Raw genomic sequence first — 288,358 nt, 5'->3', positions numbered from 1 at the left:
ACTCAGCCATAAAAAGGAATGGAACTGGGTCATTTGTAGAGAAGTCGATGGATCTAGAGACTGTCATACAGAGTGAAGTAATTCAGAAAGAGGAAAACAAATATTGTATATTAATGCCTACATGTGGAACCTAGACAAATGGTACAGATGAACTGGTTTGCAGGGCAGAAATAGAGACACAGAGGTAGAGAACAAACGTATGGACACCAAGTGGGGGAAGCAATGGGGGGTGGTGGTGGTGGTGGGATGAGTTGGGAGATTGGGATTGACCTGTATTCATGTATATGCATAAAATAGATAACTAATAATAACCTGCTGTATAAAAAAATAAATAAAATTAAATTTCAATTTTTTTTCAATATAAAATTTAAAAATAAAACAGAAAAAAGTTCTTCCATTCACACAGATGTATTTATAGGAATGAATTATTTCCATGCTTATATCTATAAATGCATAAAAGAGGAATAAAATCAAACTTGAACCCAAAAAGGAAAAGAAAATCCCTGAACCCAACAGTTATACAGAGGAAAACCTTATCAAGGCACTAGCTCCAGCGGGAAACAATTCTGAAATTGGTCAGAGGTGGGGAATCATCTCCCATACATCCAGCAGCCCCCCCACACACACCATGCGAGGAGCGTCCTCCTTGCAAAGCTGGGGAACCGTACCGAGGCGTCTGTGAGTAAACGTGAGCTGAGCCCCGGGCCAGCTGCTGCTGAACTGTTCCCACCCTTCCCAGGTAAAACACCTGAATATGTACAAGGGCTTGAAAGCCTAGAGGAAGGGCCGTGGAGCCACACCAGCGACAGTACACAGGCCCACTTGGTGCCTGCAGGCCCGCCAGGATGGTCCTGGCCCCGGGCGCTCTTCTGGAAGCTTTCCATTTCCCTGCCTGAGATACCCCTCCTGTCCCGGCCCCCACTCCTTTTTTTCCTTCCTCACCTCAGCCCGGAGAGAAATTCCAGCGGAAGTTATGGGTGACACATCCTCTTCTTTACAGGTGGCAGCCTGGCCACTCCTGCAGAAAGTCCAGCAGAGCCCCACTCACACCGGGCCACCAACAAAGCCGTGGACCCTCACACCCTCCCACCAGCACAGCCCCGAGACTGCTGACGGGGCAGAGGATATGGAGTCAGGCCCAGCTGCAGGGGCTATTGCTGCCTGGAGCGCTGTTTCTATTGCCCTCAACCCAGGCACACCTGGGGTGGGCTTGCCGGCAGGGTCAGGCTGCCCAGGTCAGCTAACCCTCAGCCCTCAGGGCATCACATTGCAGAAAATGGACCTCTCAAAGACAGAATATTAGCCAAGGAAAAAAGGGACGCAATGCCATGTGCAGCACCGTAGATGTGTCTAGAGGTAATCACGTGACTTGTAGTAAGTCAGAAAGTGAAAGACACATATCGTATGATATCACTTATAGGTGTTACCTAAAAATTGATACCAGGGCAGATATTTCCGCGGAGAAGGGCAATCACAGATTCATTAAACAAACTTATGGTTCACCAATGGAAAGCTGTGAGGATTCGATACATTACGATATTGGGGTTAACAGACATATACAAACACAGGTGAAATATATCATCACCAAAGACCTATGGAATACCAAGAGAAGACTACTCAACATTCTGTCATAACGTACATGGGAAAAGGATCCCAGGAAGAAGAGACATATATATATATATATATATATATATATATTTATATATATATTTATATATATATATATATATATATATGTGTGTGAGTGTGTGTGTGTGTGTGTGTGTATAAAAGAAACACATCTTGCACACGTACAACAAGCCGAACGTTGTAACCAAACTTGCTGTAATAAAAAATAAAAATAAATAAATTAAAAACACGAACAAGAAGTAGTGAGGCAAACCTGAGGGGCTCTCTCCTGGCACATTCCATTCTAAATTCCAATCCAGAACGCGACTTCCACTGAGGCTCTGCTGCCCTAGTAACCAGATTTGGTAAAGGAGAACTGCTGCCACCTTGTGGCCGTTTCACACAATAGCAGCTTTAATCCCAGCGCTAATGGTCAGTTGATATTCACAATCATTGCAGGCCTGTAAATGACACCTGCCCTGAAAACAAATCCTGGGGTCATATATCGACCAAAAAATTCAAAAGACGTCCATATTTCCAAAGGACAGTTCCAAGAGGCATATTTGACGCACATTAGTGTTCTGCTTCTTTTGCTTTCTTGCTTTCTTTGTTAAAAAAACGGGAATGGAAAAAGGCAACCCTCAGAATGGGCGAAAACGTTCGCAAACGAATCAATGGACAAAGGTTTAAGCTCCAATATATATAAACAGCACATGCAGCTTAATATTAATAAAACAAACAACCCAATACAAAAATGGGCAGAAGGTCTAAATAGGCATTTCTTCAAAGAAGACACAGAGATGGCCAAGACGCACATGGAAAGCTGCTCAACATCACTAATTATTAGAGAAATGCAAATCAAAACTACAATGAGGTATGACCTCACACCTCTTAGAATCGGCATCATCAGAAAATCTACAAACCACAAATTCTGGGGAGGGTGTGGACAAAAGGAACCCTCTTCCACTACTGGTGGGAATGTAAATTGATACAGTCACTGGGGAGAACAGTATGGAGGTTCCTTTAAAATACTAAAAAGAGAATTACCATAGGATCCAGCAATCCCACTTCTGGGCATATACCCAGAGAAAACCATAAATCCAAAAGACACATTCACCACAATGCTCATTGCAGCCCTATTTACAATAGCCAGGTAATGGAAGCAACCTAAATGCCCACAGACAGACGAATGGATAAAGATGTGGTACATATATAAAATGGAATATTACTCAGCCATAAAAAGGAATGGAACTGGGTCATTTGTAGAGAAGTCGATGGATCTAGAGACTGTCATACAGAGTGAAGTAATTCAGAAAGAGGAAAACAAATATTGTATATTAATGCCTACATGTGGAACCTACACAAATGGTACAGATGAACTGGTTTGCAGGGCAGAAATAGAGACACAGAGGTAGAGAACAAACGTATGGACACCAAGTGGGGGAAGCAATGGGGGGTGGTGGTGGTGGTGGGATGAGTTGGGAGATTGGGATTGACCTGTATTCATGTATATGCATAAAATAGATAACTAATAATAACCTGCTTTATAAAAAAAATAAATAAAATTAAATTTCAATTTTTTTTCAATATAAAATTTAAAAATAAAACAGAAAAAAGTTCTTCCATTCACACAGATGTATTTATAGGAATGAATTATTTCCATGTTTATATCTATAAATGCATAAAAGAGGAATAAAATCTAACTTGAACCCAAAAAGGAAAAGAAAATCCCTGAACCCAACAGTTATACAGAGGAAAACCTTATCAAGGCACTAGCTCCAGCGGGAAACAATTCTGAAATTGGTCAGAGGTGGGGAATCATCTCCCATACATCCAGCAGCCCCCCCCCCACACCATGCGAGGAGCGTCCTCCTTGCAAAGCTGGGGAACCGTACCGAGGCGTCTGTGAGTAAACGTGAGCTGAGCCCCGGGCCAGCTGCTGCTGAACTGTTCCCACCCTTCCAAGGTAAAACACCTGAATATGTACAAGGGCTTGAAAGCCTAGAGGAAGGGCCGTGGAGCCACACCAGCGACAGTACACAGGCCCACTTGGTGCCTGCAGGCCCGCCAGGATGGTCCTGGCCCCGGGCGCTCTTCTGGAAGCTTTCCATTTCCCTGCCTGAGATACCCCTCCTGTCCCGGCCCCCACTCCTTTTTTTCCTTCCTCACCTCAGCCCGGAGAGAAATTCCAGCGGAAGTTATGGGTGACACATCCTCTTCTTTACAGGTGGCAGCCTGGCCACTCCTGCAGAAAGTCCAGCAGAGCCCCACTCACACCGGGCCACCAACAAAGCCGTGGACCCTCACACCCTCCCACCAGCACAGCCCCGAGACTGCTGACGGGGCAGAGGATATGGAGTCAGGCCCAGCTGCAGGGGCTATTGCTGCCTGGAGCGCTGTTTCTATTGCCCTCAACCCAGGCACACCTGGGGTGGGCTTGCCGGCAGGGTCAGGCTGCCCAGGTCAGCTAACCCTCAGCCCTCAGGGCATCACATTGCAGAAAATGGACCTCTCAAAGACAGAATATTAGCCAAGGAAAAAAGGGACGCAATGCCATGTGCAGCACCGTAGATGTGTCTAGAGGTAATCACGTGACTTGTAGTAAGTCAGAAAGTGAAAGACACATATCGTATGATATCACTTATAGGTGTTACCTAAAAATTGATACCAGGGCAGATATTTCCGCGGAGAAGGGCAATCACAGATTCATTGAACAAACTTATGGTTCACCAATGGAAAGCTGTGAGGATTCGATACATTACGATATTGGGGTTAACAGACATATACAAACACAGGTGAAATATATCATCACCAAAGACCTATGGAATACCAAGAGAAGACTACTCAACATTCTGTCATAACGTACATGGGAAAAGGATCCCAGGAAGAAGAGACATATATATATATATATATATATATATATATATACATATATATATATATATATATATATATGTGTGTGTGTGTGTGTGTGTGTGTGTGTGTGTATAAAAGAAACACATCTTGCACACGTACAACAAGCCGAACGTTGTAACCAAACTTGCTGTAATAAAAAATAAAAATAAATAAATTAAAAACACGAACAAGAAGTAATGAGGCAAACCTGAGGGGCTTTCTCCTGGCACATTCCATTCTAAATTCCAATCCAGAACGCGACTTCCACTGAGGCTCTGCTTCCCTAGTAACCAGATTTGGTAAGGGAGAACTGCTGCCACCTTGTGGCCGTTTCACACAATAGCAGCTTTAATCCCAGCGCTAATGGTCAGTTGATATTCACAATCATTGCAGGCCTGTAAATGACACCTGCCCTGAAAACAAATCCTGGGGTCATATATCGACCAAAAAATTCAAAAGACGTCCATATTTCCAAACGACAGTTCCAAGAGGCATATTTGACGCACATTAGTGTTCTGCTTCTTTTGCTTTCTTTCTTTCTTTGTTAAAAAAACGGGAATGGAAAAAGGCAACCCTCAGAATGGGCGAAAACGTTCGCAAACGAATCAATGGACAAAGGTTTAAGCTCCAATATATATAAACAGCACATGCAGCTTAATATTAATAAAACAAACAACCCAATACAAAAATGGGCAGAAGGTCTAAATAGGCATTTCTTCAAAGAAGACACAGAGATGGCCAAGACGCACATGGAAAGCTGCTCAACATCACTAATTATTAGAGAAATGCAAATCAAAACTACAATGAGGTATGACCTCACACCTCTTAGAATCGGCATCATCAGAAAATCTACAAACCACAAATTCTGGGGAGGGTGTGGACAAAAGGAACCCTCTTCCACTACTGGTGGGAATGTAAATTGATACAGTCACTGGGGAGAACAGTATGGAGGTTCCTTTAAAATACTAAAAAGAGAATTACCATAGGATCCAGCAATCCCACTTCTGGGCATATACCCAGAGAAAACCATAAATCAAAAAGACACATTCACCACAATGCTCATTGCAGCACTATTTACAATAGCCAGGTAATGGAAGCAACCTAAATGCCCACAGACAGACGAATGGATAAAGATGTGGTACATATATAAAATGGAATATTACTCAGCCATAAAAAGGAATGGAACTGGGTCATTTGTAGAGAAGTCGATGGATCTAGAGACTGTCATACAGAGTGAAGTAATTCAGAAAGAGGAAAACAAATATTGTATATTAATGCCTACATGTGGAACCTAGACAAATGGTACAGATGAACTGGTTTGCAGGGCAGAAATAGAGACACAGAGGTAGAGAACAAACGTATGGACACCAAGTGGGGGAAGCAATGGGGGGTGGTGGTGGTGGTGGGATGAGTTGGGAGATTGGGATTGACCTGTATTCATGTATATGCATAAAATAGATAACTAATAATAACCTGCTTTATAAAAAAAATAAGTAAAATTAAATTTCAATTTTTTTTCAATATAAAATTTAAAAATAAAACAGAAAAAAGTTCTTCCATTCACACAGATGTATTTATAGGAATGAATTATTTCCATGCTTATATCTATAAATGCATAAAAGAGGAATAAAATCTAACTTGAACCAAAAAAGGAAAAGAAAATCCCTGAACCCAACAGTTATACAGAGGAAAACCTTATCAAGGCACTAGCTCCAGCGGGAAACAATTCTGAAATTGGTCAGAGGTGGGGAATCATCTCCCATACATCCAGCAGCCCCCCCCCACACACCATGCGAGGAGCGTCCTCCTTGCAAAGCTGGGGAACCGTACCGAGGCGTCTGTGAGTAAACGTGAGCTGAGCCCCGGGCCAGCTGCTGCTGAACTGTTCCCACCCTTCCAAGGTAAAACACCTGAATATGTACAAGGGCTTGAAAGCCTAGAGGAAGGGCCGTGGAGCCACACCAGCGACAGTACACAGGCCCACTTGGTGCCTGCAGGCCCGCCAGGATGGTCCTGGCCCCGGGCACTCTTCTGGAAGCTTTCCATTTCCCTGCCTGAGATACCCCTCCTGTCCCGGCCCCCACTCCTTTTTTTCCTTCCTCACCTCAGCCCGGAGAGAAATTCCAGCGGAAGTTATGGGTGACACATCCTCTTCTTTACAGGTGGCAGCCTGGCCACTCCTGCAGAAAGTCCAGCAGAGCCCCACTCACACCGGGCCACCAACAAAGCCGTGGACCCTCACACCCTCCCACCAGCACAGCCCCGAGACTGCTGACTGGGCAGAGGATATGGAGTCAGGCCCAGCTGCAGGGGCTATTGCTGCCTGGAGCGCTGTTTCTATTGCCCTCAACCCAGGCACACCTGGGGTGGGCTTGCCGGCAGGGTCAGGCTGCCCAGGTCAGCTAACCCTCAGCCCTCAGGGCATCACATTGCAGAAAATGGACCTCTCAAAGACAGAATATTAGCCAAGGAAAAAAGGGACGCAATGCCATGTGCAGCACCGTAGATGTGTCTAGAGGTAATCACGTGACTTGTAGTAAGTCAGAAAGTGAAAGACACATATCGTATGATATCACTTATAGGTGTTACCTAAAAATTGATACCAGGGCAGATATTTCCGCGGAGAAGGGCAATCACAGATTCATTGAACAAACTTATGGTTCACCAATGGAAAGCTGTGAGGATTCGATACATTACGATATTGGGGTTAACAGACATATACAAACACAGGTGAAATATATCATCACCAAAGACCTATGGAATACCAAGAGAAGAAGACTACTCAACATTCTGTCATAACGTACATGGGAAAAGGATCCCAGGAAGAAGAGACATATATATATATATATAATATATATATATATATATATATATATATATATATATATATATATATGTGTGTGTGTGTGTGTGTGTGTGTGTGTGTGTGTATAAAAGAAACACATCTTGCACACGTACAACAAGCCGAACGTTGTAACCAAACTTGCTGTAATAAAAAATAAAAATAAATAAATTAAAAACACGAACAAGAAGTAATGAGGCAAACCTGAGGGGCTTTCTCCTGGCACATTCCATTCTAAATTCCAATCCAGAACGCGACTTCCACTGAGGCTCTGCTGCCCTAGTAACCAGATTTGGTAAGGGAGAACTGCTGCCACCTTGTGGCCGTTTCACACAATAGCAGCTTTAATCCCAGCGCTAATGGTCAGTTGATATTCACAATCATTGCAGGCCTGTAAATGACACCTGCCCTGAAAACAAATCCTGGGGTCATATATCGACCAAAAAATTCAAAAGACGTCCATATTTCCAAACGACAGTTCCAAGAGGCATATTTGACGCACATTAGTGTTCTGCTTCTTTTGCTTTCTTTCTTTCTTTGTTAAAAACACGGGAATGGAAAAAGGCAACCCTCAGAATGGGCGAAAACGTTCGCAAACGAATCAATGGACAAAGGTTTAAGCTCCAATATATATAAACAGCACATGCAGCTTAATATTAATAAAACAAACAACCCAATACAAAAATGGGCAGAAGGTCTAAATAGGCATTTCTTCAAAGAAGACACAGAGATGGCCAAGACGCACATGGAAAGCTGCTCAACATCACTAATTATTAGAGAAATGCAAATCAAAACTACAATGAGGTATGACCTCACACCTCTTAGAATCGGCATCATCAGAAAATCTACAAACCACAAATTCTGGGGAGGGTGTGGACAAAAGGAACCCTCTTCCACTACTGGTGGGAATGTAAATTGATACAGTCACTGGGGAGAACAGTATGGAGGTTCCTTTAAAATACTAAAAAGAGAATTACCATAGGATCCAGCAATCCCACTTCTGGGCATATACCCAGAGAAAACCATAAATCCAAAAGACACATTCACCACAATGCTCATTGCAGCCCTATTTACAATAGCCAGGTAATGGAAGCAACCTAAATGCCCACAGACAGACGAATGGATAAAGATGTGGTACATATATAAAATGGAATATTACTCAGCCATAAAAAGGAATGGAACTGGGTCATTTGTAGAGAAGTCGATGGATCTAGAGACTGTCATACAGAGTGAAGTAATTCAGAAAGAGGAAAACAAATATTGTATATTAATGCCTACATGTGGAACCTAGACAAATGGTACAGATGAACTGGTTTGCAGGGCAGAAATAGAGACACAGAGGTAGAGAACAAACGTATGGACACCAAGTGGGGGAAGCAATGGGGGGTGGTGGTGGTGGTGGGATGAGTTGGGAGATTGGGATTGACCTGTATTCATGTATATGCATAAAATAGATAACTAATAATAACCTGCTTTATAAAAAAAATAAGTAAAATTAAATTTCAATTTTTTTCAATATAAAATTTAAAAATAAAACAGAAAAAAGTTCTTCCATTCACACAGATGTATTTATAGGAATGAATTATTTCCATGCTTATATCTATAAATGCATAAAAGAGGAATAAAATCTAACTTGAACCCAAAAAGGAAAAGAAAATCCCTGAACCCAACAGTTATACAGAGGAAAACCTTATCAAGGCACTAGCTCCAGCGGGAAACAATTCTGAAATTGGTCAGAGGTGGGGAATCATCTCCCATACATCCAGCAGCCCCCCCACACACACCATGCGAGGAGCGTCCTCCTTGCAAAGCTGGGGAACCGTACCGAGGCGTCTGTGAGTAAACGTGAGCTGAGCCCCGGGCCAGCTGCTGCTGAACTGTTCCCACCCTTCCCAGGTAAAACACCTGAATATGTACAAGGGCTTGAAAGCCTAGAGGAAGGGCCGTGGAGCCACACCAGCGACAGTACACAGGCCCACTTGGTGCCTGCAGGCCCGCCAGGATGGTCCTGGCCCCGGGCGCTCTTCTGGATGCTTTCCATTTCCCTGCCTGAGATACCGCTCCTGTCCCGGCCACCACTCCTTTTTTTCCTTCCTCACCTCAGCCCGGAGAGAAATTCCAGCGGAAGTTATGGGTGACACATCCTCTTCTTTACAGGTGGCAGCCTGGCCACTCCTGCAGAAAGTCCAGCAGAGCCCCACTCACACCGGGCCACCAACAAAGCCGTGGACCCTCACACCCTCCCACCAGCACAGCCCCGAGACTGCTGACGGGGCAGAGGATATGGAGTCAGGCCCAGCTGCAGGGGCTATTGCTGCCTGGAGCGCTGTTTCTATTGCCCTCAACCCAGGCACACCTGGGGAGGGCTTGCCGGCAGGGTCAGGCTGGCCACGTCAGCTAACTCTCAGCCCTCAGGGCATCACATTGCAGAAAATGGACCTCTCAAAGACAGAATATTAGCCAAGGAAAAAAGGGACGCAATGCCATGTGCAGCACCGTAGATGTGTCTAGAGGTAATCACGTGACTTGTGGTAAGTCAGAAAGTGAAAGACACATATCGTATGATATCACTTATAGGTGTTACCTAAAAATTGATACCAGGGCAGATATTTCCGCGGAGAAGGGCAATCACAGATTCATTAAACAAACTTATGGTTCACCAATGGAAAGCTGTGAGGATTCGATACATTACGATATTGGGGTTAACAGACATATACAAACACAGGTAAAATATATCATCACCAAAGACCTATGGAATACCAAGAGAAGACTACTCAACATTCTGTCATAACGTACATGGGAAAAGGATCCCAGGAAGAAGAGACATATATATATATATATATATATATATATATATATATATGTGTGTGTGTGTGTGTAAAAGAAACACATCTTGCACACGTACAACAAGCCGAACGTTGTAATCAAACTTGCTGTAATAAAAAATAAAAATAAATAAATTAAAAACACGAACAAGAAGTAGTGAGGCAAACTTGAGGGGCTTTCTCCTGGCACATTCCATTCTAAATTCCAATCCAGAATGCGACTTCCACTGAGGCTCTGCTGCCCTAGTAACCAGATTTGGTAAGGGAGAACTGCTGCCACCTTGTGGCCGTTTCACACAATAGCAGCTTTAATCCCAGCGCTAATGGTCAGTTGATATTCACAATCATTGCAGGCCTGTAAATGACACCTGCCCTGAAAACAAATCCTGGGGTCATATATCGACCAAAAAATTCAAAAGACGTCCATATTTCCAAACGACAGTTTCAAGAGGCATATTTGACGCACATTAGTGTTCTGCTTCTTTTGCTTTCTTGCTTTCTTTGTTAAAAAAACGGGAATGGAAAAAGGCAACCCTCAGAATGTGCGAAAACGCTCGCAAACGAATCAATGGACAAAGGTTTAAGCTCCAATATATATAAACAGCACATGCAGCTTAATATTAATAGAACAAACAACCCAATACAAAAATGGGCAGAAGGTCTAAATAGGCATTTCTTCAAAGAAGACACAGAGATGGCCAAGACGCACATGGAAAGCTGCTCAACATCACTAATTATTAGAGAAATGCAAATCAAAACTACAATGAGGTATGACCTCACACCTCTTAGAATCGGCATCATCAGAAAATCTACAAACCACAAATTCTGGGGATGGTGTGGACAAAAGGAACCCTCTTCCACTACTGGTGGGAATGTAAATTGATACAGTCACTGGGGAGAACAGTATGGAGGTTCCTTTAAAATACTAAAAAGAGAATTACCATAGGATCCAGCAATCCCACTTCTGGGCATATACCCAGAGAAAACCATAAATCCAAAAGACACATTCACCACAATGCTCATTGCAGCCCTATTTACAATAGCCAGGTAATGGAAGCAAACTAAATGCCCACAGACAGACGAATGGATAAAGATGTGGTACATATATAAAATGGAATATTACTCAGCCATAAAAAGGAATGGAACTGGGTCATTTGTAGAGAAGTCGATGGATCTAGAGACTGTCATACAGAGTGAAGTAATTCAGAAAGAGGAAAACAAATATTGTATATTAATGCCTACATGTGGAACCTAGACAAATGGTACAGATGAACTGGTTTGCAGGGCAGAAATAGAGACACAGAGGTAGAGAACAAACGTATGGACACCAAGTGGGGGAAGCAATGGGGGTGGTGGTGGTGGTGGGATGAGTTGGGAGATTGGGATCGACCTGTATTCATGTATATGCATAAAATAGATAACTAATAATAACCTGCTGTATAAAAAAATAAATAAAATTAAATTTCAATTATTTTTCAATATAAAATTTAAAAATAAAACAGAAAAAAGTTCTTCCATTCACACAGATGTATTTATAGGAATGAATTATTTCCATGCTTATATCTATAAATGCATAAAAGAGGAATAAAATCTAACTTGAACCCAAAAAGGAAAAGAAAATCCCTGAACCCAACAGTTATACAGAGGAAAACCCTATCAAGGCACTAGCTCCAGCGGGAAACAATTCTGAAATTGGTCAGAGGTGGGGAATCATCTCCCATACATCCAGCAGCCCCCCCCCCCCACCATGTGAGGAGCGTCCTCCTTGCAAAGCTGGGGAACCGTACCGAGGCGTCTGTGAGTAAACGTGAGCTGAGCCCCGGGCCAGCTGCTGCTGAACTGTTCCCACCCTTCCCAGGTAAAACACCTGAATATGTACAAGGGCTTGAAAGCCTAGAGGAAGGGCCGTGGAGCCACACCAGTGACAGTACACAGGCCCACTTGGTGCCTGCAGGCCAGCCAGGATGGTCCTGTCCCCGGGCGCTCTTCTGGAAGCTTTCCATTTCCCTGCCTGAGATACCCCTCCTGTCCCGGCCCCCACTCCTTTTTTTCCTTCCTCACCTCAGCCCGGAGAGAAATTCCAGCGGAAGTTATGGGTGACACATCCTCTTCTTTACAGGTGGCAGCCTGGCCACTCCTGCAGAAAGTCCAGCAGAGCCCCACTCACACCGGGCCACCAACAAAGCCGTGGACCCTCACACCCTCCCACCAGCACAGCCCCGAGACTGCTGACGGGGCAGAGGATATGGAGTCAGGCCCAGCTGCAGGGCCTATTGCTGCCTGGAGCGCTGTTTCTATTGCCCTCAACCCAGGCACACCTGGGGAGGGCTTGCCGGCAGGGTCAGGCTGCCCAGGTCAGCTAACCCTCAGCCCTCAGGGCATCACATTGCAGAAAATGGACCTCTCAAAGACAGAATATTAGCCAAGGAAAAAAGGGACGCAATGCCATGTGCAGCACCGTAGATGTGTCTAGAGGTAATCACGTGACTTGTAGTAAGTCAGAAAGTGAAAGACACATATCGTATGATATCACTTATAGGTGTTACCTAAAAATTGATACCAGGGCAGATATTTCCGCGGAGAAGGGCAATCACAGATTCATTAAACAAACTTATGGTTCACCAACGGAAAGCTGTGAGGATTCGATACATTACGATATTGGGGTTAACAGACATATACAAACACAGGTGAAATATATCATCACCAAAGACCTATGGAATACCAAGAGAAGACTACTCAACATTCTGTCATAACGTACATGGGAAAAGGATCCCAGGAAGAAGAGACATATATATATATATATATATATATATATATATATATATATATATATATATATATATATATATATATATATATGTGTGTGTGAGTGTGTGTGTGTGTGTGTGTGTGTATAAAAGAAACACATCTTGCACACGTACAACAAGCCGAACGTTGTAACCAAACTTGCTGTAATAAAAAATAAAAATAAATAAATTAAAAACACGAACAAGAAGTAGTGAGGCAAACCTGAGGGGCTCTCTCCTGGCACATTCCATTCTAAATTCCAATCCAGAACGCGACTTCCACTGAGGCTCTGCTGCCCTAGTAACCAGATTTGGTAAAGGAGAACTGCTGCCACCTTGTGGCCGTTTCACACAATAGCAGCTTTAATCCCAGCGCTAATGGTCAGTTGATATTCACAATCATTGCAGGCCTGTAAATGACACCTGCCCTGAAAACAAATCCTGGGGTCATATATCGACCAAAAAATTCAAAAGACGTCCATATTTCCAAACGACAGTTCCAAGAGGCATATTTGACGCACATTAGTGTTCTGCTTCTTTTGCTTTCTTTCTTTCTTTGTTAAAAAAACGGGAATGGAAAAAGGCAACCCTCAGAATGGGCGAAAACGTTCGCAAACGAATCAATGGACAAAGGTTTAAGCTCCAATATATATAAACAGCACATGCAGCTTAATATTAATAAAACAAACAACCCAATACAAAAATGGGCAGAAGGTCTAAATAGGCATTTCTTCAAAGAAGACACAGAGATGGCCAAGACGCACATGGAAAGCTGCTCAACATCACTAATTATTAGAGAAATGCAAATCAAAACTACAATGAGGTATGACCTCACACCTCTTAGAATCGGCATCATCAGAAAATCTACAAACCACAAATTCTGGGGAGGGTGTGGACAAAAGGAACCCTCTTCCACTACTGGTGGGAATGTAAATTGATACAGTCACTGGGGAGAACAGTATGGAGGTTCCTTTAAAATACTAAAAAGAGAATTACCATAGGATCCAGCAATCCCACTTCTGGGCATATACCCAGAGAAAACCATAAATCCAAAAGACACATTCACCACAATGCTCATTGCAGCCCTATTTACAATAGCCAGGTAATGGAAGCAACCTAAATGCCCACAGACAGACGAATGGATAAAGATGTGGTACATATATAAAATGGAATATTACTCAGCCATAAAAAGGAATGGAACTGGGTCATTTGTAGAGAAGTCGATGGATCTAGAGACTGTCATACAGAGTGAAGTAATTCAGAAAGAGGAAAACAAATATTGTATATTAATGCCTACATGTGGAACCTAGACAAATGGTACAGATGAACTGGTTTGCAGGGCAGAAATAGAGACACAGAGGTAGAGAACAAACGTATGGACACCAAGTGGGGGAAGCAATGGGGGGTGGTGGTGGTGGTGGGATGAGTTGGGAGATTGGGATTGACCTGTATTCATGTATATGCATAAAATAGATAACTAATAATAACCTGCTTTATAAAAAAATAAATAAAATTAAATTTCAATTTTTTTTCAATATAAAATTTAAAAATAAAACAGAAAAAAGTTCTTCCATTCACACAGATGTATTTATAGGAATGAATTATTTCCATGCTTATATCTATAAATGCATAAAAGAGGAATAAAATCTAACTTGAACCCAAAAAGGAAAAGAAAATCCCTGAACCCAACAGTTATACAGAGGAAAACCCTATCAAGGCACTAGCTCCAGCGGGAAACAATTCTGAAATTGGTCGGAGGTTGGGAATGATCTCCTATACATCCAGCAGCCCCCCCCCCCACCATGCGAGGAGCGTCCTCCTTGCAAAGCTGGGGAACCGTACCGAGGCATCTGTGAGTAAACGTGAGCTGAGCCCCGGGCCAGCTGCTGCTGAACTGTTCCCACTCTTCCCAGGTAAAACACCTGAATATGTACAAGGGCTTGAAAGCCTAGAGGAAGGGCCGTGGAGCCACACCGGCGACAGTACACAGGCCCACTTGGTGCCTGCAGGCCAGCCAGGATGGTCCTGGCCCTGGGCGCTCTTCTGGAAGCTTTCCATTTCCTGCCTGAGATACCCCTCCTGTCCCAGCCCACACTCCTTTTTTTCCTTCCTCACCTCAGCCCGGAGAGAAATTCCAGCGGAAGTTATGGGTGACACATCCTCTTCTTTACAGGTGGCAGCCTGGCCACTCCTTCAGAAAGTCCAGCAGAGCCCCACTCACACCGGGCCACCAACAAAGCCGTGGACCCTCACACCCTCCCACCAGCACAGCCCCGAGACTGCTGACGGGGCAGAGGATATGGAGTCAGGCCCAGCTGCAGGGGCTATTGCTGCCTGGAGCGCTGTTTCTATTGCCCTCAACCCAGGCACACCTGGGGAGGGCTTGCCGGCAGGGTCAGGCTGCCCACGTCAGCTAACCCTCAGCCCTCAGGGCATCACATTGCAGAAAATGGACCTCTCAAAGACAGAATATTAGCCAAGGAAAAAAGGGACGCAATGCCATGTGCAGCACCGTAGATGTGTCTAGAGGTAATCACGTGACTTGTAGTAAGTCAGAAAGTGAAAGACACATATCGTATGATATCACTTATAGGTGTTACCTAAAAATTGATACCAGGGCAGATATTTCCGCGGAGAAGGGCAATCACAGATTCATTAAACAAACTTATGGTTCACCAATGGAAAGCTGTGAGGATTCGATACATTACGATATTGGGGTTAACAGACATATACAAACACAGGTAAAATATATCATCACCAAAGACCTATGGAATACCAAGAGAAGACTACTCAACATTCTGTCATAACGTACACGGGAAAAGGATCCCAGGAAGAAGAGACATATATATATATATATATATATATATATATATATATATATATATATATATATGTGTGAGTGTGTGTGTGTGTGTGTGTATAAAAGAAACACATCTTGCACACGTACAACAAGCCGAACGTTGTAACCAAACTTGCTGTAATAAAAAATAAAAATAAATAAATTAAAAACACGAACAAGAAGTAGTGAGGCAAACCTGAGGGGCTCTCTCCTGGCACATTCCATTCTAAATTCCAATCCAGAACGCGACTTCCACTGAGGCTCTGCTGCCCTAGTAACCAGATTTGGTAAAGGAGAACTGCTGCCACCTTGTGGCCGTTTCACACAATAGCAGCTTTAATCCCAGCGCTAATGGTCAGTTGATATTCACAATCATTGCAGGCCTGTAAATGACACCTGCCCTGAAAAGAAATCCTGGGGTCATATATCGACCAAAAAATTCAAAAGACGTCCATATTTCCAAACGACAGTTCCAAGAGGCATATTTGACGCACATTAGTGTTCTGCTTCTTTTGCTTTCTTTCTTTCTTTGTTAAAAAAACGGGAATGGAAAAAGGCAACCCTCAGAATGGGCGAAAACGTTCGCAAACGAATCAATGGACAAAGGTTTAAGCTCCAATATATATAAACAGCACATGCAGCTTAATATTAATAAAACAAACAACCCAATACAAAAATGGGCAGAAGGTCTAAATAGGCATTTCTTCAAAGAAGACACAGAGATGGCCAAGACGCACATGGAAAGCTGCTCAACATCACTAATTATTAGAGAAATGCAAATCAAAACTACAATGAGGTATGACCTCACACCTCTTAGAATCGGCATCATCAGAAAATCTACAAACCACAAATTCTGGGGAGGGTGTGGACAAAAGGAACCCTCTTCCACTACTGGTGGGAATGTAAATTGATACAGTCACTGGGGAGAACAGTATGGAGGTTCCTTTAAAATACTAAAAAGAGAATTACCATAGGATCCAGCAATCCCACTTCTGGGCATATACCCAGAGAAAACCATAAATCCAAAAGACACATTCACCACAATGCTCATTGCAGCCCTATTTACAATAGCCAGGTAATGGAAGCAACCTAAATGCCCACAGACAGACGAATGGATAAAGATGTGGTACATATATAAAATGGAATATTACTCAGCCATAAAAAGGAATGGAACTGGGTCATTTGTAGAGAAGTCGATGGATCTAGAGACTGTCATACAGAGTGAAGTAATTCAGAAAGAGGAAAACAAATATTGTATATTAATGCCTACATGTGGAACCTAGACAAATGGTACAGATGAACTGGTTTGCAGGGCAGAAATAGAGACACAGAGGTAGAGAACAAACGTATGGACACCAAGTGGGGGAAGCAATGGGGGTGGTGGTGGTGGTGGGATGAGTTGGGAGATTGGGATTGACCTGTATTCATGTATATGCATAAAATAGATAACTAATAATAACCTGCTTTATAAAAAAAATAAATAAAATTAAATTTCAATTTTTTTTCAATATAAAATTTAAAAATAAAACAGAAAAAAGTTCTTCCATTCACACAGATGTATTTATAGGAATGAATTATTTCCATGCTTATATCTATAAATGCATAAAAGAGGAATAAAATCTAACTTGAACCCAAAAAGGAAAAGAAAATCCCTGAACCCAACAGTTATACAGAGGAAAACCCTATCAAGGCACTAGCTCCAGCGGGAAACAATTCTGAAATTGGTCAGAGGTGGGGAATCATCTCCCATACATCCAGCAGCCCCCCCCCACCATGCGAGGAGCGTCCTCCTTGCAAAGCTGGGGAACCGTACCGAGGCGTCTGTGAGTAAACGTGAGCTGAGCCCCGGGCCAGCTGCTGCTGAACTGTTCCCACCCTTCCCAGGTAAAACACCTGAATATGTACAAGGGCTTGAAAGCCTAGAGGAAGGGCCGTGGAGCCACACCAGTGACAGTACACAGGCCCACTTGGTGCCTGCAGGCCCGCCAGGATGGTCCTGGCCCCGGGCGCTCTTCTGGAAGCTTTCCATTTCCCTGCCTGTGATACCCCTCCTGTCCCGGCCCCCACTCCTTTTTTTCCTTCCTCACCTCCGCCCGGAGAGAAATTCCAGTGGAAGTTATGGGTGACACATCCTCTTCTTTACAGGTTGCAGCCTGGCCACTCCTGCAGAAAGTCCAGCAGAGCCCCACTCACACCGGGCCACCAACAAAGCCGTGGACCCTCACACCCTCCCACCAGCACAGCCCCGAGACTGCTGACGGGGCAGAGGATATGGAGTCAGGCCCAGCTGCAGGGGCTATTGCTGCCTGGAGCGCTGTTTCTATTGCCCTCAACCCAGGCACACCTGGGGAGGGCTTGCCGGCAGGGTCAGGCTGCCCACGTCAGCTAACCCTCAGCCCTCAGGGCATCACATTGCAGAAAATGGACCTCTCAAAGACAGAATATTAGCCAAGGAAAAAAGGGACGCAATGCCATGTGCAGCACCGTAGATGTGTCTAGAGGTAATCACGTGACTTGTAGTAAGTCAGAAAGTGAAAGACACATATCGTATGATATCACTTATAGGTGTTACCTAAAAATTGATACCAGGGCAGATATTTCCGCGGAGAAGGGCAATCACAGATTCATTAAACAAACTTATGGTTCACCAATGGAAAGCTGTGAGGATTCGATACATTACGATATTGGGGTTAACAGACATATACAAACACAGGTGAAATATATCATCACCAAAGACCTATGGAATACCAAGAGAAGACTACTCAACATTCTGTCATAACGTACATGGGAAAAGGATCCCAGGAAGAAGAGACATATATATATATATATATATGTGTGTGTGTGTGTGTGTGTGTGTGTGTGTGTGTGTATAAAAGAAACACATCTTGCACACGTACAACAAGCCGAACGTTGTAACCAAACTTGCTGTAATAAAAAATAAAAATAAATAAATTAAAAACACGAACAAGAAGTAGTGAGGCAAACCTGAGGGGCTCTCTCCAGGCACATTCCATTCTAAATTCCAATCCAGAACGCGACTTCCACTGAGGCTCTGCTGCCCTAGTAACCAGATTTGGTAAAGGAGAACTGCTGCCACCTTGTGGCCGTTTCACACAATAGCAGCTTTAATCCCAGCGCTAATGGTCAGTTGATATTCACAATCATTGCAGGCCTGTAAATGACACCTGCCCTGAAAACAAATCCTGGGGTCATATATCGACCAAAAAATTCAAAAGACGTCCATGTTTCCAAACGACAGTTCCAAGAGGCATATTTTATGCACATTAGTGTTCTGCTTCTTTTGCTTTCTTGCTTTCTTTGTTAAAAAAACGGGAATGGAAAAAGGCAACCCTCAGAATGGGCGAAAACGTTCGCAAACGAATCAATGGACAAAGGTTTAAGCTCCAATATATATAAACAGCACATGCAGCTTAATATTAATAAAACAAACAACCCAATACAAAAATGGGCAGAAGGTCTAAATAGGCATTTCTTCAAAGAAGACACAGAGATGGCCAAGACGCACATGGAAAGCTGCTCAACATCACTAATTATTAGAGAAATGCAAATCAAAACTACAATGAGGTATGACCTCACACCTCTTAGAATCGGCATCATCAGAAAATCTACAAACCACAAATTCTGGGGAGGGTGTGGGCAAAAGGAACCCTCTTCCACTACTGGTGGGAATGTAAATTGATACAGTCACTGGGGAGAACAGTATGGAGGTTCCTTTAAAATACTAAAAAGAGAATTACCATAGGATCCAGCAATCCCACTTCTGGGCATATACCCAGAGAAAACCATAAATCAAAAGGACACATTCACCACAATGCTCATTGCAGCCCTATTTACAATAGCCAGGTAATGGAAGCAACCTAAATGCCCACAGACAGACGAATGGATAAAGATGTGGTATATATATAAAATGGAATATTACTCAGCCATAAAAAGGAATGGAACTGGGTCATTTGTAGAGAAGTCGATGGATCTAGAGACTGTCATACAGAGTGAAGTAATTCAGAAAGAGGAAAACAAATATTGTATATTAATGCCTACATGTGGAACCTAGACAATTGGTACAGATGAACTGGTTTGCAGGGCAGAAATAGAGACACAGAGGTAGAGAACAAACGTATGGACACCAAGTGGGGGAAGCAATGGGGGGTGGTGGTGGTGGTGGGATGAGTTGGGAGATTGGGATCGACCTGTATTCATGTATATGCATAAAATAGATAACTAATAATAACCTGCTGTATAAAAAAAATAAATAAAATTAAATTTCAATTTTTTTTCAATATAAAATTTAATAATAAAACAGAAAAAAGTTCTTCCATTCACACAGATGTATTTATAGGAATGAATTATTTCCATGCTTATATCTATAAATGCATAAAAGAGGAATAAAATCTAACTTGAACCCAAAAAGGAAAAGAAAATCCCTGAACCCAACAGTTATACAGAGGAAAACCCTATCAAGGCACTAGCTCCAGCGGGAAACAATTCTGAAATTGGTCAGAGTTGGGGAATCATCTCCCATACATCCAGCAGCCCCCCCCCACCATGCGAGGAGCGTCCTCCTTGCAAAGCTGGGGAACCGTACCGAGGCGTCTGTGAGTAAACGTGAGCTGAGCCCCGGGCCAGCTGCTGCTGAACTGTTCCCACCCTTCCCAGGTAAAACACCTGAATATGTACAAGGGCTTGAAAGCCTAGAGGAAGGGCCGTGGAGCCACACCAGTGACAGTACACAGGCCCACTTGGTGCCTTCAGGCCCGCCAGGATGGTCCTGGCCCCGGGCGCTCTTCTGGAAGCTTTCCATTTCCCTGCCTGAGATACCCCTCCTGTCCCGGCCCCCACTCCTTTTTTTCCTTCCTCACCTCCGCCCGGAGAGAAATTCCAGCGGAAGTTATGGGTGACACATCCTCTTCTTTACAGGTGGCAGCCTGGCCACTCCTGCAGAAAGTCCAGCAGAGCCCCACTCACACCGGGCCACCAACAAAGCCGTGGATCCTCACACCCTCCCACCAGCACAGCCCCGAGACTGCTGACGGGGCAGAGGATATGGAGTCAGGCCCAGCTGCAGGGGCTATTGCTGCCTGGAGCGCTGTTTCTATTGCCCTCAACCCAGGCACACCTGGGGAGGGCTTGCCGGCAGGGTCAGGCTGCCCACGTCAGCTAACCCTCAGCCCTCAGGGCATCACATTGCAGAAAATGGACCTCTCAAAGACAGAATATTAGCCCAGGAAAACAGGGACGCAATGCCATGTGCAGCACCGTAGATGTGTCTAGAGGTAATCACGTGACTTGTAGTAAGTCAGAAAGTGAAAGACACATATCGTATGATATCACTTATAGGTGTTACCTAAAAATTGATACCAGGGCAGATATTTCCGCGGAGAAGGGCAATCACAGATTCATTAAACAAACTTATGGTTCACCAATGGAAAGCTGTGAGGATTCGATACATTACGATATTGGGGTTAACAGACATATACAAACACAGGTGAAATATATCATCACCAAAGACCTATGGAATACCAAGAGAAGACTACTCAACATTCTGTCACAACGTACATGGGCAAAGGATCCCAGGAAGAAGAGACATATATATATATATATATATATATATATATATATATATATATATATATGTGTGTGTGTGTGTGTGTGTGTGTGTGTGTGTGTGTGTATAAAAGAAACACATCTTGCACACGTACAACAAGCCGAACGTTGTAACCAAACTTGCTGTAATAAAAAATAAAAATAAATAAATTAAAAACACGAACAAGAAGTAGTGAGGCAAACCTGAGGGGCTCTCTCCAGGCACATTCCATTCTAAATTCCAATCCAGAACGCGACTTCCACTGAGGCTCTGCTGCCCTAGTAACCAGATTTGGTAAAGGAGAACTGCTGCCACCTTGTGGCCGTTTCACACAATAGCAGCTTTAATCCCAGCGCTAATGGTCAGTTGATATTCACAATCATTGCAGGCCTGTAAATGACACCTGCCCTGAAAACAAATCCTGGGGTCATATATCGACCAAAAAATTCAAAAGACGTCCATGTTTCCAAACGACAGTTCCAAGAGGCATATTTTATGCACATTAGTGTTCTGCTTCTTTTGCTTTCTTGCTTTCTTTGTTAAAAAAACGGGAATGGAAAAAGGCAACCCTCAGAATGGGCGAAAACGTTCGCAAACGAATCAATGGACAAAGGTTTAAGCTCCAATATATATAAACAGCACATGCAGCTTAATATTAATAAAACAAACAACCCAATACAAAAATGGGCAGAAGGTCTAAATAGGCATTTCTTCAAAGAAGACACAGAGATGGCCAAGACGCACATGGAAATCTGCTCAACATCACTAATTATTAGAGAAATGCAAATCAAAACTACAATGAGGTATGACCTCACACCTCTTAGAATCGGCATCATCAGAAAATCTACAAACCACAAATTCTGGGGAGGGTGTGGACAAAAGGAACCCTCTTCCACTACTGGTGGGAATGTAAATTGATACAGTCACTGGGGAGAACAGTATGGAGGTTCCTTTAAAATACTAAAAAGAGAATTACCATAGGATCCAGCAATCCCACTTCTGGGCATATACCCAGAGAAAACCATAAATCAAAAGGACACATTCACCACAATGCTCATTGCAGCCCTATTTACAATAGCCAGGTAATGGAAGCAACCTAAATGCCCACAGACAGACGAATGGATAAAGATGTGGTATATATATAAAATGGAATATTACTCAGCCATAAAAAGGAATGGAACTGGGTCATTTGTAGAGAAGTCGATGGATCTAGAGACTGTCATACAGAGTGAAGTAATTCAGAAAGAGGAAAACAAATATTGTATATTAATGCCTACATGTGGAACCTAGACAATTGGTACAGATGAACTGGTTTGCAGGGCAGAAATAGAGACACAGAGGTAGAGAACAAACGTATGGACACCAAGTGGGGGAAGCAATGGGGGGTGCTGGTGGTGGTGGGATGAGTTGGGAGATTGGGATCGACCTGTATTCATGTATATGCATAAAATAGATAACTAATAATAACCTGCTGTATAAAAAAAATAAATAAAATTAAATTTCAATTTTTTTTCAATATAAAATTTAATAATAAAACAGAAAAAAGTTCTTCCATTCACACAGATGTATTTATAGGAATGAATTATTTCCATGCTTATATCTATAAATGCATAAAAGAGGAATAAAATCTAACTTGAACCCAAAAAGGAAAAGAAAATCCCTGAACCCAACAGTTATACAGAGGAAAACCCTATCAAGGCACTAGCTCCAGCGGGAAACAATTCTGAAATTGGTCAGAGTTGGGGAATCATCTCCCATACATCCAGCAGCCCCCCCCCACCATGCGAGGAGCGTCCTCCTTGCAAAGCTGGGGAACCGTACCGAGGCGTCTGTGAGTAAACGTGAGCTGAGCCCCGGGCCAGCTGCTGCTGAACTGTTCCCACCCTTCCCAGGTAAAACACCTGAATATGTACAAGGGCTTGAAAGCCTAGAGGAAGGGCCGTGGAGCCACACCAGTGACAGTACACAGGCCCACTTGGTGCCTTCAGGCCCGCCAGGATGGTCCTGGCCCCGGGCGCTCTTCTGGAAGCTTTCCATTTCCCTGCCTGAGATACCCCTCCTGTCCCGGCCCCCACTCCTTTTTTTCCTTCCTCACCTCCGCCCGGAGAGAAATTCCAGCGGAAGTTATGGGTGACACATCCTCTTCTTTACAGGTGGCAGCCTGGCCACTCCTGCAGAAAGTCCAGCAGAGCCCCACTCACACCGGGCCACCAACAAAGCCGTGGATCCTCACACCCTCCCACCAGCACAGCCCTGAGACTGCTGACGGGGCAGAGGATATGGAGTCAGGCCCAGCTGCAGGGCCTATTGCTGCCTGGAGCGCTGTTTCTATTGCCCTCAACCCAGGCACACCTGGGGAGGGCTTGCCAGCAGGGTCAGGCTGCCCACGTCAGCTAACCCTCAGCCCTCAGGGCATCACATTGCAGAAAATGGACCTCTCAAAGACAGAATATTAGCCAAGGAAAACAGGGACGCAATGCCATGTGCAGCACCGTAGATGTGTCTAGAGGTAATCACGTGACTTGTAGTAAGTCAGAAAGTGAAAGACACATATCGTATGATATCACTTATAGGTGTTACCTAAAAATTGATACCAGGGCAGATATTTCCGCGGAGAAGGGCAATCACAGATTCATTAAACAAACTTATGGTTCACCAATGGAAAGCTGTGAGGATTCGATACATTACGATATTGGGGTTAACAGACATATACAAACACAGGTGAAATATATCATCACCAAAGACCTATGGAATACCAAGAGAAGACTACTCAACATTCTGTCACAACGTACATGGGCAAAGGATCCCAGGAAGAAGAGACATATATATATATATATATATATATATATATATATATATATATATATATATATATATATATGTGTGTGTGTGTGTGTGTGTGTGTGTGTGTGTGTATAAAAGAAACACATCTTGCACACGTACAACAAGCCGAACGTTGTAATCAAACTTGCTGTAATAAAAAATAAAAATAAATAAATTAAAAACACGAACAAGAAGTAGTGAGGCAAACTTGAGGGGCTTTCTCCTGGCACATTCCATTCTAAATTCCAATCCAGAATGCGACTTCCACTGAGGCTCTGCTGCCCTAGTAACCAGATTTGGTAAGGGAGAACTGCTGCCACCTTGTGGCCGTTTCACACAATAGCAGCTTTAATCCCAGCGCTAATGGTCAGTTGATATTCACAATCATTGCAGGCCTGTAAATGACACCTGCCCTGAAAACAAATCCTGGGGTCATATATCGACCAAAAAATTCAAAAGACGTCCATATTTCCAAACGACAGTTTCAAGAGGCATATTTGACGCACATTAGTGTTCTGCTTCTTTTGCTTTCTTTCTTTCTTTGTTAAAAAAACGGGAATGGAAAAAGGCAACCCTCAGAATGGGCGAAAACGTTCGCAAACGAATCAATGGACAAAGGTTTAAGCTCCAATATATATAAACAGCACATGCAGCTTAATATTAATAAAACAAACAACCCAATACAAAAATGGGCAGAAGGTCTAAATAGGCATTTCTTCAAAGAAGACACAGAGATGGCCAAGACGCACATGGAAAGCTGCTCAACATCACTAATTATTAGAGAAATGCAAATCAAAACGACAATGAGGTATGACCTCACACCTCTTAGAATCGGCATCATCAGAAAATCTACAAACCACAAATTCTGGGGAGGGTGTGGACAAAAGGAACCCTCTTCCACTACTGGTGGGAATGTAAATTGATACAGTCACTGGGGAGAACAGTATGGAGGTTCCTTTAAAATACTAAAAAGAGAATTACCATAGGATCCAGCAATCCCACTTCTGGGCATATACCCAGAGAAAACCATAAATCCAAAAGACACATTCACCACAATGCTCATTGCAGCCCTATTTACAATAGCCAGGTAATGGAAGCAAACTAAATGCCCACAGACAGACGAATGGATAAAGATGTGGTACATATATAAAATGGAATATTACTCAGCCATAAAAAGGAATGGAACTGGGTCATTTGTAGAGAAGTCGATGGATATAGAGACTGTCATACAGAGTGAAGTAATTCAGAAAGAGGAAAACAAATATTGTATATTAATGCCTACATGTGGAACCTAGACAAATGGTACAGATGAACTGGTTTGCAGGGCAGAAATAGAGACACAGAGGTAGAGAACAAACGTATGGACACCAAGTGGGGGAAGCAATGGGGGTGGTGGTGGTGGTGGGATGAGTTGGGAGATTGGGATCGACCTGTATTCATGTATATGCATAAAATAGATAACTAATAATAACCTGCTGTATAAAAAAATAAATAAAATTAAATTTCAATTTTTTTTCAATATAAAATTTAAAAATAAAACAGAAAAAAGTTCTTCCATTCACACAGATGTATTTATAGGAATGAATTATTTCCATGCTTATATCTATAAATGCATAAAAGAGGAATAAAATCTAACTTGAACCCAAAAAGGAAAAGAAAATCCCTGAACCCAACAGTTATACAGAGGAAAACCCTATCAAGGCACTAGCTCCAGCGGGAAACAATTCTGAAATTGGTCAGAGGTGGGGAATCATCTCCCATACATCCAGCAGCCCCCCCCCCCCACCATGTGAGGAGCGTCCTCCTTGCAAAGCTGGGGAACCGTACCGAGGCGTCTGTGAGTAAACGTGAGCTGAGCCCCGGGCCAGCTGCTGCTGAACTGTTCCCACCCTTCCCAGGTAAAACACCTGAATATGTACAAGGGCTTGAAAGCCTAGAGGAAGGGCCGTGGAGCCACACCAGTGACAGTACACAGGCCCACTTGGTGCCTGCAGGCCAGCCAGGATGGTCCTGGCCGCGGGCGCTCTTCTGGAAGCTTTCCATTTCCCTGCCTGAGATACCCCTCCTGTCCCGGCCCCCAATCCTTTTTTTCCTTCCTCACCTCAGCCCGGAGAGAAATTCCAGCGGAAGTTATGGGTGACACATCCTCTTCTTTACAGGTGGCAGCCTGGCCACTCCTGCAGAAAGTCCAGCAGAGCCCCACTCACACCGGGCCACCAACAAAGCCGTGGACCCTCACACCCTCCCACCAGCACAGCCCCGAGACTGCTGACGGGGCAGAGGATATGGAGTCAGGCCCAGCTGCAGGGGCTATTGCTGCCTGGAGCGCTGTTTCTATTGCCCTCAACCCAGGCACACCAGGGGAGGGCTTGCCGGCAGGGTCAGGCTGCCCACGTCAGCTAACCCTCAGCCCTCAGGGCATCACATTGCAGAAAATGGACCTCTCAAAGACAGAATATTAGCCAAGGAAAAAAGGGACGCAATGCCATGTGCAGCACCGTAGATGTGTCTAGAGGTAATCACGTGACTTGTAGTAAGTCAGAAAGTGAAAGACACATATCGTATGATATCACTTATAGGTGTTACCTAAAAATTGATACCAGGGCAGATATTTCCGCGGAGAAGGGCAATCACAGATTCATTGAACAAACTTATGGTTCACCAATGGAAAGCTGTGAGGATTCGATACATTACGATATTGGGGTTAACAGACATATACAAACACAGGTGAAATATATCATCACCAAAGACCTATGGAATACCAAGAGAAGACTACTCAACATTCTGTCATAACGTACATGGGAAAAGGATCCCAGGAAGAAGAGACATATATATATATATATATATATATATATATATATATATATATATATATATATGTGTGTGTGTGTGTGTGTGTATAAAAGAAACACATCTTGCACACGTACAACAAGCCGAACGTTGTAACCAAACTTGCTGTAATAAAAAATAAAAATAAATAAATTAAAAACACGAACAAGAAGTAGTGAGGCAAACCTGAGGGGCTCTCTCCTGGCACATTCCATTCTAAATTCCAATCCAGAACGCGACTTCCACTGAGGCTCTGCTGCCCTAGTAACCAGATTTGGTAAAGGAGAACTGCTGCCACCTTGTGGCCGTTTCACACAATAGCAGCTTTAATCCCAGCGCTAATGGTCAGTTGATATTCACAATCATTGCAGGCCTGTAAATGACACCTGCCCTGAAAACAAATCCTGGGGTCATATATCGACCAAAAAATTCAAAAGACGTCCATATTTCCAAACGACAGTTTCAAGAGGCATATTTGACGCACATTAGTGTTCTGCTTCTTTTGCTTTCTTGCTTTCTTTGTTAAAAAAACGGGAATGGAAAAAGGCAACCCTCAGAATGGGCGAAAACGTTCGCAAACGAATCAATGGACAAAGGTTTAAGCTCCAATATATATAAACAGCACATGCAGCTTAATATTAATAAAACAAACAACCCAATACAAAAATGGGCAGAAGGTCTAAATAGGCATTTCTTCAAAGAAGACACAGAGATGGCCAAGACGCACATGGAAAGCTGCTCAACATCACTAATTATTAGAGAAATGCAAATCAAAACGACAATGAGGTATGACCTCACACCTCTTAGAATCGGCATCATCAGAAAATCTACAAACCACAAATTCTGGGGAGGGTGTGGACAAAAGGAACCCTCTTCCACTACTGGTGGGAATGTAAATTGATACAGTCACTGGGGAGAACAGTATGGAGGTTCCTTTAAAATACTAAAAAGAGAATTACCATAGGATCCAGCAATCCCACTTCTGGGCATATACCCAGAGAAAACCATAAATCCAAAAGACACATTCACCACAATGCTCATTGCAGCCCTATTTACAATAGCCAGGTAATGGAAGCAAACTAAATGCCCACAGACAGACGAATGGATAAAGATGTGGTACATATATAAAATGGAATATTACTCAGCCATAAAAAGGAATGGAACTGGGTCATTTGTAGAGAAGTCGATGGATCTAGAGACTGTCATACAGAGTGAAGTAATTCAGAAAGAGGAAAACAAATATTGTATATTAATGCCTACATGTGGAACCTAGACAAATGGTACAGATGAACTGGTTTGCAGGGCAGAAATAGAGACACAGAGGTAGAGAACAAACGTATGGACACCAAGTGGGGGAAGCAATGGGGGTGGTGGTGGTGGTGGGATGAGTTGGGAGATTGGGATCGACCTGTATTCATGTATATGCATAAAATAGATAACTAATAATAACCTGCTGTATAAAAAAATAAATAAAATTAAATTTCAATTTTTTTTCAATATAAAATTTAAAAATAAAACAGAAAAAAGTTCTTCCATTCACACAGATGTATTTATAGGAATGAATTATTTCCATGCTTATATCTATAAATGCATAAAAGAGGAATAAAATCTAACTTGAACCCAAAAAGGAAAAGAAAATCCCTGAACCCAACAGTTATACAGAGGAAAACCCTATCAAGGCACTAGCTCCAGCGGGAAACAATTCTGAAATTGGTCAGAGGTGGGGAATCATCTCCCATACATCCAGCAGCCCCCCCCCACCATGTGAGGAGCGTCCTCCTTGCAAAGCTGGGGAACCGTACCGAGGCGTCTGTGAGTAAACGTGAGCTGAGCCCCGGGCCAGCTGCTGCTGAACTGTTCCCACCCTTCCCAGGTAAAACACCTGAATATGTACAAGGGCTTGAAAGCCTAGAGGAAGGGCCGTGGAGCCACACCAGTGACAGTACACAGGCCCACTTGGTGCCTGCAGGCCAGCCAGGATGGTCCTGGCCGCGGGCGCTCTTCTGGAAGCTTTCCATTTCCCTGCCTGAGATACCCCTCCTGTCCCGGCCCCCACTCCTTTTTTTCCTTCCTCACCTCAGCCCGGAGAGAAATTCCAGCGGAAGTTATGGGTGACACATCCTCTTCTTTACAGGTGGCAGCCTGGCCACTCCTGCAGAAAGTCCAGCAGAGCCCCACTCACACCGGGCCACCAACAAAGCCGTGGACCCTCACACCCTCCCACCAGCACAGCCCCGAGACTGCTGACGGGGCAGAGGATATGGAGTCAGGCCCAGCTGCAGGGGCTATTGCTGCCTGGAGCGCTGTTTCTATTGCCCTCAACCCAGGCACACCTGGGGAGGGCTTGCCGGCAGGGTCAGGCTGCCCACGTCAGCTAACCCTCAGCCCTCAGGGCATCACATTGCAGAAAATGGACCTCTCAAAGACAGAATATTAGCCAAGGAAAAAAGGGACGCAATGCCATGTGCAGCACCGTAGATGTGTCTAGAGGTAATCACGTGACTTGTAGTAAGTCAGAAAGTGAAAGACACATATCGTATGATATCACTTATAGGTGTTACCTAAAAATTGATACCAGGGCAGATATTTCCGCGGAGAAGGGCAATCACAGATTCATTAAACAAACTTATGGTTCACCAATGGAAAGCTGTGAGGATTCGATACATTACGATATTGGGGTTAACAGACATATACAAACACAGGTAAAATATATCATCACCAAAGACCTATGGAATACCAAGAGAAGACTACTCAACATTCTGTCATAACGTACATGGGAAAAGGATCCCAGGAAGAAGAGACATATATATATATATATATATATATATATATATATATATATAAATATATATATATATATATATATGTGTGTGTGTGTGTGTGTGTAAAAGAAACACATCTTGCACACGTACAACAAGCCGAACGTTGTAATCAAACTTGCTGTAATAAAAAATAAAAATAAATAAATTAAAAACACGAACAAGAAGTAGTGAGGCAAACTTGAGGGGCTTTCTCCTGGCACATTCCATTCTAAATTCCAATCCAGAATGCGACTTCCACTGAGGCTCTGCTGCCCTAGTAACCAGATTTGGTAAGGGAGAACTGCTGCCACCTTGTGGCCGTTTCACACAATAGCAGCTTTAATCCCAGCGCTAATGGTCAGTTGATATTCACAATCATTGCAGGCCTGTAAATGACACCTGCCCTGAAAACAAATCCTGGGGTCATATATCGACCAAAAAATTCAAAAGACGTCCATATTTCCAAACGACAGTTTCAAGAGGCATATTTGACGCACATTAGTGTTCTGCTTCTTTTGCTTTCTTTCTTTCTTTGTTAAAAAAACGGGAATGGAAAAAGGCAACCCTCAGAATGGGCGAAAACGTTCGCAAACGAATCAATGGACAAAGGTTTAAGCTCCAATATATATAAACAGCACATGCAGCTTAATATTAATAAAACAAACAACCCAATACAAAAATGGGCAGAAGGTCTAAATAGGCATTTCTTCAAAGAAGACACAGAGATGGCCAAGACGCACATGGAAAGCTGCTCAACATCACTAATTATTAGAGAATTGCAAATCAAAACTACAATGAGGTATGACCTCACACCTCTTAGAATCGGCATCATCAGAAAATCTACAAACCACAAATTCTGGGGAGGGTGTGGACAAAAGGAACCCTCTTCCACTACTGGTGGGAATGTAAATTGATACAGTCACTGGGGAGAACAGTATGGAGGTTCCTTTAAAATACTAAAAAGAGAATTACCATAGGATCCAGCAATCCCACTTCTGGGCATATACCCAGAGAAAACCATAAATCCAAAAGACACATTCACCACAATGCTCATTGCAGCCCTATTTACAATAGCCAGGTAATGGAAGCAAACTAAATGCCCACAGACAGACGAATGGATAAAGATGTGGTACATATATAAAATGGAATATTACTCAGCCATAAAAAGGAATGGAACTGGGTCATTTGTAGAGAAGTCGATGGATCTAGAGACTGTCATACAGAGTGAAGTAATTCAGAAAGAGGAAAACAAATATTGTATATTAATGCCTACATGTGGAACCTAGACAAATGGTACAGATGAACTGGTTTGCAGGGCAGAAATAGAGACACAGAGGTAGAGAACAAACGTATGGACACCAAGTGGGGGAAGCAATGGGGGTGGTGGTGGTGGTGGGATGAGTTGGGAGATTGGGATCGACCTGTATTCATGTATATGCATAAAATAGATAACTAATAATAACCTGCTGTATAAAAAAATAAATAAAATTAAATTTCAATTTTTTTTCAATATAAAATTTAAAAATAAAACAGAAAAAAGTTCTTCCATTCACACAGATGTATTTATAGGAATGAATTATTTCCATGCTTATATCTATAAATGCATAAAAGAGGAATAAAATCTAACTTGAACCCAAAAAGGAAAAGAAAATCCCTGAACCCAACAGTTATACAGAGGAAAACCCTATCAAGGCACTAGCTCCAGCGGGAAACAATTCTGAAATTGGTCAGAGGTGGGGAATCATCTCCCATACATCCAGCAGCCCCCCCCCACCATGTGAGGAGCGTCCTCCTTGCAAAGCTGGGGAACCGTACCGAGGCGTCTGTGAGTAAACGTGAGCTGAGCCCCGGGCCAGCTGCTGCTGAACTGTTCCCACCCTTCCCAGGTAAAACACCTGAATATGTACAAGGGCTTGAAAGCCTAGAGGAAGGGCCGTGGAGCCACACCAGTGACAGTACACAGGCCCACTTGGTGCCTGCAGGCCAGCCAGGATGGTCCTGGCCGTGGGCGCTCTTCTGGAAGCTTTCCATTTCCCTGCCTGAGATACCCCTCCTGTCCCGGCCCCCACTCCTTTTTTTCCTTCCTCACCTCAGCCCGGAGAGAAATTCCAGCGGAAGTTATGGGTGACACATCCTCTTCTTTACAGGTGGCAGCCTGGCCACTCCTGCAGAAAGTCCAGCAGAGCCCCACTCACACCGGGCCACCAACAAAGCCGTGGACCCTCACACCCTCCCACCAGCACAGCCCCGAGACTGCTGACGGGGCAGAGGATATGGAGTCAGGCCCAGCTGCAGGGGCTATTGCTGCCTGGAGCGCTGTTTCTTTTGCCCTCAACCCAGGCACACCAGGGGAGGGCTTGCCGGCAGGGTCAGGCTGCCCACGTCAGCTAACCCTCAGCCCTCAGGGCATCACATTGCAGAAAATGGACCTCTCAAAGACAGAATATTAGCCAAGGAAAAAAGGGACGCAATGCCATGTGCAGCACCGTAGATGTGTCTAGAGGTAATCACGTGACTTGTAGTAAGTCAGAAAGTGAAAGACACATATCGTATGATATCACTTATAGGTGTTACCTAAAAATTGATACCAGGGCAGATATTTCCGCGGAGAAGGGCAATCACAGATTCATTAAACAAACTTATGGTTCACCAATGGAAAGCTGTGAGGATTCGATACATTACGATATTGGGGTTAACAGACATATACAAACACAGGTGAAATATATCATCACCAAAGACCTATGGAATACCAAGAGAAGACTACTCAACATTCTGTCATAACGTACATGGGAAAAGGATCCCAGGAAGAAGAGACATATATATATATATATATATATATATATATATATATATATATATATGTGTGTGTGTGTGTGTGTGTGTGTGTGTGTGTATAAAAGAAACACATCTTGCACACGTACAACAAGCCGAACGTTGTAACCAAACTTGCTGTAATAAAAAATAAAAATAAATAAATTAAAAACACGAACAAGAAGTAGTGAGGCAAACCTGAGGGGCTCTCTCCTGGCACATTCCATTCTAAATTCCAATCCAGAACGCGACTTCCACTGAGGCTCTGCTGCCCTAGTAACCAGATTTGGTAAAGGAGAACTGCTGCCACCTTGTGGCCGTTTCACACAATAGCAGCTTTAATCCCAGCGCTAATGGTCAGTTGATATTCACAATCATTGCAGGCCTGTAAATGACACCTGCCCTGAAAACAAATCCTGGGGTCATATATCGACCAAAAAATTCAAAAGACGTCCATATTTCCAAACGACAGTTTCAAGAGGCATATTTGACGCACATTAGTGTTCTGCTTCTTTTGCTTTCTTTCTTTCTTTGTTAAAAAAACGGGAATGGAAAAAGGCAACCCTCAGAATGGGCGAAAACGTTCGCAAACGAATCAATGGACAAAGGTTTAAGCTCCAATATATATAAACAGCACATGCAGCTTAATATTAATAAAACAAACAACCCAATACAAAAATGGGCAGAAGGTCTAAATAGGCATTTCTTCAAAGAAGACACAGAGATGGCCAAGACGCACATGGAAAGCTGCTCAACATCACTAATTATTAGAGAAATGCAAATCAAAACGACAATGAGGTATGACCTCACACCTCTTAGAATCGGCATCATCAGAAAATCTACAAACCACAAATTCTGGGGAGGGTGTGGACAAAAGGAACCCTCTTCCACTACTGGTGGGAATGTAAATTGATACAGTCACTGGGGAGAACAGTATGGAGGTTCCTTTAAAATACTAAAAAGAGAATTACCATAGGATCCAGCAATCCCACTTCTGGGCATATACCCAGAGAAAACCATAAATCCAAAAGACACATTCACCACAATGCTCATTGCAGCCCTATTTACAATAGCCAGGTAATGGAAGCAAACTAAATGCCCACAGACAGACGAATGGATAAAGATGTGGTACATATATAAAATGGAATATTACTCAGCCATAAAAAGGAATGGAACTGGGTCATTTGTAGAGAAGTCGATGGATCTAGAGACTGTCATACAGAGTGAAGTAATTCAGAAAGAGGAAAACAAATATTGTATATTAATGCCTACATGTGGAACCTAGACAAATGGTACAGATGAACTGGTTTGCAGGGCAGAAATAGAGACACAGAGGTAGAGAACAAACGTATGGACACCAAGTGGGGGAAGCAATGGGGGTGGTGGTGGTGGTGGGATGAGTTGGGAGATTGGGATCGACCTGTATTCATGTATATGCATAAAATAGATAACTAATAATAACCTGCTGTATAAAAAAATAAATAAAATTAAATTTCAATTTTTTTTCAATATAAAATTTAAAAATAAAACAGAAAAAAGTTCTTCCATTCACACAGATGTATTTATAGGAATGAATTATTTCCATGCTTATATCTATAAATGCATAAAAGAGGAATAAAATCTAACTTGAACCCAAAAAGGAAAAGAAAATCCCTGAACCCAACAGTTATACAGAGGAAAACCCTATCAAGGCACTAGCTCCAGCGGGAAACAATTCTGAAATTGGTCAGAGGTGGGGAATCATCTCCCATACATCCAGCAGCCCCCCCCCCCCCACCATGTGAGGAGCGTCCTCCTTGCAAAGCTGGGGAACCGTACCGAGGCGTCTGTGAGTAAACGTGAGCTGAGCCCCGGGCCAGCTGCTGCTGAACTGTTCCCACCCTTCCCAGGTAAAACACCTGAATATGTACAAGGGCTTGAAAGCCTAGAGGAAGGGCCGTGGAGCCACACCAGTGACAGTACACAGGCCCACTTGGTGCCTGCAGGCCAGCCAGGATGGTCCTGGCCGCGGGCGCTCTTCTGGAAGCTTTCCATTTCCCTGCCTGAGATACCCCTCCTGTCCCGGCCCCCAATCCTTTTTTTCCTTCCTCACCTCAGCCCGGAGAGAAATTCCAGCGGAAGTTATGGGTGACACATCCTCTTCTTTACAGGTGGCAGCCTGGCCACTCCTGCAGAAAGTCCAGCAGAGCCCCACTCACACCGGGCCACCAACAAAGCCGTGGACCCTCACACCCTCCCACCAGCACAGCCCCGAGACTGCTGACGGGGCAGAGGATATGGAGTCAGGCCCAGCTGCAGGGGCTATTGCTGCCTGGAGCGCTGTTTCTATTGCCCTCAACCCAGGCACACCAGGGGAGGGCTTGCCGGCAGGGTCAGGCTGCCCACGTCAGCTAACCCTCAGCCCTCAGGGCATCACATTGCAGAAAATGGACCTCTCAAAGACAGAATATTAGCCAAGGAAAAAAGGGACGCAATGCCATGTGCAGCACCGTAGATGTGTCTAGAGGTAATCACGTGACTTGTAGTAAGTCAGAAAGTGAAAGACACATATCGTATGATATCACTTATAGGTGTTACCTAAAAATTGATACCAGGGCAGATATTTCCGCGGAGAAGGGCAATCACAGATTCATTGAACAAACTTATGGTTCACCAATGGAAAGCTGTGAGGATTCGATACATTACGATATTGGGGTTAACAGACATATACAAACACAGGTGAAATATATCATCACCAAAGACCTATGGAATACCAAGAGAAGACTACTCAACATTCTGTCATAACGTACATGGGAAAAGGATCCCAGGAAGAAGAGACATATATATATATATATATATATATATATATATATATATATATATATATATATGTGTGTGTGTGTGTGTGTGTATAAAAGAAACACATCTTGCACACGTACAACAAGCCGAACGTTGTAACCAAACTTGCTGTAATAAAAAATAAAAATAAATAAATTAAAAACACGAACAAGAAGTAGTGAGGCAAACCTGAGGGGCTCTCTCCTGGCACATTCCATTCTAAATTCCAATCCAGAACGCGACTTCCACTGAGGCTCTGCTGCCCTAGTAACCAGATTTGGTAAAGGAGAACTGCTGCCACCTTGTGGCCGTTTCACACAATAGCAGCTTTAATCCCAGCGCTAATGGTCAGTTGATATTCACAATCATTGCAGGCCTGTAAATGACACCTGCCCTGAAAACAAATCCTGGGGTCATATATCGACCAAAAAATTCAAAAGACGTCCATATTTCCAAACGACAGTTTCAAGAGGCATATTTGACGCACATTAGTGTTCTGCTTCTTTTGCTTTCTTGCTTTCTTTGTTAAAAAAACGGGAATGGAAAAAGGCAACCCTCAGAATGGGCGAAAACGTTCGCAAACGAATCAATGGACAAAGGTTTAAGCTCCAATATATATAAACAGCACATGCAGCTTAATATTAATAAAACAAACAACCCAATACAAAAATGGGCAGAAGGTCTAAATAGGCATTTCTTCAAAGAAGACACAGAGATGGCCAAGACGCACATGGAAAGCTGCTCAACATCACTAATTATTAGAGAAATGCAAATCAAAACGACAATGAGGTATGACCTCACACCTCTTAGAATCGGCATCATCAGAAAATCTACAAACCACAAATTCTGGGGAGGGTGTGGACAAAAGGAACCCTCTTCCACTACTGGTGGGAATGTAAATTGATACAGTCACTGGGGAGAACAGTATGGAGGTTCCTTTAAAATACTAAAAAGAGAATTACCATAGGATCCAGCAATCCCACTTCTGGGCATATACCCAGAGAAAACCATAAATCCAAAAGACACATTCACCACAATGCTCATTGCAGCCCTATTTACAATAGCCAGGTAATGGAAGCAAACTAAATGCCCACAGACAGACGAATGGATAAAGATGTGGTACATATATAAAATGGAATATTACTCAGCCATAAAAAGGAATGGAACTGGGTCATTTGTAGAGAAGTCGATGGATCTAGAGACTGTCATACAGAGTGAAGTAATTCAGAAAGAGGAAAACAAATATTGTATATTAATGCCTACATGTGGAACCTAGACAAATGGTACAGATGAACTGGTTTGCAGGGCAGAAATAGAGACACAGAGGTAGAGAACAAACGTATGGACACCAAGTGGGGGAAGCAATGGGGGTGGTGGTGGTGGTGGGATGAGTTGGGAGATTGGGATCGACCTGTATTCATGTATATGCATAAAATAGATAACTAATAATAACCTGCTGTATAAAAAAATAAATAAAATTAAATTTCAATTTTTTTTCAATATAAAATTTAAAAATAAAACAGAAAAAAGTTCTTCCATTCACACAGATGTATTTATAGGAATGAATTATTTCCATGCTTATATCTATAAATGCATAAAAGAGGAATAAAATCTAACTTGAACCCAAAAAGGAAAAGAAAATCCCTGAACCCAACAGTTATACAGAGGAAAACCCTATCAAGGCACTAGCTCCAGCGGGAAACAATTCTGAAATTGGTCAGAGGTGGGGAATCATCTCCCATACATCCAGCAGCCCCCCCCCCACCATGTGAGGAGCGTCCTCCTTGCAAAGCTGGGGAACCGTACCGAGGCGTCTGTGAGTAAACGTGAGCTGAGCCCCGGGCCAGCTGCTGCTGAACTGTTCCCACCCTTCCCAGGTAAAACACCTGAATATGTACAAGGGCTTGAAAGCCTAGAGGAAGGGCCGTGGAGCCACACCAGTGACAGTACACAGGCCCACTTGGTGCCTGCAGGCCAGCCAGGATGGTCCTGGCCGCGGGCGCTCTTCTGGAAGCTTTCCATTTCCCTGCCTGAGATACCCCTCCTGTCCCGGCCCCCACTCCTTTTTTTCCTTCCTCACCTCAGCCCGGAGAGAAATTCCAGCGGAAGTTATGGGTGACACATCCTCTTCTTTACAGGTGGCAGCCTGGCCACTCCTGCAGAAAGTCCAGCAGAGCCCCACTCACACCGGGCCACCAACAAAGCCGTGGACCCTCACACCCTCCCACCAGCACAGCCCCGAGACTGCTGACGGGGCAGAGGATATGGAGTCAGGCCCAGCTGCAGGGGCTATTGCTGCCTGGAGCGCTGTTTCTATTGCCCTCAACCCAGGCACACCAGGGGAGGGCTTGCCGGCAGGGTCAGGCTGCCCACGTCAGCTAACCCTCAGCCCTCAGGGCATCACATTGCAGAAAATGGACCTCTCAAAGACAGAATATTAGCCAAGGAAAAAAGGGACGCAATGCCATGTGCAGCACCGTAGATGTGTCTAGAGGTAATCACGTGACTTGTAGTAAGTCAGAAAGTGAAAGACACATATCGTATGATATCACTTATAGGTGTTACCTAAAAATTGATACCAGGGCAGATATTTCCGCGGAGAAGGGCAATCACAGATTCATTAAACAAACTTATGGTTCACCAATGGAAAGCTGTGAGGATTCGATACATTACGATATTGGGGTTAACAGACATATACAAACACAGGTAAAATATATCATCACCAAAGACCTATGGAATACCAAGAGAAGACTACTCAACATTCTGTCATAACGTACATGGGAAAAGGATCCCAGGAAGAAGAGACATATATATATATATATATATATATATATATATATATATATATATAAATATATATATATATATATATATGTGTGTGTGTGTGTGTGTGTAAAAGAAACACATCTTGCACACGTACAACAAGCCGAACGTTGTAATCAAACTTGCTGTAATAAAAAATAAAAATAAATAAATTAAAAACACGAACAAGAAGTAGTGAGGCAAAATTGAGGGGCTTTCTCCTGGCACATTCCATTCTAAATTCCAATCCAGAATGCGACTTCCACTGAGGCTCTGCTGCCCTAGTAACCAGATTTGGTAAGGGAGAACTGCTGCCACCTTGTGGCCGTTTCACACAATAGCAGCTTTAATCCCAGCGCTAATGGTCAGTTGATATTCACAATCATTGCAGGCCTGTAAATGACACCTGCCCTGAAAACAAATCCTGGGGTCATATATCGACCAAAAAATTCAAAAGACGTCCATATTTCCAAACGACAGTTTCAAGAGGCATATTTGACGCACATTAGTGTTCTGCTTCTTTTGCTTTCTTTCTTTCTTTGTTAAAAAAACGGGAATGGAAAAAGGCAACCCTCAGAATGGGCGAAAACGTTCGCAAACGAATCAATGGACAAAGGTTTAAGCTCCAATATATATAAACAGCACATGCAGCTTAATATTAATAAAACAAACAACCCAATACAAAAATGGGCAGAAGGTCTAAATAGGCATTTCTTCAAAGAAGACACAGAGATGGCCAAGACGCACATGGAAAGCTGCTCAACATCACTAATTATTAGAGAATTGCAAATCAAAACTACAATGAGGTATGACCTCACACCTCTTAGAATCGGCATCATCAGAAAATCTACAAACCACAAATTCTGGGGAGGGTGTGGACAAAAGGAACCCTCTTCCACTACTGGTGGGAATGTAAATTGATACAGTCACTGGGGAGAACAGTATGGAGGTTCCTTTAAAATACTAAAAAGAGAATTACCATAGGATCCAGCAATCCCACTTCTGGGCATATACCCAGAGAAAACCATAAATCCAAAAGACACATTCACCACAATGCTCATTGCAGCCCTATTTACAATAGCCAGGTAATGGAAGCAAACTAAATGCCCACAGACAGACGAATGGATAAAGATGTGGTACATATATAAAATGGAATATTACTCAGCCATAAAAAGGAATGGAACTGGGTCATTTGTAGAGAAGTCGATGGATCTAGAGACTGTCATACAGAGTGAAGTAATTCAGAAAGAGGAAAACAAATATTGTATATTAATGCCTACATGTGGAACCTAGACAAATGGTACAGATGAACTGGTTTGCAGGGCAGAAATAGAGACACAGAGGTAGAGAACAAACGTATGGACACCAAGTGGGGGAAGCAATGGGGGTGGTGGTGGTGGTGGGATGAGTTGGGAGATTGGGATCGACCTGTATTCATGTATATGCATAAAATAGATAACTAATAATAACCTGCTGTATAAAAAAATAAATAAAATTAAATTTCAATTTTTTTTCAATATAAAATTTAAAAATAAAACAGAAAAAAGTTCTTCCATTCACACAGATGTATTTATAGGAATGAATTATTTCCATGCTTATATCTATAAATGCATAAAAGAGGAATAAAATCTAACTTGAACCCAAAAAGGAAAAGAAAATCCCTGAACCCAACAGTTATACAGAGGAAAACCCTATCAAGGCACTAGCTCCAGCGGGAAACAATTCTGAAATTGGTCAGAGGTGGGGAATCATCTCCCATACATCCAGCAGCCCCCCCCCACCATGTGAGGAGCGTCCTCCTTGCAAAGCTGGGGAACCGTACCGAGGCGTCTGTGAGTAAACGTGAGCTGAGCCCCGGGCCAGCTGCTGCTGAACTGTTCCCACCCTTCCCAGGTAAAACACCTGAATATGTACAAGGGCTTGAAAGCCTAGAGGAAGGGCCGTGGAGCCACACCAGTGACAGTACACAGGCCCACTTGGTGCCTGCAGGCCAGCCAGGATGGTCCTGGCCGCGGGCGCTCTTCTGGAAGCTTTCCATTTCCCTGCCTGAGATACCCCTCCTGTCCCGGCCCCCACTCCTTTTTTTCCTTCCTCACCTCAGCCCGGAGAGAAATTCCAGCGGAAGTTATGGGTGACACATCCTCTTCTTTACAGGTGGCAGCCTGGCCACTCCTGCAGAAAGTCCAGCAGAGCCCCACTCACACCGGGCCACCAACAAAGCCGTGGACCCTCACACCCTCCCACCAGCACAGCCCCGAGACTGCTGACGGGGCAGAGGATATGGAGTCAGGCCCAGCTGCAGGGGCTATTGCTGCCTGGAGCGCTGTTTCTTTTGCCCTCAACCCAGGCACACCAGGGGAGGGCTTGCCGGCAGGGTCAGGCTGCCCACGTCAGCTAACCCTCAGCCCTCAGGGCATCACATTGCAGAAAATGGACCTCTCAAAGACAGAATATTAGCCAAGGAAAAAAGGGACGCAATGCCATGTGCAGCACCGTAGATGTGTCTAGAGGTAATCACGTGACTTGTAGTAAGTCAGAAAGTGAAAGACACATATCGTATGATATCACTTATAGGTGTTACCTAAAAATTGATACCAGGGCAGATATTTCCGCGGAGAAGGGCAATCACAGATTCATTAAACAAACTTATGGTTCACCAATGGAAAGCTGTGAGGATTCGATACATTACGATATTGGGGTTAACAGACATATACAAACACAGGTGAAATATATCATCACCAAAGACCTATGGAATACCAAGAGAAGACTACTCAACATTCTGTCATAACGTACATGGGAAAAGGATCCCAGGAAGAAGAGACATATATATATATATATATATATATATATATATATATATATATATATATATATGTGTGTGTGTGTGTGTGTGTGTGTGTAAAAGAAACACATCTTGCACACGTACAACAAGCCGAACGTTGTAACCAAACTTGCTGTAATAAAAAATAAAAATAAATAAATTAAAAACACGAACAAGAAGTAGTGAGGCAAACCTGAGGGGCTCTCTCCTGGCACATTCCATTCTAAATTCCAATCCAGAACGCGACTTCCACTGAGGCTCTGCTGCCCTAGTAACCAGATTTGGTAAAGGAGAACTGCTGCCACCTTGTGGCCGTTTCACACAATAGCAGCTTTAATCCCAGCGCTAATGGTCAGTTGATATTCACAATCATTGCAGGCCTGTAAATGACACCTGCCCTGAAAACAAATCCTGGGGTCATATATCGACCAAAAAATTCAAAAGACGTCCATATTTCCAAACGACAGTTTCAAGAGGCATATTTGACGCACATTAGTGTTCTGCTTCTTTTGCTTTCTTGCTTTCTTTGTTAAAAAAACGGGAATGGAAAAAGGCAACCCTCAGAATGGGCGAAAACGTTCGCAAACGAATCAATGGACAAAGGTTTAAGCTCCAATATATATAAACAGCACATGCAGCTTAATATTAATAAAACAAACAACCCAATACAAAAATGGGCAGAAGGTCTAAATAGGCATTTCTTCAAAGAAGACACAGAGATGGCCAAGACGCACATGGAAAGCTGCTCAACATCACTAATTATTAGAGAAATGCAAATCAAAACTACAATGAGGTATGACCTCACACCTCTTAGAATCGGCATCATCAGAAAATCTACAAACCACAAATTCTGGGGAGGGTGTGGACAAAAGGAACCCTCTTCCACTACTGGTGGGAATGTAAATTGATACAGTCACTGGGGAGAACAGTATGGAGGTTCCTTTAAAATACTAAAAAGAGAATTACCATAGGATCCAGCAATCCCACTTCTGGGCATATACCCAGAGAAAACCATAAATCCAAAAGACACATTCACCACAATGCTCATTGCAGCCCTATTTACAATAGCCAGGTAATGGAAGCAAACTAAATGCCCACAGACAGACGAATGGATAAAGATGTGGTACATATATAAAATGGAATATTACTCAGCCATAAAAAGGAATGGAACTGGGTCATTTGTAGAGAAGTCGATGGATCTAGAGACTGTCATACAGAGTGAAGTAATTCAGAAAGAGGAAAACAAATATTGTATATTAATGCCTACATGTGGAACCTAGACAAATGGTACAGATGAACTGGTTTGCAGGGCAGAAATAGAGACACAGAGGTAGAGAACAAACGTATGGACACCAAGTGGGGGAAGCAATGGGGGTGGTGGTGGTGGTGGGATGAGTTGGGAGATTGGGATCGACCTGTATTCATGTATATGCATAAAATAGATAACTAATAATAACCTGCTGTATAAAAAAATAAATAAAATTAAATTTCAATTTTTTTTCAATATAAAATTTAAAAATAAAACAGAAAAAAGTTCTTCCATTCACACAGATGTATTTATAGGAATGAATTATTTCCATGCTTATATCTATAAATGCATAAAAGAGGAATAAAATCTAACTTGAACCCAAAAAGGAAAAGAAAATCCCTGAACCCAACAGTTATACAGAGGAAAACCCTATCAAGGCACTAGCTCCAGCGGGAAACAATTCTGAAATTGGTCAGAGGTGGGGAATCATCTCCCATACATCCAGCAGCCCCCCCCCACCATGTGAGGAGCGTCCTCCTTGCAAAGCTGGGGAACCGTACCGAGGCGTCTGTGAGTAAACGTGAGCTGAGCCCCGGGCCAGCTGCTGCTGAACTGTTCCCACCCTTCCCAGGTAAAACACCTGAATATGTACAAGGGCTTGAAAGCCTAGAGGAAGGGCCGTGGAGCCACACCAGTGACAGTACACAGGCCCACTTGGTGCCTGCAGGCCAGCCAGGATGGTCCTGGCCGCGGGCGCTCTTCTGGAAGCTTTCCATTTCCCTGCCTGAGATACCCCTCCTGTCCCGGCCCCCACTCCTTTTTTTCCTTCCTCACCTCAGCCCGGAGAGAAATTCCAGCGGAAGTTATGGGTGACACATCCTCTTCTTTACAGGTGGCAGCCTGGCCACTCCTGCAGAAAGTCCAGCAGAGCCCCACTCACACCGGGCCACCAACAAAGCCGTGGACCCTCACACCCTCCCACCAGCACAGCCCCGAGACTGCTGACGGGGCAGAGGATATGGAGTCAGGCCCAGCTGCAGGGGCTATTGCTGCCTGGAGCGCTGTTTCTATTGCCCTCAACCCAGGCACACCTGGGGAGGGCTTGCCGGCAGGGTCAGGCTGCCCACGTCAGCTAACCCTCAGCCCTCAGGGCATCACATTGCAGAAAATGGACCTCTCAAAGACAGAATATTAGCCAAGGAAAAAAGGGACGCAATGCCATGTGCAGCACCGTAGATGTGTCTAGAGGTAATCACGTGACTTGTAGTAAGTCAGAAAGTGAAAGACACATATCGTATGATATCACTTATAGGTGTTACCTAAAAATTGATACCAGGGCAGATATTTCCGCGGAGAAGGGCAATCACAGATTCATTAAACAAACTTATGGTTCACCAATGGAAAGCTGTGAGGATTCGATACATTACGATATTGGGGTTAACAGACATATACAAACACAGGTGAAATATATCATCACCAAAGACCTATGGAATACCAAGAGAAGACTACTCAACATTCTGTCATAACGTACATGGGAAAAGGATCCCAGGAAGAAGAGACATATATATATATATATATATATATATATATATATATATATATATATATATATATATATATATATATATATATATATGTGTGTGTGTGTGTGTGTGTGTGTGTGTGTATAAAAGAAACACATCTTGCACACGTACAACAAGCCGAACGTTGTAACCAAACTTGCTGTAATAAAAAATAAAAATAAATAAATTAAAAACACGAACAAGAAGTAGTGAGGCAAACCTGAGGGGCTCTCTCCTGGCACATTCCATTCTAAATTCCAATCCAGAACGCGACTTCCACTGAGGCTCTGCTGCCCTAGTAACCAGATTTGGTAAAGGAGAACTGCTGCCACCTTGTGGCCGTTTCACACAATAGCAGCTTTAATCCCAGCGCTAATGGTCAGTTGATATTCACAATCATTGCAGGCCTGTAAATGACACCTGCCCTGAAAACAAATCCTGGGGTCATATATCGACCAAAAAATTCAAAAGACGTCCATATTTCCAAACGACAGTTTCAAGAGGCATATTTGACGCACATTAGTGTTCTGCTTCTTTTGCTTTCTTTCTTTCTTTGTTAAAAAAACGGGAATGGAAAAAGGCAACCCTCAGAATGGGCGAAAACGTTCGCAAACGAATCAATGGACAAAGGTTTAAGCTCCAATATATATAAACAGCACATGCAGCTTAATATTAATAAAACAAACAACCCAATACAAAAATGGGCAGAAGGTCTAAATAGGCATTTCTTCAAAGAAGACACAGAGATGGCCAAGACGCACATGGAAAGCTGCTCAACATCACTAATTATTAGAGAAATGCAAATCAAAACTACAATGAGGTATGACCTCACACCTCTTAGAATCGGCATCATCAGAAAATCTACAAACCACAAATTCTGGGGAGGGTGTGGACAAAAGGAACCCTCTTCCACTACTGGTGGGAATGTAAATTGATACAGTCACTGGGGAGAACAGTATGGAGGTTCCTTTAAAATACTAAAAAGAGAATTACCATAGGATCCAGCAATCCCACTTCTGGGCATATACCCAGAGAAAACCATAAATCCAAAAGACACATTCACCACAATGCTCATTGCAGCCCTATTTACAATAGCCAGGTAATGGAAGCAAACTAAATGCCCACAGACAGACGAATGGATAAAGATGTGGTACATATATAAAATGGAATATTACTCAGCCATAAAAAGGAATGGAACTGGGTCATTTGTAGAGAAGTCGATGGATCTAGAGACTGTCATACAGAGTGAAGTAATTCAGAAAGAGGAAAACAAATATTGTATATTAATGCCTACATGTGGAACCTAGACAAATGGTACAGATGAACTGGTTTGCAGGGCAGAAATAGAGACACAGAGGTAGAGAACAAACGTATGGACACCAAGTGGGGGAAGCAATGGGGGTGGTGGTGGTGGTGGGATGAGTTGGGAGATTGGGATCGACCTGTATTCATGTATATGCATAAAATAGATAACTAATAATAACCTGCTGTATAAAAAAATAAATAAAATTAAATTTCAATTTTTTTTCAATATAAAATTTAAAAATAAAACAGAAAAAAGTTCTTCCATTCACACAGATGTATTTATAGGAATGAATTATTTCCATGCTTATATCTATAAATGCATAAAAGAGGAATAAAATCTAACTTGAACCCAAAAAGGAAAAGAAAATCCCTGAACCCAACAGTTATACAGAGGAAAACCCTATCAAGGCACTAGCTCCAGCGGGAAACAATTCTGAAATTGGTCAGAGGTGGGGAATCATCTCCCATACATCCAGCAGCCCCCCCCCACCATGTGAGGAGCGTCCTCCTTGCAAAGCTGGGGAACCGTACCGAGGCGTCTGTGAGTAAACGTGAGCTGAGCCCCGGGCCAGCTGCTGCTGAACTGTTCCCACCCTTCCCAGGTAAAACACCTGAATATGTACAAGGGCTTGAAAGCCTAGAGGAAGGGCCGTGGAGCCACACCAGTGACAGTACACAGGCCCACTTGGTGCCTGCAGGCCAGCCAGGATGGTCCTGGCCGCGGGCGCTCTTCTGGAAGCTTTCCATTTCCCTGCCTGAGATACCCCTCCTGTCCCGGCCCCCACTCCTTTTTTTCCTTCCTCACCTCAGCCCGGAGAGAAATTCCAGCGGAAGTTATGGGTGACACATCCTCTTCTTTACAGGTGGCAGCCTGGCCACTCCTGCAGAAAGTCCAGCAGAGCCCCACTCACACCGGGCCACCAACAAAGCCGTGGACCCTCACACCCTCCCACCAGCACAGCCCCGAGACTGCTGACGGGGCAGAGGATATGGAGTCAGGCCCAGCTGCAGGGGCTATTGCTGCCTGGAGCGCTGTTTCTATTGCCCTCAACCCAGGCACACCTGGGGAGGGCTTGCCGGCAGGGTCAGGCTGCCCACGTCAGCTAACCCTCAGCCCTCAGGGCATCACATTGCAGAAAATGGACCTCTCAAAGACAGAATATTAGCCAAGGAAAAAAGGGACGCAATGCCATGTGCAGCACCGTAGATGTGTCTAGAGGTAATCACGTGACTTGTAGTAAGTCAGAAAGTGAAAGACACATATCGTATGATATCACTTATAGGTGTTACCTAAAAATTGATACCAGGGCAGATATTTCCGCGGAGAAGGGCAATCACAGATTCATTAAACAAACTTATGGTTCACCAATGGAAAGTTGTGAGGATTCGATACATTATGATATTGGGGTTAACAGACATATACAAACACAGGTGAAATATATCATCACCAAAGACCTATGGAATACCAAGAGAAGACTACTCAACATTCTGTCATAACGTACATGGGAAAAGGATCCCAGGAAGAAGAGACATATATATATATATATATATATATATATATATATATATATATATATATATATGTGTGTGTGTGTGTGTGTGTGTGTGTAAAAGAAACACATCTTGCACACGTACAACAAGCCGAACGTTGTAACCAAACTTGCTGTAATAAAAAATAAAAATAAATAAATTAAAAACACGAACAAGAAGTAGTGAGGCAAACCTGAGGGGCTCTCTCCTGGCACATTCCATTCTAAATTCCAATCCAGAACGCGACTTCCACTGAGGCTCTGCTGCCCTAGTAACCAGATTTGGTAAAGGAGAACTGCTGCCACCTTGTGGCCGTTTCACACAATAGCAGCTTTAATCCCAGCGCTAATGGTCAGTTGATATTCACAATCATTGCAGGCCTGTAAATGACACCTGCCCTGAAAACAAATCCTGGGGTCATATATCGACCAAAAAATTCAAAAGACGTCCATATTTCCAAACGACAGTTTCAAGAGGCATATTTGACGCACATTAGTGTTCTGCTTCTTTTGCTTTCTTGCTTTCTTTGTTAAAAAAACGGGAATGGAAAAAGGCAACCCTCAGAATGGGCGAAAACGTTCGCAAACGAATCAATGGACAAAGGTTTAAGCTCCAATATATATAAACAGCACATGCAGCTTAATATTAATAAAACAAACAACCCAATACAAAAATGGGCAGAAGGTCTAAATAGGCATTTCTTCAAAGAAGACACAGAGATGGCCAAGACGCACATGGAAAGCTGCTCAACATCACTAATTATTAGAGAAATGCAAATCAAAACTACAATGAGGTATGACCTCACACCTCTTAGAATCGGCATCATCAGAAAATCTACAAACCACAAATTCTGGGGAGGGTGTGGACAAAAGGAACCCTCTTCCACTACTGGTGGGAATGTAAATTGATACAGTCACTGGGGAGAACAGTATGGAGGTTCCTTTAAAATACTAAAAAGAGAATTACCATAGGATCCAGCAATCCCACTTCTGGGCATATACCCAGAGAAAACCATAAATCCAAAAGACACATTCACCACAATGCTCATTGCAGCCCTATTTACAATAGCCAGGTAATGGAAGCAAACTAAATGCCCACAGACAGACGAATGGATAAAGATGTGGTACATATATAAAATGGAATATTACTCAGCCATAAAAAGGAATGGAACTGGGTCATTTGTAGAGAAGTCGATGGATCTAGAGACTGTCATACAGAGTGAAGTAATTCAGAAAGAGGAAAACAAATATTGTATATTAATGCCTACATGTGGAACCTAGACAAATGGTACAGATGAACTGGTTTGCAGGGCAGAAATAGAGACACAGAGGTAGAGAACAAACGTATGGACACCAAGTGGGGGAAGCAATGGGGGTGGTGGTGGTGGTGGGATGAGTTGGGAGATTGGGATCGACCTGTATTCATGTATATGCATAAAATAGATAACTAATAATAACCTGCTGTATAAAAAAATAAATAAAATTAAATTTCAATTTTTTTTCAATATAAAATTTAAAAATAAAACAGAAAAAAGTTCTTCCATTCACACAGATGTATTTATAGGAATGAATTATTTCCATGCTTATATCTATAAATGCATAAAAGAGGAATAAAATCTAACTTGAACCCAAAAAGGAAAAGAAAATCCCTGAACCCAACAGTTATACAGAGGAAAACCCTATCAAGGCACTAGCTCCAGCGGGAAACAATTCTGAAATTGGTCAGAGGTGGGGAATCATCTCCCATACATCCAGCAGCCCCCCCCCACCATGTGAGGAGCGTCCTCCTTGCAAAGCTGGGGAACCGTACCGAGGCGTCTGTGAGTAAACGTGAGCTGAGCCCCGGGCCAGCTGCTGCTGAACTGTTCCCACCCTTCCCAGGTAAAACACCTGAATATGTACAAGGGCTTGAAAGCCTAGAGGAAGGGCCGTGGAGCCACACCAGTGACAGTACACAGGCCCACTTGGTGCCTGCAGGCCAGCCAGGATGGTCCTGGCCGCGGGCGCTCTTCTGGAAGCTTTCCATTTCCCTGCCTGAGATACCCCTCCTGTCCCGGCCCCCACTCCTTTTTTTCCTTCCTCACCTCAGCCCGGAGAGAAATTCCAGCGGAAGTTATGGGTGACACATCCTCTTCTTTACAGGTGGCAGCCTGGCCACTCCTGCAGAAAGTCCAGCAGAGCCCCACTCACACCGGGCCACCAACAAAGCCGTGGACCCTCACACCCTCCCACCAGCACAGCCCCGAGACTGCTGACGGGGCAGAGGATATGGAGTCAGGCCCAGCTGCAGGGGCTATTGCTGCCTGGAGCGCTGTTTCTATTGCCCTCAACCCAGGCACACCTGGGGAGGGCTTGCCGGCAGGGTCAGGCTGCCCACGTCAGCTAACCCTCAGCCCTCAGGGCATCACATTGCAGAAAATGGACCTCTCAAAGACAGAATATTAGCCAAGGAAAAAAGGGACGCAATGCCATGTGCAGCACCGTAGATGTGTCTAGAGGTAATCACGTGACTTGTAGTAAGTCAGAAAGTGAAAGACACATATCGTATGATATCACTTATAGGTGTTACCTAAAAATTGATACCAGGGCAGATATTTCCGCGGAGAAGGGCAATCACAGATTCATTAAACAAACTTATGGTTCACCAATGGAAAGCTGTGAGGATTCGATACATTACGATATTGGGGTTAACAGACATATACAAACACAGGTAAAATATATCATCACCAAAGACCTATGGAATACCAAGAGAAGACTACTCAACATTCTGTCATAACGTACATGGGAAAAGGATCCCAGGAAGAAGAGACATATATATATATATATATATATATATATATATATATATATATATATATATAAAAAAATATATATATATATATATATGTGTGTGTGTGTGTGTGTAAAAGAAACACATCTTGCACACGTACAACAAGCCGAACGTTGTAATCAAACTTGCTGTAATAAAAAATAAAAATAAATAAATTAAAAACACGAACAAGAAGTAGTGAGGCAAACTTGAGGGGCTTTCTCCTGGCACATTCCATTCTAAATTCCAATCCAGAATGCGACTTCCACTGAGGCTCTGCTGCCCTAGTAACCAGATTTGGTAAGGGAGAACTGCTGCCACCTTGTGGCCGTTTCACACAATAGCAGCTTTAATCCCAGCGCTAATGGTCAGTTGATATTCACAATCATTGCAGGCCTGTAAATGACACCTGCCCTGAAAACAAATCCTGGGGTCATATATCGACCAAAAAATTCAAAAGACGTCCATATTTCCAAACGACAGTTTCAAGAGGCATATTTGACGCACATTAGTGTTCTGCTTCTTTTGCTTTCTTTCTTTCTTTGTTAAAAAAACGGGAATGGAAAAAGGCAACCCTCAGAATGGGCGAAAACGTTCGCAAACGAATCAATGGACAAAGGTTTAAGCTCCAATATATATAAACAGCACATGCAGCTTAATATTAATAAAACAAACAACCCAATACAAAAATGGGCAGAAGGTCTAAATAGGCATTTCTTCAAAGAAGACACAGAGATGGCCAAGACGCACATGGAAAGCTGCTCAACATCACTAATTATTAGAGAAATGCAAATCAAAACTACAATGAGGTATGACCTCACACCTCTTAGAATCGGCATCATCAGAAAATCTACAAACCACAAATTCTGGGGAGGGTGTGGACAAAAGGAACCCTCTTCCACTACTGGTGGGAATGTAAATTGATACAGTCACTGGGGAGAACAGTATGGAGGTTCCTTTAAAATACTAAAAAGAGAATTACCATAGGATCCAGCAATCCCACTTCTGGGCATATACCCAGAGAAAACCATAAATCCAAAAGACACATTCACCACAATGCTCATTGCAGCCCTATTTACAATAGCCAGGTAATGGAAGCAAACTAAATGCCCACAGACAGACGAATGGATAAAGATGTGGTACATATATAAAATGGAATATTACTCAGCCATAAAAAGGAATGGAACTGGGTCATTTGTAGAGAAGTCGATGGATCTAGAGACTGTCATACAGAGTGAAGTAATTCAGAAAGAGGAAAACAAATATTGTATATTAATGCCTACATGTGGAACCTAGACAAATGGTACAGATGAACTGGTTTGCAGGGCAGAAATAGAGACACAGAGGTAGAGAACAAACGTATGGACACCAAGTGGGGGAAGCAATGGGGGTGGTGGTGGTGGTGGGATGAGTTGGGAGATTGGGATCGACCTGTATTCATGTATATGCATAAAATAGATAACTAATAATAACCTGCTGTATAAAAAAATAAATAAAATTAAATTTCAATTTTTTTTCAATATAAAATTTAAAAATAAAACAGAAAAAAGTTCTTCCATTCACACAGATGTATTTATAGGAATGAATTATTTCCATGCTTATATCTATAAATGCATAAAAGAGGAATAAAATCTAACTTGAACCCAAAAAGGAAAAGAAAATCCCTGAACCCAACAGTTATACAGAGGAAAACCCTATCAAGGCACTAGCTCCAGCGGGAAACAATTCTGAAATTGGTCAGAGGTGGGGAATCATCTCCCATACATCCAGCAGCCCCCCCCCCACCATGTGAGGAGCGTCCTCCTTGCAAAGCTGGGGAACCGTACCGAGGCGTCTGTGAGTAAACGTGAGCTGAGCCCCGGGCCAGCTGCTGCTGAACTGTTCCCACCCTTCCCAGGTAAAACACCTGAATATGTACAAGGGCTTGAAAGCCTAGAGGAAGGGCCGTGGAGCCACACCAGTGACAGTACACAGGCCCACTTGGTGCCTGCAGGCCAGCCAGGATGGTCCTGGCCGCGGGCGCTCTTCTGGAAGCTTTCCATTTCCCTGCCTGAGATACCCCTCCTGTCCCGGCCCCCAATCCTTTTTTTCCTTCCTCACCTCAGCCCGGAGAGAAATTCCAGCGGAAGTTATGGGTGACACATCCTCTTCTTTACAGGTGGCAGCCTGGCCACTCCTGCAGAAAGTCCAGCAGAGCCCCACTCACACCGGGCCACCAACAAAGCCGTGGACCCTCACACCCTCCCACCAGCACAGCCCCGAGACTGCTGACGGGGCAGAGGATATGGAGTCAGGCCCAGCTGCAGGGGCTATTGCTGCCTGGAGCGCTGTTTCTATTGCCCTCAACCCAGGCACACCAGGGGAGGGCTTGCCGGCAGGGTCAGGCTGCCCACGTCAGCTAACCCTCAGCCCTCAGGGCATCACATTGCAGAAAATGGACCTCTCAAAGACAGAATATTAGCCAAGGAAAAAAGGGACGCAATGCCATGTGCAGCACCGTAGATGTGTCTAGAGGTAATCACGTGACTTGTAGTAAGTCAGAAAGTGAAAGACACATATCGTATGATATCACTTATAGGTGTTACCTAAAAATTGATACCAGGGCAGATATTTCCGCGGAGAAGGGCAATCACAGATTCATTAAACAAACTTATGGTTCACCAATGGAAAGCTGTGAGGATTCGATACATTACGATATTGGGGTTAACAGACATATACAAACACAGGTGAAATATATCATCACCAAAGACCTATGGAATACCAAGAGAAGACTACTCAACATTCTGTCATAACGTACATGGGAAAAGGATCCCAGGAAGAAGAGACATATATATATATATATATATATATATATATATGTGTGTGTGTGTGTGTGTGTGTGTGTGTGTGTATAAAAGAAACACATCTTGCACACGTACAACAAGCCGAACGTTGTAACCAAACTTGCTGTAATAAAAAATAAAAATAAATAAATTAAAAACACGAACAAGAAGTAGTGAGGCAAACCTGAGGGGCTCTCTCCTGGCACATTCCATTCTAAATTCCAATCCAGAACGTGACTTCCACTGAGGCTCTGCTGCCCTAGTAACCAGATTTGGTAAAGGAGAACTGCTGCCACCTTGTGGCCGTTTCACACAATAGCAGCTTTAATCCCAGCGCTAATGGTCAGTTGATATTCACAATCATTGCAGGCCTGTAAATGACACCTGCCCTGAAAACAAATCCTGGGGTCATATATCGACCAAAAAATTCAAAAGACGTCCATATTTCCAAACGACAGTTTCAAGAGGCATATTTGACGCACATTAGTGTTCTGCTTCTTTTGCTTTCTTTCTTTCTTTGTTAAAAAAACGGGAATGGAAAAAGGCAACCCTCAGAATGGGCGAAAACGTTCGCAAATGAATCAATGGACAAAGGTTTAAGCTCCAATATATATAAACAGCACATGCAGCTTAATATTAATAAAACAAACAACCCAATACAAAAATGGGCAGAAGGTCTAAATAGGCATTTCTTCAAAGAAGACACAGAGATGGCCAAGACGCACATGAAAGCTGCTCAACATCACTAATTATTAGAGAAATTCAAATCAAAACTACAATGAGGTATGACCTCACACCTCTTAGAATCGGCATCATCAGAAAATCTACAAACCACAAATTCTGGGGAGGGTGTGGACAAAAGGAACCCTCTTCCACTACTGGTGGGAATGTAAATTGATACAGTCATTGGGGAGAACAGTATGGAGGTTCCTTTAAAATACTAAAAAGAGAATTACCATAGGATCCAGCAATCCCACTTCTGGGCATATACCCAGAGAAAACCATAAATCCAAAAGACACATTCACCACAATGCTCATTGCAGCCCTATTTACAATAGCCAGGTAATGGAAGCAAACTAAATGCCCACAGACAGACGAATGGATAAAGATGTGGTACATATATAAAATGGAATATTACTCAGCCATAAAAAGGAATGGAACTGGGTCATTTGTAGAGAAGTCGATGGATCTAGAGACTGTCATACAGAGTGAAGTAATTCAGAAAGAGGAAAACAAATATTGTATATTAATGCCTACATGTGGAACCTAGACAAATGGTACAGATGAACTGGTTTGCAGGGCAGAAATAGAGACACAGAGGTAGAGAACAAACGTATGGACACCAAGTGGGGGAAGCAATGGGGGTGGTGGTGGTGGTGGGATGAGTTGGGAGATTGGGATCGACCTGTATTCATGTATATGCATAAAATAGATAACTAATAATAACCTGCTGTATAAAAAAATAAATAAAATTAAATTTCAATTTTTTTTCAATATAAAATTTAAAAATAAAACAGAAAAAAGTTCTTCCATTCACACAGATGTATTTATAGGAATGAATTATTTCCATGCTTATATCTATAAATGCATAAAAGAGGAATAAAATCTAACTTGAACCCAAAAAGGAAAAGAAAATCCCTGAACCCAACAGTTATACAGAGGAAAACCCTATCAAGGCACTAGCTCCAGCGGGAAACAATTCTGAAATTGGTCAGAGGTGGGGAATCATCTCCCATACATCCAGCAGCCCCCCCCCACCATGTGAGGAGCGTCCTCCTTGCAAAGCTGGGGAACCGTACCGAGGCGTCTGTGAGTAAACGTGAGCTGAGCCCCGGGCCAGCTGCTGCTGAACTGTTCCCACCCTTCCCAGGTAAAACACCTGAATATGTACAAGGGCTTGAAAGCCTAGAGGAAGGGCCGTGGAGCCACACCAGTGACAGTACACAGGCCCACTTGGTGCCTGCAGGCCAGCCAGGATGGTCCTGGCCGCGGGCGCTCTTCTGGAAGCTTTCCATTTCCCTGCCTGAGATACCCCTCCTGTCCCGGCCCCCACTCCTTTTTTTCCTTCCTCACCTCAGCCCGGAGAGAAATTCCAGCGGAAGTTATGGGTGACACATCCTCTTCTTTACAGGTGGCAGCCTGGCCACTCCTGCAGAAAGTCCAGCAGAGCCCCACTCACACCGGGCCACCAACAAAGCCGTGGACCCTCACACCCTCCCACCAGCACAGCCCCGAGACTGCTGACGGGGCAGAGGATATGGAGTCAGGCCCAGCTGCAGGGGCTATTGCTGCCTGGAGCGCTGTTTCTATTGCCCTCAACCCAGGCACACCTGGGGAGGGCTTGCCGGCAGGGTCAGGCTGCCCACGTCAGCTAACCCTCAGCCCTCAGGGCATCACATTGCAGAAAATGGACCTCTCAAAGACAGAATATTAGCCAAGGAAAAAAGGGACGCAATGCCATGTGCAGCACCGTAGATGTGTCTAGAGGTAATCACGTGACTTGTAGTAAGTCAGAAAGTGAAAGACACATATCGTATGATATCACTTATAGGTGTTACCTAAAAATTGATACCAGGGCAGATATTTCCGCGGAGAAGGGCAATCACAGATTCATTAAACAAACTTATGGTTCACCAATGGAAAGCTGTGAGGATTCGATACATTACGATATTGGGGTTAACAGACATATACAAACACAGGTGAAATATATCATCACCAAAGACCTATGGAATACCAAGAGAAGACTACTCAACATTCTGTCATAACGTACATGGGAAAAGGATCCCAGGAAGAAGAGACATATATATATATATATATATATATATATATATATATATATATGTGTGTGTGTGTGTGTGTGTGTGTGTGTGTATAAAAGAAACACATCTTGCACACGTACAACAAGCCGAACGTTGTAACCAAACTTGCTGTAATAAAAAATAAAAATAAATAAATTAAAAACACGAACAAGAAGTAGTGAGGCAAACCTGAGGGGCTCTCTCCTGGCACATTCCATTCTAAATTCCAATCCAGAACGCGACTTCCACTGAGGCTCTGCTGCCCTAGTAACCAGATTTGGTAAAGGAGAACTGCTGCCACCTTGTGGCCGTTTCACACAATAGCAGCTTTAATCCCAGCGCTAATGGTCAGTTGATATTCACAATCATTGCAGGCCTGTAAATGACACCTGCCCTGAAAACAAATCCTGGGGTCATATATCGACCAAAAAATTCAAAAGACGTCCATATTTCCAAACGACAGTTTCAAGAGGCATATTTGACGCACATTAGTGTTCTGCTTCTTTTGCTTTCTTTCTTTCTTTGTTAAAAAAACGGGAATGGAAAAAGGCAACCCTCAGAATGGGCGAAAACGTTCGCAAACGAATCAATGGACAAAGGTTTAAGCTCCAATATATATAAACAGCACATGCAGCTTAATATTAATAAAACAAACAACCCAATACAAAAATGGGCAGAAGGTCTAAATAGGCATTTCTTCAAAGAAGACACAGAGATGGCCAAGACGCACATGGAAAGCTGCTCAACATCACTAATTATTAGAGAAATGCAAATCAAAACTACAATGAGGTATGACCTCACACCTCTTAGAATCGGCATCATCAGAAAATCTACAAACCACAAATTCTGGGGAGGGTGTGGACAAAAGGAACCCTCTTCCACTACTGGTGGGAATGTAAATTGATACAGTCACTGGGGAGAACAGTATGGAGGTTCCTTTAAAATACTAAAAAGAGAATTACCATAGGATCCAGCAATCCCACTTCTGGGCATATACCCAGAGAAAACCATAAATCCAAAAGACACATTCACCACAATGCTCATTGCAGCCCTATTTACAATAGCCAGGTAATGGAAGCAAACTAAATGCCCACAGACAGACGAATGGATAAAGATGTGGTACATATATAAAATGGAATATTACTCAGCCATAAAAAGGAATGGAACTGGGTCATTTGTAGAGAAGTCGATGGATCTAGAGACTGTCATACAGAGTGAAGTAATTCAGAAAGAGGAAAACAAATATTGTATATTAATGCCTACATGTGGAACCTAGACAAATGGTACAGATGAACTGGTTTGCAGGGCAGAAATAGAGACACAGAGGTAGAGAACAAACGTATGGACACCAAGTGGGGGAAGCAATGGGGGTGGTGGTGGTGGTGGGATGAGTTGGGAGATTGGGATCGACCTGTATTCATGTATATGCATAAAATAGATAACTAATAATAACCTGCTGTATAAAAAAATAAATAAAATTAAATTTCAATTTTTTTTCAATATAAAATTTAAAAATAAAACAGAAAAAAGTTCTTCCATTCACACAGATGTATTTATAGGAATGAATTATTTCCATGCTTATATCTATAAATGCATAAAAGAGGAATAAAATCTAACTTGAACCCAAAAAGGAAAAGAAAATCCCTGAACCCAACAGTTATACAGAGGAAAACCCTATCAAGGCACTAGCTCCAGCGGGAAACAATTCTGAAATTGGTCAGAGGTGGGGAATCATCTCCCATACATCCAGCAGCCCCCCCCCACCATGTGAGGAGCGTCCTCCTTGCAAAGCTGGGGAACCGTACCGAGGCGTCTGTGAGTAAACGTGAGCTGAGCCCCGGGCCAGCTGCTGCTGAACTGTTCCCACCCTTCCCAGGTAAAACACCTGAATATGTACAAGGGCTTGAAAGCCTAGAGGAAGGGCCGTGGAGCCACACCAGTGACAGTACACAGGCCCACTTGGTGCCTGCAGGCCAGCCAGGATGGTCCTGGCCGCGGGCGCTCTTCTGGAAGCTTTCCATTTCCCTGCCTGAGATACCCCTCCTGTCCCGGCCCCCACTCCTTTTTTTCCTTCCTCACCTCAGCCCGGAGAGAAATTCCAGCGGAAGTTATGGGTGACACATCCTCTTCTTTACAGGTGGCAGCCTGGCCACTCCTGCAGAAAGTCCAGCAGAGCCCCACTCACACCGGGCCACCAACAAAGCCGTGGACCCTCACACCCTCCCACCAGCACAGCCCCGAGACTGCTGACGGGGCAGAGGATATGGAGTCAGGCCCAGCTGCAGGGGCTATTGCTGCCTGGAGCGCTGTTTCTATTGCCCTCAACCCAGGCACACCTGGGGAGGGCTTGCCGGCAGGGTCAGGCTGCCCACGTCAGCTAACCCTCAGCCCTCAGGGCATCACATTGCAGAAAATGGACCTCTCAAAGACAGAATATTAGCCAAGGAAAAAAGGGACGCAATGCCATGTGCAGCACCGTAGATGTGTCTAGAGGTAATCACGTGACTTGTAGTAAGTCAGAAAGTGAAAGACACATATCGTATGATATCACTTATAGGTGTTACCTAAAAATTGATACCAGGGCAGATATTTCCGCGGAGAAGGGCAATCACAGATTCATTAAACAAACTTATGGTTCACCAATGGAAAGCTGTGAGGATTCGATACATTATGATATTGGGGTTAACAGACATATACAAACACAGGTGAAATATATCATCACCAAAGACCTATGGAATACCAAGAGAAGACTACTCAACATTCTGTCATAACGTACATGGGAAAAGGATCCCAGGAAGAAGAGACATATATATATATATATATATATATATATATATATATATATATATATATATATGTGTGTGTGTGTGTGTGTGTGTGTGTAAAAGAAACACATCTTGCACACGTACAACAAGCCGAACGTTGTAACCAAACTTGCTGTAATAAAAAATAAAAATAAATAAATTAAAAACACGAACAAGAAGTAGTGAGGCAAACCTGAGGGGCTCTCTCCTGGCACATTCCATTCTAAATTCCAATCCAGAACGCGACTTCCACTGAGGCTCTGCTGCCCTAGTAACCAGATTTGGTAAAGGAGAACTGCTGCCACCTTGTGGCCGTTTCACACAATAGCAGCTTTAATCCCAGCGCTAATGGTCAGTTGATATTCACAATCATTGCAGGCCTGTAAATGACACCTGCCCTGAAAACAAATCCTGGGGTCATATATCGACCAAAAAATTCAAAAGACGTCCATATTTCCAAACGACAGTTTCAAGAGGCATATTTGACGCACATTAGTGTTCTGCTTCTTTTGCTTTCTTGCTTTCTTTGTTAAAAAAACGGGAATGGAAAAAGGCAACCCTCAGAATGGGCGAAAACGTTCGCAAACGAATCAATGGACAAAGGTTTAAGCTCCAATATATATAAACAGCACATGCAGCTTAATATTAATAAAACAAACAACCCAATACAAAAATGGGCAGAAGGTCTAAATAGGCATTTCTTCAAAGAAGACACAGAGATGGCCAAGACGCACATGGAAAGCTGCTCAACATCACTAATTATTAGAGAAATGCAAATCAAAACTACAATGAGGTATGACCTCACACCTCTTAGAATCGGCATCATCAGAAAATCTACAAACCACAAATTCTGGGGAGGGTGTGGACAAAAGGAACCCTCTTCCACTACTGGTGGGAATGTAAATTGATACAGTCACTGGGGAGAACAGTATGGAGGTTCCTTTAAAATACTAAAAAGAGAATTACCATAGGATCCAGCAATCCCACTTCTGGGCATATACCCAGAGAAAACCATAAATCCAAAAGACACATTCACCACAATGCTCATTGCAGCCCTATTTACAATAGCCAGGTAATGGAAGCAAACTAAATGCCCACAGACAGACGAATGGATAAAGATGTGGTACATATATAAAATGGAATATTACTCAGCCATAAAAAGGAATGGAACTGGGTCATTTGTAGAGAAGTCGATGGATCTAGAGACTGTCATACAGAGTGAAGTAATTCAGAAAGAGGAAAACAAATATTGTATATTAATGCCTACATGTGGAACCTAGACAAATGGTACAGATGAACTGGTTTGCAGGGCAGAAATAGAGACACAGAGGTAGAGAACAAACGTATGGACACCAAGTGGGGGAAGCAATGGGGGTGGTGGTGGTGGTGGGATGAGTTGGGAGATTGGGATCGACCTGTATTCATGTATATGCATAAAATAGATAACTAATAATAACCTGCTGTATAAAAAAATAAATAAAATTAAATTTCAATTTTTTTTCAATATAAAATTTAAAAATAAAACAGAAAAAAGTTCTTCCATTCACACAGATGTATTTATAGGAATGAATTATTTCCATGCTTATATCTATAAATGCATAAAAGAGGAATAAAATCTAACTTGAACCCAAAAAGGAAAAGAAAATCCCTGAACCCAACAGTTATACAGAGGAAAACCCTATCAAGGCACTAGCTCCAGCGGGAAACAATTCTGAAATTGGTCAGAGGTGGGGAATCATCTCCCATACATCCAGCAGCCCCCCCCCACCATGTGAGGAGCGTCCTCCTTGCAAAGCTGGGGAACCGTACCGAGGCGTCTGTGAGTAAACGTGAGCTGAGCCCCGGGCCAGCTGCTGCTGAACTGTTCCCACCCTTCCCAGGTAAAACACCTGAATATGTACAAGGGCTTGAAAGCCTAGAGGAAGGGCCGTGGAGCCACACCAGTGACAGTACACAGGCCCACTTGGTGCCTGCAGGCCAGCCAGGATGGTCCTGGCCGCGGGCGCTCTTCTGGAAGCTTTCCATTTCCCTGCCTGAGATACCCCTCCTGTCCCGGCCCCCACTCCTTTTTTTCCTTCCTCACCTCAGCCCGGAGAGAAATTCCAGCGGAAGTTATGGGTGACACATCCTCTTCTTTACAGGTGGCAGCCTGGCCACTCCTGCAGAAAGTCCAGCAGAGCCCCACTCACACCGGGCCACCAACAAAGCCGTGGACCCTCACACCCTCCCACCAGCACAGCCCCGAGACTGCTGACGGGGCAGAGGATATGGAGTCAGGCCCAGCTGCAGGGGCTATTGCTGCCTGGAGCGCTGTTTCTATTGCCCTCAACCCAGGCACACCTGGGGAGGGCTTGCCGGCAGGGTCAGGCTGCCCACGTCAGCTAACCCTCAGCCCTCAGGGCATCACATTGCAGAAAATGGACCTCTCAAAGACAGAATATTAGCCAAGGAAAAAAGGGACGCAATGCCATGTGCAGCACCGTAGATGTGTCTAGAGGTAATCACGTGACTTGTAGTAAGTCAGAAAGTGAAAGACACATATCGTATGATATCACTTATAGGTGTTACCTAAAAATTGATACCAGGGCAGATATTTCCGCGGAGAAGGGCAATCACAGATTCATTAAACAAACTTATGGTTCACCAATGGAAAGCTGTGAGGATTCGATACATTACGATATTGGGGTTAACAGACATATACAAACACAGGTAAAATATATCATCACCAAAGACCTATGGAATACCAAGAGAAGACTACTCAACATTCTGTCATAACGTACATGGGAAAAGGATCCCAGGAAGAAGAGACATATATATATATATATATATATATATATATATATATATATATATATATATATAAAAATATATATATATATATATATATGTGTGTGTGTGTGTGTGTAAAAGAAACACATCTTGCACACGTACAACAAGCCGAACGTTGTAATCAAACTTGCTGTAATAAAAAATAAAAATAAATAAATTAAAAACACGAACAAGAAGTAGTGAGGCAAACTTGAGGGGCTTTCTCCTGGCACATTCCATTCTAAATTCCAATCCAGAATGCGACTTCCACTGAGGCTCTGCTGCCCTAGTAACCAGATTTGGTAAGGGAGAACTGCTGCCACCTTGTGGCCGTTTCACACAATAGCAGCTTTAATCCCAGCGCTAATGGTCAGTTGATATTCACAATCATTGCAGGCCTGTAAATGACACCTGCCCTGAAAACAAATCCTGGGGTCATATATCGACCAAAAAATTCAAAAGACGTCCATATTTCCAAACGACAGTTTCAAGAGGCATATTTGACGCACATTAGTGTTCTGCTTCTTTTGCTTTCTTTCTTTCTTTGTTAAAAAAACGGGAATGGAAAAAGGCAACCCTCAGAATGGGCGAAAACGTTCGCAAACGAATCAATGGACAAAGGTTTAAGCTCCAATATATATAAACAGCACATGCAGCTTAATATTAATAAAACAAACAACCCAATACAAAAATGGGCAGAAGGTCTAAATAGGCATTTCTTCAAAGAAGACACAGAGATGGCCAAGACGCACATGGAAAGCTGCTCAACATCACTAATTATTAGAGAAATGCAAATCAAAACTACAATGAGGTATGACCTCACACCTCTTAGAATCGGCATCATCAGAAAATCTACAAACCACAAATTCTGGGGAGGGTGTGGACAAAAGGAACCCTCTTCCACTACTGGTGGGAATGTAAATTGATACAGTCACTGGGGAGAACAGTATGGAGGTTCCTTTAAAATACTAAAAAGAGAATTACCATAGGATCCAGCAATCCCACTTCTGGGCATATACCCAGAGAAAACCATAAATCCAAAAGACACATTCACCACAATGCTCATTGCAGCCCTATTTACAATAGCCAGGTAATGGAAGCAAACTAAATGCCCACAGACAGACGAATGGATAAAGATGTGGTACATATATAAAATGGAATATTACTCAGCCATAAAAAGGAATGGAACTGGGTCATTTGTAGAGAAGTCGATGGATCTAGAGACTGTCATACAGAGTGAAGTAATTCAGAAAGAGGAAAACAAATATTGTATATTAATGCCTACATGTGGAACCTAGACAAATGGTACAGATGAACTGGTTTGCAGGGCAGAAATAGAGACACAGAGGTAGAGAACAAACGTATGGACACCAAGTGGGGGAAGCAATGGGGGTGGTGGTGGTGGTGGGATGAGTTGGGAGATTGGGATCGACCTGTATTCATGTATATGCATAAAATAGATAACTAATAATAACCTGCTGTATAAAAAAATAAATAAAATTAAATTTCAATTTTTTTTCAATATAAAATTTAAAAATAAAACAGAAAAAAGTTCTTCCATTCACACAGATGTATTTATAGGAATGAATTATTTCCATGCTTATATCTATAAATGCATAAAAGAGGAATAAAATCTAACTTGAACCCAAAAAGGAAAAGAAAATCCCTGAACCCAACAGTTATACAGAGGAAAACCCTATCAAGGCACTAGCTCCAGCGGGAAACAATTCTGAAATTGGTCAGAGGTGGGGAATCATCTCCCATACATCCAGCAGCCCCCCCCCCACCATGTGAGGAGCGTCCTCCTTGCAAAGCTGGGGAACCGTACCGAGGCGTCTGTGAGTAAACGTGAGCTGAGCCCCGGGCCAGCTGCTGCTGAACTGTTCCCACCCTTCCCAGGTAAAACACCTGAATATGTACAAGGGCTTGAAAGCCTAGAGGAAGGGCCGTGGAGCCACACCAGTGACAGTACACAGGCCCACTTGGTGCCTGCAGGCCAGCCAGGATGGTCCTGGCCGCGGGCGCTCTTCTGGAAGCTTTCCATTTCCCTGCCTGAGATACCCCTCCTGTCCCGGCCCCCAATCCTTTTTTTCCTTCCTCACCTCAGCCCGGAGAGAAATTCCAGCGGAAGTTATGGGTGACACATCCTCTTCTTTACAGGTGGCAGCCTGGCCACTCCTGCAGAAAGTCCAGCAGAGCCCCACTCACACCGGGCCACCAACAAAGCCGTGGACCCTCACACCCTCCCACCAGCACAGCCCCGAGACTGCTGACGGGGCAGAGGATATGGAGTCAGGCCCAGCTGCAGGGGCTATTGCTGCCTGGAGCGCTGTTTCTATTGCCCTCAACCCAGGCACACCAGGGGAGGGCTTGCCGGCAGGGTCAGGCTGCCCACGTCAGCTAACCCTCAGCCCTCAGGGCATCACATTGCAGAAAATGGACCTCTCAAAGACAGAATATTAGCCAAGGAAAAAAGGGACGCAATGCCATGTGCAGCACCGTAGATGTGTCTAGAGGTAATCACGTGACTTGTAGTAAGTCAGAAAGTGAAAGACACATATCGTATGATATCACTTATAGGTGTTACCTAAAAATTGATACCAGGGCAGATATTTCCGCGGAGAAGGGCAATCACAGATTCATTAAACAAACTTATGGTTCACCAATGGAAAGCTGTGAGGATTCGATACATTACGATATTGGGGTTAACAGACATATACAAACACAGGTGAAATATATCATCACCAAAGACCTATGGAATACCAAGAGAAGACTACTCAACATTCTGTCATAACGTACATGGGAAAAGGATCCCAGGAAGAAGAGACATATATATATATATATATATATATATATATATATGTGTGTGTGTGTGTGTGTGTGTGTGTGTGTGTATAAAAGAAACACATCTTGCACACGTACAACAAGCCGAACGTTGTAACCAAACTTGCTGTAATAAAAAATAAAAATAAATAAATTAAAAACACGAACAAGAAGTAGTGAGGCAAACCTGAGGGGCTCTCTCCTGGCACATTCCATTCTAAATTCCAATCCAGAACGTGACTTCCACTGAGGCTCTGCTGCCCTAGTAACCAGATTTGGTAAAGGAGAACTGCTGCCACCTTGTGGCCGTTTCACACAATAGCAGCTTTAATCCCAGCGCTAATGGTCAGTTGATATTCACAATCATTGCAGGCCTGTAAATGACACCTGCCCTGAAAACAAATCCTGGGGTCATATATCGACCAAAAAATTCAAAAGACGTCCATATTTCCAAACGACAGTTTCAAGAGGCATATTTGACGCACATTAGTGTTCTGCTTCTTTTGCTTTCTTTCTTTCTTTGTTAAAAAAACGGGAATGGAAAAAGGCAACCCTCAGAATGGGCGAAAACGTTCGCAAATGAATCAATGGACAAAGGTTTAAGCTCCAATATATATAAACAGCACATGCAGCTTAATATTAATAAAACAAACAACCCAATACAAAAATGGGCAGAAGGTCTAAATAGGCATTTCTTCAAAGAAGACACAGAGATGGCCAAGACGCACATGAAAGCTGCTCAACATCACTAATTATTAGAGAAATGCAAATCAAAACTACAATGAGGTATGACCTCACACCTCTTAGAATCGGCATCATCAGAAAATCTACAAACCACAAATTCTGGGGAGGGTGTGGACAAAAGGAACCCTCTTCCACTACTGGTGGGAATGTAAATTGATACAGTCATTGGGGAGAACAGTATGGAGGTTCCTTTAAAATACTAAAAAGAGAATTACCATAGGATCCAGCAATCCCACTTCTGGGCATATACCCAGAGAAAACCATAAATCCAAAAGACACATTCACCACAATGCTCATTGCAGCCCTATTTACAATAGCCAGGTAATGGAAGCAAACTAAATGCCCACAGACAGACGAATGGATAAAGATGTGGTACATATATAAAATGGAATATTACTCAGCCATAAAAAGGAATGGAACTGGGTCATTTGTAGAGAAGTCGATGGATCTAGAGACTGTCATACAGAGTGAAGTAATTCAGAAAGAGGAAAACAAATATTGTATATTAATGCCTACATGTGGAACCTAGACAAATGGTACAGATGAACTGGTTTGCAGGGCAGAAATAGAGACACAGAGGTAGAGAACAAACGTATGGACACCAAGTGGGGGAAGCAATGGGGGTGGTGGTGGTGGTGGGATGAGTTGGGAGATTGGGATCGACCTGTATTCATGTATATGCATAAAATAGATAACTAATAATAACCTGCTGTATAAAAAAATAAATAAAATTAAATTTCAATTTTTTTTCAATATAAAATTTAAAAATAAAACAGAAAAAAGTTCTTCCATTCACACAGATGTATTTATAGGAATGAATTATTTCCATGCTTATATCTATAAATGCATAAAAGAGGAATAAAATCTAACTTGAACCCAAAAAGGAAAAGAAAATCCCTGAACCCAACAGTTATACAGAGGAAAACCCTATCAAGGCACTAGCTCCAGCGGGAAACAATTCTGAAATTGGTCAGAGGTGGGGAATCATCTCCCATACATCCAGCAGCCCCCCCCCCACCATGTGAGGAGCGTCCTCCTTGCAAAGCTGGGGAACCGTACCGAGGCGTCTGTGAGTAAACGTGAGCTGAGCCCCGGGCCAGCTGCTGCTGAACTGTTCCCACCCTTCCCAGGTAAAACACCTGAATATGTACAAGGGCTTGAAAGCCTAGAGGAAGGGCCGTGGAGCCACACCAGTGACAGTACACAGGCCCACTTGGTGCCTGCAGGCCAGCCAGGATGGTCCTGGCCGCGGGCGCTCTTCTGGAAGCTTTCCATTTCCCTGCCTGAGATACCCCTCCTGTCCCGGCCCCCACTCCTTTTTTTCCTTCCTCACCTCAGCCCGGAGAGAAATTCCAGCGGAAGTTATGGGTGACACATCCTCTTCTTTACAGGTGGCAGCCTGGCCACTCCTGCAGAAAGTCCAGCAGAGCCCCACTCACACCGGGCCACCAACAAAGCCATGGACCCTCACACCCTCCCACCAGCACAGCCCCGAGACTGCTGACGGGGCAGAGGATATGGAGTCAGGCCCAGCTGCAGGGGCTATTGCTGCCTGGAGCGCTGTTTCTATTGCCCTCAACCCAGGCACACCTGGGGAGGGCTTGCCAGCAGGGTCAGGCTGCCCACGTCAGCTAACCCTCAGCCCTCAGGGCATCACATTGCAGAAAATGGACCTCTCAAAGACAGAATATTAGCCAAGGAAAAAAGGGACGCAATGCCATGTGCAGCACCGTAGATGTGTCTAGAGGTAATCACGTGACTTGTAGTAAGTCAGAAAGTGAAAGACACATATCGTATGATATCACTTATAGGTGTTACCTAAAAATTGATACCAGGGCAGATATTTCCGCGGAGAAGGGCAATCACAGATTCATTAAACAAACTTATGGTTCACCAATGGAAAGCTGTGAGGATTCGATACATTACGATATTGGGGTTAACAGACATATACAAACACAGGTGAAATATATCATCACCAAAGACCTATGGAATACCAAGAGAAGACTACTCAACATTCTGTCATAACGTACATGGGAAAAGGATCCCAGGAAGAAGAGACATATATATATATATATATATATATATATGTATATATATATATATATATATATATATATATATATATATATGTGTGTGTGTGTGTGTGAGTGTGTGTGTGTGTGTGTGTATAAAAGAAACACATCTTGCACACGTACAACAAGCCGAACGTTGTAACCAAACTTGCTGTAATAAAAAATAAAAATAAATAAATTAAAAACACGAACAAGAAGTAGTGAGGCAAACCTGAGCGGCTCTCTCCTGGCACATTCCATTCTAAATTCCAATCCAGAACGCGACTTCCACTGAGGCTCTGCTGCCCTAGTAACCAGATTTGGTAAAGGAGAACTGCTGCCACCTTGTGGCCGTTTCACACAATAGCAGCTTTAATCCCAGCGCTAATGGTCAGTTGATATTCACAATCATTGCAGGCCTGTAAATGACACCTGCCCTGAAAACAAATCCTGGGGTCATATATCGACCAAAAAATTCAAAAGACGTCCATATTTCCAAACGACAGTTCCAAGAGGCATATTTGACGCACATTAGTGTTCTGCTTCTTTTGCTTTCTTTCTTTCTTTGTTAAAAAAACGGGAATGGAAAAAGGCAACCCTCAGAATGGGCGAAAACGTTCGCAAACGAATCAATGGACAAAGGTTTAAGCTCCAATATATATAAACAGCACATGCAGCTTAATATTAATAAAACAAACAACTCAATACAAAAATGGGCAGAAGGTCTAAATAGGCATTTCTTCAAAGAAGACACAGAGATGGCCAAGACGCACATGGAAAGCTGCTCAACATCACTAATTATTAGAGAAATGCAAATCAAAACGACAATGAGGTATGACCTCACACCTCTTAGAATCGGCATCATCAGAAAATCTACAAACCACAAATTCTGGGGAGGGTGTGGACAAAAGGAACCCTCTTCCACTACTGGTGGGAATGTAAATTGATACAGTCACTGGGGAGAACAGTATGGAGGTTCCTTTAAAATACTAAAAAGAGAATTACCATAGGATCCAGCAATCCCACTTCTGGGCATATACCCAGAGAAAACCATAAATCCAAAAGACACATTCACCACAATGCTCATTGCAGCCCTATTTACAATAGCCAGGTAATGGAAGCAAACTAAATGCCCACAGACAGACGAATGGATAAAGATGTGGTACATATATAAAATGGAATATTACTCAGCCATAAAAAGGAATGGAACTGGGTCATTTGTAGAGAAGTCGATGGATCTAGAGACTGTCATACAGAGTGAAGTAATTCAGAAAGAGGAAAACAAATATTGTATATTAATGCCTACATGTGGAACCTAGACAAATGGTACAGATGAACTGGTTTGCAGGGCAGAAATAGAGACACAGAGGTAGAGAACAAACGTATGGACACCAAGTGGGGGAAGCAATGGGGGTGGTGGTGGTGGTGGGATGAGTTGGGAGATTGGGATCGACCTGTATTCATGTATATGCATAAAATAGATAACTAATAATAACCTGCTGTATAAAAAAATAAATAAAATTAAATTTCAATTTTTTTTCAATATAAAATTTAAAAATAAAACAGAAAAAAGTTCTTCCATTCACACAGATGTATTTATAGGAATGAATTATTTCCATGCTTATATCTATAAATGCATAAAAGAGGAATAAAATCTAACTTGAACCCAAAAAGGAAAAGAAAATCCCTGAACCCAACAGTTATACAGAGGAAAACCCTATCAAGGCACTAGCTCCAGCGGGAAACAATTCTGAAATTGGTCAGAGGTGGGGAATCATCTCCCATACATCCAGCAGCCCCCCCCCCACCATGTGAGGAGCGTCCTCCTTGCAAAGCTGGGGAACCGTACCGAGGCGTCTGTGAGTAAACGTGAGCTGAGCCCCGGGCCAGCTGCTGCTGAACTGTTCCCACCCTTCCCAGGTAAAACACCTGAATATGTACAAGGGCTTGAAAGCCTAGAGGAAGGGCCGTGGAGCCACACCAGTGACAGTACACAGGCCCACTTGGTGCCTGCAGGCCAGCCAGGATGGTCCTGGCCGCGGGCGCTCTTCTGGAAGCTTTCCATTTCCCTGCCTGAGATACCCCTCCTGTCCCGGCCCCCAATCCTTTTTTTCCTTCCTCACCTCAGCCCGGAGAGAAATTCCAGCGGAAGTTATGGGTGACACATCCTCTTCTTTACAGGTGGCAGCCTGGCCACTCCTGCAGAAAGTCCAGCAGAGCCCCACTCACACCGGGCCACCAACAAAGCCGTGGACCCTCACACCCTCCCACCAGCACAGCCCCGAGACTGCTGACGGGGCAGAGGATATGGAGTCAGGCCCAGCTGCAGGGGCTATTGCTGCCTGGAGCGCTGTTTCTATTGCCCTCAACCCAGGCACACCAGGGGAGGGCTTGCCGGCAGGGTCAGGCTGCCCACGTCAGCTAACCCTCAGCCCTCAGGGCATCACATTGCAGAAAATGGACCTCTCAAAGACAGAATATTAGCCAAGGAAAAAAGGGACGCAATGCCATGTGCAGCACCGTAGATGTGTCTAGAGGTAATCACGTGACTTGTAGTAAGTCAGAAAGTGAAAGACACATATCGTATGATATCACTTATAGGTGTTACCTAAAAATTGATACCAGGGCAGATATTTCCGCGGAGAAGGGCAATCACAGATTCATTAAACAAACTTATGGTTCACCAATGGAAAGCTGTGAGGATTCGATACATTACGATATTGGGGTTAACAGACATATACAAACACAGGTGAAATATATCATCACCAAAGACCTATGGAATACCAAGAGAAGACTACTCAACATTCTGTCATAACGTACATGGGAAAAGGATCCCAGGAAGAAGAGACATATATATATATATATATATATATATATATATGTGTGTGTGTGTGTGTGTGTGTGTGTGTGTGTATAAAAGAAACACATCTTGCACACGTACAACAAGCCGAACGTTGTAACCAAACTTGCTGTAATAAAAAATAAAAATAAATAAATTAAAAACACGAACAAGAAGTAGTGAGGCAAACCTGAGGGGCTCTCTCCTGGCACATTCCATTCTAAATTCCAATCCAGAACGTGACTTCCACTGAGGCTCTGCTGCCCTAGTAACCAGATTTGGTAAAGGAGAACTGCTGCCACCTTGTGGCCGTTTCACACAATAGCAGCTTTAATCCCAGCGCTAATGGTCAGTTGATATTCACAATCATTGCAGGCCTGTAAATGACACCTGCCCTGAAAACAAATCCTGGGGTCATATATCGACCAAAAAATTCAAAAGACGTCCATATTTCCAAACGACAGTTTCAAGAGGCATATTTGACGCACATTAGTGTTCTGCTTCTTTTGCTTTCTTTCTTTCTTTGTTAAAAAAACGGGAATGGAAAAAGGCAACCCTCAGAATGGGCGAAAACGTTCGCAAATGAATCAATGGACAAAGGTTTAAGCTCCAATATATATAAACAGCACATGCAGCTTAATATTAATAAAACAAACAACCCAATACAAAAATGGGCAGAAGGTCTAAATAGGCATTTCTTCAAAGAAGACACAGAGATGGCCAAGACGCACATGAAAGCTGCTCAACATCACTAATTATTAGAGAAATGCAAATCAAAACTACAATGAGGTATGACCTCACACCTCTTAGAATCGGCATCATCAGAAAATCTACAAACCACAAATTCTGGGGAGGGTGTGGACAAAAGGAACCCTCTTCCACTACTGGTGGGAATGTAAATTGATACAGTCATTGGGGAGAACAGTATGGAGGTTCCTTTAAAATACTAAAAAGAGAATTACCATAGGATCCAGCAATCCCACTTCTGGGCATATACCCAGAGAAAACCATAAATCCAAAAGACACATTCACCACAATGCTCATTGCAGCCCTATTTACAATAGCCAGGTAATGGAAGCAAACTAAATGCCCACAGACAGACGAATGGATAAAGATGTGGTACATATATAAAATGGAATATTACTCAGCCATAAAAAGGAATGGAACTGGGTCATTTGTAGAGAAGTCGATGGATCTAGAGACTGTCATACAGAGTGAAGTAATTCAGAAAGAGGAAAACAAATATTGTATATTAATGCCTACATGTGGAACCTAGACAAATGGTACAGATGAACTGGTTTGCAGGGCAGAAATAGAGACACAGAGGTAGAGAACAAACGTATGGACACCAAGTGGGGGAAGCAATGGGGGTGGTGGTGGTGGTGGGATGAGTTGGGAGATTGGGATCGACCTGTATTCATGTATATGCATAAAATAGATAACTAATAATAACCTGCTGTATAAAAAAATAAATAAAATTAAATTTCAATTTTTTTTCAATATAAAATTTAAAAATAAAACAGAAAAAAGTTCTTCCATTCACACAGATGTATTTATAGGAATGAATTATTTCCATGCTTATATCTATAAATGCATAAAAGAGGAATAAAATCTAACTTGAACCCAAAAAGGAAAAGAAAATCCCTGAACCCAACAGTTATACAGAGGAAAACCCTATCAAGGCACTAGCTCCAGCGGGAAACAATTCTGAAATTGGTCAGAGGTGGGGAATCATCTCCCATACATCCAGCAGCCCCCCCCCCACCATGTGAGGAGCGTCCTCCTTGCAAAGCTGGGGAACCGTACCGAGGCGTCTGTGAGTAAACGTGAGCTGAGCCCCGGGCCAGCTGCTGCTGAACTGTTCCCACCCTTCCCAGGTAAAACACCTGAATATGTACAAGGGCTTGAAAGCCTAGAGGAAGGGCCGTGGAGCCACACCAGTGACAGTACACAGGCCCACTTGGTGCCTGCAGGCCAGCCAGGATGGTCCTGGCCGCGGGCGCTCTTCTGGAAGCTTTCCATTTCCCTGCCTGAGATACCCCTCCTGTCCCGGCCCCCACTCCTTTTTTTCCTTCCTCACCTCAGCCCGGAGAGAAATTCCAGCGGAAGTTATGGGTGACACATCCTCTTCTTTACAGGTGGCAGCCTGGCCACTCCTGCAGAAAGTCCAGCAGAGCCCCACTCACACCGGGCCACCAACAAAGCCATGGACCCTCACACCCTCCCACCAGCACAGCCCCGAGACTGCTGACGGGGCAGAGGATATGGAGTCAGGCCCAGCTGCAGGGGCTATTGCTGCCTGGAGCGCTGTTTCTATTGCCCTCAACCCAGGCACACCTGGGGAGGGCTTGCCAGCAGGGTCAGGCTGCCCACGTCAGCTAACCCTCAGCCCTCAGGGCATCACATTGCAGAAAATGGACCTCTCAAAGACAGAATATTAGCCAAGGAAAAAAGGGACGCAATGCCATGTGCAGCACCGTAGATGTGTCTAGAGGTAATCACGTGACTTGTAGTAAGTCAGAAAGTGAAAGACACATATCGTATGATATCACTTATAGGTGTTACCTAAAAATTGATACCAGGGCAGATATTTCCGCGGAGAAGGGCAATCACAGATTCATTAAACAAACTTATGGTTCACCAATGGAAAGCTGTGAGGATTCGATACATTACGATATTGGGGTTAACAGACATATACAAACACAGGTGAAATATATCATCACCAAAGACCTATGGAATACCAAGAGAAGACTACTCAACATTCTGTCATAACGTACATGGGAAAAGGATCCCAGGAAGAAGAGACATATATATATATATATATATATATATATGTATATATATATATATATATATATATATATATATATATATATATGTGTGTGTGTGTGTGTGAGTGTGTGTGTGTGTGTGTGTATAAAAGAAACACATCTTGCACACGTACAACAAGCCGAACGTTGTAACCAAACTTGCTGTAATAAAAAATAAAAATAAATAAATTAAAAACACGAACAAGAAGTAGTGAGGCAAACCTGAGCGGCTCTCTCCTGGCACATTCCATTCTAAATTCCAATCCAGAACGCGACTTCCACTGAGGCTCTGCTGCCCTAGTAACCAGATTTGGTAAAGGAGAACTGCTGCCACCTTGTGGCCGTTTCACACAATAGCAGCTTTAATCCCAGCGCTAATGGTCAGTTGATATTCACAATCATTGCAGGCCTGTAAATGACACCTGCCCTGAAAACAAATCCTGGGGTCATATATCGACCAAAAAATTCAAAAGACGTCCATATTTCCAAACGACAGTTCCAAGAGGCATATTTGACGCACATTAGTGTTCTGCTTCTTTTGCTTTCTTTCTTTCTTTGTTAAAAAAACGGGAATGGAAAAAGGCAACCCTCAGAATGGGCGAAAACGTTCGCAAACGAATCAATGGACAAAGGTTTAAGCTCCAATATATATAAACAGCACATGCAGCTTAATATTAATAAAACAAACAACTCAATACAAAAATGGGCAGAAGGTCTAAATAGGCATTTCTTCAAAGAAGACACAGAGATGGCCAAGACGCACATGGAAAGCTGCTCAACATCACTAATTATTAGAGAAATGCAAATCAAAACGACAATGAGGTATGACCTCACACCTCTTAGAATCGGCATCATCAGAAAATCTACAAACCACAAATTCTGGGGAGGGTGTGGACAAAAGGAACCCTCTTCCACTACTGGTGGGAATGTAAATTGATACAGTCATTGGGGAGAACAGTATGGAGGTTCCTTTAAAATACTAAAAAGAGAATTACCATAGGATCCAGCAATCCCACTTCTGGGCATATACCCAGAGAAAACCATAAATCCAAAAGACACATTCACCACAATGCTCATTGCAGCCCTATTTACAATAGCCAGGTAATGGAAGCAAACTAAATGCCCACAGACAGACGAATGGATAAAGATGTGGTACATATATAAAATGGAATATTACTCAGCCATAAAAAGGAATGGAACTGGGTCATTTGTAGAGAAGTCGATGGATCTAGAGACTGTCATACAGAGTGAAGTAATTCAGAAAGAGGAAAACAAATATTGTATATTAATGCCTACATGTGGAACCTAGACAAATGGTACAGATGAACTGGTTTGCAGGGCAGAAATAGAGACACAGAGGTAGAGAACAAACGTATGGACACCAAGTGGGGGAAGCAATGGGGGTGGTGGTGGTGGTGGGATGAGTTGGGAGATTGGGATCGACCTGTATTCATGTATATGCATAAAATAGATAACTAATAATAACCTGCTGTATAAAAAAATAAATAAAATTAAATTTCAATTTTTTTTCAATATAAAATTTAAAAATAAAACAGAAAAAAGTTCTTCCATTCACACAGATGTATTTATAGGAATGAATTATTTCCATGCTTATATCTATAAATGCATAAAAGAGGAATAAAATCTAACTTGAACCCAAAAAGGAAAAGAAAATCCCTGAACCCAACAGTTATACAGAGGAAAACCCTATCAAGGCACTAGCTCCAGCGGGAAACAATTCTGAAATTGGTCAGAGGTGGGGAATCATCTCCCATACATCCAGCAGCCCCCCCCCCACCATGTGAGGAGCGTCCTCCTTGCAAAGCTGGGGAACCGTACCGAGGCGTCTGTGAGTAAACGTGAGCTGAGCCCCGGGCCAGCTGCTGCTGAACTGTTCCCACCCTTCCCAGGTAAAACACCTGAATATGTACAAGGGCTTGAAAGCCTAGAGGAAGGGCCGTGGAGCCACACCAGTGACAGTACACAGGCCCACTTGGTGCCTGCAGGCCAGCCAGGATGGTCCTGGCCGCGGGCGCTCTTCTGGAAGCTTTCCATTTCCCTGCCTGAGATACCCCTCCTGTCCCGGCCCCCAATCCTTTTTTTCCTTCCTCACCTCAGCCCGGAGAGAAATTCCAGCGGAAGTTATGGGTGACACATCCTCTTCTTTACAGGTGGCAGCCTGGCCACTCCTGCAGAAAGTCCAGCAGAGCCCCACTCACACCGGGCCACCAACAAAGCCGTGGACCCTCACACCCTCCCACCAGCACAGCCCCGAGACTGCTGACGGGGCAGAGGATATGGAGTCAGGCCCAGCTGCAGGGGCTATTGCTGCCTGGAGCGCTGTTTCTATTGCCCTCAACCCAGGCACACCAGGGGAGGGCTTGCCGGCAGGGTCAGGCTGCCCACGTCAGCTAACCCTCAGCCCTCAGGGCATCACATTGCAGAAAATGGACCTCTCAAAGACAGAATATTAGCCAAGGAAAAAAGGGACGCAATGCCATGTGCAGCACCGTAGATGTGTCTAGAGGTAATCACGTGACTTGTAGTAAGTCAGAAAGTGAAAGACACATATCGTATGATATCACTTATAGGTGTTACCTAAAAATTGATACCAGGGCAGATATTTCCGCGGAGAAGGGCAATCACAGATTCATTAAACAAACTTATGGTTCACCAATGGAAAGCTGTGAGGATTCGATACATTACGATATTGGGGTTAACAGACATATACAAACACAGGTGAAATATATCATCACCAAAGACCTATGGAATACCAAGAGAAGACTACTCAACATTCTGTCATAACGTACATGGGAAAAGGATCCCAGGAAGAAGAGACATATATATATATATATATATATATATATATATATATATATATATATATATATATATATATATGTGTGTGTGTGTGTGTGTGTGTGTGTGTATAAAAGAAACACATCTTGCACACGTACAACAAGCCGAACGTTGTAACCAAACTTGCTGTAATAAAAAATAAAAATAAATAAATTAAAAACACGAACAAGAAGTAGTGAGGCAAACCTGAGGGGCTCTCTCCTGGCACATTCCATTCTAAATTCCAATCCAGAACGTGACTTCCACTGAGGCTCTGCTGCCCTAGTAACCAGATTTGGTAAAGGAGAACTGCTGCCACCTTGTGGCCGTTTCACACAATAGCAGCTTTAATCCCAGCGCTAATGGTCAGTTGATATTCACAATCATTGCAGGCCTGTAAATGACACCTGCCCTGAAAACAAATCCTGGGGTCATATATCGACCAAAAAATTCAAAAGACGTCCATATTTCCAAACGACAGTTTCAAGAGGCATATTTGACGCACATTAGTGTTCTGCTTCTTTTGCTTTCTTTCTTTCTTTGTTAAAAAAACGGGAATGGAAAAAGGCAACCCTCAGAATGGGCGAAAACGTTCGCAAATGAATCAATGGACAAAGGTTTAAGCTCCAATATATATAAACAGCACATGCAGCTTAATATTAATAAAACAAACAACCCAATACAAAAATGGGCAGAAGGTCTAAATAGGCATTTCTTCAAAGAAGACACAGAGATGGCCAAGACGCACATGAAAGCTGCTCAACATCACTAATTATTAGAGAAATGCAAATCAAAACTACAATGAGGTATGACCTCACACCTCTTAGAATCGGCATCATCAGAAAATCTACAAACCACAAATTCTGGGGAGGGTGTGGACAAAAGGAACCCTCTTCCACTACTGGTGGGAATGTAAATTGATACAGTCATTGGGGAGAACAGTATGGAGGTTCCTTTAAAATACTAAAAAGAGAATTACCATAGGATCCAGCAATCCCACTTCTGGGCATATACCCAGAGAAAACCATAAATCCAAAAGACACATTCACCACAATGCTCATTGCAGCCCTATTTACAATAGCCAGGTAATGGAAGCAAACTAAATGCCCACAGACAGACGAATGGATAAAGATGTGGTACATATATAAAATGGAATATTACTCAGCCATAAAAAGGAATGGAACTGGGTCATTTGTAGAGAAGTCGATGGATCTAGAGACTGTCATACAGAGTGAAGTAATTCAGAAAGAGGAAAACAAATATTGTATATTAATGCCTACATGTGGAACCTAGACAAATGGTACAGATGAACTGGTTTGCAGGGCAGAAATAGAGACACAGAGGTAGAGAACAAACGTATGGACACCAAGTGGGGGAAGCAATGGGGGTGGTGGTGGTGGTGGGATGAGTTGGGAGATTGGGATCGACCTGTATTCATGTATATGCATAAAATAGATAACTAATAATAACCTGCTGTATAAAAAAATAAATAAAATTAAATTTCAATTTTTTTTCAATATAAAATTTAAAAATAAAACAGAAAAAAGTTCTTCCATTCACACAGATGTATTTATAGGAATGAATTATTTCCATGCTTATATCTATAAATGCATAAAAGAGGAATAAAATCTAACTTGAACCCAAAAAGGAAAAGAAAATCCCTGAACCCAACAGTTATACAGAGGAAAACCCTATCAAGGCACTAGCTCCAGCGGGAAACAATTCTGAAATTGGTCAGAGGTGGGGAATCATCTCCCATACATCCAGCAGCCCCCCCCCCACCATGTGAGGAGCGTCCTCCTTGCAAAGCTGGGGAACCGTACCGAGGCGTCTGTGAGTAAACGTGAGCTGAGCCCCGGGCCAGCTGCTGCTGAACTGTTCCCACCCTTCCCAGGTAAAACACCTGAATATGTACAAGGGCTTGAAAGCCTAGAGGAAGGGCCGTGGAGCCACACCAGTGACAGTACACAGGCCCACTTGGTGCCTGCAGGCCAGCCAGGATGGTCCTGGCCGCGGGCGCTCTTCTGGAAGCTTTCCATTTCCCTGCCTGAGATACCCCTCCTGTCCCGGCCCCCACTCCTTTTTTTCCTTCCTCACCTCAGCCCGGAGAGAAATTCCAGCGGAAGTTATGGGTGACACATCCTCTTCTTTACAGGTGGCAGCCTGGCCACTCCTGCAGAAAGTCCAGCAGAGCCCCACTCACACCGGGCCACCAACAAAGCCATGGACCCTCACACCCTCCCACCAGCACAGCCCCGAGACTGCTGACGGGGCAGAGGATATGGAGTCAGGCCCAGCTGCAGGGGCTATTGCTGCCTGGAGCGCTGTTTCTATTGCCCTCAACCCAGGCACACCTGGGGAGGGCTTGCCAGCAGGGTCAGGCTGCCCACGTCAGCTAACCCTCAGCCCTCAGGGCATCACATTGCAGAAAATGGACCTCTCAAAGACAGAATATTAGCCAAGGAAAAAAGGGACGCAATGCCATGTGCAGCACCGTAGATGTGTCTAGAGGTAATCACGTGACTTGTAGTAAGTCAGAAAGTGAAAGACACATATCGTATGATATCACTTATAGGTGTTACCTAAAAATTGATACCAGGGCAGATATTTCCGCGGAGAAGGGCAATCACAGATTCATTAAACAAACTTATGGTTCACCAATGGAAAGCTGTGAGGATTCGATACATTACGATATTGGGGTTAACAGACATATACAAACACAGGTGAAATATATCATCACCAAAGACCTATGGAATACCAAGAGAAGACTACTCAACATTCTGTCATAACGTACATGGGAAAAGGATCCCAGGAAGAAGAGACATATATATATATATATATATATATATGTATATATATATATATATATATATATATATATATATATATATATATATGTGTGTGTGTGTGTGTGAGTGTGTGTGTGTGTGTGTGTATAAAAGAAACACATCTTGCACACGTACAACAAGCCGAACGTTGTAACCAAACTTGCTGTAATAAAAAATAAAAATAAATAAATTAAAAACACGAACAAGAAGTAGTGAGGCAAACCTGAGCGGCTCTCTCCTGGCACATTCCATTCTAAATTCCAATCCAGAACGCGACTTCCACTGAGGCTCTGCTGCCCTAGTAACCAGATTTGGTAAAGGAGAACTGCTGCCACCTTGTGGCCGTTTCACACAATAGCAGCTTTAATCCCAGCGCTAATGGTCAGTTGATATTCACAATCATTGCAGGCCTGTAAATGACACCTGCCCTGAAAACAAATCCTGGGGTCATATATCGACCAAAAAATTCAAAAGACGTCCATATTTCCAAACGACAGTTCCAAGAGGCATATTTGACGCACATTAGTGTTCTGCTTCTTTTGCTTTCTTTCTTTCTTTGTTAAAAAAACGGGAATGGAAAAAGGCAACCCTCAGAATGGGCGAAAACGTTCGCAAACGAATCAATGGACAAAGGTTTAAGCTCCAATATATATAAACAGCACATGCAGCTTAATATTAATAAAACAAACAACTCAATACAAAAATGGGCAGAAGGTCTAAATAGGCATTTCTTCAAAGAAGACACAGAGATGGCCAAGACGCACATGGAAAGCTGCTCAACATCACTAATTATTAGAGAAATGCAAATCAAAACGACAATGAGGTATGACCTCACACCTCTTAGAATCGGCATCATCAGAAAATCTACAAACCACAAATTCTGGGGAGGGTGTGGACAAAAGGAACCCTCTTCCACTACTGGTGGGAATGTAAATTGATACAGTCACTGGGGAGAACAGTATGGAGGTTCCTTTAAAATACTAAAAAGAGAATTACCATAGGATCCAGCAATCCCACTTCTGGGCATATACCCAGAGAAAACCATAAATCCAAAAGACACATTCACCACAATGCTCATTGCAGCCCTATTTACAATAGCCAGGTAATGGAAGCAAACTAAATGCCCACAGACAGACGAATGGATAAAGATGTGGTACATATATAAAATGGAATATTACTCAGCCATAAAAAGGAATGGAACTGGGTCATTTGTAGAGAAGTCGATGGATCTAGAGACTGTCATACAGAGTGAAGTAATTCAGAAAGAGGAAAACAAATATTGTATATTAATGCCTACATGTGGAACCTAGACAAATGGTACAGATGAACTGGTTTGCAGGGCAGAAATAGAGACACAGAGGTAGAGAACAAACGTATGGACACCAAGTGGGGGAAGCAATGGGGGTGGTGGTGGTGGTGGGATGAGTTGGGAGATTGGGATCGACCTGTATTCATGTATATGCATAAAATAGATAACTAATAATAACCTGCTGTATAAAAAAATAAATAAAATTAAATTTCAATTTTTTTTCAATATAAAATTTAAAAATAAAACAGAAAAAAGTTCTTCCATTCACACAGATGTATTTATAAGAATGAATTATTTCCATGCTTATATCTATAAATGCATAAAAGAGGAATAAAATCTAACTTGAACCCAAAAAGGAAAAGAAAATCCCTGAACCCAACAGTTATACAGAGGAAAACCCTATCAAGGCACTAGCTCCAGCGGGAAACAATTCTGAAATTGGTCAGAGGTGGGGAATCATCTCCCATACATCCAGCAGCCCCCCCCCACCACGTGAGGAGCGTCCTCCTTGCAAAGCTGGGGAACCGTACCGAGGCGTCTGTGAGTAAACGTGAGCTGAGCCCCGGGCCAGCTGCTGCTGAACTGTTCCCACCCTTCCCAGGTAAAACACCTGAATATGTACAAGGGCTTGAAAGCCTAGAGGAAGGGCCGTGGAGCCACACCAGTGACAGTACACAGGCCCACTTGGTGCCTGCAGGCCAGCCAGGATGGTCCTGGCCGCGGGCGCTCTTCTGGAAGCTTTCCATTTCCCTGCCTGAGATACCCCTCCTGTCCCGGCCCCCAATCCTTTTTTTCCTTCCTCACCTCAGCCCGGAGAGAAATTCCAGCGGAAGTTATGGGTGACACATCCTCTTCTTTACAGGTGGCAGCCTGGCCACTCCTGCAGAAAGTCCAGCAGAGCCCCACTCACACCGGGCCACCAACAAAGCCGTGGACCCTCACACCCTCCCACCAGCACAGCCCCGAGACTGCTGACGGGGCAGAGGATATGGAGTCAGGCCCAGCTGCAGGGGCTATTGCTGCCTGGAGCGCTGTTTCTATTGCCCTCAACCCAGGCACACCAGGGGAGGGCTTGCCGGCAGGGTCAGGCTGCCCACGTCAGCTAACCCTCAGCCCTCAGGGCATCACATTGCAGAAAATGGACCTCTCAAAGACAGAATATTAGCCAAGGAAAAAAGGGACGCAATGCCATGTGCAGCACCGTAGATGTGTCTAGAGGTAATCACGTGACTTGTAGTAAGTCAGAAAGTGAAAGACACATATCGTATGATATCACTTATAGGTGTTACCTAAAAATTGATACCAGGGCAGATATTTCCGCGGAGAAGGGCAATCACAGATTCATTAAACAAACTTATGGTTCACCAATGGAAAGCTGTGAGGATTCGATACATTACGATATTGGGGTTAACAGACATATACAAACACAGGTGAAATATATCATCACCAAAGACCTATGGAATACCAAGAGAAGACTACTCAACATTCTGTCATAACGTACATGGGAAAAGGATCCCAGGAAGAAGAGACATATATATATATATATATATATATATATATATATATATATATATATATATATATGTGTGTGTGTGTGTGTATAAAAGAAACACATCTTGCACACGTACAACAAGCCGAACGTTGTAACCAAACTTGCTGTAATAAAAAATAAAAATAAATAAATTAAAAACACGAACAAGAAGTAGTGAGGCAAACCTGAGGGGCTCTCTCCTGGCACATTCCATTCTAAATTCCAATCCAGAACGCGACTTCCACTGAGGCTCTGCTGCCCTAGTAACCAGATTTGGTAAAGGAGAACTGCTGCCACCTTGTGGCCGTTTCACACAATAGCAGCTTTAATCCCAGCGCTAATGGTCAGTTGATATTCACAATCATTGCAGGCCTGTAAATGACACCTGCCCTGAAAACAAATCCTGGGGTCATATATCGACCAAAAAATTCAAAAGACGTCCATATTTCCAAACGACAGTTTCAAGAGGCATATTTGACGCACATTAGTGTTCTGCTTCTTTTGCTTTCTTTCTTTCTTTGTTAAAAAAACGGGAATGGAAAAAGGCAACCCTCAGAATGGGCGAAAACGTTCGCAAACGAATCAATGGACAAAGGTTTAAGCTCCAATATATATAAACAGCACATGCAGCTTAATATTAATAAAACAAACAACCCAATACAAAAATGGGCAGAAGGTCTAAATAGGCATTTCTTCAAAGAAGACACAGAGATGGCCAAGACGCACATGGAAAGCTGCTCAACATCACTAATTATTAGAGAAATGCAAATCAAAACGACAATGAGGTATGACCTCACACCTCTTAGAATCGGCATCATCAGAAAATCTACAAACCACAAATTCTGGGGAGGGTGTGGACAAAAGGAACCCTCTTCCACTACTGGTGGGAATGTAAATTGATACAGTCATTGGGGAGAACAGTATGGAGGTTCCTTTAAAATACTAAAAAGAGAATTACCATAGGATCCAGCAATCCCACTTCTGGGCATATACCCAGAGAAAACCATAAATCCAAAAGACACATTCACCACAATGCTCATTGCAGCCCTATTTACAATAGCCAGGTAATGGAAGCAAACTAAATGCCCACAGACAGACGAATGGATAAAGATGTGGTACATATATAAAATGGAATATTACTCAGCCATAAAAAGGAATGGAACTGGGTCATTTGTAGAGAAGTCGATGGATCTAGAGACTGTCATACAGAGTGAAGTAATTCAGAAAGAGGAAAACAAATATTGTATATTAATGCCTACATGTGGAACCTAGACAAATGGTACAGATGAACTGGTTTGCAGGGCAGAAATAGAGACACAGAGGTAGAGAACAAACGTATGGACACCAAGTGGGGGAAGCAATGGGGGTGGTGGTGGTGGTGGGATGAGTTGGGAGATTGGGATCGACCTGTATTCATGTATATGCATAAAATAGATAACTAATAATAACCTGCTGTATAAAAAAATAAATAAAATTAAATTTCAATTTTTTTTCAATATAAACTTTAAAAATAAAACAGAAAAAAGTTCTTCCATTCACACAGATGTATTTATAGGAATGAATTATTTCCATGCTTATATCTATAAATGCATAAAAGAGGAATAAAATCTAACTTGAACCCAAAAAGGAAAAGAAAATCCCTGAACCCAACAGTTATACAGAGGAAAACCCTATCAAGGCACTAGCTCCAGCGGGAAACAATTCTGAAATTGGTCAGAGGTGGGGAATCATCTCCCATACATCCAGCAGCCCCCCCCCCACCATGTGAGGAGCGTCCTCCTTGCAAAGCTGGGGAACCGTACCGAGGCGTCTGTGAGTAAACGTGAGCTGAGCCCCGGGCCAGCTGCTGCTGAACTGTTCCCACCCTTCCCAGGTAAAACACCTGAATATGTACAAGGGCTTGAAAGCCTAGAGGAAGGGCCGTGGAGCCACACCAGTGACAGTACACAGGCCCACTTGGTGCCTGCAGGCCAGCCAGGATGGTCCTGGCCGCGGGCGCTCTTCTGGAAGCTTTCCATTTCCCTGCCTGAGATACCCCTCCTGTCCCGGCCCCCAATCCTTTTTTTTCTTCCTCACCTCAGCCCGGAGAGAAATTCCAGCGGAAGTTATGGGTGACACATCCTCTTCTTTACAGGTGGCAGCCTGGCCACTCCTGCAGAAAGTCCAGCAGAGCCCCACTCACACCGGGCCACCAACAAAGCCATGGACCCTCACACCCTCCCACCAGCACAGCCCCGAGACTGCTGACGGGGCAGAGGATATGGAGTCAGGCCCAGCTGCAGGGGCTATTGCTGCCTGGAGCGCTGTTTCTATTGCCCTCAACCCAGGCACACCTGGGGAGGGCTTGCCAGCAGGGTCAGGCTGCCCACGTCAGCTAACCCTCAGCCCTCAGGGCATCACATTGCAGAAAATGGACCTCTCAAAGACAGAATATTAGCCAAGGAAAAAAGGGACGCAATGCCATGTGCAGCACCGTACATGTGTCTAGAGGTAATCACGTGACTTGTAGTAAGTCAGAAAGTGAAAGACACATATCGTATGATATCACTTATAGGTGTTACCTAAAAATTGATACCAGGGCAGATATTTCCGCGGAGAAGGGCAATCACAGATTCATTAAACAAACTTATGGTTCACCAATGGAAAGCTGTGAGGATTCGATACATTACGATATTGGGGTTAACAGACATATACAAACACAGGTGAAATATATCATCACCAAAGACCTATGGAATACCAAGAGAAGACTACTCAACATTCTGTCATAACGTACATGGGAAAAGGATCCCAGGAAGAAGAGACATATATATATATATATATATATATATGTATATATATATATATATATATATATATATATATATATATATGTGTGTGTGTGTGTGTGAGTGTGTGTGTGTGTGTGTGTATAAAAGAAACACATCTTGCACACGTACAACAAGCCGAACGTTGTAACCAAACTTGCTGTAATAAAAAATAAAAATAAATAAATTAAAAACACGAACAAGAAGTAGTGAGGCAAACCTGAGCGGCTCTCTCCTGGCACATTCCATTCTAAATTCCAATCCAGAACGCGACTTCCACTGAGGCTCTGCTGCCCTAGTAACCAGATTTGGTAAAGGAGAACTGCTGCCACCTTGTGGCCGTTTCACACAATAGCAGCTTTAATCCCAGCGCTAATGGTCAGTTGATATTCACAATCATTGCAGGCCTGTAAATGACACCTGCCCTGAAAACAAATCCTGGGGTCATATATCGACCAAAAAATTCAAAAGACGTCCATATTTCCAAACGACAGTTCCAAGAGGCATATTTGACGCACATTAGTGTTCTGCTTCTTTTGCTTTCTTTCTTTCTTTGTTAAAAAAACGGGAATGGAAAAAGGCAACCCTCAGAATGGGCGAAAACGTTCGCAAACGAATCAATGGACAAAGGTTTAAGCTCCAATATATATAAACAGCACATGCAGCTTAATATTAATAAAACAAACAACTCAATACAAAAATGGGCAGAAGGTCTAAATAGGCATTTCTTCAAAGAAGACACAGAGATGGCCAAGACGCACATGGAAAGCTGCTCAACATCACTAATTATTAGAGAAATGCAAATCAAAACGACAATGAGGTATGACCTCACACCTCTTAGAATCGGCATCATCAGAAAATCTACAAACCACAAATTCTGGGGAGGGTGTGGACAAAAGGAACCCTCTTCCACTACTGGTGGGAATGTAAATTGATACAGTCACTGGGGAGAACAGTATGGAGGTTCCTTTAAAATACTAAAAAGAGAATTACCATAGGATCCAGCAATCCCACTTCTGGGCATATACCCAGAGAAAACCATAAATCCAAAAGACACATTCACCACAATGCTCATTGCAGCCCTATTTACAATAGCCAGGTAATGGAAGCAAACTAAATGCCCACAGACAGACGAATGGATAAAGATGTGGTACATATATAAAATGGAATATTACTCAGCCATAAAAAGGAATGGAACTGGGTCATTTGTAGAGAAGTCGATGGATCTAGAGACTGTCATACAGAGTGAAGTAATTCAGAAAGAGGAAAACAAATATTGTATATTAATGCCTACATGTGGAACCTAGACAAATGGTACAGATGAACTGGTTTGCAGGGCAGAAATAGAGACACAGAGGTAGAGAACAAACGTATGGACACCAAGTGGGGGAAGCAATGGGGGTGGTGGTGGTGGTGGGATGAGTTGGGAGATTGGGATCGACCTGTATTCATGTATATGCATAAAATAGATAACTAATAATAACCTGCTGTATAAAAAAATAAATAAAATTAAATTTCAATTTTTTTTCAATATAAAATTTAAAAATAAAACAGAAAAAAGTTCTTCCATTCACACAGATGTATTTATAGGAATGAATTATTTCCATGCTTATATCTATAAATGCATAAAAGAGGAATAAAATCTAACTTGAACCCAAAAAGGAAAAGAAAATCCCTGAACCCAACAGTTATACAGAGGAAAACCCTATCAAGGCACTAGCTCCAGCGGGAAACAATTCTGAAATTGGTCAGAGGTGGGGAATCATCTCCCATACATCCAGCAGCCCCCCCCCCACCACGTGAGGAGCGTCCTCCTTGCAAAGCTGGGGAACCGTACCGAGGCGTCTGTGAGTAAACGTGAGCTGAGCCCCGGGCCAGCTGCTGCTGAACTGTTCCCACCCTTCCCAGGTAAAACACCTGAATATGTACAAGGGCTTGAAAGCCTAGAGGAAGGGCCGTGGAGCCACACCAGTGACAGTACACAGGCCCACTTGGTGCCTGCAGGCCAGCCAGGATGGTCCTGGCCGCGGGCGCTCTTCTGGAAGCTTTCCATTTCCCTGCCTGAGATACCCCTCCTGTCCCGGCCCCCAATCCTTTTTTTCCTTCCTCACCTCAGCCCGGAGAGAAATTCCAGCGGAAGTTATGGGTGACACATCCTCTTCTTTACAGGTGGCAGCCTGGCCACTCCTGCAGAAAGTCCAGCAGAGCCCCACTCACACCGGGCCACCAACAAAGCCGTGGACCCTCACACCCTCCCACCAGCACAGCCCCGAGACTGCTGACGGGGCAGAGGATATGGAGTCAGGCCCAGCTGCAGGGGCTATTGCTGCCTGGAGCGCTGTTTCTATTGCCCTCAACCCAGGCACACCTGGGGAGGGCTTGCCAGCAGGGTCAGGCTGCCCACGTCAGCTAACCCTCAGCCCTCAGGGCATCACATTGCAGAAAATGGACCTCTCAAAGACAGAATATTAGCCAAGGAAAAAAGGGACGCAATGCCATGTGCAGCACCGTAGATGTGTCTAGAGGTAATCACGTGACTTGTAGTAAGTCAGAAAGTGAAAGACACATATCGTATGATATCACTTATAGGTGTTACCTAAAAATTGATACCAGGGCAGATATTTCCGCGGAGAAGGGCAATCACAGATTCATTAAACAAACTTATGGTTCACCAATGGAAAGCTGTGAGGATTCGATACATTACGATATTGGGGTTAACAGACATATACAAACACAGGTGAAATATATCATCACCAAAGACCTATGGAATACCAAGAGAAGACTACTCAACATTCTGTCATAACGTACATGGGAAAAGGATCCCAGGAAGAAGAGACATATATATATATATATATATATATATATATATATATATATATATATATGTGTGTGTGTGTGTGTATAAAAGAAACACATCTTGCACACGTACAACAAGCCGAACGTTGTAACCAAACTTGCTGTAATAAAAAATAAAAATAAATAAATTAAAAACACGAACAAGAAGTAGTGAGGCAAACCTGAGGGGCTCTCTCCTGGCACATTCCATTCTAAATTCCAATCCAGAACGCGACTTCCACTGAGGCTCTGCTGCCCTAGTAACCAGATTTGGTAAAGGAGAACTGCTGCCACCTTGTGGCCGTTTCACACAATAGCAGCTTTAATCCCAGCGCTAATGGTCAGTTGATATTCACAATCATTGCAGGCCTGTAAATGACACCTGCCCTGAAAACAAATCCTGGGGTCATATATCGACCAAAAAATTCAAAAGACGTCCATATTTCCAAACGACAGTTTCAAGAGGCATATTTGACGCACATTAGTGTTCTGCTTCTTTTGCTTTCTTGCTTTCTTTGTTAAAAAAACGGGAATGGAAAAAGGCAACCCTCAGAATGGGCGAAAACGTTTGCAAACGAATCAATGGACAAAGGTTTAAGCTCCAATATATATAAACAGCACATGCAGCTTAATATTAATAAAACAAACAACCCAATACAAAAATGGGCAGAAGGTCTAAATAGGCATTTCTTCAAAGAAGACACAGAGATGGCCAAGACGCACATGGAAAGCTGCTCAACATCAGTAATTATTAGAGAAATGCAAATCAAAACTACAATGAGGTATGACCTCACACCTCTTAGAATCGGCATCATCAGAAAATCTACAAACCACAAATTCTGGGGAGGGTGTGGACAAAAGGAACCCTCTTCCACTACTGGTGGGAATGTAAATTGATACAGTCACTGGGGAGAACAGTATGGAGGTTCCTTTAAAATACTAAAAAGAGAATTACCATAGGATCCAGCAATCCCACTTCTGGGCATATACCCAGAGAAAACCATAAATCCAAAAGACACATTCACCACAATGCTCATTGCAGCCCTATTTACAATAGCCAGGTAATGGAAGCAAACTAAATGCCCACAGACAGACGAATGGATAAAGATGTGGTACATATATAAAATGGAATATTACTCAGCCATAAAAAGGAATGGAACTGGGTCATTTGTAGAGAAGTCGATGGATCTAGAGACTGTCATACAGAGTGAAGTAATTCAGAAAGAGGAAAACAAATATTGTATATTAATGCCTACATGTGGAACCTAGACAAATGGTACAGATGAACTGGTTTGCAGGGCAGAAATAGAGACACAGAGGTAGAGAACAAACGTATGGACACCAAGTGGGGGAAGCAATGGGGGTGGTGGTGGTGGTGGGATGAGTTGGGAGATTGGGATCGACCTGTATTCATGTATATGCATAAAATAGATAACTAATAATAACCTGCTGTATAAAAAAATAAATAAAATTAAATTTCAATTTTTTTTCAATATAAAATTTAAAAATAAAACAGAAAAAAGTTCTTCCATTCACACAGATGTATTTATAGGAATGAATTATTTCCATGCTTATATCTATAAATGCATAAAAGAGGAATAAAATCTAACTTGAACCCAAAAAGGAAAAGAAAATCCCTGAACCCAACAGTTATACAGAGGAAAACCCTATCAAGGCACTAGCTCCAGCGGGAAACAATTCTGAAATTGGTCAGAGGTGGGGAATCATCTCCCATACATCCAGCAGCCCCCCCCCCACCATGTGAGGAGCGTCCTCCTTGCAAAGCTGGGGAACCGTACCGAGGCGTCTGTGAGTAAACGTGAGCTGAGCCCCGGGCCAGCTGCTGCTGAACTGTTCCCACCCTTCCCAGGTAAAACACCTGAATATGTACAAGGGCTTGAAAGCCTAGAGGAAGGGCCGTGGAGCCACACCAGTGACAGTACACAGGCCCACTTGGTGCCTGCAGGCCAGCCAGGATGGTCCTGGCCGCGGGCGCTCTTCTGGAAGCTTTCCATTTCCCTGCCTGAGATACCCCTCCTGTCCCGGCCCCCAATCCTTTTTTTCCTTCCTCACCTCAGCCCGGAGAGAAATTCCAGCGGAAGTTATGGGTGACACATCCTCTTCTTTACAGGTGGCAGCCTGGCCACTCCTGCAGAAAGTCCAGCAGAGCCCCACTCACACCGGGCCACCAAAAAAGCCATGGACCCTCACACCCTCCCACCAGCACAGCCCCGAGACTGCTGACGGGGCAGAGGATATGGAGTCAGGCCCAGCTGCAGGGGCTATTGCTGCCTGGAGCGCTGTTTCTATTGCCCTCAACCCAGGCACACCTGGGGAGGGCTTGCCAGCAGGGTCAGGCTGCCCACGTCAGCTAACCCTCAGCCCTCAGGGCATCACATTGCAGAAAATGGACCTCTCAAAGACAGAATATTAGCCAAGGAAAAAAGGGACGCAATGCCATGTGCAGCACCGTAGATGTGTCTAGAGGTAATCACGTGACTTGTAGTAAGTCAGAAAGTGAAAGACACATATCGTATGATATCACTTATAGGTGTTACCTAAAAATTGATACCAGGGCAGATATTTCCGCGGAGAAGGGCAATCACAGATTCATTAAACAAACTTATGGTTCACCAATGGAAAGCTGTGAGGATTCGATACATTACGATATTGGGGTTAACAGACATATACAAACACAGGTGAAATATATCATCACCAAAGACCTATGGAATACCAAGAGAAGACTACTCAACATTCTGTCATAACGTACATGGGAAAAGGATCCCAGGAAGAAGAGACATATATATATATATATATGTGTGTGTGTGTGAGTGTGTGTGTGTGTGTGTATAAAAGAAACACATCTTGCTCACGTACAACAAGCCGAACGTTGTAACCAAACTTGCTGTAATAAAAAATAAAAATAAATAAATTAAAAACACGAACAAGAAGTAGTGAGGCAAACCTGAGCGGCTCTCTCCTGGCACATTCCATTCTAAATTCCAATCCAGAACGCGACTTCCACTGAGGCTCTGCTGCCCTAGTAACCAGATTTGGTAAAGGAGAACTGCTGCCACCTTGTGGCCGTTTCACACAATAGCAGCTTTAATCCCAGCGCTAATGGTCAGTTGATATTCACAATCATTGCAGGCCTGTAAATGACACCTGCCCTGAAAACAAATCCTGGGGTCATATATCGACCAAAAAATTCAAAAGACGTCCATATTTCCAAACGACAGTTCCAAGAGGCATATTTGACGCACATTAGTGTTCTGCTTCTTTTGCTTTCTTGCTTTCTTTGTTAAAAAAACGGGAATGGAAAAAGGCAACCCTCAGAATGGGCGAAAACGTTCGCAAACGAATCAATGGACAAAGGTTTAAGCTCCAATATATATAAACAGCACATGCAGCTTAATATTAATAAAACAAACAACTCAATACAAAAATGGGCAGAAGGTCTAAATAGGCATTTCTTCAAAGAAGACACAGAGATGGCCAAGACGCACATGGAAAGCTGCTCAACATCACTAATTATTAGAGAAATGCAAATCAAAACGACAATGAGGTATGACCTCACACCTCTTAGAATCGGCATCATCAGAAAATCTACAAACCACAAATTCTGGGGAGGGTGTGGACAAAAGGAACCCTCTTCCACTACTGGTGGGAATGTAAATTGATACAGTCACTGGGGAGAACAGTATGGAGGTTCCTTTAAAATACTAAAAAGAGAATTACCATAGGATCCAGCAATCCCACTTCTGGGCATATACCCAGAGAAAACCATAAATCCAAAAGACACATTCACCACAATGCTCATTGCAGCCCTATTTACAATAGCCAGGTAATGGAAGCAAACTAAATGCCCACAGACAGACGAATGGATAAAGATGTGGTACATATATAAAATGGAATATTACTCAGCCATAAAAAGGAATGGAACTGGGTCATTTGTAGAGAAGTCGATGGATCTAGAGACTGTCATACAGAGTGAAGTAATTCAGAAAGAGGAAAACAAATATTGTATATTAATGCCTACATGTGGAACCTAGACAAATGGTACAGATGAACTGGTTTGCAGGGCAGAAATAGAGACACAGAGGTAGAGAACAAACGTATGGACACCAAGTGGGGGAAGCAATGGGGGTGGTGGTGGTGGTGGGATGAGTTGGGAGATTGGGATCGACCTGTATTCATGTATATGCATAAAATAGATAACTAATAATAACCTGCTGTATAAAAAAATAAATAAAATTAAATTTCAATTTTTTTTCAATATAAAATTTAAAAATAAAACAGAAAAAAGTTCTTCCATTCACACAGATGTATTTATAGGAATGAATTATTTCCATGCTTATATCTATAAATGCATAAAAGAGGAATAAAATCTAACTTGAACCCAAAAAGGAAAAGAAAATCCCTGAACCCAACAGTTATACAGAGGAAAACCCTATCAAGGCACTAGCTCCAGCGGGAAACAATTCTGAAATTGGTCAGAGGTGGGGAATCATCTCCCATACATCCAGCAGCCCCCCCCCCACCATGTGAGGAGCGTCCTCCTTGCAAAGCTGGGGAACCGTACCGAGGCGTCTGTGAGTAAACGTGAGCTGAGCCCCGGGCCAGCTGCTGCTGAACTGTTCCCACCCTTCCCAGGTAAAACACCTGAATATGTACAAGGGCTTGAAAGCCTAGAGGAAGGGCCGTGGAGCCACACCAGTGACAGTACACAGGCCCACTTGGTGCCTGCAGGCCAGCCAGGATGGTCCTGGCCGCGGGCGCTCTTCTGGAAGCTTTCCATTTCCCTGCCTGAGATACCCCTCCTGTCCCGGCCCCCAATCCTTTTTTTCCTTCCTCACCTCAGCCCGGAGAGAAATTCCAGCGGAAGTTATGGGTGACACATCCTCTTCTTTACAGGTGGCAGCCTGGCCACTCCTGCAGAAAGTCCAGCAGAGCCCCACTCACACCGGGCCACCAACAAAGCCGTGGACCCTCACACCCTCCCACCAGCACAGCCCCGAGACTGCTGACGGGGCAGAGGATATGGAGTCAGGCCCAGCTGCAGGGGCTATTGCTGCCTGGAGCGCTGTTTCTATTGCCCTCAACCCAGGCACACCAGGGGAGGGCTTGCCGGCAGGGTCAGGCTGCCCACGTCAGCTAACCCTCAGCCCTCAGGGCATCACATTGCAGAAAATGGACCTCTCAAAGACAGAATATTAGCCAAGGAAAAAAGGGACGCAATGCCATGTGCAGCACCGTAGATGTGTCTAGAGGTAATCACGTGACTTGTAGTAAGTCAGAAAGTGAAAGACACATATCGTATGATATCACTTATAGGTGTTACCTAAAAATTGATACCAGGGCAGATATTTCTGCGGAGAAGGGCAATCACAGATTCATTAAACAAACTTATGGTTCACCAATGGAAAGCTGTGAGGATTCGATACATTACGATATTGGGGTTAACAGACATATACAAACACAGGTGAAATATATCATCACCAAAGACCTATGGAATACCAAGAGAAGACTACTCAACATTCTGTCATAACGTACATGGGAAAAGGATCCCAGGAAGAAGAGACATATATATATATATATATATATATATATATATATATATATATATATATATATATATATATATATATATATATATATATATGTGTGTGTGTGTGTGTGTGTGTGTGTGTGTGTGTGTGTGTGTGTATAAAAGAAACACATCTTGCACACGTACAACAAGCCGAACGTTGTAACCAAACTTGCTGTAATAAAAAATAAAAATAAATAAATTAAAAACACGAACAAGAAGTAGTGAGGCAAACCTGAGGGGCTCTCTCCTGGCACATTCCATTCTAAATTCCAATCCAGAACGCGACTTCCACTGAGGCTCTGCTGCCCTAGTAACCAGATTTGGTAAAGGAGAACTGCTGCCACCTTGTGGCCGTTTCACACAATAGCAGCTTTAATCCCAGCGCTAATGGTCAGTTGATATTCACAATCATTGCAGGCCTGTAAATAACACCTGCCCTGAAAAGAAATCCTGGGGTCATATATCGACCAAAAAATTCAAAAGACGTCCATGTTTCCAAACGACAGTTCCAAGAGGCATATTTTATGCACATTAGTGTTCTGCTTCTTTTGCTTTCTTGCTTTCTTTGTTAAAAAAACGGGAATGGAAAAAGGCAACCCTCAGAATGGGCGAAAACGTTCGCAAACGAATCAATGGACAAAGGTTTAAGCTCCAATATATATAAACAGCACATGCAGCTTAATATTAATAAAACAAACAACCCAATACAAAAATGGGCAGAAGGTCTAAATAGGCATTTCTTCAAAGAAGACACAGAGATGGCCAAGACGCACATGGAAAGCTGCTCAACATCACTAATTATTAGAGAAATGCAAATCAAAACTACAATGAGGTATGACCTCACACCTCTTAGAATCGGCATCATCAGAAAATCTACAAACCACAAATTCTGGGGAGGGTGTGGACAAAAGGAACCCTCTTCCACTACTGGTGGGAATGTAAATTGATACAGTCACTGGGGAGAACAGTATGGAGGTTCCTTTAAAATACTAAAAAGAGAATTACCATAGGATCCAGCAATCCCACTTCTGGGCATATACCCAGAGAAAACCATAAATCAAAAGGACACATTCACCACAATGCTCATTGCAGCCCTATTTACAATAGCCAGGTAATGGAAGCAACCTAAATGGCCACAGACAGACGAATGGATAAAGATGTGGTACATATATAAAATGGAATATTACTCAGCCATAAAAAGGAATGGAACTGGGTCATTTGTAGAGAAGTCGATGGATCTAGAGACTGTCATACAGAGTGAAGTAATTCAGAAAGAGGAAAACAAATATTGTATATTAATGCCTACATGTGGAACCTAGACAATTGGTACAGATGAACTGGTTTGCAGGGCAGAAATAGAGACACAGAGGTAGAGAACAAACGTATGGACACCAAGTGGGGGAAGCAATGGGGGGTGGTGGTGGTGGTGGGATGAGTTGGGAGATTGGGATTGACCTGTATTCATGTATATGCATAAAATAGATAACTAATAATAACCTGCTGTATAAAAAAAATAAATAAAATTAAATTTCAATTTTTTTTCAATATAAAATTTAATAATAAAACAGAAAAAAGTTCTTCCATTCACACAGATGTATTTATAGGAATGAATTATTTCCATGCTTATATCTATAAACGCATAAAAGAGGAATAAAATCTAACTTGAACCCAAAAAGGAAAAGAAAATCCGTGAACCCAACAGTTATACAGAGGAAAACCCTATCAAGGCACTAGCTCCAGCGGGAAACAATTCTGAAATTGGTCAGAGGTGGGGAATCATCTCCCATACATCCAGCAGCCCCCCCCCCCACCATGCGAGGAGCGTCCTCCTTGCAAAGCTGGGGAACCGTACCGAGGCGTCTGTGAGTAAACGTGAGCTGAGCCCCGGGCCAGCTGCTGCTGAACTGTTCCCACCCTTCCCAGGTAAAACACCTGAATATGTACAAGGGCTTGAAAGCCTAGAGGAAGGGCCGTGGAGCCACACCAGTGACAGTACACAGGCCCACTTGGTGCCTGCAGGCCCGCCAGGATGGTCCTGGCCCCGGGCGCTCTTCTGGAAGCTTTCCATTTCCCTGCCTGAGATACCCCTCCTGTCCCGGCCCCCACTCCTTTTTTTCCTTCCTCACCTCCGCCCGGAGAGAAATTCCAGCGGAAGTTATGGGTGACACATCCTCTTCTTTACAGGTGGCAGCCTGGCCACTCCTGCAGAAAGTCCAGCAGAGCCCCACTCACACCGGGCCACCAACAAAGCCGTGGATCCTCACACCCTCCCACCAGCACAGCCCCGAGACTGCTGACGGGGCAGAGGATATGGAGTCAGGCCCAGCTGCAGGGCCTATTGCTGCCTGGAACGCTGTTTCTATTGCCCTCAACCCAGGCACACCTGGGGAGGGCTTGCCGGCAGGGTCAGGCTGCCCACGTCAGCTAACCCTCAGCCCTCAGGGCATCACATTGCAGAAAATGGACCTCTCAAAGACAGAATATTAGCCAAGGAAAAAAGGGACGCAATGCCATGTGCAGCACCGTAGATGTGTCTAGAGGTAATCACGTGACTTGTAGTAAGTCAGAAAGTGAAAGACACATATCGTATGATATCACTTATAGGTGTTACCTAAAAATTGATACCAGGACAGATATTTCCGCGGAGAAGGGCAATCACAGATTCATTAAACAAACTTATGGTTCACCAATGGAAAGCTGTGAGGATTCGATACATTACGATATTGGGGTTAACAGACATATACAAACACAGGTGAAATATATCATCACCAAAGACCTATGGAATACCAAGAGAAGACTACTCAACATTCTGTCATAACGTACATGGGAAAAGGATCCCAGGAAGAAGAGACATATATATATATATATATATGTGTGTGTGTGTGTGTGTGTGTGTGTGTGTGTGTGTGTGTATAAAAGAAACACATCTTGCACACGTACAACAAGCCGAACGTTGTAACCAAACTTGCTGTAATAAAAAATAAAAATAAATAAATTAAAAACACGAACAAGAAGTAGTGAGGCAAACCTGAGGGGCTCTCTCCTGGCACATTCCATTCTAAATTCCAATCCAGAACGCGACTTCCACTGAGGCTCTGCTGCCCTAGTAACCAGATTTGGTAAAGGAGAACTGCTGCCACCTTGTGGCCGTTTCACACAATAGCAGCTTTAATCCCAGCGCTAATGGTCAGTTGATATTCACAATCATTGCAGGCCTGTAAATGACACCTGCCCTGAAAACAAATCCTGGGGTCATATATCGACCAAAAAATTCAAAAGACGTCCATATTTCCAAACGACAGTTTCAAGAGGCATATTTGACGCACATTAGTGTTCTGCTTCTTTTGCTTTCTTGCTTTCTTTGTTAAAAAAACGGGAATGGAAAAAGGCAACCCTCAGAATGGGCGAAAACGTTCGCAAACGAATCAATGGACAAAGGTTTAAGCTCCAATATATATAAACAGCACATGCAGCTTAATATTAATAAAACAAACAACCCAATACAAAAATGGGCAGAAGGTCTAAATAGGCATTTCTTCAAAGAAGACACAGAGATGGCCAAGACGCACATGGAAAGCTGCTCAACATCACTAATTATTAGAGAAATGCAAATCAAAACTACAATGAGGTATGACCTCACACCTCTTAGAATCGGCATCATCAGAAAATCTACAAACCACAAATTCTGGGGAGGGTGTGGACAAAAGGAACCCTCTTCCACTACTGGTGGGAATGTAAATTGATACAGTCACTGGGGAGAACAGTATGGAGGTTCCTTTAAAATACTAAAAAGAGAATTACCATAGGATCCAGCAATCCCACTTCTGGGCATATACCCAGAGAAAACCATAAATCCAAAAGACACATTCACCACAATGCTCATTGCAGCCCTATTTACAATAGCCAGGTAATGGAAGCAACCTAAATGCCCACAGACAGACGAATGGATAAAGATGTGGTACATATATAAAATGGAATATTACTCAGCCATAAAAAGGAATGGAACTGGGTCATTTGTAGAGAAGTCGATGGATCTAGAGACTGTCATACAGAGTGAAGTAATTCAGAAAGAGGAAAACAAATATTGTATATTAATGCCTACATGTGGAACCTAGACAAATGGTACAGATGAACTGGTTTGCAGGGCAGAAATAGAGACACAGAGGTAGAGAACAAACGTATGGACACCAAGTGGGGGAAGCAATGGGGGTGGTGGTGGTGGTGGGATGAGTTGGGAGATTGGGATCGACCTGTATTCATGTATATGCATAAAATAGATAACTAATAATAACCTGCTGTATAAAAAAATAAATAAAATTAAATTTCAATTTTTTTTCAATATAAAATTTAAAAATAAAACAGAAAAAAGTTCTTCCATTCACACAGATGTATTTATAGGAATGAATTATTTCCATGCTTATATCTATAAATGCATAAAAGAGGAATAAAATCTAACTTGAACCCAAAAAGGAAAAGAAAATCCCTGAACCCAACAGTTATACAGAGGAAAACCCTATCAAGGCACTAGCTCCAGCGGGAAACAATTCTGAAATTGGTCAGAGGTGGGGAATCATCTCCCATACATCCAGCAGCCCCCCCCCCACCATGCGAGGAGCGTCCTCCTTGCAAAGCTGGGGAACCGTACCGAGGCGTCTGTGAGTAAACGTGAGCTGAGCCCCAGGCCAGCTGCTGCTGAACTGTTCCCACCCTTCCCAGGTAAAACACCTGAATATGTACAAGGGCTTGAAAGCCTAGAGGAAGGGCCGTGGAGCCACACCAGTGACAGTACACAGGCCCACTTGGTGCCTGCAGGCCCGCCAGGATGGTCCTGGCCCCGGGCGCTCTTCTGGAAGCTTTCCATTTCCCTGCCTGAGATACCCCTCCTGTCCCGGCCCCCACTCCTTTTTTTCCTTCCTCACCTCCGCCCGGAGAGAAATTCCAGCGGAAGTTATGGGTGACACATCCTCTTCTTTACAGGTGGCAGCCTGGCCACTCCTGCAGAAAGTCCAGCAGAGCCCCACTCACACCGGGCCACCAACAAAGCCATGGATCCTCACACCCTCCCACCAGCACAGCCCCGAGACTGCTGACGGGGCAGAGGATATGGAGTCAGGCCCAGCTGCAGGGCCTATTGCTGCCTGGAGCGCTGTTTCTATTGCCCTCAACCCAGGCACACCTGGGGAGGGCTTGCCGGCAGGGTCAGGCTGCCCACGTCAGCTAACCCTCAGCCCTCAGGGCATCACATTGCAGAAAATGGACCTCTCAAAGACAGAATATTAGCCAAGGAAAAAAGGGACGCAATGCCATGTGCAGCACCGTAGATGTGTCTAGAGGTAATCACGTGACTTGTAGTAAGTCAGAAAGTGAAAGACACATATCGTATGATATCACTTATAGGTGTTACCTAAAAATTGATACCAGGGCAGATATTTCCGCGGAGAAGGGCAATCACAGATTCATTAAACAAACTTATGGTTCACCAATGGAAAGCTGTGAGGATTCGATACATTACGATATTGGGGTTAACAGACATATACAAACACAGGTGAAATATATCATCACCAAAGACCTATGGAATACCAAGAGAAGACTACTCAACATTCTGTCATAACGTACATGGGAAAAGGATCCCAGGAAGAAGAGACATATATATATATATATATATATATATATATATATATATATATATATATATATATGTGTGTGTGTGTGTGTGTGTGTGTGTGTGTGTGTGTGTGTGTGTATAAAAGAAACACATCTTGCACACGTACAACAAGCCGAACGTTGTAACCAAACTTGCTGTAATAAAAAATAAAAATAAATAAATTAAAAACACGAACAAGAAGTAGTGAGGCAAACCTGAGGGGCTCTCTCCTGGCACATTCCATTCTAAATTCCAATCCAGAACGCGACTTCCACTGAGGCTCTGCTGCCCTAGTAACCAGATTTGGTAAAGGAGAAGTGCTGCCACCTTGTGGCCGTTTCACACAATAGCAGCTTTAATCCCAGCGCTAATGGTCAGTTGATATTCACAATCATTGCAGGCCTGTAAATGACACCTGCCCTGAAAAGAAATCCTGGGGTCATATATCGACCAAAAAATTCAAAAGACGTCCATGTTTCCAAACGACAGTTCCAAGAGGCATATTTTATGCACATTAGTGTTCTGCTTCTTTTGCTTTCTTGCTTTCTTTGTTAAAAAAACGGGAATGGAAAAAGGCAACCCTCAGAATGGGCGAAAACGTTCGCAAACGAATCAATGGACAAAGGTTTAAGCTCCAATATATATAAACAGCACATGCAGCTTAATATTAATAAAACAAACAACCCAATACAAAAATGGGCAGAAGGTCTAAATAGGCATTTCTTCAAAGAAGACACAGAGATGGCCAAGACGCACATGGAAAGCTGCTCAACATCACTAATTATTAGAGAAATGCAAATCAAAACTACAATGAGGTATGACCTCACACCTCTTAGAATCGGCATCATCAGAAAATCTACAAACCACAAATTCTGGGGAGGGTGTGGACAAAAGGAACCCTCTTCCACTACTGGTGGGAATGTAAATTGATACAGTCACTGGGGAGAACAGTATGGAGGTTCCTTTAAAATACTAAAAAGAGAATTACCATAGGATCCAGCAATCCCACTTCTGGGCATATACCCAGAGAAAACCATAAATCAAAAGGACACATTCACCACAATGCTCATTGCAGCCCTATTTACAATAGCCAGGTAATGGAAGCAACCTAAATGCCCACAGACAGACGAATGGATAAAGATGTGGTATATATATAAAATGGAATATTACTCAGCCATAAAAAGGAATGGAACTGGGTCATTTGTAGAGAAGTCGATGGATCTAGAGACTGTCATACAGAGTGAAGTAATTCAGAAAGAGGAAAACAAATATTGTATATTAATGCCTACATGTGGAACCTAGACAATTGGTACAGATGAACTGGTTTGCAGGGCAGAAATAGAGACACAGAGGTAGAGAACAAACGTATGGACACCAAGTGGGGGAAGCAATGGGGGGTGGTGGTGGTGGTGGGATGAGTTGGGAGATTGGGATTGACCTGTATTCATGTATATGCATAAAATAGATAACTAATAATAACCTGCTGTATAAAAAAAATAAATAAAATTAAATTTCAATTTTTTTTCAATATAAAATTTAATAATAAAACAGAAAAAAGTTCTTCCATTCACACAGATGTATTTATAGGAATGAATTATTTCCATGCTTATATCTATAAATGCATAAAAGAGGAATAAAATCTAACTTGAACCCAAAAAGGAAAAGAAAATCCCTGAACCCAACAGTTATACAGAGGAAAACCCTATCAAGGCACTAGCTCCAGCGGGAAACAATTCTGAAATTGGTCAGAGGTGGGGAATCATCTCCCATACATCCAGCAGCCGCCCCCCCACCATGCGAGGAGCGTCCTCCTTGCAAAGCTGGGGAACCGTACCGAGGCGTCTGTGAGTAAACGTGAGCTGAGCCCCGGGCCAGCTGCTGCTGAACTGTTCCCACCCTTCCCAGGTAAAACACCTGAATATGTACAAGGGCTTGAAAGCCTAGAGGAAGGGCCGTGGAGCCACACCAGTGACAGTACACAGGCCCACTTGGTGCCTGCAGGCCCGCCAGGATGGTCCTGGCCCCGGGCGCTCTTCTGGAAGCTTTCCATTTCCCTGCCTGAGATACCCCTCCTGTCCCGGCCCCCACTCCTTTTTTTCCTTCCTCACCTCCGCCCGGAGAGAAATTCCAGCGGAAGTTATGGGTGACACATCCTCTTCTTTACAGGTGGCAGCCTGGCCACTCCTGCAGAAAGTCCAGCAGAGCCCCACTCACACCGGGCCACCAACAAAGCCGTGGATCCTCACACCCTCCCACCAGCACAGCCCCGAGACTGCTGACGGGGCAGAGGATATGGAGTCAGGCCCAGCTGCAGGGGCTATTGCTGCCTGGAGCGCTGTTTCTATTGCCCTCAACCCAGGCACACCTGGGGAGGGCTTGCCGGCAGGGTCAGGCTGCCCACGTCAGCTAACCCTCAGCCCTCAGGGCATCACATTGCAGAAAATGGACCTCTCAAAGACAGAATATTAGCCAAGGAAAAAAGGGACGCAATGCCATGTGCAGCACCGTAGATGTGTCTAGAGGTAATCACGTGACTTGTAGTAAGTCAGAAAGTGAAAGACACATATCGTATGATATCACTTATAGGTGTTACCTAAAAATTGATACCAGGGCAGATATTTCCGCGGAGAAGGGCAATCACAGATTCATTAAACAAACTTATGGTTCACCAATGGAAAGCTGTGAGGATTCGATACATTACGATATTGGGGTTAACAGACATATACAAACACAGGTGAAATATATCATCACCAAAGACCTATGGAATACCAAGAGAAGACTACTCAACATTCTGTCATAACGTACATGGGAAAAGGATCCCAGGAAGAAGAGACATATATATATATATATATATATATATATATATATATATATATATATATATATATGTGTGTGTGTGTGTGTGTGTGTGTGTGTGTGTGTGTGTGTGTATAAAAGAAACACATCTTGCACACGTACAACAAGCCGAACGTTGTAACCAAACTTGCTGTAATAAAAAATAAAAATAAATAAATTAAAAACACGAACAAGAAGTAGTGAGGCAAACCTGAGGGGCTCTCTCCTGGCACATTCCATTCTAAATTCCAATCCAGAACGCGACTTCCACTGAGGCTCTGCTGCCCTAGTAACCAGATTTGGTAAAGGAGAACTGCTGCCACCTTGTGGCCGTTTCACACAATAGCAGCTTTAATCCCAGCGCTAATGGTCAGTTGATATTCACAATCATTGCAGGCCTGTAAATGACACCTGCCCTGAAAACAAATCCTGGTGTCATATATCGACCAAAAAATTCAAAAGACGTCCATATTTCCAAACGACAGTTCCAAGAGGCATATTTGACGCACATTAGTGTTCTGCTTCTTTTGCTTTCTTGCTTTCTTTGTTAAAAAAACGGGAATGGAAAAAGGCAACCCTCAGAATGGGCGAAAACGTTCGCAAACGAATCAATGGACAAAGGTTTAAGCTCCAATATATATAAACAGCACATGCAGCTTAATATTAATAAAACAAACAACCCAATACAAAAATGGGCAGAAGGTCTAAATAGGCATTTCTTCGAAGAAGACACAGAGATGGCCAAGACGCACATGGAAAGCTGCTCAACATCACTAATTATTAGAGAAATGCAAATCAAAACTACAATGAGGTATGACCTCACACCTCTTAGAATCGGCATCATCAGAAAATCTACAAACCACAAATTCTGGGGAGGGTGTGGACAAAAGGAACCCTCTTCCACTACTGGTGGGAATGTAAATTGATACAGTCACTGGGGAGAACAGTATGGAGGTTCCTTTAAAATACTAAAAAGAGAATTACCATAGGATCCAGCAATCCCACTTCTGGGCATATACCCAGAGAAAACCATAAATCCAAAAGACACATTCACCACAATGCTCATTGCAGCCCTATTTACAATAGCCAGGTAATGGAAGCAAACTAAATGCCCACAGACAGACGAATGGATAAAGATGTGGTACATATATAAAATGGAATATTACTCAGCCATAAAAAGGAATGGAACTGGGTCATTTGTAGAGAAGTCGATGGATCTAGAGACTGTCATACAGAGTGAAGTAATTCAGAAAGAGGAAAACAAATATTGTATATTAATGCCTACATGTGGAACCTAGACAAATGGTACAGATGAACTGGTTTGCAGGGCAGAAATAGAGACACAGAGGTAGAGAACAAACGTATGGACACCAAGTGGGGGAAGCAATGGGGGTGGTGGTGGTGGTGGGATGAGTTGGGAGATTGGGATCGACCTGTATTCATGTATATGCATAAAATAGATAACTAATAATAACCTGCTGTATAAAAAAATAAATAAAATTAAATTTCAATTTTTTTTCAATATAAAATTTAAAAATAAAACAGAAAAAAGTTCTTCCATTCACACAGATGTATTTATAGGAATGAATTATTTCCATGCTTATATCTATAAATGCATAAAAGAGGAATAAAATCTAACTTGAACCCAAAAAGGAAAAGAAAATCCCTGAACCCAACAGTTATACAGAGGAAAACCCTATCAAGGCACTAGCTCCAGCGGGAAACAATTCTGAAATTGGTCAGAGGTGGGGAATCATCTCCCATACATCCAGCAGCCCCCCCCCCCACCATGCGAGGAGCGTCCTCCTTGCAAAGCTGGGGAACCGTACCGAGGCGTCTGTGAGTAAACGTGCGCTGAGCCCCGGGCCAGCTGCTGCTGAACTGTTCCCACCCTTCCCAGGTAAAACACCTGAATATGTACAAGGGCTTGAAAGCCTAGAGGAAGGGCCGTGGAGCCACACCAGTGACAGTACACAGGCCCACTTGGTGCCTGCAGGCCCGCCAGGATGGTCCTGGCCCCGGGCGCTCTTCTGGAAGCTTTCCATTTCCCTGCCTGAGATACCCCTCCTGTCCCGGCCCCCACTCCTTTTTTTCCTTCCTCACCTCCGCCCGGAGAGAAATTCCAGCGGAAGTTATGGGTGACACATCCTCTTCTTTACAGGTGGCAGCCTGGCCACTCCTGCAGAAAGTCCAGCAGAGCCCCACTCACACCGGGCCACCAACAAAGCCGTGGATCCTCACACCCTCCCACCAGCACAGCCCCGAGACTGCTGACGGGGCAGAGGATATGGAGTCAGGCCCAGCTGCAGGGCCTATTGCTGCCTGGAGCGCTGTTTCTATTGCCCTCAACCCAGGCACACCTGGGGAGGGCTTGCCGGCAGGGTCAGGCTGCCCACGTCAGCTAACCCTCAGCCCTCAGGGCATCACATTGCAGAAAATGGACCTCTCAAAGACAGAATATTAGCCAAGGAAAAAAGGGACGCAATGCCATGTGCAGCACCGTAGATGTGTCTAGAGGTAATCACGTGACTTGTAGTAAGTCAGAAAGTGAAAGACACATATCGTATGATATCACTTATAGGTGTTACCTAAAAATTGATACCAGGGCAGATATTTCCGCGGAGAAGGGCAATCACAGATTCATTAAACAAACTTATGGTTCACCAATGGAAAGCTGTGAAGATTCGATACATTACGATATTGGGGTTAACAGACATATACAAACACAGGTAAAATATATCATCACCAAAGACCTATGGAATACCAAGAGAAGACTACTCAACATTCTGTCATAACGTACATGGGAAAAGGATCCCAGGAAGAAGAGACATATATATATATATATATATATATATATATATATATATATATATATATGTGTGTGTGTGTGTGTGTGTGTAAAAGAAACACATCTTGCACACGTACAACAAGCCGAACGTTGTAACCAAACTTGCTGTAATAAAAAATAAAAATAAATAAATTAAAAACACGAACAAGAAGTAGTGAGGCAAACTTGAGGGGCTTTCTCCTGGCACATTCCATTCTAAATTCCAATCCAGAATGCGACTTCCACTGAGGCTCTGCTGCCCTAGTAACCAGATTTGGTAAGGGAGAACTGCTGCCACCTTGTGGCCGTTTCACACAATAGCAGCTTTAATCCCAGCGCTAATGGTCAGTTGATATTCACAATCATTGCAGGCCTGTAAATGACACCTGCCCTGAAAACAAATCCTGGGGTCATATATCGACCAAAAAATTCAAAAGACGTCCATATTTCCAAACGACAGTTCCATGAGGCATATTTGACGCACATTAGTGTTCTGCTTCTTTTGCTTTCTTGCTTTCTTTGTTAAAAAAACGGGAATGGAAAAAGGCAACCCTCAGAATGGGCGAAAACGTTCGCAAACGAATCAATGGACAAAGGTTTAAGCTCCAATATATATAAACAGCACATGCAGCTTAATATTAATAAAACAAACAACCCAATACAAAAATGGGCAGAAGGTCTAAATAGGCATTTCTTCAAAGAAGACACAGAGATGGCCAAGACGCACATGGAAAGCTGCTCAACATCACTAATTATTAGAGAAATGCAAATCAAAACTACAATGAGGTATGACCTCACACCTCTTAGAATCGGCATCATCAGAAAATCTACAAACCACAAATTCTGGGGAGGGTGTGGACAAAAGGAACCCTCTTCCACTACTGGTGGGAATGTAAATTGATACAGTCACTGGGGAGAACAGTATGGAGGTTCCTTTAAAATACTAAAAGGAGAATTACCATAGGATCCAGCAATCCCACTTCTGGGCATATACCCAGAGAAAACCATAAATCCAAAAGACACATTCACCACAATGCTCATTGCAGCCCTATTTACAATAGCCAGGTAATGGAAGCAACCTAAATGCCCACAGACAGACGAATGGATAAAGATGTGGTACATATATAAAATGGAATATTACTCAGCCATAAAAAGGAATTGAACTGGGTCATTTGTAGAGAAGTCGATGGATCTAGAGACTGTCATACAGAGTGAAGTAATTCAGAAAGAGGAAAACAAATATTGTATATTAATGCCTACATGTGGAACCTAGACAAATGGTACAGATGAACTGGTTTGCAGGGCAGAAATAGAGACACAGAGGTAGAGAACAAACGTATGGACACCAAGTGGGGGAAGCAATGGGGGGTGGTGGTGGTGGTGGGATGAGTTGGGAGATTGGGATTGACCTGTATTCATGTATATGCATAAAATAGATAACTAATAATAACCTGCTTTATAAAAAAAATAAATAAAATTAAATTTCAATTTTTTTTCAATATAAAATTTAAAAATAAAACAGAAAAAAGTTCTTCCATTCACACAGATGTATTTATAGGAATGAATTATTTCCATGCTTATATCTATAAATGCATAAAAGAGGAATAAAATCTAACTTGAACCCAAAAAGGAAAAGAAAATCCCTGAACCCAACAGTTATACAGAGGAAAACCCTATCAAGGCACTAGCTCCAGCGGGAAACAATTCTGAAATTGGTCGGAGGTTGGGAATCATCTCCTATACATCCAGCAGCCCCCCCCCCCCACCATGCGAGGAGCGTCCTCCTTGCAAAGCTGGGGAACCGTACCGAGGCGTCTGTGAGTAAACGTGAGCTGAGCCCCGGGCCAGCTGCTGCTGAACTGTTCCCACCCTTCCCAGGTAAAACACCTGAATATGTACAAGGGCTTGAAAGCCTAGAGGAAGGGCCGTGGAGCCACACCGGCGACAGTACACAGGCCCACTTGGTGCCTGCAGGCCAGCCAGGATGGTCCTGGCCCTGGGCGCTCTTCTGGAAGCTTTCCATTTCCCTGCCTGAGATACCCCTCCTGTCCCGGCCCCCACTCCTTTTTTTCCTTCCTCACCTCAGCCCGGAGAGAAATTCCAGCGGAAGTTATGGGTGACACATCCTCTTCTTTACAGGTGGCAGCCTGGCCACTCCTGCAGAAAGTCCAGCAGAGCCCCACTCACACCGGGCCACCAACAAAGCCGTGGACCCTCACACCCTCCCACCAGCACAGCCCCGAGACTGCTGACGGGGCAGAGGATATGGAGTCAGGCCCAGCTGCAGGGGCTATTGCTGCCTGGAGCGCTGTTTCTATTGCCCTCAACCCAGGCACACCTGGGGAGGGCTTGCCGGCAGGGTCAGGCTGCCCACGTCAGCTAACCCTCAGCCCTCAGGGCATCACATTGCAGAAAATGGACCTCTCAAAGACAGAATATTAGCCAAGGAAAAAAGGGACGCAATGCCATGTGCAGCACCGTAGATGTGTCTAGAGGTAATCACGTGACTTGTAGTAAGTCAGAAAGTGAAAGACACATATCGTATGATATCACTTATAGGTGTTACCTAAAAATTGATACCAGGGCAGATATTTCCGCGGAGAAGGGCAATCACAGATTCATTAAACAAACTTATGGTTCACCAATGGAAAGCTGTGAGGATTCGATACATTATGATATTGGGGTTAACAGACATATACAAACACAGGTAAAATATATCATCACCAAAGACCTATGGAATACCAAGAGAAGACTACTCAACATTCTGTCATAACGTACATGGGAAAAGGATCCCAGGAAGAAGAGACATATATATATATATATATATATATATATATATATATATATATATATATATATGTGTGTGTGTGTGTGTGTAAAAGAAACACATCTTGCACACGTACAACAAGCCGAACGTTGTAATCAAACTTGCTGTAATAAAAAATTAAAATAAATAAATTAAAAACACGAACAAGAAGTAGTGAGGCAAACTTGAGGGGCTTTCTCCTGGCACATTCCATTCTAAATTCCAATCCAGAATGCGACTTCCACTGAGGCTCTGCTGCCCTAGTAATCAGATTTGGTAAGGGAGAACTGCTGCCACCTTGTGGCCGTTTCACACAATAGCAGCTTTAATCCCAGCGCTAATGGTCAGTTGCTATTCACAATCATTGCAGGCCTGTAAATGACACCTGCCCTGAAAACAAATCCTGGGGTCATATATCGACCAAAAAATTCAAAAGACGTCCATATTTCCAAACGACAGTTTCAAGAGGCATATTTGACGCACATTAGTGTTCTGCTTCTTTTGCTTTCTTGCTTTCTTTGTTAAAAAAACGGGAATGGAAAAAGGCAACCCTCAGAATGGGCGAAAACGTTCGCAAACGAATCAATGGACAAAGGTTTAAGCTCCAATATATATAAACAGCACATGCAGCTTAATATTAATAAAACAAACAACCCAATACAAAAATGGGCAGAAGGTCTAAATAGGCATTTCTTCAAAGAAGACACAGAGATGGCCAAGACGCACATGGAAAGCTGCTCAACATCACTAATTATTAGAGAAATGCAAATCAAAACGACAATGAGGTATGACCTCACACCTCTTAGAATCGGCATCATCAGAAAATCTACAAACCACAAATTCTGGGGAGGGTGTGGACAAAAGGAACCCTCTTCCACTACTGGTGGGAATGTAAATTGATACAGTCACTGGGGAGAACAGTATGGAGGTTCCTTTAAAATACTAAAAAGAGAATTACCATAGGATCCAGCAATCCCACTTCTGGGCATATACCCAGAGAAAACCATAAATCCAAAAGACACATTCACCACAATGCTCATTGCAGCCCTATTTACAATAGCCAGGTAATGGAAGCAACCTAAATGCCCACAGACAGACGAATGGATAAAGATGTGGTACATATATAAAATGGAATATTACTCAGCCATAAAAAGGAATGGAACTGGGTCATTTGTAGAGAAGTCGATGGATCTAGAGACTGTCATACAGAGTGAAGTAATTCAGAAAGAGGAAAACAAATATTGTATATTAATGCCTACATGTGGAACCTAGACAAATGGTACAGATGAACTGGTTTGCAGGGCAGAAATAGAGACACAGAGGTAGAGAACAAACGTATGGACACCAAGTGGGGGAAGCAATGGGGGTGGTGGTGGTGGTGGGATGAGTTGGGAGATTGGGATCGACCTGTATTCATGTATATGCATAAAATAGATAACTAATAATAACCTGCTGTATAAAAAAATAAATAAAATTAAATTTCAATTTTTTTTCAATATAAAATTTAAAAATAAAACAGAAAAAAGTTCTTCCATTCACACAGATGTATTTATAGGAATGAATTATTTCCATGCTTATATCTATAAATGCATAAAAGAGGAATAAAATCTAACTTGAACCCAAAAAGGAAAAGAAAATCCCTGAACCCAACAGTTATACAGAGGAAAACCCTATCAAGGCACTAGCTCCAGCGGGAAACAATTCTGAAATTGGTCAGAGGTGGGGAATCATCTCCCATACATCCAGCAGCCCCCCCCCCACCATGCGAGGAGCGTCCTCCTTGCAAAGCTGGGGAACCGTACCGAGGCGTCTGTGAGTAAACGTGAGCTGAGCCCCGGGCCAGCTGCTGCTGAACTGTTCCCACCCTTCCCAGGTAAAACACCTGAATATGTACAAGGGCTTGAAAGCCTAGAGGAAGGGCCGTGGAGCCACACCAGTGACAGTACACAGGCCCACTTGGTGCCTGCAGGCCCGCCAGGATGGTCCTGGCCCCGGGCGCTCTTCTGGAAGCTTTCCATTTCCCTGCCTGAGATACCCCTCCTGTCCCGGCCCCCACTCCTTTTTTTCCTTCCTCACCTCCGCCCGGAGAGAAATTCCAGCGGAAGTTATGGGTGACACATCCTCTTCTTTACAGGTGGCAGCCTGGCCACTCCTGCAGAAAGTCCAGCAGAGCCCCACTCACACCGGGCCACCAACAAAGCCGTGGATCCTCACACCCTCCCACCAGCACAGCCCCGAGACTGCTGACGGGGCAGAGGATATGGAGTCAGGCCCAGCTGCAGGGGCTATTGCTGCCTGGAGCGCTGTTTCTATTGCCCTCAACCCAGGCACACCTGGGGAGGGCTTGCCGGCAGGGTCAGGCTGCCCACGTCAGCTAACCCTCAGCCCTCAGGGCATCACATTGCAGAAAATGGACCTCTCAAAGACAGAATATTAGCCAAGGAAAAAAGGGACGCAATGCCATGTGCAGCACCGTAGATGTGTCTAGAGGTAATCACGTGACTTGTAGTAAGTCAGAAAGTGAAAGACACATATCGTATGATATCACTTATAGGTGTTACCTAAAAATTGATACCAGGGCAGATATTTCCGCGGAGAAGGGCAATCACAGATTCATTAAACAAACTTATGGTTCACCAATGGAAAGCTGTGAAGATTCGATACATTACGATATTGGGGTTAACAGACATATACAAACACAGGTAAAATATATCATCACCAAAGACCTATGGAATACCAAGAGAAGACTACTCAACATTCTGTCATAACGTACATGGGAAAAGGATCCCAGGAAGAAGAGACATATATATATATATATATATATATATATATATATATATATATATATATATATATATATATATATATATATATATGTGTGTGTGTGTGTGTGTGTGTGTAAAAGAAACACATCTTGCACACGTACAACAAGCCGAACGTTGTAACCAAACTTGCTGTAATAAAAAATAAAAATAAATAAATTAAAAACACGAACAAGAAGTAGTGAGGCAAACTTGAGGGGCTTTCTCCTGGCACATTCCATTCTAAATTCCAATCCAGAATGCGACTTCCACTGAGGCTCTGCTGCCCTAGTAACCAGATTTGGTAAGGGAGAACTGCTGCCACCTTGTGGCCGTTTCACACAATAGCAGCTTTAATCCCAGCGCTAATGGTCAGTTGATATTCACAATCATTGCAGGCCTGTAAATGACACCTGCCCTGAAAACAAATCCTGGGGTCATATATCGACCAAAAAATTCAAAAGACGTCCATATTTCCAAACGACAGTTCCATGAGGCATATTTGACGCACATTAGTGTTCTGCTTCTTTTGCTTTCTTGCTTTCTTTGTTAAAAAAACGGGAATGGATAAAGGCAACCCTCAGAATGGGCGAAAACGTTCGCAAACGAATCAATGGACAAAGGTTTAAGCTCCAATATATATAAACAGCACATGCAGCTTAATATTAATAAAACAAACAACCCAATACAAAAATGGGCAGAAGGTCTAAATAGGCATTTCTTCAAAGAAGACACAGAGATGGCCAAGACGCACATGGAAAGCTGCTCAACATCACTAATTATTAGAGAAATGCAAATCAAAACTACAATGAGGTATGACCTCACACCTCTTAGAATCGGCATCATCAGAAAATCTACAAACCACAAATTCTGGGGAGGGTGTGGACAAAAGGAACCCTCTTCCACTACTGGTGGGAATGTAAATTGATACAGTCACTGGGGAGAACAGTATGGAGGTTCCTTTAAAATACTAAAAGGAGAATTACCATAGGATCCAGCAATCCCACTTCTGGGCATATACCCAGAGAAAACCATAAATCCAAAAGACACATTCACCACAATTCTCATTGCAGCCCTATTTACAATAGCCAGGTAATGGAAGCAACCTAAATGCCCACAGACAGACGAATGGATAAAGATGTGGTACATATATAAAATGGAATATTACTCAGCCATAAAAAGGAATTGAACTGGGTCATTTGTAGAGAAGTCGATGGATCTAGAGACTGTCATACAGAGTGAAGTAATTCAGAAAGAGGAAAACAAATATTGTATATTAATGCCTACATGTGGAACCTAGACAAATGGTACAGATGAACTGGTTTGCAGGGCAGAAATAGAGACACAGAGGTAGAGAACAAACGTATGGACACCAAGTGGGGGAAGCAATGGGGGGTGGTGGTGGTGGTGGGATGAGTTGGGAGATTGGGATTGACCTGTATTCATGTATATGCATAAAATAGATAACTAATAATAACCTGCTGTATAAAAAAAATAAATAAAATTAAATTTCAATTTTTTTTCAATATAAAATTTAAAAATAAAACAGAAAAAAGTTCTTCCATTCACACAGATGTATTTATAGGAATGAATTATTTCCATGCTTATATCTATAAATGCATAAAAGAGGAATAAAATCTAACTTGAACCCAAAAAGGAAAAGAAAATCCCTGAACCCAACAGTTATACAGAGGAAAACCCTATCAAGGCACTAGCTCCAGCGGGAAACAATTCTGAAATTGGTCGGAGGTTGGGAATCATCTCCTATACATCCAGCAGCCCCCCCCCCCACCATGCGAGGAGCGTCCTCCTTGCAAAGCTGGGGAACCGTACCGAGGCATCTGTGAGTAAACGTGAGCTGAGCCCCGGGCCAGCTGCTGCTGAACTGTTCCCACCCTTCCCAGGTAAAACACCTGAATATGTACAAGGGCTTGAAAGCCTAGAGGAAGGGCCGTGGAGCCACACCGGCGACAGTACACAGGCCCACTTGGTGCCTGCAGGCCAGCCAGGATGGTCCTGGCCCTGGGCGCTCTTCTGGAAGCTTTCCATTTCCCTGCCTGAGATACCCCTCCTGTCCCGGCCCCCACTCCTTTTTTTCCTTCCTCACCTCAGCCCGGAGAGAAATTCCAGCGGAAGTTATGGGTGACACATCCTCTTCTTTACAGGTGGCAGCCTGGCCACCCCTGCAGAAAGTCCAGCAGAGCCCCACTCACACCGGGCCACCAACAAAGCCGTGGACCCTCACACCCTCCCACCAGCACAGCCCCGAGACTGCTGACGGGGCAGAGGATATGGAGTCAGGCCCAGCTGCAGGGGCTATTGCTGCCTGGAGCGCTGTTTCTATTGCCCTCAACCCAGGCACACCTGGGGAGGGCTTGCCGGCAGGGTCAGGCTGCCCAGGTCAGCTAACCCTCAGCCCTCAGGGCATCACATTGCAGAAAATGGACCTCTCAAAGACAGAATATTAGCCAAGGAAAAAAGGGACGCAATGCCATGTGCAGCACCGTAGATGTGTCTAGAGGTAATCACGTGACTTGTAGTAAGTCAGAAAGTGAAAGACACATATCGTATGATATCACTTATAGGTGTTACCTAAAAATTGATACCAGGGCAGATATTTCCGCGGAGAAGGGCAATCACAGATTCATTAAACAAACTTATGGTTCACCAATGGAAAGCTGTGAGGATTCGATACATTACGATATTGGGGTTAACAGACATATACAAACACAGGTAAAATATATCATCACCAAAGACCTATGGAATACCAAGAGAAGACTACTCAACATTCTGTCATAACGTACATGGGAAAAGGATCCCAGGAAGAAGAGACATATATATATATATATATATATATATATATATATATATATATATATATATATGTGTGTGTGTGTGTGTGTGTGTGTGTGTGTGTATAAAAGAAACACATCTTGCACACGTACAACAAGCCGAACGTTGTAACCAAACTTGCTGTAATAAAAAATAAAAATAAATAAATTAAAAACATGAACAAGAAGTAGTGAGGCAAACCTGAGGGGCTCTCTCCTGGCACATTCCATTCTAAATTCCAATCCAGAACGTGACTTCCACTGAGGCTCTGCTGCCCTAGTAACCAGATTTGGTAAAGGAGAACTGCTGCCACCTTGTGGCCGTTTCACACAATAGCAGCTTTAATCCCAGCGCTAATGGTCAGTTGATATTCACAATCATTGCAGGCCTGTAAATGACACCTGCCCTGAAAACAAATCCTGGGGTCATATATCGACCAAAAAATTCAAAAGACGTCCATATTTCCAAACGACAGTTTCAAGAGGCATATTTGACGCACATTAGTGTTCTGCTTCTTTTGCTTTCTTTCTTTCTTTGTTAAAAAAACGGGAATGGAAAAAGGCAACCCTCAGAATGGGCGAAAACGTTCGCAAACGAATCAATGGACAAAGGTTTAAGCTCCAATATATATAAACAGCACATGCAGCTTAATATTAATAAAACAAACAACCCAATACAAAAATGGGCAGAAGGTCTAAATAGGCATTTCTTCAAAGAAGACACAGAGATGGCCAAGACGCACATGGAAAGCTGCTCAACATCACTAATTATTAGAGAAATGCAAATCAAAACTACAATGAGGTATGACCTCACACCTCTTAGAATCGGCATCATCAGAAAATCTACAAACCACAAATTCTGGGGAGGGTGTGGACAAAAGGAACCCTCTTCCACTACTGGTGGGAATGTAAATTGATACAGTCATTGGGGAGAACAGTATGGAGGTTCCTTTAAAATACTAAAAAGAGAATTACCATAGGATCCAGCAATCCCACTTCTGGGCATATACCCAGAGAAAACCATAAATCCAAAAGACACATTCACCACAATGCTCATTGCAGCCCTATTTACAATAGCCAGGTAATGGAAGCAACCTAAATGCCCACAGACAGACGAATGGATAAAGATGTGGTACATATATAAAATGGAATATTACTCAGCCATAAAAAGGAATGGAACTGGGTCATTTGTAGAGAAGTCGATGGATCTAGAGACTGTCATACAGAGTGAAGTAATTCAGAAAGAGGAAAACAAATATTGTATATTAATGCCTACATGTGGAACCTAGACAAATGGTACAGATGAACTGGTTTGCAGGGCAGAAATAGAGACACAGAGGTAGAGAACAAACGTATGGACACCAAGTGGGGGAAGCAATGGGGGTGGTGGTGGTGGTGGGATGAGTTGGGAGATTGGGATCGACCTGTATTCATGTATATGCATAAAATAGATAACTAATAATAACCTGCTGTATAAAAAAATAAATAAAATTAAATTTCAATTTTTTTTCAATATAAAATTTAAAAATAAAACAGAAAAAAGTTCTTCCATTCACACAGATGTATTTATAGGAATGAATTATTTCCATGCTTATATCTATAAATGCATAAAAGAGGAATAAAATCTAACTTGAACCCAAAAAGGAAAAGAAAATCCCTGAACCCAACAGTTATACAGAGGAAAACCCTATCAAGGCACTAGCTCCAGCGGGAAACAATTCTGAAATTGGTCAGAGGTGGGGAATCATCTCCCATACATCCAGCAGCCCCCCCCCACCATGTGAGGAGCGTCCTCCTTGCAAAGCTGGGGAACCGTACCGAGGCGTCTGTGAGTAAACGTGAGCTGAGCCCCGGGCCAGCTGCTGCTGAACTGTTCCCACCCTTCCCAGGTAAAACACCTGAATATGTACAAGGGCTTGAAAGCCTAGAGGAAGGGCCGTGGAGCCACACCAGTGACAGTACACAGGCCCACTTGGTGCCTGCAGGCCAGCCAGGATGGTCCTGGCCGCGGGCGCTCTTCTGGAAGCTTTCCATTTCCCTGCCTGAGATACCCCTCCTGTCCCGGCCCCCACTCCTTTTTTTCCTTCCTCACCTCAGCCCGGAGAGAAATTCCAGCGGAAGTTATGGGTGACACATCCTCTTCTTTACAGGTGGCAGCCTGGCCACTCCTGCAGAAAGTCCAGCAGAGCCCCACTCACACCGGGCCACCAACAAAGCCATGGACCCTCACACCCTCCCACCAGCACAGCCCCGAGACTGCTGACGGGGCAGAGGATATGGAGTCAGGCCCAGCTGCAGGGGCTATTGCTGCCTGGAGCGCTGTTTCTATTGCCCTCAACCCAGGCACACCTGGGGAGGGCTTGCCGGCAGGGTCAGGCTGCCCACGTCAGCTAACCCTCAGCCCTCAGGGCATCACATTGCAGAAAATGGACCTCTCAAAGACAGAATATTAGCCAAGGAAAAAAGGGACGCAATGCCATGTGCAGCACCGTAGATGTGTCTAGAGGTAATCACGTGACTTGTAGTAAGTCAGAAAGTGAAAGACACATATCGTATGATATCACTTATAGGTGTTACCTAAAAATTGATACCAGGGCAGATATTTCCGCGGAGAAGGGCAATCACAGATTCATTAAACAAACTTATGGTTCACCAATGGAAAGCTGTGAGGATTCGATACATTACGATATTGGGGTTAACAGACATATACAAACACAGGTGAAATATATCATCACCAAAGACCTATGGAATACCAAGAGAAGACTACTCAACATTCTGTCATAACGTACATGGGAAAAGGATCCCAGGAAGAAGAGACATATATATATATATATATATATATATATGTATATATATATATATATATATATATATATATATATATATATATATATATATATATGTGTGTGTGTGTGAGTGTGTGTGTGTGTGTGTGTATAAAAGAAACACATCTTGCACACGTACAACAAGCCGAACGTTGTAACCAAACTTGCTGTAATAAAAAATAAAAATAAATAAATTAAAAACACGAACAAGAAGTAGTGAGGCAAACCTGAGCGGCTCTCTCCTGGCACATTCCATTCTAAATTCCAATCCAGAACGCGACTTCCACTGAGGCTCTGCTGCCCTAGTAACCAGATTTGGTAAAGGAGAACTGCTGCCACCTTGTGGCCGTTTCACACAATAGCAGCTTTAATCCCAGCGCTAATGGTCAGTTGATATTCACAATCATTGCAGGCCTGTAAATGACACCTGCCCTGAAAACAAATCCTGGGGTCATATATCGACCAAAAAATTCAAAAGACGTCCATATTTCCAAACGACAGTTCCAAGAGGCATATTTGACGCACATTAGTGTTCTGCTTCTTTTGCTTTCTTGCTTTCTTTGTTAAAAAAACGGGAATGGAAAAAGGCAACCCTCAGAATGGGCGAAAACGTTCGCAAACGAATCAATGGACAAAGGTTTAAGCTCCAATATATATAAACAGCACATGCAGCTTAATATTAATAAAACAAACAACTCAATACAAAAATGGGCAGAAGGTCTAAATAGGCATTTCTTCAAAGAAGACACAGAGATGGCCAAGACGCACATGGAAAGCTGCTCAACATCACTAATTATTAGAGAAATGCAAATCAAAACGACAATGAGGTATGACCTCACACCTCTTAGAATCGGCATCATCAGAAAATCTACAAACCACAAATTCTGGGGAGGGTGTGGACAAAAGGAACCCTCTTCCACTACTGGTGGGAATGTAAATTGATACAGTCACTGGGGAGAACAGTATGGAGGTTCCTTTAAAATACTAAAAAGAGAATTACCATAGGATCCAGCAATCCCACTTCTGGGCATATACCCAGAGAAAACCATAAATCCAAAAGACACATTCACCACAATGCTCATTGCAGCCCTATTTACAATAGCCAGGTAATGGAAGCAAACTAAATGCCCACAGACAGACGAATGGATAAAGATGTGGTACATATATAAAATGGAATATTACTCAGCCATAAAAAGGAATGGAACTGGGTCATTTGTAGAGAAGTCGATGGATCTAGAGACTGTCATACAGAGTGAAGTAATTCAGAAAGAGGAAAACAAATATTGTATATTAATGCCTACATGTGGAACCTAGACAAATGGTACAGATGAACTGGTTTGCAGGGCAGAAATAGAGACACAGAGGTAGAGAACAAACGTATGGACACCAAGTGGGGGAAGCAATGGGGGTGGTGGTGGTGGTGGGATGAGTTGGGAGATTGGGATCGACCTGTATTCATGTATATGCATAAAATAGATAACTAATAATAACCTGCTGTATAAAAAAATAAATAAAATTAAATTTCAATTTTTTTTCAATATAAAATTTAAAAATAAAACAGAAAAAAGTTCTTCCATTCACACAGATGTATTTATAGGAATGAATTATTTCCATGCTTATATCTATAAATGCATAAAAGAGGAATAAAATCTAACTTGAACCCAAAAAGGAAAAGAAAATCCCTGAACCCAACAGTTATACAGAGGAAAACCCTATCAAGGCACTAGCTCCAGCGGGAAACAATTCTGAAATTGGTCAGAGGTGGGGAATCATCTCCCATACATCCAGCAGCCCCCCCCCCACCACGTGAGGAGCGTCCTCCTTGCAAAGCTGGGGAACCGTACCGAGGCGTCTGTGAGTAAACGTGAGCTGAGCCCCGGGCCAGCTGCTGCTGAACTGTTCCCACCCTTCCCAGGTAAAACACCTGAATATGTACAAGGGCTTGAAAGCCTAGAGGAAGGGCCGTGGAGCCACACCAGTGACAGTACACAGGCCCACTTGGTGCCTGCAGGCCAGCCAGGATGGTCCTGGCCGCGGGCGCTCTTCTGGAAGCTTTCCATTTCCCTGCCTGAGATACCCCTCCTGTCCCGGCCCCCAATCCTTTTTTTCCTTCCTCACCTCAGCCCGGAGAGAAATTCCAGCGGAAGTTATGGGTGACACATCCTCTTCTTTACAGGTGGCAGCCTGGCCACTCCTGCAGAAAGTCCAGCAGAGCCCCACTCACACCGGGCCACCAACAAAGCCGTGGACCCTCACACCCTCCCACCAGCACAGCCCCGAGACTGCTGACGGGGCAGAGGATATGGAGTCAGGCCCAGCTGCAGGGGCTATTGCTGCCTGGAGCGCTGTTTCTATTGCCCTCAACCCAGGCACACCAGGGGAGGGCTTGCCGGCAGGGTCAGGCTGCCCACGTCAGCTAACCCTCAGCCCTCAGGGCATCACATTGCAGAAAATGGACCTCTCAAAGACAGAATATTAGCCAAGGAAAAAAGGGACGCAATGCCATGTGCAGCACCGTAGATGTGTCTAGAGGTAATCACGTGACTTGTAGTAAGTCAGAAAGTGAAAGACACATATCGTATGATATCACTTATAGGTGTTACCTAAAAATTGATACCAGGGCAGATATTTCCGCGGAGAAGGGCAATCACAGATTCATTAAACAAACTTATGGTTCACCAATGGAAAGCTGTGAGGATTCGATACATTACGATATTGGGGTTAACAGACATATACAAACACAGGTGAAATATATCATCACCAAAGACCTATGGAATACCAAGAGAAGACTACTCAACATTCTGTCATAACGTACATGGGAAAAGGATCCCAGGAAGAAGAGACATATATATATATATATATATATGTGTGTGTGTGTGAGTGTGTGTGTGTGTGTGTGTATAAAAGAAACACATCTTGCACACGTACAACAAGCCGAACGTTGTAACCAAACTTGCTGTAATAAAAAATAAAAATAAATAAATTAAAAACACGAACAAGAAGTAGTGAGGCAAACCTGAGCGGCTCTCTCCTGGCACATTCCATTCTAAATTCCAATCCAGAACGCGACTTCCACTGAGGCTCTGCTGCCCTAGTAACCAGATTTGGTAAAGGAGAACTGCTGCCACCTTGTGGCCGTTTCACACAATAGCAGCTTTAATCCCAGCGCTAATGGTCAGTTGATATTCACAATCATTGCAGGCCTGTAAATGACACCTGCCCTGAAAACAAATCCTGGGGTCATATATCGACCAAAAAATTCAAAAGACGTCCATATTTCCAAACGACAGTTCCAAGAGGCATATTTGACGCACATTAGTGTTCTGCTTCTTTTGCTTTCTTGCTTTCTTTGTTAAAAAAACGGGAATGGAAAAAGGCAACCCTCAGAATGGGCGAAAACGTTCGCAAACGAATCAATGGACAAAGGTTTAAGCTCCAATATATATAAACAGCACATGCAGCTTAATATTAATAAAACAAACAACTCAATACAAAAATGGGCAGAAGGTCTAAATAGGCATTTCTTCAAAGAAGACACAGAGATGGCCAAGACGCACATGGAAAGCTGCTCAACATCACTAATTATTAGAGAAATGCAAATCAAAACGACAATGAGGTATGACCTCACACCTCTTAGAATCGGCATCATCAGAAAATCTACAAACCACAAATTCTGGGGAGGGTGTGGACAAAAGGAACCCTCTTCCACTACTGGTGGGAATGTAAATTGATACAGTCACTGGGGAGAACAGTATGGAGGTTCCTTTAAAATACTAAAAAGAGAATTACCATAGGATCCAGCAATCCCACTTCTGGGCATATACCCAGAGAAAACCATAAATCCAAAAGACACATTCACCACAATGCTCATTGCAGCCCTATTTACAATAGCCAGGTAATGGAAGCAAACTAAATGCCCACAGACAGACGAATGGATAAAGATGTGGTACATATATAAAATGGAATATTACTCAGCCATAAAAAGGAATGGAACTGGGTCATTTGTAGAGAAGTCGATGGATCTAGAGACTGTCATACAGAGTGAAGTAATTCAGAAAGAGGAAAACAAATATTGTATATTAATGCCTACATGTGGAACCTAGACAAATGGTACAGATGAACTGGTTTGCAGGGCAGAAATAGAGACACAGAGGTAGAGAACAAACGTATGGACACCAAGTGGGGGAAGCAATGGGGGTGGTGGTGGTGGTGGGATGAGTTGGGAGATTGGGATCGACCTGTATTCATGTATATGCATAAAATAGATAACTAATAATAACCTGCTGTATAAAAAAATAAATAAAATTAAATTTCAATTTTTTTTCAATATAAAATTTAAAAATAAAACAGAAAAAAGTTCTTCCATTCACACAGATGTATTTATAGGAATGAATTATTTCCATGCTTATATCTATAAATGCATAAAAGAGGAATAAAATCTAACTTGAACCCAAAAAGGAAAAGAAAATCCCTGAACCCAACAGTTATACAGAGGAAAACCCTATCAAGGCACTAGCTCCAGCGGGAAACAATTCTGAAATTGGTCAGAGGTGGGGAATCATCTCCCATACATCCAGCAGCCCCCCCCCCACCACGTGAGGAGCGTCCTCCTTGCAAAGCTGGGGAACCGTACCGAGGCGTCTGTGAGTAAACGTGAGCTGAGCCCCGGGCCAGCTGCTGCTGAACTGTTCCCACCCTTCCCAGGTAAAACACCTGAATATGTACAAGGGCTTGAAAGCCTAGAGGAAGGGCCGTGGAGCCACACCAGTGACAGTACACAGGCCCACTTGGTGCCTGCAGGCCAGCCAGGATGGTCCTGGCCGCGGGCGCTCTTCTGGAAGCTTTCCATTTCCCTGCCTGAGATACCCCTCCTGTCCCGGCCCCCAATCCTTTTTTTCCTTCCTCACCTCAGCCCGGAGAGAAATTCCAGCGGAAGTTATGGGTGACACATCCTCTTCTTTACAGGTGGCAGCCTGGCCACTCCTGCAGAAAGTCCAGCAGAGCCCCACTCACACCGGGCCACCAACAAAGCCGTGGACCCTCACACCCTCCCACCAGCACAGCCCCGAGACTGCTGACGGGGCAGAGGATATGGAGTCAGGCCCAGCTGCAGGGGCTATTGCTGCCTGGAGCGCTGTTTCTATTGCCCTCAACCCAGGCACACCAGGGGAGGGCTTGCCGGCAGGGTCAGGCTGCCCACGTCAGCTAACCCTCAGCCCTCAGGGCATCACATTGCAGAAAATGGACCTCTCAAAGACAGAATATTAGCCAAGGAAAAAAGGGACGCAATGCCATGTGCAGCACCGTAGATGTGTCTAGAGGTAATCACGTGACTTGTAGTAAGTCAGAAAGTGAAAGACACATATCGTATGATATCACTTATAGGTGTTACCTAAAAATTGATACCAGGGCAGATATTTCCGCGGAGAAGGGCAATCACAGATTCATTAAACAAACTTATGGTTCACCAATGGAAAGCTGTGAGGATTCGATACATTACGATATTGGGGTTAACAGACATATACAAACACAGGTGAAATATATCATCACCAAAGACCTATGGAATACCAAGAGAAGACTACTCAACATTCTGTCATAACGTACATGGGAAAAGGATCCCAGGAAGAAGAGACATATATATATATATATATATATATGTATATATATATATATATATATATATATATATATATATATGTGTGTGTGTGTGTGTGTGTGAGTGTGTGTGTGTGTGTGTGTATAAAAGAAACACATCTTGCACACGTACAACAAGCCGAACGTTGTAACCAAACTTGCTGTAATAAAAATAAAAATAAATAAATTAAAAACACGAACAAGAAGTAGTGAGGCAAACCTGAGCGGCTCTCTCCTGGCACATTCCATTCTAAATTCCAATCCAGAACGCGACTTCCACTGAGGCTCTGCTGCCCTAGTAACCAGATTTGGTAAAGGAGAACTGCTGCCACCTTGTGGCCGTTTCACACAATAGCAGCTTTAATCCCAGCGCTAATGGTCAGTTGATATTCACAATCATTGCAGGCCTGTAAATGACACCTGCCCTGAAAACAAATCCTGGGGTCATATATCGACCAAAAAATTCAAAAGACGTCCATATTTCCAAACGACAGTTCCAAGAGGCATATTTGACGCACATTAGTGTTCTGCTTCTTTTGCTTTCTTTCTTTCTTTGTTAAAAAAACGGGAATGGAAAAAGGCAACCCTCAGAATGGGCGAAAACGTTCGCAAACGAATCAATGGACAAAGGTTTAAGCTCCAATATATATAAACAGCACATGCAGCTTAATATTAATAAAACAAACAACTCAATACAAAAATGGGCAGAAGGTCTAAATAGGCATTTCTTCAAAGAAGACACAGAGATGGCCAAGACGCACATGGAAAGCTGCTCAACATCACTAATTATTAGAGAAATGCAAATCAAAACGACAATGAGGTATGACCTCACACCTCTTAGAATCGGCATCATCAGAAAATCTACAAACCACAAATTCTGGGGAGGGTGTGGACAAAAGGAACCCTCTTCCACTACTGGTGGGAATGTAAATTGATACAGTCACTGGGGAGAACAGTATGGAGGTTCCTTTAAAATACTAAAAAGAGAATTACCATAGGATCCAGCAATCCCACTTCTGGGCATATACCCAGAGAAAACCATAAATCCAAAAGACACATTCACCACAATGCTCATTGCAGCCCTATTTACAATAGCCAGGTAATGGAAGCAAACTAAATGCCCACAGACAGACGAATGGATAAAGATGTGGTACATATATAAAATGGAATATTACTCAGCCATAAAAAGGAATGGAACTGGGTCATTTGTAGAGAAGTCGATGGATCTAGAGACTGTCATACAGAGTGAAGTAATTCAGAAAGAGGAAAACAAATATTGTATATTAATGCCTACATGTGGAACCTAGACAAATGGTACAGATGAACTGGTTTGCAGGGCAGAAATAGAGACACAGAGGTAGAGAACAAACGTATGGACACCAAGTGGGGGAAGCAATGGGGGTGGTGGTGGTGGTGGGATGAGTTGGGAGATTGGGATCGACCTGTATTCATGTATATGCATAAAATAGATAACTAATAATAACCTGCTGTATAAAAAAATAAATAAAATTAAATTTCAATTTTTTTTCAATATAAAATTTAAAAATAAAACAGAAAAAAGTTCTTCCATTCACACAGATGTATTTATAGGAATGAATTATTTCCATGCTTATATCTATAAATGCATAAAAGAGGAATAAAATCTAACTTGAACCCAAAAAGGAAAAGAAAATCCCTGAACCCAACAGTTATACAGAGGAAAACCCTATCAAGGCACTAGCTCCAGCGGGAAACAATTCTGAAATTGGTCAGAGGTGGGGAATCATCTCCCATACATCCAGCAGCCCCCCCCCCCACCACGTGAGGAGCGTCCTCCTTGCAAAGCTGGGGAACCGTACCGAGGCGTCTGTGAGTAAACGTGAGCTGAGCCCCGGGCCAGCTGCTGCTGAACTGTTCCCACCCTTCCCAGGTAAAACACCTGAATATGTACAAGGGCTTGAAAGCCTAGAGGAAGGGCCGTGGAGCCACACCAGTGACAGTACACAGGCCCACTTGGTGCCTGCAGGCCAGCCAGGATGGTCCTGGCCGCGGGCGCTCTTCTGGAAGATTTCCATTTCCCTGCCTGAGATACCCCTCCTGTCCCGGCCCCCAATCCTTTTTTTCCTTCCTCACCTCAGCCCGGAGAGAAATTCCAGCGGAAGTTATGGGTGACACATCCTCTTCTTTACAGGTGGCAGCCTGGCCACTCCTGCAGAAAGTCCAGCAGAGCCCCACTCACACCGGGCCACCAACAAAGCCGTGGACCCTCACACCCTCCCACCAGCACAGCCCCGAGACTGCTGACGGGGCAGAGGATATGGAGTCAGGCCCAGCTGCAGGGGCTATTGCTGCCTGGAGCGCTGTTTCTATTGCCCTCAACCCAGGCACACCAGGGGAGGGCTTGCCGGCAGGGTCAGGCTGCCCACGTCAGCTAACCCTCAGCCCTCAGGGCATCACATTGCAGAAAATGGACCTCTCAAAGACAGAATATTAGCCAAGGAAAAAAGGGACGCAATGCCATGTGCAGCACCGTAGATGTGTCTAGAGGTAATCACGTGACTTGTAGTAAGTCAGAAAGTGAAAGACACATATCGTATGATATCACTTATAGGTGTTACCTAAAAATTGATACCAGGGCAGATATTTCCGCGGAGAAGGGCAATCACAGATTCATTAAACAAACTTATGGTTCACCAATGGAAAGCTGTGAGGATTCGATACATTACGATATTGGGGTTAACAGACATATACAAACACAGGTGAAATATATCATCACCAAAGACCTATGGAATACCAAGAGAAGACTACTCAACATTCTGTCATAACGTACATGGGAAAAGGATCCCAGGAAGAAGAGACATATATATATATATATATATATATATATATATATATATATGTGTGTGTGTGTGTGTATAAAAGAAACACATCTTGCACACGTACAACAAGCCGAACGTTGTAACCAAACTTGCTGTAATAAAAAATAAAAATAAATAAATTAAAAACACGAACAAGAAGTAGTGAGGCAAACCTGAGGGGCTCTCTCCTGGCACATTCCATTCTAAATTCCAATCCAGAACGCGACTTCCACTGAGGCTCTGCTGCCCTAGTAACCAGATTTGGTAAAGGAGAACTGCTGCCACCTTGTGGCCGTTTCACACAATAGCAGCTTTAATCCCAGCGCTAATGGTCAGTTGATATTCACAATCATTGCAGGCCTGTAAATGACACCTGCCCTGAAAACAAATCCTGGGGTCATATATCGACCAAAAAATTCAAAAGACGTCCATATTTCCAAACGACAGTTCCAAGAGGCATATTTGACGCACATTAGTGTTCTGCTTCTTTTGCTTTCTTGCTTTCTTTGTTAAAAAAACGGGAATGGAAAAAGGCAACCCTCAGAATGGGCGAAAACGTTCGCAAACGAATCAATGGACAAAGGTTTAAGCTCCAATATATATAAACAGCACATGCAGCTTAATATTAATAAAACAAACAACCCAATACAAAAATGGGCAGAAGGTCTAAATAGGCATTTCTTCAAAGAAGACACAGAGATGGCCAAGACGCACATGGAAAGCTGCTCAACATCACTAATTATTAGAGAAATGCAAATCAAAACGACAATGAGGTATGACCTCACACCTCTTAGAATCGGCATCATCAGAAAATCTACAAACCACAAATTCTGGGGAGGGTGTGGACAAAAGGAACCCTCTTCCACTACTGGTGGGAATGTAAATTGATACAGTCACTGGGGAGAACAGTATGGAGGTTCCTTTAAAATACTAAAAAGAGAATTACCATAGGATCCAGCAATCCCACTTCTGGGCATATACCCAGAGAAAACCATAAATCCAAAAGACACATTCACCACAATGCTCATTGCAGCCCTATTTACAATAGCCAGGTAATGGAAGCAAACTAAATGCCCACAGACAGACGAATGGATAAAGATGTGGTACATATATAAAATGGAATATTACTCAGCCATAAAAAGGAATGGAACTGGGTCATTTGTAGAGAAGTCGATGGATCTAGAGACTGTCATACAGAGTGAAGTAATTCAGAAAGAGGAAAACAAATATTGTATATTAATGCCTACATGTGGAACCTAGACAAACGGTACAGATGAACTGGTTTGCAGGGCAGAAATAGAGACACAGAGGTAGAGAACAAACGTATGGACACCAAGTGGGGGAAGCAATGGGGGTGGTGGTGGTGGTGGGATGAGTTGGGAGATTGGGATCGACCTGTATTCATGTATATGCATAAAATAGATAACTAATAATAACCTGCTGTATAAAAAAATAAATAAAATTAAATTTCAATTTTTTTTCAATATAAAATTTAAAAATAAAACAGAAAAAAGTTCTTCCATTCACACAGATGTATTTATAGGAATGAATTATTTCCATGCTTATATCTATAAATGCATAAAAGAGGAATAAAATCTAACTTGAACCCAAAAAGGAAAAGAAAATCCCTGAACCCAACAGTTATACAGAGGAAAACCCTATCAAGGCACTAGCTCCAGCGGGAAACAATTCTGAAATTGGTCAGAGGTGGGGAATCATCTCCCATACATCCAGCAGCCCCCCCCCCACCATGTGAGGAGCGTCCTCCTTGCAAAGCTGGGGAACCGTACCGAGGCGTCTGTGAGTAAACGTGAGCTGAGCCCCGGGCCAGCTGCTGCTGAACTGTTCCCACCCTTCCCAGGTAAAACACCTGAATATGTACAAGGGCTTGAAAGCCTAGAGGAAGGGCCGTGGAGCCACACCAGTGACAGTACACAGGCCCACTTGGTGCCTGCAGGCCAGCCAGGATGGTCCTGGCCGCGGGCGCTCTTCTGGAAGCTTTCCATTTCCCTGCCTGAGATACCCCTCCTGTCCCGGCCCCCAATCCTTTTTTTCCTTCCTCACCTCAGCCCGGAGAGAAATTCCAGTGGAAGTTATGGGTGACACATCCTCTTCTTTACAGGTGGCAGCCTGGCCACTCCTGCAGAAAGTCCAGCAGAGCCCCACTCACACCGGGCCACCAAAAAAGCCATGGACCCTCACACCCTCCCACCAGCACAGCCCCGAGACTGCTGACGGGGCAGAGGATATGGAGTCAGGCCCAGCTGCAGGGGCTATTGCTGCCTGGAGCGCTGTTTCTATTGCCCTCAACCCAGGCACACCTGGGGAGGGCTTGCCAGCAGGGTCAGGCTGCCCACGTCAGCTAACCCTCAGCCCTCAGGGCATCACATTGCAGAAAATGGACCTCTCAAAGACAGAATATTAGCCAAGGAAAAAAGGGACGCAATGCCATGTGCAGCACCGTAGATGTGTCTAGAGGTAATCACGTGACTTGTAGTAAGTCAGAAAGTGAAAGACACATATCGTATGATATCACTTATAGGTGTTACCTAAAAATTGATACCAGGGCAGATATTTCCGCGGAGAAGGGCAATCACAGATTCATTAAACAAACTTATGGTTCACCAATGGAAAGCTGTGAGGATTCGATACATTACGATATTGGGGTTAACAGACATATACAAACACAGGTGAAATATATCATCACCAAAGACCTATGGAATACCAAGAGAAGACTACTCAACATTCTGTCATAACGTACATGGGAAAAGGATCCCAGGAAGAAGAGACATATATATATATATATATATATGTGTGTGTGTGTGAGTGTGTGTGTGTGTGTGTATAAAAGAAACACATCTTGCTCACGTACAACAAGCCGAACGTTGTAACCAAACTTGCTGTAATAAAAAATAAAAATAAATAAATTAAAAACACGAACAAGAAGTAGTGAGGCAAACCTGAGCGGCTCTCTCCTGGCACATTCCATTCTAAATTCCAATCCAGAACGCGACTTCCACTGAGGCTCTGCTGCCCTAGTAACCAGATTTGGTAAAGGAGAACTGCTGCCACCTTGTGGCCGTTTCACACAATAGCAGCTTTAATCCCAGCGCTAATGGTCAGTTGATATTCACAATCATTGCAGGCCTGTAAATGACACCTGCCCTGAAAACAAATCCTGGGGTCATATATCGACCAAAAAAATTCAAAAGACGTCCATATTTCCAAACGACAGTTCCAAGAGGCATATTTGACGCACATTAGTGTTCTGCTTCTTTTGCTTTCTTGCTTTCTTTGTTAAAAAAACGGGAATGGAAAAAGGCAACCCTCAGAATGGGCGAAAACGTTCGCAAACGAATCAATGGACAAAGGTTTAAGCTCCAATATATATAAACAGCACATGCAGCTTAATATTAATAAAACAAACAACCCAATACAAAAATGGGCAGAAGGTCTAAATAGGCATTTCTTCAAAGAAGACACAGAGATGGCCAAGACGCACATGGAAAGCTGCTCAACATCACTAATTATTAGAGAAATGCAAATCAAAACGACAATGAGGTATGACCTCACACCTCTTAGAATCGGCATCATCAGAAAATCTACAAACCACAAATTCTGGGGAGGGTGTGGACAAAAGGAACCCTCTTCCACTACTGGTGGGAATGTAAATTGATACAGTCACTGGGGAGAACAGTATGGAGGTTCCTTTAAAATACTAAAAAGAGAATTACCATAGGATCCAGCAATCCCACTTCTGGGCATATACCCAGAGAAAACCATAAATCCAAAAGACACATTCACCACAATGCTCATTGCAGCCCTATTTACAATAGCCAGGTAATGGAAGCAAACTAAATGCCCACAGACAGACGAATGGATAAAGATGTGGTACATATATAAAATGGAATATTACTCAGCCATAAAAAGGAATGGAACTGGGTCATTTGTAGAGAAGTCGATGGATCTAGAGACTGTCATACAGAGTGAAGTAATTCAGAAAGAGGAAAACAAATATTGTATATTAATGCCTACATGTGGAACCTAGACAAATGGTACAGATGAACTGGTTTGCAGGGCAGAAATAGAGACACAGAGGTAGAGAACAAACGTATGGACACCAAGTGGGGGAAGCAATGGGGGTGGTGGTGGTGGTGGGATGAGTTGGGAGATTGGGATCGACCTGTATTCATGTATATGCATAAAATAGATAACTAATAATAACCTGCTGTATAAAAAAATAAATAAAATTAAATTTCAATTTTTTTTCAATATAAAATTTAAAAATAAAACAGAAAAAAGTTCTTCCATTCACACAGATGTATTTATAGGAATGAATTATTTCCATGCTTATATCTATAAATGCATAAAAGAGGAATAAAATCTAACTTGAACCCAAAAAGGAAAAGAAAATCCCTGAACCCAACAGTTATACAGAGGAAAACCCTATCAAGGCACTAGCTCCAGCGGGAAACAATTCTGAAATTGGTCAGAGGTGGGGAATCAACTCCCATACATCCAGCAGCCCCACCCCCACCATGTGAGGAGCGTCCTCCTTGCAAAGCTGGGGAACCGTACCGAGGCGTCTGTGAGTAAACGTGAGCTGAGCCCCGGGCCAGCTGCTGCTGAACTGTTCCCACCCTTCCCAGGTAAAACACCTGAATATGTACAAGGGCTTGAAAGCCTAGAGGAAGGGCCGTGGAGCCACACCAGTGACAGTACACAGGCCCACTTGGTGCCTGCAGGCCAGCCAGGATGGTCCTGGCCGCGGGCGCTCTTCTGGAAGCTTTCCATTTCCCTGCCTGAGATACCCCTCCTGTCCCGGCCCCCAATCCTTTTTTTCCTTCCTCACCTCAGCCCGGAGAGAAATTCCAGCGGAAGTTATGGGTGACACATCCTCTTCTTTACAGGTGGCAGCCTGGCCACTCCTGCAGAAAGTCCAGCAGAGCCCCACTCACACCGGGCCACCAACAAAGCCGTGGACCCTCACACCCTCCCACCAGCACAGCCCCGAGACTGCTGACGGGGCAGAGGATGTGGAGTCAGGCCCAGCTGCAGGGCCTATTGCTGCCTGGAGCGCTGTTTCTATTGCCCTCAACCCAGGCACACCAGGGGAGGGCTTGCCGGCAGGGTCAGGCTGCCCACGTCAGCTAACCCTCAGCCCTCAGGGCATCACATTGCAGAAAATGGACCTCTCAAAGACAGAATATTAGCCAAGGAAAAAAGGGACGCAATGCCATGTGCAGCACCGTAGATGTGTCTAGAGGTAATCACGTGACTTGTAGTAAGTCAGAAAGTGAAAGACACATATCGTATGATATCACTTATAGGTGTTACCTAAAAATTGATACCAGGGCAGATATTTCTGCGGAGAAGGGCAATCACAGATTCATTAAACAAACTTATGGTTCACCAATGGAAAGCTGTGAGGATTCGATACATTACGATATTGGGGTTAACAGACATATACAAACACAGGTGAAATATATCATCACCAAAGACCTATGGAATACCAAGAGAAGACTACTCAACATTCTGTCATAACGTACATGGGAAAAGGATCCCAGGAAGAAGAGACATATATATATATATATATATATATATATATATATATATATATATATATGTGTGTGTGTGTGTGTGTGTGTGTGTGTGTGTGTGTGTGTATAAAAGAAACACATCTTGCACACGTACAACAAGCCGAACGTTGTAACCAAACTTGCTGTAATAAAAAATAAAAATAAATAAATTAAAAACACGAACAAGAAGTAGTGAGGCAAACCTGAGGGGCTCTCTCCTGGCACATTCCATTCTAAATTCCAATCCAGAACGCGACTTCCACTGAGGCTCTGCTGCCCTAGTAACCAGATTTGGTAAAGGAGAACTGCTGCCACCTTGTGGCCGTTTCACACAATAGCAGCTTTAATCCCAGCGCTAATGGTCAGTTGATATTCACAATCATTGCAGGCCTGTAAATAACACCTGCCCTGAAAAGAAATCCTGGGGTCATATATCGACCAAAAAATTCAAAAGACGTCCATGTTTCCAAACGACAGTTCCAAGAGGCATATTTTATGCACATTAGTGTTCTGCTTCTTTTGCTTTCTTGCTTTCTTTGTTAAAAAAACGGGAATGGAAAAAGGCAACCCTCAGAATGGGCGAAAACGTTCGCAAACGAATCAATGGACAAAGGTTTAAGCTCCAATATATATAAACAGCACATGCAGCTTAATATTAATAAAACAAACAACCCAATACAAAAATGGGCAGAAGGTCTAAATAGGCATTTCTTCAAAGAAGACACAGAGATGGCCAAGACGCACATGGAAAGCTGCTCAACATCACTAATTATTAGAGAAATGCAAATCAAAACTACAATGAGGTATGACCTCACACCTCTTAGAATCGGCATCATCAGAAAATCTACAAACCACAAATTCTGGGGAGGGTGTGGACAAAAGGAACCCTCTTCCACTACTGGTGGGAATGTAAATTGATACAGTCACTGGGGAGAACAGTATGGAGGTTCCTTTAAAATACTAAAAAGAGAATTACCATAGGATCCAGCAATCCCACTTCTGGGCATATACCCAGAGAAAACCATAAATCAAAAGGACACATTCACCACAATGCTCATTGCAGCCCTATTTACAATAGCCAGGTAATGGAAGCAACCTAAATGCCCACAGACAGACGAATGGATAAAGATGTGGTACATATATAAAATGGAATATTACTCAGCCATAAAAAGGAATGGAACTGGGTCATTTGTAGAGAAGTCGATGGATCTAGAGACTGTCATACAGAGTGAAGTAATTCAGAAAGAGGAAAACAAATATTGTATATTAATGCCTACATGTGGAACCTAGACAATTGGTACAGATGAACTGGTTTGCAGGGCAGAAATAGAGACACAGAGGTAGAGAACAAACGTATGGACACCAAGTGGGGGAAGCAATGGGGGGTGGTGGTGGTGGTGGGATGAGTTGGGAGATTGGGATTGACCTGTATTCATGTATATGCATAAAATAGATAACTAATAATAACCTGCTGTATAAAAAAAATAAATAAAATTAAATTTCAATTTTTTTTCAATATAAAATTTAATAATAAAACAGAAAAAAGTTCTTCCATTCACACAGATGTATTTATAGGAATGAATTATTTCCATGCTTATATCTATAAACGCATAAAAGAGGAATAAAATCTAACTTGAACCCAAAAAGGAAAAGAAAATCCGTGAACCCAACAGTTATACAGAGGAAAACCCTATCAAGGCACTAGCTCCAGCGGGAAACAATTCTGAAATTGGTCAGAGGTGGGGAATCATCTCCCATACATCCAGCAGCCCCCCCCCCCACCATGCGAGGAGCGTCCTCCTTGCAAAGCTGGGGAACCGTACCGAGGCGTCTGTGAGTAAACGTGAGCTGAGCCCCGGGCCAGCTGCTGCTGAACTGTTCCCACCCTTCCCAGGTAAAACACCTGAATATGTACAAGGGCTTGAAAGCCTAGAGGAAGGGCCGTGGAGCCACACCAGTGACAGTACACAGGCCCACTTGGTGCCTGCAGGCCCGCCAGGATGGTCCTGGCCCCGGGCGCTCTTCTGGAAGCTTTCCATTTCCCTGCCTGAGATACCTCTCCTGTCCCGGCCCCCACTCCTTTTTTTCCTTCCTCACCTCCGCCCGGAGAGAAATTCCAGCGGAAGTTATGGGTGACACATCCTCTTCTTTACAGGTGGCAGCCTGGCCACTCCTGCAGAAAGTCCAGCAGAGCCCCACTCACACCGGGCCACCAACAAAGCCGTGGATCCTCACACCCTCCCACCAGCACAGCCCCGAGACTGCTGACGGGGCAGAGGATATGGAGTCAGGCACAGCTGCAGGGCCTATTGCTGCCTGGAACGCTGTTTCTATTGCCCTCAACACAGGCACACCTGGGGAGGGCTTGCCGGCAGGGTCAGGCTGCCCACGTCAGCTAACCCTCAGCCCTCAGGGCATCACATTGCAGAAAATGGACCTCTCAAAGACAGAATATTAGCCAAGGAAAAAAGGGACGCAATGCCATGTGCAGCACCGTAGATGTGTCTAGAGGTAATCACGTGACTTGTAGTAAGTCAGAAAGTGAAAGACACATATCGTATGATATCACTTATAGGTGTTACCTAAAAATTGATACCAGGACAGATATTTCCGCGGAGAAGGGCAATCACAGATTCATTAAACAAACTTATGGTTCACCAATGGAAAGCTGTGAGGATTCGATACATTACGATATTGGGGTTAACAGACATATACAAACACAGGTGAAATATATCATCACCAAAGACCTATGGAATACCAAGAGAAGACTACTCAACATTCTGTCATAACGTACATGGGAAAAGGATCCCAGGAAGAAGAGACATATATATATATATATATATATGTGTGTGTGTGTGTGTGTGTGTGTGTGTGTGTGTATAAAAGAAACACATCTTGCACACGTACAACAAGCCGAACGTTGTAACCAAACTTGCTGTAATAAAAAATAAAAATAAATAAATTAAAAACACGAACAAGAAGTAGTGAGGCAAACCTGAGGGGCTCTCTCCTGGCACATTCCATTCTAAATTCCAATCCAGAACGCGTCTTCCACTGAGGCTCTGCTGCCCTAGTAACCAGATTTGGTAAAGGAGAACTGCTGCCACCTTGTGGCCGTTTCACACAATAGCAGCTTTAATCCCAGCGCTAATGGTCAGTTGATATTCACAATCATTGCAGGCCTGTAAATGACACCTGCCCTGAAAACAAATCCTGGGGTCATATATCGACCAAAAAATTCAAAAGACGTCCATATTTCCAAACGACAGTTTCAAGAGGCATATTTGACGCACATTAGTGTTCTGCTTCTTTTGCTTTCTTGCTTTCTTTGTTAAAAAAACGGGAATGGAAAAAGGCAACCCTCAGAATGGGCGAAAACGTTCGCAAACGAATCAATGGACAAAGGTTTAAGCTCCAATATATATAAACAGCACATGCAGCTTAATATTAATAAAACAAACAACCCAATACAAAAATGGGCAGAAGGTCTAAATAGGCATTTCTTCAAAGAAGACACAGAGATGGCCAAGACGCACATGGAAAGCTGCTCAACATCACTAATTATTAGAGAAATGCAAATCAAAACGACAATGAGGTATGACCTCACACCTCTTAGAATCGGCATCATCAGAAAATCTACAAACCACAAATTCTGGGGAGGGTGTGGACAAAAGGAACCCTCTTCCACTACTGGTGGGAATGTAAATTGATACAGTCACTGGGGAGAACAGTATGGAGGTTCCTTTAAAATACTAAAAAGAGAATTACCATAGGATCCAGCAATCCCACTTCTGGGCATATACCCAGAGAAAACCATAAATCCAAAAGACACATTCACCACAATGCTCATTGCAGCCCTATTTACAATAGCCAGGTAATGGAAGCAAACTAAATGCCCACAGACAGACGAATGGATAAAGATGTGGTACATATATAAAATGGAATATTACTCAGCCATAAAAAGGAATGGAACTGGGTCATTTGTAGAGAAGTCGATGGATCTAGAGACTGTCATACAGAGTGAAGTAATTCAGAAAGAGGAAAACAAATATTGTATATTAATGCCTACATGTGGAACCTAGACAAATGGTACAGATGAACTGGTTTGCAGGGCAGAAATAGAGACACAGAGGTAGAGAACAAACGTATGGACACCAAGTGGGGGAAGCAATGGGGGTGGTGGTGGTGGTGGGATGAGTTGGGAGATTGGGATCGACCTGTATTCATGTATATGCATAAAATAGATAACTAATAATAACCTGCTGTATAAAAAAATAAATAAAATTAAATTTCAATTTTTTTTCAATATAAAATTTAAAAATAAAACAGAAAAAAGTTCTTCCATTCACACAGATGTATTTATAGGAATGAATTATTTCCATGCTTATATCTATAAATGCATAAAAGAGGAATAAAATCTAACTTGAACCCAAAAAGGAAAAGAAAATCCCTGAACCCAACAGTTATACAGAGGAAAACCCTATCAAGGCACTAGCTCCAGCGGGAAACAATTCTGAAATTGGTCAGAGGTGGGGAATCATCTCCCATACATCCAGCAGCCCCCCCCCCACCATGCGAGGAGCGTCCTCCTTGCAAAGCTGGGGAACCGTACCGAGGCGTCTGTGAGTAAACGTGAGCTGAGCCCCGGGCCAGCTGCTGCTGAACTGTTCCCACCCTTCCCAGGTAAAACACCTGAATATGTACAAGGGCTTGAAAGCCTAGAGGAAGGGCCGTGGAGCCACACCAGTGACAGTACACAGGCCCACTTGGTGCCTGCAGGCCCGCCAGGATGGTCCTGGCCCCGGGCGCTCTTCTGGAAGCTTTCCATTTCCCTGCCTGAGATACCCCTCCTGTCCCGGCCCCCACTCCTTTTTTTCCTTCCTCACCTCCGCCCGGAGAGAAATTCCAGCGGAAGTTATGGGTGACACATCCTCTTCTTTACAGGTGGCAGCCTGGCCACTCCTGCAGAAAGTCCAGCAGAGCCCCACTCACACCGGGCCACCAACAAAGCCGTGGATCCTCACACCCTCCCACCAGCACAGCCCCGAGACTGCTGACGGGGCAGAGGATATGGAGTCAGGCCCAGCTGCAGGGCCTATTGCTGCCTGGAGCGCTGTTTCTATTGCCCTCAACCCAGGCACACCTGGGGAGGGCTTGCCGGCAGGGTCAGGCTGCCCACGTCAGCTAACCCTCAGCCCTCAGGGCATCACATTGCAGAAAATGGACCTCTCAAAGACAGAATATTAGCCAAGGAAAAAAGGGACGCAATGCCATGTGCAGCACCGTAGATGTGTCTAGAGGTAATCACGTGACTTGTAGTAAGTCAGAAAGTGAAAGACACATATCGTATGATATCACTTATAGGTGTTACCTAAAAATTGATACCAGGGCAGATATTTCCGCGGAGAAGGGCAATCACAGATTCATTAAACAAACTTATGGTTCACCAATGGAAAGCTGTGAGGATTCGATACATTACGATATTGGGGTTAACAGACATATACAAACACAGGTGAAATATATCATCACCAAAGACCTATGGAATACCAAGAGAAGACTACTCAACATTCTGTCATAACGTACATGGGAAAAGGATCCCAGGAAGAAGAGACATATATATATATATATATATATGTGTGTGTGTGTGAGTGTGTGTGTGTGTGTGTGTATAAAAGAAACACATCTTGCACACGTACAACAAGCCGAACGTTGTAACCAAACTTGCTGTAATAAAAAATAAAAATAAATAAATTAAAAACACGAACAAGAAGTAGTGAGGCAAACCTGAGCGGCTCTCTCCTGGCACATTCCATTCTAAATTCCAATCCAGAACGCGACTTCCACTGAGGCTCTGCTGCCCTAGTAACCAGATTTGGTAAAGGAGAACTGCTGCCACCTTGTGGCCGTTTCACACAATAGCAGCTTTAATCCCAGCGCTAATGGTCAGTTGATATTCACAATCATTGCAGGCCTGTAAATGACACCTGCCCTGAAAACAAATCCTGGGGTCATATATCGACCAAAAAATTCAAAAGACGTCCATATTTCCAAACGACAGTTCCAAGAGGCATATTTGACGCACATTAGTGTTCTGCTTCTTTTGCTTTCTTGCTTTCTTTGTTAAAAAAACGGGAATGGAAAAAGGCAACCCTCAGAATGGGCGAAAACGTTCGCAAACGAATCAATGGACAAAGGTTTAAGCTCCAATATATATAAACAGCACATGCAGCTTAATATTAATAAAACAAACAACTCAATACAAAAATGGGCAGAAGGTCTAAATAGGCATTTCTTCAAAGAAGACACAGAGATGGCCAAGACGCACATGGAAAGCTGCTCAACATCACTAATTATTAGAGAAATGCAAATCAAAACGACAATGAGGTATGACCTCACACCTCTTAGAATCGGCATCATCAGAAAATCTACAAACCACAAATTCTGGGGAGGGTGTGGACAAAAGGAACCCTCTTCCACTACTGGTGGGAATGTAAATTGATACAGTCACTGGGGAGAACAGTATGGAGGTTCCTTTAAAATACTAAAAAGAGAATTACCATAGGATCCAGCAATCCCACTTCTGGGCATATACCCAGAGAAAACCATAAATCCAAAAGACACATTCACCACAATGCTCATTGCAGCCCTATTTACAATAGCCAGGTAATGGAAGCAAACTAAATGCCCACAGACAGACGAATGGATAAAGATGTGGTACATATATAAAATGGAATATTACTCAGCCATAAAAAGGAATGGAACTGGGTCATTTGTAGAGAAGTCGATGGATCTAGAGACTGTCATACAGAGTGAAGTAATTCAGAAAGAGGAAAACAAATATTGTATATTAATGCCTACATGTGGAACCTAGACAAATGGTACAGATGAACTGGTTTGCAGGGCAGAAATAGAGACACAGAGGTAGAGAACAAACGTATGGACACCAAGTGGGGGAAGCAATGGGGGTGGTGGTGGTGGTGGGATGAGTTGGGAGATTGGGATCGACCTGTATTCATGTATATGCATAAAATAGATAACTAATAATAACCTGCTGTATAAAAAAATAAATAAAATTAAATTTCAATTTTTTTTCAATATAAAATTTAAAAATAAAACAGAAAAAAGTTCTTCCATTCACACAGATGTATTTATAGGAATGAATTATTTCCATGCTTATATCTATAAATGCATAAAAGAGGAATAAAATCTAACTTGAACCCAAAAAGGAAAAGAAAATCCCTGAACCCAACAGTTATACAGAGGAAAACCCTATCAAGGCACTAGCTCCAGCGGGAAACAATTCTGAAATTGGTCAGAGGTGGGGAATCATCTCCCATACATCCAGCAGCCCCCCCCCCACCACGTGAGGAGCGTCCTCCTTGCAAAGCTGGGGAACCGTACCGAGGCGTCTGTGAGTAAACGTGAGCTGAGCCCCGGGCCAGCTGCTGCTGAACTGTTCCCACCCTTCCCAGGTAAAACACCTGAATATGTACAAGGGCTTGAAAGCCTAGAGGAAGGGCCGTGGAGCCACACCAGTGACAGTACACAGGCCCACTTGGTGCCTGCAGGCCAGCCAGGATGGTCCTGGCCGCGGGCGCTCTTCTGGAAGCTTTCCATTTCCCTGCCTGAGATACCCCTCCTGTCCCGGCCCCCAATCCTTTTTTTCCTTCCTCACCTCAGCCCGGAGAGAAATTCCAGCGGAAGTTATGGGTGACACATCCTCTTCTTTACAGGTGGCAGCCTGGCCACTCCTGCAGAAAGTCCAGCAGAGCCCCACTCACACCGGGCCACCAACAAAGCCGTGGACCCTCACACCCTCCCACCAGCACAGCCCCGAGACTGCTGACGGGGCAGAGGATATGGAGTCAGGCCCAGCTGCAGGGGCTATTGCTGCCTGGAGCGCTGTTTCTATTGCCCTCAACCCAGGCACACCAGGGGAGGGCTTGCCGGCAGGGTCAGGCTGCCCACGTCAGCTAACCCTCAGCCCTCAGGGCATCACATTGCAGAAAATGGACCTCTCAAAGACAGAATATTAGCCAAGGAAAAAAGGGACGCAATGCCATGTGCAGCACCGTAGATGTGTCTAGAGGTAATCACGTGACTTGTAGTAAGTCAGAAAGTGAAAGACACATATCGTATGATATCACTTATAGGTGTTACCTAAAAATTGATACCAGGGCAGATATTTCCGCGGAGAAGGGCAATCACAGATTCATTAAACAAACTTATGGTTCACCAATGGAAAGCTGTGAGGATTCGATACATTACGATATTGGGGTTAACAGACATATACAAACACAGGTGAAATATATCATCACCAAAGACCTATGGAATACCAAGAGAAGACTACTCAACATTCTGTCATAACGTACATGGGAAAAGGATCCCAGGAAGAAGAGACATATATATATATATATATATATATGTATATATATATATATATATATATATATATATATATATATGTGTGTGTGTGTGTGTGTGTGAGTGTGTGTGTGTGTGTGTGTATAAAAGAAACACATCTTGCACACGTACAACAAGCCGAACGTTGTAACCAAACTTGCTGTAATAAAAAATAAAAATAAATAAATTAAAAACACGAACAAGAAGTAGTGAGGCAAACCTGAGCGGCTCTCTCCTGGCACATTCCATTCTAAATTCCAATCCAGAACGCGACTTCCACTGAGGCTCTGCTGCCCTAGTAACCAGATTTGGTAAAGGAGAACTGCTGCCACCTTGTGGCCGTTTCACACAATAGCAGCTTTAATCCCAGCGCTAATGGTCAGTTGATATTCACAATCATTGCAGGCCTGTAAATGACACCTGCCCTGAAAACAAATCCTGGGGTCATATATCGACCAAAAAATTCAAAAGACGTCCATATTTCCAAACGACAGTTCCAAGAGGCATATTTGACGCACATTAGTGTTCTGCTTCTTTTGCTTTCTTGCTTTCTTTGTTAAAAAAACGGGAATGGAAAAAGGCAACCCTCAGAATGGGCGAAAACGTTCGCAAACGAATCAATGGACAAAGGTTTAAGCTCCAATATATATAAACAGCACATGCAGCTTAATATTAATAAAACAAACAACTCAATACAAAAATGGGCAGAAGGTCTAAATAGGCATTTCTTCAAAGAAGACACAGAGATGGCCAAGACGCACATGGAAAGCTGCTCAACATCACTAATTATTAGAGAAATGCAAATCAAAACGACAATGAGGTATGACCTCACACCTCTTAGAATCGGCATCATCAGAAAATCTACAAACCACAAATTCTGGGGAGGGTGTGGACAAAAGGAACCCTCTTCCACTACTGGTGGGAATGTAAATTGATACAGTCACTGGGGAGAACAGTATGGAGGTTCCTTTAAAATACTAAAAAGAGAATTACCATAGGATCCAGCAATCCCACTTCTGGGCATATACCCAGAGAAAACCATAAATCCAAAAGACACATTCACCACAATGCTCATTGCAGCCCTATTTACAATAGCCAGGTAATGGAAGCAAACTAAATGCCCACAGACAGACGAATGGATAAAGATGTGGTACATATATAAAATGGAATATTACTCAGCCATAAAAAGGAATGGAACTGGGTCATTTGTAGAGAAGTCGATGGATCTAGAGACTGTCATACAGAGTGAAGTAATTCAGAAAGAGGAAAACAAATATTGTATATTAATGCCTACATGTGGAACCTAGACAAATGGTACAGATGAACTGGTTTGCAGGGCAGAAATAGAGACACAGAGGTAGAGAACAAACGTATGGACACCAAGTGGGGGAAGCAATGGGGGTGGTGGTGGTGGTGGGATGAGTTGGGAGATTGGGATCGACCTGTATTCATGTATATGCATAAAATAGATAACTAATAATAACCTGCTGTATAAAAAAATAAATAAAATTAAATTTCAATTTTTTTTCAATATAAAATTTAAAAATAAAACAGAAAAAAGTTCTTCCATTCACACAGATGTATTTATAGGAATGAATTATTTCCATGCTTATATCTATAAATGCATAAAAGAGGAATAAAATCTAACTTGAACCCAAAAAGGAAAAGAAAATCCCTGAACCCAACAGTTATACAGAGGAAAACCCTATCAAGGCACTAGCTCCAGCGGGAAACAATTCTGAAATTGGTCAGAGGTGGGGAATCATCTCCCATACATCCAGCAGCCCCCCCCCCACCACGTGAGGAGCGTCCTCCTTGCAAAGCTGGGGAACCGTACCGAGGCGTCTGTGAGTAAACGTGAGCTGAGCCCCGGGCCAGCTGCTGCTGAACTGTTCCCACCCTTCCCAGGTAAAACACCTGAATATGTACAAGGGCTTGAAAGCCTAGAGGAAGGGCCGTGGAGCCACACCAGTGACAGTACACAGGCCCACTTGGTGCCTGCAGGCCAGCCAGGATGGTCCTGGCCGCGGGCGCTCTTCTGGAAGCTTTCCATTTCCCTGCCTGAGATACCCCTCCTGTCCCGGCCCCCAATCCTTTTTTTCCTTCCTCACCTCAGCCCGGAGAGAAATTCCAGCGGAAGTTATGGGTGACACATCCTCTTCTTTACAGGTGGCAGCCTGGCCACTCCTGCAGAAAGTCCAGCAGAGCCCCACTCACACCGGGCCACCAACAAAGCCGTGGACCCTCACACCCTCCCACCAGCACAGCCCCGAGACTGCTGACGGGGCAGAGGATATGGAGTCAGGCCCAGCTGCAGGGGCTATTGCTGCCTGGAGCGCTGTTTCTATTGCCCTCAACCCAGGCACACCAGGGGAGGGCTTGCCGGCAGGGTCAGGCTGCCCACGTCAGCTAACCCTCAGCCCTCAGGGCATCACATTGCAGAAAATGGACCTCTCAAAGACAGAATATTAGCCAAGGAAAAAAGGGACGCAATGCCATGTGCAGCACCGTAGATGTGTCTAGAGGTAATCACGTGACTTGTAGTAAGTCAGAAAGTGAAAGACACATATCGTATGATATCACTTATAGGTGTTACCTAAAAATTGATACCAGGGCAGATATTTCCGCGGAGAAGGGCAATCACAGATTCATTAAACAAACTTATGGTTCACCAATGGAAAGCTGTGAGGATTCGATACATTACGATATTGGGGTTAACAGACATATACAAACACAGGTGAAATATATCATCACCAAAGACCTATGGAATACCAAGAGAAGACTACTCAACATTCTGTCATAACGTACATGGGAAAAGGATCCCAGGAAGAAGAGACATATATATATATATATATATATGTGTGTGTGTGTGAGTGTGTGTGTGTGTGTGTGTATAAAAGAAACACATCTTGCACACGTACAACAAGCCGAACGTTGTAACCAAACTTGCTGTAATAAAAAATAAAAATAAATAAATTAAAAACACGAACAAGAAGTAGTGAGGCAAACCTGAGCGGCTCTCTCCTGGCACATTCCATTCTAAATTCCAATCCAGAACGCGACTTCCACTGAGGCTCTGCTGCCCTAGTAACCAGATTTGGTAAAGGAGAACTGCTGCCACCTTGTGGCCGTTTCACACAATAGCAGCTTTAATCCCAGCGCTAATGGTCAGTTGATATTCACAATCATTGCAGGCCTGTAAATGACACCTGCCCTGAAAACAAATCCTGGGGTCATATATCGACCAAAAAATTCAAAAGACGTCCATATTTCCAAACGACAGTTCCAAGAGGCATATTTGACGCACATTAGTGTTCTGCTTCTTTTGCTTTCTTGCTTTCTTTGTTAAAAAAACGGGAATGGAAAAAGGCAACCCTCAGAATGGGCGAAAACGTTCGCAAACGAATCAATGGACAAAGGTTTAAGCTCCAATATATATAAACAGCACATGCAGCTTAATATTAATAAAACAAACAACTCAATACAAAAATGGGCAGAAGGTCTAAATAGGCATTTCTTCAAAGAAGACACAGAGATGGCCAAGACGCACATGGAAAGCTGCTCAACATCACTAATTATTAGAGAAATGCAAATCAAAACGACAATGAGGTATGACCTCACACCTCTTAGAATCGGCATCATCAGAAAATCTACAAACCACAAATTCTGGGGAGGGTGTGGACAAAAGGAACCCTCTTCCACTACTGGTGGGAATGTAAATTGATACAGTCACTGGGGAGAACAGTATGGAGGTTCCTTTAAAATACTAAAAAGAGAATTACCATAGGATCCAGCAATCCCACTTCTGGGCATATACCCAGAGAAAACCATAAATCCAAAAGACACATTCACCACAATGCTCATTGCAGCCCTATTTACAATAGCCAGGTAATGGAAGCAAACTAAATGCCCACAGACAGACGAATGGATAAAGATGTGGTACATATATAAAATGGAATATTACTCAGCCATAAAAAGGAATGGAACTGGGTCATTTGTAGAGAAGTCGATGGATCTAGAGACTGTCATACAGAGTGAAGTAATTCAGAAAGAGGAAAACAAATATTGTATATTAATGCCTACATGTGGAACCTAGACAAATGGTACAGATGAACTGGTTTGCAGGGCAGAAATAGAGACACAGAGGTAGAGAACAAACGTATGGACACCAAGTGGGGGAAGCAATGGGGGTGGTGGTGGTGGTGGGATGAGTTGGGAGATTGGGATCGACCTGTATTCATGTATATGCATAAAATAGATAACTAATAATAACCTGCTGTATAAAAAAATAAATAAAATTAAATTTCAATTTTTTTTCAATATAAAATTTAAAAATAAAACAGAAAAAAGTTCTTCCATTCACACAGATGTATTTATAGGAATGAATTATTTCCATGCTTATATCTATAAATGCATAAAAGAGGAATAAAATCTAACTTGAACCCAAAAAGGAAAAGAAAATCCCTGAACCCAACAGTTATACAGAGGAAAACCCTATCAAGGCACTAGCTCCAGCGGGAAACAATTCTGAAATTGGTCAGAGGTGGGGAATCATCTCCCATACATCCAGCAGCCCCCCCCCCACCACGTGAGGAGCGTCCTCCTTGCAAAGCTGGGGAACCGTACCGAGGCGTCTGTGAGTAAACGTGAGCTGAGCCCCGGGCCAGCTGCTGCTGAACTGTTCCCACCCTTCCCAGGTAAAACACCTGAATATGTACAAGGGCTTGAAAGCCTAGAGGAAGGGCCGTGGAGCCACACCAGTGACAGTACACAGGCCCACTTGGTGCCTGCAGGCCAGCCAGGATGGTCCTGGCCGCGGGCGCTCTTCTGGAAGCTTTCCATTTCCCTGCCTGAGATACCCCTCCTGTCCCGGCCCCCAATCCTTTTTTTCCTTCCTCACCTCAGCCCGGAGAGAAATTCCAGCGGAAGTTATGGGTGACACATCCTCTTCTTTACAGGTGGCAGCCTGGCCACTCCTGCAGAAAGTCCAGCAGAGCCCCACTCACACCGGGCCACCAACAAAGCCGTGGACCCTCACACCCTCCCACCAGCACAGCCCCGAGACTGCTGACGGGGCAGAGGATATGGAGTCAGGCCCAGCTGCAGGGGCTATTGCTGCCTGGAGCGCTGTTTCTATTGCCCTCAACCCAGGCACACCAGGGGAGGGCTTGCCGGCAGGGTCAGGCTGCCCACGTCAGCTAACCCTCAGCCCTCAGGGCATCACATTGCAGAAAATGGACCTCTCAAAGACAGAATATTAGCCAAGGAAAAAAGGGACGCAATGCCATGTGCAGCACCGTAGATGTGTCTAGAGGTAATCACGTGACTTGTAGTAAGTCAGAAAGTGAAAGACACATATCGTATGATATCACTTATAGGTGTTACCTAAAAATTGATACCAGGGCAGATATTTCCGCGGAGAAGGGCAATCACAGATTCATTAAACAAACTTATGGTTCACCAATGGAAAGCTGTGAGGATTCGATACATTACGATATTGGGGTTAACAGACATATACAAACACAGGTGAAATATATCATCACCAAAGACCTATGGAATACCAAGAGAAGACTACTCAACATTCTGTCATAACGTACATGGGAAAAGGATCCCAGGAAGAAGAGACATATATATATATATATATATATATGTATATATATATATATATATATATATATATATATATATATGTGTGTGTGTGTGTGTGTGTGAGTGTGTGTGTGTGTGTGTGTATAAAAGAAACACATCTTGCACACGTACAACAAGCCGAACGTTGTAACCAAACTTGCTGTAATAAAAATAAAAATAAATAAATTAAAAACACGAACAAGAAGTAGTGAGGCAAACCTGAGCGGCTCTCTCCTGGCACATTCCATTCTAAATTCCAATCCAGAACGCGACTTCCACTGAGGCTCTGCTGCCCTAGTAACCAGATTTGGTAAAGGAGAACTGCTGCCACCTTGTGGCCGTTTCACACAATAGCAGCTTTAATCCCAGCGCTAATGGTCAGTTGATATTCACAATCATTGCAGGCCTGTAAATGACACCTGCCCTGAAAACAAATCCTGGGGTCATATATCGACCAAAAAATTCAAAAGACGTCCATATTTCCAAACGACAGTTCCAAGAGGCATATTTGACGCACATTAGTGTTCTGCTTCTTTTGCTTTCTTTCTTTCTTTGTTAAAAAAACGGGAATGGAAAAAGGCAACCCTCAGAATGGGCGAAAACGTTCGCAAACGAATCAATGGACAAAGGTTTAAGCTCCAATATATATAAACAGCACATGCAGCTTAATATTAATAAAACAAACAACTCAATACAAAAATGGGCAGAAGGTCTAAATAGGCATTTCTTCAAAGAAGACACAGAGATGGCCAAGACGCACATGGAAAGCTGCTCAACATCACTAATTATTAGAGAAATGCAAATCAAAACGACAATGAGGTATGACCTCACACCTCTTAGAATCGGCATCATCAGAAAATCTACAAACCACAAATTCTGGGGAGGGTGTGGACAAAAGGAACCCTCTTCCACTACTGGTGGGAATGTAAATTGATACAGTCACTGGGGAGAACAGTATGGAGGTTCCTTTAAAATACTAAAAAGAGAATTACCATAGGATCCAGCAATCCCACTTCTGGGCATATACCCAGAGAAAACCATAAATCCAAAAGACACATTCACCACAATGCTCATTGCAGCCCTATTTACAATAGCCAGGTAATGGAAGCAAACTAAATGCCCACAGACAGACGAATGGATAAAGATGTGGTACATATATAAAATGGAATATTACTCAGCCATAAAAAGGAATGGAACTGGGTCATTTGTAGAGAAGTCGATGGATCTAGAGACTGTCATACAGAGTGAAGTAATTCAGAAAGAGGAAAACAAATATTGTATATTAATGCCTACATGTGGAACCTAGACAAATGGTACAGATGAACTGGTTTGCAGGGCAGAAATAGAGACACAGAGGTAGAGAACAAACGTATGGACACCAAGTGGGGGAAGCAATGGGGGTGGTGGTGGTGGTGGGATGAGTTGGGAGATTGGGATCGACCTGTATTCATGTATATGCATAAAATAGATAACTAATAATAACCTGCTGTATAAAAAAATAAATAAAATTAAATTTCAATTTTTTTTCAATATAAAATTTAAAAATAAAACAGAAAAAAGTTCTTCCATTCACACAGATGTATTTATAGGAATGAATTATTTCCATGCTTATATCTATAAATGCATAAAAGAGGAATAAAATCTAACTTGAACCCAAAAAGGAAAAGAAAATCCCTGAACCCAACAGTTATACAGAGGAAAACCCTATCAAGGCACTAGCTCCAGCGGGAAACAATTCTGAAATTGGTCAGAGGTGGGGAATCATCTCCCATACATCCAGCAGCCCCCCCCCCCACCACGTGAGGAGCGTCCTCCTTGCAAAGCTGGGGAACCGTACCGAGGCGTCTGTGAGTAAACGTGAGCTGAGCCCCGGGCCAGCTGCTGCTGAACTGTTCCCACCCTTCCCAGGTAAAACACCTGAATATGTACAAGGGCTTGAAAGCCTAGAGGAAGGGCCGTGGAGCCACACCAGTGACAGTACACAGGCCCACTTGGTGCCTGCAGGCCAGCCAGGATGGTCCTGGCCGCGGGCGCTCTTCTGGAAGATTTCCATTTCCCTGCCTGAGATACCCCTCCTGTCCCGGCCCCCAATCCTTTTTTTCCTTCCTCACCTCAGCCCGGAGAGAAATTCCAGCGGAAGTTATGGGTGACACATCCTCTTCTTTACAGGTGGCAGCCTGGCCACTCCTGCAGAAAGTCCAGCAGAGCCCCACTCACACCGGGCCACCAACAAAGCCGTGGACCCTCACACCCTCCCACCAGCACAGCCCCGAGACTGCTGACGGGGCAGAGGATATGGAGTCAGGCCCAGCTGCAGGGGCTATTGCTGCCTGGAGCGCTGTTTCTATTGCCCTCAACCCAGGCACACCAGGGGAGGGCTTGCCGGCAGGGTCAGGCTGCCCACGTCAGCTAACCCTCAGCCCTCAGGGCATCACATTGCAGAAAATGGACCTCTCAAAGACAGAATATTAGCCAAGGAAAAAAGGGACGCAATGCCATGTGCAGCACCGTAGATGTGTCTAGAGGTAATCACGTGACTTGTAGTAAGTCAGAAAGTGAAAGACACATATCGTATGATATCACTTATAGGTGTTACCTAAAAATTGATACCAGGGCAGATATTTCCGCGGAGAAGGGCAATCACAGATTCATTAAACAAACTTATGGTTCACCAATGGAAAGCTGTGAGGATTCGATACATTACGATATTGGGGTTAACAGACATATACAAACACAGGTGAAATATATCATCACCAAAGACCTATGGAATACCAAGAGAAGACTACTCAACATTCTGTCATAACGTACATGGGAAAAGGATCCCAGGAAGAAGAGACATATATATATATATATATATATATATATATATATATATATGTGTGTGTGTGTGTGTATAAAAGAAACACATCTTGCACACGTACAACAAGCCGAACGTTGTAACCAAACTTGCTGTAATAAAAAATAAAAATAAATAAATTAAAAACACGAACAAGAAGTAGTGAGGCAAACCTGAGGGGCTCTCTCCTGGCACATTCCATTCTAAATTCCAATCCAGAACGCGACTTCCACTGAGGCTCTGCTGCCCTAGTAACCAGATTTGGTAAAGGAGAACTGCTGCCACCTTGTGGCCGTTTCACACAATAGCAGCTTTAATCCCAGCGCTAATGGTCAGTTGATATTCACAATCATTGCAGGCCTGTAAATGACACCTGCCCTGAAAACAAATCCTGGGGTCATATATCGACCAAAAAATTCAAAAGACGTCCATATTTCCAAACGACAGTTCCAAGAGGCATATTTGACGCACATTAGTGTTCTGCTTCTTTTGCTTTCTTGCTTTCTTTGTTAAAAAAACGGGAATGGAAAAAGGCAACCCTCAGAATGGGCGAAAACGTTCGCAAACGAATCAATGGACAAAGGTTTAAGCTCCAATATATATAAACAGCACATGCAGCTTAATATTAATAAAACAAACAACCCAATACAAAAATGGGCAGAAGGTCTAAATAGGCATTTCTTCAAAGAAGACACAGAGATGGCCAAGACGCACATGGAAAGCTGCTCAACATCACTAATTATTAGAGAAATGCAAATCAAAACGACAATGAGGTATGACCTCACACCTCTTAGAATCGGCATCATCAGAAAATCTACAAACCACAAATTCTGGGGAGGGTGTGGACAAAAGGAACCCTCTTCCACTACTGGTGGGAATGTAAATTGATACAGTCACTGGGGAGAACAGTATGGAGGTTCCTTTAAAATACTAAAAAGAGAATTACCATAGGATCCAGCAATCCCACTTCTGGGCATATACCCAGAGAAAACCATAAATCCAAAAGACACATTCACCACAATGCTCATTGCAGCCCTATTTACAATAGCCAGGTAATGGAAGCAAACTAAATGCCCACAGACAGACGAATGGATAAAGATGTGGTACATATATAAAATGGAATATTACTCAGCCATAAAAAGGAATGGAACTGGGTCATTTGTAGAGAAGTCGATGGATCTAGAGACTGTCATACAGAGTGAAGTAATTCAGAAAGAGGAAAACAAATATTGTATATTAATGCCTACATGTGGAACCTAGACAAACGGTACAGATGAACTGGTTTGCAGGGCAGAAATAGAGACACAGAGGTAGAGAACAAACGTATGGACACCAAGTGGGGGAAGCAATGGGGGTGGTGGTGGTGGTGGGATGAGTTGGGAGATTGGGATCGACCTGTATTCATGTATATGCATAAAATAGATAACTAATAATAACCTGCTGTATAAAAAAATAAATAAAATTAAATTTCAATTTTTTTTCAATATAAAATTTAAAAATAAAACAGAAAAAAGTTCTTCCATTCACACAGATGTATTTATAGGAATGAATTATTTCCATGCTTATATCTATAAATGCATAAAAGAGGAATAAAATCTAACTTGAACCCAAAAAGGAAAAGAAAATCCCTGAACCCAACAGTTATACAGAGGAAAACCCTATCAAGGCACTAGCTCCAGCGGGAAACAATTCTGAAATTGGTCAGAGGTGGGGAATCATCTCCCATACATCCAGCAGCCCCCCCCCCACCATGTGAGGAGCGTCCTCCTTGCAAAGCTGGGGAACCGTACCGAGGCGTCTGTGAGTAAACGTGAGCTGAGCCCCGGGCCAGCTGCTGCTGAACTGTTCCCACCCTTCCCAGGTAAAACACCTGAATATGTACAAGGGCTTGAAAGCCTAGAGGAAGGGCCGTGGAGCCACACCAGTGACAGTACACAGGCCCACTTGGTGCCTGCAGGCCAGCCAGGATGGTCCTGGCCGCGGGCGCTCTTCTGGAAGCTTTCCATTTCCCTGCCTGAGATACCCCTCCTGTCCCGGCCCCCAATCCTTTTTTTCCTTCCTCACCTCAGCCCGGAGAGAAATTCCAGTGGAAGTTATGGGTGACACATCCTCTTCTTTACAGGTGGCAGCCTGGCCACTCCTGCAGAAAGTCCAGCAGAGCCCCACTCACACCGGGCCACCAAAAAAGCCATGGACCCTCACACCCTCCCACCAGCACAGCCCCGAGACTGCTGACGGGGCAGAGGATATGGAGTCAGGCCCAGCTGCAGGGGCTATTGCTGCCTGGAGCGCTGTTTCTATTGCCCTCAACCCAGGCACACCTGGGGAGGGCTTGCCAGCAGGGTCAGGCTGCCCACGTCAGCTAACCCTCAGCCCTCAGGGCATCACATTGCAGAAAATGGACCTCTCAAAGACAGAATATTAGCCAAGGAAAAAAGGGACGCAATGCCATGTGCAGCACCGTAGATGTGTCTAGAGGTAATCACGTGACTTGTAGTAAGTCAGAAAGTGAAAGACACATATCGTATGATATCACTTATAGGTGTTACCTAAAAATTGATACCAGGGCAGATATTTCCGCGGAGAAGGGCAATCACAGATTCATTAAACAAACTTATGGTTCACCAATGGAAAGCTGTGAGGATTCGATACATTACGATATTGGGGTTAACAGACATATACAAACACAGGTGAAATATATCATCACCAAAGACCTATGGAATACCAAGAGAAGACTACTCAACATTCTGTCATAACGTACATGGGAAAAGGATCCCAGGAAGAAGAGACATATATATATATATATATATATGTGTGTGTGTGTGAGTGTGTGTGTGTGTGTGTATAAAAGAAACACATCTTGCTCACGTACAACAAGCCGAACGTTGTAACCAAACTTGCTGTAATAAAAAATAAAAATAAATAAATTAAAAACACGAACAAGAAGTAGTGAGGCAAACCTGAGCGGCTCTCTCCTGGCACATTCCATTCTAAATTCCAATCCAGAACGCGACTTCCACTGAGGCTCTGCTGCCCTAGTAACCAGATTTGGTAAAGGAGAACTGCTGCCACCTTGTGGCCGTTTCACACAATAGCAGCTTTAATCCCAGCGCTAATGGTCAGTTGATATTCACAATCATTGCAGGCCTGTAAATGACACCTGCCCTGAAAACAAATCCTGGGGTCATATATCGACCAAAAAAATTCAAAAGACGTCCATATTTCCAAACGACAGTTCCAAGAGGCATATTTGACGCACATTAGTGTTCTGCTTCTTTTGCTTTCTTGCTTTCTTTGTTAAAAAAACGGGAATGGAAAAAGGCAACCCTCAGAATGGGCGAAAACGTTCGCAAACGAATCAATGGACAAAGGTTTAAGCTCCAATATATATAAACAGCACATGCAGCTTAATATTAATAAAACAAACAACCCAATACAAAAATGGGCAGAAGGTCTAAATAGGCATTTCTTCAAAGAAGACACAGAGATGGCCAAGACGCACATGGAAAGCTGCTCAACATCACTAATTATTAGAGAAATGCAAATCAAAACGACAATGAGGTATGACCTCACACCTCTTAGAATCGGCATCATCAGAAAATCTACAAACCACAAATTCTGGGGAGGGTGTGGACAAAAGGAACCCTCTTCCACTACTGGTGGGAATGTAAATTGATACAGTCACTGGGGAGAACAGTATGGAGGTTCCTTTAAAATACTAAAAAGAGAATTACCATAGGATCCAGCAATCCCACTTCTGGGCATATACCCAGAGAAAACCATAAATCCAAAAGACACATTCACCACAATGCTCATTGCAGCCCTATTTACAATAGCCAGGTAATGGAAGCAAACTAAATGCCCACAGACAGACGAATGGATAAAGATGTGGTACATATATAAAATGGAATATTACTCAGCCATAAAAAGGAATGGAACTGGGTCATTTGTAGAGAAGTCGATGGATCTAGAGACTGTCATACAGAGTGAAGTAATTCAGAAAGAGGAAAACAAATATTGTATATTAATGCCTACATGTGGAACCTAGACAAATGGTACAGATGAACTGGTTTGCAGGGCAGAAATAGAGACACAGAGGTAGAGAACAAACGTATGGACACCAAGTGGGGGAAGCAATGGGGGTGGTGGTGGTGGTGGGATGAGTTGGGAGATTGGGATCGACCTGTATTCATGTATATGCATAAAATAGATAACTAATAATAACCTGCTGTATAAAAAAATAAATAAAATTAAATTTCAATTTTTTTTCAATATAAAATTTAAAAATAAAACAGAAAAAAGTTCTTCCATTCACACAGATGTATTTATAGGAATGAATTATTTCCATGCTTATATCTATAAATGCATAAAAGAGGAATAAAATCTAACTTGAACCCAAAAAGGAAAAGAAAATCCCTGAACCCAACAGTTATACAGAGGAAAACCCTATCAAGGCACTAGCTCCAGCGGGAAACAATTCTGAAATTGGTCAGAGGTGGGGAATCAACTCCCATACATCCAGCAGCCCCACCCCCACCATGTGAGGAGCGTCCTCCTTGCAAAGCTGGGGAACCGTACCGAGGCGTCTGTGAGTAAACGTGAGCTGAGCCCCGGGCCAGCTGCTGCTGAACTGTTCCCACCCTTCCCAGGTAAAACACCTGAATATGTACAAGGGCTTGAAAGCCTAGAGGAAGGGCCGTGGAGCCACACCAGTGACAGTACACAGGCCCACTTGGTGCCTGCAGGCCAGCCAGGATGGTCCTGGCCGCGGGCGCTCTTCTGGAAGCTTTCCATTTCCCTGCCTGAGATACCCCTCCTGTCCCGGCCCCCAATCCTTTTTTTCCTTCCTCACCTCAGCCCGGAGAGAAATTCCAGCGGAAGTTATGGGTGACACATCCTCTTCTTTACAGGTGGCAGCCTGGCCACTCCTGCAGAAAGTCCAGCAGAGCCCCACTCACACCGGGCCACCAACAAAGCCGTGGACCCTCACACCCTCCCACCAGCACAGCCCCGAGACTGCTGACGGGGCAGAGGATGTGGAGTCAGGCCCAGCTGCAGGGCCTATTGCTGCCTGGAGCGCTGTTTCTATTGCCCTCAACCCAGGCACACCAGGGGAGGGCTTGCCGGCAGGGTCAGGCTGCCCACGTCAGCTAACCCTCAGCCCTCAGGGCATCACATTGCAGAAAATGGACCTCTCAAAGACAGAATATTAGCCAAGGAAAAAAGGGACGCAATGCCATGTGCAGCACCGTAGATGTGTCTAGAGGTAATCACGTGACTTGTAGTAAGTCAGAAAGTGAAAGACACATATCGTATGATATCACTTATAGGTGTTACCTAAAAATTGATACCAGGGCAGATATTTCTGCGGAGAAGGGCAATCACAGATTCATTAAACAAACTTATGGTTCACCAATGGAAAGCTGTGAGGATTCGATACATTACGATATTGGGGTTAACAGACATATACAAACACAGGTGAAATATATCATCACCAAAGACCTATGGAATACCAAGAGAAGACTACTCAACATTCTGTCATAACGTACATGGGAAAAGGATCCCAGGAAGAAGAGACATATATATATATATATATATATATATATATATATATATATATATATATGTGTGTGTGTGTGTGTGTGTGTGTGTGTGTGTGTGTGTGTATAAAAGAAACACATCTTGCACACGTACAACAAGCCGAACGTTGTAACCAAACTTGCTGTAATAAAAAATAAAAATAAATAAATTAAAAACACGAACAAGAAGTAGTGAGGCAAACCTGAGGGGCTCTCTCCTGGCACATTCCATTCTAAATTCCAATCCAGAACGCGACTTCCACTGAGGCTCTGCTGCCCTAGTAACCAGATTTGGTAAAGGAGAACTGCTGCCACCTTGTGGCCGTTTCACACAATAGCAGCTTTAATCCCAGCGCTAATGGTCAGTTGATATTCACAATCATTGCAGGCCTGTAAATAACACCTGCCCTGAAAAGAAATCCTGGGGTCATATATCGACCAAAAAATTCAAAAGACGTCCATGTTTCCAAACGACAGTTCCAAGAGGCATATTTTATGCACATTAGTGTTCTGCTTCTTTTGCTTTCTTGCTTTCTTTGTTAAAAAAACGGGAATGGAAAAAGGCAACCCTCAGAATGGGCGAAAACGTTCGCAAACGAATCAATGGACAAAGGTTTAAGCTCCAATATATATAAACAGCACATGCAGCTTAATATTAATAAAACAAACAACCCAATACAAAAATGGGCAGAAGGTCTAAATAGGCATTTCTTCAAAGAAGACACAGAGATGGCCAAGACGCACATGGAAAGCTGCTCAACATCACTAATTATTAGAGAAATGCAAATCAAAACTACAATGAGGTATGACCTCACACCTCTTAGAATCGGCATCATCAGAAAATCTACAAACCACAAATTCTGGGGAGGGTGTGGACAAAAGGAACCCTCTTCCACTACTGGTGGGAATGTAAATTGATACAGTCACTGGGGAGAACAGTATGGAGGTTCCTTTAAAATACTAAAAAGAGAATTACCATAGGATCCAGCAATCCCACTTCTGGGCATATACCCAGAGAAAACCATAAATCAAAAGGACACATTCACCACAATGCTCATTGCAGCCCTATTTACAATAGCCAGGTAATGGAAGCAACCTAAATGCCCACAGACAGACGAATGGATAAAGATGTGGTACATATATAAAATGGAATATTACTCAGCCATAAAAAGGAATGGAACTGGGTCATTTGTAGAGAAGTCGATGGATCTAGAGACTGTCATACAGAGTGAAGTAATTCAGAAAGAGGAAAACAAATATTGTATATTAATGCCTACATGTGGAACCTAGACAATTGGTACAGATGAACTGGTTTGCAGGGCAGAAATAGAGACACAGAGGTAGAGAACAAACGTATGGACACCAAGTGGGGGAAGCAATGGGGGGTGGTGGTGGTGGTGGGATGAGTTGGGAGATTGGGATTGACCTGTATTCATGTATATGCATAAAATAGATAACTAATAATAACCTGCTGTATAAAAAAAATAAATAAAATTAAATTTCAATTTTTTTTCAATATAAAATTTAATAATAAAACAGAAAAAAGTTCTTCCATTCACACAGATGTATTTATAGGAATGAATTATTTCCATGCTTATATCTATAAACGCATAAAAGAGGAATAAAATCTAACTTGAACCCAAAAAGGAAAAGAAAATCCGTGAACCCAACAGTTATACAGAGGAAAACCCTATCAAGGCACTAGCTCCAGCGGGAAACAATTCTGAAATTGGTCAGAGGTGGGGAATCATCTCCCATACATCCAGCAGCCCCCCCCCCCACCATGCGAGGAGCGTCCTCCTTGCAAAGCTGGGGAACCGTACCGAGGCGTCTGTGAGTAAACGTGAGCTGAGCCCCGGGCCAGCTGCTGCTGAACTGTTCCCACCCTTCCCAGGTAAAACACCTGAATATGTACAAGGGCTTGAAAGCCTAGAGGAAGGGCCGTGGAGCCACACCAGTGACAGTACACAGGCCCACTTGGTGCCTGCAGGCCCGCCAGGATGGTCCTGGCCCCGGGCGCTCTTCTGGAAGCTTTCCATTTCCCTGCCTGAGATACCTCTCCTGTCCCGGCCCCCACTCCTTTTTTTCCTTCCTCACCTCCGCCCGGAGAGAAATTCCAGCGGAAGTTATGGGTGACACATCCTCTTCTTTACAGGTGGCAGCCTGGCCACTCCTGCAGAAAGTCCAGCAGAGCCCCACTCACACCGGGCCACCAACAAAGCCGTGGATCCTCACACCCTCCCACCAGCACAGCCCCGAGACTGCTGACGGGGCAGAGGATATGGAGTCAGGCACAGCTGCAGGGCCTATTGCTGCCTGGAACGCTGTTTCTATTGCCCTCAACACAGGCACACCTGGGGAGGGCTTGCCGGCAGGGTCAGGCTGCCCACGTCAGCTAACCCTCAGCCCTCAGGGCATCACATTGCAGAAAATGGACCTCTCAAAGACAGAATATTAGCCAAGGAAAAAAGGGACGCAATGCCATGTGCAGCACCGTAGATGTGTCTAGAGGTAATCACGTGACTTGTAGTAAGTCAGAAAGTGAAAGACACATATCGTATGATATCACTTATAGGTGTTACCTAAAAATTGATACCAGGACAGATATTTCCGCGGAGAAGGGCAATCACAGATTCATTAAACAAACTTATGGTTCACCAATGGAAAGCTGTGAGGATTCGATACATTACGATATTGGGGTTAACAGACATATACAAACACAGGTGAAATATATCATCACCAAAGACCTATGGAATACCAAGAGAAGACTACTCAACATTCTGTCATAACGTACATGGGAAAAGGATCCCAGGAAGAAGAGACATATATATATATATATATATATGTGTGTGTGTGTGTGTGTGTGTGTGTGTGTGTGTATAAAAGAAACACATCTTGCACACGTACAACAAGCCGAACGTTGTAACCAAACTTGCTGTAATAAAAAATAAAAATAAATAAATTAAAAACACGAACAAGAAGTAGTGAGGCAAACCTGAGGGGCTCTCTCCTGGCACATTCCATTCTAAATTCCAATCCAGAACGCGTCTTCCACTGAGGCTCTGCTGCCCTAGTAACCAGATTTGGTAAAGGAGAACTGCTGCCACCTTGTGGCCGTTTCACACAATAGCAGCTTTAATCCCAGCGCTAATGGTCAGTTGATATTCACAATCATTGCAGGCCTGTAAATGACACCTGCCCTGAAAACAAATCCTGGGGTCATATATCGACCAAAAAATTCAAAAGACGTCCATATTTCCAAACGACAGTTTCAAGAGGCATATTTGACGCACATTAGTGTTCTGCTTCTTTTGCTTTCTTGCTTTCTTTGTTAAAAAAACGGGAATGGAAAAAGGCAACCCTCAGAATGGGCGAAAACGTTCGCAAACGAATCAATGGACAAAGGTTTAAGCTCCAATATATATAAACAGCACATGCAGCTTAATATTAATAAAACAAACAACCCAATACAAAAATGGGCAGAAGGTCTAAATAGGCATTTCTTCAAAGAAGACACAGAGATGGCCAAGACGCACATGGAAAGCTGCTCAACATCACTAATTATTAGAGAAATGCAAATCAAAACGACAATGAGGTATGACCTCACACCTCTTAGAATCGGCATCATCAGAAAATCTACAAACCACAAATTCTGGGGAGGGTGTGGACAAAAGGAACCCTCTTCCACTACTGGTGGGAATGTAAATTGATACAGTCACTGGGGAGAACAGTATGGAGGTTCCTTTAAAATACTAAAAAGAGAATTACCATAGGATCCAGCAATCCCACTTCTGGGCATATACCCAGAGAAAACCATAAATCCAAAAGACACATTCACCACAATGCTCATTGCAGCCCTATTTACAATAGCCAGGTAATGGAAGCAAACTAAATGCCCACAGACAGACGAATGGATAAAGATGTGGTACATATATAAAATGGAATATTACTCAGCCATAAAAAGGAATGGAACTGGGTCATTTGTAGAGAAGTCGATGGATCTAGAGACTGTCATACAGAGTGAAGTAATTCAGAAAGAGGAAAACAAATATTGTATATTAATGCCTACATGTGGAACCTAGACAAATGGTACAGATGAACTGGTTTGCAGGGCAGAAATAGAGACACAGAGGTAGAGAACAAACGTATGGACACCAAGTGGGGGAAGCAATGGGGGTGGTGGTGGTGGTGGGATGAGTTGGGAGATTGGGATCGACCTGTATTCATGTATATGCATAAAATAGATAACTAATAATAACCTGCTGTATAAAAAAATAAATAAAATTAAATTTCAATTTTTTTTCAATATAAAATTTAAAAATAAAACAGAAAAAAGTTCTTCCATTCACACAGATGTATTTATAGGAATGAATTATTTCCATGCTTATATCTATAAATGCATAAAAGAGGAATAAAATCTAACTTGAACCCAAAAAGGAAAAGAAAATCCCTGAACCCAACAGTTATACAGAGGAAAACCCTATCAAGGCACTAGCTCCAGCGGGAAACAATTCTGAAATTGGTCAGAGGTGGGGAATCATCTCCCATACATCCAGCAGCCCCCCCCCCACCATGCGAGGAGCGTCCTCCTTGCAAAGCTGGGGAACCGTACCGAGGCGTCTGTGAGTAAACGTGAGCTGAGCCCCGGGCCAGCTGCTGCTGAACTGTTCCCACCCTTCCCAGGTAAAACACCTGAATATGTACAAGGGCTTGAAAGCCTAGAGGAAGGGCCGTGGAGCCACACCAGTGACAGTACACAGGCCCACTTGGTGCCTGCAGGCCCGCCAGGATGGTCCTGGCCCCGGGCGCTCTTCTGGAAGCTTTCCATTTCCCTGCCTGAGATACCCCTCCTGTCCCGGCCCCCACTCCTTTTTTTCCTTCCTCACCTCCGCCCGGAGAGAAATTCCAGCGGAAGTTATGGGTGACACATCCTCTTCTTTACAGGTGGCAGCCTGGCCACTCCTGCAGAAAGTCCAGCAGAGCCCCACTCACACCGGGCCACCAACAAAGCCGTGGATCCTCACACCCTCCCACCAGCACAGCCCCGAGACTGCTGACGGGGCAGAGGATATGGAGTCAGGCCCAGCTGCAGGGCCTATTGCTGCCTGGAGCGCTGTTTCTATTGCCCTCAACCCAGGCACACCTGGGGAGGGCTTGCCGGCAGGGTCAGGCTGCCCACGTCAGCTAACCCTCAGCCCTCAGGGCATCACATTGCAGAAAATGGACCTCTCAAAGACAGAATATTAGCCAAGGAAAAAAGGGACGCAATGCCATGTGCAGCACCGTAGATGTGTCTAGAGGTAATCACGTGACTTGTAGTAAGTCAGAAAGTGAAAGACACATATCGTATGATATCACTTATAGGTGTTACCTAAAAATTGATACCAGGGCAGATATTTCCGCGGAGAAGGGCAATCACAGATTCATTAAACAAACTTATGGTTCACCAATGGAAAGCTGTGAGGATTCGATACATTACGATATTGGGGTTAACAGACATATACAAACACAGGTGAAATATATCATCACCAAAGACCTATGGAATACCAAGAGAAGACTACTCAACATTCTGTCATAACGTACATGGGAAAAGGATCCCAGGAAGAAGAGACATATATATATATATATATATATATATATATATATATATATATATATATATATATATATATATGTGTGTGTGTGTGTGTGTGTGTGTGTGTGTGTATAAAAGAAACACATCTTGCACACGTACAACAAGCCGAACGTTGTAACCAAACTTGCTGTAATAAAAAATAAAAATAAATAAATTAAAAACACGAACAAGAAGTAGTGAGGCAAACCTGAGGGGCTCTCTCCTGGCACATTCCATTCTAAATTCCAATCCAGAACGCGACTTCCACTGAGGCTCTGCTGCCCTAGTAACCAGATTTGGTAAAGGAGAACTGCTGCCACCTTGTGGCCGTTTCACACAATAGCAGCTTTAATCCCAGCGCTAATGGTCAGTTGATATTCACAATCATTGCAGGCCTGTAAATGACACCTGCCCTGAAAACAAATCCTGGGGTCATATATCGACCAAAAAATTCAAAAGACGTCCATATTTCCAAACGACAGTTTCAAGAGGCATATTTGACGCACATTAGTGTTCTGCTTCTTTTGCTTTCTTGCTTTCTTTGTTAAAAAAACGGGAATGGAAAAAGGCAACCCTCAGAATGGGCGAAAACGTTCGCAAACGAATCAATGGACAAAGGTTTAAGCTCCAATATATATAAACAGCACATGCAGCTTAATATTAATAAAACAAACAACCCAATACAAAAATGGGCAGAAGGTCTAAATAGGCATTTCTTCAAAGAAGACACAGAGATGGCCAAGACGCACATGGAAAGCTGCTCAACATCACTAATTATTAGAGAAATGCAAATCAAAACGACAATGAGGTATGACCTCACACCTCTTAGAATCGGCATCATCAGAAAATCTACAAACCACAAATTCTGGGGAGGGTGTGGACAAAAGGAACCCTCTTCCACTACTGGTGGGAATGTAAATTGATACAGTCACTGGGGAGAACAGTATGGAGGTTCCTTTAAAATACTAAAAAGAGAATTACCATAGGATCCAGCAATCCCACTTCTGGGCATATACCCAGAGAAAACCATAAATCCAAAAGACACATTCACCACAATGCTCATTGCAGCCCTATTTACAATAGCCAGGTAATGGAAGCAAACTAAATGCCCACAGACAGACGAATGGATAAAGATGTGGTACATATATAAAATGGAATATTACTCAGCCATAAAAAGGAATGGAACTGGGTCATTTGTAGAGAAGTCGATGGATCTAGAGACTGTCATACAGAGTGAAGTAATTCAGAAAGAGGAAAACAAATATTGTATATTAATGCCTACATGTGGAACCTAGACAAATGGTACAGATGAACTGGTTTGCAGGGCAGAAATAGAGACACAGAGGTAGAGAACAAACGTATGGACACCAAGTGGGGGAAGCAATGGGGGTGGTGGTGGTGGTGGGATGAGTTGGGAGATTGGGATCGACCTGTATTCATGTATATGCATAAAATAGATAACTAATAATAACCTGCTGTATAAAAAAATAAATAAAATTAAATTTCAAATTTTTTTCAATATAAAATTTAAAAATAAAACAGAAAAAAGTTCTTCCATTCACACAGATGTATTTATAGGAATGAATTATTTCCATGCTTATATCTATAAATGCATAAAAGAGGAATAAAATCTAACTTGAACCCAAAAAGGAAAAGAAAATCCCTGAACCCAACAGTTATACAGAGGAAAACCCTATCAAGGCACTAGCTCCAGCGGGAAACAATTCTGAAATTGGTCAGAGGTGGGGAATCATCTCCCATACATCCAGCAGCCCCCCCCCACCATGCGAGGAGCGTCCTCCTTGCAAAGCTGGGGAACCGTACCGAGGCGTCTGTGAGTAAACGTGAGCTGAGCCCCGGGCCAGCTGCTGCTGAACTGTTCCCACCCTTCCCAGGTAAAACACCTGAATATGTACAAGGGCTTGAAAGCCTAGAGGAAGGGCCGTGGAGCCACACCAGTGACAGTACACAGGCCCACTTGGTGCCTGCAGGCCCGCCAGGATGGTCCTGGCCCCGGGCGCTCTTCTGGAAGCTTTCCATTTCCCTGCCTGAGATACCCCTCCTGTCCCGGCCCCCACTCCTTTTTTTCCTTCCTCACCTCCGCCCGGAGAGAAATTCCAGCGGAAGTTATGGGTGACACATCCTCTTCTTTACAGGTGGCAGCCTGGCCACTCCTGCAGAAAGTCCAGCAGAGCCCCACTCACACCGGGCCACCAACAAAGCCGTGGATCCTCACACCCTCCCACCAGCACAGCCCCGAGACTGCTGACGGGGCAGAGGATATGGAGTCAGGCCCAGCTGCAGGGCCTATTGCTGCCTGGAGCGCTGTTTCTATTGCCCTCAACCCAGGCACACCAGGGGAGGGCTTGCCGGCAGGGTCAGGCTGCCCACGTCAGCTAACCCTCAGCCCTCAGGGCATCACATTGCAGAAAATGGACCTCTCAAAGACAGAATATTAGCCAAGGAAAAAAGGGACGCAATGCCATGTGCAGCACCGTAGATGTGTCTAGAGGTAATCACGTGACTTGTAGTAAGTCAGAAAGTGAAAGACACATATCGTATGATATCACTTATAGGTGTTACCTAAAAATTGATACCAGGGCAGATATTTCCGCGGAGAAGGGCAATCACAGATTCATTAAACAAACTTATGGTTCACCAATGGAAAGCTGTGAGGATTCGATACATTACGATATTGGGGTTAACAGACATATACAAACACAGGTGAAATATATCATCACCAAAGACCTATGGAATACCAAGAGAAGACTACTCAACATTCTGTCATAACGTACATGGGAAAAGGATCCCAGGAAGAAGAGACATATATATATATATATATATATATATATATATATATATATATATATATGTGTGTGTGTGTGTGTGTGTGTGTGTGTGTGTGTGTGTGTGTGTGTATAAAAGAAACACATCTTGCACACGTACAACAAGCCGAACGTTGTAACCAAACTTGCTGTAATAAAAAATAAAAATAAATAAATTAAAAACACGAACAAGAAGTAGTGAGGCAAACCTGAGGGGCTCTCTCCTGGCACATTCCATTCTAAATTCCAATCCAGAACGCGACTTCCACTGAGGCTCTGCTGCCCTAGTAACCAGATTTGGTAAAGGAGAACTGCTGCCACCTTGTGGCCGTTTCACACAATAGCAGCTTTAATCCCAGCGCTAATGGTCAGTTGATATTCACAATCATTGCAGGCCTGTAAATGACACCTGCCCTGAAAACAAATCCTGGGGTCATATATCGACCAAAAAATTCAAAAGACGTCCATATTTCCAAACGACAGTTTCAAGAGGCATATTTGACGCACATTAGTGTTCTGCTTCTTTTGCTTTCTTGCTTTCTTTGTTAAAAAAACGGGAATGGAAAAAGGCAACCCTCAGAATGGGCGAAAACGTTCGCAAACGAATCAATGGACAAAGGTTTAAGCTCCAATATATATAAACAGCACATGCAGCTTAATATTAATAAAACAAACAACCCAATACAAAAATGGGCAGAAGGTCTAAATAGGCATTTCTTCAAAGAAGACACAGAGATGGCCAAGACGCACATGGAAAGCTGCTCAACATCACTAATTATTAGAGAAATGCAAATCAAAACGACAATGAGGTATGACCTCACACCTCTTAGAATCGGCATCATCAGAAAATCTACAAACCACAAATTCTGGGGAGGGTGTGGACAAAAGGAACCCTCTTCCACTACTGGTGGGAATGTAAATTGATACAGTCACTGGGGAGAACAGTATGGAGGTTCCTTTAAAATACTAAAAAGAGAATTACCATAGGATCCAGCAATCCCACTTCTGGGCATATACCCAGAGAAAACCATAAATCCAAAAGACACATTCACCACAATGCTCATTGCAGCCCTATTTACAATAGCCAGGTAATGGAAGCAAACTAAATGCCCACAGACAGACGAATGGATAAAGATGTGGTACATATATAAAATGGAATATTACTCAGCCATAAAAAGGAATGGAACTGGGTCATTTGTAGAGAAGTCGATGGATCTAGAGACTGTCATACAGAGTGAAGTAATTCAGAAAGAGGAAAACAAATATTGTATATTAATGCCTACATGTGGAACCTAGACAAATGGTACAGATGAACTGGTTTGCAGGGCAGAAATAGAGACACAGAGGTAGAGAACAAACATATGGACACCAAGTGGGGGAAGCAATGGGGGTGGTGGTGGTGGTGGGATGAGTTGGGAGATTGGGATCGACCTGTATTCATGTATATGCATAAAATAGATAACTAATAATAACCTGCTGTATAAAAAAATAAATAAAATTAAATTTCAATTTTTTTTCAATATAAAATTTAAAAATAAAACAGAAAAAAGTTCTTCCATTCACACAGATGTATTTATAGGAATGAATTATTTCCATGCTTATATCTATAAATGCATAAAAGAGGAATAAAATCTAACTTGAACCCAAAAAGGAAAAGAAAATCCCTGAACCCAACAGTTATACAGAGGAAAACCCTATCAAGGCACTAGCTCCAGCGGGAAACAATTCTGAAATTGGTCAGAGGTGGGGAATCATCTCCCATACATCCAGCAGCCCCCCCCCCACCATGCGAGGAGCGTCCTCCTTGCAAAGCTGGGGAACCGTACCGAGGCGTCTGTGAGTAAACGTGCGCTGAGCCCCGGGCCAGCTGCTGCTGAACTGTTCCCACCCTTCCCAGGTAAAACACCTGAATATGTACAAGGGCTTGAAAGCCTAGAGGAAGGGCCGTGGAGCCACACCAGTGACAGTACACAGGCCCACTTGGTGCCTGCAGGCCCGCCAGGATGGTCCTGGCCCCGGGCGCTCTTCTGGAAGCTTTCCATTTCCCTGCCTGAGATACCCCTCCTGTCCCGGCCCCCACTCCTTTTTTTCCTTCCTCACCTCCGCCCGGAGAGAAATTCCAGCGGAAGTTATGGGTGACACATCCTCTTCTTTACAGGTGGCAGCCTGGCCACTCCTGCAGAAAGTCCAGCAGAGCCCCACTCACACCGGGCCACCAACAAAGCCGTGGATCCTCACACCCTCCCACCAGCACAGCCCCGAGACTGCTGACGGGGCAGAGGATATGGAGTCAGGCCCAGCTGCAGGGCCTATTGCTGCCTGGAGCGCTGTTTCTATTGCCCTCAACCCAGGCACACCTGGGGAGGGCTTGCCGGCAGGGTCAGGCTGCCCACGTCAGCTAACCCTCAGCCCTCAGGGCATCACATTGCAGAAAATGGACCTCTCAAAGACAGAATATTAGCCAAGGAAAAAAGGGACGCAATGCCATGTGCAGCACCGTAGATGTGTCTAGAGGTAATCACGTGACTTGTAGTAAGTCAGAAAGTGAAAGACACATATCGTATGATATCACTTATAGGTGTTACCTAAAAATTGATACCAGGGCAGATATTTCCGCGGAGAAGGGCAATCACAGATTCATTAAACAAACTTATGGTTCACCAATGGAAAGCTGTGAAGATTCGATACATTACGATATTGGGGTTAACAGACATATACAAACACAGGTAAAATATATCATCACCAAAGACCTATGGAATACCAAGAGAAGACTACTCAACATTCTGTCATAACGTACATGGGAAAAGGATCCCAGGAAGAAGAGACATATATATATATATATATATATATATATATATATATATGTGTGTGTGTGTGTGTGTGTGTGTAAAAGAAACACATCTTGCACACGTACAACAAGCCGAACGTTGTAACCAAACTTGCTGTAATAAAAAATAAAAATAAATAAATTAAAAACACGAACAAGAAGTAGTGAGGCAAACTTGAGGGGCTTTCTCCTGGCACATTCCATTCTAAATTCCAATCCAGAATGCGACTTCCACTGAGGCTCTGCTGCCCTAGTAACCAGATTTGGTAAGGGAGAACTGCTGCCACCTTGTGGCCGTTTCACACAATAGCAGCTTTAATCCCAGCGCTAATGGTCAGTTGATATTCACAATCATTGCAGGCCTGTAAATGACACCTGCCCTGAAAACAAATCCTGGGGTCATATATCGACCAAAAAATTCAAAAGACGTCCATATTTCCAAACGACAGTTCCATGAGGCATATTTGACGCACATTAGTGTTCTGCTTCTTTTGCTTTCTTGCTTTCTTTGTTAAAAAAACGGGAATGGAAAAAGGCAACCCTCAGAATGGGCGAAAACGTTCGCAAACGAATCAATGGACAAAGGTTTAAGCTCCAATATATATAAACAGCACATGCAGCTTAATATTAATAAAACAAACAACCCAATACAAAAATGGGCAGAAGGTCTAAATAGGCATTTCTTCAAAGAAGACACAGAGATGGCCAAGACGCACATGGAAAGCTGCTCAACATCACTAATTATTAGAGAAATGCAAATCAAAACTACAATGAGGTATGACCTCACACCTCTTAGAATCGGCATCATCAGAAAATCTACAAACCACAAATTCTGGGGAGGGTGTGGACAAAAGGAACCCTCTTCCACTACTGGTGGGAATGTAAATTGATACAGTCACTGGGGAGAACAGTATGGAGGTTCCTTTAAAATACTAAAAGGAGAATTACCATAGGATCCAGCAATCCCACTTCTGGGCATATACCCAGAGAAAACCATAAATCCAAAAGACACATTCACCACAATGCTCATTGCAGCCCTATTTACAATAGCCAGGTAATGGAAGCAACCTAAATGCCCACAGACAGACGAATGGATAAAGATGTGGTACATATATAAAATGGAATATTACTCAGCCATAAAAAGGAATTGAACTGGGTCATTTGTAGAGAAGTCGATGGATCTAGAGACTGTCATACAGAGTGAAGTAATTCAGAAAGAGGAAAACAAATATTGTATATTAATGCCTACATGTGGAACCTAGACAAATGGTACAGATGAACTGGTTTGCAGGGCAGAAATAGAGACACAGAGGTAGAGAACAAACGTATGGACACCAAGTGGGGGAAGCAATGGGGGGTGGTGGTGGTGGTGGGATGAGTTGGGAGATTGGGATTGACCTGTATTCATGTATATGCATAAAATAGATAACTAATAATAACCTGCTTTATAAAAAAAATAAATAAAATTAAATTTCAATTTTTTTTCAATATAAAATTTAAAAATAAAACAGAAAAAAGTTCTTCCATTCACACAGATGTATTTATAGGAATGAATTATTTCCATGCTTATATCTATAAATGCATAAAAGAGGAATAAAATCTAACTTGAACCCAAAAAGGAAAAGAAAATCCCTGAACCCAACAGTTATACAGAGGAAAACCCTATCAAGGCACTAGCTCCAGCGGGAAACAATTCTGAAATTGGTCGGAGGTTGGGAATCATCTCCTATACATCCAGCAGCCCCCCCCCCCACCATGCGAGGAGCGTCCTCCTTGCAAAGCTGGGGAACCGTACCGAGGCGTCTGTGAGTAAACGTGAGCTGAGCCCCGGGCCAGCTGCTGCTGAACTGTTCCCACCCTTCCCAGGTAAAACACCTGAATATGTACAAGGGCTTGAAAGCCTAGAGGAAGGGCCGTGGAGCCACACCGGCGACAGTACACAGGCCCACTTGGTGCCTGCAGGCCAGCCAGGATGGTCCTGGCCCTGGGCGCTCTTCTGGAAGCTTTCCATTTCCCTGCCTGAGATACCCCTCCTGTCCCGGCCCCCACTCCTTTTTTTCCTTCCTCACCTCAGCCCGGAGAGAAATTCCAGCGGAAGTTATGGGTGACACATCCTCTTCTTTACAGGTGGCAGCCTGGCCACTCCTGCAGAAAGTCCAGCAGAGCCCCACTCACACCGGGCCACCAACAAAGCCGTGGACCCTCACACCCTCCCACCAGCACAGCCCCGAGACTGCTGACGGGGCAGAGGATATGGAGTCAGGCCCAGCTGCAGGGGCTATTGCTGCCTGGAGCGCTGTTTCTATTGCCCTCAACCCAGGCACACCTGGGGAGGGCTTGCCGGCAGGGTCAGGCTGCCCACGTCAGCTAACCCTCAGCCCTCAGGGCATCACATTGCAGAAAATGGACCTCTCAAAGACAGAATATTAGCCAAGGAAAAAAGGGACGCAATGCCATGTGCAGCACCGTAGATGTGTCTAGAGGTAATCACGTGACTTGTAGTAAGTCAGAAAGTGAAAGACACATATCGTATGATATCACTTATAGGTGTTACCTAAAAATTGATACCAGGGCAGATATTTCCGCGGAGAAGGGCAATCACAGATTCATTAAACAAACTTATGGTTCACCAATGGAAAGCTGTGAGGATTCGATACATTACGATATTGGGGTTAACAGACATATACAAACACAGGTAAAATATATCATCACCAAAGACCTATGGAATACCAAGAGAAGACTACTCAACATTCTGTCATAACGTACATGGGAAAAGGATCCCAGGAAGAAGAGACATATATATATATATATATATATATATATATATATATATATATATATATATATATATATATATATATATAAATATATATATATATATATATATAAATATAAATATATATATATATATATATGTGTGTGTGTGTGTGTGTGTAAAAGAAACACATCTTGCACACGTACAACAAGCCGAACGTTGTAATCAAACTTGCTGTAATAAAAAATTAAAATAAATAAATTAAAAACACGAACAAGAAGTAGTGAGGCAAACTTGAGGGGCTTTCTCCTGGCACATTCCATTCTAAATTCCAATCCAGAATGCGACTTCCACTGAGGCTCTGCTGCCCTAGTAATCAGATTTGGTAAGGGAGAACTGCTGCCACCTTGTGGCCGTTTCACACAATAGCAGCTTTAATCCCAGCGCTAATGGTCAGTTGATATTCACAATCATTGCAGGCCTGTAAATGACACCTGCCCTGAAAACAAATCCTGGGGTCATATATCGACCAAAAAATTCAAAAGACGTCCATATTTCCAAACGACAGTTTCAAGAGGCATATTTGACGCACATTAGTGTTCTGCTTCTTTTGCTTTCTTGCTTTCTTTGTTAAAAAAACGGGAATGGAAAAAGGCAACCCTCAGAATGGGCGAAAACGTTCGCAAACGAATCAATGGACAAAGGTTTAAGCTCCAATATATATAAACAGCACATGCAGCTTAATATTAATAAAACAAACAACCCAATACAAAAATGGGCAGAAGGTCTAAATAGGCATTTCTTCAAAGAAGACACAGAGATGGCCAAGACGCACATGGAAAGCTGCTCAACATCACTAATTATTAGAGAAATGCAAATCAAAACGACAATGAGGTATGACCTCACACCTCTTAGAATCGGCATCATCAGAAAATCTACAAACCACAAATTCTGGGGAGGGTGTGGACAAAAGGAACCCTCTTCCACTACTGGTGGGAATGTAAATTGATACAGTCACTGGGGAGAACAGTATGGAGGTTCCTTTAAAATACTAAAAAGAGAATTACCATAGGATCCAGCAATCCCACTTCTGGGCATATACCCAGAGAAAACCATAAATCCAAAAGACACATTCACCACAATGCTCATTGCAGCCCTATTTACAATAGCCAGGTAATGGAAGCAAACTAAATGCCCACAGACAGACGAATGGATAAAGATGTGGTACATATATAAAATGGAATATTACTCAGCCATAAAAAGGAATGGAACTGGGTCATTTGTAGAGAAGTCGATGGATCTAGAGACTGTCATACAGAGTGAAGTAATTCAGAAAGAGGAAAACAAATATTGTATATTAATGCCTACATGTGGAACCTAGACAAATGGTACAGATGAACTGGTTTGCAGGGCAGAAATAGAGACACAGAGGTAGAGAACAAACGTATGGACACCAAGTGGGGGAAGCAATGGGGGTGGTGGTGGTGGTGGGATGAGTTGGGAGATTGGGATCGACCTGTATTCATGTATATGCATAAAATAGATAACTAATAATAACCTGCTGTATAAAAAAATAAATAAAATTAAATTTCAATTTTTTTTCAATATAAAATTTAAAAATAAAACAGAAAAAAGTTCTTCCATTCACACAGATGTATTTATAGGAATGAATTATTTCCATGCTTATATCTATAAATGCATAAAAGAGGAATAAAATCTAACTTGAACCCAAAAAGGAAAAGAAAATCCCTGAACCCAACAGTTATACAGAGGAAAACCCTATCAAGGCACTAGCTCCAGCGGGAAACAATTCTGAAATTGGTCAGAGGTGGGGAATCATCTCCCATACATCCAGCAGCCCCCCCCCCACCATGCAAGGAGCGTCCTCCTTGCAAAGCTGGGGAACCGTACCGAGGCGTCTGTGAGTAAACGTGAGCTGAGCCCCGGGCCAGCTGCTGCTGAACTGTTCCCACCCTTCCCAGGTAAAACACCTGAATATGTACAAGGGCTTGAAAGCCTAGAGGAAGGGCCGTGGAGCCACACCAGTGACAGTACACAGGCCCACTTGGTGCCTGCAGGCCCGCCAGGATGGTCCTGGCCCCGGGCGCTCTTCTGCAAGCTTTCCATTTCCCTGCCTGAGATACCCCTCCTGTCCCGGCCCCCACTCCTTTTTTTCCTTCCTCACCTCCGCCCGGAGAGAAATTCCAGCGGAAGTTATGGGTGACACATCCTCTTCTTTACAGGTGGCAGCCTGGCCACTCCTGCAGAAAGTCCAGCAGAGCCCCACTCACACCGGGCCACCAACAAAGCCGTGGATCCTCACACCCTCCCACCAGCACAGCCCCGAGACTGCTGACGGGGCAGAGGATATGGAGTCAGGCCCAGCTGCAGGGGCTATTGCTGCCTGGAGCGCTGTTTCTATTGCCCTCAACCCAGGCACACCTGGGGAGGGCTTGCCGGCAGGGTCAGGCTGCCCACGTCAGCTAACCCTCAGCCCTCAGGGCATCACATTGCAGAAAATGGACCTCTCAAAGACAGAATATTAGCCAAGGAAAAAAGGGACGCAATGCCATGTGCAGCACCGTAGATGTGTCTAGAGGTAATCACGTGACTTGTAGTAAGTCAGAAAGTGAAAGACACATATCGTATGATATCACTTATAGGTGTTACCTAAAAATTGATACCAGGGCAGATATTTCCGCGGAGAAGGGCAATCACAGATTCATTAAACAAACTTATGGTTCACCAATGGAAAGCTGTGAAGATTCGATACATTACGATATTGGGGTTAACAGACATATACAAACACAGGTAAAATATATCATCACCAAAGACCTATGGAATACCAAGAGAAGACTACTCAACATTCTGTCATAACGTACATGGGAAAAGGATCCCAGGAAGAAGAGACATATATATATATATATATATATATATATATATATATATATATATATATATGTGTGTGTGTGTGTGTGTGTGTGTAAAAGAAACACATCTTGCACACGTACAACAAGCCGAACGTTGTAACCAAACTTGCTGTAATAAAAAATAAAAATAAATAAATTAAAAACACGAACAAGAAGTAGTGAGGCAAACCTGAGGGGCTCTCTCCTGGCACATTCCATTCTAAATTCCAATCCAGAACGCGACTTCCACTGAGGCTCTGCTGCCCTAGTAACCAGATTTGGTAAAGGAGAACTGCTGCCACCTTGTGGCCGTTTCACACAATAGCAGCTTTAATCCCAGCGCTAATGGTCAGTTGATATTCACAATCATTGCAGGCCTGTAAATGACACCTGCCCTGAAAACAAATCCTGGGGTCATATATCGACCAAAAAATTCAAAAGACGTCCATATTTCCAAACGACAGTTCCATGAGGCATATTTGACGCACATTAGTGTTCTGCTTCTTTTGCTTTCTTGCTTTCTTTGTTAAAAAAACGGGAATGGAAAAAGGCAACCCTCAGAATGGGCGAAAACGTTCGCAAACGAATCAATGGACAAAGGTTTAAGCTCCAATATATATAAACAGCACATGCAGCTTAATATTAATAAAACAAACAACCCAATACAAAAATGGGCAGAAGGTCTAAATAGGCATTTCTTCAAAGAAGACACAGAGATGGCCAAGACGCACATGGAAAGCTGCTCAACATCACTAATTATTAGAGAAATGCAAATCAAAACTACAATGAGGTATGACCTCACACCTCTTAGAATCGGCATCATCAGAAAATCTACAAACCACAAATTCTGGGGAGGGTGTGGACAAAAGGAACCCTCTTCCACTACTGGTGGGAATGTAAATTGATACAGTCACTGGGGAGAACAGTATGGAGGTTCCTTTAAAATACTAAAAGGAGAATTACCATAGGATCCAGCAATCCCACTTCTGGGCATATACCCAGAGAAAACCATAAATCCAAAAGACACATTCACCACAATTCTCATTGCAGCCCTATTTACAATAGCCAGGTAATGGAAGCAACCTAAATGCCCACAGACAGACGAATGGATAAAGATGTGGTACATATATAAAATGGAATATTACTCAGCCATAAAAAGGAATTGAACTGGGTCATTTGTAGAGAAGTCGATGGATCTAGAGACTGTCATACAGAGTGAAGTAATTCAGAAAGAGGAAAACAAATATTGTATATTAATGCCTACATGTGGAACCTAGACAAATGGTACAGATGAACTGGTTTGCAGGGCAGAAATAGAGACACAGAGGTAGAGAACAAACGTATGGACACCAAGTGGGGGAAGCAATGGGGGGTGGTGGTGGTGGTGGGATGAGTTGGGAGATTGGGATTGACCTGTATTCATGTATATGCATAAAATAGATAACTAATAATAACCTGCTTTATAAAAAAAATAAATAAAATTAAATTTCAATTTTTTTTCAATATAAAATTTAAAAATAAAACAGAAAAAAGTTCTTCCATTCACACAGATGTATTTATAGGAATGAATTATTTCCATGCTTATATCTATAAATGCATAAAAGAGGAATAAAATCTAACTTGAACCCAAAAAGGAAAAGAAAATCCCTGAACCCAACAGTTATACAGAGGAAAACCCTATCAAGGCACTAGCTCCAGCGGGAAACAATTCTGAAATTGGTCGGAGGTTGGGAATCATCTCCTATACATCCAGCAGCCCCCCCCCCACCATGCGAGGAGCGTCCTCCTTGCAAAGCTGGGGAACCGTACCGAGGCGTCTGTGAGTAAACGTGAGCTGAGCCCCGGGCCAGCTGCTGCTGAACTGTTCCCACCCTTCCCAGGTAAAACACCTGAATATGTACAAGGGCTTGAAAGCCTAGAGGAAGGGCCGTGGAGCCACACCGGCGACAGTACACAGGCCCACTTGGTGCCTGCAGGCCAGCCAGGATGGTCCTGGCCCTGGGCGCTCTTCTGGAAGCTTTCCATTTCCCTGCCTGAGATACCCCTCCTGTCCCGGCCCCCACTCCTTTTTTTCCTTCCTCACCTCAGCCCGGAGAGAAATTCCAGCGGAAGTTATGGGTGACACATCCTCTTCTTTACAGGTGGCAGCCTGGCCACCCCTGCAGAAAGTCCAGCAGAGCCCCACTCACACCGGGCCACCAACAAAGCCGTGGACCCTCACACCCTCCCACCAGCACAGCCCCGAGACTGCTGACGGGGCAGAGGATATGGAGTCAGGCCCAGCTGCAGGGGCTATTGCTGCCTGGAGCGCTGTTTCTATTGCCCTCAACCCAGGCACACCTGGGGAGGGCTTGCCGGCAGGGTCAGGCTGCCCAGGTCAGCTAACCCTCAGCCCTCAGGGCATCACATTGCAGAAAATGGACCTCTCAAAGACAGAATATTAGCCAAGGAAAAAAGGGACGCAATGCCATGTGCAGCACCGTAGATGTGTCTAGAGGTAATCACGTGACTTGTAGTAAGTCAGAAAGTGAAAGACACATATCGTATGATATCACTTATAGGTGTTACCTAAAAATTGATACCAGGGCAGATATTTCCGCGGAGAAGGGCAATCACAGATTCATTAAACAAACTTATGGTTCACCAATGGAAAGCTGTGAGGATTCGATACATTACGATATTGGGGTTAACAGACATATACAAACACAGGTAAAATATATCATCACCAAAGACCTATGGAATACCAAGAGAAGACTACTCAACATTCTGTCATAACGTACATGGGAAAAGGATCCCAGGAAGAAGAGACATATATATATATATATATATATATATATATATATATATATATATATATATATATATATAAATATATATATATATATGTGTGTGTGTGTGTGTGTGTGTGTAAAAGAAACACATCTTGCACACGTACAACAAGCCGAACGTTGTAATCAAACTTGCTGTAATAAAAAATAAAAATAAATAAATTAAAAACACGAACAAGAAGTAGTGAGGCAAACTTGAGGGGCTTTCTCCTGGCACATTCCATTCTAAATTCCAATCCAGAATGCGACTTCCACTGAGGCTCTGCTGCCCTAGTAACCAGATTTGGTAAGGGAGAACTGCTGCCACCTTGTGGCCGTTTCACACAATAGCAGCTTTAATCCCAGCGCTAATGGTCAGTTGATATTCACAATCATTGCAGGCCTGTAAATGACACCTGCCCTGAAAACAAATCCTGGGGTCATATATCGACCAAAAAATTCAAAAGACGTCCATATTTCCAAACGACAGTTTCAAGAGGCATATTTGACGCACATTAGTGTTCTGCTTCTTTTGCTTTCTTGCTTTCTTTGTTAAAAAAACGGGAATGGAAAAAGGCAACCCTCAGAATGGGCGAAAACGTTCGCAAACGAATCAATGGACAAAGGTTTAAGCTCCAATATATATAAACAGCACATGCAGCTTAATATTAATAAAACAAACAACCCAATACAAAAATGGGCAGAAGGTCTAAATAGGCATTTCTTCAAAGAAGACACAGAGATGGCCAAGACGCACATGGAAAGCTGCTCAACATCACTAATTATTAGAGAAATGCAAATCAAAACGACAATGAGGTATGACCTCACACCTCTTAGAATCGGCATCATCAGAAAATCTACAAACCACAAATTCTGGGGAGGGTGTGGACAAAAGGAACCCTCTTCCACTACTGGTGGGAATGTAAATTGATACAGTCACTGGGGAGAACAGTATGGAGGTTCCTTTAAAATACTAAAAAGAGAATTACCATAGGATCCAGCAATCCCACTTCTGGGCATATACCCAGAGAAAACCATAAATCCAAAAGACACATTCACCACAATGCTCATTGCAGCCCTATTTACAATAGCCAGGTAATGGAAGCAACCTAAATGCCCACAGACAGACGAATGGATAAAGATGTGGTACATATATAAAATGGAATATTACTCAGCCATAAAAAGGAATGGAACTGGGTCATTTGTAGAGAAGTCGATGGATCTAGAGACTGTCATACAGAGTGAAGTAATTCAGAAAGAGGAAAACAAATATTGTATATTAATGCCTACATGTGGAACCTAGACAAATGGTACAGATGAACTGGTTTGCAGGGCAGAAATAGAGACACAGAGGTAGAGAACAAACGTATGGACACCAAGTGGGGGAAGCAATGGGGGTGGTGGTGGTGGTGGGATGAGTTGGGAGATTGGGATCGACCTGTATTCATGTATATGCATAAAATAGATAACTAATAATAACCTGCTGTATAAAAAAATAAATAAAATTAAATTTCAATTTTTTTTCAATATAAAATTTAAAAATAAAACAGAAAAAAGTTCTTCCATTCACACAGATGTATTTATAGGAATGAATTATTTCCATGCTTATATCTATAAATGCATAAAAGAGGAATAAAATCTAACTTGAACCCAAAAAGGAAAAGAAAATCCCTGAACCCAACAGTTATACAGAGGAAAACCCTATCAAGGCACTAGCTCCAGCGGGAAACAATTCTGAAATTGGTCAGAGGTGGGGAATCATCTCCCATACATCCAGCAGCCCCCCCCCCCACCATGCGAGGAGCGTCCTCCTTGCAAAGCTGGGGAACCGTACCGAGGCGTCTGTGAGTAAACGTGAGCTGAGCCCCGGGCCAGCTGCTGCTGAACTGTTCCCACCCTTCCCAGGTAAAACACCTGAATATGTACAAGGGCTTGAAAGCCTAGAGGAAGGGCCGTGGAGCCACACCAGTGACAGTACACAGGCCCACTTGGTGCCTGCAGGCCAGCCAGGATGGTCCTGGCCGCGGGCGCTCTTCTGGAAGCTTTCCATTTCCCTGCCTGAGATACCCCTCCTGTCCCGGCCCCCAATCCTTTTTTTCCTTCCTCACCTCAGCCCGGAGAGAAATTCCAGCGGAAGTTATGGGTGACACATCCTCTTCTTTACAGGTGGCAGCCTGGCCACTCCTGCAGAAAGTCCAGCAGAGCCCCACTCACACCGGGCCACCAACAAAGCCGTGGACCCTCACACCCTCCCACCAGCACAGCCCCGAGACTGCTGACGGGGCAGAGGATATGGAGTCAGGCCCAGCTGCAGGGGCTATTGCTGCCTGGAGCGCTGTTTCTATTGCCCTCAACCCAGGCACACCAGGGGAGGGCTTGCCGGCAGGGTCAGGCTGCCCAGGTCAGCTAACCCTCAGCCCTCAGGGCATCACATTGCAGAAAATGGACCTCTCAAAGACAGAATATTAGCCAAGGAAAAAAGGGACGCAATGCCATGTGCAGCACCGTAGATGTGTCTAGAGGTAATCACGTGACTTGTAGTAAGTCAGAAAGTGAAAGACACATATCGTATGATATCACTTATAGGTGTTACCTAAAAATTGATACCAGGGCAGATATTTCCGCGGAGAAGGGCAATCACAGATTCATTAAACAAACTTATGGTTCACCAATGGAAAGCTGTGAGGATTCGATACATTACGATATTGGGGTTAACAGACATATACAAACACAGGTGAAATATATCATCACCAAAGACCTATGGAATACCAAGAGAAGACTACTCAACATTCTGTCATAACGTACATGGGAAAAGGATCCCAGGAAGAAGAGACATATATATATATATATATATATATATATATATATATATATATATATGTGTGTGTGTGTGTGTGTGTGTGTGTGTGTGTATAAAAGAAACACATCTTGCACACGTACAACAAGCCGAACGTTGTAACCAAACTTGCTGTAATAAAAAATAAAAATAAATAAATTAAAAACCCGAACAAGAAGTAGTGAGGCAAACCTGAGGGGCTCTCTCCTGGCACATTCCATTCTAAATTCCAATCCAGAACGCGACTTCCACTGAGGCTCTGCTGCCCTAGTAACCAGATTTGGTAAGGGAGAACTGCTGCCAACTTGTGGCCGTTTCACACAATAGCAGCTTTAATCCCAGCGCTAATGGTCAGTTGATATTCACAATCATTGCAGGCCTGTAAATGACACCTGCCCTGAAAACAAATCCTGGGGTCATATATCGACCAAAAAATTCAAAAGACGTCCATATTTCCAAACGACAGTTTCAAGAGGCATATTTGACGCACATTAGTGTTCTGCTTCTTTTGCTTTCTTGCTTTCTTTGTTAAAAAAACGGGAATGGAAAAAGGCAACCCTCAGAATGGGCGAAAACGTTCGCAAACGAATCAATGGACAAAGGTTTAAGCTCCAATATATATAAAGAGCACATGCAGCTTAATATTAATAAAACAAACAACCCAATACAAAAATGGGCAGAAGGTCTAAATAGGCATTTCTTCAAAGAAGACACAGAAATGGCCAAGACGCACATGGAAAGCTGCTCAACATCACTAATTATTAGAGAAATGCAAATCAAAACTACAATGAGGTATGACCTCACACCTCTTAGAATCGGCATCATCAGAAAATCTACAAACCACAAATTCTGGGGAGGGTGTGGACAAAAGGAACCCTCTTCCACTACTGGTGGGAATGTAAATTGATACAGTCACTGGGGAGAACAGTATGGAGGTTCCTTTAAAATACTAAAAAGAGAATTACCATAGGATCCAGCAATCCCACTTCTGGGCATATACCCAGAGAAAACCATAAATCCAAAAGACACATTCACCACAATGCTCATTGCAGCCCTATTTACAATAGCCAGGTAATGGAAGCAAACTAAATGCCCACAGACAGACGAATGGATAAAGATGTGGTACATATATAAAATGGAATATTACTCAGCCATAAAAAGGAATGGAACTGGGTCATTTGTAGAGAAGTCGATGGATCTAGAGACTGTCATACAGAGTGAAGTAATTCAGAAAGAGGAAAACAAATATTGTATATTAATGCCTACATGTGGAACCTAGACAAATGGTACAGATGAACTGGTTTGCAGGGCAGAAATAGAGACACAGAGGTAGAGAACAAACGTATGGACACCAAGTGGGGGAAGCAATGGGGGTGGTGGTGGTGGTGGGATGAGTTGGGAGATTGGGATCGACCTGTATTCATGTATATGCATAAAATAGATAACTAATAATAACCTGCTGTATAAAAAAATAAATAAAATTAAATTTCAATTTTTTTTCAATATAAAATTTAAAAATAAAACAGAAAAAAGTTCTTCCATTCACACAGATGTATTTATAGGAATGAATTATTTCCATGCTTATATCTATAAATGCATAAAAGAGGAATAAAATCTAACTTGAACCCAAAAAGGAAAAGAAAATCCCTGAACCCAACAGTTATACAGAGGAAAACCCTATCAAGGCACTAGCTCCAGCGGGAAACAATTCTGAAATTGGTCAGAGGTGGGGAATCATCTCCCATACATCCAGCAGCCCCCCCCCCACCATGTGAGGAGCGTCCTCCTTGCAAAGCTGGGGAACCGTACCGAGGTGTCTGTGAGTAAACGTGAGCTGAGCCCCGGGCCAGCTGCTGCTGAACTGTTCCCACCCTTCCCAGGTAAAACACCTGAATATGTACAAGGGCTTGAAAGCCTAGAGGAAGGGCCGTGGAGCCACACCAGTGACAGTACACAGGCCCACTTGGTGCCTGCAGGCCAGCCAGGATGGTCCTGGCCGCGGGCGCTCTTCTGGAAGCTTTCCATTTCCCTGCCTGAGATACCCCTCCTGTCCCGGCCCCCAATCCTTTTTTTCCTTCCTCACCTCAGCCCGGAGAGAAATTCCAGCAGAAGTTATGGGTGACACATCCTCTTCTTTACAGGTGGCAGCCTGGCCACTCCTGCAGAAAGTCCAGCAGAGCCCCACTCACACCGGGCCACCAACAAAGCCATGGACCCTCACACCCTCCCACCAGCACAGCCCCGAGACTGCTGACGGGGCAGAGGATATGGAGTCAGGCCCAGCTGCAGGGGCTATTGCTGCCTGGAGCGCTGTTTCTATTGCCCTCAACCCAGGCACACCTGGGGAGGGCTTGCCAGCAGGGTCAGGCTGCCCACGTCAGCTAACCCTCAGCCCTCAGGGCATCACATTGCAGAAAATGGACCTCTCAAAGACAGAATATTAGCCATGGAAAAAAGGGACGCAATGCCATGTGCAGCACCGTAGATGTGTCTAGAGGTAATCACGTGACTTGTAGTAAGTCAGAAAGTGAAAGACACATATCGTATGATATCACTTATAGGTGTTACCTAAAAATTGATACCAGGGCAGATATTTCCGCGGAGAAGGGCAATCACAGATTCATTAAACAAACTTATGGTTCACCAATGGAAAGCTGTGAGGATTCGATACATTACGATATTGGGGTTAACAGACATATACAAACACAGGTGAAATATATCATCACCAAAGACCTATGGAATACCAAGAGAAGACTACTCAACATTCTGTCATAACGTACATGGGAAAAGGATCCCAGGAAGAAGAGACATATATATATATATATATATATATATATATATGTGTGTGTGTGTGTGTGTCAGTGTGTGTGTGTGTGTGTGTATAAAAGAAACACATCTTGCACACGTACAACAAGCCGAACGTTGTAACCAAACTTGCTGTAATAAAAAATAAAAATAAATAAATTAAAAACACGAACAAGAAGTAGTGAGGCAAACCTGAGGGGCTCTCTCCTGGCACATTCCATTCTAAATTCCAATCCAGAACGCGACTTCCACTGAGGCTCTGCTGCCCTAGTAACCAGATTTGGTAAAGGAGAACTGCTGCCACCTTGTGGCCGTTTCACACAATAGCAGCTTTAATCCCAGCGCTAATGGTCAGTTGATATTCACAATCATTGCAGGCCTGTAAATGACACCTGCCCTGAAAACAAATCCTGGGGTCATATATCGACCAAAAAATTCAAAAGACGTCCATATTTCCAAACGACAGTTCCAAGAGGCATATTTGACGCACATTAGTGTTCTGCTTCTTTTGCTTTCTTTCTTTCTTTGTTAAAAAAACGGGAATGGAAAAAGGCAACCCTCAGAGTGGGCGAAAACGTTTGCAAACGAATCAATGGACAAAGGTTTAAGCTCCAATATATATAAACAGCACATGCAGCTTAATATTAATAAAACAAACAACTCAGTACAAAAATGGGCAGAAGGTCTAAATAGGCATTTCTTCAAAGAAGACACAGAGATGGCCAAGACGCACATGGAAAGCTGCTCAACATCACTAATTATTAGAGAAATGCAAATCAAAACTACAATGAGGTATGACCTCACACCTCTTAGAATCGGCATCATCAGAAAATCTACAAACCACAAATTCTGGGGAGGGTGTGGACAAAAGGAACCCTCTTCCACTACTGGTGGGAATGTAAATTGATACAGTCACTGGGGAGAACAGTATGGAGGTTCCTTTAAAATACTAAAAAGAGAATTACCATAGGATCCAGCAATCCCACTTCTGGGCATATACCCAGAGAAAACCATAAATCCAAAAGACACATTCACCACAATGCTCATTGCAGCCCTATTTACAATAGCCAGGTAATGGAAGCAACCTAAATGCCCACAGACAGACGAATGGATAAAGATGTGGTACATATATAAAATGGAATATTACTCAGCCATAAAAAGGAATGGAACTGGGTCATTTGTAGAGAAGTCGATGGATCTAGAGACTGTCATACAGAGTGAAGTAATTCAGAAAGAGGAAAACAAATATTGTATATTAATGCCTACATGTGGAACCTAGACAAATGGTACAGATGAACTGGTTTGCAGGGCAGAAATAGAGACACAGAGGTAGAGAACAAACGTATGGACACCAAGTGGGGGAAGCAATGGGGGGTGGTGGTGGTGGTGGGATGAGTTGGGAGATTGGGATTAACCTGTATTCATGTATATGCATAAAATAGATAACTAATAATAACCTGCTTTATAAAAAAAATAAATAAAATTAAATTTCAATTTTTTTTCAATATAAAATTTAAAAATAAAACAGAAAAAAGTTCTTCCATTCACACAGATGTATTTATAGGAATGAATTATTTCCATGCTTATATCTATAAATGCATAAAAGAGGAATAAAATCTAACTTGAACCCAAAAAGGAAAAGAAAATCCCTGAACCCAACAGTTATACAGAGGAAAACCCTATCAAGGCACTAGCTCCAGCGGGAAACAATTCTGAAATTGGTCAGAGGTGGGGAATCATCTCCCATACATCCAGCAGCCCCCCCCCACCATGTGAGGAGCGTCCTCCTTGAAAAGCTGGGGAACCGTACCGAGGCGTCTGTGAGTAAACGTGAGCTGAGCCCCGGGCCAGCTGCTGCTGAACTGTTCCCACCCTTCCCAGGTAAAACACCTGAATATGTACAAGGGCTTGAAAGCCTAGAGGAAGGGCCGTGGAGCCACACCAGTGACAGTACACAGGCCCACTTGGTGCCTGCAGGCCAGCCAGGATGGTCCTGGCCGCGGGCGCTCTTCTGGAAGCTTTCCATTTCCCTGCCTGAGATACCCCTCCTGTCCCGGCCCCCAATCCTTTTTTTCCTTCCTCACCTCAGCCCGGAGAGAAATTCCAGCGGAAGTTATGGGTGACACATCCTCTTCTTTACAGGTGGCAGCCTGGCCACTCCTGCAGAAAGTCCAGCAGAGCCCCACTCACACCGGGCCACCAACAAAGCCATGGACCCTCACACCCTCCCACCAGCACAGCCCCGAGACTGCTGACGGGGCAGAGGATATGGAGTCAGGCCCAGCTGCAGGGGCTATTGCTGCCTGGAGCGCTGTTTCTATTGCCCTCAACCCAGGCACACCTGGGGAGGGCTTGCCAGCAGGGTCAGGCTGCCCACGTCAGCTAACCCTCAGCCCTCAGGGCATCACATTGCAGAAAATGGACCTCTCAAAGACAGAATATTAGCCAAGGAAAAAAGGGACGCAATGCCATGTGCAGCACCGTAGATGTGTCTAGAGGTAATCACGTGACTTGTAGTAAGTCAGAAAGTGAAAGACACATATCGTATGATATCACTTATAGGTGTTACCTAAAAATTGATACCAGGGCAGATATTTCCGCGGAGAAGGGCAATCACAGATTCATTAAACAAACTTATGGTTCACCAATGGAAAGCTGTGAGGATTCGATACATTACGATATTGGGGTTAACAGACATATACAAACACAGGTGAAATATATCATCACCAAAGACCTATGGAATACCAAGAGAAGACTACTCAACATTCTGTCATAACGTACATGGGAAAAGGATCCCAGGAAGAAGAGACATATATATATATATATATATATATATGTGTGTGTGAGTGTGTGTGTGTGTGTGTATAAAAGAAACACATCTTGCACACGTACAACAAGCCGAACGTTGTAACCAAACTTGCTGTAATAAAAAATAAAAATAAATAAATTAAAAACACGAACAAGAAGTAGTGAGGCAAACCTGAGGGGCTCTCTCCTGGCACATTCCATTCTAAATTCCAATCCAGAACGCGACTTCCACTGAGGCTCTGCTGCCCTAGTAACCAGATTTGGTAAAGGAGAACTGCTGCCACCTTGTGGCCGTTTCACACAATAGCAGCTTTAATCCCAGCGCTAATGGTCAGTTGATATTCACAATCATTGCAGGCCTGTAAATGACACCTGCCCTGAAAACAAATCCTGGGGTCATATATCGACCAAAAAATTCAAAAGACGTCCATATTTCCAAACGACAGTTCCAAGAGGCATATTTGACGCACATTAGTGTTCTGCTTCTTTTGCTTTCTTTCTTTCTTTGTTAAAAAAACGGGAATGGAAAAAGGCAACCCTCAGAATGGGCGAAAACGTTTGCAAACGAATCAATGGACAAAGGTTTAAGCTCCAATATATATAAACAGCACATGCAGCTTAATATTAATAAAACAAACAACTCAATACAAAAATGGGCAGAAGGTCTAAATAGGCATTTCTTCAAAGAAGACACAGAGATGGCCAAGACGCACATGGAAAGCTGCTCAACATCACTAATTATTAGAGAAATGCAAATCAAAACTACAATGAGGTATGACCTCACACCTCTTAGAATCGGCATCATCAGAAAATCTACAAACCACAAATTCTGGGGAGGGTGTGGACAAAAGGAACCCTCTTCCACTACTGGTGGGAATGTAAATTGATACAGTCACTGGGGAGAACAGTATGGAGGTTCCTTTAAAATACTAAAAAGAGAATTACCATAGGATCCAGCAATCCCACTTCTGGGCATATACCCAGAGAAAACCATAAATCCAAAAGACACATTCACCACAATGCTCATTGCAGCCCTATTTACAATAGCCAGGTAATGGAAGCAACCTAAATGTCCACAGACAGACGAATGGATAAAGATGTGGTACATATATAAAATGGAATATTACTCAGCCATAAAAAGGAATGGAACTGGGTCATTTGTAGAGAAGTCGATGGATCTAGAGACTGTCATACAGAGTGAAGTAATTCAGAAAGAGGAAAACAAATATTGTATATTAATGCCTACATGTGGAACCTAGACAAATGGTACAGATGAACTGGTTTGCAGGGCAGAAATAGAGACACAGAGGTAGAGAACAAACGTATGGACACCAAGTGGGGGAAGCAATGGGGGGTGGTGGTGGTGGTGGGATGAGTTGGGAGATTGGGATTAACCTGTATTCATGTATATGCATAAAATAGATAACTAATAATAACCTGCTTTATAAAAAAAATAAATAAAATTAAATTTCAATTTTTTTTCAATATAAAATTTAAAAATAAAACAGAAAAAAGTTCTTCCATTCACACAGATGTATTTATAGGAATGAATTATTTCCATGCTTATATCTATAAATGCATAAAAGAGGAATAAAATCTAACTTGAACCCAAAAAGGAAAAGAAAATCCCTGAACCCAACAGTTATACAGAGGAAAACCCTATCAAGGCACTAGCTCCAGCGGGAAACAATTGTGAAATTGGTCAGAGGTGGAGAATCATCTCCCATACATCCAGCAGCCCCCCCCCACCATGCGAGGAGCGTCCTCCTTGCAAAGCTGGGGAACCATACCGAGGCGTCTGTGAGTAAACGTGAGCTGAGCCCCGGGCCAGCTGCTGCTGAACTGTTCCCACCCTTCCCAGGTAAAACACCTGAATATGTACAAGGGCTTGAAAGCCTAGAGGAAGGGCCGTGGAGCCACACCAGCGACAGTACACAGGCCCACTTGGTGCCTGCAGGCCAGCCAGGATGGTCCTGGCCCAGGGCGCTCTTCTGGAAGCTTTCCATTTCCCTGCCTGAGATACCCCTCCTGTCCCGGCCCCCACTCCTTTTTTTCCTTCCTCACCTCAGCCCGTAGAGAAATTCCAGCGGAAGTTATGGGTGACACATCCTCTTCTTTACAGGTGGCAGCCTGGCCACTCCTGCAGAAAGTCCAGCAGAGCCCCACTCACACCGGGCCACCAACAAAGCCGTGGACCCTCACACCCTCCCACCAGCACAGCCCCGAGACTGCTGACGGGGCAGAGGATATGGAGTCAGGCCCAGCTGCAGGAGCTATTGCTGCCTGGAGCGCTGTTTCTATTGCCCTCAACCCAGGCACACCTGGGGAGGGCTTGCCGGCAGGGTCAGGCTGCCCACGTCAGCTAACCCTCAGCCCTCAGGGCATCACATTGCAGAAAATGGACCTCTCAAAGACAGAATATTAGCCAAGGAAAAAAGGGACGCAATGCCATGTGCAGCACCGTAGATGTGTCTAGAGGTAATCACGTGACTTGTAGTAAGTCAGAAAGTGAAAGACACATATCGTATGATATCACTTATAGGTGTTACCTAAAAACTGATACCAGGGCAGATATTTCCGCGGAGAAGGGCAATCACAGATTCATTAAACAAACTTATGGTTCACCAATGGAAAGCTGTGAGGATTCGATACATTACGATATTGGGGTTAACAGACATATACAAACACAGGTGAAATATATCATCACCAAAGACCTATGGAATACCAAGAGAAGACTACTCAACATTCTGTCATAACGTACATGGGAAAAGGATCCCAGGAAGAAGAGACATATATATATATATATATATATATATATATATATATATATATATATATATATATATGTGTGTGTGTGTGTGTGTGTGTGTGTATAAAAGAAACACATCTTGCACACGTACAACAAGCCGAACGTTGTAACCAAACTTGCTGTAATAAAAAATAAAAATAAATAAATTAAAAACACGAACAAGAAGTAGTGAGGCAAACCTGAGGGGCTCTCTCCTGGCACATTCCATTCTAAATTCCAATCCAGAAAGCAACTTCCACTGAGGCTCTGCTGCCCTAGTAACCAGATTTGGTAAAGGAGAAGTGCTGCCACCTTGTGGCCGTTTCACACAATAGCAGCTTTAATCCCAGCGCTAATGGTCAGTTGATATTCACAATCATTGCAGGCCTGTAAATGACACCTGCCCTGAAAACAAATCCTGGGGTCATATATCGACCAAAAAATTCAAAAGACGTCCATATTTCCAAACGACAGTTCCAAGAGGCATATTTGACGCACATTAGTGTTCTGCTTCTTTTGCTTTCTTTCTTTCTTTGTTAAAAAAACGGGAATGGAAAAAGGCAACCCTCAGAATGGGCGAAAACGTTCGCAAACGAATCAATGGACAAAGGTTTAAGCTCCAATATATATAAACAGCACATGCAGCTTAATATTAATAAAACAAACAACCCAATACAAAAAGGGGCAGAAGGTCTAAATAGGCATTTCTTCAAAGAAGACACAGAGATGGCCAAGACGCACATGGAAAGCTGCTCAACATCACTAATTATTAGAGAAATGCAAATCAAAACTACAATGAGGTATGACCTCACACCTCTTAGAATCGGCATCATCAGAAAATCTACAAACCACAAATTCTGGGGAGGGTGTGGACAAAAGGAACCCTCTTCCACTACTGGTGGGAATGTAAATTGATACAGTCACTGGGGAGAACAGTATGGAGGTTCCTTTAAAATACTAAAAAGAGAATTACCATAGGATCCAGCAATCCCACTTCTGGGCATATACCCAGAGAAAACCATAAATCCAAAAGACACATTCACCACAATGCTCATTGCAGCCCTATTTACAATAGCCAGGTAATGGAAGCAACCTAAATGCCCACAGACAGACGAATGGATAAAGATGTGGTACATATATAAAATGGAATATTACTCAGCCATAAAAAGGAATGGAACTGGGTCATTTGTAGAGAAGTCGATGGATCTAGAGACTGTCATACAGAGTGAAGTAATTCAGAAAGAGGAAAACAAATATTGTATATTAATGCCTACATGTGGAACCTAGACAAATGGTACAGATGAACTGGTTTGCAGGGCAGAAATAGAGACACAGAGGTAGAGAACAAACGTATGGACACCAAGTGGGGGAAGCAATGGGGGTTGGTGGTGGTGGTGGGATGAGTTGGGAGATTGGGATTAACCTGTATTCATGTATATGCATAAAATAGATAACTAATACTAACCTGCTGTATAAAAAAATAAATAAAATTAAATTTCAATTTTTTTTCAATATAAAATTTAATAATAAAACAGAAAAAAGTTCTTCCATTCACACAGATGTATTTATAGGAATGAATTATTTCCATGCTTATATCTATAAATGCATAAAAGAGGAATAAAATCTAACTTGAACCCAAAAAGGAAAAGAAAATCCCTGAACCCAACAGTTATACAGAGGAAAACCCTATCAAGGCACTAGCTCCAGCGGGAAACAATTCTGAAATTGGTCAGAGGTGGGGAATCATCTCCCATACATCCAGCAGCCCCCCCCCCACCATGCGAGGAGCGTCGTCCTTGCAAAGCTGGGGAACCATACCGAGGCGTCTGTGAGTAAACGTGAGCTGAGCCCCGGGCCAGCTGCTGCTGAACTGTTCCCACCCTTCCCAGGTAAAACACCTGAATATGTACAAGGGCTTGAAAGCCTAGAGGAAGGGCCATGGAGCCACACCAGCGACAGTACACAGGCCCACTTGGTGCCTGCAGGCCAGCCAGGATGGTCCTGGCCCCGGGCGCTCTTCTGGAAGCTTTCCATTTCCCTGCCTGAGATACCCCTCCTGTCCCGGCCCCCACTCCTTTTTTTCCTTCCTCACCTCAGCCCGGAGAGAAATTCCAGCGGAAGTTATGAGTGACACATCCTCTTCTTTACAGGTGGCAGCCTGGCCACTCCTGCAGAAAGTCCAGCAGAGCCCCACTCACACCGGGCCACCAACAAAGCCGTGGACCCTCACACCCTCCCACCAGCACAGCCCCGAGACTGCTGACGGGGCAGAGGATATGGAGTCAGGCCCAGCTGCAGGGGCTATTGCTGCCTGGAGCGCTGTTTCTATTGCCCTCAACCCAGGCACACCTGGGGAGGGCTTGCCGGCAGGGTCAGGCTGCCCACGTCAGCTAACCCTCAGCCCTCAGGGCATCACATTGCAGAAAATGGACCTCTCAAAGACAGAATATTAGCCAAGGAAAAAAGGGACGCAATGCCATGTGCAGCACCGTAGATGTGTCTAGAGGTAATCACGTGACTTGTAGTAAGTCAGAAAGTGAAAGACACATATCGTATGATATCACTTATAGGTGTTACCTAAAAATTGATACCAGGGCAGATATTTCCGCGGAGAAGGGCAATCACAGATTCATTAAACAAACTTATGGTTCACCAATGGAAAGCTGTGAGGATTCGATACATTACGATATTGGGGTTAACAGACATATACAAACACAGGTGAAATATATCATCACCAAAGACCTATGGAATACCAAGAGAAGACTACTCAACATTCTGTCATAACGTACATGGGAAAAGGATCCCAGGAAGAAGAGACATATATATATATATATATATATATATATATATATATATATATATATATATATGTGTGTGAGTGTGTGTGTGTGTGTGTGTATAAAAGAAACACATCTTGCACACGTACAACAAGCCGAACGTTGTAACCAAACTTGCTGTAATAAAAAATAAAAATAAATAAATTAAAAACACGAACAAGAAGTAGTGAGGCAAACCTGAGGGGCTCTCTCCTGGCACATTCCATTCTAAATTCCAATCCAGAACGCGACTTCCACTGAGGCTCTGCTGCCCTAGTAACCAGATTTGGTAAAGGAGAACTGCTGCCACCTTGTGGCCGTTTCACACAATAGCAGCTTTAATCCCAGCGCTAATGGTCAGTTGATATTCACAATCATTGCAGGCCTGTAAATGACACCTGCCCTGAAAACAAATCCTGGGGTCATATATCGACCAAAAAATTCAAAAGACGTCCATATTTCCAAACGACAGTTCCAAGAGGCATATTTGACGCACATTAGTGTTCTGCTTCTTTTGCTTTCTTTCTTTCTTTGTTAAAAAAACGGGAATGGAAAAAGGCAACCCTCAGAATGGGCGAAAACGTTCGCAAACGAATCAATGGACAAAGGTTTAAGCTCCAATATATATAAACAGCACATGCAGCTTAATATTAATAAAACAAACAACCCAATACAAAAATGGGCAGAAGGTCTAAATAGGCATTTCTTCAAAGAAGACACAGAGATGGCCAAGACGCACATGGAAAGCTGCTCAACATCACTAATTATTAGAGAAATGCAAATCAAAACGACAATGAGGTATGACCTCACACCTCTTAGAATCGGCATCATCAGAAAATCTACAAACCACAAATTCTGGGGAGGGTGTGGACAAAAGGAACCCTCTTCCACTACTGGTGGGAATGTAAATTGATACAGTCACTGGGGAGAACAGTATGGAGGTTCCTTTAAAATACTAAAAAGAGAATTACCATAGGATACAGCAATCCCACTTCTGGGCATATACCCAGAGAAAACCATAAATCAAAAGGACACATTCACCACAATGCTCATTGCAGCCCTATTTACAATAGCCAGGTAATGGAAGCAACCTAAATGCCCACAGACAGACGAATGGATAAAGATGTGGTACATATATAAAATGGAATATTACTCAGCCATAAAAAGGAATGGAACTGGGTCATTTGTAGAGAAGTCGATGGATCTAGAGACTGTCATACAGAGTGAAGTAATTCAGAAAGAGGAAAACAAATATTGTATATTAATGCCTACATGTGGAACCTAGACAATTGGTACAGATGAACTGGTTTGCAGGGCAGAAATAGAGACACAGAGGTAGAGAACAAACGTATGGACACCAAGTGGGGGAAGCAATGGGGGGTGGTGGTGGTGGTGGGATGAGTTGGGAGATTGGGATTGACCTGTATTCATGTATATGCATAAAATAGATAACTAATAATAACCTGCTGTATAAAAAAAATAAATAAAATTAAATTTCAATTTTTTTTCAATATAAAATTTAAAAATAAAACAGAAAAAAGTTCTTCCATTCACACAGATGTATTTATAGGAATGAATTATTTCCATGCTTATATCTATAAATGCATAAAAGAGGAATAAAATCTAACTTGAACCCAAAAAGGAAAAGAAAATCCCTGAACCCAACAGTTATACAGAGGAAAACCCTATCAAGGCACTAGCTCCAGCGGGAAACAATTCTGAAATTGGTCAGAGGTGGGGAATCATCTCCCATACATCCAGCAGCCCCCCCCCCCCACCATGCGAGGAGCGTCCTCCTTGCAAAGCTGGGGAACCATACCGAGGCGTCTGTGAGTAAACGTGAGCTGAGCCCCGGGCCAGCTGCTGCTGAACTGTTCCCACCCTTCCCAGGTAAAACACCTGAATATGTACAAGGGCTTGAAAGCCTAGAGGAAGGGCCATGGAGCCACACCAGCGACAGTACACAGGCCCACTTGGTGCCTGCAGGCCCGCCAGGATGGTCCTGGCCCCGGGCGCTCTTCTGGAAGCTTTCCATTTCCCTGCCTGAGATACCCCTCCTGTCCCGGCCCCCACTCCTTTTTTTCCTTCCTCACCTCAGCCCGGAGAGAAATTCCAGCGGAAGTTATGGGTGACACATCCTCTTCTTTACAGGTGGCAGCCTGGCCACTCCTGCAGAAAGTCCAGCAGAGCCCCACTCACACCGGGCCACCAACAAAGCCGTGGACCCTCACACCCTCCCACCAGCACAGCCCCGAGACTGCTGACGGGGCAGAGGATATGGAGTCAGGCCCAGCTGCAGGGGCTATTGCTGCCTGGAGCGCTGTTTCTATTGCCCTCAACCCAGGCACACCTGGGGAGGGCTTGCCGGCAGGGTCAGGCTGCCCACGTCAGCTAACCCTCAGCCCTCAGGGCATCACATTGCAGAAAATGGACCTCTCAAAGACAGAATATTAGCCAAGGAAAAAAGGGACGCAATGCCATGTGCAGCACCGTAGATGTGTCTAGAGGTAATCACGTGACTTGTAGTAAGTCAGAAAGTGAAAGACACATATCGTATGATATCACTTATAGGTGTTACCTAAAAATTGATACCAGGGCAGATATTTCCGCGGAGAAGGGCAATCACAGATTCATTAAACAAACTTATGGTTCACCAATGGAAAGCTGTGAGGATTCGATACATTACGATATTGGGGTTAACAGACATATACAAACACAGGTGAAATATATCATCACCAAAGACCTATGGAATACCAAGAGAAGACTACTCAACATTCTGTCATAACGTACATGGGAAAAGGATCCCAGGAAGAAGAGACATATATATATATATATATATATATATATGTGTGTGTGTGAGTGTGTGTGTGTGTGTGTGTGTAAAAGAAACACATCTTGCACACGTACAACAAGCCGAACGTTGTAACCAAACTTGCTGTAATAAAAAATAAAAATAAATAAATTAAAAACACGAACAAGAAGTAGTGAGGCAAACCTGAGGGGCTTTCTCCTGGCACATTCCATTCTAAATTCCAATCCAGAACGCGACTTCCACTGAGGCTCTGCTGCCCTAGTAACCAGATTTGCTAAAGGAGAACTGCTGCCACCTTGTGGCCGTTTCACACAATAGCAGCTTTAATCCCAGCGCTAATGGTCAGTTGATATTCACAATCATTGCAGGCCTGTAAATGACACCTGCCCTGAAAACAAATCCTGGGGTCATATATCGACCAAAAAATTCAAAAGACGTCCATATTTCCAAACGACAGTTCCAAGAGGCATATTTGACGCACATTAGTGTTCTGCTTCTTTTGCTTTCTTTCTTTCTTTGTTAAAAAAACGGGAATGGAAAAAGGCAACCCTCAGAATGGGCGAAAACGTTCGCAAACGAATCAATGGACAAAGGTTTAAGCTCCAATATATATAAACAGCACATGCAGCTTAATATTAATAAAACAAACAACCCAATACAAAAATGGGCAGAAGGTCTAAATAGGCATTTCTTCAAAGAAGACACAGAGATGGCCAAGACGCACATGGAAAGCTGCTCAACATCACTAATTATTAGAGAAATGCAAATCAAAACTACAATGAGGTATGACCTCACACCTCTTAGAATCGGCATCATCAGAAAATCTACAAACCACAAATTCTGGGGAGGGTGTGGACAAAAGGAACCCTCTTCCACTACTGGTGGGAATGTAAATTGATACAGTCACTGGGGAGAACAGTATGGAGGTTCCTTTAAAATACTAAAAAGAGAATTACCATAGGATCCAGCAATCCCACTTCTGGGCATATACCCAGAGAAAACCATAAATCCAAAAGACACATTCACCACAATGCTCATTGCAGCCCTATTTACAATAGCCAGGTAATGGAAGCAAACTAAATGCCCACAGACAGACGAATGGATAAAGATGTGGTACATATATAAAATGGAATATTACTCAGCCATAAAAAGGAATGGAACTGGGTCATTTGTAGAGAAGTCGATGGATCTAGAGACTGTCATACAGAGTGAAGTAATTCAGAAAGAGGAAAACAAATATTGTATATTAATGCCTACATGTGGAACCTAGACAAATGGTACAGATGAACTGGTTTGCAGGGCAGAAATAGAGACACAGAGGTAGAGAACAAACGTATGGACACCAAGTGGGGGAAGCAATGGGGGGTGGTGGTGGTGGTGGGATGAGTTGGGAGATTGGGATTGACCTGTATTCATGTATATGCATAAAATAGATAACTAATAATAACCTGCTTTATAAAAAAATAAGTAAAATTAAATTTCAATTTTTTTTCAATATAAAATTTAAAAATAAAACAGAAAAAAGTTCTTCCATTCACACAGATGTATTTATAGGAATGAATTATTTCCATGCTTATATCTATAAATGCATAAAAGAGGAATAAAATCTAACTTGAACCCAAAAAGGAAAAGAAAATCCCTGAACCCAACAGTTATACAGAGGAAAACCCTATCAAGGCACTAGCTCCAGCGGGAAACAATTCTGAAATTGGTCAGAGGTTGGGAATCATCTCCTATACATCCAGCAGCCCCCCCCCCACCATGCGAGGAGCGTCCTCCTTGCAAAGCTGGGGAACCGTACCGAGGCATCTGTGAGTAAACGTGAGCTGAGCCCCGGGCCAGCTGCTGCTGAACTGTTCCCACCCTTCCCAGGTAAAACACCTGAATATGTACAAGGGCTTGAAAGCCTAGAGGAAGGGCCGTGGAGCCACACCGGCGACAGTACACAGGCCCACTTGGTGCCTGCAGGCCAGCCAGGATGGTCCTGGCCCTGGGCGCTCTTCTGGAAGCTTTCCATTTCCCTGCCTGAGATACCCCTCCTGTCCCGGCCCCCACTCCTTTTTTTCCTTCCTCACCTCAGCCCGGAGAGAAATTCCAGCGGAAGTTATGGGTGACACATCCTCTTCTTTACAGGCGGCAGCCTGGCCACTCCTGCAGAAAGTCCAGCAGAGCCCCACTCACACCGGGCCACCAACAAAGCCGTGGACCCTCACACCCTCCCAACAGCACAGCCCCGAGACTACTGACGGGGCAGAGGATATGGAGTCAGGCCCAGCTGCAGGGGCTATTGCTGCCTGGAGCGCTGTTTCTATTGCCCTCAACCCAGGCACACCTGGGGAGGGCTTGCCGGCAGGGTCAGGCTGCCCACGTCAGCTAACCCTCAGCCCTCAGGGCATCACATTGCAGAAAATGGACCTCTCAAAGACAGAATATTAGCCAAGGAAAAAAGGGACGCAATGCCATGTGCAGCACCGTAGATGTGTCTAGAGGTAATCACGTGACTTGTAGTAAGTCAGAAAGTGAAAGACACATATCGTATGATATCACTTATAGGTGTTACCTAAAAATTGATACCAGGGCAGATATTTCCGCGGAGAAGGGCAATCACAGATTCATTAAACAAACTTATGGTTCACCAATGGAAAGCTGTGAGGATTCGATACATTACGATATTGGGGTTAAGAGACATATACAAACAGAGGTAAAATATATCATCACCAAAGACCTATGGAATACCAAGAGAAGACTACTCAACATTCTGTCATAACGTACATGGGAAAAGGATCCCAGGAAGAAGAGATATATATATATATATATATATATATATATATATATATATATATATATATATATATATATATATATGTGTGTGTGTGTGTGTGTGTGTGTGTGTGTAAAAGAAACACATCTTGCACACGTACAACAAGCCGAACGTTGTAACCAAACTTGCTGTAATAAAAAATAAAAATAAATAAATTAAAAACACGAACAAGAAGTAGTGAGGCAAACTTGAGGGGCTTTCTCCTGGCACATTCCATTCTAAATTCCAATCCAGAACGCGACTTCCACTGAGGCTCTGCTGCCCTAGTAACCAGATTTGGTAAGGGAGAACTGCTGCCACCTTGTGGCCGTTTCACACAATAGCAGCTTTAATCCCAGCGCTAATGGTCAGTTGATATTCACAATCATTGCAGGCCTGTAAATGACACCTGCCCTGAAAACAAATCCTGGGGTCATATATCGACCAAAAAATTCAAAAGACGTCCATATTTCCAAACGACAGTTTCAAGAGGCATATTTGACGCACATTAGTGTTCTGCTTCTTTTGCTTTCTTGCTTTCTTTGTTAAAAAAAACGGGAATGGAAAAAGGCAACCCTCAGAATGGGCGAAAACGTTCGCAAACGAATCAATGGACAAAGGTTTAAGCTCCAATATATATAAACAGCACATGCAGCTTAATATTATTAAAACAAACAACCCAATACAAAAATGGGCAGAAGGTCTAAATAGGCATTTCTTCAAAGAAGACACAGAGATGGCCAAGACGCACATGGAAAGCTGCTCAACATCACTAATTATTAGAGAAATGCAAATCAAAACGACAATGAGGTATGACCTCACACCTCTTAGAATCGGCATCATCAGAAAATCTACAAACCACAAATTCTGGGGAGGGTGTGGACAAAAGGAACCCTCTTCCACTACTGGTGGGAATGTAAATTGATACAGTCACTGGGGAGAACAGTATGGAGGTTCCTTTAAAATACTAAAAAGAGAATTACCATAGGATCCAGCAATCCCACTTCTGGGCATATACCCAGAGAAAACCATAAATCCAAAAGACACATTCACCACAATGCTCATTGCAGCCCTATTTACAATAGCCAGGTAATGGAAGCAAACTAAATGCCCACAGACAGACGAATGGATAAAGATGTGGTACATATATAAAATGGAATATTACTCAGCCATAAAAAGGAATGGAACTGGGTCATTTGTAGAGAAGTCGATGGATCTAGAGACTGTCATACAGAGTGAAGTAATTCAGAAAGAGGAAAACAAATATTGTATATTAATGCCTACATGTGGAACCTAGACAAATGGTACAGATGAACTGGTTTGCAGGGCAGAAATAGAGACACAGAGGTAGAGAACAAACGTATGGACACCAAGTGGGGGAAGCAATGGGGGTGGTGGTGGTGGTGGGATGAGTTGGGAGATTGGGATCGACCTGTATTCATGTATATGCATAAAATAGATAACTAATAATAACCTGCTGTATAAAAAAATAAATAAAATTAAATTTCAAATTTTTTTCAATATAAAATTTAAAAATAAAACAGAAAAAAGTTCTTCCATTCACACAGATGTATTTATAGGAATGAATTATTTCCATGCTTATATCTATAAATGCATAAAAGAGGAATAAAATCTAACTTGAACCCAAAAAGGAAAAGAAAATCCCTGAACCCAACAGTTATACAGAGGAAAACCCTATCAAGGCACTAGCTCCAGCGGGAAACAATTCTGAAATTGGTCAGAGGTGGGGAATCATCTCCCATACATCCAGCAGCCCCCCCCCCACCATGCGAGGAGCGTCCTCCTTGCAAAGCTGGGGAACCGTACCGAGGCGTCTGTGAGTAAACGTGAGCTGAGCCCCGGGCCAGCTGCTGCTGAACTGTTCCCACCCTTCCCAGGTAAAACACCTGAATATGTACAAGGGCTTGAAAGCCTAGAGGAAGGGCCGTGGAGCCACACCAGTGACAGTACACAGGCCCACTTGGTGCCTGCAGGCCAGCCAGGATGGTCCTGGCCCTGGGCGCTCTTCTGGAAGCTTTCCATTTCCCTGCCTGAGATACCCCTCCTGTCCCGGCCCCCACTCCTTTTTTTCCTTCCTCACCTCAGCCCGGAGAGAAATTCCAGCGGAAGTTATGGGTGACACATCCTCTTCTTTACAGGTGGCAGCCTGGCCACTCCTGCAGAAAGTCCAGCAGAGCCCCACTCACACCGGGCCACCAACAAAGCCGTGGACCCTCCCACCCTCCCACCAGCACAGCCCCGAGACTGCTGACGGGGCAGAGGATATGGAGTCAGGCCCAGCTGCAGGGGCTATTGCTGCCTGGAGCGCTGTTTCTATTGCCCTCAACCCAGGCACACCTGGGGAGGGCTTGCCGGCAGGGTCAGGCTGCCCACGTCAGCTAGCCCTCAGCCCTCAGGGCATCACATTGCAGAAAATGGACCTCTCAAAGACAGAATATTAGCCAAGGGAAAAAGGGACGCAATGCCATGTGCAGCACCGTAGATGTGTCTAGAGGTAATCACGTGACTTGTAGTAAGTCAGAAAGTGAAAGACACATATCGTATGATATCACTTATAGGTGTTACCTAAAAATTGATACCAGGGCAGATATTTCCGCGGAGAAGGGCAATCACAGATTCATTAAACAAACTTATGGTTCACCAATGGAAAGCTGTGAGGATTCGATACATTACGATATTGGGGTTAACAGACATATACAAACACAGGTGAAATATATCATCACCAAAGACCTATGGAATACCAAGAGAAGACTACTCAACATTCTGTCATAACGTACATGGGAAAAGGATCCCAGGAAGAAGAGACATATATATATATATATGTGTGAGTGTGTGTGTGTGTGTGTGTATAAAAGAAACACATCTTGCACACGTACAACAAGCCGAACGTTGTAACCAAACTTGCTGTAATAAAAAATAAAAATAAATAAATTAAAAACACGAACAAGAAGTAGTGAGGCAAACCTGAGGGGCTCTCTCCTGGCACATTCCATTCTAAATTCCAATCCAGAACGCGACTTCCACTGAGGCTCTGCTGCCCTAGTAACCAGATTTGGTAAAGGAGAACTGCTGCCACCTTGTGGCCGTTTCACACAATAGCAGCTTTAATCCCAGCGCTAATGGTCAGTTGATATTCACAATCATTGCAGGCCTGTAAATGACACCTGCCCTGAAAACAAATCCTGGGGTCATATATCGACCAAAAAATTCAAAAGACGTCCATATTTCCAAACGACAGTTCCAAGAGGCATATTTGACGCACATTAGTGTTCTGCTTCTTTTGCTTTCTTTCTTTCTTTGTTAAAAAAACGGGAATGGAAAAAGGCAACCCTCAGAATGGGTGAAAACGTTCGCAAACGAATCAATGGACAAAGGTTTAAGCTCCAGTATATATAAACAGCACATGCAGCTTAATATTAATAAAACAAACAACCCAATACAAAAATGGGCAGAAGGTCTAAATAGGCATTTCTTCAAAGAAGACACAGAGATGGCCAAGACGCACATGGAAAGCTGCTCAACATCACTAATTATTAGAGAAATGCAAATCAAAACTACAATGAGGTATGACCTCACACCTCTTAGAATCGGCATCATCAGAAAATCTACAAACCACAAATTCTGGGGAGGGTGTGGACAAAAGGAACCCTCTTCCACTACTGGTGGGAATGTAAATTGATACAGTCACTGGGGAGAACAGTATGGAGGTTCCTTTAAAATACTAAAAAGAGAATTACCATAGGATCCAGCAATCCCACTTCTGGGCATATACCCAGAGAAAACCATAAATCCAAAAGACACATTCACCACAATGCTCATTGCAGCCCTATTTACAATAGCCAGGTAATGGAAGCAACCTAAATGCCCACAGACAGACGAATGGATAAAGATGTGGTACATATATAAAATGGAATATTACTCAGCCATAAAAAGGAATGGAACTGGGTCATTTGTAGAGAAGTCGATGGATCTAGAGACTGTCATACAGAGTGAAGTAATTCAGAAAGAGGAAAACAAATATTGTATATTAATGCCTACATGTGGAACCTAGACAAATGGTACAGATGAACTGGTTTGCAGGGCAGAAATAGAGACACAGAGGTAGAGAACAAACGTATGGACACCAAGTGGGGGAAGCAATGGGGGGTGGTGGTGGTGGTGGGATGAGTTGGGAGATTGGGATTGACCTGTATTCATGTATATGCATAAAATAGATAACTAATAATAACCTGCTTTATAAAAAAAATAAATAAAATTAAATTTCAATTTTTTTTCAATATAAAATTTAAAAATAAAACAGAAAAAAGTTCTTCCATTCACACAGATGTATTTATAGGAATGAATTATTTCCATGCTTATATCTATAAATGCATAAAAGAGGAATAAAATCTAACTTGAACACAAAAAGGAAAAGAAAATCCCTGAACCCAACAGTTATACAGAGGAAAACCCTATCAAGGCACTAGCTCCAGCGGGAAACAATTCTGAAATTGGTCTGAGGTGGGGAATCATCTCCCATACATCCAGCAGCCCCCCCCCACCATGCGAGGAGCGTCCTCCTTGCAAATCTGGGGAACCATACCGAGGCGTCTGTGAGTAAACGTGAGCTGAGCCCCGGGCCAGCTGCTGCTGAACTGTTCCCACCCTTCCCAGGTAAAACACCTGAATATGTACAAGGGCTTGAAAGCCTAGAGGAAGGGCCGTGGAGCCACACCAGCGACAGTACACAGGCCCACTTGGTGCCTGCAGGCCAGCCAGGATGGTCCTGGCCCCGGGCGCTCTTCTGGAAGCTTTCCATTTCCCTGCCTGAGATACCCCTCCTGTCCCGGCCCCCACTCCTTTTTTTCCTTCCTCACCTCAGCCCAGAGAGAAATTCCAGCGGAAGTTATGGGTGACACATCCTCTTCTTTACAGGTGGCAGCCTGGCCACTCCTGCAGAAAGTCCAGCAGAGCCCCACTCACACCGGGCCACCAACAAAGCCGTGGACCCTCACACCCTCCCACCAGCACAGCCCCGAGACTGCTGACGGGGCAGAGGATATGGAGTCAGGCCCAGCTGCAGGGGCTATTGCTGCCTGGAGCGCTGTTTCTATTGCCCTCAACCCAGGCACACCTGGGGAGGGCTTGCCGGCAGGGTCAGGCTGCCCACGTCAGCTAACCCTCAGCCCTCAGGGCATCACATTGCAGAAAATGGACCTCTCAAAGACAGAATATTAGCCAAGGAAAAAAGGGACGCAATGCCATGTGCAGCACCGTAGATGTGTCTAGAGGTAATCACGTGACTTGTAGTAAGTCAGAAAGTGAAAGACACATATCGTATGATATCACTTATAGGTGTTACCTAAAAATTGATACCAGGGCAGATATTTCCGCGGAGAAGGGCAATCACAGATTCATTAAACAAACTTATGGTTCACCAATGGAAAGCTGTGAGGATTCGATACATTACGATATTGGGGTTAACAGACATATACAAACACAGGTGAAATATATCATCACCAAAGACCTATGGAATACCAAGAGAAGACTACTCAACATTCTGTCATAACGTACATGGGAAAAGGATCCCAGGAAGAAGAGACATATATATATATATATGTGTGTGTGTGTGTGTGTGTGTGTGTGTGTGTGTATAAAAGAAACACATCTTGCACACGTACAACAAGCCGAACGTTGTAACCAAACTTGCTGTAATAAAAAATAAAAATAAATAAATTAAAAACACGAACAAGAAGTAGTGAGGCAAACCTGAGGGGCTCTCTCCTGGCACATTCCATTCTAAATTCCAATCCAGAACGCGACTTCCACTGAGGCTCTGCTGCCCTAGTAACCAGATTTGGTAAAGGAGAACTGCTGCCACCTTGTGGCCGTTTCACACAATAGCAGCTTTAATCCCAGCGCTAATGGTCAGTTGATATTCACAATCATTGCAGGCCTGTAAATGACACCTGCCCTGAAAACAAATCCTGGGGTCATATATCGACCAAAAAATTCAAAAGACGTCCATATTTCCAAACGACAGTTCCAAGAGGCATATTTGACGCACATTAGTGTTCTGCTTCTTTTGCTTTCTTTCTTTCTTTGTTAAAAAAACGGGAATGGAAAAAGGCAACCCTCAGAATGGGTGAAAACGTTCGCAAACGAATCAATGGACAAAGGTTTAAGCTCCAGTATATATAAACAGCACATGCAGCTTAATATTAATAAAACAAACAACCCAATACAAAAATGGGCAGAAGGTCTAAATAGGCATTTCTTCAAAGAAGACACAGAGATGGCCAAGACGCACATGGAAAGCTGCTCAACATCACTAATTATTAGAGAAATGCAAATCAAAACGACAATGAGGTATGACCTCACACCTCTTAGAATCGGCATCATCAGAAAATCTACAAACCACAAATTCTGGGGAGGGTGTGGACAAAAGGAACCCTCTTCCACTACTGGTGGGAATGTAAATTGATACAGTCACTGGGGAGAACAGTATGGAGGTTCCTTTAAAATACTAAAAAGAGAATTACCATAGGATCCAGCAATCCCACTTCTGGGCATATACCCAGAGAAAACCATAAATCCAAAAGACACATTCACCACAATGCTCATTGCAGCCCTATTTACAATAGCCAGGTAATGGAAGCAACCTAAATGCCCACAGACAGACGAATGGATAAAGATGTGGTACATATATAAAATGGAATATTACTCAGCCATAAAAAGGAATGGAACTGGGTCATTTGTAGAGAAGTCGATGGATCTAGAGACTGTCATACAGAGTGAAGTAATTCAGAAAGAGGAAAACAAATATTGTATATTAATGCCTACATGTGGAACCTAGACAAATGGTACAGATGAACTGGTTTGCAGGGCAGAAATAGAGACACAGAGGTAGAGAACAAACGTATGGACACCAAGTGGGGGAAGCAATGGGGGGTGGTGGTGGTGGTGGGATGAGTTGGGAGATTGGGATTGACCTGTATTCATGTATATGCATAAAATAGATAACTAATAATAACCTGCTTTATAAAAAAAATAAATAAAATTAAATTTCAATTTTTTTTCAATATAAAATTTAAAAATAAAACAGAAAAAAGTTCTTCCATTCACACAGATGTATTTATAGGAATGAATTATTTCCATGCTTATATCTATAAATGCATAAAAGAGGAATAAAATCTAACTTGAACACAAAAAGGAAAAGAAAATCCCTGAACCCAACAGTTATACAGAGGAAAACCCTATCAAGGCACTAGCTCCAGCGGGAAACAATTCTGAAATTGGTCAGAGGTGGGGAATCATCTCCCATACATCCAGCAGCCCCCCCCCACCATGCGAGGAGCGTCCTCCTTGCAAATCTGGGGAACCATACCGAGGCGTCTGTGAGTAAACGTGAGCTGAGCCCCGGGCCAGCTGCTGCTGAACTGTTCCCACCCTTCCCAGGTAAAACACCTGAATATGTACAAGGGCTTGAAAGCCTAGAGGAAGGGCCGTGGAGCCACACCAGCGACAGTACACAGGCCCACTTGGTGCCTGCAGGCCAGCCAGGATGGTCCTGGCCCCGGGCGCTCTTCTGGAAGCTTTCCATTTCCCTGCCTGAGATACCCCTCCTGTCCCGGCCCCCACTCCTTTTTTTCCTTCCTCACCTCAGCCCAGAGAGAAATTCCAGCGGAAGTTATGGGTGACACATCCTCTTCTTTACAGGTGGCAGCCTGGCCACTCCTGCAGAAAGTCCAGCAGAGCCCCACTCACACCGGGCCACCAACAAAGCCGTGGACCCTCACACCCTCCCACCAGCACAGCCCCGAGACTGCTGACGGGGCAGAGGATATGGAGTCAGGCCCAGCTGCAGGGGCTATTGCTGCCTGGAGCGCTGTTTCTATTGCCCTCAACCCAGGCACACCTGGGGAGGGCTTGCCGGCAGGGTCAGGCTGCCCACGTCAGCTAACCCTCAGCCCTCAGGGCATCACATTGCAGAAAATGGACCTCTCAAAGACAGAATATTAGCCAAGGAAAAAAGGGACGCAATGCCATGTGCAGCACCGTAGATGTGTCTAGAGGTAATCACGTGACTTGTAGTAAGTCAGAAAGTGAAAGACACATATCGTATGATATCACTTATAGGTGTTACCTAAAAATTGATACCAGGGCAGATATTTCCGCGGAGAAGGGCAATCACAGATTCATTAAACAAACTTATGGTTCACCAATGGAAAGCTGTGAGGATTCGATACATTACGATATTGGGGTTAACAGACATATACAAACACAGGTGAAATATATCATCACCAAAGACCTATGGAATACCAAGAGAAGACTACTCAACATTCTGTCATAACGTACATGGGAAAAGGATCCCAGGAAGAAGAGACATATATATATATATATGTGTGTGTGTGTGTGTGTGTGTGTGTGTGTGTGTATAAAAGAAACACATCTTGCACACGTACAACAAGCCGAACGTTGTAACCAAACTTGCTGTAATAAAAAATAAAAATAAATAAATTAAAAACACGAACAAGAAGTAGTGAGGCAAACCTGAGGGGCTCTCTCCTGGCACATTCCATTCTAAATTCCAATCCAGAACGCGACTTCCACTGAGGCTCTGCTGCCCTAGTAACCAGATTTGGTAAAGGAGAACTGCTGCCACCTTGTGGCCGTTTCACACAATAGCAGCTTTAATCCCAGCGCTAATGGTCAGTTGATATTCACAATCATTGCAGGCCTGTAAATGACACCTGCCCTGAAAACAAATCCTGGGGTCATATATCGACCAAAAAATTCAAAAGACGTCCATATTTCCAAACGACAGTTCCAAGAGGCATATTTGACGCACATTAGTGTTCTGCTTCTTTTGCTTTCTTTCTTTCTTTGTTAAAAAAACGGGAATGGAAAAAGGCAACCCTCAGAATGGGCGAAAACGTTCGCAAACGAATCAATGGACAAAGGTTTAAGCTCCAGTATATATAAACAGCACATGCAGCTTAATATTAATAAAACAAACAACCCAATACAAAAATGGGCAGAAGGTCTAAATAGGCATTTCTTCAAAGAAGACACAGAGATGGCCAAGACGCACATGGAAAGCTGCTCAACATCACTAATTATTAGAGAAATGCAAATCAAAACGACAATGAGGTATGACCTCACACCTCTTAGAATCGGCATCATCAGAAAATCTACAAACCACAAATTCTGGGGAGGGTGTGGACAAAAGGAACCCTCTTCCACTACTGGTGGGAATGTAAATTGATACAGTCACTGGGGAGAACAGTATGGAGGTTCCTTTAAAATACTAAAAAGAGAATTACCATAGGATCCAGCAATCCCACTTCTGGGCATATACCCAGAGAAAACCATAAATCCAAAAGACACATTCACCACAATGCTCATTGCAGCCCTATTTACAATAGCCAGGTAATGGAAGCAACCTAAATGCCCACAGAAAGACGAATGGATAAAGATGTGGTACATATATAAAATGGAATATTACTCAGCCATAAAAAGGAATGGAACTGGGTCATTTGTAGAGAAGTCGATGGATCTAGAGACTGTCATACAGAGTGAAGTAATTCAGAAAGAGGAAAACTAATATTGTATATTAATGCCTACATGTGGAACCTAGACAATTGGTACAGATGAACTGGTTTGCAGGGCAGAAATAGAGACACAGAGGTAGAGAACAAACGTATGGACACCAAGTGGGGGAAGCAATGGGGGGTGGTGTTGGTGGTGGGATGAGTTGGGAGATTGGGATTGACCTGTATTCATGTATATGCATAAAATAGATAACTAATAATAACCTGCTGTATAAAAAAATAAATAAAATTAAATTTCAATTTTTTTTCAATATAAAATTTAATAATAAAACAGAAAAAAGTTCTTCCATTCACACAGATGTATTTATAGGAATGAATTATTTCCATGCTTATATCTATAAATGCATAAAAGAGGAATAAAATCTAACTTGAACCCAAAAAGGAAAAGAAAATCCCTGAACCCAACAGTTATACAGAGGAAAACCCTATCAAGGCACTAGCTCCAGCGGGAAACAATTCTGAAATTGGTCAGAGGTGGGGAATCATCTCCCATACATCCAGCAGCCCCCCCCCACCACCATGCGAGGAGCGTACTCCTTGCAAAGCTGGGGAACCATACCGAGGCGTCTGTGAGTAAACGTGAGCTGAGCCCCGGGCCAGCTGCTGCTGAACTGTTCCCACCCTTCCCAGGTAAAACACCTGAATATGTACAAGGGCTTGAAAGCCTAGAGGAAGGGCCGTGGAGCCACACCGGCGACAGTACACAGGCCCACTTGGTGCCTGCAGGCCAGCCAGGATGGTCCTGGCCCTGGGCGCTCTTCTGGAAGCTTTCCATTTCCCTGCCTGAGATACCCGTCCTGTCCCGGCCCCCACTCCTTTTTTTCCTTCCTCACCTCAGCCCGGAGAGAAATTCCAGCGGAAGTTATGGGTGACACATCCTCTTCTTTACAGGTGGCAGCCTGGCCACTCCTGCAGAAAGTCCAGCAGAGCCCCACTCACACCGGGCCACCAACAAAGCCGTGGACCCTCACACCCTCCCACCAGCACAGCCCCGAGACTGCTGATGGGGCAGAGGATATGGAGTCAGGCCCAGCTGCAGGGGCTATTGCTGCCTGGAGCGCTGTTTCTATTGCCCTCAACCCAGGCACACCTGGGGAGGGCTTGCCGGCAGGGTCAGGCTGCCCACGTCAGCTAACCCTCAGCCCTCAGGGCATCACATTGCAGAAAATGGACCTCTCAAAGACAGAATATTAGCCAAGGAAAAAAGGGACGCAATGCCATGTGCAGCACCGTAGATGTGTCTAGAGGTAATCACGTGACTTGTAGTAAGTCAGAAAGTGAAAGACACATATCGTATGATATCACTTATAGGTGTTACCTAAAAATTGATACCAGGGCAGATATTTCCGCGGAGAAGGGCAATCACAGATTCATTAAACAAACTTATGGTTCACCAATGGAAAGCTGTGAGGATTCGATACATTACGATATTGGGGTTAACAGACATATACAAACACAGGTGAAATATATCATCACCAAAGACCTATGGAATACCAAGAGAAGACTACTCAACATTCTGTCATAACGTACATGGGAAAAGGATCCCAGGAAGAAGAGACATATATATATATGTGTGTGTGTGTGTGTGTGTGTGTGTGTGTGTATAAAAGAAACACATCTTGCACACGTACAACAAGCCGAACGTTGTAACCAAACTTGCTGTAATAAAAAATAAAAATAAATAAATTAAAAACACGAACAAGAAGTAGTGAGGCAAACCTGAGGGGCTCTCTCCTGGCACATTCCATTCTAAATTCCAATCCAGAACGCGACTTCCACTGAGGCTCTGCTGCCCTAGTAACCAGATTTGGTAAAGGAGAACTGCTGCCACCTTGTGGCCGTTTCACACAATAGCAGCTTTAATCCCAGCGCTAATGGTCAGTTGATATTCACAATCATTGCAGGCCTGTAAATGACACCTGCCCTGAAAAGAAATCCTGGGGTCATATATCGACCAAAAAATTCAAAAGACGTCCATATTTCCAAACGACAGTTCCAAGAGGCATATTTGACGCACATTAGTGTTCTGCTTCTTTTGCTTTCTTTCTTTCTTTGTTAAAAAAACGGGAATGGAAAAAGGCAACCCTCAGAATGGGCGAAAACGTTCGCAAACGAATCAATGGACAAAGGTTTAAGCTCCAATATATATAAACAGCACATGCAGCTTAATATTAATAAAACAAACAACCCAATACAAAAATGGGCAGAAGGTCTAAATAGGCATTTCTTCAAAGAAGACACAGAGATGGCCAAGACGCACATGGAAAGCTGCTCAACATCACTAATTATTAGAGAAATGCAAATCAAAACGACAATGAGGTATGACCTCACACCTCTTAGAATCGGCATCATCAGAAAATCTACAAACCACAAATTCTGGGGAGGGTGTGGACAAAAGGAACCCTCTTCCACTACTGGTGGGAATGTAAATTGATACAGTCACTGGGGAGAACAGTATGGAGGTTCCTTTAAAATACTAAAAAGAGAATTACCATAGGATCCAGCAATCCCACTTCTGGGCATATACCCAGAGAAAACCATAAATCAAAAAGACACATTCACCACAATGCTCATTGCAGCCCTATTTACAATAGCCAGGTAATGGAAGCAACCTAAATGCCCACAGACAGACGAATGGATAAAGATGTGGTACATATATAAAATGGAATATTACTCAGCCATAAAAAGGAATGGAACTGGGTCATTTGTAGAGAAGTCGATGGATCTAGAGACTGTCATACAGAGTGAAGTAATTCAGAAAGAGGAAAACAAATATTGTATATTAATGTCTACATGTGGAACCTAGACAATTGGTACAGATGAACTGGTTTGCAGGGCAGAAATAGAGACACAGAGGTAGAGAACAAACGTATGGACACCAAGTGGGGGAAGCAATGGGGGGTGGTGGTGGTGGTGGGATGAGTTGGGAGATTGGGATTGACCTGTATTCATGTATATGCATAAAATAGATAACTAATAATAACCTGCTTTATAAAAACAATAAATAAAATTAAATTTCAATTTTTTTTCAATATAAAATTTAATAATAAAACAGAAAAAAGTTCTTCCATTCACACAGATGTATTTATAGGAATGAATTATTTCCATGCTTATATCTATAAATGCATAAAAGAGGAATAAAATCTAACTTGAACCCAAAAAGGAAAAGAAAATCCCTGAACCCAACAGTTATACAGAGGAAAACCCTATCAAGGCACTAGCTCCAGCGGGAAACAATTCTGAAATTGGTCAGAGGTGGGGAATCATCTCCCATACATCCAGCAGCCCCCCCCCCACCACCACCATGCGAGGAGCGTCCTCCTTGCAAAGCTGGGGAACCATACCGAGGCGTCTGTGAGTAAACGTGAGCTGAGCCCCGGGCCAGCTGCTGCTGAACTGTTCCCACCCTTCCCAGGTAAAACACCTGAATATGTACAAGGGCTTGAAAGCCTAGAGGAAGGGCCGTGGAGCCACACCAGCGACAGTACACAGGCCCACTTGGTGCCTGCAGGCCAGCCAGGATGGTCCTGGCCCTGGGCGCTCTTCTGGAAGCTTTCCATTTCCCTGCCTGAGATACCCCTCCTGTCCCGGCCCCCACTCCTTTTTTTCCTTCCTCACCTCAGCCCGGAGAGAAATTCCAGCGGAAGTTATGGGTGACACATCCTCTTCTTTACAGGTGGCAGCCTGGCCACTCCTGCAGAAAGTCCAGCAGAGCCCCACTCACACCGGGCCACCAACAAAGCCGTGGACCCTCACACCCTCCCACCAGCACAGCCCCGAGACTGCTGACGGGGCAGAGGATATGGAGTCAGGCCCAGCTGCAGGGGCTATTGCTGCCTGGAGCGCTGTTTCTATTGCCCTCAACCCAGGCACACCTGGGGAGGGCTTGCCGGCAGGGTCAGGCTGCCCACGTCAGCTAACCCTCAGCCCTCAGGGCATCACATTGCAGAAAATGGACCTCTCAAAGACAGAATATTAGCCAAGGAAAAAAGGGACGCAATGCCATGTGCAGCACCGTAGATGTGTCTAGAGGTAATCACGTGACTTGTAGTAAGTCAGAAAGTGAAAGACACATATCGTATGATATCACTTATAGGTGTTACCTAAAAATTGATACCAGGGCAGATATTTCCGTGGAGTAGGGCAATCACAGATTCATTAAACAAACTTATGGTTCACCAATGGAAAGCTGTGAGGATTCGATATATTACGATATTGGGGTTAACAGACATATACAAACACAGGTAAAATATATCATCACCAAAGACCTATGGAATACCAAAAGAAGACTACTCAACATTCTGTCATAACGTACATGGGAAAAGGATCCCAGGAAGAAGAGACATATATATATATATATATATATATATATATATATATATATATATATATATATATATATATATATATATATAAATATATAAATATATATATATATATGTGTGTGTGTGTGTGTGTGTAAAAGAAACACATCTTGCACACGTACAACAAGCCGAACGTTGTAATCAAACTTGCTGTAATAAAAAATAAAAATAAATAAATTAAAAACACGAACAAGAAGTAGTGAGGCAAACTTGAGGGGCTTTCTCCTGGCACATTCCATTCTAAATTCCAATCCAGAATGCGACTTCCACTGAGGCTCTGCTGCCCTAGTAACCAGATTTGGTAAGGGAGAACTGCTGCCACCTTGTGGCCGTTTCACACAATAGCAGCTTTAATCCCAGCGCTAATGGTCAGTTGATATTCACAATCATTGCAGGCCTGTAAATGACACCTGCCCTGAAAACAAATCCTGGGGTCATATATCGACCAAAAAATTCAAAAGACGTCCATATTTCCAAACGACAGTTCCAAGAGGCATATTTGACGCACATTAGTGTTCTGCTTCTTTTGCTTTCTTGCTTTCTTTGTTAAAAAAACGGGAATGGAAAAAGGCAACCCTCAGAATGGGCGAAAACGTTCGCAAACGAATCAATGGACAAAGGTTTAAGCTCCAATATATATAAACAGCACATGCAGCTTAATATTAATAAAACAAACAACCCAATACAAAAATGGGCAGAAGGTCTAAATAGGCATTTCTTCAAAGAAGACACAGAGATGGCCAAGACGCACATGGAAAGCTGCTCAACATCACTAATTATTAGAGAAATGCAAATCAAAACGACAATGAGGTATGACCTCACACCTCTTAGAATCGGCATCATCAGAAAATCTACAAACCACAAATTCTGGGGAGGGTGTGGACAAAAGGAACCCTCTTCCACTACTGGTGGGAATGTAAATTGATACAGTCACTGGGGAGAACAGTATGGAGGTTCCTTTAAAATACTAAAAAGAGAATTACCATAGGATCCAGCAATCCCACTTCTGGGCATATACCCAGAGAAAACCATAAATCCAAAAGACACATTCACCACAATGCTCATTGCAGCCCTATTTACAATAGCCAGGTAATGGAAGCAACCTAAATGCCCACAGACAGACGAATGGATAAAGATGTGGTACATATATAAAATGGAATATTACTCAGCCATAAAAAGGAATGGAACTGGGTCATTTGTAGAGAAGTCGATGGATCTAGAGACTGTCATACAGAGTGAAGTAATTCAGAAAGAGGAAAACAAATATTGTATATTAATGCCTACATGTGGAACCTAGACAATTGGTACAGATGAACTGGTTTGCAGGGCAGAAATAGAGACACAGAGGTAGAGAACAAACGTATGGACACCAAGTGGGGGAAGCAATGGGGGGTGGTGGTGGTGGTGGGATGAGTTGGGAGATTGGGATTGACCTGTATTCATGTATATGCATAAAATAGATAACTAATAATAACCTGCTGTATAAAAAAATAAATAAAATTAAATTTCAATTTTTTTTCAATATAAAATTTAATAATAAAACAGAAAAAAGTTCTTCCATTCACACAGATGTATTTATAGGAATGAATTATTTCCATGCTTATATCTATAAATGCATAAAAGAGGAATAAAATCTAACTTGAACCCAAAAAGGAAAAGAAAATCCCTGAACCCAACAGTTATACAGAGGAAAACCCTATCAAGGCACTAGCTCCAGCGGGAAACAATTCTGAAATTGGTCAGAAGTGGGGAATCATCTCCCATACATCCAGCAGCCACCCCCCCCACCACCATGCGAGGAGCGTCCTCCTTGCAAAGCTGGGGAACCATACCGAGGCGTCTGTGAGTAAACGTGAGCTGAGCCCCGGGCCAGCTGCTGCTGAACTGTTCCCACCCTTCCCAGGTAAAACACCTGAATATGTACAAGGGCTTGAAAGCCTAGAGGAAGGGCCGTGGAGCCACACCAGCGACAGTACACAGGCCCACTTGGTGCCTGCAGGCCAGCCAGGATGGTCCTGGCCCTGGGCGCTCTTCTGGAAGGTTTCCATTTCCCTGCCTGAGATACCCCTCCTGTCCCGGCCCCCACTCCTTTTTTTCCTTCCTCACCTCAGCCCGGAGAGAAATTCCAGCGGAAGTTATGGGTGACACATCCTCTTCTTTACAGGTGGCATCCTGGCCACTCCTGCAGAAAGTCCAGCAGAGCCCCACTCACACCGGGCCACCAACAAAGCCGTGGACCCTCACACCCTCCCACCAGCACAGCCCCGAGACTGCTGACGGGGCAGAGGATATGGAGTCAGGCCCAGCTGCAGGGGCTATTGCTGCCTGGAGCGCTGTTTCTATTGCCCTCAACCCAGGCACACCTGGGGAGGGCTTGCCGGCAGGGTCAGGCTGCCCACGTCAGCTAACCCTCAGCCCTCAGGGCATCACATTGCAGAAAATGGACCTCTCAAAGACAGAATATTAGCCAAGGAAAAAAGGGACGCAATGCCATGTGCAGCACCGTAGATGTGTCTAGAGGTAATCACGTGACTTGTAGTAAGTCAGAAAGTGAAAGACACATATCGTATGATATCACTTATAGGTGTTACCTAAAAATTGATACCAGGGCAGATATTTCCGCGGAGAAGGGCAATCACAGATTCATTAAACAAACTTATGGTTCACCAATGGAAAGCTGTGAGGATTCGATACATTACGATATTGGGGTTAACAGACATATACAAACACAGGTAAAATATATCATCACCAAAGACCTATGGAATACCAAGAGAAGACTACTCAACATTCTGTCATAACGTACATGGGAAAAGGATCCCAGGAAAAAGAGACATATATATATATATATATATATATATATATATATATATATATATATATATATATATATATAAATATATATATATATATGTGTGTGTGTGTGTGTGTGTGTAAAAGAAACACATCTTGCACACGTACAACAAGCCGAACGTTGTAATCAAACTTGCTGTAATAAAAAATAAAAATAAATAAATTAAAAACACGAACAAGAAGTAGTGAGGCAAACTTGAGGGGCTTTCTCCTGGCACATTCCATTCTAAATTCCAATCCAGAATGCGACTTCCACTGAGGCTCTGCTGCCCTAGTAACCAGATTTGGTAAGGGAGAACTGCTGCCACCTTGTGGCCGTTTCACACAATAGCAGCTTTAATCCCAGCGCTAATGGTCAGTTGATATTCACAATCATTGCAGGCCTGTAAATGACACCTGCCCTGAAAACAAATCCTGGGGTCATATATCGACCAAAAAATTCAAAAGACGTCCATATTTCCAAACGACAGTTTCAAGAGGCATATTTGACGCACATTAGTGTTCTGCTTCTTTTGCTTTCTTGCTTTCTTTGTTAAAAAAACGGGAATGGAAAAAGGCAACCCTCAGAATGGGCGAAAACGTTCGCAAACGAATCAATGGACAAAGGTTTAAGCTCCAATATATATAAACAGCACATGCAGCTTAATATTAATAAAACAAACAACCCAATACAAAAATGGGCAGAAGGTCTAAATAGGCATTTCTTCAAAGAAGACACAGAGATGGCCAAGACGCACATGGAAAGCTGCTCAACATCACTAATTATTAGAGAAATGCAAATCAAAACGACAATGAGGTATGACCTCACACCTCTTAGAATCGGCATCATCAGAAAATCTACAAACCACAAATTCTGGGGAGGGTGTGGACAAAAGGAACCCTCTTCCACTACTGGTGGGAATGTAAATTGATACAGTCACTGGGGAGAACAGTATGGAGGTTCCTTTAAAATACTAAAAAGAGAATTACCATAGGATCCAGCAATCCCACTTCTGGGCATATACCCAGAGAAAACCATAAATCAAAAAGACACATTCACCACAATGCTCATTGCAGCCCTATTTACAATAGCCAGGTAATGGAAGCAACCTAAATGCCCACAGACAGACGAATGGATAAAGATGTGGTACATATATAAAATGGAATATTACTCAGCCATAAAAAGGAATGGAACTGGGTCATTTGTAGAGAAGTCGATGGATCTAGAGACTGTCATACAGAGTGAAGTAATTCAGAAAGAGGAAAACAAATATTGTATATTAATGCCTACATGTGGAACCTAGACAAATGGTACAGATGAACTGGTTTGCAGGGCAGAAATAGAGACACAGAGGTAGAGAACAAACGTATGGACACCAAGTGGGGGAAGCAATGGGGTTGGTGGTGGTGGTGGGATGAGTTGGGAGATTGGGATCGACCTGTATTCATGTATATGCATAAAATAGATAACTAATAATAACCTGCTGTATAAAAAAATAAATAAAATTAAATTTCAATTTTTTTTCAATATAAAATTTAAAAATAAAACAGAAAAAAGTTCTTCCATTCACACAGATGTATTTATAGGAATGAATTATTTCCATGCTTATATCTATAAATGCATAAAAGAGGAATAAAATCTAACTTGAACCCAAAAAGGAAAAGAAAATCCCTGAACCCAACAGTTATACAGAGGAAAACCCTATCAAGGCACTAGCTCCAGCGGGAAACAATTCTGAAATTGGTCAGAGGTGGGGAATCATCTCCCATACATCCAGCAGCCCCCCCCCCACCACCATGCGAGGAGTGTCCTCCTTGCAAAGCTGGGGAACCGTACCGAGGCGTCTGTGAGTAAACGTGAGCTGAGCCCCGGGCCAGCTGCTGCTGAACTGTTCCCACCCTTCCCAGGTAAAACACCTGAATATGTACAAGGGCTTGAAAGCCTAGAGGAAGGGCCGTGGAGCCACACCGGCGACAGTACACAGGCCCACTTGGTGCCTGCAGGCCAGCCAGGATGGTCCTGGCCCTGGGCGCTCTTCTGGAAGCTTTCCATTTCCCTGCCTGAGATACCCCTCCTGTCCCGGCCCCCACTCCTTTTTTTCCTTCCTCACCTCAGCCCGGAGAGAAATTCCAGCGGAAGTTATGGGTGACACATCCTCTTCTTTACAGGTGGCAGCCTGGCCACTCCTGCAGAAAGTCCAGCAGAGCCCCACTCACACCGGGCCACCAACAAAGCCGTGGACCCTCACACCCTCCCACCAGCACAGCCCCGAGACTGCTGACGGGGCAGAGGATATGGAGTCAGGCCCAGCTGCAGGGGCTATTGCTGCCTGGAGCGCTGTTTCTATTGCCCTCAACCCAGGCACACCTGGGGAGGGCTTGCCGGCAGGGTCAGGCTGCCCACGTCAGCTAACCCTCAGCCCTCAGGGCATCACATTGCAGAAAATGGACCTCTCAAAGACAGAATATTAGCCAAGGAAAAAAGGGACGCAATGCCATGTGCAGCACCGTAGATGTGTCTAGAGGTAATCACGTGACTTGTAGTAAGTCAGAAAGTGAAAGACACATATCGTATGATATCACTTATAGGTGTTACCTAAAAATTGATACCAGGGCAGATATTTCCGCGGAGAAGGGCAATCACAGATTCATTAAACAAACTTATGGTTCACCAATGGAAAGCTGTGAGGATTCGATACATTACGATATTGGGGTTAACAGACATATACAAACACAGGTGAAATATATCATCACCAAAGACCTATGGAATACCAAGAGAAGACTACTCAACATTCTGTCATAACGTACATGGGAAAAGGATCCCAGGAAGAAGAGACATATATATATATATGTGTGTGTGTGTGTGTGTGTGTGTGTGTGTGTGTGTATAAAAGGAACACATCTTGCACACGTACAACAAGCCGAACGTTGTAACCAAACTTGCTGTAATAAAAAATAAAAATAAATAAATTAAAAACACGAACAAGAAGTAGTGAGGCAAACCTGAGGGGCTCTCTCCTGGCACATTCCATTCTAAATTCCAATCCAGAACGCGACTTCCACTGAGGCTCTGCTGCCCTAGTAACCAGATTTGGTAAAGGAGAACTGCTGCCACCTTGTGGCCGTTTCACACAATAGCAGCTTTAATCCCAGCGCTAATGGTCAGTTGATATTCACAATCATTGCAGGCCTGTAAATGACACCTGCCCTGAAAAGAAATCCTGGGGTCATATATCGACCAAAAAATTCAAAAGACGTCCATATTTCCAAACGACAGTTCCAAGAGGCATATTTGACGCACATTAGTGTTCTGCTTCTTTTGCTTTCTTTCTTTCTTTGTTAAAAAAACGGGAATGGAAAAAGGCAACCCTCAGAATGGGCGAAAACGTTCGCAAACGAATCAATGGACAAAGGTTTAAGCTCCAATATATATAAACAGCACATGCAGCTTAATATTAATAAAACAAACAACCCAATACAAAAATGGGCAGAAGGTCTAAATAGGCATTTCTTCAAAGAAGACACAGAGATGGCCAAGACGCACATGGAAAGCTGCTCAACATCACTAATTATTAGAGAAATGCAAATCAAAACGACAATGAGGTATGACCTCACACCTCTTAGAATCGGCATCATCAGAAAATCTACAAACCACAAATTCTGGGGAGGGTGTGGACAAAAGGAACCCTCTTCCACTACTGGTGGGAATGTAAATTGATACAGTCACTGGGGAGAACAGTATGGAGGTTCCTTTAAAATACTAAAAAGAGAATTACCATAGGATCCAGCAATCCCACTTCTGGGCATATACCCAGAGAAAACCATAAATCAAAAAGACACATTAACCACAATGCTCATTGCAGCCCTATTTACAATAGCCAGGTAATGGAAGCAACCTAAATGCCCACAGACAGACGAATGGATAAAGATGTGGTACATATATAAAATGGAATATTACTCAGCCATAAAGAGGAATGGAACTGGGTCATTTGTAGAGAAGTCGATGGATCTAGAGACTGTCATACAGAGTGAAGTAATTCAGAAAGAGGAAAACAAATATTGTATATTAATGTCTACATGTGGAACCTAGACAATTGGTACAGATGAACTGGTTTGCAGGGCAGAAATAGAGACACAGAGGTAGAGAACAAACGTATGGACACCAAGTGGGGGAAGCAATGGGGGGTGGTGGTGGTGGTGGGATGAGTTGGGAGATTGGGATTGACCTGTATTCATGTATATGCATAAAATAGATAACTAATAATAACCTGCTATATAAAAAAAATAAATAAAATTAAATTTCAATTTTTTTTCAATATAAAATTTAATAATAAAACAGAAAAAAGTTCTTCCATTCACACAGATGTATTTATAGGAATGAATTATTTCCATGCTTATATCTATAAATGCATAAAAGAGGAATAAAATCTAACTTGAACCCAAAAAGGAAAAGAAAATCCCTGAACCCAACAGTTATACAGAGGAAAACCCTATCAAGGCACTAGCTCCAGCGGGAAACAATTCTGAAATTGGTCAGAGGTGGGGAATCATCTCCCATACATCCAGCAGCCCCCCCCACCACCACCATGCGAGGAGCGTCCTCCTTGCAAAGCTGGGGAACCATACCGAGGCGTCTGTGAGTAAACGTGAGCTGAGCCCCGGGCCAGCTGCTGCTGAACTGTTCCCACCCTTCCCAGGTAAAACACCTGAATATGTACAAGGGCTTGAAAGCCTAGAGGAAGGGCCGTGGAGCCACACCAGCGACAGTACACAGGCCCACTTGGTGCCTGCAGGCCAGCCAGGATGGTCCTGGCCCTGGGCGCTCTTCTGGAAGCTTTCCATTTCCCTGCCTGAGATACCCCTCCTGTCCCGGCCCCCACTCCTTTTTTTCCTTCCTCACCTCAGCCCGGAGAGAAATTCCAGCGGAAGTTATGGGTGACACATCCTCTTCTTTACAGGTGGCAGCCTGGCCACTCCTGCAGAAAGTCCAGCAGAGCCCCACTCACACCGGGCCACCAACAAAGCCGTGGACCCTCACACCCTCCCACCAGCACAGCCCCGAGACTGCTGACGGGGCAGAGGATATGGAGTCAGGCCCAGCTGCAGGGGCTATTGCTGCCTGGAGCGCTGTTTCTATTGCCCTCAACCCAGGCACACCTGGGGAGGGCTTGCCGGCAGGGTCAGGCTGCCCACGTCAGCTAACCCTCAGCCCTCAGGGCATCACATTGCAGAAAATGGACCTCTCAAAGACAGAATATTAGCCAAGGAAAAAAGGGACGCAATGCCATGTGCAGCACCGTAGATGTGTCTAGAGGTAATCATGTGACTTGTAGTAAGTCAGAAAGTGAAAGACACATATCGTATGATATCACTTATAGGTGTTACCTAAAAATTGATACCAGGGCAGATATTTCCGTGGAGAAGGGCAATCACAGATTCATTAAACAAACTTATGGTTCACCAATGGAAAGCTGTGAGGATTCGATACATTACGATATTGGGGTTAACAGACATATACAAACACAGGTGAAATATATCATCACCAAAGACCTATGGAATACCAAGAGAAGACTACTCAACATTCTGTCATAACGTACATGGGAAAAGGATCCCAGGAAGAAGAGACATATATATATATATATATATATATATATATATATATATATATATATATATATATATATATATATATATATATAAATATATATATATATATATGTGTGTGTGTGTGTGTGTGTAAAAGAAACACATCTTGCACACGTACAACAAGCCGAACGTTGTAATCAAACTTGCTGTAATAAAAAATAAAAATAAATAAATTAAAAACACGAACAAGAAGTAGTGAGGCAAACTTGAGGGGCTTTCTCCTGGCACATTCCATTCTAAATTCCAATCCAGAATGCGACTTCCACTGAGGCTCTGCTGCCCTAGTAACCAGATTTGGTAAGGGAGAACTGCTGCCACCTTGTGGCCGTTTCACACAATAGCAGCTTTAATCCCAGCGCTAATGGTCAGTTGATATTCACAATCATTGCAGGCCTGTAAATGACACCTGCCCTGAAAACAAATCCTGGGGTCATATATCGACCAAAAAATTCAAAAGACGTCCATATTTCCAAACGACAGTTTCAAGAGGCATATTTGACGCACATTAGTGTTCTGCTTCTTTTGCTTTCTTGCTTTCTTTGTTAAAAAAACGGGAATGGAAAAAGGCAACCCTCAGAATGGGCGAAAACGTTCGCAAACGAATCAATGGACAAAGGTTTAAGCTCCAATATATATAAACAGCACATGCAGCTTAATATTAATAAAACAAACAACCCAATACAAAAATGGGCAGAAGGTCTAAATAGGCATTTCTTCAAAGAAGACACAGAGATGGCCAAGACGCACATGGAAAGCTGCTCAACATCACTAATTATTAGAGAAATGCAAATCAAAACGACAATGAGGTATGACCTCACACCTCTTAGAATCGGCATCATCAGAAAATCTACAAACCACAAATTCTGGGGAGGGTGTGGACAAAAGGAACCCTCTTCCACTACTGGTGGGAATGTAAATTGATACAGTCACTGGGGAGAACAGTATGGAGGTTCCTTTAAAATACTAAAAAGAGAATTACCATAGGATCCAGCAATCTCACTTCTGGGCATATACCCAGAGAAAACCATAAATCCAAAAGACACATTCACCACAATGCTCATTGCAGCCCTATTTACAATAGCCAGGTAATGGAAGCAAACTAAATGCCCACAGACAGACGAATGGATAAAGATGTGGTACATATATAAAATGGAATATTACTCAGCCATAAAAAGGAATGGAACTGGGTCATTTGTAGAGAAGTCGATGGATCTAGAGACTGTCATACAGAGTGAAGTAATTCAGAAAGAGGAAAACAAATATTGTATATTAATGCCTACATGTGGAACCTAGACAATTGGTACAGATGAACTTGTTTGCAGGGCAGAAATAGAGACACAGAGGTAGAGAACAAACGTATGGACACCAAGTGGGGGAAGCAATGGGGGGTGGTGGTGGTGGTGGGATGAGTTGGGAGATTGGGATTGACCTGTATTCATGTATATGCATAAAATAGATAACTAATAATAACCTGCTTTATAAAAAAAATAAATAAAATTAAATTTCAATTTTTTTTCAATATAAAATTTAATAATAAAACAGAAAAAAGTTCTTCCATTCACACAGATGTATTTATAGGAATGAATTATTTCCATGCTTATATCTATAAATGCATAAAAGAGGAATAAAATCTAACTTGAACCCAAAAAGGAAAAGAAAATCCCTGAACCCAACAGTTATACAGAGGAAAACCCTATCAAGGCACTAGCTCCAGCGGGAAACAATTCTGAAATTGGTCAGAAGTGGGGAATCATCTCCCATACATCCAGCAGCCACCCCCCCACCACCATGCGAGGAGCGTCCTCCTTGCAAAGCTGGGGAACCATACCGAGGCGTCTGTGAGTAAACGTGAGCTGAGCCCCGGGCCAGCTGCTGCTGAACTGTTCCCACCCTTCCCAGGTAAAACACCTGAATATGTACAAGGGCTTGAAAGCCTAGAGGAAGGGCCGTGGAGCCACACCAGCGACAGTACACAGGCCCACTTGGTGCCTGCAGGCCAGCCAGGATGGTCCTGGCCCTGGGCGCTCTTCTGGAAGCTTTCCATTTCCCTGCCTGAGATACCCCTCCTGTCCCGGCCCCCACTCCTTTTTTTCCTTCCTCACCTCAGCCCGGAGAGAAATTCCAGCGGAAGTTATGGGTGACACATCCTCTTCTTTACAGGTGGCAGCCTGGCCACTCCTGCAGAAAGTCCAGCAGAGCCCCACTCACACCGGGCCACCAACAAAGCCGTGGACCCTCACACCCTCCCACCAGCACAGCCCCGAGACTGCTGACGGGGCAGAGGATATGGAGTCAGGCCCAGCTGCAGGGGCTATTGCTGCCTGGAGCGCTGTTTCTATTGCCCTCAACCCAGGCACACCTGGGGAGGGCTTGCCGGCAGGGTCAGGCTGCCCACGTCAGCTAACCCTCAGCCCTCAGGGCATCACATTGCAGAAAATGGACCTCTCAAAGACAGAATATTAGCCAAGGAAAAAAGGGACGCAATGCCATGTGCAGCACCGTAGATGTGTCTAGAGGTAATCACGTGACTTGTAGTAAGTCAGAAAGTGAAAGACACATATCGTATGATATCACTTATAGGTGTTACCTAAAAATTGATACCAGGGCAGATATTTCCGCGGAGAAGGGCAATCACAGATTCATTAAACAAACTTATGGTTCACCAATGGAAAGCTGTGAGGATTCGATACATTACGATATTGGGGTTAACAGACATATACAAACACAGGTGAAATATATCATCACCAAAGACCTATGGAATACCAAGAGAAGACTACTCAACATTCTGTCATAACGTACATGGGAAAAGGATCCCAGGAAGAAGAGACATATATATATATATGTGTGTGTGTGTGTGTGTGTGTGTGTGTGTGTGTATAAAAGAAACACATCTTGCACACGTACAACAAGCCGAACGTTGTAACCAAACTTGCTGTAATAAAAAATAAAAATAAATAAATTAAAAACACGAACAAGAAGTAGTGAGGCAAACCTGAGGGGCTCTCTCCTGGCACATTCCATTCTAAATTCCAATCCAGAACGCGACTTCCACTGAGGCTCTGCTGCCCTAGTAACCAGATTTGGTAAAGGAGAACTGCTGCCACCTTGTGGCCGTTTCACACAATAGCAGCTTTAATCCCAGCGCTAATGGTCAGTTGATATTCACAATCATTGCAGGCCTGTAAATGACACCTGCCCTGAAAACAAATCCTGGGGTCATATATCGACCAAAAAATTCAAAAGACGTCCATATTTCCAAACGACAGTTCCAAGAGGCATATTTGACGCACATTAGTGTTCTGCTTCTTTTGCTTTCTTGCTTTCTTTGTTAAAAAAACGGGAATGGAAAAAGGCAACCCTCAGAATGGGCGAAAACGTTCGCAAACGAATCAATGGACAAAGGTTTAAGCTCCAATATATATAAACAGCACATGCAGCTTAATATTAATAAAACAAACAACCCAATACAAAAATGGGCAGAAGGTCTAAATAGGCATTTCTTCAAAGAAGACACAGAGATGGCCAAGACGCACATGGAAAGCTGCTCAACATCACTAATTATTAGAGAAATGCAAATCAAAACGACAATGAGGTATGACCTCACACCTCTTAGAATCGGCATCATCAGAAAATCTACAAACCACAAATTCTGGGGAGGGTGTGGACAAAAGGAACCCTCTTCCACTACTGGTGGGAATGTAAATTGATACAGTCACTGGGGAGAACAGTATGGAGGTTCCTTTAAAATACTAAAAAGAGAATTACCATAGGATCCAGCAATCCCACTTCTGGGCATATACCCAGAGAAAACCATAAATCCAAAAGACACATTCACCACAATGCTCATTGCAGCCCTATTTACAATAGCCAGGTAATGGAAGCAACCTAAATGCCCACAGACAGACGAATGGATAAAGATGTGGTACATATATAAAATGGAATATTACTCAGCCATAAAAAGGAATGGAACTGGGTCATTTGTAGAGAAGTCGATGGATCTAGAGACTGTCATACAGAGTGAAGTAATTCAGAAAGAGGAAAACAAATATTGTATATTAATGCCTACATGTGGAACCTAGACAATTGGTACAGATGAACTGGTTTGCAGGGCAGAAATAGAGACACAGAGGTAGAGAACAAACGTATGGACACCAAGTGGGGGAAGCAATGGGGGGTGGTGGTGGTGGTGGGATGAGTTGGGAGATTGGGATTGACCTGTATTCATGTATATGCATAAAATAGATAACTAATAATAACCTGCTTTATAAAAAAAATAAATAAAATTAAATTTCAATTTTTTTTCAATATAAAATTTAATAATAAAACAGAAAAAAGTTCTTCCATTCACACAGATGTATTTATAGGAATGAATTATTTCCATGCTTATATCTATAAATGCATAAAAGAGGAATAAAATCTAACTTGAACCCAAAAAGGAAAAGAAAATCCCTGAACCCAACAGTTATACAGAGGAAAACCCTATCAAGGCACTAGCTCCAGCGGGAAACAATTCTGAAATTGGTCAGAGGTGGGGAATCATCTCCCATACATCCAGCAGCCCCCCCCACCACCATGCGAGGAGCGTCCTCCTTGCAAAGCTGGGGAACCATACCGAGGCGTCTGTGAGTAAACGTGAGCTGAGCCCCGGGCCAGCTGCTGCTGAACTGTTCCCACCCTTCCCAGGTAAAACACCTGAATATGTACAAGGGCTTGAAAGCCTAGAGGAAGGGCCGTGGAGCCACACCAGCGACAGTACACAGGCCCACTTGGTGCCTGCAGGCCAGCCAGGATGGTCCTGGCCCCGGGCGCTCTTCTGGAAGCTTTCCATTTCCCTGCCTGAGATACCCCTCCTGTCCCGGCCCCCATTCCTTTTTTTCCTTCCTCACCTCAGCCCGGAGAGAAATTCCAGCGGAAGTTATGGGTGACACATCCTCTTCTTTACAGGTGGCAGCCTGGCCACTCCTGCAGAAAGTCCAGCAGAGCCCCACTCACACCGGGCCACCAACAAAGCCGTGGACCCTCACACCCTCCCACCAGCACAGCCCCGAGACTGCTGACGGGGCAGAGGATATGGAGTCAGGCCCAGCTGCAGGGGCTATTGCTGCCTGGAGCGCTGTTTCTATTGCCCTCAACCCAGGCACACCTGGGGAGGGCTTGCCGGCAGGGTCAGGCTGCCCACGTCAGCTAACCCTCAGCCCTCAGGGCATCACATTGCAGAAAATGGACCTCTCAAAGACAGAATATTAGCCAAGGAAAAAAGGGACGCAATGCCATGTGCAGCACCGTAGATGTGTCTAGAGGTAATCACGTGACTTGTAGTAAGTCAGAAAGTGAAAGACACATATCGTATGATATCACTTATAGGTGTTACCTAAAAATTGATACCAGGGCAGATATTTCCGTGGAGAAGGGCAATCACAGATTCATTAAACAAACTTATGGTTCACCAATGGAAAGCTGTGAGGATTCGATACATTACGATATTGGGGTTAACAGACATATACAAACACAGGTGAAATATATCATCACCAAAGACCTATGGAATACCAAGAGAAGACTACTCAACATTCTGTCATAACGTACATGGGAAAAGGATCCCAGGAAGAAGAGACATATATATATATATATATATATATATATATATATATATATATATATATATATATATATAAATATATATATATATATGTGTGTGTGTGTGTGTGTGTGTAAAAGAAACACATCTTGCACACGTACAACAAGCCGAACGTTGTAATCAAACTTGCTGTAATAAAAAATAAAAATAAATAAATTAAAAACACGAACAAGAAGTAGTGAGGCAAAACTGAGGGGCTTTCTCCTGGCACATTCCATTCTAAATTCCAATCCAGAATGCGACTTCCACTGAGGCTCTGCTGCCCTAGTAACCAGATTTGGTAAGGGAGAACTGCTGCCACCTTGTGGCCGTTTCACACAATAGCAGCTTTAATCCCAGCGCTAATGGTCAGTTGATATTCACAATCATTGCAGGCCTGTAAATGACACCTGCCCTGAAAACAAATCCTGGGGTCATATATCGACCAAAAAATTCAAAAGACGTCCATATTTCCAAACGACAGTTTCAAGAGGCATATTTGACGCACATTAGTGTTCTGCTTCTTTTGCTTTCTTGCTTTCTTTGTTAAAAAAACGGGAATGGAAAAAGGCAACCCTCAGAATGGGCGAAAACGTTCGCAAACGAATCAATGGACAAAGGTTTAAGCTCCAATATATATAAACAGCACATGCAGCTTAATATTAATAAAACAAACAACCCAATACAAAAATGGGCAGAAGGTCTAAATAGGCATTTCTTCAAAGAAGACACAGAGATGGCCAAGACGCACATGGAAAGCTGCTCAACATCACTAATTATTAGAGAAATGCAAATCAAAACGACAATGAGGTATGACCTCACACCTCTTAGAATCGGCATCATCAGAAAATCTACAAACCACAAATTCTGGGGAGGGTGTGGACAAAAGGAACCCTCTTCCACTACTGGTGGGAATGTAAATTGATACAGTCACTGGGGAGAACAGTATGGAGGTTCCTTTAAAATACTAAAAAGAGAATTACCATAGGATCCAGCAATCCCACTTCTGGGCATATACCCAGAGAAAACCATAAATCCAAAAGACACATTCACCACAATGCTCATTGCAGCCCTATTTACAATAGCCAGGTAATGGAAGCAACCTAAATGCCCACAGACAGACGAATGGATAAAGATGTGGTACATATATAAAATTGAATATTACTCAGCCATAAAAAGGAATGGAACTGGGTCATTTGTAGAGAAGTCGATGGATCTAGAGACTGTCATACAGAGTGAAGTAATTCAGAAAGAGGAAAACAAATATTGTATATTAATGCCTACATGTGGAACCTAGACAATTGGTACAGATGAACTGGTTTGCAGGGCAGAAATAGAGACACAGAGGTAGAGAACAAACGTATGGACACCAAGTGGGGGAAGCAATGGGGGGTGGTGGTGGTGGTGGGATGAGTTGGGAGATTGGGATTGACCTGTATTCATGTATATGCATAAAATAGATAACTAATAATAACCTGCTTTATAAAAAAAATAAATAAAATTAAATTTCAATTTTTTTTCAATATAAAATTTAATAATAAAACAGAAAAAAGTTCTTCCATTCACACAGATGTATTTATAGGAATGAATTATTTCCATGCTTATATCTATAAATGCATAAAAGAGGAATAAAATCTAACTTGAACCCAAAAAGGAAAAGAAAATCCCTGAACCCAACAGTTATACAGAGGAAAACCCTATCAAGGCACTAGCTCCAGCGGGAAACAATTCTGAAATTGGTCAGAAGTGGGGAATCATCTCCCATACATCCAGCAGCCACCCCCCCACCACCATGCGAGGAGCGTCCTCCTTGCAAAGCTGGGGAACCATACCGAGGCGTCTGTGAGTAAACGTGAGCTGAGCCCCGGGCCAGCTGCTGCTGAACTGTTCCCACCCTTCCCAGGTAAAACACCTGAATATGTACAAGGGCTTGAAAGCCTAGAGGAAGGGCCGTGGAGCCACACCAGCGACAGTACACAGGCCCACTTGGTGCCTGCAGGCCAGCCAGGATGGTCCTGGCCCTGGGCGCTCTTCTGGAAGCTTTCCATTTCCCTGCCTGAGATACCCCTCCTGTCCCGGCCCCCACTCCTTTTTTTCCTTCCTCACCTCAGCCCGGAGAGAAATTCCAGCGGAAGTTATGGGTGACACATCCTCTTCTTTACAGGTGGCAGCCTGGCCACTCCTGCAGAAAGTCCAGCAGAGCCCCACTCACACCGGGCCACCAACAAAGCCGTGGACCCTCACACCCTCCCACCAGCACAGCCCCGAGACTGCTGACGGGGCAGAGGATATGGAGTCAGGCCCAGCTGCAGGGGCTATTGCTGCCTGGAGCGCTGTTTCTATTGCCCTCAACCCAGGCACACCTGGGGAGGGCTTGCCGGCAGGGTCAGGCTGCCCACGTCAGCTAACCCTCAGCCCTCAGGGCATCACATTGCAGAAAATGGACCTCTCAAAGACAGAATATTAGCCAAGGAAAAAAGGGACGCAATGCCATGTGCAGCACCGTAGATGTGTCTAGAGGTAATCACGTGACTTGTAGTAAGTCAGAAAGTGAAAGACACATATCGTATGATATCACTTATAGGTGTTACCTAAAAATTGATACCAGGGCAGATATTTCCGCGGAGAAGGGCAATCACAGATTCATTAAACAAACTTATGGTTCACCAATGGAAAGCTGTGAGGATTCGATACATTACGATATTGGGGTTAACAGACATATACAAACACAGGTGAAATATGTCATCACCAAAGACCTATGGAATACCAAGAGAAGACTACTCAACATTCTGTCATAACGTACATGGGAAAAGGATCCCAGGAAGAAGAGACATATATATATATGTGTGTGTGTGTGTGTGTGTGTGTGTGTGTGTGTGTGTATAAAAGAAACACATCTTGCACACGTACAACAAGCCGAACGTTGTAACCAAACTTGCTGTAATAAAAAATAAAAATAAATAAATTAAAAACACGAACAAGAAGTAGTGAGGCAAACCTGAGGGGCTCTCTCCTGGCACATTCCATTCTAAATTCCAATCCAGAAGGCGACTTCCACTGAGGCTCTGCTGCCCTAGTAACCAGATTTGGTAAAGGAGAACTGCTGCCACCTTGTGGCCGTTTCACACAATAGCAGCTTTAATCCCAGCGCTAATGGTCAGTTGATATTCACAATCATTGCAGGCCTGTAAATGACACCTGCCCTGAAAACAAATCCTGGGGTCATATATCGACCAAAAAATTCAAAAGACGTCCATATTTCCAAACGACAGTTCCAAGAGGCATATTTGACGCACATTAGTGTTCTGCTTCTTTTGCTTTCTTTCTTTCTTTGTTAAAAAAACGGGAATGGAAAAAGGCAACCCTCAGAATGGGCGAAAACGTTCGCAAACGAATCAATGGACAAAGGTTTAAGCTCCAATATATATAAACAGCACATGCAGCTTAATATTAATAAAACAAACAACCCAATACAAAAATGGGCAGAAGGTCTAAATAGGCATTTCTTCAAAGAAGACACAGAGATGGCCAAGACGCACATGGAAAGCTGCTCAACATCACTAATTATTAGAGAAATGCAAATCAAAACGACAATGAGGTATGACCTCACACCTCTTAGAATCGGCATCATCAGAAAATCTACAAACCACAAATTCTGGGGAGGGTGTGGACAAAAGGAACCCTCTTCCACTACTGGTGGGAATGTAAATTGATACAGTCACTGGGGAGAACAGTATGGAGGTTCCTTTAAAATACTAAAAAGAGAATTACCATAGGATCCAGCAATCCCACTTCTGGGCATATACCCAGAGAAAACCATAAATCCAAAAGACACATTCACCACAATGCTCATTGCAGCCCTATTTACAATAGCCAGGTAATGGAAGCAAACTAAATGCCCACAGACAGACGAATGGATAAAGATGTGGTACATATATAAAATGGAATATTACTCAGCCATAAAAAGGAATGGAACTGGGTCATTTGTAGAGAAGTCGATGGATCTAGAGACTGTCATACAGAGTGAAGTAATTCAGAAAGAGGAAAACAAATATTGTATATTAATGCCTACATGTGGAACCTAGACAATTGGTACAGATGAACTGGTTTGCAGGGCAGAAATAGAGACACAGAGGTAGAGAACAAACGTATGGACACCAAGTGGGGGAAGCAATGGGGGGTGGTGGTGGTGGTGGGATGAGTTGGGAGATTGGGATTGACCTGTATTCATGTATATGCATAAAATAGATAACTAATAATAACCTGCTTTATAAAAAAAATAAATAAAATTAAATTTCAATTTTTTTTCAATATAAAATTTAATAATAAAACAGAAAAAAGTTCTTCCATTCACACAGATGTATTTATAGGAATGAATTATTTCCATGCTTATATCTATAAATGCATAAAAGAGGAATAAAATCTAACTTGAACCCAAAAAGGAAAAGAAAATCCCTGAACCCAACAGTTATACAGAGGAAAACCCTATCAAGGCACTAGCTCCAGCGGGAAACAATTCTGAAATTGGTCAGAAGTGGGGAATCATCTCCCATACATCCAGCAGCCACCCCCCCACCACCATGCGAGGAGCGTCCTCCTTGCAAAGCTGGGGAACCATACCGAGGCGTCTGTGAGTAAACGTGAGCTGAGCCCCGGGCCAGCTGCTGCTGAACTGTTCCCACCCTTCCCAGGTAAAACACCTGAATATGTACAAGGGCTTGAAAGCCTAGAGGAAGGGCCGTGGAGCCACACCAGCGACAGTACACAGGCCCACTTGGTGCCTGCAGGCCAGCCAGGATGGTCCTGGCCCTGGGCGCTCTTCTGGAAGCTTTCCATTTCCCTGCCTGAGATACCCCTCCTGTCCCGGCCCCCACTCCTTTTTTTCCTTCCTCACCTCAGCCCGGAGAGAAATTCCAGCGGAAGTTATGGGTGACACATCCTCTTCTTTACAGGTGGCAGCCTGGCCACTCCTGCAGAAAGTCCAGCAGAGCCCCACTCACACCGGGCCACCAACAAAGCCGTGGACCCTCACACCCTCCCACCAGCACAGCCCCGAGACTGCTGACGGGGCAGAGGATATGGAGTCAGGCCCAGCTGCAGGGGCTATTGCTGCCTGGAGCGCTGTTTCTATTGCCCTCAACCCAGGCACACCTGGGGAGGGCTTGCCGGCAGGGTCAGGCTGCCCACGTCAGCTAACCCTCAGCCCTCAGGGCATCACATTGCAGAAAATGGACCTCTCAAAGACAGAATATTAGCCAAGGAAAAAAGGGACGCAATGCCATGTGCAGCACCGTAGATGTGTCTAGAGGTAATCACGTGACTTGTAGTAAGTCAGAAAGTGAAAGACACATATCGTATGATATCACTTATAGGTGTTACCTAAAAATTGATACCAGGGCAGATATTTCCGCGGAGAAGGGCAATCACAGATTCATTAAACAAACTTATGGTTCACCAATGGAAAGCTGTGAGGATTCGATACATTACGATATTGGGGTTAACAGACATATACAAACACAGGTAAAATATATCATCACCAAAGACCTATGGAATACCAAGAGAAGACTACTCAACATTCTGTCATAACGTACATGGGAAAAGGATCCCAGGAAGAAGAGACATATATATATATATATATATATATATTTATATATATATATATATATATATATATATATATATATGTGTGTGTGTGTGTGTGTGTGTAAAAGAAACACATCTTGCACACGTACAACAAGCCGAACGTTGTAATCAAACTTGCTGTAATAAAAAATAAAAATAAATAAATTAAAAACACGAACAAGAAGTAGTGAGGCAAACTTGAGGGGCTTTCTCCTGGCACATTCCATTCTAAATTCCAATCCAGAATGCGACTTCCACTGAGGCTCTGCTGCCCTAGTAACCAGATTTGGTAAGGGAGAACTGCTGCCACCTTGTGGCCGTTTCACACAATAGCAGCTTTAATCCCAGCGCTAATGGTCAGTTGATATTCACAATCATTGCAGGCCTGTAAATGACACCTGCCCTGAAAACAAATCCTGGGGTCATATATCGACCAAAAAATTCAAAAGACGTCCATATTTCCAAACGACAGTTCCAAGAGGCATATTTGACGCACATTAGTGTTCTGCTTCTTTTGCTTTCTTTCTTTCTTTGTTAAAAAAACGGGAATGGAAAAAGGCAACCCTCAGAATGGGCGAAAACGTTCGCAAACGAATCAATGGACAAAGGTTTAAGCTCCAATATATATAAACAGCACATGCAGCTTAATATTAATAAAACAAACAACCCAATACAAAAATGGGCAGAAGGTCTAAATAGGCATTTCTTCAAAGAAGACACAGAGATGGCCAAGACGCACATGGAAAGCTGCTCAACATCACTAATTATTAGAGAAATGCAAATCAAAACGACAATGAGGTATGACCTCACACCTCTTAGAATCGGCATCATCAGAAAATCTACAAACCACAAATTCTGGGGAGGGTGTGGACAAAAGGAACCCTCTTCCACTACTGGTGGGAATGTAAATTGATACAGTCACTGGGGAGAACAGTATGGAGGTTCCTTTAAAATACTAAAAAGAGAATTACCATAGGATCCAGCAATCCCACTTCTGGGCATATACCCAGAGAAAACCATAAATCCAAAAGACACATTCACCACAATGCTCATTGCAGCCCTATTTACAATAGCCAGGTAATGGAAGCAACCTAAATGCCCACAGACAGACGAATGGATAAAGATGTGGTACATATATAAAATGGAATATTACTCAGCCATAAAAAGGAATGGAACTGGGTCATTTGTAGAGAAGTCGATGGATCTAGAGACTGTCATACAGAGTGAAGTAATTCAGAAAGAGGAAAACAAATATTGTATATTAATGCCTACATGTGGAACCTAGACAAATGGTACAGATGAACTGGTTTGCAGGGCAGAAATAGAGACACAGAGGTAGAGAACAAACGTATGGACACCAAGTGGGGGAAGCAATGGGGTTGGTGGTGGTGGTGGGATGAGTTGGGAGATTGGGATCGACCTGTATTCATGTATATGCATAAAATAGATAACTAATAATAACCTGCTGTATAAAAAAATAAATAAAATTAAATTTCAAATTTTTTTCAATATAAAATTTAAAAATAAAACAGAAAAAAGTTCTTCCATTCACACAGATGTATTTATAGGAATGAATTATTTCCATGCTTATATCTATAAATGCATAAAAGAGGAATAAAATCTAACTTGAACCCAAAAAGGAAAAGAAAATCCCTGAACCCAACAGTTATACAGAGGAAAACCCTATCAAGGCACTAGCTCCAGCGGGAAACAATTCTGAAATTGGTCAGAGGTGGGGAATCATCTCCCATACATCCAGCAGCCCCCCCCCCACCATGCGAGGAGCGTCCGCCTTGCAAAGCTGGGGAACCGTACCGAGGCGTCTGTGAGTAAACGTGAGCTGAGCCCCGGGCCAGCTGCTGCTGAACTGTTCCCACCCTTCCCAGGTAAAACACCTGAATATGTACAAGGGCTTGAAAGCCTAGAGGAAGGGCCGTGGAGCCACACCGGCGACAGTACACAGGCCCACTTGGTGCCTGCAGGCCAGCCAGGATGGTCCTGGCCCTGGGCGCTCTTCTGGAAGCTTTCCATTTCCCTGCCTGAGATACCCCTCCTGTCCCGGCCCCCACTCCTTTTTTTCCTTCCTCACCTCAGCCCGGAGAGAAATTCCAGCGGAAGTTATGGGTGACACATCCTCTTCTTTACAGGTGGCAGCCTGGCCACTCCTGCAGATAGTCCAGCAGAGCCCCACTCACACCGGGCCACCAACAAAGCCGTGGACCCTCACACCCTCCCACCAGCACAGCCCCGAGACTGCTGACGGGGCAGAGGATATGGAGTCAGGCCCAGCTGCAGGGGATATTGCTGCCTGGAGCACTGTTTCTATTGCCCTCAACCCAGGCACACCTGGGGAGGGCTTGCCGGCAGGGTCAGGCTGCCCACGTCAGCTAACCCTCAGCCCTCAGGGCATCACATTGCAGAAAATGGACCTCTCAAAGACAGAATATTAGCCAAGGAAAAAAGGGACGCAATGCCATGTGCAGCACCGTAGATGTGTCTAGAGGTAATCACGTGACTTGTAGTAAGTCAGAAAGTGAAAGACACATATCGTATGATATCACTTATAGGTGTTACCTAAAAATTGATACCAGGGCAGATATTTCCGCGGAGAAGGGCAATCACAGATTCATTAAACAAACTTATGGTTCACCAATGGAAAGCTGTGAGGATTCGATACATTACGATATTGGGGTTAACAGACATATACAAACACAGGTGAAATATATCATCACCAAAGACCTATGGAATACCAAGAGAAGACTACTCAACATTCTGTCATAACGTACATGGGAAAAGGATCCCAGGAAGAAGAGACATATATATATATATGTGTGTGTGTGTGTGTGTGTGTGTGTGTGTGTGTATAAAAGAAACACATCTTGCACACGTACAACAAGCCGAACGTTGTAACCAAACTTGCTGTAATAAAAAATAAAAATAAATAAATTAAAAACACGAACAAGAAGTAGTGAGGCAAACCTGAGGGGCTCTCTCCTGGCACATTCCATTCTAAATTCCAATCCAGAAGGCGACTTCCACTGAGGCTCTGCTGCCCTAGTAACAAGATTTGGTAAAGGAGAACTGCTGCCACCTTGTGGCCGTTTCACACAATAGCAGCTTTAATCCCAGCGCTAATGGTCAGTTGATATTCACAATCATTGCAGGCCTGTAAATGACACCTGCCCTGAAAACAAATCCTGGGGTCATATATCGACCAAAAAATTCAAAAGACGTCCATATTTCCAAACGACAGTTCCAAGAGGCATATTTGACGCACATTAGTGTTCTGCTTCTTTTGCTTTCTTTCTTTCTTTGTTAAAAAAACGGGAATGGAAAAAGGCAACCCTCAGAATGGGCGAAAACGTTCGCAAACGAATCAATGGACAAAGGTTTAAGCTCCAATATATATAAACAGCACATGCAGCTTAATATTAATAAAACAAACAACCCAATACAAAAATGGGCAGAAGGTCTAAATAGGCATTTCTTCAAAGAAGACACAGAGATGGCCAAGACGCACATGGAAAGCTGCTCAACATCACTAATTATTAGAGAAATGCAAATCAAAACGACAATGAGGTATGACCTCACACCTCTTAGAATCGGCATCATCAGAAAATCTACAAACCACAAATTCTGGGGAGGGTGTGGACAAAAGGAACCCTCTTCCACTACTGGTGGGAATGTAAATTGATACAGTCACTGGGGAGAACAGTATGGAGGTTCCTTTAAAATACTAAAAAGAGAATTACCATAGGATCCAGCAATCCCACTTCTGGGCATATACCCAGAGAAAACCATAAATCCAAAAGACACATTCACCACAATGCTCATTGCAGCCCTATTTACAATAGCCAGGTAATGGAAGCAAACTAAATGCCCACAGACAGACGAATGGATAAAGATGTGGTACATATATAAAATGGAATATTACTCAGCCATAAAAAGGAATGGAACTGGGTCATTTGTAGAGAAGTCGATGGATCTAGAGACTGTCATACAGAGTGAAGTAATTCAGAAAGAGGAAAACAAATATTGTATATTAATGCCTACATGTGGAACCTAGACAATTGGTACAGATGAACTGGTTTGCAGGGCAGAAATAGAGACACAGAGGTAGAGAACAAACGTATGGACACCAAGTGGGGGAAGCAATGGGGGGTGGTGGTGGTGGTGGGATGAGTTGGGAGATTGGGATTGACCTGTATTCATGTATATGCATAAAATAGATAACTAATAATAACCTGCTTTATAAAAAAAATAAATAAAATTAAATTTCAATTTTTTTTCAATATAAAATTTAATAATAAAACAGAAAAAAGTTCTTCCATTCACACAGATGTATTTATAGGAATGAATTATTTCCATGCTTATATCTATAAATGCATAAAAGAGGAATAAAATCTAACTTGAACCCAAAAAGGAAAAGAAAATCCCTGAACCCAACAGTTATACAGAGGAAAACCCTATCAAGGCACTAGCTCCAGCGGGAAACAATTCTGAAATTGGTCAGAAGTGGGGAATCATCTCCCATACATCCAGCAGCCACCCCCCCACCACCATGCGAGGAGCGTCCTCCTTGCAAAGCTGGGGAACCATACCGAGGCGTCTGTGAGTAAACGTGAGCTGAGCCCCGGGCCAGCTGCTGCTGAACTGTTCCCACCCTTCCCAGGTAAAACACCCGAATATGTACAAGGGCTTGAAAGCCTAGAGGAAGGGCCGTGGAGCCACACCAGCGACAGTACACAGGCCCACTTGGTGCCTGCAGGCCAGCCAGGATGGTCCTGGCCCTGGGCGCTCTTCTGGAAGCTTTCCATTTCCCTGCCTGAGATACCCCTCCTGTCCCGGCCCCCACTCCTTTTTTTCCTTCCTCACCTCAGCCCAGAGAGAAATTGCAGCGGAAGTTATGGGTGACACATCCTCTTCTTTACAGGTGGCAGCCTGGCCACTCCTGCAGAAAGTCCAGCAGAGCCCCACTCACACCGGGCCACCAACAAAGCCGTGGACCCTCACACCCTCCCACCAGCACAGCCCCGAGACTGCTGACGGGGCAGAGGATATGGAGTCAGGCCCAGCTGCAGGGGCTATTGCTGCCTGGAGCGCTGTTTCTATTGCCCTCAACCCAGGCACACCTGGGGGGGGCTTGCCGGCAGGGTCAGGCTGCCCACGTCAGCTAACCCTCAGCCCTCAGGGCATCACATTGCAGAAAATGGACCTCTCAAAGACAGAATATTAGCCAAGGAAAAAAGGGACGCAATGCCATGTGCAGCACCGTAGATGTGTCTAGAGGTAATCACGTGACTTGTAGTAAGTCAGAAAGTGAAAGACACATATCGTATGATATCACTTATAGGTGTTACCTAAAAATTGATACCAGGGCAGATATTTCCGCGGAGAAGGGCAATCACAGATTCATTAAACAAACTTATGGTTCACCAATGGAAAGCTGTGAGGATTCGATACATTACGATATTGGGGTTAACAGACATATACAAACACAGGTAAAATATATCATCACCAAAGACCTATGGAATACCAAGAGAAGACTACTCAACATTCTGTCATAACGTACATGGGAAAAGGATCCCAGGAAGAAGAGACATATATATATATATATATATATATATATATATGTGTGTGTGTGTGTGTGTGTAAAAGAAACACATCTTGCACACGTACAACAAGCCGAACGTTGTAATCAAACTTGCTGTAATAAAAAATAAAAATAAATAAATTAAAAACACGAACAAGAAGTAGTGAGGCAAACTTGAGGGGCTTTCTCCTGGCACATTCCATTCTAAATTCCAATCCAGAATGCGACTTCCACTGAGGCTCTGCTGCCCTAGTAACCAGATTTGGTAAGGGAGAACTGCTGCCACCTTGTGGCCGTTTCACACAATAGCAGCTTTAATCCCAGCGCTAATGGTCAGTTGATATTCACAATCATTGCAGGCCTGTAAATGACACCTGCCCTGAAAACAAATCCTGGGGTCATATATCGACCAAAAAATTCAAAAGACGTCCATATTTCCAAACGACAGTTTCAAGAGGCATATTTGACGCACATTAGTGTTCTGCTTCTTTTGCTTTCTTGCTTTCTTTGTTAAAAAAACGGGAATGGAAAAAGGCAACCCTCAGAATGGGCGAAAACGTTCGCAAACGAATCAATGGACAAAGGTTTAAGCTCCAATATATATAAACAGCACATGCAGCTTAATATTAATAAAACAAACAACCCAATACAAAAATGGGCAGAAGGTCTAAATAGGCATTTCTTCAAAGAAGACACAGAGATGGCCAAGACGCACATGGAAAGCTGCTCAACATCACTAATTATTAGAGAAATGCAAATCAAAACGACAATGAGGTATGACCTCACACCTCTTAGAATCGGCATCATCAGAAAATCTACAAACCACAAATTCTGGGGAGGGTGTGGACAAAAGGAACCCTCTTCCACTACTGGTGGGAATGTAAATTGATACAGTCACTGGGGAGAACAGTATGGAGGTTCCTTTAAAATACTAAAAAGAGAATTACCATAGGATCCAGCAATCCCACTTCTGGGCATATACCCAGAGAAAACCATAAATCCAAAAGACACATTCACCACAATGCTCATTGCAGCCCTATTTACAATAGCCAGGTAATGGAAGCAACCTAAATGCCCACAGACAGACGAATGGATAAAGATGTGGTACATATATAAAATGGAATATTACTCAGCCATAAAAAGGAATGGAACTGGGTCATTTGTAGAGAAGTCGATGGATCTAGAGACTGTCATACAGAGTGAAGTAATTCAGAAAGAGGAAAACAAATATTGTATATTAATGCCTACATGTGGAACCTAGACAAATGGTACAGATGAACTGGTTTGCAGGGCAGAAATAGAGACACAGAGGTAGAGAACAAACGTATGGACACCAAGTGGGGGAAGCAATGGGGTTGGTGGTGGTGGTGGGATGAGTTGGGAGATTGGGATCGACCTGTATTCATGTATATGCATAAAATAGATAACTAATAATAACCTGCTGTATAAAAAAATAAATAAAATTAAATTTCAATATTTTTTCAATATAAAATTTAAAAATAAAACAGAAAAAAGTTCTTCCATTCACACAGATGTATTTATAGGAATGAATTATTTCCATGCTTATATCTATAAATGCATAAAAGAGGAATAAAATCTAACTTGAACCCAAAAAGGAAAAGAAAATCCCTGAACCCAACAGTTATACAGAGGAAAACCCTATCAAGGCACTAGCTCCAGCGGGAAACAATTCTGAAATTGGTCAGAAGTGGGGAATCATCTCCCATACATCCAGCAGCCCCCCCCCCCCCCACCATGCGAGGAGCGTCCGCCTTGCAAAGCTGGGGAACCGTACCGAGGCGTCTGTGAGTAAACGTGAGCTGAGCCCCGGGCCAGCTGCTGCTGAACTGTTCCCACCCTTCCCAGGTAAAACACCTGAATATGTACAAGGGCTTGAAAGCCTAGAGGAAGGGCCGTGGAGCCACACCGGCGACAGTACACAGGCCCACTTGGTGCCTGCAGGCCAGCCAGGATGGTCCTGGCCCTGGGCGCTCTTCTGGAAGCTTTCCATTTCCCTGCCTGAGATACCCCTCCTGTCCCGGCCCCCACTCCTTTTTTTCCTTCCTCACCTCAGCCCGGAGAGAAATTCCAGCGGAAGTTATGGGTGACACATCCTCTTCTTTACAGGTGGCAGCCTGGCCACTCCTGCAGAAAGTCCAGCAGAGCCCCACTCACACCGGGCCACCAACAAAGCCGTGGACCCTCACACCCTCCCACCAGCACAGCCCCGAGACTGCTGACGGGGCAGAGGATATGGAGTCAGGCCCAGCTGCAGGGGCTATTGCTGCCTGGAGCGCTGTTTCTATTGCCCTCAACCCAGGCACACCTGGGGAGGGCTTGCCGGCAGGGTCAGGCTGCCCACGTCAGCTAACCCTCAGCCCTCAGGGCATCACATTGCAGAAAATGGACCTCTCAAAGACAGAATATTAGCCAAGGAAAAAAGGGACGCAATGCCATGTGCAGCACCGTAGATGTGTCTAGAGGTAATCACGTGACTTGTAGTAAGTCAGAAAGTGAAAGACACATATCGTATGATATCACTTATAGGTGTTACCTAAAAATTGATACCAGGGCAGATATTTCCGCGGAGAAGGGCAATCACAGATTCATTAAACAAACTTATGGTTCACCAATGGAAAGCTGTGAGGATTCGATACATTACGATATTGGGGTTAACAGACATATACAAACACAGGTGAAATATATCATCACCAAAGACCTATGGAATACCAAGAGAAGACTACTCAACATTCTGTCATAACGTACATGGGAAAAGGATCCCAGGAAGAAGAGACATATATATATATATGTGTGTGTGTGTGTGTGTGTGTGTGTGTGTGTGTATAAAAGAAACACATCTTGCACACGTACAACAAGCCGAACGTTGTAACCAAACTTGCTGTAATAAAAAATAAAAATAAATAAATTAAAAACACGAACAAGAAGTAGTGAGGCAAACCTGAGGGGCTCTCTCCTGGCACATTCCATTCTAAATTCCAATCCAGAAGGCGACTTCCACTGAGGCTCTGCTGCCCTAGTAACAAGATTTGGTAAAGGAGAACTGCTGCCACCTTGTGGCCGTTTCACACAATAGCAGCTTTAATCCCAGCGCTAATGGTCAGTTGATATTCACAATCATTGCAGGCCTGTAAATGACACCTGCCCTGAAAACAAATCCTGGGGTCATATATCGACCAAAAAATTCAAAAGACGTCCATATTTCCAAACGACAGTTCCAAGAGGCATATTTGACGCACATTAGTGTTCTGCTTCTTTTGCTTTCTTTCTTTCTTTGTTAAAAAAACGGGAATGGAAAAAGGCAACCCTCAGAATGGGCGAAAACGTTCGCAAACGAATCAATGGACAAAGGTTTAAGCTCCAATATATATAAACAGCACATGCAGCTTAATATTAATAAAACAAACAACCCAATACAAAAATGGGCAGAAGGTCTAAATAGGCATTTCTTCAAAGAAGACACAGAGATGGCCAAGACGCACATGGAAAGCTGCTCAACATCACTAATTATTAGAGAAATGCAAATCAAAACGACAATGAGGTATGACCTCACACCTCTTAGAATCGGCATCATCAGAAAATCTACAAACCACAAATTCTGGGGAGGGTGTGGACAAAAGGAACCCTCTTCCACTACTGGTGGGAATGTAAATTGATACAGTCACTGGGGAGAACAGTATGGAGGTTCCTTTAAAATACTAAAAAGAGAATTACCATAGGATCCAGCAATCCCACTTCTGGGCATATACCCAGAGAAAACCATAAATCCAAAAGACACATTCACCACAATGCTCATTGCAGCCCTATTTACAATAGCCAGGTAATGGAAGCAAACTAAATGCCCACAGACAGACGAATGGATAAAGATGTGGTACATATATAAAATGGAATATTACTCAGCCATAAAAAGGAATGGAACTGGGTCATTTGTAGAGAAGTCGATGGATCTAGAGACTGTCATACAGAGTGAAGTAATTCAGAAAGAGGAAAACAAATATTGTATATTAATGCCTACATGTGGAACCTAGACAATTGGTACAGATGAACTGGTTTGCAGGGCAGAAATAGAGACACAGAGGTAGAGAACAAACGTATGGACACCAAGTGGGGGAAGCAATGGGGGGTGGTGGTGGTGGTGGGATGAGTTGGGAGATTGGGATTGACCTGTATTCATGTATATGCATAAAATAGATAACTAATAATAACCTGCTTTATAAAAAAAATAAATAAAATTAAATTTCAATTTTTTTTCAATATAAAATTTAATAATAAAACAGAAAAAAGTTCTTCCATTCACACAGATGTATTTATAGGAATGAATTATTTCCATGCTTATATCTATAAATGCATAAAAGAGGAATAAAATCTAACTTGAACCCAAAAAGGAAAAGAAAATCCCTGAACCCAACAGTTATACAGAGGAAAACCCTATCAAGGCACTAGCTCCAGCGGGAAACAATTCTGAAATTGGTCAGAAGTGGGGAATCATCTCCCATACATCCAGCAGCCACCCCCCCACCACCATGCGAGGAGCGTCCTCCTTGCAAAGCTGGGGAACCATACCGAGGCGTCTGTGAGTAAACGTGAGCTGAGCCCCGGGCCAGCTGCTGCTGAACTGTTCCCACCCTTCCCAGGTAAAACACCTGAATATGTACAAGGGCTTGAAAGCCTAGAGGAAGGGCCGTGGAGCCACACCAGCGACAGTACACAGGCCCACTTGGTGCCTGCAGGCCAGCCAGGATGGTCCTGGCCCTGGGCGCTCTTCTGGAAGCTTTCCATTTCCCTGCCTGAGATACCCCTCCTGTCCCGGCCCCCACTCCTTTTTTTCCTTCCTCACCTCAGCCCAGAGAGAAATTGCAGCGGAAGTTATGGGTGACACATCCTCTTCTTTACAGGTGGCAGCCTGGCCACTCCTGCAGAAAGTCCAGCAGAGCCCCACTCACACCGGGCCACCAACAAAGCCGTGGACCCTCACACCCTCCCACCAGCACAGCCCCGAGACTGCTGACGGGGCAGAGGATATGGAGTCAGGCCCAGCTGCAGGGGCTATTGCTGCCTGGAGCGCTGTTTCTATTGCCCTCAACCCAGGCACACCTGGGGGGGGCTTGCCGGCAGGGTCAGGCTGCCCACGTCAGCTAACCCTAAGCCCTCAGGGCATCACATTGCAGAAAATGGACCTCTCAAAGACAGAATATTAGCCAAGGAAAAAAGGGACGCAATGCCATGTGCAGCACCGTAGATGTGTCTAGAGGTAATCACGTGACTTGTAGTAAGTCAGAAAGTGAAAGACACATATCGTATGATATCACTTATAGGTGTTACCTAAAAATTGATACCAGGGCAGATATTTCCGCGGAGAAGGGCAATCACAGATTCATTAAACAAACTTATGGTTCACCAATGGAAAGCTGTGAGGATTCGATACATTACGATATTGGGGTTAACAGACATATACAAACACAGGTAAAATATATCATCACCAAAGACCTATGGAATACCAAGAGAAGACTACTCAACATTCTGTCATAACGTACATGGGAAAAGGATCCCAGGAAGAAGAGACATATATATATATATATATATATATATATTTATATATATATATATATATATAAATATATATATATATATATGTGTGTGTGTGTGTGTGTGTAAAAGAAACACATCTTGCACACGTACAACAAGCCGAACGTTGTAATCAAACTTGCTGTAATAAAAAATAAAAATAAATAAATTAAAAACATGAACAAGAAGTAGTGAGGCAAACTTGAGGGGCTTTCTCCTGGCACATTCCATTCTAAATTCCAATCCAGAATGCGACTTCCACTGAGGCTCTGCTGCCCTAGTAACCAGATTTGGTAAGGGAGAACTGCTGCCACCTTGTGGCCGTTTCACACAATAGCAGCTTTAATCCCAGCGCTAATGGTCAGTTGATATTCACAATCATTGCAGGCCTGTAAATGACACCTGCCCTGAAAACAAATCCTGGGGTCATATATCGACCAAAAAATTCAAAAGACGTCCATATTTCCAAACGACAGTTTCAAGAGGCATATTTGACGCACATTAGTGTTCTGCTTCTTTTGCTTTCTTGCTTTCTTTGTTAAAAAAACGGGAATGGAAAAAGGCAACCCTCAGAATGGGCGAAAACGTTCGCAAACGAATCAATGGACAAAGGTTTAAGCTCCAATATATATAAACAGCACATGCAGCTTAATATTAATAAAACAAACAACCCAATACAAAAATGGGCAGAAGGTCTAAATAGGCATTTCTTCAAAGAAGACACAGAGATGGCCAAGACGCACATGGAAAGCTGCTCAACATCACTAATTATTAGAGAAATGCAAATCAAAACGACAATGAGGTATGACCTCACACCTCTTAGAATCGGCCTCATCAGAAAATCTACAAACCACAAATTCTGGGGAGGGTGTGGACAAAAGGAACCCTCTTCCACTACTGGTGGGAATGTAAATTGATACAGTCACTGGGGAGAACAGTATGGAGGTTCCTTTAAAATACTAAAAAGAGAATTACCATAGGATCCAGCAATCCCACTTCTGGGCATATACCCAGAGAAAACCATAAATCCAAAAGACACATTCACCACAATGCTCATTGCAGCCCTATTTACAATAGCCAGGTAATGGAAGCAACCTAAATGCCCACAGACAGACGAATGGATAAAGATGTGGTACATATATAAAATGGAATATTACTCAGCCATAAAAAGGAATGGAACTGGGTCATTTGTAGAGAAGTCGATGGATCTAGAGACTGTCATACAGAGTGAAGTAATTCAGAAAGAGGAAAACAAATATTGTATATTAATGCCTACATGTGGAACCTAGACAAATGGTACAGATGAACTGGTTTGCAGGGCAGAAATAGAGACACAGAGGTAGAGAACAAACGTATGGACACCAAGTGGGGGAAGCAATGGGGTTGGTGGTGGTGGTGGGATGAGTTGGGAGATTGGGATCGACCTGTATTCATGTATATGCATAAAATAGATAACTAATAATAACCTGCTGTATAAAAAAATAAATAAAATTAAATTTCAATTTTTTTTCAATATAAAATTTAAAAATAAAACAGAAAAAAGTTCTTCCATTCACACAGATGTATTTATAGGAATGAATTATTTCCATGCTTATATCTATAAATGCATAAAAGAGGAATAAAATCTAACTTGAACCCAAAAAGGAAAAGAAAATCCCTGAACCCAACAGTTATACAGAGGAAAACCCTATCAAGGCACTAGCTCCAGCGGGAAACAATTCTGAAATTGGTCAGAGGTGGGGAATCATCTCCCATACATCCAGCAGCCCCCCCCCACCATGCGAGGAGCGTCCTCCTTGCAAAGCTGGGGAACCGTACCGAGGCGTCTGTGAGTAAACGTGAGCTGAGCCCCGGGCCAGCTGCTGCTGAACTGTTCCCACCCTTCCCAGGTAAAACACCTGAATATGTACAAGGGCTTGAAAGCCTAGAGGAAGGGCCGTGGAGCCACACCGGCGACAGTACACAGGCCCACTTGGTGCCTGCAGGCCAGCCAGGATGGTCCTGGCCCTGGGCGCTCTTCTGGAAGCTTTCCATTTCCCTGCCTGAGATACCCCTCCTGTCCCGGCCCCCACTCCTTTTTTTCCTTCCTCACCTCAGCCCGGAGAGAAATTCCAGCGGAAGTTATGGGTGACACATCCTCTTCTTTACAGGTGGCAGCCTGGCCACTCCTGCAGAAAGTCCAGCAGAGCCCCACTCACACCGGGCCACCAACAAAGCCGTGGACCCTCACACCCTCCCACCAGCACAGCCCCGAGACTGCTGACGGGGCAGAGGATATGGAGTCAGGCCCAGCTGCAGGGGCTATTGCTGCCTGGAGCGCTGTTTCTATTGCCCTCAACCCAGGCACACCTGGGGAGGGCTTGCCGGCAGGGTCAGGCTGCCCACGTCAGCTAACCCTCAGCCCTCAGGGCATCACATTGCAGAAAATGGACCTCTCAAAGACAGAATATTAGCCAAGGAAAAAAGGGACGCAATGCCATGTGCAGCACCGTAGATGTGTCTAGAGGTAATCACGTGACTTGTAGTAAGTCAGAAAGTGAAAGACACATATCGTATGATATCACTTATAGGTGTTACCTAAAAATTGATACCAGGGCAGATATTTCCGCGGAGAAGGGCAATCACAGATTCATTAAACAAACTTATGGTTCACCAATGGAAAGCTGTGAGGATTCGATACATTACGATATTGGGGTTAACAGACATATACAAACACAGGTGAAATATATCATCACCAAAGACCTATGGAATACCAAGAGAAGACTACTCAACATTCTGTCATAACGTACATGGGAAAAGGATCCCAGGAAGAAGAGACATATATATATATATATATATATATATATATATATATATATATATAAAAATATATATATATATATATGTGTGTGTGTGTGTGTGTGTAAAAGAAACACATCTTGCACACGTACAACAAGCCGAACGTTGTAATCAAACTTGCTGTAATAAAAAATAAAAATAAATAAATTAAAAACACGAACAAGAAGTAGTGAGGCAAACTTGAGGGGCTTTCTCCTGGCACATTCCATTCTAAATTCCAATCCAGAATGCGACTTCCACTGAGGCTCTGCTGCCCTAGTAACCAGATTTGGTAAGGGAGAACTGCTGCCACCTTGTGGCCGTTTCACACAATAGCAGCTTTAATCCCAGCGCTAATGGTCAGTTGATATTCACAATCATTGCAGGCCTGTAAATGACACCTGCCCTGAAAACAAATCCTGGGGTCATATATCGACCAAAAAATTCAAAAGACGTCCATATTTCCAAACGACAGTTTCAAGAGGCATATTTGACGCACATTAGTGTTCTGCTTCTTTTGCTTTCTTGCTTTCTTTGTTAAAAAAACGGGAATGGAAAAAGGCAACCCTCAGAATGGGCGAAAACGTTCGCAAACGAATCAATGGACAAAGGTTTAAGCTCCAATATATATAAACAGCACATGCAGCTTAATATTAATAAAACAAACAACCCAATACAAAAATGGGCAGAAGGTCTAAATAGGCATTTCTTCAAAGAAGACACAGAGATGGCCAAGACGCACATGGAAAGCTGCTCAACATCACTAATTATTAGAGAAATGCAAATCAAAACGACAATGAGGTATGACCTCACACCTCTTAGAATCGGCATCATCAGAAAATCTACAAACCACAAATTCTGGGGAGGGTGTGGACAAAAGGAACCCTCTTCCACTACTGGTGGGAATGTAAATTGATACAGTCACTGGGGAGAACAGTATGGAGGTTCCTTTAAAATACTAAAAAGAGAATTACCATAGGATCCAGCAATCCCACTTCTGGGCATATACCCAGAGAAAACCATAAATCCAAAAGACACATTCACCACAATGCTCATTGCAGCCCTATTTACAATAGCCAGGTAATGGAAGCAACCTAAATGCCCACAGACAGACGAATGGATAAAGATGTGGTACATATATAAAATGGAATATTACTCAGCCATAAAAAGGAATGGAACTGGGTCATTTGTAGAGAAGTCGATGCATCTAGAGACTGTCATACAGAGTGAAGTAATTCAGAAAGAGGAAAACAAATATTGTATATTAATGCCTACATGTGGAACCTAGACAAATGGTACAGATGAACTGGTTTGCAGGGCAGAAATAGAGACAGAGAGGTAGAGAACAAACGTATGGACACCAAGTGGGGGAAGCAATGGGGTTGGTGGTGGTGGTGGGATGAGTTGGGAGATTGGGATCGACCTGTATTCATGTATATGCATAAAATAGATAACTAATAATAACCTGCTGTATAAAAAAATAAATAAAATTAAATTTCAATTTTTTTTCAATATAAAATTTAAAAATAAAACAGAAAAAAGTTCTTCCATTCACACAGATGTATTTATAGGAATGAATTATTTCCATGCTTATATCTATAAATGCATAAAAGAGGAATAAAATCTAACTTGAACCCAAAAAGGAAAAGAAAATCCCTGAACCCAACAGTTATACAGAGGAAAACCCTATCAAGGCACTAGCTCCAGCGGGAAACAATTCTGAAATTGGTCAGAGGTGGGGAATCATCTCCCATACATCCAGCAGCCCCCCCCCCACCATGCGAGGAGCGTCCTCCTTGCAAAGCTGGGGAACCGTACCGAGGCGTCTGTGAGTAAACGTGAGCTGAGCCCCGGGCCAGCTGCTGCTGAACTGTTCCCACCCTTCCCAGGTAAAACACCTGAATATGTACAAGGGCTTGAAAGCCTAGAGGAAGGGCCGTGGAGCCACACCAGCGACAGTACACAGGCCCACTTGGTGCCTGCAGGCCAGCCAGGATGGTCCTGGCCCTGGGCGCTCTTCTGGAAGCTTTCCATTTCCCTGCCTGAGATACCCCTCCTGTCCCGGCCCCCACTCCTTTTTTTCCTTCCTCACCTCAGCCCGGAGAGAAATTCCAGCGGAAGTTATGGGTGACACATCCTCTTCTTTACAGGTGGCAGCCTGGCCACTCCTGCAGAAAGTCCAGCAGAGCCCCACTCACACCGGGCCACCAACAAAGCCGTGGACCCTCACACCCTCCCACCAGCACAGCCCCGAGACTGCTGACGGGGCAGAGGATATGGAGTCAGGCCCAGCTGCAGGGGCTATTGCTGCCTGGAGCGCTGTTTCTATTGCCCTCAACCCAGGCACACCTGGGGAGGGCTTGCCGGCAGGGTCAGGCTGCCCACGTCAGCTAACCCTCAGCCCTCAGGGCATCACATTGCAGAAAATGGACCTCTCAAAGACAGAATATTAGCCAAGGAAAAAAGGGACGCAATGCCATGTGCAGCACCGTAGATGTGTCTAGAGGTAATCACGTGACTTGTAGTAAGTCAGAAAGTGAAAGACACATATCGTATGATATCACTTATAGGTGTTACCTAAAAATTGATACCAGGGCAGATATTTCCGCGGAGATGGGCAATCACAGATTCATTAAACAAACTTATGGTTCACCAATGGAAAGCTGTGAGGATTCGATACATTACGATATTGGGGTTAACAGACATATACAAACACAGGTGAAATATATCATCACCAAAGACCTATGGATTACCAAGAGAAGACTACTCAACATTCTGTCATAACGTACATGGGAAAAGGATCCCAGGAAGAAGAGACATATATATATATGTGTGTGTGTGTGTGTGTGTGTGTGTGTGTGTGTATAAAAGAAACACATCTTGCACACGTACAACAAGCCGAACGTTGTAACCAAACTTGCTGTAATAAAAAATAAAAATAAATAAATTAAAAACACGAACAAGAAGTAGTGAGGCAAACCTGAGGGGCTCTCTCCTGGCACATTCCATTCTAAATTCCAATCCAGAACGCGACTTCCACTGAGGCTCTGCTGCCCTAGTAACCAGATTTGGTAAAGGAGAACTGCTGCCACCTTGTGGCCGTTTCACACAATAGCAGCTTTAATCCCAGCGCTAATGGTCAGTTGATATTCACAATCATTGCAGGCCTGTAAATGACACCTGCCCTGAAAACAAATCCTGGGGTCATATATCGACCAAAAAATTCAAAAGACGTCCATATTTCCAAACGACAGTTCCAAGAGGCATATTTGACGCACATTAGTGTTCTGCTTCTTTTGCTTTCTTGCTTTCTTTGTTAAAAAAACGGGAATGGAAAAAGGCAACCCTCAGAATGGGCGAAAACGTTCGCAAACGAATCAATGGACAAAGGTTTAAGCTCCAATATATATAAACAGCACATGCAGCTTAATATTAATAAAACAAACAACCCAATACAAAAATGGGCAGAAGGTCTAAATAGGCATTTCTTCAAAGAAGACACAGAGATGGCCAAGACGCACATGGAAAGCTGCTCAACATCACTAATTATTAGAGAAATGCAAATCAAAACGACAATGAGGTATGACCTCACACCTCTTAGAATCGGCATCATCAGAAAATCTACAAACCACAAATTCTGGGGAGGGTGTGGACAAAAGGAACCCTCTTCCACTACTGGTGGGAATGTAAATTGATACAGTCACTGGGGAGAACAGTATGGAGGTTCCTTTAAAATACTAAAAAGAGAATTACCATAGGATCCAGCAATCCCACTTCTGGGCATATACCCAGAGAAAACCATAAATCCAAAAGACACATTCACCACAATGCTCATTGCAGCCCTATTTACAATAGCCAGGTAATGGAAGCAAACTAAATGCCCACAGACAGACGAATGGATAAAGATGTGGTACATATATAAAATGGAATATTACTCAGCCATAAAAAGGAATGGAACTGGGTCATTTGTAGAGAAGTCGATGGATCTAGAGACTGTCATACAGAGTGAAGTAATTCAGAAAGAGGAAAACAAATATTGTATATTAATGCCTACATGTGGAACCTAGACAATTGGTACAGATGAACTGGTTTGCAGGGCAGAAATAGAGACACAGAGGTAGAGAACAAACGTATGGACACCAAGTGGGGGAAGCAATGGGGGGTGGTGGTGGTGGTGGGATGAGTTGGGAGATTGGGATTGACCTGTATTCATGTATATGCATAAAATAGATAACTAATAATAACCTGCTTTATAAAAAAAATAAATAAAATTAAATTTCAATTTTTTTTCAATATAAAATTTAATAATAAAACAGAAAAAAGTTCTTCCATTCACACAGATGTATTTATAGGAATGAATTATTTCCATGCTTATATCTATAAATGCATAAAAGAGGAATAAAATCTAACTTGAACCCAAAAAGGAAAAGAAAATCCCTGAACCCAACAGTTATACAGAGGAAAACCCTATCAAGGCACTAGCTCCAGCGGGAAACAATTCTGAAATTGGTCAGAGGTGGGGAATCATCTCCCATACATCCAGCAGCCACCCCACCACCACCATGCGAGGAGCGTCCTCCTTGCAAAGCTGGGGAACCATACCGAGGCGTCTGTGAGTAAACGTGAGCTGAGCCCCGGGCCAGCTGCTGCTGAACTGTTCCCACCCTTCCCAGGTAAAACACCTGAATATGTACAAGGGCTTGAAAGCCTAGAGGAAGGGCCGTGGAGCCACACCGGCGACAGTACACAGGCCCACTTGGTGCCTGCAGGCCAGCCAGGATGGTCCTGGCCCTGGGCGCTCTTCTGGAAGCTTTCCATTTCCCTGCCTGAGATACCCCTCCTGTCCCGGCCCCCACTCCTTTTTTTCCTTCCTCACCTCAGCCCGGAGAGAAATTCCAGCGGAAGTTATGGGTGACACATCCTCTTCTTTACAGGTGGCAGCCTGGCCACTCCTGCAGAAAGTCCAGCAGAGCCCCACTCACACCGGGCCACCAACAAAGCCGTGGACCCTCACACCCTCCCACCATCACAGCCCCGAGACTGCTGACGGGGCAGAGGATATGGAGTCAGGCCCAGCTGCAGGGGCTATTGCTGCCTGGAGCGCTGTTTCTATTGCCCTCAACCCAGGCACACCTGGGGAGGGCTTGCCGGCAGGGTCAGGCTGCCCACGTCAGCTAACCCTCAGCCCTCAGGGCATCACATTGCAGAAAATGGACCTCTCAAAGACAGAATATTAGCCAAGGAAAAAAGGGACGCAATGCCATGTGCAGCACCGTAGATGTGTCTAGAGGTAATCACGTGACTTGTAGTAAGTCAGAAAGTGAAAGACACATATCGTATGATATCACTTATAGGTGTTACCTAAAAATTGATACCAGGGCAGATATTTCCGCGGAGAAGGGCAATCACAGATTCATTAAACAAACTTATGGTTCACCAATGGAAAGCTGTGAGGATTCGATACATTACGATATTGGGGTTAACAGACATATACAAACACAGGTAAAATATATCATCACCAAAGACCTATGGAATACCAAGAGAAGACTACTCAACATTCTGTCATAACGTACATGGGAAAAGGATCCCAGGAAGAAGAGACATATATATATATATATATATATAAATATATATATATATATGTGTGTGTGTGTGTGTGTGTAAAAGAAACACATCTTGCACACGTACAACAAGCCGAACGTTGTAATCAAACTTGCTGTAATAAAAAATAAAAATAAATAAATTAAAAACACGAACAAGAAGTAGTGAGGCAAACTTGAGGGGCTTTCTCCTGGCACATTCCATTCTAAATTCCAATCCAGAATGCGACTTCCACTGAGGCTCTGCTGCCCTAGTAACCAGATTTGGTAAGGGAGAACTGCTGCCACCTTGTGGCCGTTTCACACAATAGCAGCTTTAATCCCAGCGCTAATGGTCAGTTGATATTCACAATCATTGCAGGCCTGTAAATGACACCTGCCCTGAAAACAAATCCTGGGGTCATATATCGACCAAAAAATTCAAAAGACGTCCATATTTCCAAACGACAGTTTCAAGAGGCATATTTGACGCACATTAGTGTTCTGCTTCTTTTGCTTTCTTGCTTTCTTTGTTAAAAAAACGGGAATGGAAAAAGGCAACCCTCAGAATGGGCGAAAACGTTCGCAAACGAATCAATGGACAAAGGTTTAAGCTCCAATATATATAAACAGCACATGCAGCTTAATATTAATAAAACAAACAACCCAATACAAAAATGGGCAGAAGGTCTAAATAGGCATTTCTTCAAAGAAGACACAGAGATGGCCAAGACGCACATGGAAAGCTGCTCAACATCACTAATTATTAGAGAAATGCAAATCAAAACGACAATGAGGTATGACCTCACACCTCTTAGAATCGGCATCATCAGAAAATCTACAAACCACAAATTCTGGGGAGGGTGTGGACAAAAGGAACCCTCTTCCACTACTGGTGGGAATGTAAATTGATACAGTCACTGGGGAGAACAGTATGGAGGTTCCTTTAAAATACTAAAAAGAGAATTACCATAGGATCCAGCAATCCCACTTCTGGGCATATACCCAGAGAAAACCATAAATCCAAAAGACACATTCACCACAATGCTCATTGCAGCCCTATTTACAATAGCCAGGTAATGGAAGCAAACTAAATGCCCACAGACAGACGAATGGATAAAGATGTGGTACATATATAAAATGGAATATTACTCAGCCATAAAAAGGAATGGAACTGGGTCATTTGTAGAGAAGTCGATGGATCTAGAGACTGTCATACAGAGTGAAGTAATTCAGAAAGAGGAAAACAAATATTGTATATTAATGCCTACATGTGGAACCTAGACAATTGGTACAGATGAACTGGTTTGCAGGGCAGAAATAGAGACACAGAGGTAGAGAACAAACGTATGGACACCAAGTGGGGGAAGCAATGGGGGGTGGTGGTGGTGGTGGGATGAGTTGGGAGATTGGGATTGACCTGTATTCATGTATATGCATAAAATAGATAACTAATAATAACCTGCTTTATAAAAAAAATAAATAAAATTAAATTTCAATTTTTTTTCAATATAAAATTTAATAATAAAACAGAAAAAAGTTCTTCCATTCACACAGATGTATTTATAGGAATGAATTATTTCCATGCTTATATCTATAAATGCATAAAAGAGGAATAAAATCTAACTTGAACCCAAAAAGGAAAAGAAAATCCCTGAACCCAACAGTTATACAGAGGAAAACCCTATCAAGGCACTAGCTCCAGCGGGAAACAATTCTGAAATTGGTCAGAAGTGGGGAATCATCTCCCATACATCCAGCAGCCACCCCACCACCACCATGCGAGGAGCGTCCTCCTTGCAAAGCTGGGGAACCATACCGAGGCGTCTGTGAGTAAACGTGAGCTGAGCCCCGGGCCAGCTGCTGCTGAACTGTTCCCACCCTTCCCAGGTAAAACACCTGAATATGTACAAGGGCTTGAAAGCCTAGAGGAAGGGCCGTGGAGCCACACCGGCGACAGTACACAGGCCCACTTGGTGCCTGCAGGCCAGCCAGGATGGTCCTGGCCCTGGGCGCTCTTCTGGAAGCTTTCCATTTCCCTGCCTGAGATACCCCTCCTGTCCCGGCCCCCACTCCTTTTTTTCCTTCCTCACCTCAGCCCGGAGAGAAATTCCAGCGGAAGTTATGGGTGACACATCCTCTTCTTTACAGGTGGCAGCCTGGCCACTCCTGCAGAAAGTCCAGCAGAGCCCCACTCACACCGGGCCACCAACAAAGCCGTGGACCCTCACACCCTCCCACCAGCACAGCCCCGAGACTGCTGACGGGGCAGAGGATATGGAGTCAGGCCCAGCTGCAGGGGCTATTGCTGCCTGGAGCGCTGTTTCTATTGCCCTCAACCCAGGCACACCTGGGGAGGGCTTGCCGGCAGGGTCAGGCTGCCCACGTCAGCTAACCCTCAGCCCTCAGGGCATCACATTGCAGAAAATGGACCTCTCAAAGACAGAATATTAGCCAAGGAAAAAAGGGACGCAATGCCATGTGCAGCACCGTAGATGTGTCTAGAGGTAATCACGTGACTTGTAGTAAGTCAGAAAGTGAAAGACACATATCGTATGATATCACTTATAGGTGTTACCTAAAAATTGATACCAGGGCAGATATTTCCGCGGAGAAGGGCAATCACAGATTCATTAAACAAACTTATGGTTCACCAATGGAAAGCTGTGAGGATTCGATACATTACGATATTGGGGTTAACAGACATATACAAACACAGGTAAAATATATCATCACCAAAGACCTATGGAATACCAAGAGAAGACTACTCAACATTCTGTCATAACGTACATGGGAAAAGGATCCCAGGAAGAAGAGACATATATATATATATATATATATATATATATATATATATATATATATATATATATAAATATATATATATATATATGTGTGTGTGTGTGTGTGTGTAAAAGAAACACATCTTGCACACGTACAACAAGCCGAACGTTGTAATCAAACTTGCTGTAATAAAAAATAAAAATAAATAAATTAAAAACACGAACAAGAAGTAGTGAGGCAAACTTGAGGGGCTTTCTCCTGGCACATTCCATTCTAAATTCCAATCCAGAATGCGACTTCCACTGAGGCTCTGCTGCCCTAGTAACCAGATTTGGTAAGGGAGAACTGCTGCCACCTTGTGGCCGTTTCACACAATAGCAGCTTTAATCCCAGCGCTAATGGTCAGTTGATATTCACAATCATTGCAGGCCTGTAAATGACACCTGCCCTGAAAACAAATCCTGGGGTCATATATCGACCAAAAAATTCAAAAGACGTCCATATTTCCAAACGACAGTTTCAAGAGGCATATTTGACGCACATTAGTGTTCTGCTTCTTTTGCTTTCTTGCTTTCTTTGTTAAAAAAACGGGAATGGAAAAAGGCAACCCTCAGAATGGGCGAAAACGTTCGCAAACGAATCAATGGACAAAGGTTTAAGCTCCAATATATATAAACAGCACATGCAGCTTAATATTAATAAAACAAACAACCCAATACAAAAATGGGCAGAAGGTCTAAATAGGCATTTCTTCAAAGAAGACACAGAGATGGCCAAGACGCACATGGAAAGCTGCTCAACATCACTAATTATTAGAGAAATGCAAATCAAAACGACAATGAGGTATGACCTCACACCTCTTAGAATCGGCATCATCAGAAAATCTACAAACCACAAATTCTGGGGAGGGTGTGGACAAAAGGAACCCTCTTCCACTACTGGTGGGAATGTAAATTGATACAGTCACTGGGGAGAACAGTATGGAGGTTCCTTTAAAATACTAAAAAGAGAATTACCATAGGATCCAGCAATCCCACTTCTGGGCATATACCCAGAGAAAACCATAAATCAAAAAGACACATTCACCACAATGCTCATTGCAGCCCTATTTACAATAGCCAGGTAATGGAAGCAACCTAAATGCCCACAGACAGACGAATGGATAAAGATGTGGTACATATATAAAATGGAATATTACTCAGCCATAAAAAGGAATGGAACTGGGTCATTTGTAGAGAAGTCGATGGATCTAGAGACTGTCATACAGAGTGAAGTAATTCAGAAAGAGGAAAACAAATATTGTATATTAATGCCTACATGTGGAACCTAGACAAATGGTACAGATGAACTGGTTTGCAGGGCAGAAATAGAGACACAGAGGTAGAGAACAAACGTATGGACACCAAGTGGGGGAAGCAATGGGGTTGGTGGTGGTGGTGGGATGAGTTGGGAGATTGGGATCGACCTGTATTCATGTATATGCATAAAATAGATAACTAATAATAACCTGCTGTATAAAAAAATAAATAAAATTAAATTTCAATTTTTTTTCAATATAAAATTTAAAAATAAAACAGAAAAAAGTTCTTCCATTCACACAGATGTATTTATAGGAATGAATTATTTCCATGCTTATATCTATAAATGCATAAAAGAGGAATAAAATCTAACTTGAACCCAAAAAGGAAAAGAAAATCCCTGAACCCAACAGTTATACAGAGGAAAACCCTATCAAGGCACTAGCTCCAGCGGGAAACAATTCTGAAATTGGTCAGAGGTGGGGAATCATCTCCCATACATCCAGCAGCCCCCCCCCCACCATGCGAGGAGCGTCCTCCTTGCAAAGCTGGGGAACCGTACCGAGGCGTCTGTGAGTAAACGTGAGCTGAGCCCCGGGCCAGCTGCTGCTGAACTGTTCCCACCCTTCCCAGGTAAAACACCTGAATATGTACAAGGGCTTGAAAGCCTAGAGGAAGGGCCGTGGAGCCACACCGGCGACAGTACACAGGCCCACTTGGTGCCTGCAGGCCAGCCAGGATGGTCCTGGCCCTGGGCGCTCTTCTGGAAGCTTTCCATTTCCCTGCCTGAGATACCCCTCCTGTCCCGGCCCCCACTCCTTTTTTTCCTTCCTCACCTCAGCCCGGAGAGAAATTCCAGCGGAAGTTATGGGTGACACATCCTCTTCTTTACAGGTGGCAGCCTGGCCACTCCTGCAGAAAGTCCAGCAGAGCCCCACTCACACCGGGCCACCAACAAAGCCGTGGACCCTCACACCCTCCCACCAGCACAGCCCCGAGACTGCTGACGGGGCAGAGGATATGGAGTCAGGCCCAGCTGCAGGGGCTATTGCTGCCTGGAGCGCTGTTTCTATTGCCCTCAACCCAGGCACACCTGGGGAGGGCTTGCCGGCAGGGTCAGGCTGCCCACGTCAGCTAACCCTCAGCCCTCAGGGCATCACATTGCAGAAAATGGACCTCTCAAAGACAGAATATTAGCCAAGGAAAAAAGGGACGCAATGCCATGTGCAGCACCGTAGATGTGTCTAGAGGTAATCACGTGACTTGTAGTAAGTCAGAAAGTGAAAGACACATATCGTATGATATCACTTATAGGTGTTACCTAAAAATTGATACCAGGGCAGATATTTCCGCGGAGAAGGGCAATCACAGATTCATTAAACAAACTTATGGTTCACCAATGGAAAGCTGTGAGGATTCGATACATTACGATATTGGGGTTAACAGACATATACAAACACAGGTGAAATATATCATCACCAAAGACCTATGGAATACCAAGAGAAGACTACTCAACATTCTGTCATAACGTACATGGGAAAAGGATCCCAGGAAGAAGAGACATATATATATATGTGTGTGTGTGTGTGTGTGTGTGTGTGTGTGTGTGTGTATAAAAGAAACACATCTTGCACACGTACAACAAGCCGAACGTTGTAACCAAACTTGCTGTAATAAAAAATAAAAATAAATAAATTAAAAACACGAACAAGAAGTAGTGAGGCAAACCTGAGGGGCTCTCTCCTGGCACATTCCATTCTAAATTCCAATCCAGAACGCGACTTCCACTGAGGCTCTGCTGCCCTAGTAACCAGATTTGGTAAAGGAGAACTGCTGCCACCTTGTGGCCGTTTCACACAATAGCAGCTTTAATCCCAGCGCTAATGGTCAGTTGATATTCACAATCATTGCAGGCCTGTAAATGACACCTGCCCTGAAAACAAATCCTGGGGTCATATATCGACCAAAAAATTCAAAAGACGTCCATATTTCCAAACGACAGTTCCAAGAGGCATATTTGACGCACATTAGTGTTCTGCTTCTTTTGCTTTCTTGCTTTCTTTGTTAAAAAAACGGGAATGGAAAAAGGCAACCCTCAGAATGGGCGAAAACGTTCGCAAACGAATCAATGGACAAAGGTTTAAGCTCCAATATATATAAACAGCACATGCAGCTTAATATTAATAAAACAAACAACCCAATACAAAAATGGGCAGAAGGTCTAAATAGGCATTTCTTCAAAGAAGACACAGAGATGGCCAAGACGCACATGGAAAGCTGCTCAACATCACTAATTATTAGAGAAATGCAAATCAAAACGACAATGAGGTATGACCTCACACCTCTTAGAATCGGCATCATCAGAAAATCTACAAACCACAAATTCTGGGGAGGGTGTGGACAAAAGGAACCCTCTTCCACTACTGGTGGGAATGTAAATTGATACAGTCACTGGGGAGAACAGTATGGAGGTTCCTTTAAAATACTAAAAAGAGAATTACCATAGGATCCAGCAATCCCACTTCTGGGCATATACCCAGAGAAAACCATAAATCCAAAAGACACATTCACCACAATGCTCATTGCAGCCCTATTTACAATAGCCAGGTAATGGAAGCAAACTAAATGCCCACAGACAGACGAATGGATAAAGATGTGGTACATATATAAAATGGAATATTACTCAGCCATAAAAAGGAATGGAACTGGGTCATTTGTAGAGAAGTCGATGGATCTAGAGACTGTCATACAGAGTGAAGTAATTCAGAAAGAGGAAAACAAATATTGTATATTAATGCCTACATGTGGAACCTAGACAATTGGTACAGATGAACTGGTTTGCAGGGCAGAAATAGAGACACAGAGGTAGAGAACAAACGTATGGACACCAAGTGGGGGAAGCAATGGGGGGTGGTGGTGGTGGTGGGATGAGTTGGGAGATTGGGATTGACCTGTATTCATGTATATGCATAAAATAGATAACTAATAATAACCTGCTTTATAAAAAAAATAAATAAAATTAAATTTCAATTTTTTTTCAATATAAAATTTAATAATAAAACAGAAAAAAGTTCTTCCATTCACACAGATGTATTTATAGGAATGAATTATTTCCATGCTTATATCTATAAATGCATAAAAGAGGAATAAAATCTAACTTGAACCCAAAAAGGAAAAGAAAATCCCTGAACCCAACAGTTATACAGAGGAAAACCCTATCAAGGCACTAGCTCCAGCGGGAAACAATTCTGAAATTGGTCAGAAGTGGGGAATCATCTCCCATACATCCAGCAGCCACCCCACCACCACCATGCGAGGAGCGTCCTCCTTGCAAAGCTGGGGAACCATACCGAGGCGTCTGTGAGTAAACGTGAGCTGAGCCCCGGGCCAGCTGCTGCTGAACTGTTCCCACCCTTCCCAGGTAAAACACCTGAATATGTACAAGGGCTTGAAAGCCTAGAGGAAGGGCCGTGGAGCCACACCAGCGACAGTACACAGGCCCACTTGGTGCCTGCAGGCCAGCCAGGATGGTCCTGGCCCTGGGCGCTCTTCTGGAAGCTTTCCATTTCCCTGCCTGAGATACCCCTCCTGTCCCGGCCCCCACTCCTTTTTTTCCTTCCTCACCTCAGCCCGGAGAGAAATTCCAGCGGAAGTTATGGGTGACACATCCTCTTCTTTACAGGTGGCAGCCTGGCCACTCCTGCAGAAAGTCCAGCAGAGCCCCACTCACACCGGGCCACCAACAAAGCCGTGGACCCTCACACCCTCCCACCAGCACAGCCCCGAGACTGCTGACGGGGCAGAGGATATGGAGTCAGGCCCAGCTGCAGGGGCTATTGCTGCCTGGAGCGCTGTTTCTATTGCCCTCAACCCAGGCACACCTGGGGAGGGCTTGCCGGCAGGGTCAGGCTGCCCACGTCAGCTAACCCTCAGCCCTCAGGGCATCACATTGCAGAAAATGGACCTCTCAAAGACAGAATATTAGCCAAGGAAAAAAGGGACGCAATGCCATGTGCAGCACCGTAGATGTGTCTAGAGGTAATCACGTGACTTGTAGTAAGTCAGAAAGTGAAAGACACATATCGTATGATATCACTTATAGGTGTTACCTAAAAATTGATACCAGGGCAGATATTTCCGCGGAGAAGGGCAATCACAGATTCATTAAACAAACTTATGGTTCACCAATGGAAAGCTGTGAGGATTCGATACATTACGATATTGGAGTTAACAGACATATACAAACACAGGTAAAATATATCATCACCAAAGACCTATGGAATACCAAGAGAAGACTACTCAACATTCTGTCATAACGTACATGGGAAAAGGATCCCAGGAAGAAGAGACATATATATATATATATATATATATATATATATATATATATATATATATATATATATATATATATATATAATATATATATATATATATGTGTGTGTGTGTGTGTGTGTAAAAGAAACACATCTTGCACACGTACAACAAGCCGAACGTTGTAATCAAACTTGCTGTAATAAAAAATAAAAATAAATAAATTAAAAACACGAACAAGAAGTAGTGAGGCAAACTTGAGGGGCTTTCTCCTGGCACATTCCATTCTAAATTCCAATCCAGAATGCTACTTCCACTGAGGCTCTGCTGCCCTAGTAACCAGATTTGGTAAGGGAGAACTGCTGCCACCTTGTGGCCGTTTCACACAATAGCAGCTTTAATCCCAGCGCTAATGGTCAGTTGATATTCACAATCATTGCAGGCCTGTAAATGACACCTGCCCTGAAAACAAATCCTGGGGTCATATATCGACCAAAAAATTCAAAAGACGTCCATATTTCCAAACGACAGTTTCAAGAGGCATATTTGACGCACATTAGTGTTCTGCTTCTTTTGCTTTCTTGCTTTCTTTGTTAAAAAAACGGGAATGGAAAAAGGCAACCCTCAGAATGGGCGAAAACGTTCGCAAACGAATCAATGGACAAAGGTTTAAGCTCCAATATATATAAACAGCACATGCAGCTTAATATTAATAAAACAAACAACCCAATACAAAAATGGGCAGAAGGTCTAAATAGGCATTTCTTCAAAGAAGACACAGAGATGGCCAAGACGCACATGGAAAGCTGCTCAACATCACTAATTATTAGAGAAATGCAAATCAAAACGACAATGAAGTATGACCTCACACCTCTTAGAATCGGCCTCATCAGAAAATCTACAAACCACAAATTCTGGGGAGGGTGTGGACAAAAGGAACCCTCTTCCACTACTGGTGGGAATGTAAATTGATACAGTCACTGGGGAGAACAGTATGGAGGTTCCTTTAAAATACTAAAAAGAGAATTACCATAGGATCCAGCAATCCCACTTCTGGGCATATACCCAGAGAAAACCATAAATCCAAAAGACACATTCACCACAATGCTCATTGCAGCCCTATTTACAATAGCCAGGTAATGGAAGCAACCTAAATGCCCACAGACAGACGAATGGATAAAGATGTGGTACATATATAAAATGGAATATTACTCAGCCATAAAAAGGAATGGAACTGGGTCATTTGTAGAGAAGTCGATGGATCTAGAGACTGTCATACAGAGTGAAGTAATTCAGAAAGAGGAAAACAAATATTGTATATTAATGCCTACATGTGGAACCTAGACAAATGGTACAGATGAACTGGTTTGCAGGGCAGAAATAGAGACACAGAGGTAGAGAACAAACGTATGGACACCAAGTGGGGGAAGCAATGGGGTTGGTGGTGGTGGTGGGATGAGTTGGGAGATTGGGATCGACCTGTATTCATGTATATGCATAAAATAGATAACTAATAATAACCTGCTGTATAAAAAAATAAATAAAATTAAATTTCAATTTTTTTTCAATATAAAATTTAAAAATAAAACAGAAAAAAGTTCTTCCATTCACACAGATGTATTTATAGGAATGAATTATTTCCATGCTTATATCTATAAATGCATAAAAGAGGAATAAAATCTAACTTGAACCCAAAAAGGAAAAGAAAATCCCTGAACCCAACAGTTATACAGAGGAAAACCTTATCAAGGCACTAGCTCCAGCGGGAAACAATTCTGAAATTGGTCAGAGGTGGGGAATCATCTCCCATACATCCAGCAGCCCCCCCCCCACCATGCGAGGAGCGTCCTCCTTGCAAAGCTGGGGAACCGTACCGAGGCGTCTGTGAGTAAACGTGAGCTGAGCCCCGGGCCAGCTGCTGCTGAACTGTTCCCACCCTTCCCAGGTAAAACACCTGAATATGTACAAGGGCTTGAAAGCCTAGAGGAAGGGCCGTGGAGCCACACCGGCGACAGTACACAGGCCCACTTGGTGCCTGCAGGCCAGCCAGGATGGTCCTGGCCCTGGGCGCTCTTCTGGAAGCTTTCCATTTCCCTGCCTGAGATACCCCTCCTGTCCCGGCCCCCACTCCTTTTTTTCCTTCCTCACCTCAGCCCGGAGAGAAATTCCAGCGGAAGTTATGGGTGACACATCCTCTTCTTTACAGGTGGCAGCCTGGCCACTCCTGCAGAAAGTCCAGCAGAGCCCCACTCACACCGGGCCACCAACAAAGCCGTGGACCCTCACACCCTCCCACCAGCACAGCCCCGAGACTGCTGACGGGGCAGAGGATATGGAGTCAGGCCCAGCTGCAGGGGCTATTGCTGCCTGGAGCGCTGTTTCTATTGCCCTCAACCCAGGCACACCTGGGGAGGGCTTGCCGGCAGGGTCAGGCTGCCCACGTCAGCTAACCCTCAGCCCTCAGGGCATCACATTGCAGAAAATGGACCTCTCAAAGACAGAATATTAGCCAAGGAAAAAAGGGACGCAATGCCATGTGCAGCACCGTAGATGTGTCTAGAGGTAATCACGTGACTTGTAGTAAGTCAGAAAGTGAAAGACACATATCGTATGATATCACTTATAGGTGTTACCTAAAAATTGATACCAGGGCAGATATTTCCGCGGAGAAGGGCAATCACAGATTCATTAAACAAACTTATGGTTCACCAATGGAAAGCTGTGAGGATTCGATACATTACGATATTGGGGTTAACAGACATATACAAACACAGGTGAAATATATCATCACCAAAGACCTATGGAATACCAAGAGAAGACTACTCAACATTCTGTCATAACGTACATGGGAAAAGGATCCCAGGAAGAAGAGACATATATATATATGTGTGTGTGTGTGTGTGTGTGTGTGTGTGTGTGTGTGTGTGTGTATAAAAGAAACACATCTTGCACACGTACAACAAGCCAAACGTTGTAACCAAACTTGCTGTAATAAAAAATAAAAATAAATAAATTAAAAACACGAACAAGAAGTAGTGAGGCAAACCTGAGGGGCTCTCTCCTGGCACATTCCATTCTAAATTCCAATCCAGAAGGCGACTTCCACTGAGGCTCTGCTGCCCTAGTAACCAGATTTGGTAAAGGAGAACTGCTGCCACCTTGTGGCCGTTTCACACAATAGCAGCTTTAATCCCAGCGCTAATGGTCAGTTGATATTCACAATCATTGCAGGCCTGTAAATGACACCTGCCCTGAAAACAAATCCTGGGGTCATATATCGACCAAAAAATTCAAAAGACGTCCATATTTCCAAACGACAGTTCCAAGAGGCATATTTGACGCACATTAGTGTTCTGCTTCTTTTGCTTTCTTGCTTTCTTTGTTAAAAAAACGGGAATGGAAAAAGGCAACCCTCAGAATGGGCGAAAACGTTCGCAAACGAATCAATGGACAAAGGTTTAAGCTCCAATATATATAAACAGCACATGCAGCTTAATATTAATAAAACAAACAACCCAATACAAAAATGGGCAGAAGGTCTAAATAGGCATTTCTTCAAAGAAGACACAGAGATGGCCAAGACGCACATGGAAAGCTGCTCAACATCACTAATTATTAGAGAAATGCAAATCAAAACGACAATGAGGTATGACCTCACACCTCTTAGAATCGGCATCATCAGAAAATCTACAAACCACAAATTCTGGGGAGGGTGTGGACAAAAGGAACCCTCTTCCACTACTGGTGGGAATGTAAATTGATACAGTCACTGGGGAGAACAGTATGGAGGTTCCTTTAAAATACTAAAAAGAGAATTACCATAGGATCCAGCAATCCCACTTCTGGGCATATACCCAGAGAAAACCATAAATCCAAAAGACACATTCACCACAATGCTCATTGCAGCCCTATTTACAATAGCCAGGTAATGGAAGCAAACTAAATGCCCACAGACAGACGAATGGATAAAGATGTGGTACATATATAAAATGGAATATTACTCAGCCATAAAAAGGAATGGAACTGGGTCATTTGTAGAGAAGTCGATGGATCTAGAGACTGTCATACAGAGTGAAGTAATTCAGAAAGAGGAAAACAAATATTGTATATTAATGCCTACATGTGGAACCTAGACAATTGGTACAGATGAACTGGTTTGCAGGGCAGAAATAGAGACACAGAGGTAGAGAACAAACGTATGGACACCAAGTGGGGGAAGCAATGGGGTTGGTGGTGGTGGTGGGATGAGTTGGGAGATTGGGATTGACCTGTATTCATGTATATGCATAAAATAGATAACTAATAATAACCTGCTTTATAAAAAAAATAAATAAAATTAAATTTCAATTTTTTTTCAATATAAAATTTAATAATAAAACAGAAAAAAGTTCTTCCATTCACACAGATGTATTTATAGGAATGAATTATTTCCATGCTTATATCTATAAATGCATAAAAGAGGAATAAAATCTAACTTGAACCCAAAAAGGAAAAGAAAATCCCTGAACCCAACAGTTATACAGAGGAAAACCCTATCAAGGCACTAGCTCCAGCGGGAAACAATTCTGAAATTGGTCAGAAGTGGGGAATCATCTCCCATACATCCAGCAGCCACCCCCCCACCACCATGCGAGGAGCGTCCTCCTTGCAAAGCTGGGGAACCATACCGAGGCGTCTGTGAGTAAACGTGAGCTGAGCCCCGGGCCAGCTGCTGCTGAACTGTTCCCACCCTTCCCAGGTAAAACACCTGAATATGTACAAGGGCTTGAAAGCCTAGAGGAAGGGCCGTGGAGCCACACCAGCGACAGTACACAGGCCCACTTGGTGCCTGCAGGCCAGCCAGGATGGTCCTGGCCCTGGGCGCTCTTCTGGAAGCTTTCCATTTCCCTGCCTGAGATACCCCTCCTGTCCCGGCCCCCACTCCTTTTTTTCCTTCCTCACCTCAGCCCGGAGAGAAATTCCAGCGGAAGTTATGGGTGACACATCCTCTTCTTTACAGGTGGCAGCCTGGCCACTCCTGCAGAAAGTCCAGCAGAGCCCCACTCACACCGGGCCACCAACAAAGCCGTGGACCCTCACACCCTCCCACCAGCACAGCCCCGAGACTGCTGACGGGGCAGAGGATATGGAGTCAGGCCCAGCTGCAGGGGCTATTGCTGCCTGGAGCGCTGTTTCTATTGCCCTCAACCCAGGCACACCTGGGGAGGGCTTGCCGGCAGGGTCAGGCTGCCCACGTCAGCTAACCCTCAGCCCTCAGGGCATCACATTGCAGAAAATGGACCTCTCAAAGACAGAATATTAGCCAAGGAAAAAAGGGACGCAATGCCATGTGCAGCACCGTAGATGTGTCTAGAGGTAATCACGTGACTTGTAGTAAGTCAGAAAGTGAAAGACACATATCGTATGATATCACTTATAGGTGTTACCTAAAAATTGATACCAGGGCAGATATTTCCGCGGAGAAGGGCAATCACAGATTCATTAAACAAACTTATGGTTCACCAATGGAAAGCTGTGAGGATTCGATACATTACGATATTGGGGTTAACAGACATATACAAACACAGGTAAAATATATCATCACCAAAGACCTATGGAATACCAAGAGAAGACTACTCAACATTCTGTCATAACGTACATGGGAAAAGGATCCCAGGAAGAAGAGACATATATATATATATATATATATATATATATATATATATATATATATATATATATATATAAATATATATATATATATATGTGTGTGTGTGTGTGTGTGTAAAAGAAACACATCTTGCACACGTACAACAAGCCGAACGTTGTAATCAAACTTGCTGTAATAAAAAATAAAAATAAATAAATTAAAAACACGAACAAGAAGTAGTGAGGCAAACTTGAGGGGCTTTCTCCTGGCACATTCCATTCTAAATTCCAATCCAGAATGCGACTTCCACTGAGGCTCTGCTGCCCTAGTAACCAGATTTGGTAAGGGAGAACTGCTGCCACCTTGTGGCCGTTTCACACAATAGCAGCTTTAATCCCAGCGCTAATGGTCAGTTGATATTCACAATCATTGCAGGCCTGTAAATGACACCTGCCCTGAAAACAAATCCTGGGGTCATATATCGACCAAAAAATTCAAAAGACGTCCATATTTCCAAACGACAGTTTCAAGAGGCATATTTGACGCACATTAGTGTTCTGCTTCTTTTGCTTTCTTGCTTTCTTTGTTAAAAAAACGGGAATGGAAAAAGGCAACCCTCAGAATGGGCGAAAACGTTCGCAAACGAATCAATGGACAAAGGTTTAAGCTCCAATATATATAAACAGCACATGCAGCTTAATATTAATAAAACAAACAACCCAATACAAAAATGGGCAGAAGGTCTAAATAGGCATTTCTTCAAAGAAGACACAGAGATGGCCAAGACGCACATGGAAAGCTGCTCAACATCACTAATTATTAGAGAAATGCAAATCAAAACGACAATGAGGTATGACCTCACACCTCTTAGAATCGGCATCATCAGAAAATCTACAAACCACAAATTCTGGGGAGGGTGTGGACAAAAGGAACCCTCTTCCACTACTGGTGGGAATGTAAATTGATACAGTCACTGGGGAGAACAGTATGGAGGTTCCTTTAAAATACTAAAAAGAGAATTACCATAGGATCCAGCAATCCCACTTCTGGGCATATACCCAGAGAAAACCATAAATCCAAAAGACACATTCACCACAATGCTCATTGCAGCCCTATTTACAATAGCCAGGTAATGGAAGCAACCTAAATGCCCACAGACAGACGAATGGATAAAGATGTGGTACATATATAAAATGGAATATTACTCAGCCATAAAAAGGAATGGAACTGGGTCATTTGTAGAGAAGTCGATGCATCTAGAGACTGTCATACAGAGTGAAGTAATTCAGAAAGAGGAAAACAAATATTGTATATTAATGCCTACATGTGGAACCTAGACAAATGGTACAGATGAACTGGTTTGCAGGGCAGAAATAGAGACAGAGAGGTAGAGAACAAACGTATGGACACCAAGTGGGGGAAGCAATGGGGTTGGTGGTGGTGGTGGGATGAGTTGGGAGATTGGGATCGACCTGTATTCATGTATATGCATAAAATAGATAACTAATAATAACCTGCTGTATAAAAAAATAAATAAAATTAAATTTCAATTTTTTTTCAATATAAAATTTAAAAATAAAACAGAAAAAAGTTCTTCCATTCACACAGATGTATTTATAGGAATGAATTATTTCCATGCTTATATCTATAAATGCATAAAAGAGGAATAAAATCTAACTTGAACCCAAAAAGGAAATGAAAATCCCTGAACCCAACAGTTATACAGAGGAAAACCCTATCAAGGCACTAGCTCCAGCGGGAAACAATTCTGAAATTGGTCAGAGGTGGGGAATCATCTCCCATACATCCAGCAGCCCCCCCCCCCCACCATGCGAGGAGCGTCCTCCTTGCAAAGCTGGGGAACCGTACCGAGGCGTCTGTGAGTAAACGTGAGCTGAGCCCCGGGCCAGCTGCTGCTGAACTGTTCCCACCCTTCCCAGGTAAAACACCTGAATATGTACAAGGGCTTGAAAGCCTAGAGGAAGGGCCGTGGAGCCACACCAGCGACAGTACACAGGCCCACTTGGTGCCTGCAGGCCAGCCAGGATGGTCCTGGCCCTGGGCGCTCTTCTGGAAGCTTTCCATTTCCCTGCCTGAGATACCCCTCCTGTCCCGGCCCCCACTCCTTTTTTTCCTTCCTCACCTCAGCCCGGAGAGAAATTCCAGCGGAAGTTATGGGTGACACATCCTCTTCTTTACAGGTGGCAGCCTGGCCACTCCTGCAGAAAGTCCAGCAGAGCCCCACTCACACCGGGCCACCAACAAAGCCGTGGACCCTCACACCCTCCCACCAGCACAGCCCCGAGACTGCTGACGGGGCAGAGGATATGGAGTCAGGCCCAGCTGCAGGGGCTATTGCTGCCTGGAGCGCTGTTTCTATTGCCCTCAACCCAGGCACACCTGGGGAGGGCTTGCCGGCAGGGTCAGGCTGCCCACGTCAGCTAACCCTCAGCCCTCAGGGCATCACATTGCAGAAAATGGACCTCTCAAAGACAGAATATTAGCCAAGGAAAAAAGGGACGCAATGCCATGTGCAGCACCGTAGATGTGTCTAGAGGTAATCACGTGACTTGTAGTAAGTCAGAAAGTGAAAGACACATATCGTATGATATCACTTATAGGTGTTACCTAAAAATTGATACCAGGGCAGATATTTCCGCGGAGAAGGGCAATCACAGATTCATTAAACAAACTTATGGTTCACCAATGGAAAGCTGTGAGGATTCGATACATTACGATATTGGGGTTAACAGACATATACAAACACAGGTGAAATATATCATCACCAAAGACCTATGGATTACCAAGAGAAGACTACTCAACATTCTGTCATAACGTACATGGGAAAAGGATCCCAGGAAGAAGAGACATATATATATATGTGTGTGTGTGTGTGTGTGTGTGTGTGTGTGTGTGTATAAAAGAAACACATCTTGCACACGTACAACAAGCCGAACGTTGTAACCAAACTTGCTGTAATAAAAAATAAAAATAAATAAATTAAAAACACGAACAAGAAGTAGTGAGGCAAACCTGAGGGGCTCTCTCCTGGCACATTCCATTCTAAATTCCAATCCAGAACGCGACTTCCACTGAGGCTCTGCTGCCCTAGTAACCAGATTTGGTAAAGGAGAACTGCTGCCACCTTGTGGCCGTTTCACACAATAGCAGCTTTAATCCCAGCGCTAATGGTCAGTTGATATTCACAATCATTGCAGGCCTGTAAATGACACCTGCCCTGAAAACAAATCCTGGGGTCATATATCGACCAAAAAATTCAAAAGACGTCCATATTTCCAAACGACAGTTCCAAGAGGCATATTTGACGCACATTAGTGTTCTGCTTCTTTTGCTTTCTTGCTTTCTTTGTTAAAAAAACGGGAATGGAAAAAGGCAACCCTCAGAATGGGCGAAAACGTTCGCAAACGAATCAATGGACAAAGGTTTAAGCTCCAATATATATAAACAGCACATGCAGCTTAATATTAATAAAACAAACAACCCAATACAAAAATGGGCAGAAGGTCTAAATAGGCATTTCTTCAAAGAAGACACAGAGATGGCCAAGACGCACATGGAAAGCTGCTCAACATCACTAATTATTAGAGAAATGCAAATCAAAACGACAATGAGGTATGACCTCACACCTCTTAGAATCGGCATCATCAGAAAATCTACAAACCACAAATTCTGGGGAGGGTGTGGACAAAAGGAACCCTCTTCCACTACTGGTGGGAATGTAAATTGATACAGTCACTGGGGAGAACAGTATGGAGGTTCCTTTAAAATACTAAAAAGAGAATTACCATAGGATCCAGCAATCCCACTTCTGGGCATATACCCAGAGAAAACCATAAATCCAAAAGACACATTCACCACAATGCTCATTGCAGCCCTATTTACAATAGCCAGGTAATGGAAGCAAACTAAATGCCCACAGACAGACGAATGGATAAAGATGTGGTACATATATAAAATGGAATATTACTCAGCCATAAAAAGGAATGGAACTGGGTCATTTGTAGAGAAGTCGATGGATCTAGAGACTGTCATACAGAGTGAAGTAATTCAGAAAGAGGAAAACAAATATTGTATATTAATGCCTACATGTGGAACCTAGACAATTGGTACAGATGAACTGGTTTGCAGGGCAGAAATAGAGACACAGAGGTAGAGAACAAACGTATGGACACCAAGTGGGGGAAGCAATGGGGGGTGGTGGTGGTGGTGGGATGAGTTGGGAGATTGGGATTGACCTGTATTCATGTATATGCATAAAATAGATAACTAATAATAACCTGCTTTATAAAAAAAATAAATAAAATTAAATTTCAATTTTTTTTCAATATAAAATTTAATAATAAAACAGAAAAAAGTTCTTCCATTCACACAGATGTATTTATAGGAATGAATTATTTCCATGCTTATATCTATAAATGCATAAAAGAGGAATAAAATCTAACTTGAACCCAAAAAGGAAAAGAAAATCCCTGAACCCAACAGTTATACAGAGGAAAACCCTATCAAGGCACTAGCTCCAGCGGGAAACAATTCTGAAATTGGTCAGAAGTGGGGAATCATCTCCCATACATCCAGCAGCCACCCCACCACCACCATGCGAGGAGCGTCCTCCTTGCAAAGCTGGGGAACCATACCGAGGCGTCTGTGAGTAAACGTGAGCTGAGCCCCGGGCCAGCTGCTGCTGAACTGTTCCCACCCTTCCCAGGTAAAACACCTGAATATGTACAAGGGCTTGAAAGCCTAGAGGAAGGGCCGTGGAGCCACACCGGCGACAGTACACAGGCCCACTTGGTGCCTGCAGGCCAGCCAGGATGGTCCTGGCCCTGGGCGCTCTTCTGGAAGCTTTCCATTTCCCTGCCTGAGATACCCCTCCTGTCCCGGCCCCCACTCCTTTTTTTCCTTCCTCACCTCAGCCCGGAGAGAAATTCCAGCGGAAGTTATGGGTGACACATCCTCTTCTTTACAGGTGGCAGCCTGGCCACTCCTGCAGAAAGTCCAGCAGAGCCCCACTCACACCGGGCCACCAACAAAGCCGTGGACCCTCACACCCTCCCACCAGCACAGCCCCGAGACTGCTGACGGGGCAGAGGATATGGAGTCAGGCCCAGCTGCAGGGGCTATTGCTGCCTGGAGCGCTGTTTCTATTGCCCTCAACCCAGGCACACCTGGGGAGGGCTTGCCGGCAGGGTCAGGCTGCCCACGTCAGCTAACCCTCAGCCCTCAGGGCATCACATTGCAGAAAATGGACCTCTCAAAGACAGAATATTAGCCAAGGAAAAAAGGGACGCAATGCCATGTGCAGCACCGTAGATGTGTCTAGAGGTAATCACGTGACTTGTAGTAAGTCAGAAAGTGAAAGACACATATCGTATGATATCACTTATAGGTGTTACCTAAAAATTGATACCAGGGCAGATATTTCCGCGGAGAAGGGCAATCACAGATTCATTAAACAAACTTATGGTTCACCAATGGAAAGCTGTGAGGATTCGATACATTACGATATTGGGGTTAACAGACATATACAAACACAGGTAAAATATATCATCACCAAAGACCTATGGAATACCAAGAGAAGACTACTCAACATTCTGTCATAACGTACATGGGAAAAGGATCCCAGGAAGAAGAGACATATATATATATATATATATATATATATATATATATATATATATATATATATATATATATAAATATATATATATATATATGTGTGTGTGTGTGTGTGTGTAAAAGAAACACATCTTGCACACGTACAACAAGCCGAACGTTGTAATCAAACTTGCTGTAATAAAAAATAAAAATAAATAAATTAAAAACACGAACAAGAAGTAGTGAGGCAAACTTGAGGGGCTTTCTCCTGGCACATTCCATTCTAAATTCCAATCCAGAATGCGACTTCCACTGAGGCTCTGCTGCCCTAGTAACCAGATTTGGTAAGGGAGAACTGCTGCCACCTTGTGGCCGTTTCACACAATAGCAGCTTTAATCCCAGCGCTAATGGTCAGTTGATATTCACAATCATTGCAGGCCTGTAAATGACACCTGCCCTGAAAACAAATCCTGGGGTCATATATCGACCAAAAAATTCAAAAGACGTCCATATTTCCAAACGACAGTTTCAAGAGGCATATTTGACGCACATTAGTGTTCTGCTTCTTTTGCTTTCTTGCTTTCTTTGTTAAAAAAACGGGAATGGAAAAAGGCAACCCTCAGAATGGGCGAAAACGTTCGCAAACGAATCAATGGACAAAGGTTTAAGCTCCAATATATATAAACAGCACATGCAGCTTAATATTAATAAAACAAACAACCCAATACAAAAATGGGCAGAAGGTCTAAATAGGCATTTCTTCAAAGAAGACACAGAGATGGCCAAGACGCACATGGAAAGCTGCTCAACATCACTAATTATTAGAGAAATGCAAATCAAAACGACAATGAGGTATGACCTCACACCTCTTAGAATCGGCATCATCAGAAAATCTACAAACCACAAATTCTGGGGAGGGTGTGGACAAAAGGAACCCTCTTCCACTACTGGTGGGAATGTAAATTGATACAGTCACTGGGGAGAACAGTATGGAGGTTCCTTTAAAATACTAAAAAGAGAATTACCATAGGATCCAGCAATCCCACTTCTGGGCATATACCCAGAGAAAACCATAAATCCAAAAGACACATTCACCACAATGCTCATTGCAGCCCTATTTACAATAGCCAGGTAATGGAAGCAACCTAAATGCCCACAGACAGACGAATGGATAAAGATGTGGTACATATATAAAATGGAATATTACTCAGCCATAAAAAGGAATGGAACTGGGTCATTTGTAGAGAAGTCGATGGATCTAGAGACTGTCATACAGAGTGAAGTAATTCAGAAAGAGGAAAACAAATATTGTATATTAATGCCTACATGTGGAACCTAGACAAATGGTACAGATGAACTGGTTTGCAGGGCAGAAATAGAGACACAGAGGTAGAGAACAAACGTATGGACACCAAGTGGGGGAAGCAATGGGGTTGGTGGTGGTGGTGGGATGAGTTGGGAGATTGGGATCGACCTGTATTCATGTATATGCATAAAATAGATAACTAATAATAACCTGCTGTATAAAAAAATAAATAAAATTAAATTTCAATTTTTTTTCAATATAAAATTTAAAAATAAAACAGAAAAAAGTTCTTCCATTCACACAGATGTATTTATAGGAATGAATTATTTCCATGCTTATATCTATAAATGCATAAAAGAGGAATAAAATCTAACTTGAACCCAAAAAGGAAAAGAAAATCCCTGAACCCAACAGTTATACAGAGGAAAACCCTATCAAGGCACTAGCTCCAGCGGGAAACAATTCTGAAATTGGTCAGAGGTGGGGAATCATCTCCCATACATCCAGCAGCCCCCCCCCCCACCATGCGAGGAGCGTCCTCCTTGCAAAGCTGGGGAACCGTACCGAGGCGTCTGTGAGTAAACGTGAGCTGAGCCCCGGGCCAGCTGCTGCTGAACTGTTCCCACCCTTCCCAGGTAAAACACCTGAATATGTACAAGGGCTTGAAAGCCTAGAGGAAGGGCCGTGGAGCCACACCGGCGACAGTACACAGGCCCACTTGGTGCCTGCAGGCCAGCCAGGATGGTCCTGGCCCTGGGCGCTCTTCTGGAAGCTTTCCATATCCCTGCCTGAGATACCCCTCCTGTCCCGGCCCCCACTCCTTTTTTTCCTTCCTCACCTCAGCCCGGAGAGAAATTCCAGCGGAAGTTATGGGTGACACATCCTCTTCTTTACAGGTGGCAGCCTGGCCACTCCTGCAGAAAGTCCAGCAGAGCCCCACTCACACCGGGCCACCAACAAAGCCGTGGACCCTCACACCCTCCCACCAGCACAGCCCCGAGACTGCTGACGGGGCAGAGGATATGGAGTCAGGCCCAGCTGCAGGGGCTATTGCTGCCTGGAGCGCTGTTTCTATTGCCCTCAACCCAGGCACACCTGGGGAGGGCTTGCCGGCAGGGTCAGGCTGCCCACGTCAGCTAACCCTCAGCCCTCAGGGCATCACATTGCAGAAAATGGACCTCTCAAAGACAGAATATTAGCCAAGGAAAAAAGGGACGCAATGCCATGTGCAGCACCGTAGATGTGTCTAGAGGTAATCACGTGACTTGTAGTAAGTCAGAAAGTGAAAGACACATATCGTATGATATCACTTATAGGTGTTACCTAAAAATTGATACCAGGGCAGATATTTCCGCGGAGAAGGGCAATCACAGATTCATTAAACAAACTTATGGTTCACCAATGGAAAGCTGTGAGGATTCGATACATTACGATATTGGGGTTAACAGACATATACAAACACAGGTGAAATATATCATCACCAAAGACCTATGGAATACCAAGAGAAGACTACTCAACATTCTGTCATAACGTACATGGGAAAAGGATCCCAGGAAGAAGAGACATATATATATATGTGTGTGTGTGTGTGTGTGTGTGTGTGTGTGTGTGTGTGTGTGTATAAAAGAAACACATCTTGCACACGTACAACAAGCCAAACGTTGTAACCAAACTTGCTGTAATAAAAAATAAAAATAAATAAATTAAAAACACGAACAAGAAGTAGTGAGGCAAACCTGAGGGGCTCTCTCCTGGCACATTCCATTCTAAATTCCAATCCAGAAGGCGACTTCCACTGAGGCTCTGCTGCCCTAGTAACCAGATTTGGTAAAGGAGAACTGCTGCCACCTTGTGGCCGTTTCACACAATAGCAGCTTTAATCCCAGCGCTAATGGTCAGTTGATATTCACAATCATTGCAGGCCTGTAAATGACACCTGCCCTGAAAACAAATCCTGGGGTCATATATCGACCAAAAAATTCAAAAGACGTCCATATTTCCAAACGACAGTTCCAAGAGGCATATTTGACGCACATTAGTGTTCTGCTTCTTTTGCTTTCTTGCTTTCTTTGTTAAAAAAACGGGAATGGAAAAAGGCAACCCTCAGAATGGGCGAAAACGTTCGCAAACGAATCAATGGACAAAGGTTTAAGCTCCAATATATATAAACAGCACATGCAGCTTAATATTAATAAAACAAACAACCCAATACAAAAATGGGCAGAAGGTCTAAATAGGCATTTCTTCAAAGAAGACACAGAGATGGCCAAGACGCACATGGAAAGCTGCTCAACATCACTAATTATTAGAGAAATGCAAATCAAAACGACAATGAGGTATGACCTCACACCTCTTAGAATCGGCCTCATCAGAAAATCTACAAACCACAAATTCTGGGGAGGGTGTGGACAAAAGGAACCCTCTTCCACTACTGGTGGGAATGTAAATTGATACAGTCACTGGGGAGAACAGTATGGAGGTTCCTTTAAAATACTAAAAAGAGAATTACCATAGGATCCAGCAATCCCACTTCTGGGCATATACCCAGAGAAAACCATAAATCCAAAAGACACATTCACCACAATGCTCATTGCAGCCCTATTTACAATAGCCAGGTAATGGAAGCAAACTAAATGCCCACAGACAGACGAATGGATAAAGATGTGGTACATATATAAAATGGAATATTACTCAGCCATAAAAAGGAATGGAACTGGGTCATTTGTAGAGAAGTCGATGGATCTAGAGACTGTCATACAGAGTGAAGTAATTCAGAAAGAGGAAAACAAATATTGTATATTAATGCCTACATGTGGAACCTAGACAATTGGTACAGATGAACTGGTTTGCAGGGCAGAAATAGAGACACAGAGGTAGAGAACAAACGTATGGACACCAAGTGGGGGAAGCAATGGGGTTGGTGGTGGTGGTGGGATGAGTTGGGAGATTGGGATTGACCTGTATTCATGTATATGCATAAAATAGATAACTAATAATAACCTGCTTTATAAAAAAAATAAATAAAATTAAATTTCAATTTTTTTTCAATATAAAATTTAATAATAAAACAGAAAAAAGTTCTTCCATTCACACAGATGTATTTATAGGAATGAATTATTTCCATGCTTATATCTATAAATGCATAAAAGAGGAATAAAATCTAACTTGAACCCAAAAAGGAAAAGAAAATCCCTGAACCCAACAGTTATACAGAGGAAAACCCTATCAAGGCACTAGCTCCAGCGGGAAACAATTCTGAAATTGGTCAGAAGTGGGGAATCATCTCCCATACATCCAGCAGCCACCCCCCCACCACCATGCGAGGAGCGTCCTCCTTGCAAAGCTGGGGAACCATACCGAGGCGTCTGTGAGTAAACGTGAGCTGAGCCCCGGGCCAGCTGCTGCTGAACTGTTCCCACCCTTCCCAGGTAAAACACCTGAATATGTACAAGGGCTTGAAAGCCTAGAGGAAGGGCCGTGGAGCCACACCAGCGACAGTACACAGGCCCACTTGGTGCCTGCAGGCCAGCCAGGATGGTCCTGGCCCTGGGCGCTCTTCTGGAAGCTTTCCATTTCCCTGCCTGAGATACCCCTCCTGTCCCGGCCCCCACTCCTTTTTTTCCTTCCTCACCTCAGCCCGGAGAGAAATTCCAGCGGAAGTTATGGGTGACACATCCTCTTCTTTACAGGTGGCAGCCTGGCCACTCCTGCAGAAAGTCCAGCAGAGCCCCACTCACACCGGGCCACCAACAAAGCCGTGGACCCTCACACCCTCCCACCAGCACAGCCCCGAGACTGCTGACGGGGCAGAGGATATGGAGTCAGGCCCAGCTGCAGGGGCTATTGCTGCCTGGAGCGCTGTTTCTATTGCCCTCAACCCAGGCACACCTGGGGAGGGCTTGCCGGCAGGGTCAGGCTGCCCACGTCAGCTAACCCTCAGCCCTCAGGGCATCACATTGCAGAAAATGGACCTCTCAAAGACAGAATATTAGCCAAGGAAAAAAGGGACGCAATGCCATGTGCAGCACCGTAGATGTGTCTAGAGGTAATCACGTGACTTGTAGTAAGTCAGAAAGTGAAAGACACATATCGTATGATATCACTTATAGGTGTTACCTAAAAATTGATACCAGGGCAGATATTTCCGCGGAGAAGGGCAATCACAGATTCATTAAACAAACTTATGGTTCACCAATGGAAAGCTGTGAGGATTCGATACATTACGATATTGGGGTTAACAGACATATACAAACACAGGTAAAATATATCATCACCAAAGACCTATGGAATACCAAGAGAAGACTACTCAACATTCTGTCATAACGTACATGGGAAAAGGATCCCAGGAAGAAGAGACATATATATATATATATATATATATATATATATATATATATATATATATATATATATATATATATATATATATATATATATATATATATATATATATATATATGTGTGTGTGTGTGTGTGTGTAAAAGAAACACATCTTGCACACGTACAACAAGCCGAACGTTGTAATCAAACTTGCTGTAATAAAAAATAAAAATAAATAAATTAAAAACACGAACAAGAAGTAGTGAGGCAAACTTGAGGGGCTTTCTCCTGGCACATTCCATTCTAAATTCCAATCCAGAATGCGACTTCCACTGAGGCTCTGCTGCCCTAGTAACCAGATTTGGTAAGGGAGAACTGCTGCCACCTTGTGGCCGTTTCACACAATAGCAGCTTTAATCCCAGCGCTAATGGTCAGTTGATATTCACAATCATTGCAGGCCTGTAAATGACACCTGCCCTGAAAACAAATCCTGGGGTCATATATCGACCAAAAAATTCAAAAGACGTCCATATTTCCAAACGACAGTTTCAAGAGGCATATTTGACGCACATTAGTGTTCTGCTTCTTTTGCTTTCTTGCTTTCTTTGTTAAAAAAACGGGAATGGAAAAAGGCAACCCTCAGAATGGGCGAAAACGTTCGCAAACGAATCAATGGACAAAGGTTTAAGCTCCAATATATATAAACAGCACATGCAGCTTAATATTAATAAAACAAACAACCCAATACAAAAATGGGCAGAAGGTCTAAATAGGCATTTCTTCAAAGAAGACACAGAGATGGCCAAGACGCACATGGAAAGCTGCTCAACATCACTAATTATTAGAGAAATGCAAATCAAAACGACAATGAGGTATGACCTCACACCTCTTAGAATCGGCCTCATCAGAAAATCTACAAACCACAAATTCTGGGGAGGGTGTGGACAAAAGGAACCCTCTTCCACTACTGGTGGGAATGTAAATTGATACAGTCACTGGGGAGAACAGTATGGAGGTTCCTTTAAAATACTAAAAAGAGAATTACCATAGGATCCAGCAATCCCACTTCTGGGCATATACCCAGAGAAAACCATAAATCCAAAAGACACATTCACCACAATGCTCATTGCAGCCCTATTTACAATAGCCAGGTAATGGAAGCAACCTAAATGCCCACAGACAGACGAATGGATAAAGATGTGGTACATATATAAAATGGAATATTACTCAGCCATAAAAAGGAATGGAACTGGGTCATTTGTAGAGAAGTCGATGGATCTAGAGACTGTCATACAGAGTGAAGTAATTCAGAAAGAGGAAAACAAATATTGTATATTAATGCCTACATGTGGAACCTAGACAAATGGTACAGATGAACTGGTTTGCAGGGCAGAAATAGAGACACAGAGGTAGAGAACAAACGTATGGACACCAAGTGGGGGAAGCAATGGGGTTGGTGGTGGTGGTGGGATGAGTTGGGAGATTGGGATCGACCTGTATTCATGTATATGCATAAAATAGATAACTAATAATAACCTGCTGTATAAAAAAATAAATAAAATTAAATTTCAATTTTTTTTCAATATAAAATTTAAAAATAAAACAGAAAAAAGTTCTTCCATTCACACAGATGTATTTATAGGAATGAATTATTTCCATGCTTATATCTATAAATGCATAAAAGAGGAATAAAATCTAACTTGAACCCAAAAAGGAAAAGAAAATCCCTGAACCCAACAGTTATACAGAGGAAAACCCTATCAAGGCACTAGCTCCAGCGGGAAACAATTCTGAAATTGGTCAGAGGTGGGGAATCATCTCCCATACATCCAGCAGCCCCCCCCCCCACCATGCGAGGAGCGTCCTCCTTGCAAAGCTGGGGAACCGTACCGAGGCGTCTGTGAGTAAACGTGAGCTGAGCCCCGGGCCAGCTGCTGCTGAACTGTTCCCACCCTTCCCAGGTAAAACACCTGAATATGTACAAGGGCTTGAAAGCCTAGAGGAAGGGCCGTGGAGCCACACCGGCGACAGTACACAGGCCCACTTGGTGCCTGCAGGCCAGCCAGGATGGTCCTGGCCCTGGGCGCTCTTCTGGAAGCTTTCCATTTCCCTGCCTGAGATACCCCTCCTGTCCCGGCCCCCACTCCTTTTTTTCCTTCCTCACCTCAGCCCGGAGAGAAATTCCAGCGGAAGTTATGGGTGACACATCCTCTTCTTTACAGGTGGCAGCCTGGCCACTCCTGCAGAAAGTCCAGCAGAGCCCCACTCACACCGGGCCACCAACAAAGCCGTGGACCCTCACACCCTCCCACCAGCACAGCCCCGAGACTGCTGACGGGGCAGAGGATATGGAGTCAGGCCCAGCTGCAGGGGCTATTGCTGCCTGGAGCGCTGTTTCTATTGCCCTCAACCCAGGCACACCTGGGGAGGGCTTGCCGGCAGGGTCAGGCTGCCCACGTCAGCTAACCCTCAGCCCTCAGGGCATCACATTGCAGAAAATGGACCTCTCAAAGACAGAATATTAGCCAAGGAAAAAAGGGACGCAATGCCATGTGCAGCACCGTAGATGTGTCTAGAGGTAATCACGTGACTTGTAGTAAGTCAGAAAGTGAAAGACACATATCGTATGATATCACTTATAGGTGTTACCTAAAAATTGATACCAGGGCAGATATTTCCGCGGAGAAGGGCAATCACAGATTCATTAAACAAACTTATGGTTCACCAATGGAAAGCTGTGAGGATTCGATACATTACGATATTGGGGTTAACAGACATATACAAACACAGGTGAAATATATCATCACCAAAGACCTATGGAATACCAAGAGAAGACTACTCAACATTCTGTCATAACGTACATGGGAAAAGGATCCCAGGAAGAAGAGACATATATATATATATGTGTGTGTGTGTGTGTGTGTGTGTGTGTGTGTATAAAAGAAACACATCTTGCACACGTACAACAAGCCGAACGTTGTAACCAAACTTGCTGTAATAAAAAATAAAAATAAATAAATTAAAAACACGAACAAGAAGTAGTGAGGCAAACCTGAGGGGCTCTCTCCTGGCACATTCCATTCTAAATTCCAATCCAGAAGGCGACTTCCACTGAGGCTCTGCTGCCCTAGTAACCAGATTTGGTAAAGGAGAACTGCTGCCACCTTGTGGCCGTTTCACACAATAGCAGCTTTAATCCCAGCGCTAATGGTCAGTTGATATTCACAATCATTGCAGGCCTGTAAATGACACCTGCCCTGAAAACAAATCCTGGGGTCATATATCGACCAAAAAATTCAAAAGACGTCCATATTTCCAAACGACAGTTCCAAGAGGCATATTTGACGCACATTAGTGTTCTGCTTCTTTTGCTTTCTTGCTTTCTTTGTTAAAAAAACGGGAATGGAAAAAGGCAACCCTCAGAATGGGCGAAAACGTTCGCAAACGAATCAATGGACAAAGGTTTAAGCTCCAATATATATAAACAGCACATGCAGCTTAATATTAATAAAACAAACAACCCAATACAAAAATGGGCAGAAGGTCTAAATAGGCATTTCTTCAAAGAAGACACAGAGATGGCCAAGACGCACATGGAAAGCTGCTCAACATCACTAATTATTAGAGAAATGCAAATCAAAACGACAATGAGGTATGACCTCACACCTCTTAGAATCGGCATCATCAGAAAATCTACAAACCACAAATTCTGGGGAGGGTGTGGACAAAAGGAACCCTCTTCCACTACTGGTGGGAATGTAAATTGATACAGTCACTGGGGAGAACAGTATGGAGGTTCCTTTAAAATACTAAAAAGAGAATTACCATAGGATCCAGCAATCCCACTTCTGGGCATATACCCAGAGAAAACCATAAATCCAAAAGACACATTCACCACAATGCTCATTGCAGCCCTATTTACAATAGCCAGGTAATGGAAGCAAACTAAATGCCCACAGACAGACGAATGGATAAAGATGTGGTACATATATAAAATGGAATATTACTCAGCCATAAAAAGGAATGGAACTGGGTCATTTGTAGAGAAGTCGATGGATCTAGAGACTGTCATACAGAGTGAAGTAATTCAGAAAGAGGAAAACAAATATTGTATATTAATGCCTACATGTGGAACCTAGACAATTGGTACAGATGAACTGGTTTGCAGGGCAGAAATAGAGACACAGAGGTAGAGAACAAACGTATGGACACCAAGTGGGGGAAGCAATGGGGTTGGTGGTGGTGGTGGGATGAGTTGGGAGATTGGGATTGACCTGTATTCATGTATATGCATAAAATAGATAACTAATAATAACCTGCTTTATAAAAAAAATAAATAAAATTAAATTTCAATTTTTTTTCAATATAAAATTTAATAATAAAACAGAAAAAAGTTCTTCCATTCACACAGATGTATTTATAGGAATGAATTATTTCCATGCTTATATCTATAAATGCATAAAAGAGGAATAAAATCTAACTTGAACCCAAAAAGGAAAAGAAAATCCCTGAACCCAACAGTTATACAGAGGAAAACCCTATCAAGGCACTAGCTCCAGCGGGAAACAATTCTGAAATTGGTCAGAAGTGGGGAATCATCTCCCATACATCCAGCAGCCACCCCCCCACCACCATGCGAGGAGCGTCCTCCTTGCAAAGCTGGGGAACCATACCGAGGCGTCTGTGAGTAAACGTGAGCTGAGCCCCGGGCCAGCTGCTGCTGAACTGTTCCCACCCTTCCCAGGTAAAACACCTGAATATGTACAAGGGCTTGAAAGCCTAGAGGAAGGGCCGTGGAGCCACACCAGCGACAGTACACAGGCCCACTTGGTGCCTGCAGGCCAGCCAGGATGGTCCTGGCCCTGGGCGCTCTTCTGGAAGCTTTCCATTTCCCTGCCTGAGATACCCCTCCTGTCCCGGCCCCCACTCCTTTTTTTCCTTCCTCACCTCAGCCCGGAGAGAAATTCCAGCGGAAGTTATGGGTGACACATCCTCTTCTTTACAGGTGGCAGCCTGGCCACTCCTGCAGAAAGTCCAGCAGAGCCCCACTCACACCGGGCCACCAACAAAGCCGTGGACCCTCACACCCTCCCACCAGCACAGCCCCGAGACTGCTGACGGGGCAGAGGATATGGAGTCAGGCCCAGCTGCAGGGGCTATTGCTGCCTGGAGCGCTGTTTCTATTGCCCTCAACCCAGGCACACCTGGGGAGGGCTTGCCGGCAGGGTCAGGCTGCCCACGTCAGCTAACCCTCAGCCCTCAGGGCATCACATTGCAGAAAATGGACCTCTCAAAGACAGAATATTAGCCAAGGAAAAAAGGGACGCAATGCCATGTGCAGCACCGTAGATGTGTCTAGAGGTAATCACGTGACTTGTAGTAAGTCAGAAAGTGAAAGACACATATCGTATGATATCACTTATAGGTGTTACCTAAAAATTGATACCAGGGCAGATATTTCCGCGGAGAAGGGCAATCACAGATTCATTAAACAAACTTATGGTTCACCAATGGAAAGCTGTGAGGATTCGATACATTACGATATTGGGGTTAACAGACATATACAAACACAGGTAAAATATATCATCACCAAAGACCTATGGAATACCAAGAGAAGACTACTCAACATTCTGTCATAACGTACATGGGAAAAGGATCCCAGGAAGAAGAGACATATATATATATATATATATATATATATATATATATATATATATATATATATATATATATATATATATATATATATATATATAAATATATATATATATATATGTGTGTGTGTGTGTGTGTGTAAAAGAAACACATCTTGCACACGTACAACAAGCCGAACGTTGTAATCAAACTTGCTGTAATAAAAAATAAAAATAAATAAATTAAAAACACGAACAAGAAGTAGTGAGGCAAACTTGAGGGGCTTTCTCCTGGCACATTCCATTCTAAATTCCAATCCAGAATGCGACTTCCACTGAGGCTCTGCTGCCCTAGTAACCAGATTTGGTAAGGGAGAACTGCTGCCACCTTGTGGCCGTTTCACACAATAGCAGCTTTAATCCCAGCGCTAATGGTCAGTTGATATTCACAATCATTGCAGGCCTGTAAATGACACCTGCCCTGAAAACAAATCCTGGGGTCATATATCGACCAAAAAATTCAAAAGACGTCCATATTTCCAAACGACAGTTTCAAGAGGCATATTTGACGCACATTAGTGTTCTGCTTCTTTTGCTTTCTTGCTTTCTTTGTTAAAAAAACGGGAATGGAAAAAGGCAACCCTCAGAATGGGCGAAAACGTTCGCAAACGAATCAATGGACAAAGGTTTAAGCTCCAATATATATAAACAGCACATGCAGCTTAATATTAATAAAACAAACAACCCAATACAAAAATGGGCAGAAGGTCTAAATAGGCATTTCTTCAAAGAAGACACAGAGATGGCCAAGACGCACATGGAAAGCTGCTCAACATCACTAATTATTAGAGAAATGCAAATCAAAACGACAATGAGGTATGACCTCACACCTCTTAGAATCGGCCTCATCAGAAAATCTACAAACCACAAATTCTGGGGAGGGTGTGGACAAAAGGAACCCTCTTCCACTACTGGTGGGAATGTAAATTGATACAGTCACTGGGGAGAACAGTATGGAGGTTCCTTTAAAATACTAAAAAGAGAATTACCATAGGATCCAGCAATCCCACTTCTGGGCATATACCCAGAGAAAACCATAAATCCAAAAGACACATTCACCACAATGCTCATTGCAGCCCTATTTACAATAGCCAGGTAATGGAAGCAACCTAAATGCCCACAGACAGACGAATGGATAAAGATGTGGTACATATATAAAATGGAATATTACTCAGCCATAAAAAGGAATGGAACTGGGTCATTTGTAGAGAAGTCGATGGATCTAGAGACTGTCATACAGAGTGAAGTAATTCAGAAAGAGGAAAACAAATATTGTATATTAATGCCTACATGTGGAACCTAGACAAATGGTACAGATGAACTGGTTTGCAGGGCAGAAATAGAGACACAGAGGTAGAGAACAAACGTATGGACACCAAGTGGGGGAAGCAATGGGGTTGGTGGTGGTGGTGGGATGAGTTGGGAGATTGGGATCGACCTGTATTCATGTATATGCATAAAATAGATAACTAATAATAACCTGCTGTATAAAAAAATAAATAAAATTAAATTTCAATTTTTTTTCAATATAAAATTTAAAAATAAAACAGAAAAAAGTTCTTCCATTCACACAGATGTATTTATAGGAATGAATTATTTCCATGCTTATATCTATAAATGCATAAAAGAGGAATAAAATCTAACTTGAACCCAAAAAGGAAAAGAAAATCCCTGAACCCAACAGTTATACAGAGGAAAACCCTATCAAGGCACTAGCTCCAGCGGGAAACAATTCTGAAATTGGTCAGAGGTGGGGAATCATCTCCCATACATCCAGCAGCCCCCCCCCCACCATGCGAGGAGCGTCCTCCTTGCAAAGCTGGGGAACCGTACCGAGGCGTCTGTGAGTAAACGTGAGCTGAGCCCCGGGCCAGCTGCTGCTGAACTGTTCCCACCCTTCCCAGGTAAAACACCTGAATATGTACAAGGGCTTGAAAGCCTAGAGGAAGGGCCGTGGAGCCACACCGGCGACAGTACACAGGCCCACTTGGTGCCTGCAGGCCAGCCAGGATGGTCCTGGCCCTGGGCGCTCTTCTGGAAGCTTTCCATTTCCCTGCCTGAGATACCCCTCCTGTCCCGGCCCCCACTCCTTTTTTTCCTTCCTCACCTCAGCCCGGAGAGAAATTCCAGCGGAAGTTATGGGTGACACATCCTCTTCTTTACAGGTGGCAGCCTGGCCACTCCTGCAGAAAGTCCAGCAGAGCCCCACTCACACCGGGCCACCAACAAAGCCGTGGACCCTCACACCCTCCCACCAGCACAGCCCCGAGACTGCTGACGGGGCAGAGGATATGGAGTCAGGCCCAGCTGCAGGGGCTATTGCTGCCTGGAGCGCTGTTTCTATTGCCCTCAACCCAGGCACACCTGGGGAGGGCTTGCCGGCAGGGTCAGGCTGCCCACGTCAGCTAACCCTCAGCCCTCAGGGCATCACATTGCAGAAAATGGACCTCTCAAAGACAGAATATTAGCCAAGGAAAAAAGGGACGCAATGCCATGTGCAGCACCGTAGATGTGTCTAGAGGTAATCACGTGACTTGTAGTAAGTCAGAAAGTGAAAGACACATATCGTATGATATCACTTATAGGTGTTACCTAAAAATTGATACCAGGGCAGATATTTCCGCGGAGAAGGGCAATCACAGATTCATTAAACAAACTTATGGTTCACCAATGGAAAGCTGTGAGGATTCGATACATTACGATATTGGGGTTAACAGACATATACAAACACAGGTGAAATATATCATCACCAAAGACCTATGGAATACCAAGAGAAGACTACTCAACATTCTGTCATAACGTACATGGGAAAAGGATCCCAGGAAGAAGAGACATATATATATATATGTGTGTGTGTGTGTGTGTGTGTGTGTGTGTATAAAAGAAACACATCTTGCACACGTACAACAAGCCGAACGTTGTAACCAAACTTGCTGTAATAAAAAATAAAAATAAATAAATTAAAAACACGAACAAGAAGTAGTGAGGCAAACCTGAGGGGCTCTCTCCTGGCACATTCCATTCTAAATTCCAATCCAGAACGCGACTTCCACTGAGGCTCTGCTGCCCTAGTAACCAGATTTGGTAAAGGAGAACTGCTGCCACCTTGTGGCCGTTTCACACAATAGCAGCTTTAATCCCAGCGCTAATGGTCAGTTGATATTCACAATCATTGCAGGCCTGTAAATGACACCTGCCCTGAAAACAAATCCTGGGGTCATATATCGACCAAAAAATTCAAAAGACGTCCATATTTCCAAACGACAGTTCCAAGAGGCATATTTGACGCACATTAGTGTTCTGCTTCTTTTGCTTTCTTTCTTTCTTTGTTAAAAAAACGGGAATGGAAAAAGGCAACCCTCAGAATGGGCGAAAACGTTCGCAAACGAATCAATGGACAAAGGTTTAAGCTCCAATATATATAAACAGCACATGCAGCTTAATATTAATAAAACAAACAACCCAATACAAAAATGGGCAGAAGGTCTAAATAGGCATTTCTTCAAAGAAGACACAGAGATGGCCAAGACGCACATGGAAAGCTGCTCAACATCACTAATTATTAGAGAAATGCAAATCAAAACGACAATGAGGTATGACCTCACACCTCTTAGAATCGGCCTCATCAGAAAATCTACAAACCACAAATTCTGGGGAGGGTGTGGACAAAAGGAACCCTCTTCCACTACTGGTGGGAATGTAAATTGATACAGTCACTGGGGAGAACAGTATGGAGGTTCCTTTAAAATACTAAAAAGAGAATTACCATAGGATCCAGCAATCCCACTTCTGGGCATATACCCAGAGAAAACCATAAATCCAAAAGACACATTCACCACAATGCTCATTGCAGCCCTATTTACAATAGCCAGGTAATGGAAGCAAACTAAATGCCCACAGACAGACGAATGGATAAAGATGTGGTACATATATAAAATGGAATATTACTCAGCCATAAAAAGGAATGGAACTGGGTCATTTGTAGAGAAGTCGATGGATCTAGAGACTGTCATACAGAGTGAAGTAATTCAGAAAGAGGAAAACAAATATTGTATATTAATGCCTACATGTGGAACCTAGACAATTGGTACAGATGAACTGGTTTGCAGGGCAGAAATAGAGACACAGAGGTAGAGAACAAACGTATGGACACCAAGTGGGGGAAGCAATGGGGGGTGGTGGTGGTGGTGGGATGAGTTGGGAGATTGGGATTGACCTGTATTCATGTATATGCATAAAATAGATAACTAATAATAACCTGCTGTATAAAAAAATAAATAAAATTAAATTTCAATTTTTTTTCAATATAAAATTTAATAATAAAACAGAAAAAAGTTCTTCCATTCACACAGATGTATTTATAGGAATGAATTATTTCCATGCTTATATCTATAAATGCATAAAAGAGGAATAAAATCTAACTTGAACCCAAAAAGGAAAAGAAAATCCCTGAACCCAACAGTTATACAGAGGAAAACCCTATCAAGGCACTAGCTCCAGCGGGAAACAATTCTGAAATTGGTCAGAAGTGGGGAATCATCTCCCATACATCCAGCAGCCACCCCCCCACCACCATGCGAGGAGCGTCCTCCTTGCAAAGCTGGGGAACCATACCGAGGCGTCTGTGAGTAAACGTGAGCTGAGCCCCGGGCCAGCTGCTGCTGAACTGTTCCCACCCTTCCCAGGTAAAACACCTGAATATGTACAAGGGCTTGAAAGCCTAGAGGAAGGGCCGTGGAGCCACACCAGCGACAGTACACAGGCCCACTTGGTGCCTGCAGGCCAGCCAGGATGGTCCTGGCCCTGGGCGCTCTTCTGGAAGCTTTCCATTTCCCTGCCTGAGATACCCCTCCTGTCCCGGCCCCCACTCCTTTTTTTCCTTCCTCACCTCAGCCCGGAGAGAAATTCCAGCGGAAGTTATGGGTGACACATCCTCTTCTTTACAGGTGGCAGCCTGGCCACTCCTGCAGAAAGTCCAGCAGAGCCCCACTCACACCGGGCCACCAACAAAGCCGTGGACCCTCACACCCTCCCACCAGCACAGCCCCGAGACTGCTGACGGGGCAGAGGATATGGAGTCAGGCCCAGCTGCAGGGGCTATTGCTGCCTGGAGCGCTGTTTCTATTGCCCTCAACCCAGGCACACCTGGGGAGGGCTTGCCGGCAGGGTCAGGCTGCCCACGTCAGCTAGCCCTCAGCCCTCAGGGCATCACATTGCAGAAAATGGACCTCTCAAAGACAGAATATTAGCCAAGGAAAAAAGGGACGCAATGCCATGTGCAGCACCGTAGATGTGTCTAGAGGTAATCACGTGACTTGTAGTAAGTCAGAAAGTGAAAGACACATATCGTATGATATCACTTATAGGTGTTACCTAAAAATTGATACCAGGGCAGATATTTCCGCGGAGAAGGGCAATCACAGATTCATTAAACAAACTTATGGTTCACCAATGGAAAGCTGTGAGGATTCGATACATTACGATATTGGGGTTAACAGACATATACAAACACAGGTAAAATATATCATCACCAAAGACCTATGGAATACCAAAAGAAGACTACTCAACATTCTGTCATAACGTACATGGGAAAAGGATCCCAGGAAGAAGAGACATATATATATATATATATATATATATATATATATATATATATATATATATATATATATATATATATATATATATATATGTGTGTGTGTGTGTGTGTGTGTGTAAAAGAAACACATCTTGCACACGTACAACAAGCCGAACGTTGTAATCAAACTTGCTGTAATAAAAAATAAAAATAAATAAATTAAAAACACGAACAAGAAGTAGTGAGGCAAACTTGAGGGGCTTTCTCCTGGCACATTCCATTCTAAATTCCAATCCAGAATGCGACTTCCACTGAGGCTCTGCTGCCCTAGTAACCAGATTTGGTAAGGGAGAACTGCTGCCACCTTGTGGCCGTTTCACACAATAGCAGCTTTAATCCCAGCGCTAATGGTCAGTTGATATTCACAATCATTGCAGGCCTGTAAATGACACCTGCCCTGAAAACAAATCCTGGGGTCATATATCGACCAAAAAATTCAAAAGACGTCCATATTTCCAAACGACAGTTTCAAGAGGCATATTTGACGCACATTAGTGTTCTGCTTCTTTTGCTTTCTTGCTTTCTTTGTTAAAAAAACGGGAATGGAAAAAGGCAACCCTCAGAATGGGCGAAAACGTTCGCAAACGAATCAATGGACAAAGGTTTAAGCTCCAATATATATAAACAGCACATGCAGGTTAATATTAATAAAACAAACAACCCAATACAAAAATGGGCAGAAGGTCTAAATAGGCATTTCTTCAAAGAAGACACAGAGATGGCCAAGACGCACATGGAAAGCTGCTCAACATCACTAATTATTAGAGAAATGCAAATCAAAACGACAATGAGGTATGACCTCACACCTCTTAGAATCGGCATCATCAGAAAATCTACAAACCACAAATTCTGGGGAGGGTGTGGACAAAAGGAACCCTCTTCCACTACTGGTGGGAATGTAAATTGATACAGTCACTGGGGAGAACAGTATGGAGGTTCCTTTAAAATACTAAAAAGAGAATTACCATAGGATCCAGCAATCCCACTTCTGGGCATATACCCAGAGAAAACCATAAATCCAAAAGACACATTCACCACAATGCTCATTGCAGCCCTATTTACAATAGCCAGGTAATGGAAGCAACCTAAATGCCCACAGACAGACGAATGGATAAAGATGTGGTACATATATAAAATGGAATATTACTCAGCCATAAAAAGGAATGGAACTGGGTCATTTGTAGAGAAGTCGATGGATCTAGAGACTGTCATACAGAGTGAAGTAATTCAGAAAGAGGAAAACAAATATTGTATATTAATGCCTACATGTGGAACCTAGACAAATGGTACAGATGAACTGGTTTGCAGGGCAGAAATAGAGACACAGAGGTAGAGAACAAACGTATGGACACCAAGTGGGGGAAGCAATGGGGTTGGTGGTGGTGGTGGGATGAGTTGGGAGATTGGGATCGACCTGTATTCATGTATATGCATAAAATAGATAACTAATAATAACCTGCTGTATAAAAAAATAAATAAAATTAAATTTCAATTTTTTTTCAATATAAAATTTAAAAATAAAACAGAAAAAAGTTCTTCCATTCACACAGATGTATTTATAGGAATGAATTATTTCCATGCTTATATCTATAAATGCATAAAAGAGGAATAAAATCTAACTTGAACCCAAAAAGGAAAAGAAAATCCCTGAACCCAACAGTTATACAGAGGAAAACCCTATCAAGGCACTAGCTCCAGCGGGAAACAATTCTGAAATTGGTCAGAGGTGGGGAATCATCTCCCATACATCCAGCAGCCCCCCACCCCCCCACCATGCGAGGAGCGTCCTCCTTGCAAAGCTGGGGAACCGTACCGAGGCGTCTGTGAGTAAACGTGAGCTGAGCCCCGGGCCAGCTGCTGCTGAACTGTTCCCACCCTTCCCAGGTAAAACACCTGAATATGTACAAGGGCTTGAAAGCCTAGAGGAAGGGCCGTGGAGCCACACCAGTGACAGTACACAGGCCCACTTGGTGCCTGCAGGCCAGCCAGGATGGTCCTGGCCCCGGGCGCTCTTCTGGAAGCTTTCCATTTCCCTGCCTGAGATACCCCTCCTGTCCCGGCCCCCACTCCTTTTTTTCCTTCCTCACCTCAGCCCGGAGAGAAATTCCAGCGGAAGTTATGGGTGACACATCCTCTTCTTTACAGGTGGCAGCCTGGCCACTCCTGCAGAAAGTCCAGCAGAGCCCCACTCACACCGGGCCACCAACAAAGCCGTGGACCCTCACACCCTCCCACCAGCACAGCCCCGAGACTGCTGACGGGGCAGAGGATATGGAGTCAGGCCCAGCTGCAGGGGCTATTGCTGCCTGGAGCGCTGTTTCTATTGCCCTCAACTCAGGCACACCTGGGGAGGGCTTGCCGGCAGGGTCAGGCTGCCCACGTCAGCTAACCCTCAGCCCTCAGGGCATCACATTGCAGAAAATGGACCTCTCAAAGACAGAATATTAGCCAAGGAAAAAAGGGACGCAATGCCATGTGCAGCACCGTAGATGTGTCTAGAGGTAATCACGTGACTTGTAGTAAGTCAGAAAGTGAAAGACACATATCGTATGATATCACTTATAGGTGTTACCTAAAAATTGATACCAGGGCAGATATTTCCGCGGAGAAGGGCAATCACAGATTCATTAAACAAACTTATGGTTCACCAATGGAAAACTGTGAGGATTCGATACATTACGATATTGGGGTTAACAGACATATACAAACACAGGTGAAATATATCATCACCAAAGACCTATGGAATACCAAGAGAAGACTACTCAACATTCTGTCATAACGTACATGGGAAAAGTATCCCAGGAAGAAGAGACATATATATATATATATATATATATATATATATATATATATATATATGTGTGTGTGTGTGTGTGTGTGTGTAAAAGAAACACATCTTGCACACGTACAACAAGCCGAACGTTGTAATCAAACTTGCTGTAATAAAAAATAAAAATAAATAAATTAAAAAGACGAACAAGAAGTAGTGAGGCAAACCTGAGGGGCTTTCTCCTGGCACATTCCATTCTAAATTCCAATCCAGAACGCGACTTCCACTGAGGCTCTGCTGCCCTAGTAACCAGATTTGGTAAGGGAGAACTGCTGCCACCTTGTGGCCGTTTCACACAATAGCAGCTTTAATCCCAGCGCTAATGGTCAGTTGATATTCACAATCATTGCAGGCCTGTAAATGACACCTGCCCTGAAAACAAATCCTGGGGTCATATATCGACCAAAAAATTCAAAAGACGTCCATATTTCCAAACGACAGTTTCAAGAGGCATATTTGACGCACATTAGTGTTCTGCTTCTTTTGCTTTCTTTCTTTCTTTGTTAAAAAAACGGGAATGGAAAAAGGCAACCCTCAGAATGGGCGAAAACGTTCGCAAACGAATCAATGGACAAAGGTTTAAGCTCCAATATATATAAACAGCACATGCAGCTTAATATTAATAAAACAAACAACCCAATACAAAAATGGGCAGAAGGTCTAAATAGGCATTTCTTCAAAGAAGACACAGAGATTGCCAAGACGCACATGGAAAGCTGCTCAACATCACTAATTATTAGAGAAATGCAAATCAAAACTACAATGAGGTATGACCTCACACCTCTTAGAATCGGCATCATCAGAAAATCTACAAACCACAAATTCTGGGGAGGGTGTGGACAAAAGGAACCCTCTTCCACTACTGGTGGGAATGTAAATTGATACAGTCACTGGGGAGAACAGTATGGAGGTTCCTTTAAAATACTAAAAAGAGAATTACCATAGGATCCAGCAATCCCACTTCTGGGCATATACCCAGAGAAAACCATAAATCCAAAAGACACATTCACCACAATGCTCATTGCAGCCCTATTTACAATAGCCAGGTAATGGAAGCAAACTAAATGCCCACAGACAGACGAATGGATAAAGATGTGGTACATATATAAAATGGAATATTACTCAGCCATAAAAAGGAATGGAACTGGGTCATTTGTAGAGAAGTCGATGGATCTAGAGACTGTCATACAGAGTGAAGTAATTCAGAAAGAGGAAAACAAATATTGTATATTAATGCCTACATGTGGAACCTAGACAAATGGTACAGATGAACTGGTTTGCAGGGCAGAAATAGAGACACAGAGGTATAGAACCACCGTATGGACACCAAGTGGGGGAAGCAATGGGGTTGGTGGTGGTGGTGGGATGAGTTGGGAGATTGGGATTGACCTGTATTCATGTATATGCATAAAATAGATAACTAATAATAACCTGCTGTATAAAAAAAATAAATAAAATTAAATTTCAATTTTTTTTCAATATAAAATTTAAAAATAAAACAGAAAAAAGTTCTTCCATTCACACAGATGTATTTATAGGAATGAATTATTTCCATGCTTATATCTATAAATGCATAAAAGAGGAATAAAATCTAACTTGAACCCAAAAAGGAAAAGAAAATCCCTGAACCCAACAGTTATACACAGGAAAACCCTATCAAGGCACTAGCTCCAGCGGGAAACAATTCTGAAATTGGTCAGAGGTGGGGAATCATCTCCCATACATCCAGCAGCCACCCCCCACCATGCGAGGAGCATCCTCCTTGCAAAGCTGGGGAACTGTACCGAGGCGTCTGTGAGTAAACGTGAGCTGAGCCCCGGGCCAGCTGCTGCTGAACTGTTCCCACCCTTCCCAGGTAAAACACCTGAATATGTACAAGGGCTTGAAAGCCTAGAGGAAGGGCCGTGGAGCCACACCAGTGACAGTACACAGGCCCACTTGGTGCCTGCAGGCCAGCCAGGATGGTCCTGGCCCCGGGCGCTCTTCTGGAAGCTTTCCATTTCCCTGCCTGAGATACCCCTCCTGTCCCGGCCCCCACTCCTTTTTTTCCTTCCTCACCTCAGCCCGGAGAGAAATTCCAGCGGAAGTTATGGGTGACACATCCTCTTCTTTACAGGTGGCAGCCTGGCCACTCCTGCAGAAAGTCCAGCAGAGCCCCACTCACACCGGGCCACCAACAAAGCCGTGGACCCTCACACCCTCCCACCAGCACAGCCCCGAGACTGCTGACGGGGCAGAGGATATGGAGTCAGGCCCAGCTGCAGGGGCTATTGCTGCCTGGAGCGCTGTTTCTATTGCCCTCAACCCAGGCACGCCTGGGGAGGCCTTGCCAGCAGGGTCAGGCTGCCCACGTCAGCTAACCCTCAGCCCTCAGGGCATCACATTGCAGAAAATGGACCTCTCAAAGACAGAATATTAGCCAAGGAAAAAAGGGACGCAATGCCATGTGCAGCACCGTAGATGTGTCTAGAGGTAATCACGTGACTTGTAGTAAGTCAGAAAGTGAAAGACACATATCGTATGATATCACTTATAGGTGTTACCTAAAAATTGATACCAGGGCAGATATTTCCGCGGAGAAGGGCAATCACAGATTCATTAAACAAACTTATGGTTCACCAATGGAAAGCTGTGAGGATTCGATACATTACGATATTGGGGTTAACAGACATATACAAACACAGGTGAAATATATCATCACCAAAGACCTATGGAATACCAAGAGAAGACTACTCAACATTCTGTCATAACGTACATGGGAAAAGGATCCCAGGAAGAAGAGACATATATATATATATATATATATATATATATATATATATATATATATATATATATATATATATATATGTGTGTGTGTGTGTGTGTGTGTGTGTGTGTGTGTGTAAAAGAAACACATCTTGCACACGTACAACAAGCCGAACGTTGTAATCAAACTTGCTGTAATAAAAAATAAAAATAAATAAATTAAAAACACGAACAAGAAGTAGTGAGGCAAACCTGAGGGGCTTTCTCCTGACACATTCCATTCTAAATTCCAATCCAAACGCGACTTCCACTGAGGCTCTGCTGCCCTAGTAACCAGATTTGGTAAGGGAGAAATGCTGCCACCTTGTGGCCGTTTCACACAATAGCAGCTTTAATCCCAGCGCTAATGGTCAGTTGATATTCACAATCATTGCAGGCCTGTAAATGACACCTGCCCTGAAAACAAATCCTGGGGTCATATATCGACCAAAAAATTCAAAAGACGTCCATATTTCCAAACGACAGTTTCAAGAGGCATATTTGACGCACATTAGTGTTCTGCTTCTTTTGCTTTCTTTCTTTCTTTGTTAAAAAAACGGGAATGGAAAAAGGCAACCCTCAGAATGGGTGAAAACATTCGCAAACGAATCAATGGACAAAGGTTTAAGCTCCAATATATATAAACAGCACATGCAGCTTAATATTAATAAAACAAACAACCCAATACAAAAATGGGCAGAAGGTCTAAATAGGCATTTCTTCAAAGAAGACACCGAGATGGCCAAGACGCACATGGAAAGCTGCTCAACATCACTAATTATTAGAGAAATGCAAATCAAAACTACAATGAGGTATGACCTCACACCTCTTAGTATCGGCATCATCAGAAAATCTACAAACCACAAATTCTGGGGAGGGTGTGGACAAAAGGAACCCTCTTCCACTACTGGTGGGAATGTAAATTGATACAGTCACTGGGGAGAACAGTATGGAGGTTCCTTTAAAATACTAAAAAGAGAATTACCATAGGATCCAGCAATCCCACTTCTGGGCATATACCCAGAGAAAACCATAAATCCAAAATACACATTCACCACAATGCTCATTGCAGCCCTATTTACAATAGCCAGGTAATGGAAGCAACCTAAATGACCACAGACAGACGAATGGATAAAGATGTGGTACATATATAAAATGGAATATTACTCAGCCATAAAAAGGAATGGAACTGGGTCATTTGTAGAGAAGTCGATGGATCTAGAGACTGTCATACAGAGTGAAGTAATTCAGAAAGAGGAAAACAAATATTGTATATTAATGCCTACATGTGGAACCTAGACAAATGGTACAGATGAACTGGTTTGCAGGGCAGAAATAGAGACACAGAGGTAGAGAACAAACGTATGGACACCAAGTGGGGGAAGCAATGGGGGTGGTGGTGGTGGTGGGATGAGTTGGGAGATTGGGATTGACCTGTATTCATGTATATGCATAAAATAGATAACTAATAATAACCTGCTGTATAAAAAAAATAAATAAAATTAAATTTCAATTTTTTTTCAATATAAAATTTAAAAATAAAACAGAAAAAAGTTCTTCCATTCACACAGATGTATTTATAGGAATGAATTATTTCCATGCTTATATCTATAAATGCATAAAAGAGGAATAAAATCTAACTTGAACCCAAAAAGGAAAAGAAAATCCCTGAACCCAACAGTTATACAGAGGAAAACCCTATCAAGGCACTAGCTCCAGCGGGAAACAATTCTGAAATTGGTCAGAGGTGGGGAATCATCTCCCATACATCCAGCAGCCCCCCCCCCCACCATGCGAGGAGCGTCCTCCTTGCAAAGCTGGGGAACCGTACCGAGGCGTCTGTGAGTAAACGTGAGCTGAGCCCCGGGCCAGCTGCTGCTGAACTGTTCCCACCCTTCCCAGGTAAAACACCTGAATATGTACAAGGGCTTGAAAGCCTAGAGGAAGGGCCGTGGAGCCACACCAGCGACAGTACACAGGCCCACTTGGTGCCTGCAGGCCAGCCAGGATGGTCCTGGCCCTGGGCGCTCTTCTGGAAGCTTTCCATTTCCCTGCCTGAGATACCCCTCCTGTCCCGGCCCCCACTCCTTTTTTTCCTTCCTCACCTCAGCCCGGAGAGAAATTCCAGCGGAAGTTATGGGTGACACATCCTCTTCTTTACAGGTGGCAGCCTGGCCACTCCTGCAGAAAGTCCAGCAGAGCCCCACTCACACCGGGCCACCAACAAAGCCGTGGACCCTCACACCCTCCCACCAGCACAGCCCCGAGACTGCTGACGGGGCAGAGGATATGGAGTCAGGCCCAGCTGCAGGGGCTATTGCTGCCTGGAGCGCTGTTTCTATTGCCCTCAACCCAGGCACACCTGGGGAGGGCTTGCCGGCAGGGTCAGGCTGCCCTGGTCAGCTAACCCTCAGCCCTCAGGGCATCACATTGCAGAAAATGGACCTCTCAAAGACAGAATATTAGCCAAGGAAAAAAGGGACGCAATGCCATGTGCAGCACCGTAGATGTGTCTAGAGGTAATCACGTGACTTGTAGTAAGTCAGAAAGTGAAAGACACATATCGTATGATATCACTTATAGGTGTTACCTAAAAATTGATACCAGGGCAGATATTTCCGCGG

Source organism: Mesoplodon mirus (genome assembly GCF_964341445.2).
Source record: "Mesoplodon mirus genome assembly, chromosome: 10".
NCBI lineage: Eukaryota > Metazoa > Chordata > Mammalia > Artiodactyla > Ziphiidae > Mesoplodon > Mesoplodon mirus.
This window is presented reverse-complemented; position numbering follows the sequence as displayed.